Here is a 247,727-nt window from a genome sequence, read left to right as displayed (position 1 = left end):
TACCACACAGCCCTGTATCACACAGCCCACTATCTCAAAGCCCTGTACAACACAGCCCAGTACAACATAGCCATGTACAACACAGCCCTGTACTACACAGCCCTGCACAACACAGCCCTGTACAACACAGCACTGTACCACACAGCCCTGTACCACACAGTCCTGTACAACACAGCCCTGTACAACACAACCCTGTACAATACAGTCCTGTACAACACAGTCCTGTACAACACACTCCTGTACCACACAACCCTGTACAACACAGCCCAGTACCACACAGCACTGTACAACACAGCCCAGTACCGCACAGCACTGTACCACACAGCCCTGTACAACGCATCCCTGTACCACACAACCCTGTTCCACACAGCCCACTATCTCAAAGGCCTGTACAACACTGCACTGTACAACACAGTCCAGCACAGCACCACACAGCCCATTACTAGCTGCAGTACTAGTATTCATAGCTAATGAGGTAGAACCAAGTGTAGATACCATGCTAAATTCAAAGCACTGTAGGATCTTTCCTGTAGGAGTGTTATGTTACTGTGTGTGTGTATGTGTGTGTGTGTGTGTGTGTGTGTGTGTGTGTGTGAATGTAGGCCAGTGGCATTGACTGGGGTGAGCAGAGTTCAATGGCAGGACAAAGAGGTTCATGTGTTCCCTGGAAACTGTCGGAAAAACAAATCAGCCCTCTCTCTCTCTCTCTCTCTCTCTCTCTCTCTCTCTCTCTGTGTGTGTGTGTGTGTGTGTTTGTGTGTGTGTGTGTGTCCCTTTAGCTGCACCCGAACACATGTACACCTGGTGCTGTCTCTGAGTGTGATTACATCACAGCCCTGCTGAGAGGTTGTGTGAGTGTGAAGAGCTGAGTGTGTGGAGGATGATCTGATCTACAGAAGGGATAAAGTCAATGATCAAAAATTTATCTCAACATTTAAACCAAGATTAGAGCATTATTTTATTCTGAACAAGTTTTAATAAGCCTGGGAACAAAGTGTACAGCTGGAGACAGCAGTTATAAAATGTAGTATGAATTATGACCACAGGGGGGCTACTTAGAGATTCAATAAAGGATAGTAAGATTGCAGTATATTAATGCATAATGAAAACAATAATATAAATTTGCTCTAAATAAATTAAAGTAGCTTTTGTTTACAGTAAATATTGGCATATACAGCTCCAGCTAAAATAAAGAAGCCATTTTAAAATGATCATTACCTCTAATTGTACTATATATATTTATTTGAGTAAAATAAACATTATTGTTTTAATCTATGAAAGACTGACAACATTTCACCCAATTTCCTAATACAAATATTATAATTTTATATTACACATTATTACACATACTTTTATAACACAGTGGACCAGCACCAGCAGATGACATGTCTCTCCAAACCATCACTGATTGGTGGAAACTTCACACTAGACCTCGAGCAGTTTGGACTGTGTGTCTCTCCACTCTTCCTCCAGACTCTGCTCCCTTGATTTACAAATGAAATGTAAAATTTACTGAAGGTCAGTGATGGTTTGGAGAGACATGTCTGTCATCTGCTGGTGTTGATCCACTGTGTTTTATTATCAAGTCTAAAGTCAGTGCAGCTTTGTTTTCCCATTAAAAAATCTTACTGCACAACGTTTATAGGGATGCTGATTTCATTTTCCAGCAGGACTTGGCACACTGCCAAAACTACGAATGGGTCTTGTATAATATTCCAATTTTTCTGAGACATAGATTTCTGTGTTTTTATTAGCATTGTAATATATCTATATAATATATGAGTTTCACATTTTGAACTGAATTACTGAAATAAAGTAACTTTTCAATATTTTATTTTATTTTTTAAATGCACCTGTACCTATGGTATACATGCACATGTATTCAGTATTGTCATTATCTGCTGATGCCTGCACCTCTTGCACATTGTTTTATCCATCATTGCACTACCTTTATCTTTTCTCACACATATTTTTCATATATTTTTTTATTTATTGAACAGTGTACAGTATTTTCTAATAATTGTTTCAACAGTTGTTGCCTTCTCACCAATCTGCTTGCCTATTGTCCTGAAGCTCATTCCAGCCTTGTGCAGGTCAGGTATGTGGACAGGTGTGGACAGGTGTCTTTTATACAGGTAACCAGTTCAAACTGTTGTAATTAATACAGAACAGGAGGACTTCCTGATTGAAAGAGACAGAATTCTTCCTAGTCTTCCTGGTTGGAAGGTGATCAAATACTTATTTCATGCAATAAAATGTAAATTTATTAGAGAGCTTAAACTCAATGTTGCCCAGTGACCTGAAAGCTGAAAGATCTGGAGAAGATCTGTATGGAGGAGTGGGCAAAAATCCCTGCTGCAGTGAGTCTGTCTATCTGTGATGGGGGTGGGGTAACTGGCCTTTAAAATATGGGATTAAAAAGGGCTACAATAATTGAAATTGGTCCACCACTCTTCATCCGGAGCCCCAGACTGAGAAAGATTGACAGTCATCTTGTGCTTCTTTTATTTTCTAATAATTGAGCCAACAGTTGTTCTTTTCCAACAGTTCTTGCTTCTTTTAAAGCTGTTTGCCTATTGTCCTGATGCCCTGCAGCACATCCCAGCCGTGTGCAGATCTACAGTTTTGTCTATGGTTTCCTTAGACAGCTCTTTGGTCTTGGTCATGGTGGAAAGGTTGGATTGATTGATTGATTGATTGATTGATTGATTGATTGATTGATTGATTGATTGATTGATTGATTGATTGAGTGTGTGAACAGGTGTGTTTTAAACAGTTCATGAGTTTAAACTGGTTTAACTGATACAGGTAGTGCAGCATAGGAGGACTTCTTAATGGAAAAGTAGCACGTCTGTGAGAGCCATAATTTTTGTTGGTTGGTAGGTGATCTAATACTTATTTAATGCAATGCTGGTGATAGGGGGATTCGTCATTAGGATTATTGCAATAAAATGCAAATTAATTATTAAGAAAAAGTAATTTTCTATTTATTTTAAGTCAGTTCTTTGTAGAATTTGCAAAATTTCCAGTGTATCAAATACTTAATTTCCCCATTCAAGTGTTGTCACCTTACAGCCACAAACTTAAATGTATTTTATTGAGATTTTAAGCGATTACTTGCTGTTTGTACAGCAAACATGTAGAGGAAGGTGCTGTGGTCAGATGAGACCAAAGTTGAACTGCTCATCTTCCTGAACACACCATCCCCAAAATAAAACAGGGTGGTGGCTGAGTCTGAGCTGTTTTGTCCAGATGCGCAAAGCTGTGTTGGGGGATGATTATTGAGAGTGGGGCAATTGGAAATTACCCCTCTGCAAACTGTACAAAGAAAAAGGGATTAAATGATTAAAAATGGTCCACCACCCTTTATCTGTTGCTCATTGGGCCATCATTAGTAGGCACTCACCACGGCTAACTGCCCCCTCAGGCCATGTATTTGTGTAGGACATGCTCTCACACAGTTCAGGCATCTGGCTTTAATGATCTGACCTTCAGATGATCAGAGTGTCTCAGGTCTTCACTCTGTTCATTTCTCCACATCCAACACATCGACTACAAGAACCCACTGTTTCCCAATCTACTTGCTAACAGAGACCCCACAGCTTCTACTAGTACACTGTTACCTTCATGTGGGGGAGGTCATAATGTTTTGGCTCTTCAGAGTGTGTGTGTGTGTGTGTGTGTGTGTGTGTAGTGTATACACACACACACACACACACACTGGTCTGCAGAGCTGGGTGCAGTGTGTTGTGTGTGTGTGTGTTGTGTTCGGGGCAGGTTGAACCACTGCAGTCCTTTATTATAATGCACAGCATGCACAGCCAGCTTAACAGACCGAGGGGTGTGTGTGTGAGCGAGTGTGTGTGTGTGTGTGTGAGTGTTCTAGACAGGGGCTGTTAGATTAAAACATTGTTCTCCGCTCTGCTTTGTGCTGCAGTGTACTATTGCCCTAGGGTGGCGCAGACCGATTGATCAGAGTGTGTGTGTGTGTGTGTGTGTGTGTGTGTGTGTGTAAAAGAGAAAGAGAGAGAGAGCGAGAGGGACAGAAAGAGAGAGAGAGATAGAGACAGAGGAAGAGATAGATAGAAAGAGAGAAAGAGTGTGTTTGTGCATGAACTAGTGCGAATGTGTATGTGCCCTGTATTTAGCGAGCGAGTGAGCAAGACAGAGTGAGAGAAGAGTGAGAGAGAGAAAGAGAGAGAGAGAGAGAGAGAGAGAAAAGGGAGAGAGTAAAGGGTTTAGTGGAGCTTTTCTTTCAGAACCACCATTACTGCATGAAAGAGCTGTCACCCTGCATTAACCAAACCTCGCTCGACAAAGAGAGGGAGAAAGAGAGAGAGAGAGAGTTTAAAACACCTTTATTATGTCCAGCAAAAAAAGAAAAACTCTAATTCTAGTATGTATAAATGTATAATTTATAATTAAATTAAAATAAATTGTATATACACTGATTTTTGGCTTGCAGACACTGGTACAATTCCCCTCAAATGACACCTTTGAGAGAAATTAGGGTAGTGCACCTCTTGGTGAGAGATCATTTGCCTGCTAAACATGCGAGACTTTAGCCCAATCCCAATTCACTTTTGTTCCTCTTCTCCTTGTTTTTGAGTGTAACCCTTCCTTTTGGAACGTTTATAAGAGGAAGGGGTGAAATCCTCCCCCTAACAATTGGGCAACCCTTCAAGAACCTGTAGAGGATCAAGCCGTTCTGATGTGATCGTATCATGACAGGATCTACAGGCCCAGCTGCAACATCTTTAAAAGTAACAAATTCCCTTTGGGTGTTTTTTTTTTTAAAAAAATACCCTTAAAGTTGTCATTCCATAATGTTTTATTTCATTCATGTCTAGTTGTGGTTTCTAGAATGAATGAATGCCATGTGACCTCGATTTTGTGAAAAAAATGTCTCCGGTGATCCTTTATAACGCTGCTTTAGTCTGATGGAGGAGTAAACGTATCGGGAAAAACGTATCTTCTTTAATGGCTAACAGCACTGCAACACCAGGCGGCAGCAAGACTGACAACAGTTAGAAATGTTTTAAAATAAAGACATTTTTACATTAATAAAATCTTTGCAATGTCATATGTTGCTTTACAACATGTGTAATGCCCTGCTAAGTGCAGTTCAGCCACTGACCTAGTCTTAATCGAGTCTCTGTAAAATGCGAAATCCACCGGAGATCCTATGTAAACCTATTTAAACACACAGTTTAAATAGGCCTTAGCTTTGAATTATCGAACAAAGTATATAACACTGATGTGTTATTTGCACAAATAACATAGAAACTTCCCATGTTGTTCCTAATGCTGTTAGCTTCTATTTGATAACACGTACCTGGCTGTCTGACTTTAGCTCGCAAGCAGGCACAATGAATGAACATGAACGAGCAGGTGAGTTTACTCTGCAGAGAAGCGTTGGACATGTCAGAGTAGCTGCGCCGTTAAAATAGCAATCCACCAAGTCAAGGGAAGGGAAAGTGACACACTGATTGGTTTATTTAATTTTACTCCCAAAACACACTAATAATTAATAAAAAAAAAAATTAGTGCACATGGTATACTTTTCCCATCATTATGATAGCAAAGACACACAAGTCAAGCTGCAGGGTGTGCAGGTGACGGCTCAATTAAAAACCACTGAAGTAGGGCTGTCTTTATCACCAGTAAGACTGTGTTAATCTTACCTGTTATATGTACCTTTAAATCTGTACTGACTGTAATTGACAGGTGGATCTCACTCTGGAGCAAGCTGAAGGGACCTCGGCTACCTCAGGGAAGAGTAGGTAATTAGGAATCTGCCTTCCACCTGATTCTACCGGGATTAGTTCCGGATCCACGCAACCTGAAATGAATTAAACGGCTAACGATCAAACAATAAATATGAAGGAACCTGAAAGAAAAAATGTATATCAGAGAATGTGTCTCTGTTTAGTTATCCACATTAATCATCCAAGGTCTTACATAAGTAATCAGTGTAAGTAATCGCTGTCTTTAGTATTTTATCTGTTCTACCTTTTAGTCTGTTTGTAAAAAATCTAAAGCTGTTCCATTGCTTAAAAGGTGATGACAGAACAAGCTCCCTCTTTTCTTCTCTCTCCTTAAGGCTTATATGTTACCTCCCGGCCTCAGATGAACGTTGCTTTGCTTTTACCAAACATTCACACAAAGCAATCCAGACTGTTCTCATACAGAGTTCCCCAATGGTGGAACAAACTACCTTCTACTACCAGATCAGGAGAATCTCTCGCTATCTTTAATAAACTCCTGAAGACAGAACTCTTCAAAGAGCACTTACTCTCCTAACACCTCTAACTAACTACCTTCTACTACCAGATCAGGAGAATCTCTCACTATCTTTAATAAACTCCTAAAGAAGGACATCAAGTGGTTAAGTGGTTTAAAGTTCTGCCAGTATGATCGGTAGAATGCTGGTTCGAATCCCGGTCATGCATCTTGCCATTGGCTGTCAGAGCCCTGAGAGACAGAGCACAGTTGATTCAAAACATTCAATGGAAGTCAATGTAAAAAGAATTTATTTCAGGTCATTTTGAAGTATTTCTATTGGTCCATTCATTCATTCAAGAATTAAGAAAAAAATAAAGTAAACTAAAAATCAACAGAAATGGATATACTTGTTTTTCATTGGACAGCGACGATTTGTAAGTTGCTTTGGATAAAAGCATCTGCTAAGTGCAATGTAATGAAGTCTGGTGACTTAAAATTGAAATCATTTGGTCCATTGGGTAAGGGGGCGTGGTTAGACTGTTAAAAGTGGTGGGAAATGCACTGGAAAAAATAAAATACCTTTTGGAACATACCTTCTGAATTCCATACCTTCTGGATTTTGTGTCTTCAAACTGTTTGTGTGTATGTTTATGTGTTATACATTTTTTTTACATAAATAGGAATTAGTTGTGCTGGTTCCACTGGTGGAATGTTCAACTTCATTTTTCACATCAGCATGGGTTTCTTGAATAAAGAAAATATGTAATCTTCTAAATGGTATGCTACAAAAACTGTGACAAAAAGTGTGATTACAGCACTAGTAAAAAGTTTGGACACATCTCTTGTTATTCAGTGAGTTTTCTTTCTTTTACTGATTTTTAAAATTATACATTTAATATTGAAGACTATATTAAAGCTATACAGGAACACATGCTGATTTAAAAGTGTTAAACAAAACAGAATATGTTTTATGTTTTAGCACATTTATGTTTGAGGACAGATCTGCACACTCTTGGTCTTCATGAGGGAGAGTCACCTGGAATAGTTTTCTCAGCGTCTTGAAGGAAGGAGTTTCTGGAGGTGCTGAACAATAGCTGCTGCTATTCCTTCACACTGTGAAGCTCCAGTTTATCCCATTTAAATCACCTCAAATCACCATCTCAGTTCATCAGATTTAGATCAGGATATTGTGGAGGAAAAACACTTTTTATGGTTTTCTACGTAATTCCATATGTGTCTTTTAATTGTTTTCATGTCTTTAATATTAATTTACAGTGTGGAAAATACTTTAAATAACGAGTCAAGTCAAGTCAAGAGTCAAGAGGCTTTTATTGTCATTACATCTGAGTACAGGTACACAGTGTGATGAAATTACGTTCCTCCGGAACCATGGTGCAACATAGAACAACAAGCAATAGACAACATGAAGTGCAGGAGTGACGACAGTGCAACATAAAATTATAAAATTATAACACTAAATAACAATAAATACAATAAATACAAAAGACGAGACAATTTAAAGACAGGACAGTGCAGTACCGATACGGTATAATAAAGTGTATAGTTGGGATAAGGTGCAGAGATGTGTGACATACTGTAACATATAGAACATATATAATCACAGCAGTTACTGAGGTAGAGTTTATAGTTTTTAAGAGTGCAGCAAATAAAGTCATGTCAGCCTCTGTGTGCTGACTGGGTGTGTGTGTGGGTGAAGTTCAGTTCTTTGTGAGTGTAAAGGGGGGGGGTGTACAGTTTAGTTTTGTGTAAAGGGGGGGGGGGGTGTACAGTTTAGTTTTGTGCGAGTGTGTTGGGTGAGTGGTGGGTGGGGTGGGGGTTCAGTTCTGTCTCTGTGCGTTGAGAAGTCTGACTGCCTGGTGGATGAAATATAGAAACTTCCAAATGTAAATGTAAAGGGTCATATAATGCAAATCTCACATTTTGCATGATTTTGTATTTCTAATTCTCGACTCGACAATATATATATAAAAGAATCCATCCATCCATTTTCTATGAATCAGCTGAAAGAGTTTGATGTCAGGAATCATCATATGCTTCTATCAGCCGTTTGGACACTCCTTTAATGTGACATTGTAATAAGAAAACCTGCATAGAACCACTCGTCACCTGTCAACCCCCACCAGAACCCCACCAACAAGATTCATTAGTCATTTTAATTGAGAACCTCAGACAGTACACAGCAGGATTAGTCAGCAGACTTCGTTTGAGGGAGGGATCTGTACCTACTGTACTACAGACTTGTGAGGAGGGAATTAGTCTGGGGGTCATTATGGGATCTGAGAGAAAGGCAGGGTTTGGGGGTTAGTGGGGGACCTGAGAGAAATGTGTGGTTTGGGAGGTTAGTAAGGGACCTGAGAAAAAAAGCAGGATTTAAGGGGTTAGTAAGGGACCTGAGAAAAAAAGCAGGATTTAGGGGGTTAGTAAGGGACCTGAGAAAAAAAGCAGGATTTAAGGGGTTAGTAAGGGACCTGAGAGAAAGGCAGGGTTTGGGGGGGGTTAGTTAGGGACTTGAGCAAAAAGCAGGACTTAAGGGGTTAGTGAGGGACCTGAGAGAAAGGCTGGGTTTGGGGGTTAGTGAGGGACCTAAGAGAAATGCAGTGTTTGGGGGGCTTAGTTAGGGACTTGAGCAAAAAGCAGGACTTAAGGGGTTAGTGAGGGACCTGAGAGAAAGGCTGGGTTTGGGGGTTAGTGAGGGACCTGAGAGAAAGGATGGGTCTGGGAGTTAGTGAGGGAGCTGAGAGAAAGGCTGGGTTTGGGGGTTAGTGAGTATCCTAAGAGAAAGGCTGTGTTTGGGGGTTAGTGAGGGATCTAAGAGAAAGGCAGAATATGGGGGTTAGTGAGGGACCTGAGAGAAAGGCTGGGTCTGGGGGTTAGTGAGGGACCTGAGAGAAAGGCAGGGTCTGGGGATTAGTGAGGGATCTGAGAGAAAGGCAGGGTTTGAGGGTTAGTAAGGGACCTGGGAGAAAGGCTGTGTCTGGGGGTTAGTGAGGAACCTGAGAGAAAGGCTGTGTCTAGGGGTTAGTGAGGGTCCTGAGAGAAAGGCAGGGATGGGGGTTAGTGAGGGACCTGAGAAAGGCAGGGTCTGGGGGTTAGTGAGGGACTTGAGAGAAAGGCTGGGTCTGGGGGTTAGTGAGGGATCTAAGAGAAAGGCAGAATATGGGGGTTAGTGAGGGACCTGAGAGAAAGGCTGGGTCTGGGGGTTAGTGAGGGACCTGAGAGAAAGGCAGGGTCTGGGGGTTAGTGAGGGATCTGAGAGACAGGCAGGGTTTGAGGGTTAGTAAGGGACCTGGGAGAAAGGCTGTGTCTGGGGGTTAGTGAGGAACCTAAGAGAAAGGCTGTGTCTAGGGGTTAGTGAGGGTCCTGAGAGAAAGGCAGGGATGGGGGTTAATGAGGGACCTGAGAGAAAGGCAGGGTCTGGGGGTTAGTGAGGGACCTGCGAGAAAGGCAGGGTCTGGGGGTTAGTGAGGGACCTGAGAGAAAGGCAGGGTCTGGGGGTTAGTGAGGGACTTGAGATAAAGGCTGGGTCTGGGGGTTAGTGAGGGACCTGAGAGAAAGGTCTGGGGAATATCAACCTTATTGCTACATCATAGCATACATTTTGGCTTTCAAGGCACCCACCTACAAACACCCTGGCAACCAATATCTATGCCATAAAAACACCTAGCATCTGGGGGGCTGGGTCTGGGGGTTAGTGAGGGACATGAGAGAAAGGCAGCGTTTGAGGGTTAGTAAGGGACCTGGGAGAAAGGCTGTGTCTGGGGGTTAGTGAGGAACCTGAGAGAAAGGCTGTGTCTAGGGGTTAGTGAGGGTCCTGAGAGAAAGGCAGGGATGGTGGTTAGTGAGGGACCTGAGAGAAAGGCAGGGTCTTGGGGTTAGTGAGGGACCTGAGAGAAAGGCAGGGTCTGGGGGTTAGTGAGGGACCTGAGAGAAAGGCAGGGTCTGGGGGTTAGTGAGGGACTTGAGAGAAAGGCTGGGTCTGGGGGTAAGTGAGGGACCTGAGAGAAAGGTCTGGGGAATATCAACCTTATTGCTACATCATAGCATACATTTTGGCTTTCAAGGCACCCACCTACAAACACCCTGGCAACCAATATCTATGCCATAACAACACCTAGCATCAACTAAGAGCAATCACATGACAGCACCCTTAGCAACCTCCTAGCAACAACTCATCATCCAACAGATATAGTATTGCATCTGATTAGAAATCACCTAGCAATACTATAGCAAATACATACAATACCTTAGAAACCACCTGTAATACCTTAGCAGCCATTAAACAACACCACAACAACCTAACATACCTATGCCACTACTTAGCAACACCATAGCAACCAACATTTGAACCATAACAAAACCATTGTATATACATTGTAAACTCCTAAGTAACATCATAGCTTCTCTACATCTTTCTCTTTCTCTTTCTTTCACTCCATCGCTCACTTGCTCTCTCTCACTTCTCTCTTTCTGTCTCCATCTCTCTCTCTTTCCATCACACAGTATCTCCCTCTCTCTCTTCCCGTCTCTCTCTCTCTCTCTCTCTCTCTCTCTCTCTCTCTCTCTTTGCGGATAGCGAAGGGGGCGGGACCAGCATTCGGCCTCACGCACGCACTCGCACTCACGCAGGCACGCACGCACGCGTCCGTGAACCAACCCGCCGCGTTGCAGTGACGCGAGACTGGGAGCGTGTGCGCGAGGGAGCGTGCATTTGAGCCAGCAACCTTGCGCGCGCGCGTGTGTGTGTGTGGCCGTGTCTGTCTGTCTCTCCGTCTATGGGTGCGCGTGCATGTACGCTCAGTTCTTACTGCACACTTGACTACCTCTCTCTCTCTCTCTCTCTCTCTCTCTCTCTCTCTCTCTCTCTCTCTCTTTCTCTCTCTATCTCTCGCTCTCTGGGGCTCGTGCTCGACGGTCGGCGGTGAGGTAAGGTAAGCCTATTTCTGTTTGAATTACGATTAAAGCTCGTGCGCTTGTGTTTTTTTTTTGCATGCATGCTTTTTGGCCTTCTCTATATAACACCCCCACACACATACACAAACACATACACACACCATATTAGCATATTAGCATGCGCGTGCACATGTGCAATGCAATGCAGCATCAGCGTAGGCGCGTGCATGTGTCAGTGTCAGACCCCTCGTTTGGGAGGCTTTCGTGGCGTGAAACGGGAGGCTGAAGTTGGCAAATCGCTCGAGCTGTCCGTTCTACCTTAAATGCTGCAGCAGATTCATTCTGACGGCTCCAATGTAATAATAAAAACAAAAATGATTATAAAAAGAATAAATAACAATAGTAATAATACTAATAATACTAATAAAACAATTATTATTATTATTTTAATATTCGTATGCACAGCTTAAGCGTTTTCTACTTTCAGGTAGCTTTTATGTGGTTACTATGATAAAACATTGTTTTTTTGCTTAGTGGTTGCTGTGGTTTTTACAGCAACCTTGGCTAAGTGGTTGTTATGGTATCACAAGTGATTTCTGTGCGGTTGTTAGATGGTTTCTATTGTGTTCCTACTCATTTGCTGAGTGGCTGCTCTGGATTTGGTATGTAGGTGGCTGCTAGGGCTTTTGGCAGGGGTGGTTGCTGTGGTATTTCAAATGGCTAGTTGGTTCTTGTTCTCTTTGGTATCCTTGCTATGTGATTTCTAAGTGGTTGCTATGGTGATGGATGGAAAGTGGTGGTTAGATGGTTGCTATTGGTTGCGATCTTGTTGCTATTTGGTTGCTTGGTGCATAGGTGGCTGCTAAGGTTTTTAATAGGGTTGGTAACTATAGTATTTTGAATGGTTGTTTGTTTTATCCTGGGGGTTGCTAGGTGGTTGCTATGGTGATGATAAATGGTTGCTGTGGTATCAGGTATTTGCTATGGGGTTGCTGAGTGGTCACTGTTGTGTTGTTAAGTGGCAGCTAGATTGTTTGGTTAATCATATTATTTTATTTTTTTGTCTGACATCATTTATTGCATCATTCCAAAAAATTCTTGAATGGATAGTATTAAATATATTTTGAGTATGTAGTATGGATATAAGTATAAAAGTTGACTGAGTATACTCAAATATCTGGGATACATACTCTACTGATACAACTAGTCATTTTTTTTAAAGTGGTTATAGTGAACACTATTAACCCACATGTAAAACTGGAGAACCTGCAGTGTTGTATGTTGGCATAGTAGCAATGCTTTAGTACAATAATATTTAGTGTACTAACTTACAAAACCTGCACTATTAAAAGTATTAGTATATAATGTATTTCTAGTATGCAACCTAGTATGCAATTAGGATGCCATGGTTTTGCAAAGTGGTTGCAAGGTGGTTGCTGTGGTGTTGCGGCAATATTGCGGCGAGGTGGTTTCTGCAGTGATGCTGTGAGGTGGTTGCTGTGGTGTTTCTGCGATATTGCGGCACCTTGGTTTCTACAGTGATGCTGTGAGGTGGTTGCTGTGGTGTTTCTGCGGTATTGCTGCACCTTGGTTTCTGCAGTGATGCTGCGAGGTGGTTGCTATGGTGTTGATTAATAATTAAGTGGATTTTACATTTATCTGTATCAGGATTAGGTTTGCAGTGTGACGCGCATTTTGAAGGAAACAGCTGCACCGTTTATTAAGGTGGAACGGACAGTTCCGTTCGAGCGAGACGCTAACTTTACGATTAAAGCGCGCCGCGCGCGTTGTAGCGAGCGCCAACACTCCTCCACCGCTCCCTCTCTTTCATCTCTATCTGAAGCGCACGTGCGGTGCTGGGTGCAGCGCGCGCTCCGTCCTCCGTTTCCCTCTATCTCTCTCCGTCTCTCTGTGTCGCGCGCGCGCAGCTCCCCCCGCGCTGCTAATGAATGCACTGCGGCTCGCGGTGTACGGATGATGCTGCTGCTGCTGCTCCCTGCATTGCACATGGGCACGCGCATGCAAAGGGAGAGCGAGAGACGCACGCGCGCGCACACACACACATACACACACATACACACAAAGCCTCACGTGACCCATGAGCAGGAACATGTCAGCTTGGGTTGGGGGGAACGAAACACACATACACATATAAACACACACACACACACACACACACACAGATACACAAAAACACATACACACATATACGCAAATAGAGATACACACACACACTGATACACAAAAACACATCAAACATATACACAAAGAGATACACACACACAAAAACACATCAAACATACACACATATGCACATATATACACAAAAGGAAACAAAACACACACACACACATAAACACTCAGTTACAGACTAAGATACACAGATACACAAACACACACATACAGATACAGATACACACACACACACACACACACACACAGATCCAGGGGTGTACAGGGTCTGGTTCTGGTCTCGTGCAGTGTGGTGAAGCGGTTGTTGACCTCTGGCTGAAGGGCTCTCTGTATTTACCGGATGTGAGCGTGTGCAGCACAGCTCTGAACATTTCTTATACACTTTATACACTGTAATAGTAACACTGCTATAAGGCCTTGTTTCTACTACTACTAACAATAATTAATAAAAAATAATGTAGTAATTACAATACTAGGGCTGTCTATTATTTTTTTTTATATAACCACAATTGTTTAATTGTGTATTTTTAACTTTGAACTCAGATTAGATTGTTTGTGTGTGTATGAGAGTTTAAGCATGTGGGTCTGACAGAGAGAGAGAGAGAGAGAGAGAGAGAGAAACCCATATTTAATCCCTGTTTTAATATAAATTATAAGTGAATTTAACTTTTTAGCAGTAGCATTGCTGTGTTAACATTACTAAAACTAGCTAATACATCACTACACACTGTAAAAAAGAGTAAAATACTGCAATATGTTGGACCCAAATTTTACCTAAATGATTAATGCATAAACAAACTACCCATTAAAGGTAAATAAAGTCTAGAATGAAATGTAGAATGGTTGCTTAGCTTATCTGGTTCTCGCCCCCAAGTGCATGACTTTGTCATCTTTTCCTGTATTATTTTACAGGTAGTTGCTGAAGAGTTGCTAATTTGTCGTTATATGGTTAGATTATGATTTGTGCAAAGTGGTTGCCATGGTGTTTCTGGTCACTGCTATGTATGTGGTTGGTAGTTGGTAGTTTGGGTATTCTAGGTGGTTTCTGTTGGACTGCTAGGTGGTTGCTATAGTGTTGCGAGGTGATTGGTAGGGCTGGGTTTCACATCTGATTTTCTCATTTGACTTGATTCGATTTCTGATTTGGTTCGATTTGATTTTGACTTATTTAGTGATATTTCGGTTGCACTAAATGGTTTTGTTTGGATATGAATCTCATGTTGTAATTGTGAAAGGAGTATTTCTGTTTGAAGGAGAATTGAGCTTCTCAGGAATGATGGTGCTCCATCCAGAACTTTTGGGATAAGTTGGGGAGTTGGGGATGGGGTGCTGAGTGGTGATCATCCAATATCATAATCCTGATTTTAGAAGAAACAATAAGTGAGCAGTTATCCCAATACTTTTGTCCATATTGAGTATGCTTGGTGGCTAAATCCATCTAGTGCAAAGTCTTAAAACCCTTGATTTCGTAAAAAAAAATGCCAGATAAGCAGGTAAAACCAAAAACCTGGTGAAAATGATGTACAAGTAATGTCCAGTGGTTGTTCTTTTTCCCACGATCTGAGACTGTGCTCAGAGTTTATCACGAAGAAGAGAAACGAATAATCCGCTCTAATCAGCTGGAGTTCTGTAATAAAGCTGGGGATGAGACCTCTGCCTGAGATCAGCCCTTTTTATTCAGGCCGATTTGGCAAATAAATGAACTTGCAGACGATGAAAGCCCCTTTTCTGCACAGCCAACCACAGGTAATGTACGGTTACAGTCCTAGATCATTCTGACAAACTGTAAAATACTGTAGGAACTGTAGAAGCAATTTTAAAAGGCACTGTAATGTATTTATGATCCAAACTCTAATTCTGACAGACTGTAATACACTAGAGGAAGTATAGGGGGAGCCCTATAATTCTCTATAATGTTCATATGATCCAAACTCTAATTCCGACAGACTGTAATACACTACAGGAAGAGTAGGGGGAGCTCTACAATTCCCTATAATGTTAATGTAATCCAAGCTCTAATTCTGACAGACTGTGATGATCTACGGGAAGTGTAGGGGGTGCTCTATAATGCAGTATAATCTTCATAAGATCCAAGCTCTAATTCTGACAGACTGTAATACACTACAGGGAATGTATAAGGATGCTTTATAATGCTCTATAATGTTTATATGATCTACACACTCATTCTGACAGACAGTAATACACTACAGGAAGTGAAGAGAGCACTCTGTAATGTTCTGTAATGTTTATATGATCCAAACTTCAATTCTGACAGAGTGTAATAAACTACAGGAAGCATAGGGAGGGCTCTATAAAGCTTTATAATGTTCATATGATCCACCATCTCATTCGGACAGACTGTAATATACTACAGGAAGCATATGGAGTGCTCTCTATAATACTTAATAATGTTCATATGGTACTAACTTTCATCACCACAGGCTGTAATACAACAGCATAGTGTGCACTTTATAATGCTCTATAAGGTTCAGATGATCCACCATCTCATTTGGACAGACTGTAATACACTACAGGAAGTGTAGGGGGTGCTCTATAATGCATTATAATCTTTATATGATCTGAACTCTAACTCTGACAGACTGTAACACAACAGGAAGCATATGGAGTGCTCTATAATGCTCTATAATGATCATATGATCCGAACTCTAATTCTGACAGACTGTAATACACTACAGAACGTGTATAGGGGTGTGCTATAATACTCTATAATGTTTATATGATCCACCATCTCATTCGGACAGACTGTAATAAACTACAGGAAGCATAATGAGTACTCTATAATGCTCTATAATGTTCATATGATTCGAACTCTAATTCTGACAGACTGTAATACATTACAGGAAGCATATGGAGTGCTCTCATAATGCTTAATAATGTTCATATGGTTCTAACTTTCATTATCACAGGCCATACTACACTACAGGAAGCACAGTGTGCACTCTATATTGCTCTATAAGGTTCAGATGATCCACCATCTCATTTGGACAGACCTTAATACACTACAGGAAGTGTAGGGGGAGCTCTATAATGCTTTATAATGTTCATATGATCCAAACTCTAATTCTGACACACTGGGCAGGAAATGGGATGCTTTATAATACTTTATAATATTCATATGATCCACAGTTTATTCTGATAGACTGTAATACACCACAGGATGGTTTGCTAACTTTTTAACAGGGTAACTAAACTATGCTAAGCTAACTGTATAGAAAGAATTGTTGGGGACCAAAGTAATATTTCGATTCAGAACAGTTCAAAGGTCCTTTGCATCCTTAAAACTACTGCCATTTATTTCTTGATGTTATTAGCTGTCAGGTGTATTTGAAAGAAACATATATATATATATATATATATATATATATATATATATATATATATATATATATATATATATATATATATATATATACAAAACTCACTTTTTGCTTGAGCTTTTGTATTTTTCCACTTGGGTTTTGACTGCCCCTTTAAACACTCCAGACACAAAAAAACTTCCAACCATCTGTTTTCTGTAATTCAGTTGAAAGAAGTTAATCATATGTCAGGAATCATATGCTTCTATAAGCAATTTAACGTCAGGAGCCTGCATAGACCCACTCTGGCACCACCCCTCAGCCATTAACCACCACCAGAGTGCCACCAATAAGATCCAGTATATGAAGAAATGCCAATTCAGTAATTTTAATTGAGAATCTCAGACAGTACACAGCAGGATTAGCCAGCAGACTTTGTCTGAGGGAGGAATCTGTACCTACTGTCCGGGCCAAGTCAGCAGATGATGTAGAGTTTTGTGCTTCGCAGTTAAGCATGAACTAACTTGTTCGTGTTTTGCCTTTAAGCACAAGCTACCACTAATGTGTGGTAAACACTGAGCGTAAACTTGGGGTGTGGCCATCAACAGCTAATTTGCATAAAAATGACAGAGTCCTTAAACGTCTCATTCTGAAAGGGACTGAAACTGGCCAGAATAGAGCTAGTGAGAGTGATTTTGTGCAAAGCACTTAAGCCTATTTTGTGTATAAACACATTATATATTTATTGTGTTAAAAATAAGGTGTAATATGTCCCCTTTAAGGTGAGTGAGTGGGTGAGTATGGTATAGGAAAGGAATGTACTGGGTGCAGGATTTTGTCATCTTTTTGTATTATGTGTCTCATAATAAATGGACCAATACAAATGCTTCAAAAATTAAATGAAAGCAAATTACATTGATTTTATTTAACAGTTAAGACCCTTTTTCCATAATAAGGCTTTTTGCTTGATATGTATCCTGGTACTCAGATCAGATCTCTAGTTCCCTCTCAGGGACAACGTGGCTTTAGTGATTTGCATGTAGTTGCCAGGAGGGCAACGCAATTAATCATATTTTAATCAGGATCAACATTTGGCTTATTAAAGCATAATTGTTTAAAGCATAATCGATTCCTACATTGATTCACTTAGCAGGAATTAGCTAAGTGGCTAACATGAGATATTGGATTTTAATGACTCTGGTGTAGCGAATCACATGAAGTGGACAGTCAGAAAAACAATGATCACAATGGGACATGCTGTTTTAATATAACAGATAAAGATATAAATAGAATTTAACATTGTTCACAAAGTAAACCATACACCTCTTGTTGGTCTAAGCAGGTATTTGAAGCTCAGGGTGGTTGAAAATCTGGTCATCCAGCTGGTTAACCAGTTCCTGACCAGCACAGTGTAGGTTTGTTTGAGTTCAATAGACTTTTTTATTAATCAAGCTGGTTTTATTGTATAAGGAGTTTGCTAAAGATGGTTGATGATGTTGGTCATGATGGTCAATGGCCAATGTGTGTAAAATCTGTGCATTAGTGCATTTTATTTATGCTTGGTCTGTTTGTATTGATGACTTTTATTTTGACATTGTCCGTATGTACAGGTGCATCTCAAAAATTCCGATCCAAATATCTCAAATATTATTGAAAATGTACTTTATTTCAGGAATTCAGTTCAAAATGTGAAACTCATATATAGATGTATTAGACAAAGAGTGATCTATATAATGCGTTTATTTCTTTAATTGTGAACGAATATGGCTTACAACCAATGAAAATCCAAAAGTCAATATCTCAGCAATTTGGAATATTATATAAGACCAATTGGTACTTTTGGCAGTGTGGGCAGTGTGCCAATTCTTGCTGGAAGTTGTCAGTAGCAGAGGGAAGCATAAAGTTCTGTAAGATTTTGTGGGAAAACAAAACTGCACTGACTTTAGACTTGATAATAAAACACAGTGGATCAACACCAGCAGATGACATGTCTCTCCAAACCATCACTGATCATCAGTAAATTTTACATTTCATTTATAAATCAAGGGAGCAGAGTCTGGAGGAAGAGTGGAGAGACACACAGTCCAAACTGCGTGGGGTCTAGTGTGAAGTTTCCACCAATCAGTGATGGTTTGGAGAAACATGTCATCTGCTGGTGTTGATCCACTGTGTTTTATTATCAAGTCTAAAGTCAGTGCAGTTTTGTTTTCCCACAAAATCTAACAGCACTTCATGCTTTCCTCTGCTGAGAAATTTTCTAGAGATGCAGATTTTATTTTCCAGCAGGACTTGACACACTGCCCACACTGTCATAAGTAATAATATTATATATATTTTTTTGAGATACTGACTATTGGGTGGTTTTGATTGGCTTTAAGTCTTAATCATCAACAATAAAATAAATAAAGGCCTAAAATAGATTTCTCTGTGTGTAATACATCTATATAATATATAAGTTTTACATTTTTAACTGTATTACTGAAATAAAGTAACTTTTCAATGTTATGCAATTTTTTTAGATGCACCTGACAACTAATACAATGACTAGATGAAAGGATTCATTCAGGACTTCTACTTTTGTGACTCTGTGCACTCCAGTCATGTTCTTCCACATCAAACTCGTTCATCCATGTCTTTTTTTTTCGTCTTTTTTTTGTGAACTGGTGCGTAGTCATGTTGGAACAGTAGTCTAAAATAGTCTTCAAACTATTCCCACAAAAGTAGCTGTCCAAAATTGGCATTGGTCCTTCTACTGGAACCAAGGGCTTTAGCCCTGAACCTAAAAAAACAACCTCATACCGTTATCATTATCCCCCCTCCACCAAACTTTACACTTGGCACAATGCAGTCAGACAACTATTGTTTTCTTTAATAGATATAATGCAACAAAAATTTGAATGTTTATTTAATGTTCTTTTTTTACCAGAGACAGCTGTGCTATGTCTTTTGATATGACGGTGTAATTTTTGTTTTTATTGGATTTAAACATGAATTCAGTTGCTTTAAAGGCTCACAGTGTGGAAATGCTAACATGCTAACGTGCTACAAAGCTCCTTTGCTCCTAAACTGGCTGAATAATTGCTGTGAATAATCGTGATGGTCATTGTGGCTGTTATTGTGCAGCTCTGGTGGGCAGTGTGTGGGTTGAGGATCGATGCTTTTAGCGTTTTAGCATCAGTTTCCCAGAAACACAACCACACTCATTGGCACAGGCTATTGAACAGCCAGCGCTGCGGGATGGGTGGGTCCGGTTACACGGTATTCTGTGGATGCAAATCAAACATTTCTGGATTATTTCACTTAGTAGAGAAGAAAGAGTTCCACACACACACACACACACACACACACTCACACACACACACACACTCACACACTCACACACACACACACACACACAGTCTCTCTAGAGTTAGCCTACGAACTGTAATAATTAACTCTTCCACACACTGAGGAGTCTACAGGGACTGAGCTTCTCCCAGAATGAGGGCTCTCTGCCTTAAATGAGGAACTAAGAATGTGTGTGTGTGTTTGTGTGTGTGTGTGTGTGTGTGCGCACGCTTTCAGGCTCATTCACTGTGAATATCCACTCACCCATACAAATGTTAGCCTTGAATTCCAGGCAGAACATCATCGCTTGGATAGACAGAGCCACCGTAGTGGAATCAGACGTCCTTCTTGAGGTACATCAGTCGCTCGCTGTATCAGATAAATAAAAAAAAAACAATTCTCCGCTGTTTCTCTAATACAAAGCACTGTTCATTTTGAAATGTGATTTTTAGTCATTAAGTTATTGTTAGTAATAGTCTAGTTTTAGGGAATTTTTTTACACCTGTAGTTTCTTTCTCTGGTTTGAATCAGTTGATGAGTTGTTTATTTGGATCTTTATTTGCGTTTCTCCCTCAGTTTGGTTTGGTTTCACACAGGCACAAACCTAAACAGACCAAAATGCGCACCAAAAAAAAAAAAAACGTGAGCACCTTCTCTCCTCTAATTGGTCAGAGCTGCCTGTCACAAAGGCAAGAAAGTAAATATACAGTAGCAAGAAAATTCTGTAATTCAAGCAATTTGTTCATAGCTATGATTGCCTGAATAATATATCAGATTATTGTTGCACCTAAATAGCTATTTATCTCAAATAAAATGAGTATATTTAATAGCTGGGTCAGATCGAGACAGCTGCATTGTTTGTTTGGTTGTTTTGGTTCGAACCAGAGTGAAATTACTGATTACTGCTTAATCAACCTGCACCAAGAGTACAAACTAACCAGAGTCCATCGTAACTGAATCGGATAGTGCTAGTTTAAAAAATAAAACAAACAAACGCCCTTAAATGCCCTAAATTTTAGTAAAAAAAAAAAAAAATAGGTATTGCATATTTTTATGGTTTTACTATTTGAGATTTGTGTTATTATTTTGAGATTATTTCTTGCTTATGTATATTAAAACATTACTATAAAAGAGAGGGTAGCCTGGGGAGAACAACATCAAACCACTGGTGACCCCATGTGGGAAGTCACACCATATATGCAAATAGTGGTGCCAGGAACCAATCCGAAGAGTGTGAGGATGCCTGACATAAAAAAGTAGAAGAGTAGAATCTAATGTAATGTCATGACCTCTGGCTTGAAGTTGAAAAATATTTATTAAGAAGATATTTTAAGAATACAGTACTGCAACAAAATGAAAATTACATTTTATTATTGTATATGATATGGTATGGTACACCCCTAACTGAGATATTAAACATATACAAGAATTTTTATCAGATTTGTAACAGAAATCAATTATCCAGAATGTCATGATATTAATAATGCACTCCAAATATCTCCATATATCCAGGATTAAAGTAAAATAAATGATACTGGACAGATATATGTCTCTAGTAGATATTTAATGGGAAATGAGAACAGTGTTAGCAGAAGAAGTACCCTGATGTGGGGTACCCTGATGTGTAATTAGGGTTGGGTGATATTGCACATATTTCAGGGTATAATATCTTTCAGAGTATTAAAAAATATTAGCGATAGTATTGCGTATGATATGATATGGCACACCCCTAGAGAGTACTGGACAGCCTGTGCAGGTTAGGTTGTACCTAATGACACCTATAGCATTGCATTTTAAAATAATGTATGCTGTGGTGCATTTGAATGCAATGTTGTTTGTGGATTTGCGTAGCTCATAATGTGAGCTTGTGTATTTGCGTAAAAAATGTTTTTTTTTTTTGTCCTGAGGTTTGGTGTAGGGTATTGCATAACAACACAACCTTCCCTGTGGCAGAATGGGGTTTGATTCTCCAGCTAGGCAAGTGTAAACACACTGCACCAATCCCAGCAAAGCAAAATCTTTATTAATTTGCTTTAAGCTGATTTTTGCATTTATAGTCAAAAGTAGGCCAAACCACGTTTGTTTGTTCCACAGATGAAGACAAACATCCACATTTCTCATTTGTACCTCTATCTCTTATTTTCTAGTGTCAGCCAACCTTGTCAAACCAATTGGAAGGGTTTTAAAAGGGGAAGTGTTTTCAATCCTTTCTCCAAAAAGTGGGACAACTCTTCAAGATTAAAAAATAAGAATAGTGCTCTATTAGCAAGTACACAAGTGAGCAAAGTGAGAAAAACGCCTTACTTGGTCCCCTAAATGACATCCTCACAATGTGAAGAATGAGCTTTTTTAAGAAGTCTTTTAAATAAGGCCATGTAGGTGTTCAATTAACGTTGAAATCTAATCTATTCCCAAGTTAAAACCATAAAAACTGTCCAATCATAGTTTAAATAAATATTTTACTATCTACAGTACACTTTAAATTCAGTGTTTTTTATACCAAATACACAATTCATTAAATAGAGGGTTAAACTTGTAAGAATAGTCAGGGACAGGCAGGATCAGTAACCTGAGGGCAGCATAAACAAACAACATACCAGAATGAGCAGGTAAAGAGGTCATACACGGGAAATTCGAAGTATAAGCAGTAGGGCAATGCAAAAAGGGTAGTCAAAAATACAAGAAAGGTCAGCAACTAGAAGGCTAAGGCAAAAAAAGATGTCGAAAATACAAAAAAAATGTGGTCGATAACAAACAAACAGCACCAAAAAACGCGAGGTAGAAGAGCTATAAAATAGATTTAATACCGGGCAACAAGGGACTGAAACAAGGGGCTCTTATACTAAGGGAGACACGTGAGCAAATTAGAAGGCCGGGGAGCTAGAACAACGAAGCGTCACATGCTCAGGAATGTCTGGGAAGTTAGACGCAGCTGTATCCTGGGAAATGGAGTCTTTAGTGAGTGAGTGAACTAGAGACAGTCAGTGACAGGACAGACACCCTCAATCCCCCCCATAATTTGTGCCCTAAGTTTTGCACCATTTAAGGTGGAATAGATTTAGCTACGAATAGAAATTTAGCTAGCTACGTTTAGGCTGCAGCTGCTGTATCTGAAGAACCGAACTCTTTATGAAGTTTTGTCTCCTTTAGGTTCTCACAGTTCAGACTCTGGGACGGCGATGTGATGGGTAAGCACTGATGTCCTTCTTGCCACCCTGCAGTAAAATGGCAGCTCTGTGCAGTGTTAAGGAAAGTGCTGATGGGAGCACATTTTCTCCACTATCTCAGATACTGACTTCTGTAAATCTGTCAGCGTGGGATCTTTTACCACAGTCCTCCAGGCCCGGCACTTCAGCCTGAAGGAACAGCCTGATTTAAGCTTTGCTTGAATTATATGAGGTAGGGTGTGAGGGTGGATGTGCAGCAGATGTACATTCTGATACTGAATATTGCTGATACTGATTGTGTCTTCACTTGGTATTAATCTCTTGCCATTGGCAGCTTTTGTTCTATTGGTTTCTGGCACCATCTATTTGCATACTCACTGTGTCTCCCAGTTTCTGACACTTCTGACCATCAGTGTGTAGAGATTCCCCCTAAACAACCTTAGGCAAACTTGTAGGTAATATGGCATGACTGACTGTTTGGCCTTTGTGTTGTAGGCTGTAAGAACAAGCATCATTTTCTGAGCTGCAGTAGCTCTGTGTTGGTTAAATTCTATACTGTGCATTCTATAACATTTTCTGTCTTAGTATTTCAAATCTGTAGTTTGCTTAATATTCATAGTAGAATTATTATGCAAAATAATATTTATATATAGAAAATATATATATGAAATAAGTGAACAATTTAGTTTCCTATTTGTCAGTACACATTACTTAAAAATCTTTAGAGAACCTGTTTCATCCAAAAAACTAAGGACAAATTAAGTTGGTCTTAAATAGGGCGGGGGGGCGGGGGGGGGGGGTCACTCATTAAGGTTGAATAGGAACTGGCCTTTAGACCAGTTAACTCTCCAAGAGAGTGGTTACACTCAGAGAAAACAGTCATATTGCTTCTATATATGTGGCCTAATTCTACAGCGCTGACGACTAATCAGCGTATTACTGCGGTCACAGTCAGGCTGGTAGTGAATTACAGTGGCACGCATGGTAACCAGGCCAGTTTAGGGTTATGTAATGAAAACGGATATGAAGCCAGTGAGTTTGCCAGCGAAGCAGAGGGCAGGAACAGGTGGTAAAACTGCAGATCCGTATGTCAGTCTCACAGATAAACATGCTAAACTCCATAATTCAACCTCCGTAATCCTATTTGCGCAGGTGTGACCTTTAAAGCTGGGTCCTGGCAGCTAATTCATAATACAATGCACACCATAATACATTTCTCTCAATACAAAATTACACTGAACTTATTTTTATTTGAGCTCAAGGAGTGCAATGAATAACCTGAAATGATACCTGTAAATGTATTTTAAAAATGTTAATTTAAAAAATCTTTGTCCGTAGTAAAGCAGTGGTAGAACGAGACAGGGTTACAGCACTCTCTACTGCAGCATTTACATACTTACACACAGCTCATTCACACTCTCATCATCATAATAACTAGAAAAAAAGACATATGGTTTTTCTTTTTTTCCTGAAAATTGTCAGTGTCACCCTATATATGAATTTTACCCGTCAGGTTGTAAGAAGCAGTAAAGCCACTCTGCTGAAGTTAGTTCTCCAGCACAGAGACTGGAGCAGTATTAGCATTAGCCGCTAACTGCGCTAAGCTCTAGCTCTTTCACTCTTCAGAGGCGAGTATTATCAGCCTGTAGCCTGCGTGTTTACTGTGTTAATGGCGAATTGAGATATTGCACATTGTAGAGCACTAAAGCCGTAATAAGGTTTATTATACAGCACACAGTAATAAATAGTAAACCAAAAATAGAATTCATTTATTGGTTTCTATTTACCTCTGCCTTTTACTTCAGTCATGCATATTATTTGTTTAGTATCTCCATGCCATTCAGTAGGGGTGTCACGATTTCCATATTTTATTGAAATCGATTGAAATTATGTCATGGTCTCGAGCCTTGAAGTCAAAAAGAGGTCAAAAAAACTTGTCATTATTTTTCATGTTAAACTGTTACAGTAGGATAGAGTTCCGTTTGTTAAGGCTCTAATTGTTCTATTATTTTGTACATGACTGTTCCTGTATTTTTTTATTATTTATTTTGTTATGTTGCACATTGCTGTTTTAATAGTGCACACTAACCCTAGCTACCAAAAAAAGCCACTAGATGGCATTACATATAGAGCTTAATTAAATTATTTAAATTTGACCATTAGTGCCTAATGTGGTGTATTACAGATCACTTGTATCACTTTCAATCACTTATATCAAGCCCACCTTTTAAAATAAGATATTGTACATTTGATGAATCAAACCAATGACTGAACAAAGACTAATCTAAAACTGGCATAGGCCTCTCTGCTGTAAAAAAAAACCCCAAAAAACAAAAAAGAAAATCGAGAATCTTATCGAATTGTGACCCTAATATCGGAAATAAAATTCAATCGGAATTCTACAATTCAGGCATGCTTCCTTTTTTTTTCATCATTAGTTTCAGCAAATCACGTTTGCTCTTACTTATATGTTCACTATTTTACACTGCTGGTTTGATGCTAACTGCACTGCATTCAATTAGCTTGTAATTGTACTTTCTCTATAACTGTTGAGTCTGATTTAATTCAGATTTTTTTTTTCAGATTTCTTTTTTTTTCCTTTAGGGACTTTGTGCACTCCAATTGAAAATAAAAGAAATACACCTACCACAAATGTGCAGCTTTGCAGTCTCTGAAACAAGATAACATAGATAAGACTGTAGATAAGTGCTTTTGACATGTTAGCAAAGTTTCCTCATAGTTCCTTGGTTTTTAATAGCCAATAATATGCCGTCGAATCTGGTGGAAAACTCCGACTTCATTGTGTCTATAGCTGCCAGTATGGTATCGGCTATCTCGTGCGAGCTTTCAGTAGCCGCCGGGTTGATTGTGCCCCCTGTTGTGCCTTCGGGTTCCTGGCTAACACTAGCGTTAGCCGTACCCTCGGCCTCCATGGCTATTCTAGTAGTTCCAGCACTAGACGTGTTGCTCGGCGTTGCGAAGTCCAGCAACTTGGATTGTAGAGTTTGTTTGCGGCTTTGGCTTGTTTCCTTTTGTAAATTTGGCATTATCTCTCGTCTCGTGATGAATCTGGATTAAATAACAGTCCCCCAAAAAGGTTTTAGAAAGGATTTAATTGACGAGGTAGCAGAGCCGATAAACACACGTCCTCTCAGCTAGCCGCCATAACCGGAATCCCCATGTTAGCATGCTTACTTAAAAGAATTGGCTCCTTTTTTGTCAATGGAAGTTTACTTAACAAATACAGGGAAAGTTTTTTGTATGTAGTAGACAGGTGAAGCATGCACAGCAGGTGCAGTGGTGTGTGTGTGTGTGTGTGTGTGGAGAGGACAGGAGAGAGGGATGAGCTGAAGGTGAGTGTATGGTAAACAGTGCAGCGGAGCGCAGGTGTTGTGCTCCAATACTTCATTACAGCAGTCATCTTTCCAAAACACACACACACACATGCACATACACACACTGGCCCTCTGCCTCTGCCTGTTATAAAGGGCACAGAGGACAATGACTCCCCCTAAAATTCATCTAGACGTTCAGAGTAAAAGTGGAATTACTGTGAATGATTTTACGGCTTTGCCCACCTGCTGCCATCACTTCAATTTTAACCACCAGCCGCCCATCTCACACACTTCTACATGCTGTCAGTTACAGATGGCATACGGGTAGGGCAGGGTATCATAATAAAATATTTTTTTATAAATAAAAAGTGAATTTGCTACCAAACTTAAGATTAATCTTATCTAATCGCTGTGTGTGCGCACTTTCCGTGTTTGGTGCGTTTATGTGCGTTTCTTGCAAAGTATCAAAAATAGGCACCAATTTTTTTTTTTGACCTTTCGGTACTCAGTATTACTGAGATATTTTGGTCGGTACCTTTTTGGTATCAGATTCCAACACCCAGCCCTACATAAGGGTATGTATGGGAATGAGTATGGATGGTATGGTTATGGATGGGTATAGGTATGGATGGTAACGGTATGGATGGTATGGGTATGAATATACATGGGTTAGATGGGTATAGATTGCATTTTTCTAATTTGAAGTGAGGATGGAAATTAGGGGGTTCCACTACCCTTTAAGGGACAACTTGGATGTGTTCTTTCTTTATTTATTGCAGATACTCAAAATCAAATGACTTGGACTTAGAATGTGATCGGGACATCCCTAATTTAAAGAACACTTTCTAATCAGGGTAAAAACCATTAAAGCATTTAATGCAATGGTTTATTGATTGGACATGGTTCTATACACAGTTGCTGCTTTTGAAGAAAATGTCCTTATCCCTATCTGGATGGAATTATTTTTTTCAGGGGGTCCTGGGATAATATTCTCTTTTATGGGGGTCCTCTGTGATTTTATTCCTTTCTGGAACAACCATGTGTGTGTTTTTCTCAGATGTCCTCTGAGAAAATTACAGACTGAATTACCTACTGTTTTTCGCTGAACTCCATGGTCCTCCAGTAATTTTATTCCTGTCCGGACGCACATCTCTGAGTTTCGTCTCATTGTGTTTAATAAAATAGCTATTTGTCTCCTGCTACGCACCGTAATTACACTTTGGGTGCGTGTTTCCACAGAGATCCATGTAAACACAATAGCGAGTGGAAATGGAGGAGCTACTGAACATGATGTCATGGGACCGAGAAAACTTAAAAAAAAAAAAAACTCACTGGTCCTTCTGTTTTTTCAATTGTAGTCTGAAAGCAAGAGTTTAATCACTGAGTAGAAGTGTGAAATATATCCTATCCGGATAGGGTTCAGTTTTGATCTGGAGGACAACAATATTTGTGCTGCATATTACTTACACTGCTTTACTTAAAGGGTTCGTATGGTCATGAAAAATCTGGAAAAGTAATGGAATTAGAAAATAACAATTTCCAGGCCTGGATTAGTTTTGGAAAAGTAAAAATATCCAGAAAGTTGTGGATAAGGCATGGAAATTTGGTGTACAACTCTTTGTGTTTCAGTTTATGAATGGAGAAAATCTATTTTGAGCTAACAAATTCATTAGCTCAAAGTTAATTCAGTAATTTTAAGCCTACACAATGGATTGTGTCAACATTTTTGTAAGATTCATTTTAGACCTGTTATAATCACTTTTAGTTATAGTTTTAGTTGATTTTTATTGGTTTTATTGTCATGTATGCACCTTTTAAAAATAGAATGGTCATGAAAATTTGCCTTGAAGGCATGGAAAATGTTTGAACCCTTTTTTTGTTATGTCTAATTTGGTGCCCGGTACTGGGTCCTTTTTTAATACTTGCTCGCTCTTCGACCCCAGAACCAGGAGTTGTGTAGAGTTGAGTAGAGTAGAGTAGAGTAGAGTAGGTACAGTGCTGAGGAAAAGCACAGTTTGTACCCGGTGAGTGTAAGCACCAGTGTGGCTGCCGACGTTACGTCCTTGAGAAAGTGTTCTTTCACTTTTTCCTGTGGTGTGAAAATAAACAGAAATAAACATGGTGTTTGTGGTTCGTCATAATATCAATATGTGCTCACTGCTCGCTGTGTCACACACACCTCCGTCCTGCTGAAGGCTGTGAATGAATGTTCTGTCTGGAAGGAGACGTGAGTTATGTTTTATCAGATGGAAAATGGCTTGGGCAGTTTGAGATTTTGAGTTCTGTTTAATTAGCAGAAAAATAACTAATTGCTAAGTGTACTAAGGATGCAAAAAAAATACCCCTTACTAAACTGCTTGTCTCTGTCCAGTCTTTCTCTGTTCTGTGTGAGGACTAATTTGGTCCTCTTCATGCCCCACCTGGAGCTCTTTGTCTTAATGAGCCCCAGGTGTGCGGCATTGGGGCGGTAAGCGTATCATTGTGGGGGCTGGCCCACAGATCCCCTTCCTCCTCACTGCCACAGTTGTCGGTTAGCTGGTGCAAACATCTAGCCGGTTAAACATCTGCACCAGTCGCCAACTGCGAGTCAAGAACAACAACTACCCATATAGAATCCTATAGAGAATAGAAAATATTTTATAGGTTTTTCGGCATATATGCACATAACATTTTTTAATCAATGCCTCCACTAGCACCAGCAGCAGCATTAGCTTAGCACAGGCTAGCGCCCAGGCAAGGCATCCTTACCCAAAACCTGCAGTGCTGGCTCATCTTTTGTGGAAAAAAGAGAAGGAAAGAAAATCCATCAGTCACCTTGGCCACAGTCTGATAGCGGGAACGGTAAGCACCAGCCAGGCTAGGCTAAGCTAATGCTAAGCTAAAGCAAGCTACGCTAACCTAACCACAGTCCAGCCGGCTAGCTAACCAACACTATCCAGCAAAAGAGGCAGAAATGCTCGCAAAGGTGCAGTTTTCACATGAAGACAACTCCGCAGAGCAGAGCATTATTTCACGCTCCTAAAGTTTACTAACCCCCTTAACCCCCAATTTTGATTTCAAGCTAATGTATAACTTTAAACCGTACGCTGTTTTGTAGGTACAGTTCTGTTACAGTCACTATTAACTGCATGGTGTGTTATGGGTCAGTAGTGTAACTGTATGAAGTGTGTTATGGGTCAGTAGTGTAACTGTATAGTGTTACAGTAAGTTACAGGTCAGTATTGAAACTGTATGAAGTGTGTTATGGGTTAGTAGCGTAACTATAGTGTTACAGTAAGTTACGGCTCAGTAGTGTAACTGTATGAAGTGTGTTATGGGTTAGTAGCGTAACTGTATAGTGTTATAGTAAGTTACAGGTCAGTAGTGTAACTAAATGAAGTGTGTTATGGGTCAGTAGTATAATTGTATGTATAGGAGGGACAGTATTAGATAAATGCTATTGATTAGAATAGAAGTTACAGGTCAGTATTGAAACTGTATGAAGTGTGTTATGGGTTAGTAACGTAACTGTATAGTGTTACAATAAGTTACAGGTCAGTAGTGAAACTGTATGAAGTGTGTTATGGGTTAGTAGCGTAACTGTATAGTGTTACAATAAGTTACAGGTCAGTAGTGAAACTGTATGAAGTGTGTTATGGGTTAGTAGCGTAACTGTAAAGTGTTATAGTAAGTTACAGGTCAGTAGTGTAGCTGTATGAAGTGTGTTATGGGTCAGTAGTGTAACTGTATAGTGTTACAATAAGTTACAGGTCAGTAGTGAAACTGTATGAAGTGTGTTATGGGTCAGTAGCATAACTATAGTGTTACAGTAAGTTACGGCTCAGTAGTGTAACTGTATGAAGTGTGTTATGGGTTAGTAGCGTAACTGTATAGTGTTACAATAAGTTACAGGTCAGTAGTGAAACTGTATGAAGTGTGTTATGGGTTAGTAGCGTAACTGTAAAGTGTTATAGTAAGTTACAGGTCAGTAGTGTAGCTGTATGAAGTGTGTTATGGGTCAGTAGTGTAACTGTATAGTGTTACAATAAGTTACAGGTCAGTAGTGAAACTGTATGAAGTGTGTTATGGGTTAGTAGCGTAACTGTAAAGTGTTATAGTAAGTTACAGGTCAGTAGTGTAGCTGTATAAAGTGTGTTATGGGTCAGTAGTGTAACTGTATAGTGTTACAATAAGTTACAGGTCAGTAGTGAAACTGTATGAAGTGTGTTATGGGTCAGTAGCATAACTATAGTGTTACAGTAAGTTACGGCTCAGTAGTGTAACTGTATGAAGTGTGTTATGGGTTAGTAGCGTAACTGTATAGTGTTACAATAAGTTACAGGTCAGTAGTGTAGCTGTATGAAGTGTGTTATGGGTCAGTAGTGTAACTGGATAGTGTTACAGTAAGTTACAGGTCAGTAGTGTAGCTGTATGAAGTGTGTAATGGGTCAGTAGTGTAACTGGATAGTGTTACAGTAAGTTACAGGTCAGTAGTATAGCTGTATGAGTGTGTTATGGGTCAGTAGCGTAACTGTATAGTGTTACAGTGAGTTACAGGTCAGTAGTGTAGCTGTATAAAGTGCGTTATGGGTTAGTAGCGTGACTGTATAGTGTTATAGTAAGTTACGGGTCAGTAGTATAACTGTATGTATAGGAGGGACAGTATTATATAAATGCTATTGATTAGAATGGAACTGTTACCTTTTTTCATCTCTCCATCAATATTTATTGAATTTCACAGAACTAATTGGATGTTTGCGGGGGTGGAGGTGTCAGCACGAGGCTCGAGGTTTCCCTTTTGACAAGTCACTTCCATAATTGTTTAAATTATGTTTATACAGGTTTACGATGTTTTTATAAAGTGGCACAGCGACGGCAGCACCTATAGCTGCTCTAAACCTCACCTTAAAGCCCCTCACACATTCGGCTCCTAAATTACTTCAGGGACTGATTTATCCAGGCTCAGAGGCCTAACGGACAGCATGTGTATTGATTATGTGTCAGACATGTTGTTTTTTGTGCTCTGTTATAATTTGTTTCCTATTGTTATTGTTCTCCCATTGTTTCCACTGCCCCTGACATCCCACCGGTGTTTCAGAGCCAGAATCCCATTCTGGAATATCCTCAAGCATCATTTTGATCAAAATGAAAAGAAACACTTGAACAACAACTTGTTTCTGTTTATCTTTGCCAATCTCTACATGTACAGGAAGTAGAACAAAATCTAAACTGGTTGACTGGGCCAAAACAGTGAGTAGTGTGTATAGTGTGTGTTATACAGTGGTATGAAAAGGTTTGGGTACCCCTGATAATTTTCATGATTTTCCTTTTTTTTATAAATCATTGGTTGTTCAGCTCAGCAATTTCTGTTAAATATATTATATAGCAGAAGAACACAGTAATAGTTGAGTGGTAAATTTAAGTGTATAGGATTTACAGAAAGTGTGCAATAATTAGGCAAGTGCATACATTTGGGCACCCTTGTTTTATTGATTTTTTAATACATTTATCCCTAATTATTGGAACACAAAATTAGTTTGGTAAGCTTATTGACCCTTGACCAACAGATACAGGTGAATCCAATTATGAGAAAGGGTTAAGGCACCAGTTGCATCTTTTCTGAGCACACGCCACAAACAGAGTCGCTTGAGGTATGCTAAAGCTAAAGCACATTTAGACAAGCCAGCTTCATTTTAGAATAAGATGCTGTGCTGAGGGCTGATGAAACTAAAATGAGTTATTTGGAGGATGGTTATTTATGCATGATGGAAACGGATCACAGCATTCCAACACAAACTGTTTACTGCTCCCTACAGTAAAATCTGGTGGTGGTTCATCATGCTGTTGGGCTGTGTGATCAGTGCAGGTACTGGGAATCTTGTTAAAGTTGAGGGTCGAATCGATTCCAGTCAATATCAGCAGATTCTTGAGAACAATATACAAGAATTAGTGAGAAAGTTGTTGAGGTTGCGCTAGGGCTGGATACTTCAACAAAACAATGACCCTAAACACTAAACACTGCTCAAAATCTACTAAAGCTTTCATGCAGAGGAACAAGTACAACGTTCTGAAATGATCCTCTCAGTCCCCAGACCTAAATATTATTAAAAATACAATCTGTGGTGTGATTTAAAGCGAGCTGTTTATGCTCGGAAACCTGAAATCAAACCTGACTGAACTGGAGATGATTTGTAAAAAAGAATGATCCAAAATACCTTCAACCAGAAGCCAGACTCTCATTGGAAGATATAGGAAGCATTTAGAGGCTGTTCTTTCTGCAAAAGGAGGATCTACTAAATATTGATGTAATTTTTTTCTGTTAAGGTGCCCAAATTTATGCTTCTGCTTAATTTTGTTTAAAAGAATTACTGCACACTTTCTGTAAATGCTATAAACTTCATTCCACTTCTCAAATATCACTGTGTTTATCTGCTATATGATATATTTAACTGAAATTGCTGATCTGAACAACCAATGATTTATAAAGGAAAATCATGCAAATTATCAGGGCTGCCCAAACTTTTTTATACCACTGTATAGGTCAGTATGTTACAGGTCAATAATGTAACTGTATGGAGTGAGTTATAGGTCAGTAGTGTAAGTGAGCACCCAACACTCAACATATGCGTTCTTTGCTAGTGACCAATAATGTAACTGTATGTTGTTCTCCCATTGTTCTCGCTGCTTCTGACATCCCACGGGTGTTTCAGAGACAGAATCTAATTTTGGAATATCTTCAAGGCTTATTTTGATCAAAATGAGTAGAAACACTTGAACAACAACTGTTTTCTGTTTATCTTTGGCAATCTCTCCATCTACTGGAAGTAGAACAAAATCTAAACTGGTTGACTGGGCCAAAACATTACACAGTTTCCCCCCCGTTGTCTCAAATACAGTTATTCGGCCAAGGCATGTTGGGTGTCTGTAGTCTGCTTCAATAGTTTATCAATTGAGATAACAATGGCAGCTTACAGCCCACTACTAAACAGCTTGGAGCAGCGTGAGTTCCATTAACATGCGCGTCCAACACTCAACATACGCTGACTTTGCTGGTGACCAACCATGCTGGGTTTTGATGCTTTATCTGGCAGGAAAATCATCACACACTTTCCTCAAAACATATTCTTTAATTGTGATTTCTAAGTGACTTGCTTAAGTGCTTTATAAACAGGAAGTTGTGCACAATATGTTGAGCATAAAGTGTTCCATTTGGGGGACAGCTTGGGGACACCCACACCTGTATAAATTGAGGTTTGTTATCTTGTGAGTGAGGTTGCATAGTGCTTATAGCAAAACCATATGAAATTAGGGAGTAGGAACAAGGCTTTTCTGAATTTCTGAACTTTTCTCTGTTTGAACATTCCTCAGTATCGGTATCATATAGTTTTCACTTGTGACACTTTATCAATACTTAGCAAAAAATATAAATCTTGTTACTGAAACAACACTCATCGTTATCATGAGATGCCCTGTAATTCTCACCTTTGTACTGGGAATACAGCATTAAATGCATAAGCATGGTGGTCATAGTTTAACCTCACTCACAAGATAACACCTCACAACCACTCCCTGAAGTAAAGAACCATTTTTTAAAAGAGTGTAGTAACTAAAATGTATTTGTCCTTAGTTGTGTTGCATTTTTTTATTTTTATTATTCAACAGTTAGTTCCGACCTCACAATCTGATTGGTTGAGAAGTGTTCTAGCCGTGCTGATATATGTGATAACATCACGGCCTTCTTACACTAAACTTGTATCACTCCGCCGACGCGTTGCCGAGTAACGGCGTATACACACAGGACACCCGCAGCAGCGTTAGCATAGCACAGGCTAGCGCTCAGCCGCGGCACGTTCCCCCCGCAGCCCGCAGCGCTGGCTCGTCTTTGTGGAAAAAAGGGAAAGAAAATCGCTCGGTTAATGCCGTCTGACAGCCAGAACGCTATCCAGCCAGGCCAGGCAAACTCTTTCAGCTGATTCACAGAAGGATTTGTTTTTGTGCTTGGAGTGTTTATAAAGGCAGTAGAGACCCATATTATTAACAATATGTATTAGATAACAATTTATGTAAAGTTAGTCAGAGGAGGGAGTGTAAGAGGAGGTCTTGCTCCATTTTAAATGTCAAATTTAATGCTTTTAAAGACATTTTTAAGACCTCAATAAATATAATCTAAGACCTAAAAATGTGGTCATAATTTCTTTGATATAAAATAATTTATTAGTTCTTTCCCTGGTAATGTAGCTAACTGTCAGGTAACGTTAGTATGTTAGCTAGCTCGCTGCTAACGTTAGTATGTTAGCTAACTCACTTCTAACAGAAGTATGTTAGCTAACTCGCCACTAATATTAGTTTGTTAGCTAGCTCGCTGCTAATGTTAGTATGTTAGCTAACTTGCCACTAATATTAGTTTGTTAGCTAGCTCGCTGCTAATGTAAGTATGTTAGCTAACTCTCCACTAATATTAGTTTGTTAGCTAGCTCGCTGCTAATGTTAGTAGGTTAGCTAACTCGCCACTAATATTAGTTTGTTAGCTAGCTCGCTGCTAATGTTAGTATGTTAGCTAACTCACCACTAATGGAAGTTTGTTAGCTGGCTCGCTGCTAATGTTAGTATGTTAGCTAACTCGCCACTAATGGTAGTTTGTTAGCTAACTTGGCGCAAGTGTTAATATGCTAGCTAGCTCGCTGCTAATATTAGTATGTTAGCTAACTCGCCACTAATATTAGTTTGTTAACTAACTTGGCGCAAGTGTTAATATGTTAGCTAGCTCACTGTAACGTTAGTATGTTAGCTAGCTTGCTGCTAATGTTAATATGTTAGCTAACTCGCCACTAATTTTAGTTTGTTAGCTAACTTGGTGCTAGTGTTAATATGTTAGCTAGCTCACCGTAACGTTAGTATGTTAGCTAGCTTGCTGCTAACATTAGTATGTTAACTAGCTCACTGCTAACGTTGATATGCTAGGTAATTACTTCTAACATTACTATGTTAGCTAGCTTCTCTCCCTGGTTATGTAGCTAACTTGCTGTTAACATTAGTATGTTAGCTAGCTTGCCCCTAATGTTGCAACTAATTTGGGCACCCCTGACGACTTTTTTTTATTTTCCTTTATAAATCATTGAAAATGTAATACCTACAGCAAATTGAAGTCTTTTTGAAGACCCGCGGGAACCCTTTTACAGTTTTGAAAAAGTATGTGCCCTTTAAAATCAGTATTTTCCACCTAATCGGCTGCCGAGTTTATATTTGAATATGGGACTACAGCGCTAATCACATCATAATGTTTACACAGGTGAGACGGTACCTGTGACTAGCATATCAGCGTAAACAGTAGTGTGTTCTGTACACACTGGTTTCAGCAGAACTGGAGCGGGTTCAGGTTTGTTTGGAGCAGAATCTCCACAGTGCAGACAGGGTGTAACCTATTTTAATGGCTGAGCCATATTGGGTTCTGAATTATTAACGGCCCAGCACTGAGCTGCATTATGCCTGATAAACTACGCCTGCTACATTTACAGCACTGTGTGATTGTTCTTGGGTTTTCTGGGTTTTGTAGGATACGTGTGTGTGTGTGGTGTGTAGTGTGTGTGTGTGTGTGTGGCTTTCTAGTAGATCTTATACAGTACATATCTCTGCAGGGACACAGAGACCAGTACAGGCTGTTTGTGGTTTACTGTACTACTCTCTCTCTCTCTCTCTCTCTCTCTTTCTCTCTTTCTCTCTATCTCCATTTCCCTTTTCCCTCTTTTGAGTCTCTCTGTTCTTTTTTTACACTTTCTTCTCTTTCTTCCTTTCTCTTTCTGTTCACTCTCTCTTGTTTTCATCCTTTTTTTCTGTATCTCTCTCATACCATTTCTCATTTGTTCCCTTTTTCTCTTATCTAACTCGTTCCATTTCTCACTCTTTAAATTATTTCTGTCCCTTTCTCTCTCTCTCTTTGTTGCAAACTTTCTTCATCTCTCCCTCTGTATCTTGTTGTCAGTATATCCCTCTCACTTTGTTCTATTTCTCCTCATCACTCTTTTCTATCTCTCCTTTTTTACATGTTCTCCTCTGTATCTATTTCTCTTCATCTTTCTCTTTACTTTTTTCTCTTGCTTCTCTCTGCTGTTTCTCTCCGGCCCTTTCTCTTTTTTTCTCCCTTTCTCTAAATGTATCTGTCCTTTTCTTTATCCTCTCTTTCCTTTATTTTTCTCTTTCTCCTTTTTTCCCTTCTTCTCTTCTTTCCCTGTACCTTTGTCTTTCCTTTCGCTTTCTCTTCTCATCTCATGCACTTCAAAATCTTTTCCTTACTTTTCTGGCTCTGTTGTAGCCTTACTCTTTCTTCCTCTCAGTCACTCGTTTTTATTCTTTTTTTCCCTCTATCTTTCTATCTCTCTCCCTTTTCTACCTTCTTTCTCTCTCATTTTCCATTTCCAAACCTTATCCATCTTTCTTCCTGTCCTCTGTCTTTATCTCTTTTCATTTTCATTCCTTCCTTCTTCCTCCTCTCTCTCTTTCTTTATCTCTCTTTCTCTTCTTTATATATTCTTTACTCTTTCTGCCTTTTCCTATGTTCTGTCTCTATCTCTTTCTTTTTCTTTCTTTCTCACTTTCTTCCTTTCTTTGACTTTGTCTTTCATTCTCAGTCTTTCTCTCTAACTTCTCTCGCTTTTCTCTTTTTCACATTTTCCCTATCTTTCTTTTCCTTTCTGTTGTGTCTTTCTTTCTTTTTCTTTTATTTGTCTTGATATTGTTAGTTTTTTTCTTTGTACCTTTCCCTTCCCTCTCTTTCTCTCTCTTCCTTGTCCTTCTTTCTTTTTCTTTTCTCTCTTTCTTTATGTTTCTTTCTCTTTGTCGCACACTATTTTGACTCCCACTCTCTTTGACTTTGTCTCTCATACACAGTTTCTTATATTATCTCTGTTTCTCTCTGCACCTCTCTATCGCTCTCTCTCTTTCTCTCTTTGCACCTCGCTCTCTCTCTCTCTGTCTCTCTCTTGTACTGATGAAGCCTATGGAGCCCAGGGTGTTGCCATGGCAACATCGTAGACCTACTGTCGGCCTCTAAGCTCCATTCAGAAAACTTCGGAAGCCAGAACACTTTCGTACAGTAATAACCTCTCTCTCTCTCTCTCTCTCTCTCTCTCTCTCTGTCTCTCTCTCTCTCTCTCTCTCTGTCTCTCTCCCTCTCAGGCTGAAGTATGGTAACTGAGTGAATAAGGGGTCTCAGAGGAAGCAGAGACTCTCGTGCAGCTCTTCACTCGCTCCGAGAGAGAAGAAGGAAGAGCAGAAGAGCGAGGGAAGAGGGACGAGTGCAGGAGGGAGAGGAGGAGTGTGTGAGGACAGTCGATGGATGCTGCCCGGATCGACGGGACAGCACATTCTCATCTGACGAGGAAAAGAAAGCCGGCAAAATTGAGTCGAAGGACAGAAACTCGCCGTCAGGTCAGACATGAATTGTCCAGTTTGTTAAAAACTGTTATATTTATTTTATTTTTATTTATTATTTAATGATATATATTGTAAAACTGTTTATCTATTATTCTTTATACATATTAGTGCCTTTATTATTGACTTCACCTGCTTACCCACTACTGTGTATATGGCAGACAACTGTAACATTACAGAAGTTAGAGACTGGAGACTCTTTGAGTCATTTCTGTTTTCTGTTCTGATTTAAAGTCGTCCCTGTTTCTAACTAATTTATTTATTGTAATAAAAAAAAAACAGCCAGAAATTACCATAGCAAAGAAAGATTTTGTGTAATTTGTGGAGTGTGATCTTGGAAATGGATGAAATATGACTATTAAATGAAAATCAGGCCTACTGTTAACTGTGTAACGTTGGAAACGGGTGCAGTGTAATATTGAAAGTTTAAGTAATGTTTTAATACATATTATGGCAAGACCTACTCAACTAAGTAAAGGAAAATCAATCCAGAACATTTCAAGGACTTTGAAAGTATTCTCAAGTGTAGTTGCAAAGACCATTAAAAATGTTAAGAAGAAACTGGCTCTCATCAGGACCGCTCCAGGAAAGAAAGAGCAAGAGTTTCCTCTGTTGCAGAGGCTAAGTTTATCAGAGTTACCAGCCTCAGAAACCACAAATAATTTTTATTTTATTTTTTTTTTCACAGAGTATTTTGGTTTGTTTAACACTTTTAAGTTACTACATGATTCTTTATGTGTTCCTCCATAGTCTGGATGACTTCAGCTTTTATTTATAGAAAAATGAAAAATAATTTAAAACAATGAAAAGGTATCTTTAAACATTTTGATTGGTTCTGTGTTTTGTATAAATGTAAGTTTTAAACATTCAGTAAAAAAAAGAAAATTAATTTTGTACAAACTATTTTGCAATCCGCAGTTACCTATCAAGTTTTTGTATAAAATAATAATACTCTAAAATAAAAATAATGTATGGTAACAAACCATGGACCACAGTACTTAATAGTTCATAATATTTAATACATGCATATAAACTATAAACACAAACAGTTAAAATAAAAATGGCCTTAATGCTTCATAGTAAATAACAATACAAATTTAAAGTTGACTGCATTCAGTACAGCTCTGGAAAAAAATAAGGGAATACTTTAATGTTCAGTTTCTCTAATTTTGCTATTTATAGGTATATGTTTAAATACCTATATAAGTAAAATGAACATTGTTGTTTTATTCTTTAAACTACGGACAACATTTCTTCCAAATTCCACATAAAAATATTATCATTTAGAGCATTTATTTGCAGAAAATGCCTGAAATAACAAAAGATGCAGAGCTTTCAGACCTTAAAATAATGCAAAGAAAACAAGTTTTAAAAGTTCAGTAATCAAATTAATAATCTTGGTTTTTAATCACATTCATGTCCTCCACCACTCTTATACACTGCTTTTGGGTAAATTTATTCCAGTCCTGGTGCAAAAATACAAGCAGTTCAGTTTGGTTTGATGGCTGAGATCATCCATCTTCCTCTTGATTATATTCCAGAGGTTTTTATTTGTCGTTTCAAAAATGATGATATTACACTGCCTGGCCAAAAAAAAAAGTCACCACCTGGATTTAAGTAAGTAAATGATGTGGGGGTTGATGCTGCAGTTGGTCTGCAGGTTTAGGTTCAGCAACAGTATGTGCTGAAAGAATGAGGTCAGCTGACTACCTGAATATACTGAATATAGACCAGATTATTCCATCAATGGATTTTTTCTTCCCTGATGAACAAGGCCATATTCCAAGATGACAATGTCAAAATTCATGGAGCTGGAATTGTGAAAGAGTTCAGGATTCAGGGAGCATGAGATCATCATTTTCACACATGGATTGAGAGAGAGTTCACCACAGAGTCCAGATCTTAACCTCATTGTGCTGGATGGAGAAGAGCTGCTTTGTGCAGTGGTCAGACTCTACCATCATCAATGCTGCTGCAAGATCTTGGTGAAAAATTAATGCAGCAACACTGGATTAAAATAAATCTTGTGATATTGCTGAAGCTTATTGAAACAATGCCACAGTGAATGTCCCGCAATCAAATATATAGTAGAGTGTGTGACCTTTTTTGGCCAGATAGTGTATTATCCCTTTTTGAGAACCTCTATATGATTGTGTCATTAAGTTGTTATTTAAAATATAAAAATATTTTTCATGTTTACAGTCTATATAATAAAGTGTGTGTGTATATGTGTGTGTGTGTGTGTCCTGCAGGCATGGTGTGTGAGAAGGGGATTCAGATCCTCCTCACCATCGTGGGGGCGTTCGCCTCCTTTGGCCTGATGACGGTGGCAATCGGGACGGATTACTGGCTGTACTCCCGGGCTCTGATCTGCAACAGCACGGCCAACGTCACGCAGGATGACCCCCACAACAAGGACAAGAAGGACCCCGGGGCCCTCACACACTCGGGCCTGTGGAGGATCTGCTGCCTGGAGGGTCAGACACTTTAACGCCTTTACTGGGGGGTTAAGGGGGGCTGTCAGTGGTTAAGGTGCATTGATCTAACGAGGCTCCGCCCACATATGCATTCTTTCACAGCAGGTGTTTCCAGCTCGGACTAACAATACAGAGCATTTACAGCTGAATGTTTGTCTGTTTGTTTGTTTGTCTGTTTGTTTGTCTGGATGCATTTAGGGTTGGTCAATATTAAAAAATAAACTAGATTTTCTTAAAATATTTGAGCAATATTTTAGTTTCTAACAACAGAAAAATAATGTTTTATTATTTTTTTTATTTGTAAAAGGTTAAAAAGGTTAAAAGCATGCAAACACAATACCACCTTTAAAATGGTCTAAAACCAACATAAAAACCAACAACATTAAAGAGTTTTTTACTGATTTCTCGGCCACATCATCTACTGAGATGCCCTATTTTATATACAGCACCTGTCAAAAGTTGTACACACATTAAAAATCACATTTAAACCTTCCCATCCCAAAATCACATTTAAACTAGGTCTGCATGATATTGAAAAAAATGACACTGCACTAGTTTTCTTTCTGAAAAAAAAAACAATAAAACAAATATATATAATTTATATATATATATATATATATATATATATATATATATATATATATATATATATATATATATATATATATATATTGCAGTTTTAAAAATCTGTTCAGCCCTAATTTAAACAGTAATTATATTTTCTTCGAGCACTAGTGGGTGTGAGCACTATATACTTTATCTTTTGGCACCTCCTACCCAAGATCCAAATCATACCATATAAGCTGTTAAACATGGTGGTGGGAGTGTTCTGAAATATGTAGAGAGAAATTATTCCACACTTTCTGCCGAAGATCCAAACCACACCACCTCATCTGTTAAACATGGTGGTGGGAGTGTTCTGAAATATGTAGATAGAGAGATTTTTCCACACCTCCTGTCTAAGATCTAAACCACACCACCTCATCCGTTAAACATGGTGGTGGGAGTGTTATGAAATCAGATGCAGAGATGTTTTCCTTCTTACAGTTTTCACAAATCCTAGTGAATGGGTTGGATAATTGGCCTTCACATGTATCAGAGGAGGCATGTGCTAGTCTTCACCCTTTAGATCCAAATCATACCATTTCAGCTGTTAAACATGGTGGTGGGAGTGTTCTAAAATATGTAGATTAAGAGATTTTTCAACACCTCTTGTCCAAGATCCAACCCACACCACCTCATCTGTTAAACATGGTGGTGGGAGTGCTATTAAATCAGATGCAAAGAGGTTTTGCTTCTTATTGTTTTCACAAATCCTGCTAAACTCATTCAATGATACTAAGGTCTGGACTTTGGACCCTGGTGTGTGAGTCATTAGTAGTGGTTCGGAGAATCCTAGTGGTAATAGTGGGTTTGGAAGAAAATGGAATAAAAAAGAAATAAATGATAAAAAACAAAACAGGCGCTCTCTGACCTTTGCACAGAGTCCACAGCTGTTATTTTCTCCGCTGTTCAAGTGCAGGGCATAGGTAGGAAGATGGAAATAAGCAGATGAAATGCTAATTAAAACACTGCAGTTAGTTATCCCGAGGCCCTGCCTCAGAGGGAATGGAAGTCATGGGCTGTTTGGTCGCTTTTAAACACCTAATGTTCTCTCGCTCGTCCCCTTCCTAACGTTCCCTCCCTTCAGCCTGTACTGCAGCCATTGTGCCCTGTTAATTTAGCCTTATGGCTAAGCTCCCTGATAACAAAACATTCAATTAAAGATAAGCCCAGGCCTTCAAATCACCACTTGCTACGCTTGCTCTCTCTTTCGTTCTCTCTCTGCAGCAAATCTGCCTTTCTCTTCATCTCTCTTTCTCTCCATTTATCCTGCCTTCATCCCCCGACACCCCCGCCCCGCCGTTGGCTGCAGCGCTCCACAGTAGGTGCAGTTTAGAGGTCAAGTAATCCTCACTGTCCCCAGGGTTTGGGAGCCAAGATGGATGCTAAGTAGCAGAGCGCCTGAGAGTAGGTGAAGTGGAAACATCTCCCATTCTGGCTCTGCATAATGAATGCCAAGCCTTACATCACTATTCGTCCGAGGACAGACGACCCAGTCTCCACGTCTGCACAACAACAGTTTCCATTAAAGCCAGATTTTGACAAATATTAAACCCTTACCTCAAACTGAGTCACCCCACCAAGACATGTTTTCATCCATCTTTACTGAAGTATGTCTTTCTTATGTTTTTGGCGACTTTTTACTTTTTACTCTTGCCAAAAGCATCTCTTGAGACAGAACGCGGTCTAGTCCAGCTACAATCGTAGTGCAAATTAAAGATACATTTTGTTAGAATGCGTCCATGGGCTATACAAAACATGTTCATGTTTCATGTTTCATGTGCTTTGCAGAAAATCTCTTTCTCACATGAAGAGATCTCACCTATTCTCAGCTCTATTCTTGCCGGTTTTAGTCCCTTTCAAAACAAGTCGTTTAAGGGCTCTGTCCTTTTTATGGAAATTATCTGTTGCTTAGCTTGTGATAAATGGCAAAACATGTTCACAGTAGAGCTAGTTCATGCTTAACTGCAATAAAAACACAAATCCATTATTTGAGTACTTATCTGAATACATCTCCCTCATCTGCTGACTTTCCACAGACAGTAGGTATAGATCCCTCCCTCAGACGAGGTCTGCTTAACCAAATGATCTGCCTTAACCAAAATGATGGTATTGTCCATGGTTCTCAAACAAACCGAAATGGCATATCTTCAACTGATCTAGTCAATGGGGCTCTGTGGCGGAGATTGATGGATAAGTGGTGGTGCCAGGGTGGTTCTTCTATGCAGGTTTCCTTATTGTGACATCACAATAAAGTAGCATCCAAACGACTCATAGAAGCATATGATGATTCCTGACACTAAACTCTTCTAGCTGATTAACAGAAAATGGATGGATGGATTTTTTTCAAGTTTCCAAGAGTGTTTATAAGAGCAGTGGAGACCCAAGTGAAAATACACGAACACACAAAACGTTATTGAGTTTTTATGACAAGAGAAACATCAGATCCTCCAGTCGCAGCTCAAGTTTGTGCCAGTATTTGCTCTGGTAGCTCTTTCACAGACATTAGAACCTTAGACTTTCTCATAACAAACCTCTTTAAGAGTCTGCAGCAGAAAATGATGGACAGCTGGATAATTCTGGCTGCTGATTGGCTTAATAAAACTGACTGACATGCAAAAGCAGCTGTGTAATTGGCTTCAGTCTAAACTAATTCACATATGCTCCTCTCTTTGATTACGCCCACTGGTTCTCTGGCTTGCACTAGTGGGATTACACCCTCTGCTGTTGAAACAATGCAACTGTCTGAGGTGGCATAATGGTCCATAATCCTTTCCACAGTGCATATCTTCAAATTTGTCCGTAACGATGCTTTGTTACACCCCTGTAATAGATGGAACCAGTAATTCTGCTGTTTACCAGACAATCTTTAAGCAGAAGCTCTGGCAATCTGTTTGTGACCTCGAGCTCAGCCATACTTGGGTTCTGCAGCAGGACAATGACTCACCAAAGCAAACAAACTAAAAAAAAAAAACCTAAATAAGGGTTATGGAGTGGCCTAGTCAACGTCTGGTTGAGATACTGTGGTATGATGATCTTAAACAGGCTGTTCATGCTGGAAATGTGTCTATAATGTGTCTTAAAACTGTTCTGTAAAGGAGAGCGGACTAAAATTCCTCCAAAGAAATGTGAAAGACTTATTTCCAGTTAGCGGTGGAGCTTAATTTCAAGCAATTATTAGGTTTTTATGGCTTTTCACACTGGGCTTGATTGGCTTGGAGATTATTTTTTCTTTAATAAGTAAAATTATCACTTAAAAAGTGTTTTTTTTTATTTTTTGTCTGATGTTAAAGTTTGTTTGATAATCAGAAAAATATCAGTATGACAAAAAAGCAAAAACTAAAGAAATCTTTGGGGTGCAAATACTTTTTTACGCCACTGCATAATTGGGATGATGGGGGAACATGTGCAATGTGATTTTACGTAGAATTTTCACTTTAATGCTGTAAGACTAGATTATACAGACTGGAGTCAATGAACTGCTTTCCTGTGTGTATCCTCCTCCAGCTCCAAGCTCCCAGAGGAGCGAGAGCAAGGTCAGGAACACAGAGCCAATCTCATCACAAAGAGGTGACGTGCTGGTGCATGAGAGCGAGTGGCTCAGCCATGGTCGCTATGGGTCAGCCATAGGGATGATATGGTTCCAACGGGCTGGAATATCTGTAAATAGGAGCCAAAATGGATAGGCTGGTGTGGAGACCGGGGTGACCTTCATATCTGTGTTCAAGCTGGTGAGCTTGATGTCATTAATGAAACGGATGGTTAAAATCCTCAGCTTTAAATGTCACCTTTTCACGTTTCACATTTTCTTGTACAATACACATAACAAAATGTTACACTTAGGATCAGTAATAAATATGAACAAAAATAAGAAAAGACTACAGGGTAATTAATTAACCCTTAAATATTCATAAACTGTAATTTGCATAAATATTTTCTCTTTCAGTCTCTTTCTTATTACTGAATCATTAACACTGACCATAACTAAAGCAATGCTGTTCTGGGTTATTTTGTGACCTCCTGGATGAGTTGTCCATGCCCTATTAGTCTATCTATTAGTGTCTTATCAAATCAGTGGTACACACAAGTACTGTCCAGCTGTAGATGTTAGATGTAGATGGAACACTGGTGAACCTTCCCAGGAGTGGCCGGCTGGCCGGACGACAACTCATCCAGGAGGTCACAAAAGAACCCAGAGCAGCATTTAAAGAACTGCAGGTCTCACTTTCCTCTGTAAATGATTTAATAGTAAGAAAGAGACTGGTCGAAGAAATGCAAATGTTAGAGCTAAGAATGACATCACACAGATATCAGCTATCATTGCTAGTGTTGTTACAGGTAAACAACATACCACTTGATAACAACACATTATACAGAATAATTAAGCAATAATACACGAAAGGGAGTGCTATAACATGTAATATTAATATAATATTAATATAATATACAGTCGTAGAGCAGCACAGCAGTTCCAGTATGACACATTATATATATATATGTTTGGCTGGTAAGCGCAGCATCGTTGCTATCTGTATGTGGTGGAGTAATACATGGAGAGCTTTGGTTACAGTGCATTACCGGCTGATAATGGCACTCATAGAACGCCTTTCAGTCAATCACACTGCAGGCACAACTGCTTTTACTATCATTGATGTGCATTGACTGATTTTAAATTGTGCTTTAATTGTTAAAGTTGTTACTGTTTAGTAGCATTCAATGGTAATTTTGTGCTTCTAAACAGGTCTGGCAGCCCCAACACATTGGGCCCTATCGTACACCCTGCGTGAGGCACATCACGATGCTTATTGCTATCTTACACCCAGTAAACAGCTTATTTTTATGGCTTGTCCCAACAGAAAATAGCGTAAAAATAATATAATAAAGTGTTAAAATAGCGACAGAGTTTAGAAATAAATCTACAGAACGGGGATGGGCAGAAACTGAAGTCACGTGGCATAGAGACAGCGGAGGCATGTAAACTAAAGTTCGCAAGATAAGTGTTTTATTTTTTCCTTATCGATCATTACAGTTCAAACAACCTCACAGGCCAGATGTTTTACACTTGCGTTTCACCCCTGGCCTTGGGGTTCAACCTCGCAAAAATATATCATTTTTTGTGTGGTATTAGTTTAAGCAGACTGTGTTTGTCTGTTGTTGTGATGTAGATGAAGATCAGAACACATTTAATGATTAATTTATGCAGAAATCCAAGTAATCCCAACGACTTCACTACTCTACCTCTCTGTTCAGCCCAAAGTGCGGCAAAGGTTTTTGATGGTGGGGTCCGGGTAACCCCTCCTGATTGGTGGGGTTTGTGTGGTCGAACGCTGCGCTGCTGACTCCCGTCTCTCTGTTACAGACTAACCCCGGTGAGGACAGTTAAACAGACAGAAAGCAGCGAGACTGTCCCCCGCCTCTGTCCTCCTCTCCTTCCGTCTGTGTCTCATCTCTCCACCACACTCTCACGCCATCCCTCCATCCATCCACCACCACCAGTCATGCTGTCATCATAGTGCATCCCCCTGATGTCGTCATAATGCGTCAGTCTGTCTGTCGGCACTGGAGCGGGTAGCTATCCAACTGCCTGCATCACTCCAGGGCCCTCTGTGCTCTGTGTTCTGTGTGTGTGTGTGTGTGTGTGTGTGTGCTGGCATTGTGCCAGGTTTAGTGTGTGTGTGTGTGTGTGTGTGTGTTTAATGTACAATAAGAGTGCGAAAGTACAAAGGATGTTTCTATGAATGTCATCTCTATAAGGCTCCATCAACATACCTACAAGAGATTGTAATGCATTCCTAAGGCATTATAAACATACTTAATTATACATATTTATAAAAATAAAGTATAACCCACCATAATAGCCACGTTTATCATGCCTGATAATTTGTGATCATAATGCATCATTAGATGTGTTTGTGTATAAGCTGTGTTATACAGGCCATTCCACCGAATGGGCGCCATTTGCTGGTTGTAACTCTTCTTCCAAATTTAACTTTTTTTTTTTTTTTTTCAACTCTGAATCTAATAACACATGTTTTTAACTATTCAAACTCAGGCAGCTTTACTTTTTTTTTTTTTTTTTACAAGGTTTCTAATCTGAAGTTGGTTACAAAACTCATGTAACATTTAAAAATCGTGTTTTTAAAAGCAAGTCCACTAATTCCTCTGATTTTCCTCCAAGAAAGTCTTTATTTTAAAGACACGGTTGACTGCGTGTTCAAATAATTGGTATTTATGTCAAAAGAAAATCATCCCTGTTACTGTAACTCACTCCTGTTCCTTTTTTATGTTTTGAGTAACAGGAATGAAAGTAACAGGAATGAGTTTTTAGTTACAACAAGCAAATGGCCCCCATTTGGTGGAATTAGAATTATTATTATAATTACTGATTGTTTAGTTGATTAGGCATTTTCCTTCTGTTCATTGTGCATGGAAATCATTGTATAATTATTATTATTATTATTTTATAGACTATTTATACATTTGTGGGATTTTTCTACATGTATATGTGGTCCCCCTTCTGCATCGTCTGGATAAATTTAGATACAACTTTTCCATCAAATTCTCAAATTAAGCAGAAGATTAATTCTATTATAGCATCTGGTTGGTGTGGTGCAGTGGATAACACCACTGCCTGCCAGTGAGCTACTATGTGGGAGACTGGGGTTCAATTCCAGGTTGACCAATTGAATAATCAGAAAAATAATCATTAGACTTTACATTTATTTACATTTACATTTAAAATCATGTCAAAATTATATACAGTTGCAAGAAAAATATGTGAACCCTTTGGGATTACTTGGATTTCTGCATAAATTGGTCATTTATTGTGTTCTGATCTTCATCTAAGTCACAACAATAGACAAACACAGTCTGTTTAAACTGATACCACACAAAAAATTATATGTTTGCATGGTTTAATTGAACACAACATGTTAACATTCACAGTGAGAGGTGGAAAAAGTATGTGAACCTTTGTATTTAATAACTGGTTGACCCTCCTTTGGCAGCAAAAACCTCAACCAAATGTTTCCCCCCCTCGCTGTGAATGATAACATGTTGTGTTTAATAATAAAACCATACAAACATATGTATTTTTTGTGTGGTATTAGTTTAAGCAGATTGTGTTTGTGTTTGTCTATTGTTGTGACTTATATAGATAGAAAATCAGAACACATTTAATGACCAATTCATGCAGAATTCCAAGTAATCCCAAAGGGTTCACATACTTTTTATTGCAACTTTATAGTTCTTAAACTTGTGCATCAGCAGCTTTTTGGCATGTTCTTAATGTAACGTCATTCTAAAAACATGTGCTGAATTTGTTTCCCCTAAAGCAGGGGTGTCCAAAATACGGCCCGCGGGCCATTTGCGGCCCGTTTCCTTTTTTGGAGCGTGAGATTCAACGTTTGAACACTAGGTGTCAGAAACGGACCAAAGAGCCTAAAAGCGGAGAGGGTGCGCATTTCTAGCGCAAAAAACAGGCCAAAGAGTCTAAAAGCGGAGAGAGTGCGCATTTCTAGCGCAAAAAAACGGGCCAAAGGGTCTGAAAGCGGAGAGGGTGCGCATTTCTAGCACAGAAAAACGGGGCAAAAGAGTCTAAAAGCGGAGAGAGTGCACATTTCTAGCGCAGAAAAACAGGCCAAAGAGTCTAAAAGCGGAGAGAGTGCGCATTTCTAGCACAGAAAAACGGGCCAAAGGGTCTGAAAGCGGAGAGGGTGCGCATTTCTAGCACAGAAAAACGGGCCAAAGGGTCTGAAAGCGGAGAGAGTGCGCATTTCTAGCACAGAAAAACGGGCCAAAGAGTCTAAAAGCGGAGAGGGTGCGCATTTCTAGCGCAAAAAACAGGCCAAAGAGTCTAAAAGCGGAGAGAGTGCGCATTTCTAGCACAGAAAAACAGGCCAAAGAGTCTAAAAGCGGAGAGAGTGCGCATTTCTAGCACAGAAAAACGGGCCAAAGAGTCTAAAAGCGGAGAGAGTGCGCATTTCTAGCACAGAAAAACGGGGCAAAAGAGTCTAAAAGCGGAGAGAGTGCGCATTTCTAGCGCAGAAAAACAGGCCAAAGAGTCTAAAAGCGGAGAGGGTGCGCATTTCTAGCGCAGAAAAACTGGACAAAAGAGTGTAAAAGCGGAGAGAGTGCGCAGCTGTAGCGCAGAAAAATGGGCCATACTTAAGGAGTTTAATATTAAGAGACATCATGAAATTAAACATCAATTTGAAAAATCTTAATTTACACAACACTGTCAAAGATAAAGACAGTTAGTCAAGTAAAATGGTGTGTAAATGAAATAATCAGGAAAATGTATTATTTAAAGTGGTATATTTCATTATTTGTTTTATTACAGAGTCTGTGGCCTGGGACTTCAAATATATTTCTCCTTCTGGCCCCCAACAAAAAAAGTTTGGACACCCCTGCCTTAAAGTGTTAAAATGTGGGCGTGGCCTAGGTGTATTCTGCCTCTGTGGGGCAAAAAGAGAGGTTAGGAAATGGTCACGTAAAAAAAAGAAACTCAACTGTCTTTGGTTCACAATATGGAAACACAATATAGGAAAATGTAGGTCGAGGGCCCTTTAAAATGACATAATACTAACAGTAGTACCTTAGGGACTGAAGCTGTTCCTGGGTCTGGGTTCTAAGCGCTCTTCCCGCTGTAAAGCTCCTGATTCAGCTCATCCTTTAATTACCCGTACCGTCGCGCTCCACAGGGACGCGTGTGCGGGCCGGCGAGGCCCGGCTCTAAAGCGTTATTGCTTTGGGACAATTGTGTAACACAGCTGAGTTTACTGGTCCGAGGATCTCCTGGCCTGCACTCTGCGTGTGTTCCCTGCCCTGACACACCTGATCCTGCTAATCAGCTCCAGCGGGATTGTGGGATTTTACCAGGAATGTTAAGGCAATTCCAAAAAAGAAGAGAAAAAATATTATGTTTTTTTTAATATCCTAATTAGAGCGATCTCCAGTTATCTAGTTTGCTGATAGGCTGATGTATGCATAACTGTGGCCCTGCTGTTCACAGCTGGCAATAATGTGGGTCCTGGGTGATCTGATCATGGTTTGATGATCTGATCCTCCTCTTAACTGTCATATTTACATCTTTCAGATTATTAAACAAACTTTAATATCAGACAAAGATAACATAAATTAATACAAAAAGCAGTTTTTAAATCATAAGGAAAAACATCTATCCAAACCAACTTGTGTGATTCTGTGTGAAAACGTATTTGACCCCTAAACCTAATAACTTGTTTGTGTCACCTTTGGCAAAAACAAGTGCAATCAAGCAGTCTTTCACTTTTATCTCTGGGGGGGATTTTTGGACCAATCTTCTTTGTGTAATCATTTAAAATCATTATCAATAAAGGGTTTTCAAGCATGAACAGCCTTCTCAATCAGACTTGGATTAGGCCACTCCAAAATCTTCATTTTATTTATATTATTATTTTAATTTGTGCCAATTAGAGGTGGACTTGCTGGTGTGATCATTCGGATCATTGTCCTGCTGCAGAACCCAAGTACGCCTGAGCTTTAGGTCACAAACAGATGGTTGGACATTCTTTTTCAGAACTTTCTAGGAAAGAGAAGAATTCATAGTTCCATCAATGACAGAAAGTTGTCCTGAAGCAGACCATAAGACTACCCCCACCATGTTTTACTGTAGGTGTGATGTGCTTTTTTAAAATGCTGTGTTAGTCTTACAACAGTTGTAATAGGATACACAACTTTAACAAAAAAGCTTATTTTGCTAGGGATCATCAAGATGTTTTTTGGCAAATGTGAGATGAGCCTTTGTGATATTTTTGGTCAGGAGAGGGATTTTTGCCTCGGAACTCTCCCATGGAGACCATTTTCGCCCAGGCCTGTGGTTCTTTAGCTGTTCTGGTTTCTTTTGGGACCTCTAGGATGAGTTATCCATGCCCTTTTGGAGTATTTTTTTAAAAGGGTCACTCACCACTGTTCCATGTTTTCATAGAAGCTTTAGAAATTAATTTATAAACATTTCCAGACTGATAAATGTCAATCACTTTTTGTTTTCTCATCTGTTGTTGAATTTTTTTTTTTAGATCGTAGCATAATGTGTTGTTTTCTGAGGTATTTTATCTGCTTCATGTTGTCAGACAGGTTTTATATAAGTGGTTTCTTGATTCTACAGGCCTGACAGTAATCCAGCCTGGTTGTGGCGTCTAGTAAGATTGAACTCAGCTTTACAAAATGCATTCTCTTACATTTTCACATAGGAAAACGCCAGAATAAATTGGATTGTTTTTTTTTTTGTTTCGTTAATAAATACAATTATTTATCAATTATTTTTTCAATTAATTTAAAAACTGCTTTTTGTATTTACTTAGATTATCTTTGTCTGAAAAATGTAAGTATGACAAAAAAGCAAAAGCAAAAGAAATCTGTAAGGGGCAAATACTTTTGGTGCTGCTGGGGTTAATGTGGGCGGAGCTTCGAATGTGATCAGGATGAGCGATCTGATTGCGATGCGTCACTATGATCAGATCACCCATAATGCCAGATGTGAACAGGGCCTGATGTTTATATAGATGCTGGTTGGATGGTTGGAAGATAATTGGATGGTTGAGTTCATAGAGAAATTGTGAGCTTCCAAAAGTGCACTAAAATTTAATCATTTGTTTAATATGATTTGATTCCAAACTTCAGTGTGAGTAATTGTGATCCACACTAAAATCAGTGTATCTGAACTTTATCTGCTGTGTGTTTCAACTTCCTGACCTTGACAGCTTGTCTCTCTCTGTGCGCAGGAGTGAAGAGAGGGGTGTGTTCACAGATTAACCACTTCCCGGAGGACGCTGACTTCGACCACGATGGAGCCGAATACGTCCTGCGTAAGAAACCTTCTCTTAATTCCTGTGGGTCAATTTGATGGTCTGTGGTGTTGCAGGCCCCAGGTGGACAGTTTTTTTCATGTTTCACACATAAATATAATTAATTTAAACTTATTTTATTGGGATTTTTACGTGATAGCCCAACACAAAGTAGCAAATAACTGTAAAGTTAAAAGAAAAGGACACATACTTTTCAATTTTTTAAATAAATAAAAATCTAAAAAAGTGTGAGCACTGATTAAAGAAGCAGCCGAGAGGCCCATGGTCACTCTGGAGGAGCTGCAGAAATCCACAGCTCAGGAGAGAGTATCTGTCCACAGGGCAACCATTAGTTGTGTACTTCCCAAATCTGCTTTTAATGGGAATAGAAAGAAAGCTATTTGCAATTTGCAGTTTGTCACAAGCCATGTAGGGGATACAGAAAACACAGCATCCACTTTGCAAGAAACCCACCAGCTGGAAAATTCCTTTTTACATGTTGTTAAGGTGGAATATGGAGCAAGACCAGCATTAATTTCCTCCATTCCTCCATCTTAACACTTATTGTTTTTTTGTACATTTAAATACCCATTATTAAAAGCTCAAGATAATCTGGTAGGCTACAGGGTTTACATGTACATCCACTGTTTGATATCCTTTAATATCCTTTAAGAAGTGCAGGCTAGAAAGAAGGTACAGTATTTTTCGGAACCTAAATTTCTTTAATTTTCCCAAAAATCGACTTTATAATCTGGTGCGCCTTATGTATAAATTCTACCAGTCATGTATTAAGAGCAGTAAAGCCAATTTGCTGAAGTACAGCGTTATACAGGAGTTTCAGTTTAGCACTGCTGGAGAAGCATTAGCATTAGCCGCTAACCACGCTAAGCGCTAGCTCTTTTGCTGTTCAGAGGTGAGTATATCGGACTGTAGGCTGCATGTTGACCATGTTAAAACAAGCTATGTGGGACGAACTGCTAGCTGATAGTGGCCTGGCTTACCGGAACACACAGTGTTCCTCAGTGTCTCGCTGTTGGGCGGCAACTGCTTCTAGCCTTAGTGGAAATCTGGAAAGCTAAACTTACTGTAAATAAATAAATGAAAGCGCTTTACTCACCTTAATAAACAGTATTAGGAGAGAAGTCTGTGTAGATTAACATCCAGTTATCCGGGTTAGCACCAGAGCATCCCTTTCAGACAGCTTCCTCTTACAGCGTCCACAGTTAATCCTGTTGGATGTGGTTGGTCCTTCTTGGTGGTATGCTGACATTACCCTGGATACTGTGGCTCTTGATACATCACAAAGACTTGCTGTCTTGGTCACAGATGCGTCAGCAAGACATGCACCAACAATTTGTCCTCTTTTGAACTCTGGTATGTCTCCCATAATGTTGTGTGCATTGTAATATATTTTGAGCAAAACTGTGCTCTTACCCTGCTAATTGAACCTTCACACTCTGCTCTTACTGGTGCTCTTAATGTGCAATTAATGAAGATTGACCACCAGGCTGCTCCAATTTAGCCATGATGAAACCTCCCACACTAAAATGACAGGTGTTTCAGTTTCATTGTACAACCCCTGTATATAGTGTGCCTTATAGTGCGAAAAATATGGTACTTAGTCTCCAGTCTATCCCTGACTCTGGTGTTGTGTTAGCAGCAGTTTGAGTGTTTCTGTGAAAGACCATGCTACGCTATGCTACTGCTAGCTAGCATCATGTGATTAGGGGATCCTAGAGAGTAGGCAGGATTGGAAATGACTAAATTGCGAGTGTGAGAATCTGTGAGAAGATGCGAATGCAGGATGAAACGCGGCTCGAAGTCGGGTAGCTTACGTCCAGCTGAAGTGCCATGTTGAGGAGACTCGCGCCGCGAGAGGAGCTGAGGTCTATTTTTGGACGGCGTGGGCCGTGAGAGTCCGGATGAGTGCTGTGAGTTGAAATGCTTCAGGGAAACTGTGTGGCACTGTCGGGTACAGCTGTGGACTGGGTCCGTGTGCACACACACACACATATACAGACACACACAAACTTACACAAACTTACACACACACATATATATACACACGCATGCACACACGTACTACTTGGCATTTGGTTGGTATTTAGATGGCATTTCCCCTCACTGTCCCGGCAAAGCTGGTCCCAGATGGGATTCAGGACTGTGAGGAAAAGCAGTTTCTCTCCTGAGGCCCTTTTTTTTCTCTTACACACACACACTCACACACTCGCACAGGAAAGGCATGATTTAATTATCCAGATGCGTCAGAGTAATTAATGTTCTTCCTACTCAGTGGAACGATAAGATCTGCTTCTGTGTTTTTCTGTAGTCACCTGGTCTGACCCTGATTCCTCTAATGCAAGTACTAATGCAACTACTTATCATCATGTAATAATGATAAATACATGTTAAAAATGCATAATAAATTGCATAATTATAAGATCACCTATAAGGACTTAATTTTTTACATTTTGACTTTATTTATTACATTTTGAATTTATAAGGCATTGCAATTTTATTGGTATATACAGTGCATTAAAAATATTCATACTCCTTGAGACTTTCCAATTTTTTTCACGTTACATCCACAAGTAATTTTTTTATTGGGCTTTTTTATGTGATAGACCAACGATAGACCAAGCTTTTAAAAATCGCTTTCTTCTCAAAGACCAGATTTTATTTATTTTTTTATCCCATTTTTTATTAATTTTAGGGTCATTGTCTTGCTGGAAGGTTCTAACATGTTTTCTTCCAGGATTGCACCATCCTTATTTTCCAGCTTCCCTTTCCCTTTCCCAGCATCCTCACAGCATGATGCTGCCACACAGGGGGATGTGTGCTATTAGTTTTCTGACATACATATGTTTTTATATTTAGGCCAAAAAGATTACCTTTGGTCTCATTTGACCACAGCACCTTCCTCTACATGTTTGAAGTGTCCCCTGGATGGATTTCTTATGGCTTGCTTTTAAAAATGGCTTTCTTCTTGCCACTCTTCCATAAAGACCATATTTGTGGCCTTCTAAACCTTTAATAGTTGTGGTGTAAACAGAGTCTTTCACCTTAGTTATGGATCTATGCAGCTCCTCTAGAGTCACCATGGGCCTCTCTGCTGCTTCTCTAATTAGTATGGCCATGTCTTTGTAGGTTTGCCTTTGTGCTGTACTCTTTCCATTTTGGGATGATGGGTTGAACAGTGCTCTATTTTTAAATTACACACTGGTGAACTCTATTTACTAATTAGGAGAGTTCTGAAGGCAATTAGTTACACTAGATTTTATGTTAGTGTGTCTGAATACAGAGGAATGAATACAAAAGCACAATAAACTTTTCAGATTTCTATTCATTACAAATTAATTACCAGTACATATTAATTTCTTTTCACTTCACAGTTACTTGTTATTTTGTGTTGGTTTATAATGTAAATCCCAGTAAGTCACACTTAAAGGTGTAGGTGTAATATGAAATACAGTGAAAAAGTTCAAGGAAATTCTGGATATTAATGGAATTAGAATTGAATTCTCGTTATCAAACTTTTTGATTGCATGTTTTCCTTTATTCTCTCTCTTTCTCTCTCTTTCTGCAGGGGTGGTTAGAGCCTCGAACATCTTCCCCATCCTCAGTGCCATCCTGCTGCTGATGGGCGGAGTCTGTATCGCTGCCAGTCGTTTCTACAAGAGTAAAAGGAATATCATACTGGGGGCTGGCATCCTGTTCGTAGCTGCAGGTGTGTTCTAGTCACTGCCTCTGTTTACTGTTACAGAAAGTCTTTTTTTAACTGAATCAGTGAATTGTGTTTTTTTAAGACATTAGTAACAATACTATCCTACAAATACTATGTTTAAAATGCAAACACAATGCCTTATAATGACCATCACAAACATATACAATAACTTTCATAAGTCAATGTGTTTTCTTTCCTTTTATGTTTTTTTACATTGTGAACTTAATATTGAAGACTATATTAAAGCTATACAGCAACACATGCTGAATTATTCAGTGAACACAAAGTGTTAAACAAACTAGAATATGTTTTATATAGCAGTGTCAATTAAATCACGATAATATTCTGTGGTTAACTGCGATTAATCGCACTTGTTCTTCTTAAGATGCTTAAGAAATGTTTAGTGAATATTTAAATGTAACTCTGCTAAATAAAAAAGGGAGTTTTCACACCTGTTAGTTGCTTTCTATGATCTGGATCAGTTGATGAAATTGGTTACTTTACACAGACATAAACCTAAACACAGTGTTTTAATGGGACGTGCAGCGCAGAGTCGTGCAGCTGCGAGCAGTGAAAGCTGCACATACCATGTAAACATGTAGTGTACACAGCATGGAGCAGCAGAGACAGTGTTTGTTTATAGCCGTATGTTATCTGGCTAATATACCAGATTAAACTGCATGCACTGCATGCCTTATCAGCTTAGCTTTCGTTTTTGATCATTTACTGTGTTATTAAAAAAAGAGACAATGTAACAGAACGTAGCAGAACATCAGAACTCATCTAATTTCACTTTAATTCACTTTATTGCTCTAATAAATCTGTTTGTGTTTGGTCTGTGTTTTGATCTACAGGTCTGAGCAACATCATCGGCGTTATTGTGTACATCTCTGCAGCGCTGGGCGACATCTCCCCGAAGAAAGACGAGGATAAGAAGTGGCAGTACTCGTACGGGTGGTCCTTCTACTTCGGAGGTCTGTCCTTCATCCTGGCCGAGATGGTGGGCGTGCTGGCTGTGAACATCTACATCGAGAAGAACAAGGAGCTGCGCTGCCGCTCTCGCACCGACATCTTTAAGAGCACCACTCACGCCATGCTGCGGTTGCCTAGCTACCGATTCCGCCGTCGCTCGCGCTCCAGCTCTCGCTCCACGGACCCGTCCCGCTCTCGCGACCCCTCTCCGGTGGGCGGTCCACCGGGGAGCAAGAACTTCGGCCTGCCGCCCTCGGCCCTCCTGAGCCAGGGGCCGGTCTCCGTTTCTACTCTTCCCAACCCGCACTCTCGCTCGGTTCTGCCAGGGGGCGACATTTCACTCTACACGCTTTCTCGGGACCCCAAGCTGGTCAGCGGCCCCCCTCCTCTCTACGGGACGGTGGACCGGGCCACTCTCTACCAGCTGCACAACTGCTTTCCTAAAGAGGGCGGAGGAGGGGGCGGGATGATGATGAGCGGGACGCTGCCCTCGCTGAAGTCCCACAACCCGGCGTCGGGCGGTCAGAATTCGTCCAGCGCAGGGAATTCGGTCCCGCCCTCGCAACCGCCTCCGCCTTTCTCCGCCTCCACCGTGGAGAGGGAGCGGGGCATGGGGACGCTGGACCGGCTGGGCAAAGCCGAGAGCAACTCCAACACTCTGAACCGGAAAACCACGCCGGTTTAAACACGAGAGAGAGGGAGGAGGAGGAGGAAAAACGGGAAGAGGCGGGATCCTTCAGGGAATCGGAGGGAACGACCTGCAGGGAAAACGAAGGATACGCTCCTTTTTTCTTCCTGTCCTGAAAGATGTTTTGTTTGGATAAAGCTCGAGCAGAAGATAAAAGAATCCAAGCTGCTCATTTAAAACAACAACAACATCCCTTAAATTTTGCGTTTTATTATTTTGTTACTGACATTTTGTAGCATTTTTATTATTTATTATTTAATTCAACAATAATCATTGGATACTGTGAAGTTTACTCGTTTTTTTTTTTTTTTTTTTTTTTTTTTTTTGCTTTTATTGAAATTTAAATGGAGTGAGATTACATTCCTAACAGGGTGGTTGTTGTTGTTCTGATGAAGCTAAACAACTGCTAGCTCTTTAACAATTTCTTTAATTTCTTTTTAGTTTGATTTTTCGAAGACTTCAACTGTGATTCCTCTATGGACACTGGCCACTGCAGAAGCATGAGTGTCTGTAATATGTGTAAGAATGAGAAAATTATTATTATTATTATAAATATTATTATTATTATTATTATTAGCTTTACAGGGAGCATCCATTTTTTTATTATTAGATTTAGTTGATTTCTTTTCTACCCTTTGATAACATACATTATAGTATTTTAGTGTTAATTCTGTATATCGTCTTCCAGTTCTGTCGACAGAAGAATATATTAGTCAGTGATGGACTTATGATGAAAACTAATGACCAAGTGTTTGAAAAAATGATTTTTTTATATGAATCTGCCATGGTATTATTTTTGTTATGATTATCATTGGTAGCAGTAGACGTAGCAGTAGTCTTATCGATTATTGATAATCTCTTTTTGGGGGGGCATTACCTAAAAAAATATATTTGTACAAACAAAAAAAACTAAAAATAGAGTAGCAAAATCTGTACAAATAATCCTATCCAAAACTGTGTTTTCCAAAGGATGGAGGTAGAGTTACGAAAATAAAATGATTAAATAAATAAATAAATAAATAATAATCATACACGGAGGTGGATGTAGCGTGGGAGTGGGAGAATCATAACAAAATGCCAATGTATATTGTAATTATGCAGAATTATATTTGAGAAAAAAAATCTATATATATAGAAAGAGAGAAAGAGATACTTTCTTTAAAGTCTGTAGCAAACGGGTTCGGGGAGGGGCCTTCATTAAAAAAGGTGGGGCTGAAATGGTGGGAGGGGCATTTGTATGCATATATATATGTGTGTGTGTATATATATTAACATACATACACATATATGTATGTATGTACGTTTATAAATAAATATGTTTATATGTATGTGTATGTGTGTGCATATATACACTGAACAAGAATTCAGAACATTATTTCTACTATTACGACTCCGGAAGAAATGTTGTCAGTTGCACGATTTAATGTTTTAACATATTTAGCAAAACAAAGATACATATATGAAGAGGTTATAATGAAACAGTCTTCTAGTAGAGTCTTTGGCGTAGGCCCCGCCATCGGCCCAGGACTTGATACATCTGGGCTCTGCAGATCCTGTCGTACATTGGAGACAGGGGCGGAGCCAACCCCCGGGCAACCAAACGGGACCAACCTGGAGGCGGTGGGGAAGGAGGAGGGTAAGAACGACCATCAGCGTCTGAAAGGCAGCAAAGGTACTGAATGAGTGATCTTATTTAAAGGCAGAGGGAACAGCTGATTGGATAGGTAATTAGGTGACGTAGCATTGGAGTCTTTAGTAGAACTTTCGCTGCGCTTTCATGACCACCTCCTCGTTTCTACAGCCGTTATCCATAATATATTTTCTTTTTTTATCAACTCCACTTATCGTATAGGACACAGTGTAGTTGTAGTCCTGGTTCAGTTTCTCTGTATACTTTATTTTTATCCTTTTTTCACCCTGTTCTTTAATACTCAGGACCCTAAAGGATAGAAAACCAACACAGAGCAGATATAAGTAATATTTGGGTGGTGGGACGTTTATTCTCAGCACTGCAGTGATTAGCATGGTGGTGGTGTATGAGGTGTTAGTGTGTGTTGTGCTGGTATAAGTGGATCAGATACAGCAGTGCTGCTGGAGTTCTTAAACAGCTCAGAGTCCTGCGGGAAGAGTCCTGGGGGCAGATGCCTGTGGTCAGAGTCCTGGGGCCAGAGGCCTGTGGTCAGAGTCCTGTGGACAGTGTCCTGGGGTAACATCCTATGGTCAAAGTCCTGGGGGCAGCGCCCTGTGGTCAGAGTCCTGTGGGCAGAGGCCTGTAGACAGCTTACTATGGTCAGATGCCTGTGGGCAGAGGCCTGTAAACAGCTTATTATGGTCAGAGTCCTGTGAGCAGCCTCCTGTGGGCAACATCCTGTGGTCAGAGTCCTGTGGGCAGCATCCTTTTGTCAGATTTCTGTTGTCAGAATCCTGTGGGCAACATCCTGTGGTCAGAGTCCTGTGGGCAGCATCCTTTTGTCAGATTTCTGTTGTCAGAATCCTGTGATCAGAGTCCTGTTGGCAGGATCCTTTGGTCAGATTCCTTTTGTCAGAGTCCTGTGAGCAGCATCCTTTGGTCAGAGTCCTGTGAGCAGCATCCTTTGGTCAGAGTCTGGTGGGCAGTGTCCTGTGGGCAGAGTCTTGTGGACAACATCCTTTGTTTATAATCCAGTGGGCAGTGTCCTGTGGGCAGAGTCCTGTAGGCAACATCCTATTAGTCAGTCCTGTAGTCAGACTCCTGTTGTCAGAGTCTTGTGGGCAGCATCCTTTTGTCAAATTTCTGTTGTCAGAGTCCTGTGATCAGAGTCCTGTGGGCAGCATCCTTTGGTCAGATTCCTTAGGTCAGAGTCCTGTGGGCAGCATCCTTTGGTCAGAGTCCTGTGGGCAGCATCCTTTGGTCAGATTCCTTAGGTCAGAGTCCTGTGGGCAGCATCCTTTGGTCAGAGTCCTGTGGGCAGCATCCTTTGGTCAGATTCCTTAGGTCAGAGTCCTGTGGGCAGCATCCTTTGGTCAGAGTCCGGTGGGCAGTGTCCTGTGGGCAGAGTCCTGTAGACAACATCCTTTGGTTAGATTCCTGGGGGCAGTGTACAGTGGGCAGTGTCCTGTGGGCAACATCCTTTGGTCAGACTCCTGTTGTCAGAGTCCTGTGGGCAGCTTTCTTTTGTCAGATTTCTGTTGTCAGAGTCCTGTGATCAGAATCCTGTGGGCAGCATCCTTTGGTCAGAATCCTATTGTCAGAGTCCTGTGGGCAGTATCCTTTGGTCAGAGCCCTGTGAGCAGCATCCTTTGGTCAGAGTCCGGTGGGCAATGTCCTGTGGTTAGATTCCTGGGGGCATTGTGCTGTGGGCAGCATCCTTTTGTCAGATTTCTGTTGTCAGAGTCCTGTGGGCAGAGGCCTGTGATCAGGGTCCTGTGGGCAATGTCCTGTGATCAGAGACCAGGGGGCAGAGTCCTGTGGACATTGTCCTGTGGTCAGAGTCCTGTGGGCAGCATCCTTTGGTCAGAGTCCGGTGGGCAGTGTCCTGTGGGCAGAGTCTTGTGGATTGTGCCCTGGGGCAGTGGCCTGTGGGCAACTGCTCTTAGCTAACAATATATTTGGCTAGTAGAACGTTTAATTAACGTTACAGTTAACAATCATTAGAACATTCTGGTAACATCTCTGCAACGCCAAGTGTGTCAATATTTTAGTTTTTGTTTTAGGAATGTCACTTTTCTTCTTTCCGTAATGTTTTCAGAACGTTCCTGGAACATTATTTATTGTAATGTTACAAGCTAACCTTCCTGGAACCTTTTCAATAGGTTGTTAAATGTTTTTAGAATGTTCCCTGTTAGCTGAGTGACTGGAAACAGTGTTTAAAAACTCCAGCAGCACTGCTGTATCTGAGCCACTTATACCATTAGCACAACACACACTAACACCCCATACACCACCACCATGCTACTCAGTGCTAATCAATGCAGTGCTGAGAAAAATTATCCATCACCCAAAAAATAATAATATCTGCGCTGTGGTGGTCTATCCTGAGGGTCCTAAGTATTAAAGAACATGTCAAAGAAGGATAATAATAAAGTATACAGGAAGTGTACGGAAAAAACAAACAAGAGGACTACAATCCTTTGTATAGAAACAAAAGGTGTGAAGGTGGTCATAATGTTCTGTTTGATCTGTGTATATACTCGAGCACATACACACACACACATTAGGACACTGTCTTCCTCTAAAGCCCTGATTGGGTTAGCCGTATGTGTGTGTTGGGGGCATGCCCTGTGTGATTTGTAGTTTTCTTCTACCCTTGTGTCACATGACCATGCCAGCATTTTCATGGCGATGCTTCCACAATGAAAAAAAAAGAACAAAAACACAGAAACAGAACTTTCACTGTGCTGCACCTGATCCCATTCGACCTTTAACCTTTCTGCTTCTTCCAATCAGAGACTGGAGAGCGTTCAGCTGGAACACCAAGCCACACCCCCCTTTCTAGCCCACACGGGGTCAACACAGGACACTGTACACTATGGAGCCATCAGCACACACACACACAAACACAAATGATTGCAACTGGAATATTTTTTTTCTCTCTTTTTTTTGTAAACTGGTCAAGAACATGCAAAAACGCGGCACACGGACTGCATTCATGTGGGCGACTCTAATACTCTGTAGTGGGAGTAGATATATACAAATACCAGAAGAAGAAGAAGAAGAAGAATATGGTTTATCTAAATGTGTGATAAACTCAAACACTGTATTGCACGAATTTTATAATATAAAAATGAAGAAAGCCCGGCTGTGTGATGTCATCATTACGGGTCTGAACATTAGATGTAATACTAATATACAGTATGGTCCAATCCCATTTCACCCCTTGGCCCTACCACTTACCCCTACCCCTTTTAACTCTTTTCGAGTGTAAACCTTCCCTTGGAACAGAGTTACAATAATAGAAAGGGGTGAAATCCTCCCCCTAAGAACTGGAACAACCCTTCAAGCCCCTGATACGTCATCAGGAGCGCTAAAGTTCAGTAACCTAGCTGCTGCTGCTGATTAACTGGTTAACTTTAGAGCTTTATCGTATGTCTTCAGAAAGAGGGGAAATTGTGCAGAAATGAATTATTATTTTCTCTTTCTTAATTCCTCTATGATGGGGAGCAGAAATTGCTAAGCTTTGATTAGCTTTTATTTTATTTTTCTGTTCCGCCTTAAATGCGGCAGCCCCTGCCCTCTGTTGTACCATTTAAGGTGGAACGGGAAAGTTAGCTAGCTACCAAACTACTGAGACAAACTACTAGCGATCTTTTTGTATGCTTGTTTTGAAGACTTTCGGCTATAAAACATTGAAACTGTACATTAAACTATGGTAATATAGTGCTAAGCATCACTTTTAACAAGAAAAATATATACAGTTGTGGATTTCTTTGGTCACTTTTTGCGCCATCTTGCCAGTGATTCTTATAACCCTCGGTTTGAAGTGTGCATCTAAAAAATCTTCGTATGAAGAGCTAACAAGCTCTATCCCTCCCGCCTAAGTGGTAGGGCCAAGGTGTGAAATGGGATTGAAAATTGGTTATTGTGGTTATTATACCATTCAAAAATCCTTAAGCACCTGTGTTAAGAGCGTACTATTATATATATTTGAATTTTGTAAAAGATTTAAGCTCTTAAACGTCCTCAATAAAAATGAACTGTATTTATTAGTTAGCAGAATCCAAAGGACCCCGAGGGTTCCCCTCTGCCAAAAACCACACCAGAGGGAACAGTGTTCCAGGAGAAGAACCGCAGAGCTTTATTCTGCCAGTGCTGTGAATTAGGCTGAAATCCTCTCCGAGTACAGCAGAGCTGTTTGAAAAGGATTGTGGGATCTGAGGAGGGGTTGTGGGATGTTAGGATGTGACAGACTGAGCTGCACTGTCTAAATTAACACATCACCTGAGATTAATCTGCCTCAGTTCCTCCACAGCTCTGCCCTGCTCACTCCCAGCTACCCCAGCACACCGCTGACTGTGCTGTTCCAGCCTGGAGATCCAAAAAAATTGAGATAATAAAGATTGGCTTCAGGGCTGATGTGGAATATGGAATAATGAATGATGTTTAATTAAATAATTGGAAAGACACATTGGGGCCTATTTTAGTTATCTGTAGGCAAACCCTTATTTGTGTACTTCAATTTCGTGCAGCTTGTTTTAGTGCTTTTTAGTCAGTGTGTCTTTGCTATCGTAACAGCTGGAAAAGTACACCTTGCGTAGTTTAATACCCACAAAAAGAATGTATGCATGTAATCAGGGCTGTGTTTTGGGCATAACGTCCAGTAAACTAAACAGCGTGTCATTTGTCATTCGCTTTAAGAGGCAGGTGCGCTCTGACTTTGGCGGATTGGTATTTTAACAGCGCAGTGCTTCAGCGCTTCTCAGCCGAGGAAACTGACCTGCTTTTTTACACTGTAAAGGTAAGTGAGCAGCTCATTTACAGGAACAGCAATGCTATATTATTTTGTATTCTGTTTATTATTGATGTAAAAGGTGATTTAAGGGTTTGTGCATTGTGTAACTAGAAGTGGAGCACCTGTGTTTTTCGTTGCCAAGATAGCAATACATCAGAAATTTACCTGAACACACCTCCTTTCCAGACCACCACGCCTATCTGCCTAGATATATTCACAAGCACCATTGCTTTTTAAATGAGGAGCGAAAATAGACTGTCGGCAGGGTGTAAGATGGCAATAAACATCGCAAGCAGTAAGTGGTGGCTCAGGTTGTGGGTTCGATACCTGTTGAGCAAGACCTTGTTCAAGACCCTTAATCCTCACTGCTCAACGGGCACCGCAGCAATGTTGCCCACTGCTCCGGGCACGTGTTCTCACGAAATCACTGTGTGTGTCTTCAAGTTGTACTCATTAGTGTGTGTGTGTGTGTGTGTGTGTGTGTTCACTGCACAGATAGGTTAAAGGAAGAGGTCAAATTCCATAGTTTAGTGTACAGTGGTGCTTGAAAGTTTGTGAACCTTTTAGAATCTTCTATATTTGAGCATAAATATAAAAAAAAACATCATTAGAAGTAGATAAAGAAAACCCAGTTAAACAAATGAGAGGAAAATGAAAATAGGAGTGAATTCTAAAACTTCTACACACACCTCAGATATTACACACGCTTACACACGTTTACACACACTAGGAGCCGGAAACATTGGACTGCTTGCTGGAAGTTTAAACTTATAGAGGATTACAGGCAGCAGTGAGTGCAGACGGTGTGCGCAAACAGGCCGTAACGCACTAATATAGAGAGTCATGCCGTCTAACAGCCTCTATTAAAGGGCTATATATACAGCAGAGACACGGGGTCAAGTGTCAACCTGTAGGCTCTGATTTCCTAACTTCTGCACCCGCAGAACTTTACACACACACACACACTCTCACACAGCAAAAAAAAAAAACATTAAAATATACTGCATGTCTCTTGCTTGGGTTTTTGTTGCTGCCTTTTGCTCAAACCTGACCAAACTCAACACTACATAATATGGTATATATGGTTTTGTATATATGCATATTTAATTGTAATATACTGCATATATACAGCTTTGGAAAAATTAAGAGGCCACCTCGGTTTCAGAATCATTTTGTTTATTATTTTGCTATTTATAGGTATATGTTTGAGTAAAATAAAAAATATTGTCATTTAGAGCGTTTATTTGAAGAAAATGAGAAATGGTTGAAATAACAAACAAGATGCAGAGCTTTCAGACCTCAAATAATGTAAAGAAAACAAGTTTATATTCTCACTAAAGTTTTAAGAGTCCAGAAATCAATATTTGGTGGAATAACCCTGTTTTTTAATCACAGTTTTTATGCATCTTGGCATCATGTTCTCCTCCACCAGTCTTACACACTGCTTTTGGATAGCTTTATGCTGCTTTAATATGCTATTTTTGCTCCTGGTGCAAAAATTCAAGCAGTTCAGTTTGGTTTGATGGCTTTTGATCATTTATATTACTCTTGATTATATACCAGAGTTTTCAGATGTTTATACAGATAAATTTACTCATTAGATTTACTAATAAATTAGTTTAATCTCAATCTATCACTATCCTCAGTAATTGGATATCAAAAGCTCTAAGCGCTGCTGTTGCCCCGGCTTTGCTAAACCTGGGGATTTTTGCTCGGCAGCTTTAGCGCCGTAGGCTACCGGTAGCTGGAAGAGACAGCAGGGGGCCATAGTTGAAATTCTAGGATAATATTTCTCTCACACTTCAGCGTGATGTGCTCAGATGAGCCACATGCTAATTTTAGCCCCAGCGAGAAGCGAAAAAGCAGGAGCGAGAGAAACATCCTCTGAGTGTGAAAGAGATTTTTAATTCAAGCAAAAACAGACAGACTGAGAGACATAAACAACCTGAACGAAAGAGAGAGAGAGAGAGAAAGAGAAAGAACGACAGAAAAAAGTCTGGTAAAGAAATCTGACAGGATGACTTAATCAGAGTGAAATATAAACATATAAACACATTATGTACATTTGAAACAAAAATAAAAATCAACATTAAAAAAATGAACAAATTAGAAATCACATGCTTTCATACGTCATTTACATTTTTTCATACAGTGTACACTTCTCTTACACACCACTTTCAATAATAACTTATAATAATAATAATAATAATAATAAATAAACCACACTAGTGCTAGCCTAGCATATTTAACATACAGTGCCTTCAAAAAATATTCATACCCCTTTTAAAGCTTTTCAAAAAAATGTTTGTCACATTTTACCAAAAATGTGATTTTATGTGGTAGACCAACACAAAGTAGCACATCCTTTTGAAGTTAAAAAAAATAAATAAATAATCTTTAATAAATAAAAATCAGAACAGTGTGGCATGCATTTGTATTCATTCCCCTGTACTCTGAAACCCCTACATAAAATCTAATGTGACCAATCACATTCAGAAGTCTCAATAATTAGTAAATAGAGTCCATCTGTGTGTGTAAAAAAAATTGACAGCCCAGGCCAAGAGAGCACTAATTAGGAGCTGCAGAGATCCTCAGCTCAGGTGAGAGAACCTGTCAAAAGAGACAGAGTGGCAAGAAGAAACACTTGGAAATTTTTTGAAAACAAAAAGCTCGCATGTAGCCCATGAAGGAAAGACAGCATAAATGTGGAAGAAGCTGCTCTGCACTGTGAAACATGGTGGTGGCAGCATCATGCTGTGTTGATGCTTTTCTGCAGCAGGGACAGAGCTGGCACGTGGGTCAGAGTTGATGGGAAGATCGATGGAGCTAAATACAGGGTAATCATGAAGCAAAACCTGTTAGAGGCTGCAAAAGACTACAGACTGGAGAGGAGATTGACCTTCCAGCAAGACAATGACCCTAAACATACAGCCAGAGCTACAGTGGAATTGATTAGATCAAAGAATACTCATGTGTTAGAATGATCCAGTCAAAGTCCTAAAGACTTAAATTTCATTGGGATTCTGTAGCAAGACTTGAAAATTGCTGTTTACAGCAATCCCCATCCAACCTGGCTGAGCCTAAACTGTTTTGTAAAGAAGAATCAACAAAAAAAATCATCCTCTAGATGTGTAAAGACTTTGTGTTGGTCTATCAAATAAAATATATAAAATAACATGAAAAAATGTGGAGATGTTCATGGGGTATTAATACTTTTTTTAAGGTTCTGTGGCCTTCTGAAAAAAAAAAAGAGGAAAGAAAAGCAGCATGGCCAAACAGCATTGATTGATCTGACCAAGCTCGACCACCACTATGATCAAGCCTTACCAAAATGACCAAATGCAACACCATTCTGCATGCTTTCTTCACCAGTATAGGGTATGCTTTAGTCTAGATGTTCAGATTCAGACCATTTGAAACCAGTTACCAGTAGAAACTGGTCTTTATTCTGGTCTAATTCTTCAGCAGGATAAACATAGACAGTTTCTTCCTCCCAGGTTTAACCCTATTTCAACACACACTCCTGCTGATCAGCTTATAAATGTTCACTGTTCACATGTTAACTATTTATATACTATACACCAATCAGCCACAACATTAAAACCACTCCCAGGTAAAGTCAGCATCAATGATCTGGCTTCAATGGCATATTTTAGTTAGTTCTTGAAGCAGGAAAAAATAGACAAGTAAAAAGAATCTTAAACACTTTAAGCTGTTTAATTTCTCTGTAAGATTATATACAGTACTAGTTAAAAGTTTGGACACACCTTAAATTAATAATAAAGTCATCCAAGCTATGAAGAAAAACATGGAACATATGGAGGCTGGAGCAGTATTAGCATTAGCTGCTAACCGCAGCACTAGCTCATTTACTGTATATCGGACTGTAGCCTGCGTTTTTACCATCTTAAAACAAGCGATATTGGGGCGAACCTCTAGCTGACAGCGCCCTGGCTTACCGGAACACTCAGAGTTCCTAAGTGTACTGCTATTGAGCAGCATTTACTAGCGCTAAGAGCTGCAAACTGCGGCTAGCTCTGCTGCTAACCACGCTGTTGAAAATATTCAAGTATGTATTGCTGCAGACTGGAGCACCTCCAAAGAGGAGGGGCTTGCCTCCAAATGGGAAGTCCACCAACAGCATTTGTGCGCGAGACCTCTCTCACCACGGCTCTGGCGAATGTCATAATAAAAGTCTTCCGTGATTATTATTACTATTACTATTACTATTATTCTGTTACATTAAATTTAATGTTATATAGAATGTACTATCACATTATATTATATTATATTATATTATATTATATTATATTATATTATATAAAAGTCTACATCGTAAGGCAGGGAGACCTCACTCAACACAGCCCCATTTCTCTGCCGAATGCCACAAAAAAAGTCTTCCGTGATTAAAAAGCTCATGGATGTCAATAAATATATTAGTCAACAAATAATGATTATTTATATTTCTTAAATGTCAATATAATAAAATATGTGTAGTGTGGATGTATTTATAATATTATTGGCTATGAATAAACAACTGCATTTATTATTTAGATCTTTTACTATTTTATAATTTGAAAAATTCACAGCATGGCAAATGTTTAAACGTTTTAAATAAATAAAATGTGGTTGCAATGTGCACAACATGCATTTAGACTCTTAGAAAATGCATTTTAAAATAAATAAACATTTAATAAACAAAATAGATTAATTAATTAATCTTTGGGGTTATTTACAAGCACAAAACGTTGTGAAAAACACCATACCGCGTAACACCAAGCACCATCCTACTTGGAGGTAGGCTCCGCCTGTTTGGAGGTGTGTTCCTCCCCTTTGGAGGTGCTCCAGGCTGCAGCTATACCCTTCTCAAAATATTGGAAAATAAACAGTTTTCAGAAGAGAAATCTGTGTAGATTAACATCCTGTGCTCGTTTGACTTTGAAAGAAAATGTTTTTTTTAAGAATTACAGTTTTGTTTACCTAAGCCCTTCCTCCAGCTTCTCCATTAGAGGGGAAACAAGGCTATTACTATTGTGGTTTAAAATGCGCCTTATAACACGTTGCGCCTTATAATCTGTAAAATACAGTAATGTTCTAATCCATATTATGGCAAGAACTACTCAACGAAGAAAAGAAAAATATAATAATACTAAAGAAACAAAGGTCAGTAAATCCGAAAGAAAAAAATCGTGAACTTTGAAAGTCTCCTCAAGTTCAGTCGCAAAGACCATCAAAAACGTTTTGATGAAACTGGCTCTCATCAGGACAGCCACAGAAAAGGAAATGCAAGAGTTTCCTCTGTTCCTGAGTTACCAGCCTCAGCTTCCTGGATAAGAGCACCTAAATGCTTCTTCACAGAGTATTTTGGTTTGTTTAACACTTTTAGGTTACAACACGATTCCTTATGTAATCCTTTATAGTCTGGATCACTTTAGTATTCATTTACAATGTAGGAAAATAAAATAAACAATAAAAAAGTTAATGAGAAGGTGTGTCAACTTTTGACTGGTACTGGTATAGACTATTTAAAAAATATATTATTGCACGCTTATCACAGTATAAAGAGAAAAAATGAAGAAAATGAAGAAGGAAAAAAGTAAATAAGTAGGTGTAGGTATTTATAACTCCTCCCCTATAAATCATACTTGTGTAGGCTACACTTTAATCTATGACAAAGAGCAGTTTTTAGCATTTATATTAGTGACTATGTATGTATCATTTTATTGTATTCACACTGCACTGATAGGCAACTACCCAACAACCTTCCCACAAGTTCTTAAAGTTTTACTGCTGTATAGTATGAAAAAAAAAGCCAATTAAGCCTTATTAAGCTAACATGCTAACAACTTAATCAGCATTCCAACTGCAACTGACAGAGATCTCACAGCAACATTTTTTAATGGCTAACCCAAAAAAAAGATATGCGCTATATTAGATGTACAGTAAGTAATGTATAGTGCTATGAAAATGTCATGAAATATTAAAGAAAGTGAATATAACTTTAAATGCTGTGGAATGTTACACCATCAGAACTGGGTCTTTCTTTTCTACAGCAAGTGCCGGTTGCTAACATGCTCACGCTAACATGCTAACAGAAACTGTAAAAATGTAAAAATGCTACTATTACTGCTCCTGTTCCAGTGTTCTTTCCTACAGAATTACCATAGGTAAAATGGCATGGAAGGCATGGACTCAATTTTATAGAAATGAGGCAAAAACTGCTATGGTGTTGCTAAGTGGTTGCTATGGTATCTGTTTTGGTTGCTACGTTGTTTCTAAGTGGTTGCTAAGGTGGTGTTATGGTGACATAATGTTTTTCCTCAATAAGATACAGCCATAAAAAATAAATAATGAGCAGAAGAATTAAGCGTCTGGTGGACACAAGATGCACTATGTTTCCAAATGTTTGTAGACACCCCTTTTAATGCATCCATTGGTAAAAACAGATATGCAAATGCACAAATACAGCTTATGAGCAGATAAACAAAAATGAAAGTTTTGGCAACAATTCGCACAGCACTGAGCTGTGGAGCAGTGGAAGGTCTGTGGTCTCTGGAATGATGCTGGTGCTCCATCCAGTACATTTGGGGTGAGTTGGGGAGTTTAATTTTAATTTAATAACTTTAATTTCAATGAATTTATAGGTGTCTCAAGATTTTTCTTCAAATAGTGTATGTTGTGGCCAAGAGGTAAAAATATACAGTAACGCTTTATAATACAGCCCGCGTTTTAGAGGGTTGATTCCCTTTACTTACGGTGTAACTTCTCTGGATAAACCAGTACATTCAAAATACTTACTGGGTCCTATAAGTACTTAACTGTTCGTATAAAAAGTACAAATAGGAACAAGAGTGTAAAAAATAGGTAACTTTATAAAACTTACCTTGTACCTTTCCAACACTTATGGTGTTGCTGTTCTCTATGAATCAGTAAATACAAAATACGTATGGGGTCCTACTCGTACTTAAATATAGGTACAGTTTCCCTAAACTTTTTTTTTCCCTAATCAAATTTTGGCATGGCAATTATGAAGGCATCTTTCCAGTCACACTCCAGGGAATCAATTTATTATTCTAATAATTTTATGAGTTTGTAAAGGAGATGGGAATTTGATTTATGCTTTTCAAACTGTCAAGGGTGGAGCAGCTAAAAACAGTGAGGGTGGAGCAGGAAGAAAATGTATAGTTGGTAATGTCAAGACTAAAATCCAATAATATTTATGTATCTTCAATAACACAATCAGGAATGCTGAGATTTTAAAGAAAATGTATTTATTAATACACATAAACCACAATGTTTTATATTAATGTTTAATAAACCCAAACCTCACCTGATTTTAACTGTTGTTAGTATTACTAATTATTACTCAGTAAATTCTCAGAAACAACAGGGAGCGTTGGGCTGTATTATGTAGTGTACAGTGTTTTACCATTCTTACTCTGTAAGTACACAGTACTTACCCTCTAAAACGCGGGCTGTATTATAAAGCGTTACCTAATATACTTTTCAAAGCTTTTTCAAAGCCAGATATTATCTATTAGCCATTTTTTTAACTGCCTCTACTGTCACTCTTTACATTTATACAGTTTGTCAGGTTTAAATATATAAGGTCCTCCAGGCCTCTAGGGGTTGCTGTTTCTTTTCTGTCCCGTGCATTTCTCTAGAAGATTGAAGGGAAAAGAGAGCAACAGAAAGAAGATGGCGCCGACTATGAGGATGGCCCCGGCTGAGCCGACGCACGCCACTGACCAGGACAGCTCGTGATGCAGGGGGATGCTGTGGTCACTTGCCAACAACGACAACACCGACTGGTGGAAAACTGCGATGGACAGGAAGATCAGGAGGCCTGAGAGAAATTATAAGAAAAGAGAAGAGTTTAGGGAAGGCCTACAGTGTGGTAAAGAAGTGTGTCATTATATTCCAGTGTTTTAAAACCTCTCGTGGACGAGACTGACCTGAGATAAGGAAGCAGACGGCGGCCGGCTTCAGGAGGAAGGGAACACCTTTACTCAGAGACATGACGATACACACAGAGCCCATCCCCATCAAAAACAGACTGATGACCGACAACATCGCAGTGCCTAAACTCAGATCTGAACCAGAGAAAGAGACAAAGAATAAGACTAGATTAGATAAATGAGACGAATGAAGAAAACAAAAAAGTGGAGATGAGAAATGAAACGTGGAGAAGAGGCACAAAGACAAGGGAAAATACAAGAAGATAAGCTAGATCAAAACAGAATCATTGAGAAAGAATAAAAAACAAGAAACGGAGAGAAAAAGAGAAAAGGAGATTCAAAGAGATAATAAGAGAAGAGAGGAGAGTAGATGAAACAATACAAATTAATAAAAAGAGCAAAGGAAGAGCAGACGAGACGAATTAAGAGAGAATAAATTAGAAGAGAATTAAAAAGAAAAAAATAGGAAAAATAAATATTTTTTAAAAGATAGATAAAGAGTGAAAAAGAGAAGACAAGAAATGAGATGAGAGCAGATGAGGAAAAGAAAAAAGAATAGAAAAAATTAGAAGGGAAGAGAAGAAAACAAAAGACAAGATAAGAGAAAATAGGTAAGAAAAGGAAAGATGAAGAGACAAAAAGAGAAGGGAAAAGAAGATACAATTAGAGACAATAGGCTAGAAGAAGAGACCAAAAAAAAGAAAGAAAATAAAAGAGAATAGAGGAGAAAAGAGGAAAAGAGAAAAGAAGAAAGAATACCAAATGAAAAGAGAATAAAAAGATAAAAGGGGAAAAGGAAAATAGAAAAGAAGAATAAAATGAAATGAAAATAGAGATGCCACTTTAAAATAAGACTACCTTTATAAAGGGTTTATAAATGGTTTACAATTAGTTTATTAATGGTTGCTATTCAGTTATAACACATACGTAGAAAGGGCAACAATGACCTCTTGTTTGCCAAATAGTGAACCCACAGCCATCTATATTGTTTCCCTTTTACGTATGTGTTATAACTGATTATTAATGAGTTTTAAGGCATTTACAACTCAATTAGTAACCATTAATAAACTGATTGTAAACCATTTATAAACCCTTTATAAAGGTAGTCTTATTTTAAAGTGGTACCAAAATAGGATAGGACAAGAGAATAAAGAGAAAAAGGAGATATAGAGATATAGATAGAGAATAGAGAAGAGACCAACAGGGAAAAGAAAAGACATAAGAAGAAAAAATAGGAAATGAGAAGGAGAAGAAATTTAGATAAGAGAAGGAATGAGAAGATAAAAGAAGAAAGAAGAAGAGAAATATATATATAGGATATACAGAAGATGATGGAATAGAAGGGAGAAAAGGAAGAACAGCTGGAGAAGATAAGAGAAGAGAAGGATGAAGATAGAATGAGTGATCTGGGGATGTTGGGATGAGCCTCTTACTTTTATCTGTTGTTTTGTTAAAAATGACTGCATTTTCTCCTGTGGTGTAGAACTTGAAGTATGTACAGTTGGATTCTGAGAGAGAGAGAGAGAGAGAGAGAGAGAGAGAGAGAGAGATGGAGGAAGGGAGGGATGTAGGATGAAAGGGAAGAGAAAGAGACAGAAAAATGCACTTCATCTCTGCTGTAAAGCCTGCGAGGGTCATTGTGTATTAATGTGCTACGAGGACACAGTCTTGCATGTGTGAGACTCGCGCGCGCACACACACACACACACACACACACACAGAAGCAGATGGAGTGGGAGGGAACATAAGAAGGCAGATGGAAGAGGAGGATGACAGAGGCGGCGGGGAAAAGAGAAGCTCATGTCATGGAAAACTGAACATTCCTGGATTCTAGGTTTGGAGAAAAGAGTGTGCTGTGCTGGATCTGCTTGATTAGAGCAAATATACATTACATATAAATACAAACTACCGCCAATATAAGCAAAAACGATATAAAAATAATATAAAAATGATCATCTACAAATTTCAGTGTTGACTAATGATTAATGTGTACTCGATGCACTCAATGCACAAGTGATGGGGACAGAAATGCAGTGGGGGGGAGGGAGGGGATGGTATGTTGTGTTAAAGCCAGGGGCAGATTAAAGATGAACTAAACCCTAAATCATATTTTTGTCATTAATAGCTGAAATTCTCATACAGAGTTCCCCAATGGTGGAACAAACTACCTTCCACTACCAGATCAGGAGAATCTCTCACTGTCTTTAATAAACTCCTGAAGACAGAGCTCTTCAAAGAGCACTTACTCTCCTAACACCTCTAACTAACTACCTTCTACTACCAGATCAGGAGAATCTCTCACTATCTTTAATAAACTCATGAAGACTGAGCTCTTCAAAGAGCACTTACTCTCCTAACACCTCAAACAAACTACCTTCCACTACCAGATCAGGAGAATCTCTCGCTATCTTTAATAAACTCCTGAAGACTGAGCTCTTCAAAGAGCACTTACTCTCCTAACACCTCTAACTAACTACCTTCTACTACCAGATCAGGAGAATCTCTCACTATCTTTAATAAACTCCTGAAGACAGAGCTCTTCAAAGAGCACTTACTCTCCTAACACCTCTGACTAACTACCTTCTACTACCAGATCAGGAGAATCTCTCACTATCTTTAATAAACTCCTGAAGACAGAGCTCTTCAAAGAGCATTTACTCTCCTAACACCTCTAACTCACTAACTACTTCTAACCTCATTTCCTTCTTCCCCTCCTTCACTTCTCTATCCCATTATTTCCCTTCAACCTCCTTTAAGCCCTATCTAAAAATGTTTTTACCTTTAAATTCTATTATTTTTGTACTTGACTATTGTAAGTCGCTTTGGAAAAAAGCGTCTGTCAAATTTAATGTAATGTAATGTAATGTAAAAATGTGTTGAAAAATAATGAAACTGCTTAATATTTTTAGAAACATTTCCTAAACTTTCCTAAAAAACACTTTTATTGCGGTCATTTTCGCCTCTGCAGCGCCCTCACAGGTTTAACTGTGCTATAGGCGAGGATGCTGTGTACTTTGTGTACTTTGATACACAGACACATCAGAATATGCAAATGAGCCAATCAATAAAACTGCCCCCCTGGTGACATCCAACCATCTGCATCTCAACACTTTCAGAGACCCACAGCTGAGCCCAATCAGCTCTCCCTTCTGCTCCGCACCTAAACCCATACATCACCCAGTGCCCCTCCCAAAATACTCCTTCCATTTTTTTTTTTTTTTTACATTTTTTAAAAACTCTCACATTATCTTTCTCTTGTGCGCACACACACAAACACACACAGCTGGTGGTGTATTTCCAGGTTACTGAAGGTAGAATATAGAGCTAAATATATATCAAAAAAATATATTGCAAAAAATATATTTATATTAATTATATTTATTCATTTAATACATAAATGAATGGCGACCCTATATAAGAAGTCCATAAATACAAAACCAAATTCCAGAGATAGAAAAGATAACTCTGACTAACTTTAGTTAATTTGAACAAACTTTTTTTACAGTCAACATTTCTTTAAATGGACCAATAGAAATTCCCCAAAATAACCTAAAATAAAAAAAAAACTCTTTTTACACTGACTTCCATTTAAAGTTAAGATTGTTTATCTCTTTTCTGTGAAGTTACTGTTTTGGAGACACATGGTTTTCATTGGACAGTGACAGTATATGTTTTGTATGTGTAGGACAATGAATGGATGTGTGGGTTTCTTTAAATGCTAAAAGACTAAAACTATGAAAACAGTGAAAAAAAGAATTTAAATACAAAAATTATAAAGCACAAAGTTCAGATAACTGTGCAAATATATGGAGTAGAGAGGTAGGTAGGTAGGTAGGTAGGTAGGTAGGTAGGTAGATAGATAGATAGATAGATAGATAGATAGATAGATAGATAGATAGATAGATAGATAGATAGATAGATAGATAGATAGATAGATAGATAGATAGATAGATAGTACAGTAAAGTATAGATAACCAACATTTCTTCTTAAGTAAGGTAACAAAGTATTTGCACTTCATTACTTGAAACCCCACAAACATATCCCACAGGGCAGTGCAGCATTCTTAAGCTTCAGTGAGACATGATACTAGTCCGGAGTCCCATGATATTTGGCATGCCAGTGTAGATTATCACTTACAGACTGGAAATCAGCTTGATGCTGGCTTTAGGGATACAGTAGCTTGTAAAATAATAATTTCTTGTATTCCATAGAAAGAAGAGCTTCTTAAAACAGGGGTTCTGAAGTGGCCCAGCTGTCTAAGCGCTGCTAATTCTGTTCTGTCTAGTGACACTAGTTCCTGCCCCATGACCTTGGCATGTCAGTGTAAAATGAGTGTAAAGCCTTCCTGGAAGAGTAGAGCTATAGAATGTGTGGCTATTTAGCCCTCCTGTTGTTATTTTGAGTCAAAATGACCTGTTTTAAACTTTAAAATGACAGGGAAAAAATCTTAATTTTAACATAGGCTAAGCTTAACTGGTGGAGTGGACATACATAGAAATAGAACAATAGATAGATAGAACAATAATGGAAAATTACTAATTTTCCATTTACTCATTCAATGCTTTTCTTTATTTTTTTATTATTATATTAATTGTCTACATTCTAGATTAATAATAAAGACATGAAAACATTTAAGGGACACATATTGTATTTTGTAGTAAGCAGTAATCCCCTGATCTAAACCTGATCAAAAGAGATGGTGATTTGAGGTGATTTAATTGGGATGAGCTGGAGATTCACAACGTAAAAGCAGCAACTATTGTTCAGCACCTCCAGGAACTCCTTCCTTCAAGACGCTGAGAAATCATAACTATGAAGACATTGAGATTAGATCAGATCTGTCCTCAAAGATAAATGTACTACTTAGAAGAATCTAAAGTATAAAACATATTTTGGTTTGTTTAACAGAATAATCCTGCACACGTTCCTGTATACCATTAATATAGTCTTCAATATTAAATCTACATTGTGAAAAATCACAAAAAGAAAGAAAATGAGAATATGTGTTTTTTTGTGGTAATTGGCTGCTAGATGATCCGCCCAGGTACCTAATTTCTGATAATTTTACATCTGCTGTGTTTTTGTCCCGACTTTTGGACTTTTCAGTTTGGGTCTAAAACAATGTAGCAGGTGTGAAAAGGGGGCGTGAACCACAATCTGGATCAAAGAACCAGAGTTTGGTCCAACTCAAAGAGGTGTTCTCGTTCCGGATCTACTGAATCAAAGTCCAGTTCACCTTCAATGTTAAACACTTTTTTAGAGGGTTCAGATTTTCAGACCAATTACAGGAAGCTGAGGAAGACTGTCCTCTGTCTTAATACTGTTGTCTGTTGTACTTTTTTGCCTCTTACAAGGCTGTCACTGTAAATAAGAAAGTGTTTTTAATGACTTGCCTGTTTAAATCTGTCATGGTCCCAGTAGTAGTATTAAAGGCTTCAAATTTAGTAAGAAGATTCTTGTTTATTTACTTTTGGATAGTTAAGCATGATTAAAAACTGCTGTTATCACAATTCCACATAAACGTAGGGTTAACTGGATTGTGTTCAAAGCATAATGCATCCACCCCCATGTTTTACAGTTGAAAATACAGTAATTCCCCCACAGCCTTGGCTGATCTACAGCTGAAGGCCTCTCTCTGCAGTGATGGAGCTCCATACAACTCCTTTGGGATTAGTTGAAGTGACAGAACTAATCATCTAACATCTGTAGCTGACCCCTCTTGTGTGATTGAATGCAATTAAATCCTCTCATACATACAGTACCAGTCACTGGTTTGGACACACTTTGAATTGTTATTATTTTTTTTATTCATTATTTTAAAATGCAGAATAATACTACAAACTATGATAAAAAAAACATATGGAATTATTTAGTAAACAAAAAAGTGTTAAACAAAACAGAATATATTTTATATTTTACATTTTTTTAAAGTAGCACCTCTTGCTTAGATGACAGCTTTACACATTTTGGTTGCATTTTCTCAGTCAGCTTTATGAGGTATTCAGGCTTTCAGTTAACAGCTGTGCTGAACTCATCAAGAGTTAATTACTTGAATTTCTTGCCTCTTAATGTGTTTGAAAGCATCAGTTGTAAAGTTGTGAAGAGGTAGAGTTACAGGTATACAGTGAATAACTCTGTTTGAATAATGTTCTAATCCAGATTATGACAAGAACCTCTCAACTAAATAAAGAAAAAATTACTTTAAAAAATGAAGGTCAGTCAATCTGAAAAAATTCTAGAACTTTTGAAATATCCTTAAGTGGAGTCGCAAAGATCATCAAAAATGTTATGATAGAACTGGCTCTCATCAGGACTCCTACAGGAAAGGAAGAGCAAGAGTTACCTCTGTTGTACAGAATAAGTTTATCAGAGTTACCAGCCTCAGAAACCGCAAGTTAACAAACAGTTCCCCAGATAAGATCAACCTAAATGTATTTTGGTTTGTTTAACAGTTTGTTTTAAGTTACTACATGATTCCTTATGTGTTCCTTCATAATCTGGATGCCTTCAGTATTCGTTTATACAGTGTATATAAATTGTCCCAAAAAGTTGACTGAACCCTGGAATTTCTAAACTACTTATTTTACCTTAAATCACTTAATAGTAGCTAAAGCACTGTGGCCTACTCTCCATGTGGGAGCAACATTAGTGCTTATTTTTTAAATTATTAATCTCTCTCTCTTCCCCCCCCCCCCCCCCCCCCATGCTGTAGGAGCACTTTTTTGCTGCAGTGAAGATGATGATGGTGCAGTTATGAGTGTGCTGTAATATTAATCCCACTTGTTCAGAACTAAATGCACCAGAACTGCTGCAAAACAGCAGCCAAATGAACTCAGAACCACCCACTCCCGTCTGTGATTGGTCACTTATTGATGAGCAGAATGGTGGAATGATGAAGGTCACAGTTCTGTAATAATCAATAGCAGATTGGAGAGTGTAGAGTTTCCTATCTATATATTGATGTATTAAATCCAAAATAACTTCATTTACAGACATTGTAACCTATACTGCAATCAGTACTGTCTATACACACTGTTTACAACAAATGATATGTATAATAGTGAACATGAACATCAGTATGTACTGTAACAAGATCACCCCTATTGTTTATTAAAAGAGCCAGTGCTTAGCTAGTGCTCATTTAGTGGCTAATGTTAATGCTGCTCCAGCAGTGCTAGCTGGAGTTAGCAGCAGGTTACAATCCAATAATACTCACCTCTAAATAAAGAAAAAAGAGCTAGCGCTTAGTGGTTAGTGGCTAATGCTAATGGATTAGAACATTATTCAAATATTCACTATTCACTGTATACCTGTAACTCTACCTCTTCACTACTTTACAACTGATGCTCTCAAACACTTTATTAAGAGACAAGAATTTCAAGTCATTAACTCTTGATGAGTTCAGCACAGCTGTTAACTGAAAGCCTGAATTCCAGGTGACTCTACCTCATAAATCTGACTGAGAAAATCCAGCCGAGATGTGCAAAGTTGTCATCTAAGCAAGAGGTGATACTATGAAGAATCTAAAATATAAAACATATTCTGTTTTGTTTAACATTTTTTTATGTAATAAATAATGACATATGCTTTATCATAGTTTAAATCACTATTTACTATAAATGTACAATGCAGAACATTTTAAAATAATGAAAAAAAACCCAAAATGAGTCCAAACTAACTGGCGCTATATTATATGAACATTAAGGCAGTTCTATTATTGGAGTATATATAATGGTAAATATGATATTATAATTCTACAGTATTAAAACTGAATAAAAATAAAAGTGTGCTACAATGTTGGTTGTTTTTTTTCTTCTTCCAGGGTTGATGAGATGCGTTGTCTCTTTAAGGGGAAATTATGCGTATTGTGACGGAGCCTGCTAACCCAGATCCATACATATGCATACTGTTGCATAATGTACCAGATCACAGATATACCAGATGCATGCTATTATTGTCATTATTAGTAACATTAGTCATAATATTGGTGTATAATTTTGTATAATTACACAATGGTAAGCTATATTTAGCTTGATTAGCACAATGTATTTATATTCCCCATATATTAGATCACTCACCGCACACATTGTTGCATCTTTTAGCCTAATACTTATTTAATGTAATGAAGAAAAAAAGGGGAAATTTTTATACGCACTGAGAGAAAATTTAGTAGAATTATCACTACTCAAGAGATACTGGAGTGTTTCCAGGCCTGTTCTCTTCCTTTCCCACAGCCTACAGTCAGTTACAACTGACACTTATTAACACACATTTTACTAGAATTAGAAATCCAGCTTACTGTTATAAAAACAACTTTTCTAGGGTTATTTTATAATCCCAAATCGAAAAAAAAATATTTTAGTCTGGCGTTGTGTCTTGCAGAGCCTTTTTTACTGTATTAAAATATCTTAGGTTAGTTTTGATGCTTTTAAAATGAAATATTTTCCAGATTGACAAACTGACTAAATATAAAAAGCAGTTTTTGAATCATAATTTCATTCTTTTAAATCTATCCAAACCAATATAGCCCTGAAAAAGCGTTAAGTCTTATAAGTCTTTTATATCTGTGGCCACTCTTCTTTACAGAATTGTTTTTAATTCAGCTACACTGGATGTTTTCCAGCATAAACAGTCTTTTTAAGATCATGCCACAGCACCTTAATCAGATTTTGATTAGGCCACTCCAAAACCTTCATTTTGTGGACTTGTTTGTGTGCTTTGGATCATTTTCCTGCTGCAGAACCCAAGTACACCTGAGCTTGAGGTCACAAACTGATACGGATATTCCCCTTTGGGATTTTCTAGTAGAGTGCAAATTTCATATTTCTATCAGGTCCTATAGCAGCAAAGCAGCACCAGACCATCACACTAACACCACCATGTTTGACTTGATGGTCTTTTTCCAAAAAGTTCCACTTTTATCTCGTCAACAGAATTGTTTCCTAAAGTCTAAGGGATCATCAATATGTTTGTTCGCAAATGTGAGATGAGATGTTGTGTTCTTTTTGATCAGCAATGGTTTTCAACTTGGAGCTCTCTTATGGAGACCATTTTCACCCAGTCTCTTTCTTATCATTGAATCATTAACACTGACCTTAACTAAGGAAAGTGAGACCTGCAGTTCTTTAGATGTTGTCCTATTTTTTTTTCGTGTGTGGCCTCCTGAATGAGTTGTCCATGACCTTTTGGAATAATTTCGGTTGAACAGCCACTCCTGGGAAGGTTCACCAGTGCTCCATGTTTTCTCCATTAGTAAATAAAAGCTCTCACTGTGGTTCGCTGGAGTCACAAAGCTTTAGAGATGACTTTGTAACCTTTTCCAGACTGATAGATAATCAATAATTTAGTTACCTCACCTGTTCTTGAATTTCGTCAGCTTGGGGCATAATGTGTTGCATTTTGAGAACTTGTATCTGCTTCACGTTGTCAGACAGGTTCTATTTAAGTGATTTCTTGATTCTTCAGGTCTGGCAGTAATCAGGCCTGAGTGTGGTTAGTAGTGAATTTGAACGTAACTTTTCTAAAAATGTGGTTAATAACAGTTAATTACTTTTTCGAATAGGGCCAGGTTGATTTGAATAGATTTTTTTCTTAATAAATGAAATCATCATTTTAAAAAGTGATTTTTATATTAACTTATTATCTTTGTCTGATATTAAAGTGGTTTTGATCGTTTGAAAAATGCAATTTGTAAGGAGCACATCATGTTTCACGGCACTGTAGCTCCATATTCCACCTTTGACAACTTCGACAACAAAAGAGCCTACATTTCAGCATAAATACAAAGTAATCAGCCTTCTGAACTCCAGACTCTGTAAACATGGTAATGCAATTCATTTGCAATAAAAACGAGGCACACATTAGCCCTGATTCTAAGTGTATTCCAAGTTTAATTTTTTTGATAGCAGAATAATATTAGGTAGTTTATCTGTTTGGTATGTTGTGTGTATGATGTGTCTGGACGTTACTCTGGTCTTCAGTTATGAAGGTCAGAAAACTTTTAGCGAGTTAGTTGTTCTGTGATTAATTAATCTATATAAACATATTAATTAAATGTTTTATAATCATTTATTTATATTTTTTTCCCTATTTTCTTCCAACACAACACCAGGAGTGTGATGACTAGCACATGCCTCCTCAGATCCATGTAAAGTCAGCAACCACCTCTTTTCCAACTGCTGCTGCTACATAGCATCACAGCGCGCTCGGAGGAAAGTGCTTCTCAGTTCTGATACATCAGCTCACAGACGTCCTGTGCTGAGCGACATCACCCTTTAAGAGTGATGTGGGGAGAGAGCTCCATCTACCCACCCAAAGAGAGAGAGCAAGGCCAATTGTGCTCTCTCTGGGCTCCAGCAGCTGATGGCAAGCTGCATGACCAGGATTCGAACCAAGGATCTCCTGATTATAAGGACGCTGGACCACTCAAAATCCCCTAATAAAAATGTAAGCTTATAAGAGATCTGAAAGCGGTCGGCTCACCTCCAGGAAGTTCTGCTGGTCCGCAGCTCTGCCTTTCTGGGTCGATGTCCATCACCCACAGCGTCCTGACGCAGCTCTTCCACAGGCCATAATGAGCCATCTTGCAGGTCTGGTTGTTCTGGAAGTGTTTGGGCTGAGAAAGCTCCACCCAGAACTCCGTCCCCAAGCCCAGCACGGACAGCACCACGCCCACCACCACCACGAAGAACGCCAGCTTTATCTTCCCCTCCTGGCTTTCGTTCATGCGAGGGGGCCTGGCCCTCTTACCCCCCCGGCCTCCCATACCCCCTGCCCCGCCCGCAGAGGCCACGCCCATCCGCCCCTCGTCCTCCTGCTGCATGAAGAAGTTGGACCACATGGCCAAACTCTAGCCTCGCTATGTAGTTATGAATCCAAGAATATTACAATATTCTGCAACAGTTATTGTATATATTTATTATTAATATATTTTACTTCTCATTATTACTTACAAGACATTTATCTCATTATAATACTGAGTTATTATAGAATCTTATTTTATAAGCATAAAAAAACGAGCTAAAACATGGCGGAGGTGGAGGTTCAGATGAATAACAGGATGAATCAAGGGATGAAAGGAGGAAGGATAAAAGCCTTTTAGATCCGTAGGAACCAGAAGCTTTTCGAAGCTTTTTGATGACCCTAAAAAACAAAAAAGAAAAAGATGTTTAAAACATAGGAAATGAGCAGGTCATGTTGGAAATGTCCAGGTAGCTGCACTGTTAAAATAGCAATCCACCAAAGTCAGAGAGCACCTGGTTCTTAACCCTTGTGTGGTGTTCGTTTTCATTTTTCATCAAATGATACAAAAAAAATATTTTTTCTAACTCAAACTCATTGGCATTGGCTCATTTTTTGTGAAAAACATATATCAAAACCCATTTTTGATAAACACACACTGCCCCCCCCCCCCCCAACCATTTATATTACATACAGTATGTTTGGCCAAGGGCTAATAAACATTGCTTCATTTGTAAATTTGAAATTAAACAAATTTTCTACTCATATCTTGAGTTTAATTCATTTTCTTTTACATTTTATTAAAAAACTAATAAAAAAAGAGTAGCACTTTTTGAAAGAAAGGTAACATAAGAAAGGTAAAGGGCAAATATTAACCATGTAAGCTGTTTATATTGCTTGCAATCTAGGGGAAGCAAGCATGTGTAAAGCATTTTAATGTAAAATTGCTTAATTTTGCTGAATTAAATACAAATAACAAAGTAAACGAGTAACACAAATATGAACACCACACAAGGGTTAAAGGGAATGGCAAGGGACACGCTGGTTGGTTTATTGCATGTTATGCCCAAAACACACCCATGATTAGTTAATATATACTTTTCCCGTTGTTACGATAGCAAAGACACACTGACACGCCTTAAATCAAGCTGTGAGGTACACGATTGATAACTCTCTAAATTAGAGACTTGGAAATTAGGAAAACACTGGAGATGGAAAAACATTTTAGAAGAGAAAAATGAGATGGCAAAACAGGCCGTGCCTTTCATCATATACAACTCTGAAAAAAAATAAGAGACCACTTAAAAATTATGAGTTTCTTTGATTTTATCAATTTGAAAACCTCTATATAATATTCTATATAATAGAATATAATCAAGAGAAAGATGGATGATCACAAGCCATCAAACCAAACTGAACTGCATGAATTTTTGCACCAGGAGTAAAGGCATAAAGTTATCCAAAAGCAGTGTGTAAGACTGGTGGAGGAGAACATGCCAAGATGCATGAAAACTGTGATTAAAAATTAGGGTTGTTCCACCAAATATTGGACCAAAAATTAAAACGTTACTTATATAATTCTTCATCTTTTTTGTTATTTTCCTGCAAATAAATGCTCTAAATGACAATATTTTTATTTGGAATTTGGCCTTGCTTTTGAGAGTCTTTGGTTTACACAGTTTTCTAAATCTACTCTGTGTTTACAGTAGCATTAGCCTGCCTCCAAGGTTTAAGCAGCTCCTAATATCTACTGTTGGCCCAGAAGCAAGTTCAACAATGTTCTCACAGAACCAAAGCCTGCAGATTCTCTGGGTTCAGAGCTGTGAAGTTCTCGCTATAAGCAGGTTATTTTCATAACTGATCCGGTCGGCCAGATCAAGCCCGGTGCTGATGGCCTGATCCATGGAAAATGCATCACGAGCCAATAATACCTCGTACCTGATCCCGCTCACCTATTTTTACAAAGCCCGCTGCCGGTCAGCCAGCGTCCCGCAGATTAATGCAGGTCAGGGGGAGCACGGCCTCGGCATCACAGCCGGCCCACCCGCCTCATTTTACCTCCTCACACTAACTCTCCTTTAGCCCACCACGTGTGATCTGAGCCAACTGTGTACCACACAAATACCTACATATTACACTCAGCATGCTGTGTGTGTGTGTGTGTGTGATTGTTAACCTAATATAAGAGAAGAGGTGGGTGATTTATGGAGGATTATACGACTTGACAGAGAGACAAGACTAACACAGCAGAGAGAGAGAGAGAGAGAGAGAGAGAGAGAGAGAGAGAGTGGAAGAGAAGGAGGGTAGTGAGGTAATTCCTGTGAGAGAAAGACTGAGAAGAAGAAAGTCAGAAAAAATAAAAAATAGAATAAAAGTTGAGGGAAAGAAGGGAATTAGAAAGAAGTGCACGAAAGGGGGGGGGGTGATGTGGTCTAGTCTAAGAGAGGGGGAAAGAGAGAGTTATACAGAAAAAGAGAGAGAGAGAGAGAGAGAGGAAACATAATAGAAAGAGAGAGAGAATGTTGAGAATAGAGTTAGAGAGATTCAGAAGGGTAGAAAGGGAAGAGATAGGATAAAAAAAGAAAGAAACAGTTATTGAGGTTATCTGATTGAAAGAGAGAGAGAGATAGGATGGGGGAAGAAAAAGAGGGAGTAAGGTAGTCTGAAAAAGAGAGAAAAAAGAGGAAATGAGAAAGAGACAAGTGGAGAGAATAAGAAGGAGAGAGAATGTCAGAGAAGATGAAATACAGAAGAAGAAAAATTAAAGAGTAAAGTGAGAGAAAAAGAGGTGGTGAGGTAGTTAGAAAAATCGAGAAAGAAAGAGAGAAAAATAATATATAGAGAGATAAATGTCCTCTACGAGAGAGTGATAGAGACAGAAAGAGAAAGTGAGCAATGTATGAGAGAGAGAGAGAGAGAGAGAGAGAGTATGAGAGAACGACTAAGGAGGAGAAAGTCAGAGAAAAAGAAATACAGTAAAATATAAGAGAAAGAGGGGAATTTGAAAGTAGAGCAAGAAAGGGGGAGTAAGCTATTTGAAGAGCAGGAAAGAGAGAGTTCTACAGAAAGAAAGAGAGGAAACAATAGAAAGAGAGAGATGAGAATAGAGTTGGAGCGAATTAAAAGAGAGAGTCAGAAGGGTATAAAGGGGAAAGGTAGAGAAAGAGAAGGAAAGAAAGGGTTAGTAAGGTTATCTGATTAAAGAAAGAGAAAGGAAGAGAGGGAAAAAATAGGAAGTGAGGTAGTCTAAAAAAAGGAAGAAATAACAAATGAGAAAGAGACAAGCAGAGAGTAAAATAGTAAGAAAGAGGGAAAGAGAGAAGAAAACCTAATAGGAAAAGAGAGAGAAAGTACAGAGGAAGGAGTTGCAGTGAACAAACGAGAGAATCAGAAAGAGAGAGATTGAGGAAGAGAAAGAAGACAGAATACAATTAAACAGTAAAAGTAGGAGAAAGTATAAGAGTAAGAAAAAGAGGTAGTGAGGTAGTTTTTAAAAAAGGAGAAAGAAAAAGAGGAAAGGGGTAGAGAAAGAGAGAGATAGCAAGCAATGTAGTCTGTAAAAGAGAGAGAGAAGAAGAGAGGACGAGGGGGAGAAAAAGAGGGAGTGAGGTAGTCTAAAAAAGAGAGGAAGAAAGAGGAATTGAGAAAGAGAAAACAAGAGATTCAAATAGCAAAAAAGAGAGAGAAAAGAAAACATAATAGGAAAAGAGAGAATACAGAGGACGGAGTTGGAGTGAACAAACGAGAGAATAAGACAGGTAGAGAAAGACAGAGAAAGAGAAGGAGAGAAAGAGGTAGTGAGATAATCTGAGTGAGAGAGAGTAAGGGGGAGAGACAAAATCAAAAAAGAAGAAGGGAGAAAAATATTAAAGCGTAAAAGGTAGCGATAAGATAAAAGAGAGAAAAAGAGGTAGTAAGGTAGTTAGAAAAGGGGAGAAATTGAGGAAAATAGTAGAAAAATAGAGAGAGCAATGTCCTCTATGAGAGAGATAGAGAGCAATGTAGTTTGTAAAAGAGAGAAAAAAGTAGAGAGGACGTGGAGGAGAAAAAGAGGGAGTAAGGTAGTCTGAAAAAGGGGGGAAGAAAGAGGAATTAAGAAAGAGAGAACAAGAGTCAAATAGCAAGTAAGAAAAATAAAAGAAAACCTTATAGAAAAAAAGAGACAATATAGAAGATGGAGTTCGAGTAAACAAATAAGAGAATCAGAGAGAGAGACTGTAGAAGAGAACGAGAGAAAGAGGTAAAGAGGTAATCTGAACGAGAGATTAAGGAGGAGAGAGAAAGTCAGAGAAGATGAAATATGGAATCAAAAAGGAAGAGGATGAGAGAGAAAGAGAAAAAGGAAGTAAGATAGTTTTAAAAAAGGGGGAAAGAGAGGAGAAGTGTAAAGAAAGAGGAAGAGAGAAAGATTATACAGTTGGGGTATACATATAAATGTAATTTATTTATATAATATAAATATTTTATGTAAAATGTTATATGTAATTAAGAGACCACTTTAAAATCATAAGTTTGTCTGATTTTGCTATTTATATGTATATATTTGATAAAATTAACACCCAGTTTTTTATTCTATAAACTACAGGCAACATTTCTCACAAATTCTAAATAAAATATTGTAATTTAGAGCATTTTTTTAGAAAATTAATAATTATCAAAATAATAAAAAATAGGTAGCGATTTCAGACTTTAAATAATGCAAAGAAAACAAGTTCATATTTATTTAGAAACAACAATAATAATGTTTTAAAGGTTCATAAATCAATATTTGATAGAATAAACCTGATTTTTAATCACAGTTTAAATACACTGCTCAAAAAAATAAAGGGAACACTCAAATAACACATCCTAGATCTGAATGAATGAAATATTCTCATTGAATACTTTGTTCTGTACAAAGTTGAATGTGCTGACAACAAAATCACACAAAAATCATCAATGGAAATCAAATTTATTAACCAATGGAGGCCTGGATTTGGAGCCACACACAAAATTAAAGTGAAAAAGCACACTACAGGCTGATCCAACTTTAATGTAATGTCCTTAAAACAAGTCAAAATGAGGCTCAGTATTGTGTGTGGCCTCCACGTGCCTGTATGACCTCCCTACAACGCCTGGGCATGCTCCTGATGAGGTGGCGGATGGTCTCCTGAGGGATCTCCTCCCAGACCTGGACTAAAGCATCCGCCAACTCCTGGACAGTCTGTGGTGCAACGTGACGTTGGTGGATGGAGCGAGACATGATGTCCCAGATGTGCTCAATCGGATTCAGGTCTGGGGAACGGGCGGGCCAGTCCATAGCTTCAATGCCTTCATCTTGCAGGAACTGCTGACACACTCCAGCCACATGAGGTCTAGCATTGTCCTGCATTAGGAGGAACCCAGGGCCAACCGCACCAGCATATGGTCTCACAAGGTGTCTGAGGATCTCATCTCGGTACCTAATGGCAGTCAGGCTACCTCTGGTGAGCACATGGAGGGCTGTGCGGCCCTCCAAAGAAACAACCCATCTGTGGACGTCGGGCCCTCATACCATCCTCATGGAGTCGGTTTCTAACCGTTTGTGCAGACACATGCACATTTGTGGCCTGCTGGAGGTCATTTTGCAGGGCTCTGGCAGTGCTCCTCCTGTTCCTTCTTGCACAAAGGCGGAGGTAGCGGTCCTGCTGCTGGGTTGTTGCCCTCCTACGGCCTCCTCCACGTCTCCTGGTGTACTGGCCTGTCCCCTGGTAGCGCCTCCAGCCTCTGGACACTACGCTGACAGACACAGCAAACCTTCTTTCCACAGCTCGCATTGATGTGCCATCCTGGATGAGCTGCACTACCTGAGCCACTTGTGTGGGTTGTAGAGTCCATCTCATGCTACCACGAGTGTGAAAGCACCACCAATATTCAAAACTGACCAAAACATCAGCCAGACAGCATAGGTTCTGAGAAGTGGTCTGTGGTCCCCACCTGCAGAACCACTCCTTTATTGAGTGTGTCTTGCTAATTGCCAATAATTTCCACCTGTTGTCTATTCCATTTGCACAACAGCAGGTGAAATTGATTGTCAATCAGTGTTGCTTCCTAAGTGGACAGTTTAATTTCACAGAAGTTTGATTTACTTGGAGTTATATTGTGTTATTTGAGTGTTCCCTTTATTTTTTTGAGCAGTGTATATTATGGCATGCTCTTCACCAGTCTTTCACACTGCTTTTGAGTGACCTTATGCCACTCCTGGTGCAAAAATTAAGAAGTTCAGAGTTGTAAAAAATAGCAACCCCTAGTGATTAAGCAGTAAATTCTGCTGTAATTTCCTCACAGCTAAACTCCTTCTTCAGCAGCTCAGAGCCGGACGGCAGGCAGGGTGGTGTGTTTAACAGTTCAGGCAGCCGTACTGGAAGAGATCAATTATCATCTCGGCTAATCTCACTTACACTTCATTACATACACACACAGGCCTACTGCAGCATCCACAACATACTATATATAACTGCACCTGCTATTTAATCCACCACATACCGTTCTAATCACTGAGTCAGATTACACTCCTAAAAATCCTCACAAATAAAACAAAACCACTCAAAACTGAGCCCATTTTTCTTTACAAAATCTTACAATATAAAACGGATAAGGTGTAGGGCTGCATGATATTGAGAAATTTGTATATTGCAATGTTTAATTGTTCAGAAATATTTAAAATATACGAGAATATACGAATATACGAAATTAGTTTAATTTATCCCAAGACTTCTGGTGAAATCTGTTAAAATTAGGATTTTTTTTGTCTGAAACCAAAAATGAACAAAATAAAACATTTTTACACAGAAAACTTTTTTTCATTACTTTTGCCATTTTTCACCAATAATTACATTACATTAAATGACTGACTGTATTTCTGTCTTGTTTTACAAAGAAAAAACTGTTAAAAACTACAACTTGAAAAATCTAACAGTTTTTTTTTATATTATAGGAGAAACACCAACAAAGCACAATGTGATTTCAAGAGCATCATTGTTCAGTAAATAATATTCAGACTCTGAGCTTATTTTACCATTTTTAGCCAGGAAATTCACCTACCAAACAAATAATATTGCAATATATATTGCAAAAAATAACAGTACTTATGACAGTAATAAACATTGATAAAATGTTAAGCAATGTATCAACTAATTATTAATTAACACTAGTTAAGACATTATTAAACATTACTAAATATTAATGTTTTAGTAAGTATAAATTATAATACATTTTTAACTAAATATTATAAATAATAAATATACTGAATATTAAGTATTTGGTCAAATAAGTAAAAACTATAAGTGTTTTTATAGTTTTAATAGAAAAGCAAGACAAAATAAACTTAGACTAACCTGAATTTTCATTACTTTGCATGTTTTTTTTTTTGTTTTTTTTTGGCCTAAGCGTCATGTAATATTTACAACTGAACAGACAAGACAAATAAATACATATTCTGAATTAATTAAATAAATATATATCTTTTTATTTAGTTAAAATAGACAAATATGTGGTTGTATTAGCAGCAGCAAAAAAAAAAAAATAAAACGTATATTTGATGTGTAATGACGATCAGTTGTAAAAATGCAAATATGTTTGCTGTTTACTAATAGAGAACTTATTTTAAAAAAATGTATTTATTTTTTGTTAGTTTTTACATCATAATGCAAAGCCACTTATTTATATTAAATGATAACTGTAATTTCAATTAATGAAAATCCAAACAACTATATTTAGTTTGTTATACAATTTAACTTTAAATTAAAATTATTCGCATTAATTTTTATTTTACTTTCTTTGTTAGTTAAGGAAGTAATATTTACCGCCATTACAGTCAGACCTTAGAAAGGTTTATGTATGAATGGATTCACATTAAACATTAATGAAAACCACAAAATGGATTTTAATAAACAAACTATATATATATTTTTTTATTAATCTAAAATGCCAAACAATTAAGCTTTGAAAGGCAACACAAAATAAACATACTATTTCATTAAATGCAAAATTTTATTGCAAAATTTGCAATTCGATTTTGTCTGGTTTAGGTTTTTTTTATTGTTTTTTTTTATATTGTTTATTAAGGAAGTAATATTTACCACTGTACAGACAGGCCTTACACATAAACAAATATACATTTACACTGATTATAACTAATTTTGACAAAAAAAAGTTAAAATAGACAAGTATTATAAAGTGTAATAATGGTAAGTGGGGACATAAAAAATGTTGCACATTTAAAACATTTTTTTTAACATAATACAAAGACACTTATTTATATTAAACAATGACTTTAATTTCAATTAATGGAAAAAGGGTGTTTTTTTAAACAGAAATCTAAACAAACAATGATGTTTTGTTAGTAGAGCAAAAATACATTTAATTTAACATTTATTTAACTATAAATAACAATTAATGGAAACCACAAAATCCATTTTAATAAATAAACATATTTTATACACATACTATTTCATTTATTGCAAAATTAATTCAACAAATAAAAAAATGGTATTGGCTATTTGATTTTATTCGGGTTTGGTATCAACCAAAATTTTACATTTCTTTGCCATTTGGTTTAATGTAAATTTAGAATCAAGTAACAGTCCCGTTATACATTATATTTGTGTCGCTGGACAGAGTAAAGAAATCTCCAAATATTAGTGATTTTTATGTTATTTTTCCCTAACAAATTGGTGGAATTTTTCCTAAACTCCCAAAGTCTCGCTTCCCAATTTAAGCCACTAAAGTTATGGCTTTACTACTGGCTTTGCGTGGTTATAATCGAATGAATAGCGTAGGCCTGTGGTGAAGAATATTGGTTTTGAAATTCTTTGAAACTCTGTAACACCAGTAAATACATAATTCCTGATATTTGCCAATTTAGGAGTATTAAATGTATCGCAGAATCACAGTACCGCGATAATTTTGTATCGTAAGATTCCACGTTATTCCTATCCCTAAAGTACAGCAGGCCCAGGACAGGATCTACACCAACACAACCAAACCAACACCATAAAACAGCAGCAGATTCCCCTCAGCACCCACTGAATACAGAAGAAAAGCCTTACAGTCTTACTGTTTAACCCTCTATGGTTCTGGATTAATATTTCATCCCCTCAATATTTTATTATGATTTTTAAATATAATATCACAGACATGGTTCTGTTAAAGTTGATTATGGGTAGAAATGGAGCTAACAGTTATTTTAAGGGTGGAACAATCCTTTCAGGAACCAAAGCCATGTGACATATTGAAAAAATATATATAATTTTTATTTTATTTTAGAAGACACAAAAAATCATATATTAAAACATGTACTGCTCTGGAAGTATTAAGAGACCACTTCAGTTACTCTTTGGTATTTACAGGTATATGTTTGAGTAAAATGAACATTGTGGTTTTATTCTATAAACTACAGACATTACTCCTAAATTCCAAATTACAATATTATCATTTAGAGCATTTATTTTTCAGAAAATGAGAAATGGCTGAAATAAAAAAAAAAGATCTCAGAGCTTTCAGACCTCAAAGAAAACAAGTTCATATTCATAAAGTTTTAAGAGTTCAGAAATCAATATTTGGTGGAATAACCCTGGTTTTTAATCACAGTTTTCATGCATCTTGGCATCATGTTCTCCTCCACCAGTCTTACACACTGCTTTTGCGTGACTTTATGTCTTTACTCCTAATGCAAAAATGTAAGCAGTTCAGCTTGGCCTGATTGCTTGTGATCATCATATCCCTCTTGATTATATTCCAGAGGATATAATCCAATATTCCAATTTGGTTAAATCAAAGAAACTCATAATTTAAGTGCATGTAAATGTAAAAAGTAGATATGTTTTTTTAAAGACCAATTTAGTTTTTTTTTATTTATTACAAAAAAAATGTCAATCCATTTGTTGTCTCAGGACAGGATTATGATGTATTAGAAAACTTCCTAAAGCAATCATGTAGAAGCAGTGGTGCTCAAATTGTACAACTGATATGCTCAAATGACTTATTAACACCCCAAAAAATTGGGGAACAAACATAGAATATTTGCTAAAAAATGTATATATAAAATTAAAGCCATAAAGGATTAAAAGTATGAAACACACATTTATGCTAACATACACAGCAGTGTGTGTGCTGTAAATCAGACCATACCTGATCCCTGGGTGTGTGAAGCTGTGAGGATCAAGTACCCAAGGCTCCGCAGAAAGAGAGACTGAGTGTGTTAGACCACACACGAGCACACGTACACACACACACACACACAGAGGGAGGGTCCAGTCTGGGGGTCCACATGGGGGGGGGGGGGGGGAGTAGTGGGGAATATGGTTTGGGTGTGTTTGTGAGATCATGTGTAAATGCTGGTGTGTGTGTGTGAGAGAGAGAGTGCGAGTGTGTGCACAAAAAAATATACAAGTATGTGCGTCAGCCAGCCCACATATGTTTATGTGTGTGTAGCTATGTGACTATGTGCGCGTGTGTGTGTGTATGTGTGAGAGTGATCTATTTTGGACAAGCACCTGTTAATGACATTAGGAGTGCAGGAGTTACAGCTGCAGAGAGAGAGAGAGAGAGAGAGAGAGAGAGAGAGAGAGAGAGTGAGTGAGTGAGTGAGTGAGTGTGTGAGTGTGTGTATGTGTAGAAGAGAGTTTTCGAAAAGAGTGGGAGTATGAAATGTGAAAAAGTGATAAAGCGTGAGCGTTAGAGTTACTGTGTAGGCTGGATAAATCAAATTTACCTAAAACATTTTTAAGGCAAGAGGTTTCCTTAAATTATGTAAGTAATGATTATTGAAAACTTAAAATAGTTAAACTTAATAGGTCTGTGGGCAATACAAAAAAAAGCTAGTTCATGCTTAATCGCAATATAAGCAGAAAACGTATTATTCAATATTTAAGTTTCCACAGACAGTAGGTACAGATCCCTCCCTCAGAGAAAGTCTGCTGGCTAATCCTGCTGTGTACTGTCTGAGGATCTCAACCAAAATGCCTGAACTGGCATTCCTTCATCTAGTGAATCTTGTTAGTGGGGCTTTGGTGGGGTTGACAGGTGAGGGGTGAGGGGCCAGAGGGGTTCTATGCAGGTTTCCTTATTGTGACATCACAAGGGAGCATCCAAACAGCTCATATGATTGGACACACCAAAATATTTTAACATATTCAGTCAAAACGAATGGAATGGCATTTTTCCCCCTCTTGGAGTTTTTATAGGAGCAGTCAAGGCCCAGTTGGAAACACAAAAGCACATAAAAACTGAATTTAGTATATGTGCCCCTTCAAAACTTTATTATGCCTAAATCGTACTTTTTTGTAATATTAATTGCTTTGCACAATAATTCTACATTAAAAGTTAGGGTCCATTAAATAAAATAATTTGTATTTAGTCTTGTATTTGATTGTGTTTAAGTAAAATATAGATTTGAAATTCTTATAGAAAATTAAATAGAAAAAAAGACCTATAGAATGAACAGTACAACAAACAGCCAGCACAGAGAAAGCAGTTCTGAGTATTATGCTCTTGGCTTTATGAATTAACCTAAGGTAGCCCAGGGAAGTGACAACATACTGACGGTGAGTAAATAAACTGGTCCAGAAGCTAGTAAAAAATCTGACTCTGCCAATGGCAAGAGTCAGTCAATAAGAAGTTGGTATAATGTTTGCGAGGTTCTGGCACCATTTTTAAAAGTCAAGTTAAATCATTTTTAAGACCGCAATAAATATAATTTCAATCCCAAAATTGTAATCATATTTTTTTTTCTAGGAAGAAAACTTAACGTTTCCCATTTGTTTTGTTTTTTGTCATTGTGATGCAGAACAGAGCCAACAAATCATATGTAAGTGGCATTACATTAAATAACACACTGAAAAGCATGTAGAAACCATAAAGAATAATAAAAGAACACTTAAAACGAAAATGAAAACATGTTGCTCAGATTGAGTTCTAGCTTCCTGCACACAGGGGTAAAAAAGAGGAAATTGTCAATTAAACTGTAGTGATGTTTTAAAAACTAATACTACTACTAACACTGCATTGCTGCTTCTATTCCCACTAATGATAAAAATAATAAAGAAAAACATTGAAGTATCTTCTCTATAAATAATTATCAGTGTACATTCATTTATCATGATCTAATTTGACAATATCTGTAAAAGTGGTGCCTGATAACATAAAAACGCACAAAAACAAACTTAAAAAGTGTTGTAAAATGCAGCCTTAAATTATTTATTTTTAATAGTCTTAAAAGACTTATTTTGACCTTCCATTTAGCTCCGGTAACCTAAGTTGTCGATATTGTTAGCTGGCTCTCCGCTAACCTAAGTTCTCTCCCTGGTTATGTTAGCTAGCTCGTCGCTAGTGTTAGCTAGCTCTCCGCCAATCTAAGTTCTCTTCTCGGTTTTGTCAGCTAGCTTGTTGCCAATGTTAACTAGCTCTCCGCGAACCTAAGTTATCTCCCTGGTATTGTTAGCTAGCTCATCGCTAATGTTAATGTGTTAGCTAGCTCTCCACTAACCTTAGTTCTCTCCTCTGTAACATTTGCTAGTTCGCTACAGACCTTCCATTTAACAGCATGCATCTGATTGGGAGTTGCGAGTGGACCTAAAAAAGAAACGTATATTCCCAAAAGATGTGACCTTACTTCCTCCTGACATGGTATTGATATCACACAAGACTAAAGTACAAGCTGAGCTCACCATACTGCTGGTGCTACTTGCTAGAAAAAACAGCAGAATACCAGGACTTGATTGACGAGGCTGTTATCAAATGTTGGCGTGCACATACTTATCCCACTGAAGTAGTCGGTCGAGGTTTCCCAGCAACATCGGTGCCTGGCGGCTGAGACCAACTTAAGACGGCTGTGGTTAGAAAGAGCCCACAGTTGGAACCTAGTTAAAGCTAATCATCCTTCGCTGGCCCCCTCAAGTGAAGTGTAAAGGTTAAGGGGCAGAACTTCTGCAAGTTAAAGCTAATCATCCTTCGCTGCCCCACTCAAGTGAAGCGTAAAGGTTAAGGGGCGAAACGATAGTGAACCTGAGACAACTGCTGACGATGCAGAACAGTCCGCTAATGTTAGTATGTTAGCTAGCTCTCAGCTTACCAGTTATCTAGTTAGTTATCTGCTAGCTTGCCGCTAACAGTAGTATGTTAGCATGTTAGCTAGCTCTCCTCACTAACCTTATTCCTCTCTCCGGGAACGTTGGCTAGCTCTACTCACCAACATTAGTTCTCTCACCGGTAATGTTAGTTAACTCTCCACTAATGTTAGCTAGCTCTCCGCTAACCTTAGTTCTCTCACCGGTATAGTTCTCTTACCGGTAATGTTAGTTAACTCTCCACTAATGTTAGCTAGCTCTCTGCTAACCTTAAACCCACAGAAAATGTATAATATATTGTAGAACTGGATTTTAATGTAAGACAAAGACTTTTTAAGGACGTGCTGGAAAAAAAAAAAAAAAAAAATCATTGAGGATTTATTAAAATAAAGTGCAAACAAACCATGATTTTCCGGTGTTGCAAACGATTTGCATACTGCTGTCCCATGACTTGGGAGTGTAAATCCTGTAAAGAAAGTATATACTACCACAAAACGTTTTTTTTGTTTTTAGGTTTTATTTATGAATTTGAGAAACACATTCTCAGAGAAAGAAAAACAAAAAAAACCTGAAAACATAGCAAAAATGATAACTGCCCCAAACACACAGTCACACATTCCATTCTCAGGTGAATTAGCCTGACTACATTTCTGCCAGGGCAGACCAAAGGTCCAAAAGAAGCTGAAGCTACCTAGTTAGCGCTGGCCTGGGATCTGGGCGGGTACTTCACACAGCAGAACTGTTCAGTTAAGCCAGAAAGTCCAGAGTCAAGCCTGTCCAAAAGGAGGAGAACGGAGACAGCGGGACATTCCAACTGGACAGTCCTGAAAAATCCTGCTTTGTGAAACACTCTTTTGAACACACACATACGAAACACGCACACACATACATGTACACACACCAATAAGAGGAAATGTTTGTGCAGAAAACACGTTTGAACGCTTTGACTTTATTATGCCAAATAATTCTACTGGTCCTCGTACAACGGCATCATCGTATTAAATCAACTCGCTCAGCTTATTACAGTTTTAAAAAACAGCAGTAGACAGTTAGATACAGAATGCATATAAAAAAGAAAGAAAGAAAGAAAGAAAGAAAGACAAAGGGAGAAGAAAAAAAGAAAGAAAAGACGTTCATTTCCCTCCTGCTGGGTTAGACTGAATCAGGACGAAAGAAAACAGTAAACCAAAAAAAAAAAGAAGAAAAAAAAAAGAGGGGGATAAAAGAGGGACGGGAGAGAGAATTAAACGAGCAGACACTTCATTCTGATAAGAAAATGAAAGGGAAAAAAATGAGAAAAGAAACACTGACACAATCCTATAATAAACATATGCAGTAGCCTGTTTCTGTACTGAGACTTGTTTTATATATACACACACAGAGAAAGACACTGTTTACAGAAACTGTCTGGTGTAAAATCACTGATCTGATCTGATCTGGTGTGAACATCACTGATCACTGACACACTCAGATTCAGTCCAGAGACACGGTTTGTAAGTGATGTGAGCTTCTTTAGACCACAACAGGAGATTCTAGGCTTATTAAAGCAGGCTAACCAACACTAGACGCAGACTGTACGGTCACCAATTTCAATCAATCAATTTCAAACCAATATCGTTTTTTGAATTGAAAAAAAAAAAAAATTCAATAATGTATTTATATCCTAAAAGGTATCAATTATTAGTAGTATTTTTTACATGTGAAGATTGGTGGTTCATTTAGTGTTGTGTTTTAACTCCGGCCACTAGATGGCAGCGTTGTATTCGGTCACTATATCCCACTATATCTCACTGTTCTAAATGCTAACTTTTAGGAGTTTTTTTTTTTTTTTAACTAACATTTGCAATATTGTGATTATATCGCTTACAGTTTCACAACACAATAATCACAATATACTGAATGGGAAAACTGCACATTACACTATAATATAGTCTAATATAATACAGTGGTTATCATATTTTTTTTACGAGGAAAATACTCATTTGTTAGTTTCTTTGGTCACTTTTGCTGCTATCGTACCAGTGATTTTCATATCCATCTGTTTTGAGTGTGCCTTTGAAAAAATCCTATTTGATCGGCCATGTAGCCCTAACACTTCCCCCTACCCCTCCAGCAAAACAGAGGAGTAGGGCCAAGTGGTGAAATAGGATTGGGCCCCAAGTCCAGTGTCTGTTAGCATCGTTAGCCTAGCATCTCCTGTTGCAAACAAAGAAGCATCTGTCAGAGAGTAAACCATGACTCTAGCTAACCATCTAAATCTGGGGTTCAGGATTAATCACACTCATGTCATTTTTCACACAACTTTTCCTTTATCTGCCTTTATTTCTCTATTCATAGTCAATTCATTCTAACATTTTTTTTTTAATAACAACTGAACAGTCTAATTCATAAATACGGACACATCTCGACCGGTCTCCTCTCTGCATCTTTTTGGATGTTGTTAGAAAAAAGAAAAAACGCAGGAAACCTCCTGGACTCCTCGCTCTCTCTCAGTCCCACTGCTAATCCCAACCCTTTCTGTGTGCAGATCAAAGAGGAGTGAGCGTGAGTGAGCTTTATGATGATGAAAAGTGGCAGTTTTGTGAGAGTTTTAGCCTAAATTCAGTTTATAGGTGATTGGACAAAAGCTGTTTGGTATCTGGAGCTAGCTTCTTTAGTTTTGTGCTGAAGCTACGAGGCTAAGGTCGCTAATAAGTAATAAAAGCTTATAGGTGCCAGGTTGGTAGGAGTACCCTGACTAGGAGTGGGAATCACAGGGCATCACATGAAAATGATATCACAATATTGTAATTCTGTGACACTCAATATATTGCAAGATGTATACAATCCTCTACAATACCTCAGAGTTTTTCTGTCACAAGAATAATGTTTTGGGACGATACATTAAATGCCACTGATATATTCATAAAAGAATAGTATAACCGAGCAATTATACCCTTTTAAAGGTGACAGATTTTATTTAATCATAGCTCTGGTATTGCATGACTGCCTAAATTACTGTTCACTGTTATATATGTGAAAAACAAAAACCTAATAGACAATATACCAATTATTAAATAAAAAAAATTACTGAGGTCACATCCATTTATTGTAAAGTGTTACCAATAATAGGAAATAGTGTTTTTACAGCATTGCCACTGCTTAATGTGGGTATAAGCTTTATTTATTTGTTAACGACATTAGTCTTTAAGCTAAAGTAAAGCATCCAAACGTATTGGTAAATTAGAGTGTATATGGAGTTAAATGAGGTAAACCGTAAATGTAATACTTTCTCCTAATACTCATAGCGGGGCTAACTTATTTCTCCACTTTTTTTTGTTTTGTTGAAATATGTGCTGCACCACACCTCAAGCCCTACATGAGTTTTAATTAAACGTTGTTAGCATGGAGGAAAAAAGGTATAAACCCCAGTTATACTCATACCAACCAAACAGCCGCCGGGTGCAGAATAAGTGTTCTGTGAACACCTACACCTGCCCTAACGCTTATCCTAAAACCTTCACTCCACTCCACCCACGTCCCTGTGACCTACAAAGCATGAAAAGGGACAGCGGACTGGAAATACCACACACTCCTCTTCATTCCACTCTCCATCTTTCTCTCTCTCTCTGCTCTGTTTCTCCCTCTCTCTACCAGAAGTCTCGGCGGTGGTAGGCGTCTGGGTCGCAGTATTTGGTCACCACAACTCTGTTGGCAAACTTCCTTCCTGTGAGTCCTTGCATGGCCTTCTGAGAGTCAAACACCGACATGAACTCCACAAAGATCTGAGAAAGAGACAGGACAAGATATAATCTACAATGGCATAGAAACAGACAGAGAAATTAAGAAACAACAAATGTATTTTAGTAAATATAGGCATTCTTGTAATAATGGGTGAATAACCAAATCCGTAGATTTTTTTACACATTTTTGGCCAGTTATCGAGTGTGCTAGCACAGACGCTAATCCAGCCAGTTAGCTACCAATTGAGCTATATACTACTTTCACCCACGCTTAATTTTTCCTCCATACTGTCAACACAGTGTCACTATTTCTCTTACCCATTCTCTCTCTCTTAAAACACACACACATATATACACTTTCTCTACTGCTTTTCCTTCACTCTGCGTTCAAACTCATCCCAAATCACCTGGGTTGGGTTTTTTGTCTACTACATAACTGCATTTGAATTTCGTCATAGTCTAAGTCTTTAATATTATTATACAGTAGTAGATAATGTATCTACATGTAGCAGACAGTACAATCCACATGTATCTACATGTAATAGAAAAATTTTGAAAGTAAGACCATTTATATATAATTTTCCTAGTTCTGTGAAATAAGTCAAGTCAAGCAAAGTCAAGTAGTATGCTAATGTTAATGCTAACGGTAATGTCTTCTTGTGGGTTATGGCAGGCTATTGCTGGGCTCAATAGAATGCAGCTGGGTGATGAGAAGCTTGAGAAGCTTGTGAGGGAGTGGCGTACCTTCCCCGTGCCGGGCACCTCCAGGCCGTCGACAGGCCGCGGGATCTCGATGCTCTTCACCTGTCCGTATTTACTGCACTCCTCTCGGACGTCCTCCACGATCTCCTCATACTCGTCGTCGTCCAGCAGCTCCTCAGGGGACACCATGTTCATCAGGCACAGAACCTCAGTGGGGATTCCTCCCATCTGATTCATGGAGCTGTTCATCAGGCCTGGAACCTGCAGCGTCACCGGCGTCTGGTTCATACCGGTCTGCAGATGGAGGGGCAAAATAAATGGCAGCAATTAAATTCCATCAACACAAATGTAATGGGTAACTTAAATAAAGCTAAGCCGAGTAAACAAAACTAACTCATTAAAAGAAAAACATTTTCTTTTACAGTCATATGATCGCTGAATGTTAACCTACACATAATTCTCTCCTGAATTCTCTCATTTTTTGGGTAAGTAAAGTGCTTTTTAATGCAGCAGCATTAGCATTAGCAGCTAACCATCACCACTGAACCGCAAAAGAGCTATCGCTTAGGGCAATTAGCTGCTAAAGCTGCTCCAGCACTGCTAGTCGGAGTTAGAAGCAGGCTACAGGCTGATAATACCCATCTCTGACTGGCGAAGGAGTTAGCACTTAGCGACTAATGCTTATGCTGCTGAATGCTGGGGAAACTTTACTGAAACACTTGTATAACACTGTACTTCAGTGGAGTGGCTTTACTGCTCCTTACAATCTGACTGGTAAAATTCATACATAAGGTGCACCTGATTATAAAGCACACTGATGATTTTTGGGAAAAATTATAGTGCAAACAATATGGTACTTATACAGTGAAGCTCCAGCTCATCCCAAATCACCATCTAAGTGGATCAGGTTTAGATCAGGGGATTGTGGAGGCCAAACCCTTAAAACAGTTTATTACATATTTCATATGTGTCCCTCAATTGTTTTTAATTTTAATCTACAACTGGTACTGTACTATTTTTGAAAGATTGTTTTTGCAGACATTTCTGAAGTAGAAACAGGACAAAACATATCTATGCAGTATTGTGATGTTGTGTGTTCCCACAGAGCCCACCCATATTAATAAATGTTGTTTACTTACACCCACTAGCGAAGTGTTCTTAGATCCAACACTGGCTCTCTGGACCAGGAGCTTCTTGTCACCCAGCTGCATTCCATTGAGCCCAGCGATAGCCTGCCAGAACACACAAAATTTAACAATAACGTTATCAATTTACGTACCAATCAGTCACACTAGGGCAGGATGATATGTCCAAAGTTTATATATATATATATATATATATATATATATATATATATATATATATATATATATATATATATATATATATTTTTTATTATTTTTATTATTATTATTATTTCTTACCTCTATTAAAGCTCTCAGTTAAACTCAGCACATTAAAATATTCTTGTAATTTTTATTTATTATTATACATCATTTTATTTATAACATATTATATATTTTATCCCATTTTCTCCCCCATTTACAAGGCCAATTACCCAACCCACTCATTACGACTCCCCCCCCCCCCCAACACCAGGAGGGTGAAGACTAGCACATGCGTTCTCCGATAAATGTTAAGTCAGACTCCACCTCTTTTTGAACTGCTAGCATTGCTGAGTCACAGCGCACTCAGAGGAAAGAGCAGCGACTCTGTTCCGATACATCAGCTCACAGATGCCTTATGCTGATCGCCATCACCCTTTGGAGTGATGAGAGGAAAGAGCGCCATTTATGCTCCCTCAAGGCTTAAAGCAGTTCAGCTTGGTTTGATGGCTTGTGATCATAAATCTTCCTCTTGATTATATTCCAGAGGTTTTCAATTTGGTAAAATAAAAGAAACTCATCATTTTTTAGTGGTCTCTTATTTTTTTTCCAGAGCTGTATATGCTATGATGTGTATATTATATTATATATTGTTATATATGTTGCTCAGGTCTTCAGTTATAAAACTCAGAACACTGAAATGTTGTTACGGGCTTAATGTGTCTCTGACTGACCGATATTGAAGTATCAAAAATAGGTAAAAAATAATAATCACCATTATTTAAATATTTTCTATCATAAAAACAATTTGATTTAAATTTTATCAAGCCTAAATACTGGACCCATCAATGAATCTGCACCACTCTTATCATCACCTGGTCGCTGATGTTGACGTCGACATATTCACAGAAGGCGTATCCTTTCGAGAGGCCAGTAGCGCTGTCCTTCACCAGGTTAAAGGCTTTTAGAGGGCCAAACGATGTCAGCAGCTCCTTCACCTGATACACCATCATAATACATCAGTAGCATTTAGCAGGATTACAGCCCAAAACATATAAAAATAAATAAAAATCACAAATAAATGCTGAAATAAAACTAAAAAGCAGACTTGCACAGACGGGACTGAACGTTCATGACTGACTCCAACAAAAAGGGGAAAACAGCTGGAATCAAGGGTTTATTAAACATGTACATTAAACTCAAGGTTAGATCAAACAGCAGGCTGAGAGGGTGATCACGCAACACAACCAACCTGATCGTCGTTGAGGTAATTAGGCAGACCGCCAATGAAAAGCTTATGAGCCGAGTCGGGCACAACGGTCGAGACGACGCCTGGTGGAACAGAGAGACCTTTACATTTATACAGCAGTTAGTTCTGTTCGCGGAAGCTGATGACTGTAAAATGACTGTAAAATGTGTTTCTACCTGTGATTCTAAATCTGATAACAGCATGTTATTTTCACCATACCTGCAGAACTCTGCGGACCTCTGGTTGCTAAGGAACAACAACGAGTACTTTACTCTAAGCTGCTGGAGCTACTTTGTTTGAGCAGATAAAATATTTCCAATATTAAAACAAAAACAAACAAACAAAAACAAACAAACAATGCATTTGAAACAATGGCTGCGTTCACATTACCAGCCTAAAGTGGTACAAATCTGAATTTTTACTTAACTACTGTGAACCAGATTCTTTAAGCAGTGTGGACACAAAGTCTTGTAAAAGCTTAAAGTAAAACATAGGGATGCACCACAATTTTTGCAACTGAAAATAAATAAATAAATAAATTCAAATAAAATTAAAAACCTTACATTAACCTTCAACCTTCGTGTTCAGTAAAAAGACCCAACAATATTGGTTATAAAAATTTGTAAAAAACTCAAAATTTCAATGTAACTGCACCGCACTACAAGTGCTACTAAGTGCTAGGGACAGAAATGCTGTGAGGGGAAGGGGAAAAGCTGCATACAAATACCAACGTTTCACAAAATATTTGCAGTTACCACCAACACTGAAAAACGTTCAAAACGGTTTCACTGTATATCATCGTATTTTTCTTTTTTATAAACTTACTCTACTGGAGTGCATATTATAAAAAAACATTAAGGCTTTAAATGAGGGCTTTGATTAGTATTGAGTTTACTCCGTTCCACAAAATTATAAGATATATGAAAAAAAATCTAACTTTATCAGCAGAAAAACAACAAAAAAAGTAAACCATAGACCCTAAAACGCCAACAACCTCCTTTAACTTGTTCCATAAACACTATGAATGGACCTAAAATACTCAATATGTAAGTACTCAAAGATATTTCTCAAATGCACTCCAATGCACAAGTTAGACAATTTAGTATCAAATTAATTATTATTAAAAGTACAAAGTAATTAAGTAGCTGTTCATCAATTACAATTGCTTAATTTTTCCAGTGAAACATAAAAAAATATATATCCCTCAAGCTACACGATTATTATATTTTAAAGAGGGTTATAGTAACTGCTCTTCAAGTTTTTTTTAGTTTTTTTTATGCACCTCGTATCCAGTGTTTCAAGGCGTTTTATCACTTCTGCTGCTAAATGATTCTGTACCCAGGACTGATTCTGGGCACGTCTGGGGGAACAAGAGAAACTTTTTGTCTGAGCTGTGGATGGATTGCATAATTCCATTCCTCTCTTTTTCTCTGAGTAAATAATTGCAAAATCTTTGGTCGTTTGCTGTTGTTTTTTTTTTTTATTTTACTCGGATAAAAACACTCATACAGTGTGGAACAGCAGCAGGAGCTGTTCTCATATGACAATGTTTCTTCAGGTAGTACAGAGCGAGACTAGCATTTGACTGCACAGAGCTGAGCTACCTTCCCTCCGGTGTGTTAGCTTGTTATGCTAACTGGCTAGCGTTAACTAGCAAGCTGTACCAGTGTGCTTTTGTAGTTGTGCTGTTCTACTCAGTGCTCTTTAGCGCCTCTGGCAGTATGGCAGTATGTAAAAAACGCATACCGAAAGGAAAATTTACACCGAGCCCAGCACTAAAATAAAGCTTTTAACATCACCTTCTTTACTCTTGGTATCACTTGCTATTGGTTTCAAAAACTGTTAGTTTATCAGCTGAAAGACACAAGTTCTACTGGACTAGGATAGTAACATTAGCTGAGCTAACTTAGTCTTGGCATTTGTTAGTTGAACAAGACAGCAAAAATGTTTAAAATATTTATCCTGGTGCATTCCAACTTTCCACATAGTCCTGCATTAGATTCATACCTCCATCTGGATCACGTCATCTTCACCAAGAAATAAGGATCACGTATATGAATGTGAACTATGCAGTCAGAGAAATCAAATAAATGAATGAATGAATGAATAAATAAATAAATAAATACATGAAATGTGCAATGGGGCTTCTAATGTAAATGTAGCCAAAGTGGTTTATTTAAATGTATGACTTTTCTGAGCAAAACTGCTGCACTAAAGATCTACAACGCTGAAGATGGTGCACTATGCTACGCTATGCTATGCTATGGCTGTGATGTTTTATATTTATTCCCTCTCAGTAACACCAGAGCTACCTGGTGTTGCCATCCTGAAACTCCACTCACCTGGCACGTACACACTGGGGTTTTCACTCATGCCCGGCAGAGGCTGGTAGTCGTGTGGTCGGCGGATCTTTAAACTCTGTCCCTGGAAGATGATTCCATCAAACGCCATGGCCTGCGTCGTCTCATCCACCGAGCGGAACTGAAGAGACACAAGCACCCAAAATCAGACGTCCCAAAATCCTTCCAGCATTCTTTCATTCATTTTTAATGATTTTAACATTTGATTGGGGATGCACAATGTAAAATTAGCCACAACACTGCTAATATACTTCTCTCACTCTTTGTCTGCAAAATTGTCATACTAAAAACATATGCATTATTTTAACAGATTCACTAGAAATATTTTCAAGTAGAACATGTATAAAACTTTTAATTCTTATACTTTTATATTTTTACTTTTAAAAAATGCATTCTTACAGTTTTTTCTAAACTGAGTTGCTTCAGTGTACTCTGAGAATTGTGACAAGGTGTTTCTGTCTGATTTAATATACTTAAGTGAAAATGGTAATGGTAACATTTATTTTATAATAAATAATGGTTTTAATACCTTTGCTTTATTAATAATAAAACATATTCAAAAACCCTTAAAAAACAACTTTTTTTTTTTTTTTTTTTTTACTGAATTGCCAAAGTATTGGCCAGGGACTCAAAAAATCTAAAGACATACCTCCAGGAAGGCAAAGTTTTTGTCCTGGTTGATTTGGACAGCAAGTACTGGGTTTCCTGGAGCCTGAGTCAGGCCACCCAGCCGCATCTGAGCGTTGAAGAAGTCCATCATGGACTCCTGTTAAAATATGAAGACACACATGTATTAACATCACAAATACAAGCAAACATAAAAGGTTAACACTTTTTTTAGTTGGTTTTAGCTTTACTGTAAATGCAAATAAATAAATAGATAAAAATTGCACATCTATTTTGAAACTATTTTAAAAAATTAAAACAATAAAACTTCTCTCAGTCTACTCTAAGAACAAAATGAAACAATTGAAATATTAATCATGAATCACACATATTAAGTTTTCCTGAAAGATTATTGGCTGGTCGCGTGGGAATGCACTCAGAGATACTCGCCTCTGTGATGCCGAAAGGGATATTTCCCACATACAGTCGCCGAGCCTGACGGGTCATCTGGCTTCCAACAACAGGCACCGGAGTCGGGGTCACGGCCAGACCCTCAGGGGTCATTGTGGGGAGAAGGGCAGTGGCAGGAATCTGTCCAGCAGCTGAGGACAGAAAGAGAGACACCAGTTTATAACCCATTGAAATCTATATCAGAACTTACTACTGATAGCAGTAATAAACATTGATAAAAGGTTAACTAACATCTCAACTTATCATTAATTGACACTAATTAACCATTATTACACATTAATAAAATGTAAGAATTTTGGGGGGCTCTGAGTGGTCCAGCGGGCTAGACCCCGGCCACTATAATCAGGAGCTCGCTGGTTTGAATCCTGTTCATGTAGCTTGCCATGGGCTACCAAACCCCTAAGAGAGCACAATTGGCCCAATGAGTGGGTTGGGTAATTGGCCGTGTAAATTGAAGTAAGGGATGATACAAAAAATTGGGATACAATTTTTTTTTTATATAAAATTATATTTAAAAAAAATGTAAGAATTTTTAAGGATGTTTAAAAGTTTAAAATGTTGTAATGATTATTAAAGTCCTAACCAGTGTTAATTAATATTAATAAGTAGCTTAGACATACTTTTGCTTATGCAATTAGAAATAAAAATAATAATAATAATAATAATAATAATTAAAAAATACATTTGTTTATTAAATAAAATTTCCCCCTTTGGTCTGATTAATAATCGGTTAACTAAAAAAAAAAAAAAAAAAAAAAAAGATAGATTAATTGGTTATCAAAATAAGCGTTAGTTGCAGCCTTACAGCATATTACAAACTTTTTAATCAAATATTAAAAAACTGTAAAAAAGAACAATACAGCCATAAATCTAAGAAAAGAGGTGTTAACATTTTTTTTTTAAGACTAGCACACGCCTCTTTTGATTCATGTCAAGTCAGACTTCTGCTGCCAACAAACTGCAGCATATAATGGCAGCCAACATGCTGTGAAGAAAGCATCAGATCCCAGGTCCTGATACATCAGCTAACAGAAGCCTGTGCTGAACAACACAGGAGAGAGTGCCATTTACTGTACACATCCAGAGAGAGCTGGCCAATTGTGCTCTCTCGGACTCTGGCTGCTGATGACGCACATCATGAGCTATGACTTTTGAGAATCTAAATTGTATTGCAAAACATAAAACTTTGACACTTCATACATCAATCATTTTTACACCACCAAATAGTTTACTATTACTGTATCTGCCCATTACAACATCATGTTTTAGTCCATACTGCCCTCACCTTGCATGGCTTTGTACTGCATGGGCGTGATGTGTTCAAAACCCGGCGGAGGAACGTCCCAGTACTTTTTCACTTTAATCTTCTTCTTCTCGCGGTGTGGAGAGCGACTGAGTGCAGAGAGACAACATGCAGAATTTTTAGAACACGGACCAAGTTGTTGTTCAAGGACAGTCGATAAACACTCATTTATTAACAGTGTTTCTGCTGCATTGATTCTGCAGCACTGACACCCTACTGAAAAATCATGCTACCAAATTTTATAAAACATTGAAAAATAAAAAATGATAAAACTTAATAATAAATTTTTATTTGAACCTTCACGTGCAGTAGGAGGAAAAGTAAATTAAAATAGCTAACGTTAAGGTTTTAGCAGCGCCTAGTGCTAATAAATGCCGCTCGACAGCACTACACTGAGGAACCCCGAGTGTTCCGGTAAGCCAGGGTGCTATCAGCTAGCGCTTAGTCACACGTAGCTTGTTTTAACACAGTAAACACGCAGGCTACAGTTTGATATACTCATTTCTGAACGGCTAGCGGCTAATGCTAATATTGCTCCAGCCTCGCTGCTGGAGAAACTTTACTGAAACTCCTGTATAATGCTGCACTTCAGTGGAGTGGCTTTACTGCTTTTAAATACCTGACTGGTTAAATTCATACATATGGTACACCAGAATATTTTAATTTTTTGAAAAAATTTAAGGATTTGAAGTGAGCCTTATAGTGCAAAAAAATATGGTAAATACTGTGCACTTTACTTTGTGTGAGTACCTTGTAGATGATTATTTTCACAGCTTTGTAAATAAAAGCAATCTGATACCAAGGTTGCCAGATAAAACATGTTTCAAATGCAGGCTTATCGGCACTGATTAAAAAAAATCACTGAAATTGATTACAAATTATAAAAAGATGTTTTAATTATCTTTTTTATATTAGCAGGAAAGTTCATTTTTAAAAAGTACATTTTGTATATTTGGCAAATGCATAAAACCCCCTCAAGCTAAATGTAAAAGCTGATCACTACAAAAATGTTTTTGTAATTCTGCAACTAATACTCAGAATAATAAGTCTATAACAGTCTAACTCTATATTCATACTACCTGAATAACTGATTCACAAAGACAAGATCTGAATAACAGTCAGCTAAATGCAGTACAAGTAAATGTAAATACAGAACATACATTTGTTTTCAGCACATTCCTGCTATACTCCTCCTCGACATATAGAGCATATATACCTCCTCCAACTCACCTGAAACCATCAATCATCTCAATAACAAGCCTCACATTTCTTACATAATCTCCAGCAGGCTCAGGTCCAGCTATGTACATGTTTGCATGTGTTTAAAGACATTAGCTGATGAGGCTGGGAATTGGCAAGAAACTTGGGATATGACTTGGGATATGATGTGTATAATGAGATACGCTAACAGCCAAAAGTCTTAGAACGCCCCATTTTTCCTCTTTATTTTTGCCATTTGCCAGAGCCTTTAAAAATAATTTATAGACTTTAGTATGCCTAAATTGGCTAACAGCATACAGCTGTTAAGTAGCAATGGAAACTGTGCTTTAGAAATGGATTTTTAAAAAATGTTAATTTACAAAGCCTTTGTCTGTAGTGCTGGAACAGATGGTGTTATTGCTGTTACTATCTACTGCAACATTTACATACTTACAGCACATTTACATTTTTATCATAATAACTAGAAATAGACACAGAAACACAGAGAACTCTTACTATTAAAAGTAGAAGTCTTTTCTTTAGAAATATTAGAGATGAAGCCAGAGAGCGGTGAGTACTGTTTCCTACGCCTTCAAATGACTTTTGAAAACTGGAAAAAACTGGTACAGGAAGAGTCAGGTCTGGCTGACCCACATGGCAACAACGCCAGTAAAAAAAAAAAAGATTGATTAAAAGGTTTTAGACTTTTAGACAGGGGAGGTACAGTATCAAAGTAATTGCTGAAATAACAAAATTAAAAAGCAGCTTGTCCAGGACATACAGCACTGCTACTAGACCACAACACACCCCGACTAACGTAAAAGAAAGCTATGAATGATAAATGATGGATTAAAGCTGTAGTGTGAGGTATACCTCCGTCTGTGTCTGCGGTCCTTGCTGTCCGCATGTCCGCGCTCCCTGCTGCCTCTCCTCTCCCGGTCTCTGCTCCTCCGCTTCCGGTCCCGGCTCCGACTCCTCGAGCTGCTGCGCCGGTGGTGCTTGTTCTCCTTATCTCTGTCAGCTGAAAACGATGTACATACCATTTCAGACACATCATTTAATATTCTGTATCTTCAGTATAAGAGCTTCCAGCAACATATATCAGTAGAACAGATACAAGTTAACATATATATACACACTAAAAAGAAAGAAGAACTTCTTATTGTGAAGAAAATTGTTCAGATCTAGTTAGCCAGTTTGAAGAATCAGCCAGAAACCCATACTAAAGCAGGTGTTGATATTATGATATGGTGTTGATAATACTCCCATGTGGGAACCTTTATCAATGTAATGAACAGAGTGATGTAAAACTAAAATAACTAAAACGAAAATGATCATCATATTAGTGCATTAATGCTTTTCGTACTTCTATACAAGCTTGCTAAACTGAGTAATATATATAAACTGCCTGGCAAAATAAAGGTCAAAAATTCTAGTATAGCATTGGACTGCTTTTAGCTTGATTACGACAAGCTTTCCACAAGCTTCTGCAATGTCACAACATTTATTTCTGTCCAGAGCTGCATTAATTCCCCCAAGATCTTGAATTGATGATTTGTATCACTGTGCAAAACCTTCTCCAGCACATCCCAAACATTCTCAATGGAGTGAAGGTCTGGGCTCTATAGTGGCCAATCCATGTGTGAAAATGATGATCAATCCAATGCTCCCTGAACCACTTTTTCACAATTCCAGCCCCATGAATCCTGACACTGTCATCTTCGAACATGCCCATGCCATCAGGACATAAAAATCCATTGGAAGTCAGCTGATCTCATTCTTTGAGCTCATAACATCGCTGAACCTAGACCTGAACAACTGCAGCAACCCTAGATCATATCAGTGCAGCCACAGACTTCTACAGTAGGCACTAGGCATGATGGGTGCATCACTTCAGCCACCTCTCTTCTGATTCTGACCCTGATGCTCCATCTCTCTGGACTCATCACACCTTTTTTCATTGCTCCAGAGTCCAATTTTTATGTCTCCTAGCAAACTGGAGCTGTTTAGGGCCACTCATTCAGTAACTATCCAATGGGAGGCTCTTACCTATGTGCTTAGTTAAATCCAGGTGATGACCTTTTTTTGACCTTCTCAGTCAATGTTTTTATTTATTTTTTTTCCTACATTAAATGAACACTGAAGTCACCATTATGGAACACAAAAGAAATCATGACTCCAGGCATGGGAATGAGAATATTCAATCCTGATCATATAAATTGTCCCCACAACTTAATTATCTTGTTTTAATGAGTTGTGGCTATGCATTAGGATCTCGTTCCCATGCTTTAATAAGTTGGGACTTTAATAAGTAAAATGACGAGGGCCAGTTTTAGCATAGCGTTTTTAATGGTCTTTGCAACTACACTTGAGGAAACTTTTACATTTATTAAAGTTATTTTTCGAATGAGTGACCTTTATTTCTTCAACTCTACCTCTTTATAACACAACTGAAGCTCTCAAACATTAAACTACATTAAGAGGACAAGAAATGTAAGCAATTAACTCTTGTCAAGTTCTGCAGAGCTGTTAACTGAAAGCCATTCCAGGTCACTAAATCATGAAAAATATATAATACAAAATATGTTTTTCTCTCATTGTTCGGATGACTTTGGTATTCATTCTAATCCCTATAAGAAATCCTGTTATTTAGTTTTTTTAAATGAGTTTATCTTATTATTATTATTTTAAATTGTTTTATTTATTTTTATTTATTTCTTCATTCTTATGTTTTTTTATGATTCCTATGTTCTTAGTTCATTACTATAAATTGTATCATTTATTATCTTTTTTATAATTATACTATTTTTTTCCTATTACTTTTACTATTATCTTTTATATCTTTTTCATTATTTTATTATTTATAAATTATTTACTTTGTGTGAATTTATTTGTTTGGTCTTTTTGAATTTTCTATTTATTTTTTTCTATTCATTTTATTACAGTATTTTTTTTACTATGTTGTTCCTTATTGTTTCTAAATTCTTATTAAATGTTTTCAATCCCTTTTAAACTGTTAAAGCTCGGCAACATTGTAAATAAGGGTCACCCTCAATGTATTCCCGAGTGAAAATAAAGGTTGTTTGATTAATTTTCAAATGTAGGACTTTTTAAAATGAGGAAAAAAACACTTAATTTAAAGTGGTATTTTTTTTTTTACTTTTGACTGGTAATGTTCATAAATCACATGAAAAATAAACGATTGCAATGTCAATTTGTTTCCCCCCCAATATCGTCCAGCCCTGTTTGAAAGCATTAATACAATTTAATACTAATAAATGCAGTTAGTTAACCTCACTTAGCTAATAAACAGAGTGTGTACACAGGGTTAGCTTAGCAGGTTAGCTATTACAGGCAGGTGAATATGGATGAGGGCAGTTTGAGCTGCAGCTGCTCTGCAGTGTTAAACCACAGACACATGGGCTGTAGCTTTGGATAGCTTTAGCTCGCTAAACAACAGAAGATGAGCTTCAAGCTGTTAAATAGAAGTTACTGTAATACAGAGCAGATCTTACCTTGTTTGTTCTCGGTCAGCTGCCTCTCAAACTCGTCAAAATCTGACATTTTTCAGTGTCGGACTCCAACACGCCTCCGGAGAGTGAATGAAAAAGAGCTAGCGGAGGCTAGCCTGCTAACACGCAGCTATCAGCTCTGCAACCACACACCCGCCCCGAATACAACAGAACCGGTTTATTTACAGCCTAATTCGGATCAAATGCACCTAAACTGCTTCTTAAACACTCCAAATATATTAATCTAAACACCCAGCAGGTCAGAAACAGCGGCTAAACGCTAACTAGCGAAGCCCACACCGATACAAAGGTTAGCATTAGCTAGCATCTAGCATTAGCGTTCAAATAACCGCGCTCCCGCGAACCTTCCCGAACCGCCCGGCCCGTTAACGGCCCACCCGAGCCCGGTAAGCCCAGCACTGATAACACCGCCCCCGCAGGGTTACACACACCAACCGTTTCCCCGAAAATAAACCCCCAAATCTGAGCTAAAGCCCGAAACCCTGCGCTGGCTCAGGTCAGCAGCTCCGAGCCCGGACCCTTCCGGGGCAACTTCACATTAAAAGAGGGGGAGGGACGGCCTCGCTCACTCACACACCGAGAAATAAAACACCCAGTAAATAAAATTAACTCCAACTATTTCTTCCCTCAGCCTTACAGCGCGATTCACACACTATAAATATCTATAAACATACAGAAATAACCGAGCAGCGCCGCTCGCTTTTGTCCGACACTAAGGCCCGACTCGGAGTCGACTCACAAAAGAATCGAGCCGATTCCCCAGTTACAGGCGTTAGGAAAACGAGAGTCGATTCCAATGAATCGGATTCCAGGATTCTTGTCCATTAATTTAGGAGTTTACAGTAAATACTGTATATATATTTATGCCACTCCTGGTGCAAAAATCAGCTTTGTTTGTTGGCTTGTGATCATCTTCCTCTTGTTCATATTCCATATATATATATATTTATTGAAAAATTTTATGCCACTCCTGGTGCAAAAATCTTCCTCTTGATTATTTTCCATAGGTTTTTCATTTGGTAGAATCGAAGAAACTCATAATTTATAAGTGGTCTCTTATTTTTTTTTTCCAATGCTGTATATGACATATTGTGATATGGTATGGAATGTAGTTCTTATTATATTCTAAATTTTTATATATTTTTTTATATTCTAAAAAAAAAGATAATAATAATAATAATAATAATAATAATAATAATAATAATAATAATAATAATAATTATTATTATTATTATTATTATTATTATTATTATTATTATTATTATTATATTTTATTTACTGTCCACTGCAAATTGTGAAATTCCTTTGTAATTAATAAGGTGATCTATAATATAATATAATATAATATAATATAATATAATATAATATAATATAATATAATATAATACCAAAAGCGATCAACCTCACCTCAACTGTTGTAGTTCTTACTTTACTTACTATTTGTTTAATATAATAACCAATAATGTTATCTGACTTGCTATTGTTGTTGTTGTAAGAGTCACACCATTAATTGAACTTATGTATAATGTAATTTTATTAATTAATAGTACACTTTTTTTTAAATATTTAGTTTGGAATATTTCTTTGAGAGTTAATTTCACATATCTAATATTTCTAAATAAATTATTATTACTATACTTTTTGGATATAATATATAATTCTGATGTGTATACATTTGTCTCCACATTTTACATATTAGGTAAAAGCGATGACTGTGTACTTTATATAGGTAAAGTCATCGGGTCAACGTGCGAACCCTTCAACCGCTTTTTCGTAAATGATTGGCTACATGAGCTGTCAATCATACTAGCCAGCTTGGGATTGGTTGCGGCCGGTAGGCGGCAGTGTTGGGGGCGTTTGTTGGCTGGAGCGAGATTTTGCTGTTCATGTGGTTGAGTTTTTCATGTAAATGTGTTAAAAAAGAGTCTGTTTTAGCTGTTTTTACCAGTTTAAACTCTTTGTCTTTCTTCTGGTGTTGCAGAAACCCGCTCAGAGCTGCTGCTGAGGGGCTCAGTCAGCTGGCACGGTTAGAGGACACTGGCAGTAATAGTAAGTGCTTAACTATCGTCAGGCTCGTTTAGCTTTAGCTAACTGGTTAAATGTAATTTAAACACATTGGAAATTCAGTATTAGCCTGTTATCTGCAAACATAAGCAGGTCATTAGTTCACTAATATAAGCCCTGTAACCTCCAGTTATTTTAGTGAAGCGTAATAATCTGGCTTCCTATTCAGAATTGTCCGTTCCACCTTAAATAGTGCAGCAGTTAAGAGTCTGGCGCAAGGCAACAGCTGCACCATTTAAGGTGGAACAGAGAATTTTAATGCAAAACAACCACACAGCTTGATTTAACCTAGATATTCGTTATAATGAGCCTAGTACAGCTTTGGAAAAAAATAAGAGACCAGTTTAGTTTCTCTGATTTAGCTTTTTATAGGTATATGTTTGAGTAAAATGAACATTGTTTTATTTTATAAACTATGGACAACAACAAAATATTGTCATTTGTAGCATTTATTTGCAGAAAAAAATGTCTGAAATAAAAAGTAGATGCAGAGCTTTCAGACCTCAAATAATGCAAAGAAAACAAGTTTATATTCATAAAGTTTTAAGTTTTTTGGGTTAAGAAATCAGTATTCAGTGGAATAAACCTGGTTTTTAATCACAGTTTTCATGCATCTTTGCATGTTTTCCTCCACCAGTTTTACACACTGCTTTTAAACTAATTTAGATAAATAATGTACAAGTATTGTATCTAAATAATACAGTAATGCCTCATGCGTCAGGTAGCATATTTACAATCATGTGGTGGACTAGCATCTGTTTCCATTCACTACAGGTGTATTTTGACAGTTCTGACGATTGTTTTTTTCAGGAATTTCATTGTTTCTCAAATACAAATCAGAACATAAACTTCCCAAGACACCCAGAAGACGTGGGAGTCTAGTGCATATCAATAGCGGCTGCTGATGCCCACAACTCAGAAAAATCTCCCGAAATATAGAACGAGTGGCCCAAAAGTGAACACAAACGTGTACGCAGACAACACAGACTTTTTTCCTTAAACACGTGGAAAAAAGAGAGGGAGAGATATGCATGTGCATATTCATAAAGAACATGCAAAACAGAGGGTTCAGATTGGCCTGTTCTCTACAAAATTCTGTGAGTCAGTTTTTAGTAAGGGCGGACAGTGTTTTTTTTTTTTTTTCCCCCTCCCGGATAGGATGCGTTCAGGAGCATCATGGATCCCATCAAAACTCATTTCACCTCTCACTACGCTAAAGTACATCCATGTCTGGTAAAAGTGAAAAACAATGAATGTCTTGTCCGCTACAGTAGTGATTTTAGCTTTGCTAGGTCCAGGTCTGGGGGTACCTCCCTGAAATTAATTTGGGATGATCTCTTTTAGTGGCAGGAATAGGAAGACTCTCATCCAGAACGTCAGTGCTGCTGCTGTGCGACATGCAGGAGAAGTTTCGGCCAACCATCTTCCAGTTCACCAATGTGGTGAGCAATGCTGCGAGACTTCTGCAGGTAATCTGTTCTAACACCATCTGATCTCTCTCAGGAGTCACATTAGGACATGCCTGTGCCGCCCTGCATTAACCTTATCTTAAACCCAAATTCCTAACTGTAACTGTATACTCTCCTGATTTCCTCTGTGAAATAGTGACTCATTTGAAAAGGAAAACATGCCAATACTGAGTAACATGGTTTCAGTTCTGAGGAACTTCTGAGGAACTTCTTAAAACAGCGGATCACTTTCTAAAAGACAGAGGTCCAGAGTGTTCTGCCTGTATATTTAATATATTTTCATATTATTTATACTAACTCATTTTTGAGTATTAAGTACGCAGTATAGATTAAAGTTTCAAAGTTGAGTACACTCATATATTTACAATATATATTTAGGACAGGTTCGTTTTTGAGTATGGTTACACATGACACTATTAGGGCTGGGTATAATTTTAAGATTTTCGATACAGATACTGATATGGTATTTCGAATTCAGCAAAGAAACCTATACAATACTGTTTTTTTTTTTGTTTGTTTTTTTTTAATACCTTTTTCTAAATTTTTACAAAAAAAAAAAAAAAAAAAAAAAAAAAAAAAAACCTAGAAACAAAACTTAGCTTCCCAGAGGCTTTAATCTATGAACACAAGCATTAACATTTTTAGCGTCAATGTTTAAATAAAGTCTCTCCATGCTTTTCTTCAACTCTTTAGACAGTTAGGTGTAGTAAATGAGAGGTATATTTGCAAAAATGAGAATAGTGACCATCCAAATCCAGTGTTTATTAGCTTTGTTAGCCTAGCAACTTCACTGTGTACCAAACCAAACATGTCATGGTTTATTTGTATTTATTTAGTGTCTGGGTTCAGGAATCATTAATGTTAATTTTCATGCTGTGTTGCAGGCTTCTCGAATCCTGAGCATTCCTCCGATTCTGACCGAGCAGTACCCCAAAGGCCTGGGTCCCACCGTGCAAGAGCTGGGGGCTGAGGGTCTGAAGCCTCACTCCAAAACATGCTTCTCCATGCTGACCGACACTGTGGAGAAGGAGCTCGCCAGCCTGGGGAACCCAAAGCAGGCCATACTCTGCGGCATCGAAGCACAAGCCTGTATTGCGGTGAGTTCTGCTGTACTGTCTGCACTGAGAGTATTCCTGTAATACATTCTGTACCTATTTGAGATGCACTGAAATAAAACCAAAATCAAGAAACACATTTTTTGCATGTTTTTATTAGATTATACATGTTTTAAATACAGTTTATAGTCTAAACTTATCTTTGTCTTTTACAATTACAATTTTTTTTATTGATATATCAAAGCAGTGCACAATGCATTTACCAGCATTTACCAATGCAGCCGTGCTATTCTAATCATAATTGTACTTACAGTCCTGACTGAAAGTGTTGTCTCCCCTGTATTTCTCCCAGAAAATAGTAGCAGTGACACGTGTTTGTTACATACAAGTTTATTTTCTTTGTGTGTATTGGAACAGCACAAAAAACAGAGCAAAGAAAAAGCCAAAATTATATATATAATTTCGACTCCAAACTAAACAAAATGATTGGAACCCTGAATTTAATATTTGGTTGCACACCCTTTAGAAAAATCTACTAAAATTAATTGCTTCTTATATCCATCAACAAGCTTCTTTTACACCTCCCAACTGGAACTCCGGACTCATTGCTGGCCACTTCAAACTTTCCAGCACTTTGTTTCCATCCATCTCTGGGTGCTTTTTAGGGTAAGTTTGGGTCATTGGCTCACTGGAAGGCTGCAGGACAGCTTGAATTTCTTTGGAACTTGCCTGGGGCTGCTTATCTCCCCTCTGGACTGTCCTAGCTACAGTGCCATTGGTTGTAAAAATTTTTATTATGTTGGGCATCTTGACAATAAAAACATCAATATCTCTGGAGATGGACTCGTAACCTTTTGAATAATTGAGTTGATAATTGTCCACAATTTTGGTTGTCAGACAGTTCTGTTTTCCTGTTTCTGTTCTCCATGCTTAGTGTGGCTCACACAGGCACACAATACAAAGACTGTGTCAACTCCTCTCCTTTCTATCCGGTTTCAGGTGTAATTTTTATATTGCCCTTACATGTTACTTCCCACAGGTGGGTTTGACCATGCATCACATGCTTGAAATTTCAAGTTTTCTATTTCAATCAAGTTATTAAAGAACAGTTGGGAGTTTTACGTTAAAATTATATACATTTGGCTTTTTTCTCACTGTATTTTTGTGTTGTTTCAATACACACAAAGAAAATAAACACATTTCTAACAAAAAATATGTTTAATTGCATATTTTTATTTTCTTGGAGTTATCCTTCTTTTTCTGAAAAAATGGCCATGACAAATGCAAACTGATGCTAAAATTAGCTCTGCCAGCTCTGTGCTGCTCATGTCTTTCAGCTGGAAAACCACCAGTTTGTGAAAAGGAAGTCCAATGAAAAGTGAATACTAAACACTTTTATTTCGTTTCATTTTAGCGAGTAGAATTTAAACATTAACTCTCTTCCTGCTCTAATGTGCAGCACTGTAGGGGCTCGTGGGAGGGGGAGGGGGATGGGTGAGTCTGGAGAGTAAAGTTTAATAAGTCCTTGTTTGGTATAAATTAAAGGTGGGACAAAATATCAGTATTACAAGACTTTATTAATTCAGGGAGTCGAGTATGGATGTTTTTTTAAAGACCTACCCCCTCAGTTACCCTGCGTTCACACTGGAAAGCGACAAAACGACAGGCAGCCATTCATTTCCTATGGCAATTTGTCGCCGCGACACGCAACTTTATGCAAATTAATTATTACGCAGTGAAGCGACATTCTATCCCGATTGGCTTCTAGCTTTTCTTTGGACCTATCACATACAAGGTGGTCCGACGTCCTCAAGCTCCTGCTCTCTGAATTTCTAGTTTTTTTCCTTGTTCATTCTGTTGAACGGGGTGGACCCACGTCGATCTGCGGGAACGACTGCGTTTCCAGAGCAGTTAAATCACAGAAATGCCCAAGAGTCCAGCAAGTTTGGGAGCTTTAGCTGTAGAATAAAGTGACCAAGCAGTTGCTTTTTTGTGCCTTTTTTCTTGTTGGAGGCTGGACCATGATACACGCGCGCATTGAGCTTGACACGCCCACAAGCGACAAACGCTGGGTGACACAAGCGACTTGTTGCGTTCCAGTGTGAAAGCAGGGTAAGACTTATTTGCATGCTGCTTCGTTACTCCACATGGTGGTGCTAATCTAATGAATAGGGTAAACCTGTAGTGAAAAATATTGGTAACAGTAAATCCTTAATTCCTGGTATTTTATTATTGAGGAGTATTTTATCCTCTTAAGCAACACAGATGCTGTGAAGTATCATAAAGAATTATCTTGTGAAATATCACAGTTTCACAGTATCGTGATAATATCATCCCACCCCCACAGCACGTGTATGTTTGCCCTGTTCATACACTTTTATTCCTAAATATTTGGTGCATGCCTAGGACGTATGAATGCATTTACCCCAGTTAACTGACTTAGCTGCTCTGCTGCTGTGTGTTTGTAGTGTACAGCTTATGATCTGCTGGAGAGAGGGATGGAGGTTCACGTTGTTGCAGATGCTGTTTCATCTCGGAGGTAAAATCTATGCTTCCTACAGAACTGTGGCCGTCTGTTACATAATCCAGTCACAGACTCCAGTAAACTCTCACAATAAACGTGGACGAGCTGACCGTGTGCTCTCCTCTCAGTCAGACGGACCGGTTGTTCGCTCTGTCGCGGCTGAAGCAGAGCGGAGTGTTTCTCACCACCACTGAGGGGGTCCTACTGCAGCTGGTGCAGGACGCCAAGCACCCCAACTTTAAAGAGGTACTTTCAGATTGTTGAAGTAGGGTTTAGATAAAAACCAATTCACTGTGTAAAATGCGTTTCAAACTGCTGAGAAATCAGTTCAAACAGCTAATGTTCAGCATATCAACAATATTACAGGAATTATTCCAACATGATCTTTAAAAAAAAAAATTATCTGCATGCTTGTATTATATGTGTTTTGTGCATTATATTACAGGACACTCGAAAGGAAAATAATTACAGTACATAAAAATAAGCTTGCAAGCAATTAAAGAAGTAAATATTCAAAGATAATAACCAGTACAAACTTATTCAAAGCTTATTCAAAATTCCATCAGCAGGACTAAAAGCTCTGTTTCTGAAAGGTTAGCGTTAGATATTTACACTTAACACCGATTAGTTAAAGTTCCAAACTCTTAACACTTGGTAGATTTGTCCACCTGTTAAAGCACAGCGTTTAATCCAGTCAGTTTCGGACACAACTCAAAATTTAGCATGAAACCTCGCAATCTGGCAACAGTGTGAGCCGGTGTGCGCTGTTCATTTCAGGTGTTTCTCCATGTAGTTCATTATTAATGTGAGGATTATTATGTTTATAAACAGTGTAAATGTAACAGTCTGAGAGATTACTCCACAATCAGCTCAGAGCTTCACTAAGTTTATTGGGGTTGCCTGTAGACTCCTTGTTACCAATCTTATCTTATATGTATATTTATAGTCATAGTAGTAAAATATTGGTGGGAGATGCTACTCCACTGCGGAATGTTAGTTAGACCCGTCCATAAATACAACAGTTCACAACAAGCTAATTACATGTTATTAATGTCTCTTGTTTCTACACACAGATCCAGAAGCTCCTGACCCATTCTTCTCCAGACACAGGCCTCCTGGCCTTCTTCAGCTCGCTGTAGGAGTACACACACAAACACACACACATTACACTGCGATCCACTGTGATATCGGTTATGGCCCTCATCTAAATCATCATTACTGTAATATTAATTTTGACAGTATTCTTGCAGATATTGATAATAATCTACCATGAATATCCTAACTATCTCACTTCCAGATCAGTGTTATATAAAACACAATGATTTTAAATAATTCTGCATTGCAGTTTACAATATGGACATCTATATCATGTGGCTCCACATTTAGTAAGCAATTATGTTATAATATTTATCACAATAATTTTACCTCGAATGATTGTTTCCTTTTTTTAAATCAGAAACTGAAAAACAAGAAAAATTAAACAGTTTAGTTTCCAACTACATTCAGAGAATGTTATACAGTGTGTATTGTGTATGCATTGTTAATAATTCAGTAATAAATAATGATGCTGCTTTGTATAACCGTTTCTCTAAACTTGTGGTGATTTTGTTCTGCATGTTATGAATGGAACCTGTGTATTATATGTGTTATATAGTCAAATGTCAAAAGGAAAATATCAGAAGGCAAAGAAGAAGAATGGTGAGAACAGTCAAGGACAATCCACAGACCACCTCCAAAGAGCTGCAGCATCATCTTGCTGCAGATGGTGTCACTGTGCATCGCTCAACAATACAGCGCACTTTACACAAGGAGAAGCTGTATGGGAGAGTGATGTGAAAGAAGCCATTTCTGCAAGCACGCCACAAACAGAGTCGCCTGAGGTGTGCTTTTGCAAGAGAGATGCTGCAGCTCTTTGGAGGTGGTCTGTGGATTGTCCTTGACTGTTCTCACCATTCTTCTTCTCTGCCTTTCTGATATTATTCTTGGTCTGCCACTTCTGGTCTTAACAAGAACTGTCCCTGTGGTCTTCCATTTCCTTACTATGTTCCTCACAGTGGAAACTGACAGGTTAAATCTCTGAGGAAACTTTTTTGTATCGTTCCCCTGAACAACTATGTTGAACAATTTTTGTTTTTAGATCATTTGAGAGTTGTTTTGATGAGCCCATGAACACCTTGTGAATAAACTCTGAAATAACTTTTCTTTTCTGACCTCAAACAGTAGTCTAAGAACCTGGTGTGCTTTGACTTTGGCAGATTGGTATTTTAATGGCGCAGTGCTTCTGCACCTGCTTGTTCACACATTTACAGGAACAGCAATGTTATTTTATTTTTGTATTTTGTTTATTGTTGATGTAAAATTTATTTCTGTGTACTGCTGCGTGTCTTTGCGTGTTTGTGTAACGAGCAGACGTGTACACACATTAAGTGTGCACACCACTACTTTTGTTTCCAAGATGGCAATGAACATCTGGATGCTGATATCTGTCTATGTTGTATTCAGTCAGTGGTGCACCTGTGTTTTCCGTTGCCAAGATAGCAATAACCAAGAAATGTACCTAAACACATCTCATTTCCAGATCACTACACCCATTAGAATAGATATATTCACAAGCACTGTTGCCATTTAAATGACGCAGGTGGGTAGTGTGAAAGTGTGAAAATAGACTGTTGGTGGGGTGTAAGATAGCAATGAACAAACTTTAGAAACTTGCTGTGTGTAGTGGATTTTTTTAGTGTACTCAACTATTATACATTAATCTTTTTATTACTACTATACTCAGTGTGTTCATTTTAAACACTGAATTCTGAACAGACCTTCCTTTTTAAAGTGTGTTTGTGTGTGTGTCTGAGAGAGCGATAGAGAGAGAGAGAGAGAGAGAGAGAGAGAGAGAGATTGGCTGTGTTATAGGGAGAACACTTCCTGAAGAGCAGACTGTGTGGGTGTGGCCAAGAGAGGGCAGCGAGAATAAGAGAGGAATACTAAAACGTCAAGCGGAGGAGGGAGGAGTGTGTGACGTCTGACCTGAGAAAGGGAGGAGAGAAAAAAGAGAGAGAGAGAGAGAGGAAGAACTTTTCCGATACTTTTCTATTTCTCCCCCTCCTTTTACTTTAAACAAATATCTTGCAGGGAAAGCGAGAAAAGCGTTGGAACGGCGAGGAGAGCAGTGTGGAGGAGAAGTGAAGGAGTTGAAAGAGGAAGAGAGAGAGAAAAAGAGAAGGAAAAACAAACAGACAGATAGGCCGAGGGAGGGAGGGAGAGAGAGAGAGAGAGAGAGGGAGCTCCTTTGCAGAGCAACAGATGACAGCATTAAAAATTGACACAGTGTGAAGCCTGGGGCCTGCTGACAGACCAGAGTATAGGTAAGTGTCTCTCTCTCTTTCTCTCTCTCTCTTTCTCTCTCTCTCACTAATTACGTCTGAGTCTATGTGGAAAGAATGTAAAAGTATCCAGCCTCGTATAGAAACAGAGCTGAAACTCTGACTGTTCCTGTTCAGAACCTTTTAGCTGTACTGCTTCTAAGCTTCCCCTCAGCGGCTCTGTTTACAGCTATAGAAAGCTCTATGGTCCACAGACGCGTTACTGCAGATCTAATCATGTGTGTGTTTAACTAATTTGTTTATGATGTGACGTAATCCCATCAACATCAATACTGTATGTACAGTGATATGAAAAAGTTTGGTCACCCCTGATCATTTTCATGAATTTTCTTTATATATCATTGGTTGTTCAGATCAGCTATTTCAGTTAAATCTATCATATAGCAGATTTAGGGTCGTTGTCTTGTTGAAGTGTCCAGCCCCGGCGCAACTTCAACATCTTTCTCACTGATTCTTGAACAATGTTTTCAAGAATCTGCTGATATTGACTTGAATCCATGTGACCCTCAACTTTAACAAGATTCTCAGTACCTGCACTGATCACACAGCCCAACAGCATGATGACCCACCACCAAATTTTACTGTGGGGATCAATAAAGTGTTTGTGTTGGAATGCTGGGTCCTTTTTTTCCATGCATAAATAACCGTCATCCAAATACCTCAATTTTAGTTTCATCAGTCCACAGTGCTTAATTCCAAAATGAAGCTGGCTTGTTCAAATGTGCTTTAGCTTTAGCATACCTCAAGCGACTCTGTTTGTGGCGTGTGTTTAGAAAAGCCTTCTTCGGCATTACTCTCCCATACTGTTCTCACCATCCTTCTCCTCTGATTATCTGAGATGTTTCTTGTTCTGCCACTTCAGGCCTTAACTAGAACTTTGCCTGTGGTCTTCCATTTCCTCTCTATGTTCATTACAGTGGAAACTGACAGCTGAAATTTATTTTTATATCCTTTCTCTAAACCACGATATTGAACTATCTTTATTTTCAGGTCATTTAAGAGTCTTGTTTTAAGGCTCCCATATTGACATGCTTCAGAGAAGATGCAAAGAGTAGAAAAACTTGCAATTGGCCACTTTAACCCTTTCTTATAATTTGATTCACCTGTGTGAATGTTGGTCAAGGGTCAATGAGCTTACCCAACAAATTTTGTGTTCCAAAGATATTCAAATCAATACAACGACAAGGGTGCCCAAATGTTTGCACCTGCCTAATTTTGTTTAAAGAATTATAGCACACTTTCTGTAAATCCTATAAACTTATTTTCACCTCTCAAGTATCACTGTGTTCATCTGCTATACGATATGTTTAACTGAAATTGCTGATACGAACGACCAATGATTTATAAAGAAAAACCTAGAAAATTATCAGGAGTGCCCAAACTTCTTTATACCACTGTAGATTGATAGATAAATAGTCAATCTTTCTAGCACTGCCATAACCCTCTAGGTCATGAAATTCAGTAGAGGATGCCCCACAGGTGCTCAATTGGGTTTAGGTCTGGAGCCATACTTGGCCAGCCCATCACCTTTACCTTCAGTCTCCTAGAGGTGTATTTGGGGTCATTATCTTGTTGGAAATCTGCCATTGGCCCAGTTTTTAAAGAGAGAGGGTCATGTTCTGCTTCACAACATGTTTTGCGTAGCCCATAGACTTAATATTTCCCCTTTAAGTAATGAATATGGTTTAATTAGCGCGTCAGACATTATAAACGAATAAGTGTGTTTGAAGCTGTGTGTGTGTGTGTGTGTGTGTGTGTGTGTGTGTGGGGGGTCTTGGTCACTCATGCAAATCCAGTGTACGTGTGAATTCAGAGGACTGGTTTTGTTCCACTGTAAAGCGCTGTGTTCTGGCCTGATTCCCACTCTTACGTAACGCTTTGCTCCACAGCCGCTTCCTCCAGCATGACGTCAGAACTGGACTCCAGTCTGACCAGTATCGACTGGCTGCCTCAGCTGGGAATCAGCTCCCTGCGCTCCGGGAAGGAGAGAGCGGAGAGGAAGCGCGAGCGAGGCCGAGACCCCGGCGCCCCCCCGGGCGTCCCCTCCACCTCACCCCCACCCAACGCCAAGGGGAAACCTCCACACAGCTACGCCACGCTCATCGCCATGGCAATAGGCTCCGCCCCTGAGAGGAAGCTGAGCCTGAATGACATCTATACCTGGATCAGCGATACGTTCCCTTATTACAGCAGAGCCGGACGAGGCTGGAAGGTACAGAATAAAACTTTACTGACTTACGATAACTAGTTACTCACAACAACGATAATCGCTATAGAACAACAGACATAAAGCTGCATAAATATGCATAAAGGTGGTAACAACACCTTCTGGAGTTAATTAATGTTGTCATAACTATTTAAAAAGGTAATATTAGTAATAATAGTAGGTTTTATATAGGTGTTATATATTGTTTAACAGGTAGACAATCTCACTGACCACTGGTTTTATGTTTATTTCTGTTTATTCTAATGTTATATAGAGTTAATTACAAGTAGACACTCTCAATGAGCACTCACTTTATGTTTATTTGGGTTTATTCTAATGTTATATAGAGTTAATTACAAGTAGACACTCTCACTGAGCACTCACTTTATGTTTATTTGGGTTTATTCTAATGTTACATAGAGATAATTACAAGTATACACTCTCACTGACCACTGACATTTTTTTAGGGGGTTTTATGTTTATTTGGGTCTATTCTAATGTTATATAGAGTTAATTATAGGTAGACACTCTCTCTGACCACTCACTTTACGTTTATATTCTAATGTTATATAAAATGAATGATAGGTAAACACTGTATGATCACTGACTTTATATTTATGTTGGTTTATTCTAATATTATATAGAGGTAATTATAAATAAACACTCTCGAATCAATGACTTTATATATTTTTGGATTTATTCTTATGTTATATTGAGTTAATTTCAGGTAGACATTCCCACTGATCACTGACTTTATGTTTACTTAGGTTTATTCTAATGTTATATAGAGTTAATTATAAGTAACCACTTTTTCTGACCACTGACTTAGCATTTATCTGGATTTTTCTAATGTTAAATAGAGTTAATTACAAGTATACACTCTCATTAACCACTGATGTAATTTTGGGGGGTTTTCTAATGTTATGTACAGTTAAATATAGGTATACACTCCCTTTTATTTTTATATGGGTTCTTTTTAATGTTATATAGAGTTAATTACAGGTAGACACTCCCTCTGATTACTGACTTTATGTTAATTTGGGTTTATTCGTATGCTATATAGAGTTAATTACAGGTAGACGTGCTTACTGATTACTGACTTTGTCTTTACTTGGGTTTATTCTAATGTTACATAGAGTACATAATGTTACAAGTAAACACTTTCTTTGACTACTGACTATGTTTATTTGAATATATTCTAATGTTATATACAGTTAATTACAGGTAGACACTCTCACTGAACCCTGATATGTTTATATGAGTTTATTCTGATGCTGTATAGAGTTAAGTTCAGGTAGACACTCTCTCTGACCATTGACGTTTTGGGTTTATATTTTACTGATAGATTTAATAGAGAAAATAAATGCTAGTGTAGCTCCATATTCCACACTTAACAACCTGGAAAGAGGAAACCTACCATCAGCTCTCTCTGTGTGTGTGTGTGTGTGTGTTTGTATGTGTGTCTTACTGAATATGCAGGGCAGTTATAGCAATTAATATATTATTGCAGACAATAAATTATTATATTATATAGAGTTAATTACAGGTAAACTCTTACTACTTTCTGTTTTTGATTTTTGATGCAGAACTCAATCCGGCACAATCTCTCCCTGAATAAATGCTTCCGGAAAGTTCCACGGCCACAGAGTGACCCTGGAAAGGTGATGTTCTGATACTTTTACTGTGTTAAATCTATTATTGTAAGATGATAATAAAAAAAAAAACTTCAGATAATTTTAACTTTTTCCTACCATCTCAGTGTCGCATATTTTGAGAGTGAACCTGAGATGGTTTCATTATTGTTAGCAGTTAGCAGCGGTTAGCAGTGGATGCTTCATTTTGAGATGATTATGAATTGCAAAGGTATTTTTTATTGAACTTGAGTGTAGCTTTATATATTGTGCAGCTGGTGAATTGGATTAATCTCTTCTGATTTAAGTTCTGATAACCAATGTTTAAATAATTTTATAACTGATGTTATTGCAAAGCGCCTTTACAGAAATGTGGTAGCAGGATAGAGAATCAGACAAAAAATTAAACATACAAACACAGAACTCCCAGTGAGCAACGAAGGCAAAGAAAATGTCCCTTAGAGCTGGAGAAAGAATAAATAGAATTGACAATATGCAGTATTATAAATGTGTGGTGAATATACCAGCCTAAATCAGGAAGAGAAGTTAAGCTAAGCAAACTAAACTGTAGTTCTTAAAAAATATATTTTAAAGTCAAAGAAGGGTTGGATGTTATTCTACTCATATTTCTCTTCTGAAAACAGTTTACTTGAGTGAGTAAAGCACTTTCGTTTATTTACATTAAGCTTAGATTTCCAGATTTCCACTAAGGCTGGGTGCAGCAGCATTAGCATTAGCGGCTAACCACAAGTAATAGCCAGAGTGATATTAGCTAGCGATTCATCCCACGTAGCTTGTTTTAACATGGTAAACACACAGACTACTGTCCAACATACATGCCTCTGAAGGGTAAAAGAGATAGTAGTTGGCGGCTAATGCTCCTCCTTAATACCTGGCCACTAAGCACTAAGGCCACTAATGTTTTTCGAGAAAATTAAAGGATTTTAAATGTGCCTTATAGTCTATGCAACCCCTACCTCCAACAAATCTAAAGAAGCTGATTTCACACCACAATCATGTTCTGTCTGATCTTTCCGTTTTCCATGTTTCAGGGTTCTTATTGGACCATGGATGGACCTCTTTACCAGCCTCAGCCCAGAGGAGTTAAGCGACCATATTCCACAGACGAGGTGGAGGAGGAGACGGTAAATATATCCGACTATTTATGTGTTTTTCTTAATAAGGGAACAAACACAGGTGAAATATGAGCAGTATTTCTCTCTACTGTTCCTTCAGATTCCTGAAAACACTCCAACTTCTGAGGACAAACCAAATATCAGTCAAATAGAGCCCCTCCCACTTCCACCAGACATCAAGACTACTCTGTCCCCACCTCCTTGCAAGGTAGGAAAATAATGGTTTAAATCTGTGGTTTGAGGAATATACAGAGAAATGCATTCAGTCTTTGGTGAACTGTTTCTGTACTGTTACTGTCCTAAGCCCTGTATAGCTCCGATGTTTCAGTAAACTGATACTAAGCATTATAGGTGATGCTGAGATTGCTGGTTTGAATCCCGGTCATGCAGCTTGCCATCAGCTGCTGGAGCCCTGAGAGAGCACAATTGGCCTTGCTCTCTCTGGGTGGGTAGATGGCGTTCTTACCCCTCAACACTCCTAGGGTGATGTTGATCAACACGAGTCGCTTGTGAGCTGATGTATCAGAACCGAGTCGCTGCGCTTTCCTCCGAGTGCGATGTGATGCTTCTCAGCAATGCTGCATCAGCAGCAGCAGTTCGAAAAGAGGCGGTGGCTGGCTTCACATTTGTCGGAGGGGGCATGTGCTAGTTTTCACCCTCCTAGTGTTGAGGCATCACTAGTGATGAGGGGGATGTACAGCTGAGTAGCCTAGCTAAACCAGCCTAGCTAAATCAGGGAGGAAAAAATGGGAGGAAATTAGATATAAAACTGTAAAAAACATTATTTAATTAATATTTATTTGGGTTTTTCATTCATTATTTTTGGTTGACAAATTCAGTTCATTCCTCGTCTTTCTTGTTTTACACAACTATGTACAAAAATGGTTTATTGTGAGAAACTATTTCCTTAAATAAGTTGTTACCTCCATGCTAATTTCTAAGGTACCTGCTTCCATTAGCGATGTACAGTATGTTTTTAAATGAATCTAATAAATTTAATTAATTGCATTTTTTTCCCCACAGCGCCCCTCAGTCACATTTACTACAGCCACCACTGCCTCTCTCCCTGCGGCTGATCAGCCACTCCGCTTCTCCTTCGCGGACCTGAACCTGCCAGACCTCTACAACTCATTTCAGTCACTCTGTCGCTCCATGAGGGAGAGAGTCACCTCGCAGTGTGAGTGCCAAAGTCCAAAAATCACTATATGTATGCAATATGTATGTATATGATGTACACTCCCCTTCAAAATGATTGAAACAGTGAGTCCAATTACTTTATTTCTGCTTTAAATTAAATTTGACATTAAAAGATGAATATGAGACAAAGGCTTTCAGATTTTATTTCTATGTATTTACATCTGGATCTGATACACACTTCAGCATCTTCTCCCGCCATTTTTTGTTGTAAGCAAATATAATGAGGCATGCGACTGTCAGGTGTGTTTTGTTTCCCAGGTGTGTCCTGATACATAGATTTGGGTTTTGTCAGTGCAGTCCGTGCATATATAGTTGGAGGAGTAAGAGAGAGAGCTGTCTGTGGGTAAAAAAAAAAAAAAAAAAAAAAAAAATTGAATCTGATTCAAGATGGAAAATCAATCAGAGACATTGCATAAATGTTGGCAACAGCCAGTACAACTGTTTGGAATGTCCTGAAGAAGAAAGTCATCACTGGTGTACTAAGTAACTTAATAAAAATATGTAAATAAAAACCCTAAAACAACTGTTAGTGACATTAGCCACAACCTCCAGAGAGCAGGAGTGAAGGTATCACAATCTATTGATCACAGTGGACTTGTATTGGAAGGCCAGGCTGTATAGGTAGACCAGCCTATGGACTGATTATGGATCGAAGAGACAAATATTAACCTTAAACAATATGATGGAAGGGCTGAAGTTTGGAGAAGCAAAGGATCTACTAATGATCTCTAACATACCGGCTAATCTTCATTGATGTAAAGTAAACTCAGAAGTCCACCGAAACATTTTGTGTGTCAATTTAAAAAAGATGTGGCCAAATCGTTTGTAGTCGAGAAGGTTTTAGGCTGGCCTAGTCAATCTCCTATCTTATATACCCTATAGATCATGCATTTTACCTTCTAAGAAGGAGACTGAAGGGAGTAACCCCCCGAAACAAACACAAGCCCCAAAAATAGGAATGCAGAAGTTTAGTGATGTCAGGGAGCTATAGGCTTGATGCAATTATTACTTATTGCAAACAACACATTTAAAAATAAATATTAACTCTTATAATTTTTTATTTATTTTAAGTTGATCTGTTTTAAAACTTTTGCTCACGAGTTGATTTTCTTTTGAATTGTGTATCAGATCAAGATATGAAATGTTAATATTTTGTCTTATATTAATCTGTTAAGGTCAAACCTAAATGTTTTTGTTTACATCAAAAATACATGGATTGGTCTCACTGTTCCAGTACTTTTGTAGGGAAGTGTATTGATCATGCAGTTGTAGTGTTAAATAGGAAGGTGGAATATTGGAATATTGGGCAGTATTTCTATCTTAGCCATAGTTTTGTAAATCCAACTGGAGAAAGTGAAAGTTATTTGTCTTTCTTACAGCCGACGTTCCCAATTTACTCGGAATACCCAGTGATTTTACACCACTCCACACGCCAACCTTGCCTCCTCTGTCTCCTCACCCCTGTCCCAACCCCAACCACACCTCTAACACACACTCCATTCCCACTATTAACCCAAACACACACTCTATTCCCACTTCTATCCCAAACACACTTTCTATTCCCACTTCTATTTCAAACACATACTCCATTACGACTGCTAATCTGCATGCACACTCCACTTCCACTGCTAATCCTCACTCACACTCCTTTCCCACTTCTGTCCCAAACACACACTCCTTTTCCCCTGCTAACAGCAGTCTAATTCCATCTGCTAATCCCCACACACACTCCTTTTCCACCTCTGTCCCAAACACACACTCCTTTTCCACCGCTAATCCAACCGCACACTCCATTCCCACTTCTGTCCCAAACACACACTCCTTTTCCACTGTTAACTCCCACACACACTTAATTTCCACTGCCAACAGCAGCCCCATTCCCACTGCTAACCCTCACACACACTCAATTTCCACTGCTAACCCCCACACACACTCAATTTCCACTGCTAACCCCCACACACACTCAATTTCCACTGCTAACCCCCACACACACTCAATTTCCACTGCCAACAGCAGCCCCATTCCCAACACTAACCCCACCTTCACTACTAACCAAAACCAACAGACCCACGCTGAACCTGACAGGCTGCTACACAACAACGGTGAGTACCCCACACTGTTCATTCACTCACCTGCACTCTTCATCTAACAATGTCTGAAAATTTGACCTGGTAACACTTAGCTAGCATGACAATACCTCCCCTTTTTTCAGACATCTACTCTTTTTTAGTGCAGTGCTTTTTTACCGACGTGGAACCGGCACGGTTCTGGTTCGCGAACCTAATCTTGAACCGGTTCGCCGTGTTTCCACCAACAAAAGTAGGTTCTGGAACCAAGATCGTTCGTTCGCAGCGGAAACCAAAGAATACTTGGTTCCTCAGCGCGAACCGTGGCAACATCTGTGGGCGTGTCTGAGAATGCACAGTGGTCTGCTGAGAAAACACAGTATTTACTCTGGATTTGGTGTTCTCTGGAGTTTCAGGATCAACTTGAAGGGAGAACTAGGAAGGAGAAACTCTATGATTTATCTCAGGCAGGATCAAAATGTTCACACGAAAGAGCAAGTGATAAACAAGCTGAAAAAGCATAAAAATGAAGTGGAGCTGGGCGGGGAAGTGTACCTGCGTTTTATGATGTGCTGGACAGTGTGCTGTGCAGTAGGTCAGCTAAACAGATGACTGGGGGCGCTGAATTGGGCCACAGCAGACAATAGTGCCGGTAGGTTTATTGGTGTGACGTTTTGACAGATCCACCAAAACTAGTGGAAATGTGGGCCGGTTTGCTGAAAAGCACTGCGGTTCTTATAAGTCTGAACGGAACAGAGTTGTGCCCAGTGTTTCTAAATTGTGTAAAATGTCCATGATTTTATCAGCATTGTCTTCTATATGTACAGTATCTCACAAAAGTGAGTACAGAAGTTTTATTACACCTTGTAGTAGGACAACACTATAGAACTAGTTTACTGGTGTGAATGGGGAGCCACTGGATATTCAACATGGCACCTCATGGCAAAGAACTCCCGTCCTCTAACTGAGGATATGGGACTTTGCAAACCGCAGGGCTAGCGTGCCGGACCACTACAGCTAGTCAGAACACATCTCTGTGATGCTTATTCAGGCATACGGACCACTCATCAGACGTGCCAATTCAGGACGGGCGCATGTGAAAACCTGGACTTTTTTGAGCACACTGACTGGGCGATGTTCAGAATCGCTGGAAAGGTACACAAATCAGTGACAGGCTACATCCGCAATTACCTTAATTATGTTACTGTTGCCACAACCTTCACAGCACACCCCGACCAGAAGCCGTGTGTGACTGCAGAGGTGCGTGCGCTGCTGAGAACCAGGGTCAAGGCCTTTAAGTCAGGGGATAAGACGGGCCTTAGAACAGCCAGAGCCAAGCTGACTCATGACTGTACTGCAAAGTACAGCTCAAATCACATCATGAAGTTTGTTGATGACACTACTGAAGTTGGCCTCATCAGAAAGAAGGATGAGTAAGCATAGAGAGAGAAGGTGCAGTGGCTGACGGACTGGTGCAGAACCAACAACTAAATGTGGATAAAAAAAAAGAGAAGGTTGTTGACTTCGAGAGCACCAGGTAACCACCACCAGGTTAGCATCCACTGCTCTCCTGTGGAAATTATGAAGAGCACCATTCACCATGTGTTTACATTGCAGAGAACTTTAATATCAGCAATATTTTTCTGATATTTTCTAATCCATTACGTGGCGGGACACAAAAGAAAATTCTGTTTTGGAAAATAAAGTGTAATGGGATGGAGTGCTACAGACTATTAGCTCTCCAGCCCAGAGGGTTGTTGAACTCAATTGCAGAACAGTTGATCTCAAAGCAGGTAAACCCAAGAAGAAAGGAAAATAAAAAAACATACTGCTACTCACCCGGGAACGAACATGTATTGTCAGGGTCACAGTCTAATACACTACTGCTGCCCAGGCTAGTGAATTGGGACATGCCTGGGAAAAACGCCCTTATAATGTTAAAAAAATGTGTAAACTCCCTGTGATTTTTAATATTAAAAATAGTATCAATATTTTCTCTAAATTAATTTGTAGTTCTAAATTGCTGTCTGTTTTTAATTTTTATACTTTTCTTTTGTTTGCAGTTGTTCCTGCTGACTGGTTCAGTCATGCTGACTCTCTGAGAGAGAGTTTCAGGATTGCTAGCAGTTTGGATTGGTCCAACATTGATCTCACCAGTTACCCAGGTCTGTATTTATCTGGGAGAAACACATACTATGAGAGATTACAGGTTTACTGATATTTAAGGAAGAAAAGCAGTGCGATATCTAGTTAGAACTGTGGTTAAACCCTGGTAAAAGGACAGATACTGAAACCCATGGCAGAAATTAATGCTGGAATACAGGACAAATGTAAGGTCATTTTACACCACTGGGAACTGCTGGATCCTGTAGATATGCTATGTCTCAAATAGGTGGTGCCGTTTACCACACAACCAGAATTCTTAAGTAAGGTAAGTAGTAAGGTGCCTACTGCCTACAGATTTTAAATGATCATTATAGTCCAAAAAATATGGTACCTGTAAATGTGGTGTTGGACAATTTTTATGACAAGAATTGAGATTCTAATGATCTGATTAGTTAAATCAAGTATGCTGAAAGAAGGGAAAGCCATAAATCTGCCTTTACTAGCAGACAGTGGACGCTGTGTTTAAGAACTCCAGCAGCACTGCTGTATCTGATCCACTCCGATACTGATCCACCATCCGCACAACACACGCTTACACCTCATACACCACCACCACACTATGGGGTCTCATTAGAGCTGTAATCTCTCTGTGTTTCTGCTCCTCAGATCTGGTGGAGAGCATGCGTCAGGCGGAACTGTGCGACTGGGCTCTGGACCCGAACCTCTTCACCTCGCTCTGCGATTCCCTCAACCGCTTCTTCACCCAGAAGGGTCTGATCAGCTCCTCGTCCGGCAGCCAGCCCTCTCTGAGCCAGCTAGCTCAGCCCCCCGCCGGCATGCCCCCTGCTGCTCCTCCCACTCTGGCCAGTTTAACTCACCCGTCTCCGCTGACCTTTCCCGCCCAGCACCAGCCTTTCAGCGGTGGACCTTCTCTGCAGAGCCCCCGGAAACCCCTGACCCCTCACAGCCACGTTCCTCAGAGAAACCTCGAGAACCAGCCGGCTACTAGCCAGCCCATGCCTTCCAACGGTGAGACCACACACACACACACACACACACACACACACACACACACACTGCTACCTGTTCACTTCCAGATAAAGCTCTCTTACACCTCTACACCTGCTTTGAACACAGAGCTGCCAGAGAACATGCACTTTCAGGTTTCAGGTTCCCTATAGATGGTTCTTTTCACAATTATGCTGTAGGGCATTATTATTCTTCATTTGCTTGAATGATCAAAATTACTCAGGGTCTGTTTGGATCTGGTCAATCCAGAATATGTTTTATATTTTAGATTCTTGTGTGAATTGTGTGAAAAGGTACTGTTGGTTTACAGTGTATACCAACAGTATACAGGTACACAGTGAATAGCCCTATAATGTTCTAATGCATATTATGGCAAGAACTACAAAGCTAAATTATTAACTATATTAAAAATTACTGTATTTTTCACACTATAAGGCACAACAGATAAATGTTGCACTATCAATAAATGTCAAGAGGAAGATAGATAATCACAAGCCATCAAACCAAGTTAACTGCTCGAATTTTCACGGCAGGAGTATAAGCCATAAGATCACTCAAAAGCAGTGTAAAAGACTGGTGGAGGAGAACATGCCAAGACGCATGAAAGCTGTGATTAAAAAATAGGGTTATTCCACCAAATATTAATTTCCGATCTCTTAAAACATATTTAAGTATTGTTGATTCTAAACAAATATGAAATTGTTTTCTTTGCATTTTTTGGGGCAAAGATCACATAGAGCACAGTATCTTTTTATTATTTTGACCTATTAAGTTTTCTTTGGAATTTGGGAGAAATGTCAGTAGTGTAAAAAAATAAAGCAACAATGTTCTTTTTACTCAAACTTTTACCTATAAATACAGTGCCTTGCAAAAGTATTCACCCCCCTTTACATTTTTCACATTTTGTTACCTCACAACCTGGAATTCAAATGGAATATTTGAGGGTCTGCATCATTTAATTTACAGACCATGCATACAACTTTCAACATTTAACATTTTTTTTTATTGTGAAGCAAACAACAAATAGGACAAAATAACTGAAAACATCAGTGTGCATAACTATTCAACCCCGTAAGTCAGTACTTTGTAGAGCCAACTTTTGCAGCAATTACAGCTGCAAGTCGCTTTGGATAAGTCTCTATGAGCTTGCCACATCTTGCCACTGGAATTTTTGCAATTGGATTAAGGTCTGGGCTTTGACTAGGCCATTCCAATATGTTTACACGTTTCCTCTTGAACCACTCAAGTGTTGCTTTAGCAGTATGCTTTGGGTCATTGTCCTGTTGGAAGGTAAATCTCCGCCCTAGTCTCAAATCACTGACAGACGTAAACAGGTTTTGCTCAAGAATATCCTTGTATTTAGCACCATCCATCTTCCCCTCGACTTGGACCAGTTTTCCAGTCCCTGCTGCTGAAAAACATCCCCACAGCATGATGCTTCCACCACCATGTTTCACTGTGGGGATGGTGTTCTTGGGGTGATGAGATGTGTTGGGTTTGCGCCAGACATAGCGTTTTCCTTGGTGGCCAAAAAGTTCAATTTTGGTCTCATTTGACCACAGTACCTTCCTCCATACAGTTTGGGAGTCTCCCACATGCCTTTTTGCAAACTCGAAGCGAGCCTTCCTATTTTTGCCTGTAAGTAAAGGTTTTTTTCTGGCCACTCTTCCATAAAGCCCAACTCTATGGAGTGTACGGCTTATTGTGGTCATATGAACAGATACTCCAGTCTCTGCTTGGGAACTCTGCAGCTCCTTCAGGGTTACCTTTGGTCTCTGTGCTGCCTCTCTGATTAATGCCCTCCTTGACCGGGCTGAGAGTTTTGGTGATCGGCCCTCTCTTGGCAGGTTTGTTGTGGTACCATGTTCTTTCCATTTGATGATGATGGATTTGATGGTGCTCCGGGGGATCATCAGAGATTTGGATATTTTTTTTATAACCCAACCCTGACTTATACTTCTCTACAACTTTATCCCTGACTTGCTTGGAGAGCTCCTTGGTCTTCATGGTGTTGTTTGGTTAGCTTAATGGTGTTGCAGCCTCTGGGGCCTTTCAGAAAAGGTGTGTATATACTGACAGATCATGTGACACTTAGATTGCACACAGGTGGCCTTCATTTCACTAAGCATGTGACTTCTGAAGGTAATTGGTTGCACCAGAACTTTTTAGGGGCTTCATAACAAAGGGGGTGAATACATATGCACATGCCAATTTTCAGTTTTTTATTTTCATATTTTTTTTATATACATATATATTTTTTCTCATTTCACTTCTAAAACGTAGACTATTTTGTGCAGATGCATCACATTCAATTCAGATAAAAAAAAAAAATACATACAGGTTGTAATGTAGTAAAATAGGGAAATAATCCAAGGGGGTGAATACTTTTGCAAGGCACTGTAGTAAAATCAGAGAAACTGATCATTTTGAAATGTTCTCTAATCCTTTTTTTCTGCTACTATATTTTTTCATGCAAATATATATTCAACTATTGATCAGGCTGTAATTCTCAGATGCTCAGCTTTCAGTTCTATCTCTTATGAAATAAAAATAGATGAATAAACCTTGTGTCGACTGTTGTACTTAATTGTTGTGAACAGGTGGGTTTAAACATGAGTTGGAAAAGTATGAGAACCCCTGATCTAGGAGAGGTCATAATGTTTTGGCTCAATCTTTCAGCTTTTTTTAAATGAGGGTGTACCTGATACCTGACTTGTATCTTGCTGTTTTGAGTCAAATCTCACAGTCCTTTCTCTTTCCCTCAGCCCTTCAAACACAGCCTCTGACTCCTAGAAGTCGACCTCCGATGAAGCAGCTCCACAGCAACAGTGAGGAGATCCAGGACGACTTCGACTGGGATTCGCTGATCGTGTGAAACACATTTCAGTTTAAACACACATTTTACATTTCATATGACCACCTCCTCTTTTTGTTTCTACACTGACTGCCCATCTTTCAGCTCCACTGATCCTGTAGTTTTGTATCTGTTTCTGTTCTGTATACTTTATTAGTATCCTTCTTTCACCCTGTTCTTCAATACTCAGAACCCCACAGTATAGAAAACAACCACAGAGCAGTGATTAGCATGGTGGTGGTGTATGAGGTGTTAGTGTGTCAACTAACTTTTAGAGTTAAAGCAGGCAGTACTCTTAAATGTGCTGGGCAATGGGTGGCTAGACCAAGAATAAAGAACACTGCTTTAGTCTTTCATTAGTTTATTACTCTGTAGGCAGAAGTGTAGATACTAAAGTTTAAAATACTTCTGTAGAAGTTGAAGCATCAACTCTTAAAGCGTTTTACTCTTTAAGTAAAAGTGTGAAAGTACTGCTCTAAAAACTACTTTAATCAGGGGTTTTTAACTACAAGTATTCTCAGTCCGGGACCCATATTTTCTCATGATCATTAAGTTGCGACCCACTTTTATAGAATAGATACAAAACAAATATATTTTTTGAAAAATAGCCTTCAAAAACTAATTTAAATATACATATGCATGCAAAATAAATTTAAGAGAATTTTTAAAATAAAAAGTAACATGACAACTACATGTATAAAAGTCACTACAATAAAAATAATTCTCATAAATATAATTCATAATATATATATATATATATATACATATATGTGTGTGTTTATATATAAAATATATGTGTGTATATATATACACACGTGTGCAGGTGTGATTGATCACAGTATAAACCAATAGGTTGTCGGAATGGTATATGTTTATACTTCTCTACATCCAATCACAATAAGATCTGGATGGAGAAATTTATCTGGATAGGGTTTTTTTTTTAATAAAGATTTTTTTTTATTTGTAAGGAGTAGAAACTTTACTTAAGTAAGGTAACAAATTATTTGTACTTCACAACACACACTTACACATCATACCTCACCACCATGCCATCCTATAATAACAGCTGCTCTGTGGTGGGTTTCTCTTCTGTGAAGAACAGGGTGAAAGGAGGAGGATAATAATAAAGTATGTAAACAGAAAACAGATACAGAACTACAGTCTGTAATTTTTATAGAACTACAAAGTGTCCTATATATGATCAGTGAGTTTGATAAGATGGACAGTGAGTGAAGAAACAAAAGGGGGTAGTCATAATATTCTGATAGAAAAAAAAATTAGAGACCACTTAAAAATTTCAAGTTTCTATCATTTTGCCAAATTGAAAACTTTTGGAATATAATCAAGAGAAAGATGGATGATCACAAGCCATCAAACCAAATCAAGCTGAACTGCTTTTTTATTTTTGCACCAGGAGTAAAGGCATAAAGTAATCCAAAAGCAGTGTGTAAGACTGGTGGAGGAGAACATGCCAAGATGCACGAAAACTGTGATTAAAAACCAGGGTTATTCCACCAAATATTGATTTCTGAACTCTTAAATCTTTATGAATATGAACTTGTTTTCTTTTAATTATGAGGTCTGAAAGCTCTGCGTCTTCTTTATTATTTCAGCCATTTCCCATTTTCTGCAAATAAATTCTCTAAATGACAATATTTTTATTTAGAATTTGGGATAAATGTTGTCTGTAGTTTATAGAATAAAACAACAATGTTCATTTTACTCAAACATAAACCTATAAATAGCAAAATCAGAGAAACTGATTCAGAAATTAAATTGGTCTCTAATTTTTTTTCAGAGCTGTATATTTATAGGAGACACATGCAAGCACATAACATGCAAAAACAAATCAAACCCAGTGGAGCTGCCCAGTGCCAGTCTACCACCCTCTGAAGATTGAAGGCTGGATGGGAGGTGGCACTGAACAGTTCTCCACATCACTGCTGCTGCTGGACTGATGGACTGTCTGCAGCAGCTGTTCTTTACATTGAGTTAAAGCAGCGGTGATGTGGAGGAGGAGTTGGGAACAGTGAGCCAATCACAGCCCTCGGACTCCGAACTGGGATGGGACTTTTAAAATATGAAGACATTTTTAATCTTCAACTGTCTGCTAGTTTTGCCTTCCAGCCATGCTGTCTATAAAGTGAAGAGTCTAACGAGGAATTCCACGACTTTTCTAAACGTCCGTATTCTACGGTTCAAGTCACATGATTTTAATGATGTTTGCTGTGCCGCCATATTTAGGATCTTATTTCTTACTAAAATTAGCATCTTACTGATATAGAAAAACACTGGTACCTCTACAAAATCCATAAAATATCTGTTCATAGATATCATTAAGCACATCTTTCCCAGCTTAGCTTGGCAAGGGTATTCTGTTTAGTTCTAATAATTGATAATTGCTACACATTGCTACCCATATTTTATTATGTTGGCATGTAATTTTCATGACCGTTCAAATTTTCTCTGGTGGATTATTCCGTCCAATCTGAGCTCACTTACAAGGCAACACAAATCAACAGCACTAACTAGCTAGACCCGTCACAATAAGAATATTTTGTGGATGATATTTCGTCTCAGACATTATTGTGATAAACAATGCTATTGTCATTTTAACACCATTAAATGCCACTGATGACATAATATAACAAAGATAAGGAAATATAAAAAAGCAATATACCCTTTTAAAATTAACATTGTTGTTTTATTCTATAAACTACGGACAATATTACTCCAAAATTTTTAAAATAAAATTGTCATTTGGAGCATTTATTTGAAAATAATAATGAATGTCTGAAATAATAAAAAAGCTTTCAGACCTCAAATAATGCAAAGAAAACAAGTTAATAAAGTTAATTAATAAAGTTAATAAAGTTAAATTAATAAAGTTTTAAGAGTTCAGAAATCAATATTTGGTGGAATAACCCTGGTTTTAATCACAGTTTTCATGCATCTTGGCATGATCTCCTCCACCAGTCTTACACACTGCTTTTGGATAACTTAAAATTCAAGACCACTTAAAATGGAGAGTTTCTTTGATTTTACCAAATTAAAAACCTCTGGAATATAATCAAGAGGAAGATGGATGATCACAAGCCATCAAACCAACCAAGCTGAACTGCTAGAATATTTGCACCAGGAGTAAAGGCATAAAGTTATCCAAAAGCAGTGTGTAAGACTGGTGAAGGAGAACATGCCAAGATGTATAAAACTGTGATTAAAAAACAGGATTATTATATATATTATATTCCACCAAATATTGATTTCTGAATTGAAAGCTCTGCGTCTTTTGTTATTTCAGCCATTTCTAATTTTCTGCCAATAAATTCTCTAAATGACAATATTTTTATTTAGAATTTGGGTGAAATGTTGGCTGTAGTTTATAGAATAAAACAACAATGTTCATTTTACTGAAACATAATCAGAGAAACTGATTCAGAAACTGAAGTGGTCTCTTATTTGTTTCCAGAGCTATATATATATATATATATATATATATATATATATATATATATATATATATATATATATATATATATATATATATATATATATATATATGAAATGCAGGTGTTTAACACTCCTCAATCAACATTGTCAACATAGAAGGATAATATTACCACCCACAGTGGACAGTGCAGTGCAGTGGGTGGTAATGTGGTAATGATCGTGACCGGCAGCATCTGGTTAAAATTGTCCATGTGAATAGACAAGCACCCCACACACATATCCCACAGGTTAGTGCAGTGTTCTATAGCTTCCATTGACATGCCAAAAGTCATGGGACACAATATTAGTTTGTGTCTAATGACTTATGGCATATGGCATGTCAGTGTTGTGTAAATATTTGCTGTATTTAATTTAATTATGGAGACATTTAGAAAAATCTGTGGAATTCTAGTTTAACACTTTTTGTTACAAACTTTAAAACAAACCAATTTACAACTATTTAGACAGGACTTTATGATTTGTTTGCTGTATGTTTGTGTGTTTCTTAAAAGGAATATGATATTTGCACTGGTTGGCTAAATTTTTTCAGAAGACATGGCCTTGCTTTCTTGATTTTTTTATGCTTTAATATAAAGAGACAATGTACTGAATGATATGCTTGTATTGTGTTGCATAGAATTTAAATTCAGCAAATTCAGTAAACAGAGCAGTAATGTTTCATTGCACTTTAAAGGGGGCATATTACTGTATACCTATTTGTACACAACATAGAATAGGTCTATAGGCTTTACAAACATGCTAATGAAGTTCTTTACACAAAATCACTCTCATATAAAGAGATCTTTTTAGCTCTATTTTTGCCAGATTCCGTCCTTTTCAGAAAGAGCCATTTAAGAGCTCTGTCACTTTTATGCTAACAAGCTGTTGCGCTGTTAGTTGTGCTAAATGGCAGAACACAAACAAGCTAATTCATGTGATAGAAGCACAAAACATCTTCCTCATCTGCTGACTTGCCATGGACAGTGGGTACAGATCCCTCCCTCAGACAAAGTCTGCTGGCCAATCCTGCTGTGTACTCTCTGAAGTTCTCAACCAAAATTACCGAAATGGCGGATCTTCATCTAGTGGATCTAGTGGGCGGGGCTCTGATGCGTAATATGTCCCCTTTAATATGCCGGTCAGACTGTTGTAATGAATTACGAGTTTGTCCATATTTATACAGTTTTTTTGCACTTGAAGTTTTGTGTATGTATGAATATATATACTAACACTTTGTTGGTCCTGCTAACTAATAACTGCTATCTTGATCATTTACATTGTTGCTAATTTACATTATATGGGTAATTGGGATTTCCATGAATGCATTTCTTATTAGAATTAAACTCTTGCCACACACCTTTTTTTCATTATTATTTTTTTTAACTATTTAGTGAAGCTGTTGAAAGTTAGCCAATCCATCAACCTTCACATTTTTCTACATATCTTCTAGGTCAAAACCTGTCCATTTTATTTTTTTGTTTTCACTTCAATAAATCAAAATGAATTACTTATGCAGCTTATTTTCTTGTAAAAAAAAAATCACGAGTGAACAGCAGTTGACAGTTCACTTTTACAGTGTAACCGAAAGAAAGCACTGAATCAGCAGGAAGTGAAACTCTAAATCTAAAACTCCCTTAATCTAAAAGGGAAAAGTTCATAATGTTGTGTCTAAAGCTACGTTCACACAGCAGGTGAAAGCGGCCTGAAATCTGATTTTCTCATTATATTAGGTGTTCATTTTTTGGCTGTTCACACAGTCTTTCTAATGTGACTCATATCTAACATCTGTTAATTTCACATGAAGTTTCAGTTTCATACTTGAATGAGTTCAGGCTGCAGCTTTTTGGTTTTTGTGACGTTGCAGTTGTGATCTGTAGCCATATTCGGCCAATTCATTAGGAACACTGAACAGCTGCGACACAAGCCTTCTAGTATTATTGTAACAAAGACATCCAAATATTTCAGAGCTCTTTTACCTCATTATCCCAATACTGAAGTCCTCACTCTACTGCTGCTCTTCATTTTCGCATTAATTACTTTCTGACCATTCAGTCACATTGCCACAAAAAAATATATAATATATATATATATATATATATACACACACACACACACACATATATATAGTCATTTATCATTTTAAATATCAGGACCCTCAGAATTCTACCAATGAAGTTTGGAGCTACTTTGAGCTTGTTAATGGGGAAAAATAGTGATTTCTTTGCATGAGTCACACTATGACCCTATCACTAGCATTGTAAGGAAGTATCAGCTAAAAGCTCTGTTTTTCAGTGTTGAAACAAGCTACATGGTGCAAAGCGCTAGCTGATATCACACTGGCTTACCTTAACACTCAGGGTTCCTCAGTTTAGTGCTGTGGGGTGGCATTTACTAGCGCTCATGCTACTAATGCTAATGCTGCTGCAACCAGCCTTAGCGGAAATCTGGATATCTAAGCTTACTGTAAAGAAACCTGAAACACTTTACTCACCCAGGAGAAAAATCTGTATAGATTAATATTCAGCTCTCGTTTGACTTTAAAAGAAAATGTTTTTTTTTAAAAAGAATTACAGTTTTGTCTATTTAGCTTAGCTTCACTTAGCTTAGTTAACCTACCTCAAAACCACCCAGTGGCAAGACCTGCTGAATTAAAGGAAAACATGACGACATCCTTTTTCCTTACTAGTGTCACATAATGTGCCTTATGTATGAAAATAGACCAGAAAATAGACATTCATTAATAGTGTGCCTTATATTGCAAAAAATATGGTTTTCAAGTTACTTAGCACCTCTGATTTAAATGTGATAAATGTGTTCAAAGCAGCATGTTGTGTTTTAGACAGTGTACCCTTGTGTTGTACAGACTTTATGTAAGAAGGTTTTAGAGATTTTCGAGTTTTTTTGGCAGTGGGTTTCCATTTCACTATAGTCAAATGCTTCACAACAAACCACTACATTCTGAAATCTTTCTGAGGAGACAAAAACAAGCACATGCAAATTCATTTTGTGATTTTTTTTTTATTTTTTATTATTTCTTAAATTTCTTTGATTTTTTTTTTCCCTCCATTTTTGTTTTTCAAAGGTGAACGTTCACGGTCAACACCAAATTTCTGGAGCTTGCCCCAATATAAGAGAAATATCTTCATATATAAAATAATTCATCAAAACTAAATTAAGAATAACAGCATGAATTCATGTTATTCAGTCCCCAATTTCATTTCGTTGAAATTTGTTGAAATACTCATTCAGGTTTCATTTTTTTTTTTTTGTCGTTTTTTTTATTTATTTAGAAGCATTTGTAGTTCACCCACCCGTCTTTCTTCTGAAACGCTGAGGTGATGGGGAGTCGTTGGAGGTGGTGGTGGTGATGGTGATGAGGATGGTGGTAGTAGTGAAATGTGAGGACAGAATCACGCGTGTCCCGTGTGAGAGATCCAACTAATGCTTTGTTTGAGTCACACAACAGAAACAGGCTAAAAAAAAAAAAAAACGGGAAAAAGAACTTTAAACACTAAATGCAGTTTTTTTTTTTTTTGTTGTGAACAAGCGCTAAAATGAAATGAAAAAGAAAGAAGAAATGTGAGTCACTGCGATACTGCAGATACCAACCCCCAGCACAGGTGGAGGGCAGGGGGGGCGCTGTGGGGTACATAGTAAAACGGGACACGTACAAACGCACACACGTACACGTGATTTCTGTAGCTCCGCCCCCTTTCTGCAGCCACTCGGGAGGGTGTAAAAATCACAGTAAAGTAAAATATGCTTTAAAGCAGGCTTCATCTGATTCCGATGGCTGTAATTCAGTGTGATTTTCCTTGGTTTACTTGTTCCCAGGAGTCAGAAAAATAAAGATAACCATAATAAATTATAAAATAAAGAAAAATTACACATTGATTTAAATTAAAAGCTGAAAAGTTTCGTTTTTAGCAGAGTTGTGGCTGAAATGCGAAGGTGAGTGGGGTTTAGTCCGCTCAGTTCGGGGAGTTTGAAGCTCCTTCATCTCTGCCCCGAACGCAGGGAGGCGGGGAATTCCTCCATCTGATCAGTTCATTAGTGGCTAACTTTACTCCCCCCTCCGTCTTTCTACTCATCCTCCTCTTCTTCATCGTCCAGCTCATTTACCCCCTTTCTTTCGTAATTACTTGGCCTAGCCTTCAATATCTGTGCAATAAATTGAAAGGAGTGGTTCGGCAGAAAATATATTTGCACTGTTGTTTACTTCCCCCACATTGAGCCAATCAGAGAAGACAAGCTTATCATCCAAATTGAGTATGTTCTTTAGTTTACTGCTGGAGATACAAGGTTAAAACCACTAGAGCACACTAACAATCAACAGTCAACTTATAAAATTTATCGTAAATTTCGTGTTTCAGTTTAGTTCTCCAGCAGTATAAGCATTAGCTGCTAACCGTGCTAAGCGCTAGCTCATTTGCTGCTCAGAGGTGAGTATTATCAGACTGTAGTCTGCGCATTCGCCATGTTAAAACAAGCTACGTGGGACGGACCGCTAGCTAATATGACCCTGGTTACCAGAACACTCAGGGTTCATCGGTGTAGGGCTGTCGGGTGGCATTAGCCGCTAACTGCTAGCGGTTAGCCACTAATGCTAACGCTCCAGCTTTAGTGGAAATCTGTCAATTTAAGCTTACTGTAAATAAACAGAAGCGCTTTTCACCTAGTGGCGACACCCCTGTTCCTACTTCTAGTGTCGCATAAAATGCGCATTATAATCTGGTGCGCATACATAATGCAGCTGCCCTTGAACAAAGTCTTTGTAGACAAGTAAGTTCACTAATCTGCAATCTCTGGCAACATGGCTGGGCAGTTATATCCACTCATGCAAGACCAACCTTCTATTTTTTTTTTTTAAATGGATAGAGACCAAACACTTTAAAACAAAATGAATGGATATAAAATAAAACTGGACAAATACATATGCCTGCACAGATCTCCACAGCTCCACAGAGAGGGCTTCCCCCCCAGACAAGCTCCATGATTAGTGTACAGCAGTCAGTAGACTGTATTCATAATAATGAGGTCTTAAACTTAATTTAAAAATCATTATCTGCTGTTTTTTTCTTATATTCTCCATGATGGGAGTAGCTCCTCCCATTTCATTTGGCACTGCATCCTCAAAAGCATGTATTCGAGTATGTATGGTGGATATTTGAGTATACTCAACTTTGACACTTATCTACACTACTACAAATTTCATAATCATACTAACTAATACTAGTTAGTAATTGGGATGCAATCCCTTGTGCACACCCCTGTACACTGTGCTGGACTCTCGTGATTGGATCACTTAGGACACATGACCAGGTGTGAACATGGCCAATTAAACACGGACTTGGGTGTCAAATAGCTGTGAAATCATCAACAAAAACTGAACCAGCGCTTTGACAGTTGTGCCACTCGGGAATCCCAAATCCAGACATTTAACTTTTTCCATGTATGTACCTGCAAATGGTGATGTACATTTTCTACACTGTATAATGGTTCATTTATATATATATATGTATTCAGGTGCTCAATAAATACCCCAGCACAAATCAGCCGAGGCTAAATATCTGCGGATGCTGGTATGATTTTGAAAAAAGAGCCAAATCATTAGTATAATCTGTGGTGCCCGTGCACTTGCATAATGCACAAAAAGAGAAATCTAGTAAAGGATTCCGTGCAATGTCTATAAATGGCGCCCCCCAGTGTACAGCTAGAAAAAGTTTTGTTAATGTTAAAAGATAAACCACACCCACAGGCCAGAAACGTCATTATTAAAAAAACAACCAATCACAGGTTGAAATATTAATGGTAGTTCTTGTAGGGCTTAACAACGTCTGTTTAATAATGAAGTCCTGCCTTTCAATAAAAAAAAAAGAACCAATCAGCTTGCTGGCTGTGCCAAGAATGCATGTGGAGATCTGCGCAAGCACAGTTACCTTAAGGTTCTTGAGGGTTTTATAAGAGAAATCTGTCCTTCAGTTTCCAGCATTTTGGTCTCTCCCCATTCAAAACGATGGTAGGCTGGTCTAACTGGTTTAACTGGAGATTACTGCTGATCGCCGCTGTTGCAAAAATGGACACAGAGTGAACAGACCTGTCTGTAAGGACTTTCCTTAAAACATCTCGTGGTGACGCATGTGTCACTAGTGGGTTAAGATCTGAGTAAAGTTTCTTGCAGCACTCTGTCCTTCTGTAATTTAATTCACGAAGCCACTACGTGACACGTACATGAACATCCTGAGAGCATCATCGCTACAGGAGAGTGTGTGAATCTGTGTTTGTTTATCTGACCTTATTTACAGATAGTAGGCCTTCGGATAAAACTTAAGCTCCTTTTAAAGGGGAATGTTCGCTTTTACAGATCTGTTCCAACCAGTTTAACAATTAAAAGCACTTTAATTAAGCGTTTTAGGTTCAATAGAACTAGTTCTGAAAGAATTTCTAGAGCAAAATGTTAAACAAACACTTTTTAACCAGGATTTTAAATAAAAAAGAAACATGAATAAGCTGCTCAATGATTTTATCTAATGGGTCTGGTGCTTTTATGGGTTAATAAGGCCTGTCTAGAAAAGATCTGATTGACTACTGACTTCTAGTTGTTAGAGTTGATAACCTCTGCCCTGTTGTTTCAGAGATTAAATAAAGAAGCATGTCCATCAGCTACATCTGAAGGAAGAAGTGAACAACTGTGTAAATGAGATTTTTCACCGATCCACTCCTTTAATAACTGTAATATGAAGAATAATAATCATAACGACACTATAATAATAATAATTCTCACGTGACTGCATTCACTGAATGACCCTTCTCGTCAGTCCCCCCGCACGAGAGAACTAAAGTGAAATAAATAGACCGCTACCTCTCCCGTTAGCGCTCGTCTCCTCTGTAAAGCAAAACGAAATGTGTGAGAGATGTGAAATGCTGTGAAAGAAATGATTTTGATTGTTTTCCTCTTTAAATATAGTGATGAACACACACTTTCTTCTCTTTTTAACACAAACTGTGTTTAAGGGGGCGGTAGGTCAAAGTGGTAAGGTCAAAAAAAAAAAAAAAATGAAAGAAAGAAAATAAAAGGGAGGGGGGAGGAGTCACGGTGAAATCTCTCAAAGAAGAAAAGGGTTGGTGCTTGCGCCCGTAGCTCCGCCCCCGCCCACAGATCCTCCAGTACCCATGACCCCGCCTATGCCTGACGGGCCGCCCAGAACCAGCGCGGGCTGAGGTGCTCCTCCCGCTCCCATCATTAGGGAGTTCCCAGCAGGGCCCATGGGCGAAATCCCACTGAAAGGCATACCCATCGGGCTGGACTGTACCATTCCCATGCCCATGCTGGGGGCCGCCATAGGCACTCCCATAGGTGGCATGGCCATCCCCGGCTGAACCATGCCCAGAGTTGGTGGGGGCATGTGGCCCAGCATGGGGTTCGGAGGGACAGGGCTGGTGCGTAGCTGGCTCAGGCCGAGCGAGGAAGGCTGGGGGGAAATGGAGGCCATCGGGGTCACGCCGAAAGGGTTGGAGGTCGGAGGTGGCGTCGGAGACACGCCTCTGCTGGAAATGGTGCTGCCTGGAGTAACGGCCATGCCTTGTGCAGAGGAGGAGCCTGAAGAGTAGTGAAGAAAAGAGAAGAGGGAGTGAGTTGATTAGGACAATGTTTAGATTAGTCAGCAGACCACAACCACAAATGTTGCCAGTTCAAAAATTCGGAGTGTTTAGGTAAATTTCTGGTGTATTGCTATCTTGGCAACGGAAAACACAGATGCACCCCTGACTGAAAACAACCTAGACAGACAGTCAGACGTTCATTGCTATCTTGGCAGTAAAATGTCAACACAAGCGCATCTCCAACACGCATAGGCCCCCGCTTGTTACTCAGACACGCAGCATGTAAACGTAAAAAAAAATAAACAGAATGAAGTGTGTAACTGAGCAGGTCTGGTGAGAAGTGCAGTAGCACTGCGCTATTAGAATAGCAATCCTCCACAGCGCACCTGGCTCTTACAAAAATGTGCAAGTGACACACAGATTGGTTTACTGCATGTTACGCCCACAGCACACCAATGATTAATTTAGAGAGTTAGTAAATGTGCGATTTTTATACTTTTCCCGTTGTTGCGATAGCAAAGACACACTGACATGCCCTAAATCAAGCTGCATGGTGCATTGGTGCATCACTAAAATATGCTTTTCAGATTTTTAAGCATCTCTTTCTTGTTTAAAATGTGTCCGTTCTGTGTGTGACGTACCAGCCTACTCTTCCCTGATTGGCTGGAAGCATTCTGAAGTGCTAGTGGACACACAGTTTATGCTTCTCTATGTTGTGAAATACTGTAGAATAAAGTGTGTGTGAAGAAGGTTATTTATGGATGGGTTGACGTGGATGAGTGCGTACCCGGCGTCTGAAGGAAAGGGTTGTGAGAAGAGGAGGCCATGGTGGGCTGGGTCTGTTTGGGTTTAGGTTTTGAAGATACTAGCGAGTCCAGGTCCACCAGCGCTGCGTTGGGCCCCAGGAAGGACTCCGGTGTTTTCCGGATGGGCAGTGATGAGCCGAGCGATGAGAGATCGAAGGGCACCGGCGAGCCCGTACTGCCTCCGCCGCTCAGGTCGCCGCCTCCTGCTGCGGACCCTCTCCTCTCTAAATCTCCTAGAAGAAAGAAGAGCCGAAAGATAAATGTGAGAGAGGGATGAGCAAAGCGAAAGATGATTCTCTGTATCTAAATGGTACTGTCTACCACTTACAACTTTCTGGAAGCCAGTGGTTTTAAGGGGAGGGATATGTTTTTGATCAGCTTTTTAAAATAGACAAATGGGATTAATCTGGAAACTTTAACTTTAATGTTGGACTTTTTTAAATTGTGATTCTCATGTTTTGCTGCATCTGGTCCAGGATGGCTTGTCTTCATTGGTGGAACCATGAATTCTAAATTATATCAGACAATTCTAAAGAAAATGAACCGAATCTCTAGGTATGGTGGGTCATGCGGCAGGACAATGACCCTAAACACACAAGTCATTCTACCAAAGAATGGTTCAAAAAGAGTGAAGTTAATGTTTTGGCACATGGCCAGATGGAAGTCCTGACTTTAATCCAATGGAAATGTTGTGGAAGGAGCTGAAGTGAGCAGTTAATATGAGGAACCCCACCAACATCCCAGAGCTGAAGCTGTTCTGTACGGAGGAATGGGTGTTCAGGAGCAAGAGTTATCAGAAACGTTTAGCTGCAGTTTAGTTAGGTGCTGCAAAGGGGGATCAAACCAGATACTGAAAGCAAAGGTTTACATACTTTTGCAACTAACACATATGTAATATTGGATCATTTTCCTCTACAAATAAATTACCAAGTATATAATATGTTTGTCTTATTTGTTCAACTGGGTTCACTTTATCTACTTTTAGAACTTATGATGTTTTAGCTCATATTTAAGCAGAAATATAGAATATTTTAAACCCCACTGTATACATCAAATACTAGCAATTATAAAATCATGAATAATCACAGAACATTGTTGTGATAAATACAATTAATTCGCTTTTTAAAGCAAATTATGCCACTAATACTAATATAATTTAATTTAGCCAAATTAAGACTGAATCTTTTATTTATTTATTTTTAACCCCTAATAAAAGCTTAGTCTTAAGGAGAAGAAAGGGTGCGATTAATCGTGATAAAACATGATTAATAAGAATCCTTCTTTATTTTTATTGATTGACACCACTTATTCTCATATCCATGTGCACCCATGAGGGCGTACCTGTGCCATTAGTGTGTTTAGCGGAGCCACTCCAGGGGTCAGAGCTCAGGCCATCAGTAGCAGGGGCCACCCCATCCCCAGCCCAGGGGTCTGAAGACCCTGAGAGTGAGGTGGGGGCTGCAGCCACTGAGGAGGCCCAGGGGTCCACACTGGGGGGTGTCACGGCTGGGGGAGGACACAGGTAAGGACAGAGGGTCAGATGGCAACATACGGACACACAGAGGAACAGTAAATTCAGGGTACAGTACAGGAGGCTGGCTTGGGGACACAGCAAACGCAGTGAGTTCCAGAAGTATTTGGACGCTGGTTGCTGTCGAGGTTCTGACGGTACAGGACATCCACTCACCTGTGGAGGCCCACGGGTCCGAGTTTACCCTGGCCGACTCACCGCTGCCCCACGGGTCTGGAGGTGCCGCTATCGTGGGTGGCGCTATCGTAGGTGGCCCCCCACCCCAGGGGTCTGCACTGGGGGGAGAGGCAGGAGAGGCGGCCCCCCAGGGGTCAGTGGGGCCCCAGGGCCCAGCAGCTGGAGCAGGGGTGACTGAGGGAGGGGGAGAGGGGCCTGAGGAGCTGGGAGCTGCTGAAGCTCCCCAAGGGTCGACTGCACTTAACTCCATCAGAGCACCCTGAGAGAAATGAGAGAGAAGAGAGAGAGAAGAGAGAGAGAAATGAGAGAGAAATGAGAGAGAAATGAGAGAGAGAGAGATTAGGGTTTACAGACACATCCACCATCCACAGTTACATGGAGCTGCCTGTAGGTACCATGATTTTGTTTTAAGACTGTTGGACCGTTATTGTAATCTGCTTTTGGGCTGAATTTGATAGGAGAGTTTGACTTGCCCAAAGTAGTCATTTGTTTTACTCTGAGGTGGTACAGAATTCCTAGTAATTCAGTTTAAAATGTGAAATTTATATATTATATACATGTATTACACACAGAGTTATCTATTTTAAGAGATTATTTCTTTTATTGTTGATGATTTTGGCTAACAGCCAATGAAAACACAAAAATTGGAAAGTTATTTCAAACCAATTGGTACTTTGGGCAGTGTGAGCAGTGTGCCAAGTCCTGCTTGAAAACGCTGCCTGACTTTAGACTTGATAAAACACAGTGGATCAACACCAGCAGATGACAGACATGTCTCTCCAAACCATCACTGACCATCGGTATATTTTCATTTCATTTGTAAATCAAGGGAGCAGAGTCTGGAGGAAGAGTGGAGAGACACACAGTCCAAACTGCTTGAGGTCTAGTGTGAAGTTTCCACCAATCAGTGATGGTTTAAATAAAGAGACATGTCATCTGCTGGTGTTGATCCACTGTGTTTTATTATCAAGTCTAAAGTCAGTGCAGTTTTGTTTTCCCACAAAATCTTACAGCACTTCATGCTTCCCTCTGCTACTGACAACTTTTATGGAGATTGATTTTATTTTCCAGCAGGACTTGGCACCAGTACCAATTGGTCTTAAATAATTTTCTATTTTTCTGAGACACTGATTTTGGGATTTTTATTAGCTGTAAGACATAGTCATCAATAGAATCAACAATAAAAGAAATAAACACTAATCACTATGCGTTTATGACCCGTTTATCCATCCCGTATCCCGTTTATCTATATAATATATGAGTTTCACATAATTTATTTTACTCCAATACTGGACAAATAATGGGCATTATTAGCATCTTTGGCTGTTGGATTTTGGTGAAATCTGGTAAAACATTCCTGTATTTTTACATCCTATCATATTACAGTTTGCAGCTCATTTAAGGAAACAGCAAATGTTATTTTATTCTTTATTTATCTTATTGTTGAGTTAAAATTTGGGTTTGTGCTCTGCACTGCATCCGTGTGTGTGTATGATGGGACAATACACTAAACTGTATCAATTTTAAATTGTTTAAATATAGTTTTGGGTTCATGCATTGATTAGAAAGGGTGTACACTTAGAAAATGTATAGCTTACAATAATGTGTAAATAAAATAAATTAAAAAATGGTCATCTCACACACCTCCTCAGGCTTGGTTTTCTCCCTCTTGCTCTCCTCGATGGCCATCTGCAGCCTCAGGTCGTCTCCCCTGCGCAGACGCTCCTCCTGCCAATCACACGCCACCGTTACATCAGCCGCACAGCACACAGCACTGCGGGCTGATGGGAAATTTGTCTCAGCAGCTTGCTGTTTATTTCAGAGGCACCTTTTCAGCTTAGATCAGGGAATTAGCTGGGTGGCCTTGAGGTGTGCAGACATGCTTCATTATTTTTAAACTGAAATTATGTCTGATTACTGACTCTGGTTTTTGATTTTTTTAACAGGTTAAAAATCAAGCACAAACTGAAAAAAAAAATGCTGAACTGAATCACAATCCTGTCTCAGTCTCACAGTGTAAACACACCTGAAAACTGAATTAATTAAACAGTGACAAATCATTACACGCCATTAGACCTCGGACGCCATGCATCGCTCTGTAGTCTGCGTCTAGCCTGTATTAGGAATAAGGGTCTAAGAAAATATCCACATTTCTGTAGCTAAACAAAATTACTTTTAAATCTTATTACAATATATGCTGCCTTTAAGACCAAATCTTCCATCCAGGGACGTCCATGCAGTTTTCAACAAGACAATGCAAAACCACATGCTGCGCACATTACAAAAGCAGGAAGCGGCAGAAAAGGGATACAAGTTCTGGACTGGCTTGCTTGCAGTTCTCACCTGTCCCCAATAGGGAATGTGTGCAGAATTTTTTAAAATAAAAATATGCAACGTTTTTCGAGATATATTTGCTGGCAGAACGGTCTTAAAATAACACACGAAATGAGTACCTTTTCTTGTTTTACGGCAAATACTAGAGAATCGCCCCCCATCTGAAATCGATGGGTGGATAGGTGGATAGCTGTTAGCGGCTCTAAATTCTCAATGTTGTTAGCTGTAGACATGTTGGTTTATCATGACAGAGCGGCAAGAAAACAGCGAAAGCCTGTATCGGAGCAAAAAAATAACAGGAGAAGATTCGCACGCGGGTGAACCTCGGACAAGTCTTCTCTGTCTAGAGCTTAAAGGCTGATTGTGAGGAACATCGGGTTATTTTCTTTCCTTCTGTGCATGTTTCACTATGATAGACATTGTTTTTAAATGTGTTTGTTTAACTCTTTTTATGGATGTGGTCTGTTGCTGGATAGCTAAATGGTTAGTGGGGATGTTTGCTAACATAGTTACTTAGTTACCTAGCTAGGTCGCTCACTATTATTGAAACAACAATGTTTAGCAAGAAAACTAACTCAATCTAGCACTGCTGGAGTAGCATTAGCCGCTAACCATGCTAAGCGCTAGCTCTTTTGCCACTCACAGGCGAGTATTTTTGGACTGTAGCCTGTGCGTTCACAGTGCTGTTGGATGGCAGTTACTCACGCTAAGCGTGGCTAGCCTGCTAATGCTGCTGCACCCAGCCTTAGTGTAGATCTGGAAATCTAGGTTTACTGTAAACAGTTTTCAGGAGAGAAGTCTGTGTAGATTAACATACCACGCTGCTGAAGTAGAAGGAAAACATGGTGACACCCCTGTTCCTTACTAGTGTTGCTTAAAATGCACCTTATAATCCGGTGTGCCTTTTGTATGAAAGTAGACATTCACTGATAATGCACCTTATTATGTAAGGCACCTTATAGCCTTTAAAATACGGTAAACAAAGTTGACCAGTGCTGTTTGTTTGCAGACGGCCACAGCAGCTTTTAAAGGGAATCCCATTCATTTCTGTCACACAGTACTCCACCGTAGACTGTTTTATCTCCTAATACAGGCATGACGTTGACTACAGAACAGCACATGACATCAGCGGTCTCTCAGATTCTCAGATTAAGACATATTGAGGCTCGATTCCAAACAGATCAATTAAAAAAAAAAAAAAAATTGTTTTGAATTAAAACTTCATTTCACAGCAATGATATTAAAGTGCAGCAGTGAGAAGACTGCTGTAGGTCTTCCTGTAGAGTCCTGATTACACACTGAAATTAGGCTGGAGTGCACTGAAGCTCCATTCAACATCCATCTTCTGATTACAGATTGAGAGTTTTTTTATTATTTTTTTTTTGCACTGTGCAAAAGATAGAGAGAGAGACAGACAGAGAGAGAGAATGGTAATGGGAGAGGCTCCACCCTTGTGGTTCGGGTGGACCTTGACCCCTGACCTCTTGGTGAGCCTCCTGGCTGATTGAGAGCGCGTAGCGGAGTTCAGCGTCCTCCAGGGGGTCAGCGCTAGTCTGGGGGAGGGGGAGGTGGGGGGCAAGGACAGGAGTGAATGAGTGAGTGAGCGAGCGAGCGAGCGGGGCCTTGTGCAAAAGCTCAGGCAAGTCTGAAGGGGCCTCAGTAGGGCAGCTAGCGTCCCTGAACTAGCCTAGCATCAGTGAGCAGAGCTGGGAGTGAGAGAGCGAGTGCAGGAGGAAGTGGGTTAGGAAGGAGAGAGAGAGAGAGAGAGAGAGAGAAGAAGGTTCTGGAAGGGAGAGGAAAGAGCTCTACACCGAGTTCCAAATTATTATGAAAGTTATATTTTCCTCAGATTTTTTAAATGGTCAATGCAAATAACAGTGTGTATAATTTCAAGTCCCAACCAGTCAAGTATAAATATAGTAAAAAAGTAAAAAAATGCAGAGTTTTAAAACATAGTATAGATTATATTTTTTTAAACAAAAGGTCATTTTCTGAATTTGCAGCGTTAAGTGGTAGGGGTGGGCGATACGGCCCTAAAATAATACTACAATATTTAATTGCATTTTTGCGATAACTATATTCTTGGTGATATTTCAGAACACTTAATAAAAAAAATAATAATAATTTCAAGAATACACTACTGCAACAAAAAAATAAAATGTAATAAGATTTAATTATTGCATACGATATGATACAGCACACCCCTAACTGAGATATTAAAAAATACAAGAATTTTATCAGACTTGTAACAGAAGTCAATGATCCAAAATGTCATGATATTAATAATAATGCACTCCAAATATCTCCATCTATCCAGGATTAAAGTAAAATACATGATACGGGACAGATTTAATCTGTATCTAGTAGATATATAATGGGAAATGAGAACAGTGTGAATTGTTCTTCTGTTAAAAACAGTAAAAAGTACCCTGATGTGATAATTATGATTTTGATCCAGTATGAATCTGCACTGTTTATCAGATTTGTAACAGGAGCCAATTATCCAGAATGTCACGATACTAATAATAATGCACTCCAAATATCTCCACATATCCAGGATTAAAATAAATGATACTGGACAGATATAATCTGTCTCTAGCAGATATATAATGGGGAAATGAGAACAGTGTGAATTTTTCTTTTGCTAAAAACAGCAAAAAAATGTAGTACCCTGATGTGATAAATACGGGTTGGGTGATATGATACAATATTTCAGGGTATAATATCGTTCACAATATGGAAAAATGTTGCCGATATTAATGCGTACAATACGATATGGTCACATTTACTAAAATTAAATTAAAAGCTTTTTCATTTGTATTTAACAGACTTAAGAAATTTTACTGACTGTCATTTGCATTGACAATTTAGGATAATCTGAGAAAAATATTGCATAACTTGCATAATGATTTGGATTACAGCGTAGCGTCGGAAAGGCTGTTATACCTTATTTAAACTTTGAACACGTGTGCGCTTTTCCACTGCTTACCCACTGTTAGAAGGTGAAATTCATCATAGCTTTTTAAGATTACTCTGTTGTTCTTAGTGGTGGGGAATGGAATCACACATGTGGAGCTATTCTAGGGTTTCACATGACATTATGATAGATATATATAGTACCAGTTAAAAGTGTTAGAACACCCCCTATTTTTTGTCATTTAATAATTTAATATTTAGTCCATTTAATAACCATAAATGGTCCAGTTAACTGCCAGCTATGGCCTTTTACTTTTTTTTTTTAAAAACAAAAAAATAAATAATAATAAATAAATAATAATAAATAAATAAATAATTTTGTTATAAAATGTGTAAAAAACTGTAAAAATCATATAGTGTGATTTTTAGCAAATAATTCCTTGGTTAACAGCTTACAGCTGGGCTAGCAATAGAAATAATCTGAGCTTTGGAAATAAATAAAAAAAATGTATCAATTTAAAGTCTTTGTCTGTAGAAGAGCAGTGTTGTAACAGATGCAAATTCAAAAATTACTCTGTGACTACAAATAAAAAAATATATAAGTCTCCTATTTCCTATCTCCGGTTTTCTACACCTTCAAAAGACTTTCGGAAACTGGAGAAAACTGATACAGGAAGAGCCTTTAGTTTAGCTTAACATTGTATTAAATCTCAGCAGTGTTTCAGCAGTGAAGAGAAGAATTAGAGGTCTGACAGGTGAAGTGATTAGTAAGAATAAAGTCAATGATGAGATGAGAAAATGAAAAAGCAGCTTCTCTGGGCCATTCAGCTCACCTCTACTGGACTTACAAAACAATAAGGGTGTTCTAAAACTTTTTTAAAAGAATAAAAATCAAAACTTGTGCATTACACTTACTTTTTACTGTCTTTTTGTCTCTATACACCAATTTGATATATCTAAATGAGCATATAAACAACAATGCTTATGTAGCAGCTGTGTGCGCACACATATTCAGAGTTAAAGCAAAGTAGAACTATTTCTACCAGAAACCTGTGTCAATAACACCATTTAAATCTTAGATAACAAAAGACAGTTCAAATTATAACTGTGCCAGCTAGAGCTAGGGCCAGTCCAAAAAAAAAAAAAAACATTATTAATACGTTACTACTCAAATTTAATATTCAAATGGTATTTTTGAGGGGGTTCTGACATCTGTATGTTCTGAAGAGTGGAAGTTTTTCTCAGTACAAAGCAGTTTCATTTCTACTATTAAGACTTTTAAGATTTTTTTTCTATAAACTAGATATAAATAGTAAACTATAATAATAAAAAAGCAAAGATTACCCAAAAATAACCTCACTTAACGAGCAGTAGATCAGACACTTGGATACGAATCCATCTAAATTTTTGAGCCTTTCTTTTTAATGCTTGTTTTACCTTTGGACAGATGAGTCGACAGTTGATTGGCTGAGTGACTTTACCTGCTCCGCCTCCTCTTTGCTCATGGCCAATGCCAGCTGGAGCTGCAGGTCCTCCTCTCCGGAGCTTTGAGGCCACGCTTGATCCCCATCTGTGCTGGAGCTGACTCCTCCTAAACCAGGAGCCGAGGGAGCCGAAGACGCTGGGGGTTAAACAGCTAGGCATTATCACTTCAGATTCGCTCCATTCAATAAAAAAGTGGGCGGAGCAAAGCGCAGGACTGAAGAGAGTCTACAGGTTTAAGTCCCTTTTTATACTCTACATTCAAGCTTGCATACATTTTACTAAACAAAAACATTTTACTTTTTTTTATCTGTTTACTACCTTTTCACAAACTGGCTGTTTTCTGAATTGAAGATACGAGCTGTACAGGGCTAGGATGGAAACGTTAGCTAAGATACATTAGCTTTAGCATTACTTTGTTATCTAAAGACTGGCTGCTTTTCTCTTTGTAAACTTCACATACATGTGAAGAGAATAGTACTGCTGAGGTAATTTCTAAATTAAAATAGTACTGATGAGCTAAATGGATTGTGCCTTGTTGGTTTGTGTGACTGGTAAAGTTAAACAAGTAAAATGTTTATTTTTTCTTAAAAAAAAACAGGATAATAAATTCAATTGCCTATATATATATATATATATATATATATATATATATATATATATATATATATATATATATATATATATATATATATATATATAAAATGGTGAAGAGTGGCAAAATAATGAAAACCTGTGTTTGGTATTCTCGCCACATTTTTTTCATTTTCAGGGCATCTCTAATGCCAGGTTTACACTATACGATTTTAGCCTAGTTTTTCAGTCGATGACAGTTTTTCGTTGATTGGCAACAAATTTAAGGATAACTCAGGGATAACGCTCGCACAGATGTGTAGCGTGAACTAGTGAAACACGCTTGCTGAGCCATCGCCAACTGATTGCTGATGAGTCGCAGACACCTGTCAAGTATTTGGCATGTTAGATATCTGACCCAGTCTTCGACTGGGAGTCAGGAGCATCGGCTACATACTGCCAATGGAATTATGGAGTAAGAGAAAACTACGGGTCCAAAACGTGGTCTCTGCATTACCAGAGCCTGTTAAACTCTACAGGAAGCCCGCAAGTGAATTATCAATGAATGGGGTGAATGGAGCTAGCATTCCTTAATTTTAATAAGTAGATTAATGCATTTTACTAAAGAAGCAAAGAAAGCATGCCTATAAATTTGAGTTTATCTACAGTAAACAGGTTTTACACTGTAAGGCACTAGCATTTCTGCGACTGTGCGCTGATTGGTTGGCGAGCTGATCCTAGATCCTCGGTAAAGCATGTTTAAAAGGCTTATAACTAGTGTTTAAAACGATAAAAACTAATGTCTCTGATAATTAAACATTTGATATCGTTCTGTGTTGAGAACATAAGGAAATAATTCAGTATAAAATGATCAGACACTTGCTTCATATGAACCCATTCATGGTGGACTCATTGTTAGTGCTTATTCTCCTCTATAAAGATTCTCTGGTATGGCATCACAAGTTCTGGTGTGTTTAGTGCTGGTGTGTTCTTGTAACGAAACGTGTTTCTGGAGAGCAGCCAGGTGAGTCAGTGATTTCACACGGTGAGAAATCTAAATTTGTGACCCTGTACAGCTGATCAGTCATTTAGTGTGAAAGTCTCAACAACTTAAGGACTCACAATTACAGCACAACCAGTCGTTTTTTGTGACAACTTTGTTGTAAAATTGACAGCAAAATGACTGACGACTTAAAAAGTCTTGTAGTGTAAACCTGGCATAACCGAAACAAATAAGCAGTCTTTTTGCAAGGCAGAAGCAGGCAAGGATGAGCTCAGTGTGTGTAAAAGATACGCAGACACACACTCACCACTGGACGTCTGTGCCATCTTCTCTTTGGTCTTGAGTGCGTGGATCCTCTCTTCCCGTAGCCTCTCCTCGTCTTTCAGGAGAGTCACCAGCTGCTTGGCTTTCTCTCGTACATTCACGCCCTGAACACACAAGCAGATTCACACTCAGAGACGGGGAGCTTCTGCTTTAGGGTGCTTTTACACGTATCTCAATCAGTCAGTCAGTCAGTCCAGACTTTTCAGTGCAGGGTGAACCACTCTGAGTTCAACATGGATTTATAAAACTGATACATACTGACACACTGACTAGCTGTATATTTGATTATAGACCATGTTTAATTGGATGAAGTGCACTGTGTAGCAGGTACAATATTACAATACAATTTTACAATATAGTCATTTTTTGGCTGCATTAAATGATTTTAAATTAAGTGAAATTTACAATGATGGGTGTTGTTTAATATTAAGCTCTATTGTCTATATCATCGCAAAATGCACTCTTTACTGCCGTCTTCTTGTTGCCTGGGTGACGTGCTAAGGCAGAAGAGTAAGAGCACTGCCGAACAGGGTCATTCTGAACAATTTACACTTCTGCGTCAAACATACATGATATACATTCCCTGTGTGTGGACTAGATTTATCTTGCACGTAGATGCATACCCTACTCTGCAGCCTACGTGTACACTAGATGTAGCTTGTGCGTAGACGTGTACCCTATGCCATAGCTTGCGAGGAGGTTAGCCTGTCATTTGACATTCCCTGTGTGTAGACTCGTACCTTATGGCATAGCCTGCATGTACACTAGACGTACAGGGGTCATGGTTTGGTTCGCGTAAACGCATACAGAATACGCGGTACACAGGCAGTCTATAGGAGGAACTAATGTTCACAGGAGTGCACCCATTGCTGCACTGAAATCACGCCATGCCATAGGAATTGAATGTTCGATTGAAGCTTTCCAGTGTAAACGCAGGGTTAGGCGCTCGTACCGTCTCTCTCGCTCTCATCTTAGCTCTCTCCCTCTCTCTAGCCCTCTCGAGAGCACCCTCTCTCTTTCGCCGGTAATATGCTTAGGAAAAAATATTTGAAGTTTAAGCAGTTAAAGTTAAAGTAATGCTGTTTTTTTTGCTTTTAATAAAGCGCCACAATCAGGCTCAGTGTCTCTTTGTTCCAACAAAATCTAAAAGATGGATCCTCTCATGATGACAGTAGGAGAGAACCCTGGTTTCAAGCAAAAGAGCTCAAGCCTCGTTATAAAATTTCATTTCAAATAACTTCTAATGAACTTCCATTTTTATTATGAAGTAAATAAAGGTAAGACTATTCAGAATGCCTACGCTCTTTATTTTTCCACAACCGTACCGAGAACATACAGAAAATGTACCAAACCGTGGGGTTTATACCGAGTTGTGAACCGAACCATGAATTTTCTGTACCGTTACACCCCTAACGCATACCCTACACCATAGCCTGTGTGTACACTAGAAGTAACTTGCACATAGCCTACATATAGAAGCGTACCCTAGACTGTAGGCTGCCCATAGCCTACCTGTAGGCTGCGTATATAATTCTGCTTAAACGGAGAGGTCAATATGTGTGTGAACTGCTGAACACTATGCAACCAAAGTTATCACAGTGTAAAATCCTGTAATATTACTCTGCCACCTCAGTCTACATCACTTCAGAAGCTGCTTCTGTACCTCTCAGCTTGTCCAGAAAATGTGCTTGTTAAGGGTGGCTCAAAGTGGGAAGGAAGTACACCTTCCTGCTGTAGGAGAAGCCCAAGAGCAAGACATACTAATTCTCCATAATGTTGCTTTAAAGCTACTTTAAATGAAGGCAAGCATACATACATACATACATACATAAAATGGACAAAAATATTGACACCTGCTCATTTACTGTTTCTTCTGAAATCACATGTAGGCCTGTCACAAAAACAACATTTTCAGGATAATTATATCCCATAATATTGTCATTTTAAAGTGCTGCTATGGAAAATGCCCTTTTCCCCTGCTTTTGGCTCCCAAATAAGCTTTAAGAAGATGTACCACAGTAATAATATACTAGCATAATAATACTATTACACCATTTTACAGTTAAACTAACTTTTTATTATTAAGAGTAGACATTGGGCTTCCAATATAAAAATATTTTTAATATCCTAAATAACTAGAACAAATAAATTACAACCACCCTGGGACTCTGAGAAAACTGCACTAAATATTAAACAGACCTTTATAAAAAAAAAACAGTAACAAGTAACAACAAATAGATTAAAGTAACATTTATACCAATTAAAGTAGATTATTTAGATCTGCTCATATATGCATATGCTATAAAACACAAATTAAAGTTAAATTAGCAGAAAAAATGAATAAGAAAGAATGTGAGTTTGAAAACATGTAGACATATAGTATATTAAGCATTTCTTTTAAAAAACATGTAGATATCAGTCAGACATTATCAGTAGGCTCATCTGTGGTCTACCTCCTCACTGTCTGATAGTCTGGTTGTTAAATATAAATGGAGAAGCTTTAAGATCATGATGAATGTGTAATTTCATAACTAAATATAGATATGAGGTCAGCCTCAGCGCCCTAAACATAACTTACCGTCCAAACCCCAACGCCTCTACATCAGACACAAACAGTAATGCGAGCTTTCACACCTTCGCAAATGATGACCAAACCACTGATATCAACTCAACTAACTGAACAGAGAACAGAAGTAACACACAGATCCACCACAAACACAAAGACAGGAGATGAACTCATACTAAACACTAGAGGTGGGATAAAATATTGATGTTGCAATATTAATGCTTCATTACTCCATGTGGTGCTACGCAAAGGAATAGGGTAAACCTGCGTTTCTGTGAAACTAAAACCAAGAAATCCATAATTCTTATAATTTACTTATTTAGAAGGTTAGTGGTTAGCTGCTAATGCTAATGCTGCTGCACCAAGCCTTAGTGAAAATCTGTAAATCTATGCTTACTGTAAATCACAAACTGGAAGCGCTTTAGTCACCCAAATAAACAGTTTTCAGGAGAGAAATCTGTGTAGATTAACATCCAGATTCTTTTTTTAAGAATTATAGTTTTGTTTACTTAGCTTAGCATTATTTAATTTTTAGTTACCCTCCAACACCACCACAGAGAATTGAGACCTGCTAAATTAGAAGATAAACATGGCGACACCCCTGTTCTTTACTAGTGTCACATGATGGGCCTTATGTATGAAAATAGATCGTGAATTACATTGATAATGCACCTTATAATCCAGTGTGCTTTACAGTGTGAAGAAACCAGTACATAATTAAACTCTAACCTATAGCCCAGTGCACATGTTTGTGTGCGCTTGCGTTGACTAAAAGCGAGTGTGGGCGATTTCATACGGTGTGTGTGTTTATAGGATGAAAAGTGGGCTGAAGCACATCCATGTGTGGGAACAGAAGTGGGCGGAGAGCTTTTATACAGTTCAGTTCATCCTCTTTGTACTACGAGACCTTGACTGCAAGATTTCCTACTAAATGTGTGAATGGAAGAGAGCCGGAGTTCTGAATGCCTTTTCTACCCGAGGCAGATCTTCAGCAGAACAGACTGCAGAAATAAAAGGAGACGTGAGCTCAGAACACTGAAAAACAGCACCACAGGCTTCAGGTGCTCACCAGGGTCTACAGGTACACGATGTGTGTGAGGTTTCACAGTTTTAATGTAGGATAAGATCGTAAAAATCTTGTAGAGTGAGCCAGGGCTGCAGCTAAAGGCTAATTAAGTAGTCGTAATTTAGTAATTTAGTAGTAGTAATTTAGTAGATTTTTTATTTTTTATTTTTTTCAATTAGTCACGATTAATTTTGTCATGCCCTTAATCTGTGTTTCCTATTGGTGAATACCTTCTTAACCTAAAAATTAGAAAGCATAGTATAGGAGACATTTATTTACACAATCCGGATGTTGTACATTTTTTATGAGATTCTAGAATACATAAATATGTCTTCAAACGAGATTAAATTTGCTTAAATTTGACCAACTTTTGATCAAAAATTTTATTAACTACCTCTACTGTGAGATTTCTTGTAATAATTTACAAAAAACACCAGACAAAATGAGTAATGAATAAATCTATTTAACTTTTGCAAAATGTGACCTTGGAATGACAAATCAACGGTAAAATATACACGTGACTATTTTACTGTATTGCATAATTTGCTAGCTCTTTTGGCTTTCAAAGGCGAGTATATCGGACTATATTAGCCTGCTACTAACCTCGGCTAGCACTGCTGGAGTAATATTAGCATTAGCCGCTAACTGCACTAAGGGCTAGCTCTTTCCCCGCTCAGAGGTAAGTTTTATCAGACTGCAGCCTGCTGATTACCCCAGCTTGCACTGCTGGAGCATTATTAGCATTATCTGCTAACCGAGCTAAGCACTAGCTCTTTTGCCATTCAGAGGTGAGTATATTGGACTGAAGTCAGATGCGTTCAACATGTTAAAACAAGCTACGTGGGACGAAACGGTAGTGTGTGTACTGCAGTTACCTGGTCCTTGCCATCTCTGTCTATGTACTGGAAGTCTTTGAGTGTTTGGACAGCATAGATGTTTTCCCTGCATTGCTGTGCCACTCGTTCAGAACCCGTTTTTATCAGATACTCCATAAGAGTCATAGCCTGAAAACACAGATACAACAGGACAATAATTAGCGATGACAGGTAAGAAATGCTTTTTTAAAAAAAATTACTGTATTTTTTTCACTATAAGGCGCACTTGAAAACCCCTAATTTCCCCAAAAATCACCTGTACGCCATATGTATGAATTTTACCAGTCAGGTTGTAAAGTTTCTCCAGCATTGAGGCTAAAGCATTATCAGCTAACCACAGCACTAGCTCTTTCAGTCTTTCAGAGGTGAGTATACTTGACTGTAGTCTATGTCTTGGCTGTGTTAAAACAAGCTAGGACGAACCCCTAGCTAATAGTGCCCTGGTGTAACAAAACACTCAGGGTTCCTCAGTGTCTACAGCATTTACTAGCGTTAAGCTAGCTATCGAAAATGTAAGCTTACTGTAAATAAACGAAAGTGCTTTACTCATCCAAATAAACAATTTTTAGGAGAGAAATCAGTATAGATTACTGTGTGACATCCTTGTTCCTTACTATTGTTGCTTAAAATGCGCCTTATAATCTGGTGCGCCTTATGTACGAAAATAGATGTTCATTGAAAGTGCACCTTATAATACACTCAGCTTTATAGTCCGTAAAATACAGTGTTTAGTTGACGTGATCTACTGACCTTATAAACGTGCCTCCAGTTCTTGCCGTGGTCGTTGAGCCGCTTCCACACCATGCTCATGATCTCTGAGAAGGCCACTACGTTATACGTCAGGTCTGCGATCTCTGACATCAGAGAACTGGAGGGACCCCAGGGGTCATTGGAGGTCGCTTCCCTGACCTGGAGAAGAAAAAATTTGATAAACACAGCGATAATCTTTCAATGATTAGCTTCATCTTTAAGAGCCACTAAACATAAACCATATTTTTCTATTAATAACTAAGATGTGTTCCTTTGAAGTAATGAAATAGTCCTGCTTAGAAACAATCAATAATACTACCACCCCTGCTGACATCCAACAATCTGTCTTTGCCATAAACACTATTTTTTTGTGTATTTATCTTGATGTCCATTTTGTTATATTCTATTTTATTGTGTTCTTACTTTTTATTTTATGTTATCTATATTTATCTATTTAGCAATTGCTCTTGGGTGTAAACTGGATCGTGAGATCAGTTTCGTTCCACCTCATGTACCAATAAAATCAGCTTGAATCCTATCAGAGGCACACTGATGCTGCTGCAGCTTAATCAGCCAATCAGCTAATCGTTCTGCCCTGCCTCTAAACCCATACATCACCCAGTGTCCCTCCCAAACTATCCGTCCTTTTTTTTTTTTTTTTTTAATAAAGCCTTTTTCAAATTTGAACTTAGGTTGAGTCAGCAAAAATCCAGGGGTTTAGTCCCCCTTTAAAAAACACAGATCTTCAGAAAAAAAATCAAATTTTAGAATTTACAATTACAATTAATAAAGATATTAAACAATAATACAAAAAAACGCCCTATTACACAGAAACGATGTGAGGAAATGTAAAGATCAGATCAAGGTTTACACTTAGAAACTGTTTTTTCTTTCTGATTAGAAAACACCAGTTCCAGGCAGTGAAGCAGAACCATGTCTTATAAATGAAAGATGAAGTTTCAGACTACTGTCGAGTGGAAATAAATATAGATCAGAAAAACAGAAGTGAAATAATGATGGTCTGCACTTAATCACAAACTCAACATGATGAGTTAAAGTACACTATGGTTCAAATGTAAGGGAACACTTCACATTAACAATGTCATGCTAGGCCTGTGACAATAACAATACTATTGTCATTTTAAGACCATTAAATGCCACTGATATAATAATGATAATAGAGTGGCATTACAAAGCAATTATACCTTCTAAAAAGGCAACAACATTTGTAAATAATCATAGTTTGGGAAATACAGCTCTGAAAAAAATGTCTAAACCAGTTTCTTTGATTTTGATATGTATAAGTATATATTTAGTTAAAATGAACATTGTTGTTTTATTCTATAAGCAAAAGACATTTCTCCCAAATTTCAAATAAAAATATTGTCATTTAGAGCATTTATTTGCAGAAGATTTTGAAATTACTGAAATAACAAAAAAGGTTCAGAAATCAATATTTGGTGGAATAACCCTGGTTTTTAATCACAGCTTTCATGCATCTTGGCATGTTGTCCTCCACCAGTCTTACACACTGCTTTTGAATAACTTTACGCAACTCCTGGTGCAAAATTAAAGCAGTTCAGTTTGGTTTGATGGCTTGTGATCATCTATCTTCCTCTTGATTATATTCCAGAGGTTTTGACTTTGGTAAAATCAAAGAAACTCATCATTTTTAAGTGGTCTCTTACATTTTCCAGAGCTGTATATACACTACACCTACTGCTGTGTTCTCACACTGTGTGTATGGAGTCACAGTTATTGAAGCATTGATCTGGTATTGCACGATTGGCTAAAATATTCTCTCATGCTATGAGATGCGTAATACAAAAGGTTACGATTTCCATGTCATACAGTATCTACCAGAGGTAATCATAATCATGCCAATATTATCTATATTAGTCTAATCTCCAATACACAAAGGGAAAAAATATTAATTGAAGTACACAGTGTTTAAGAACTCCAGCAGCACAGCTGTGTCTGTACCAGCACAACGCACACTAACACATACTGTCACTGCAGTGCTAAGAATAAATGACTGATCACCCAAATAATAATAACAGCTCTGTGGTGGTCTCTCCTGTGGGGTCCTGATCGTTAAAGAACAGGGTGCCATTGATAATGGACCTAGAAACAGCCCTAATATTAAATGTTATTAGAACTTAAGCTCTGTGCATTATTCTGGACTCATCTACAGTTCCTTCCTAGAGTTCAACTGATTAACACCAATTACCTAAAATCTGAAAGCTACAGCAAGTTTAGTGTTAATGAAACCAGTGATCTCAAACTTTTAAATGGTTGTGTATCTAATTAAGAGAGGTAGAGACAGTAATATTCGCTGTGTAAAAGTGAACAGAAGCACCGCTCACCTTTATCTCTGCCTCAGAGTAATTGTGAACAATGTTCTTCACTTGTCGTCTTAGCGATGAGGTTGACATGGCAACAGGGTGACTATCAGGTTCCTGTGAAATCTGTAAGATTGTAAAACGAGGTCAATAAAATCATTAATATACTCTGAGACAAAGGTCAAGAACAGACACACACACACACACAGAGAGACAGACACATACAGACAAAGAAAGAGACACACAGAGAGACAGACACAAAGTCAGAGAGGGAGAGAGAGAGAGAAAGAGAGAGAAACAGAGATACAGACACCGAGATACAGACACAAGAGAGACACACACAGATACAGACAAAGAGACAAAGAAGACACACAGTGAGACAGACAGAGAGACAGACAGAAACAGAGAGACAGACAGAGAGAGAGACACAGAGACAGAAAAAGAAAGAGACACACAGTGAGACAGACACACAGAGAGACAGACACACAGAGAAAGAAAGAGACACACAGTGAGACAGACACAGAGACACAAGACACACAAAGAGAGATACATACAGAGAGAGACAGACACACAGACAAAGAAAAAGACACAGTGATACAGGCACACAGAGAGAAAGACAGAAAGAGAGATTGACAGAGAGAGACAGAGATACAGACACACAGAGAAAGAAAGAGACACACAGAGAGACAGACACAGAGAGACACACACACAGAGAGAAACAGAGAGAGACACAGAGATACAGACACACAGAGATACAGACACTCAAAGAAAGAAAGACACACAGTGAGACAGACAAACACCCAGACAGACACACAGTGAGACACAGACACATATACTCAGAGCCTGCAGACAGACACAGAGACACAAAACAAAGAGAGAGACGCAAACAGAGGAACAGAGAGAAATACTGTGATATAATTTTAGGGTCATATCACCCACCCCTAATACACAGACCTATAATATAAACAGACTCAGGCAGTTCAATCTCTTTACTCACCTGGACACGCGTCTCTCTTTCTGTCTGTCAGTGTGTGGGTGTTCAGGTCAGTCTTTAGCCTGTCCGCTGCTCCAGACCTCCACACGGCCACATCAGGGCCCACACGAGCCGGGGTGAATCAGAAACTGCAGAGAAACACAGGAGACAAACTGAACATCAGAAAAGCTGTTTATCTGAGGGACATTACTGTGAAAAAATAATATAAAAACCTAAGCAATAAAAATAAACAGGACCATCCGTCTCATTAAAAAGAATATTTAACAGTAACAGAGTGAAGCCTGAAGGCAGTGAGAGATATGATCAGCATGAATAGACTCCACACATTTAACTGCCTACAGGCTCTTTATTTATTTTACAGCTTCAAGGATAAAGAGCTATAACATAAAAGATTGATTTGGCCTTACTGTTAATTAAAGAAAAATATTATTTAACCACTAGAAGTGAGCAATATCTTATTTTATCACAATAAATTCCTATAGCAATATGTGCCTTTTATTATATAATTTTTTAAAGCACAATTAAGCCTGCCACAATAATTAAGTTATCGTCAGAAATCACCTCAATAATTAAGCTGACATTATTGCCCACAAAGATAATGTTTCTGTAAACTATATTTTATATTTTTTTTATTTCCCAGGTTTTACTAGGTTTAATTAATAATTGTATTCACTTTTATATTTATATGAATCCATTTATTTTATTACTTTATAGTCACAACATTCTGTATTTTTACCTCATTTTAAGCCTTTTATGATTTTAAATTACAATTCTATATTACTTTTATTCTTATGATTACTGTTTTTTTTATTCTAAGTATTGTAGTGCCCTATATAAAGTCTTAACAGTTTCTGACTTGTAATTATATTGGCAGTTTGTAAAGTACGCTGAGCTTAATTTATGTATAAAATGTGATCTTCAAATCTAAAATCATCATTAGTATATACCCATACCCATCCAATCCATACTCATCCCCATTAAATCACTATCCCCCACTATAGAAATGAAAAAATATTTCATATTTGCATATTTACCCTACTCTATCCATACCAATCAACACCTTCTCCCAACCCATCTAAATTCCATCTCTTCATAAAACAATATCTGATCTGAATGCAGCGCCAGCAGTACAAAGGTTATACTGATGGATCCGGCCTTTCTCCTCTTAACAGTAAATCACTTAATCACTGTGTGTAATAAAAGCAAGCATTTCTAACGTCTGTCTGTCTGTCAACTGTGAACAATCTCATTTAGAACGAGGGGAAATAAAGTGACCAATGCCTGCAAATACCAAGTAAATACTAAGTCAATACCTGTAGTTAGGGGTGAAACGGTACATGTATTCTTCAGGAATGCGTGAAATATAGGAACTGTCTATGTGAATGTGTGAAATCCAATGAACGCAATGCGGAAACTAAGTTCAGAGGCAAGTTGCCCCGAACACTTAAGCTGTAGCTATTAGCAGCTTGAAACACCTTTAGCCTGCTATGCTAACTGTGGCTCTTAACTAAAGCACTGCCACTATGAGCGGGAGGTCGCAGGTTCGAACCCCACGCTGGGCGGCACGAGGCATCTGTGAGCGGATGTATCGGTACCTAGCCGCTGTGCTTTCCTCTGAGCATGCTAGCTGCTCAGGCAATGATTTATCAGCAGCAGCTCGAAAAAAAGGGTGACTGACTTCACACGTGTCGGAGGAGGCATGTGCTCGCCTGCATCCTCCTAGGGTCGCAGGTGCCAGTGGTGATGGGGATGCACAAAGGGGTGGGACAATTGGATAGCCAAATTGGAAGAAATTAGGGAACAAATTCAGATGCTATACTATATTTTGCCCTTTTTATCTACACTAGGCTGAAATACAGTCTGCACCTGGATTTAACTAAGTACTAACTTAAGTAAATGATCTAGGGTTGCTGCAGTTGTTCTGCAGGTCTAGGTTCAGCAACAGTATGTGCTGAAAGAATGAGGTCAGCTGACTACCTGAATATACTGAATATATACCAGGTTATTCCATCAATGGATTTTTTTCTTCCCTGTTTACAAAGTGTACATCTGCGCTGCATGTGTCATTAAAAACATCTGCACGTCTGTTTTAAAGTGCAGCGGCAAAATTTCAGCGTTTTGTTTTAAAGCAACTTTAAGTTGCACAGATACACACTGGAACACAGAATCTTCCTGCTAAATTTACTTTTTTGCTCCCACACCAGATAGCTCTGACCAATCAGAGGGGACAATGTGGTCAAGTGGTTAATTGGTGCGCATTTTGGTGCGTTTAGAATAGCGCCTGTGTAAAACCAAACCAAACAGAGGACGAAAAAACTCCAGGTAAACAAACTCATCAACTGATCTGGATCATAGAAACCAACTACAGGTGTGAAAACATCCTAAGTTGCACAATGAATTAAATAACTCTCTTTTTTTTCTACCCATCGTACCAAACCGAGGGGTTTATTTAGGTGTGAACCAAACCATCACTACCCCTACTGATTGTGGATCAGTGCATATACCCTGTACAGTCATATATACAAACACATATATACACACAGCTATAGAAAGTTAAACAAGGCTGTGGGGTGACCGCTGGATTCTGTATGTTTGGACAACAAACACTGAAAGCATGAGGGTCAGTGCTAACGCTCACGTTCACACAATAACAGCTGAAGCAAGAACATAGACATGGCCCTACCCTACAACACACTGCTTGAAAAGTAAAAAAGTTTAGACACTTTTTTCCTCCAGATATTTGTCCGTTTTATGACGTTAGTGCTCACACTAATTAAACCATTGAGTTTTTACACCAGAAATACAGTTGTTAAAAATTAACCTAGAACTAATGTGGAAATGCTATTTTAATTTAAGACAATATTTAAGTATAATAAATGTAAACAAAGGTAATAACAAAGTAATAACAAGACATATTACATGAAAAGACTTCCCACAATTATGGCTCATTACACAGTTCCTGTTAAGGTACATAGTAGTACTAAGGTAGTAGTAAATAGCCAATCCCATTATATATATTTTTTTAAGTTTCAATATACAACTGCAGACACTGATGCATACTCATTAAAGTTGTTCTTTTTTTTCAAATTAATATTTTATTTATTTAACCTATTTACTTACAGTTAGACTTATTTAGCACTTTACTTGATTTTTCTTTAATCAGGTGCGTTGCGAAAAGCTCCCACTGCACGTCAAACGCAGCTCTTTTTCTGCATACAAGCGCCTGGTTCACCACAACATGTTAAGAAAGCGCATAGCATAAGGAGATCGCCAGTTCGAATCCTGTTCATGTAAATTGTCATCGGCTACAGGAGCCCTAAGAGAGAGCACAATTGGCCTTGCTCTCTCTGGGAGGGTAGATGGTGCTTTCTCCCCAAATCCCTCCAAAGGGTGATGTCGCTCAGCACATGGTGTCTGTGAGCTGTTGTATCAGAACTAAGTCGCTGCGCTTTCTTTCGAGCACGCTGTGATGCTACTCGGAAATGCTGCATCAGCAGCAGCTTAAAAAGAGGTGGTGGCTGGTGGTTGGAGGAGGCATGTGTTAGTCTTCACCCTCCTGGGGTGTTGGGGCATCATTGGTGAAAGGGGGTGTCCTAATGAGTGGGTTGAGTATTTGGTCTGGGATGAAAATAAGGAAAAATTTTAGATAAAATTATAAAAAATAAAAAAAAGTGCATAGCTTTGCTAACTTGTGCCCTGTTAAAATGGTGTAGATTATATTATATGTAGATGGCTGCACATATCATTTGAGCACTTTAGCAAAATATACTTAATATTTTTTCTCCATATATCTAGAAGCAAGATACCCACATGACAAAGGCCATCACTCCACAAAAAAAATAATTTTTATGGATTTATTTGAAGTGAATTTTGTTGAAACAGGTTGCGACGTCAAGAAATTGCACAATGTACATCAGGCTTAATCGGAGGAGGAAAAATCCTTAATTATCTTAGCTTTCAATGTAAGTCAACGTAAAAAGATGCTGAGATTATGTTAAGAAGTTAGGAATTATGTTAGAATTAAGAGAGAAACAGAGATAAAAGGTATTTGTGAGACAGCATCAACATATGACGTACAACTAGTGCTAGACGAATATCTGTGAACCACTTGTTTGCACAAAAACCCAAACTGCACTGCGGTGTACAACGACAGTTTTAGCACTGTAAGACCTGCCTGCTCCAACTTATCACTCTCCAGTGACACATATCGTCTCCCAGTATCGTGACACTGCCCTTCAGTCACATCGCCCAGCCCTATATCTCACTACATGTCAGAGTGATAAGGAGTGGCAGATGACACACTGAACAAACAGGATTACACAACCCGGCCCACTGATAACGGCTCCAGAGTTGGTGTGGAGATGCCTGGGGCAAAGTCCTAACCGCTCCAGCAAAATCAAAAGCAGCGTTTCACTCTGTACTAATTAACATAAACCTTAAACCGGAGAGCAAACAGCACTGAAACAGGAAATGTTAACAGTGAGCTAATAACTCACTTCAGCTGCTGAGAACAACAACAGCTGCTAACAACTTTACACAACTTTATTACAGCAATCTAGCTAACTAGATCTCAAAAAACACTGGAAAGAGTTTTCTGCCCTGCATCCTCTCAGACACAAAGCTTACACAAGCTTCCACAGCGTATCCACGTTTTCTAAAATATTTTTCTTCCAATATTTACAACTATCACACACAAAATGTACATGTTATGATGTTTACAGTGGTTGACTCCGACCTGTTTTTGTAGTTATTATTAAATTGCAGTATTTGTTTTTTACTGTAGCGTTATTTATCTACATATGTAGCTACACATTGAATATCAATAGTAGCTAGTTATATTTATTTATTTATTGACTACTAACCAAGCAAGCATAGTAAAGTGATGAAATACAAACACTTTGTTACCTTCCTTAAGTACAAATTTTCGTTAACTATACTTTACTAAAGTAATTACTTTTATCACTTTTTTACTTCTACTTCTTACATTTTCACACAATTATCTGAACTTTTTTCACTCCTTACATTTTAAAAATAGCCTCGTTATTCATTTCATTTCAGCTTGTTTTCATTCCGACCCTCATCGTCCAATAAAAGCCCTATCCAGATAAATCTCTCCATCCAGATAGAGTAAATCTGATTGTAATTGGATGTAGAGAAGTATAAACATATACCATTCCGACTCCCTATTGGTTTATACTGTGATCTATCACACCTGCACATCATGTCACGCCCCCCACACTCCAGCAAGAACATAGCAGACGTATGTAGCCTAGTATGTAGATGAGTATGTAGATGAGTATGTAGATGAGTATGTAGACTCAAAAGAACTCGAGTTTTACAGATGTCCAACTGAACTTCATATTTACATTGTACTAAAATACTTTCATTTTCAATAGGAATATATGCAGCTGAAACACTAGAGAGCCAAGTGCATTCCAAATTGTTCAACATTAACATTTTAATATAACATTATAGGACTCTATAGGACTATAGGACTCTGTGGCTTTTATCCTTAATGTCATTTTTCCCCTCCTTACATTACTTTTACTTTATTACTTTAAGTAGTTTTGAATCCAGTACTTTTACTCTTTTACTTAAAGAGTAAAAAGCTTGAGCTGATACTTTACCTTCTACTGAAAAAGTACTTTAAACTCTAATATCTATACTATGTATTCTACCTGAATAGTAATGAATGAGAATAGTTTTGACACATTTGGAAAGATTGTTTGCAGCCTTAATTCACTCACACTTGTTAGTTAGTTTTAACCTACTGAATGTTTACAATACACACACACTTTTCACACGTAACGTTACTTTACCTGCTATATAACGTTACTGCTTCCAGCGGACACTTTGTAGTTCTTATTATATTGCTGTATTTGTATTTTATAGTATTTTTCTCTACCTACTTATTCTACCTACACATTCTAACGTATATCCTTAGTGGCTAACGTTAGTTAAGCTAAGATTTATTTATTTACTACTTACGTAGCAAGCTTATATTTGCCACTTCTGTTCAATGGGCTGCTGTAATTTGTAAATTAGCCTCAGGAAAATATATCTGTCTATTTACCTACCTAACGTTATCTATATTCATAGCTATACATGCATAGCTTTATCTACTGACAACACTAGCTAGCTAACATTAGCTGTTAGCTCAACCCCACACCCACAGCCAGTCTACACTCCTCGCTTTTAAACGTTACTAAGCATTAAAAACGAAACAAAAAGCATACATGCTTGAAAAGGAAGTTTGCAACAGATTATACTTAATTCTCCTATATTCTAAACTCGCTTTAACAGTTTTAATTGGAGTAACACGTAAAAACCGTAAGCTAGCCGTCGTTGCTAAGGTTAGATAACCATAGGTACTGCTAACTACTATATTCCAATAGTGGTGAACCCAGGTCCGCGGTTTAAAAATCCGGGTTTTCGCTCCGACTGCCAGGCCGGCTCCGCTGCAGCCTGCGAGCCCATGCAGTAGAAGTGAAATCGCGGCGCAGGATTTTCACACCACGGACCTGGATCCACCACCTCTGCCCTATTCCACTCACCGTTTAGCGACCACCTCACGCCACACGGCTGTCTGCGGCCGTTCCGCTTCACTCAGACCCGCTTTTCCGTGCCCGGCCACACGTCTGACAGTCATTCTACACGTACCCCGTGTCGTGTGGCTCTCGATAGCGGTTCATCCACCGTATTTCCCACAGTAAACTCGGTACTGACCCTGGAGCTGCTCGCTACGAGGAGATGGCGGCGATTCCGCTTCCGTTCCCTCTCAGCGGAAGGGCCGCACCCCCCGGTTCACCGTGCCTTTCACCTTTAATATTTATGATTTTACAGCAGTCCGTGCTATTTTATTAAAGCATATATCCACCAAAACGTGTTTTTGGATAATTAAACGTTAAATAGTGTAAATAACAAAAAAATTTTGCTAGCTACACGTGTAGATATAACATAAAAAGCTAATACACAACAGTAAGTAGAGGTAGCTAACAGGTTGTTTACGCTCAGTGTCATTTAAAACTACACTAAATTCCTCAAAATATACATACAATTCGTTATTTTGAGATGTTATCTCATTATTTTGAGGTTCTATCTTATTATTTTGAGATACTAAGTAGTTGCTTTAAGATGTTAAATTTGTTATTTTGAGATACTAAATCATTATTTTGAGAAGTTTTTGAGATACTAAGTCATTATTTTTGAGATTCTAGTTGGCTAATTATAGATACTAAGTCCTTATTTTAAGCAAAAGACATTCCAGTAACCACATATGGTATTTCAAAGTAATGACATAGTATCTCAAAATAATAAAGTAACTTATCTCAAAAATAATGAGAAAGTATCTTAAAATAATTACTTATTTTAGGGTGGCAGAATAATAATGTAAGTGTCTGTGTCAGAAGTCCGTTAAACTCCGAGCGCGCTGGCTGCTCGGCAATGCTGCATCAGCAGCAGCTCGAAAAGAAGCGGTGGCTGGCTTCACATGTATCGGAGGAAGCATGTGCTAGTCTTCACCCTCCTGGTGTGTTGTGGCATTACTAGTGATATGGGGAGTCCTAATGAGTGGGTTGGGTAATTGGCCGTGTAAATTGGGGAGAAAAATGGGAAAAATTAGAAATAAAATTATTTTAGAAAAAAACTGATAATTGCTGATGTATTTATTGTATTGAAAAGGACCACCCAATGCTGGCTACGTTTCACCCTTCTTGGTGTATATTTCTGATTTTACATCAATAAATGTTTTTTTTTATTACTGCTTATCCACCAGAATGTGCCTTATTGATTATTACACATTAAATAATGTAGCTAACAAGGCTATATGTTTGGGTTGATATATCCTAGCTTATACACAGCAGTAGCTAGAGTTAGCTAGCTTTGAGGCTAAATTCTAATATTCTAAGTCATTATTTTAAGATGCTACGTTTAACAATCATAGTATTTAGCTTTGTTACTGGTTTATTATCTTTACTTAGTTTGTTTGTTGGTTTGACTACTGGTTTGTTATAGTTTAACTTTTGTTTGTTTTGTTTCTGGTTTTGTTAGTCCTTGTTTACTAGTTTGTCTGTCGTTGTTTGTTTTAAAGTTTTTTGTTGTTATGGCAACTAATAAAACCAACTTGCATTTGCATCATGCTTAAAACTTGTTACAAATCAATGATGGTACACTGTTAAAAAAAAAAACTTTCCTGTTCCTGTCGGACTAAATACAGTATCACTCATTTACTCAGGAAATAGTTTACATTGTTTTGTTTTTCCCATAATTTATCAATCATCTAGCGGGGCTCACCAAACCAGGGAGGGTGAAGGCTAGCATGTGCAGGGGTCGGAAAACTCTGCCCAGGCTTACTGGAAGTCCTATTCCAGCATACTTCACATTCCATTACTAACAAAGGGCAAATACAAGTACTGTACTGGCCTGTATCTCAAGCTGTAGGCACACCTGGGAATTTGTGCCATGACCGGAGGTGCCCAGAAACGAAGTACAAATACTTTGTTACCTTACTTAGGTAAAAATGACTTAACTATAGGAGATACATCTCTCCATCCAGATAGAGAGAATCTGATTGTGTTGGATATGGAGCATAAACATATACCATTCCAGCACCCTATTGGTACTATTTATACTGTGATCCATCACAACTGCACACGTGTGCCCACACTCCAGCAAGTACATAGCAGATGTATGAAGCCTAGTATTAAGATAATCTGTGCAGAGATGCAATGTCACAAGTCTTATTTCAATCCAGTTTTGCATTACTTTTTCACCAAGATCTTGCAGCAATGATAATGGAAGAGTCTGCAAAGCCTTCTCCAGCACATCCCAAAATATTCTCAGTGAGGTTAAGATCTGGACTCTGTGGTGAACAATGTAAAAATAAATGTAAAAACAAATGTAAAAATATGGATCTCATGCCATGAATCCTGAAATTGTCATCTTGGAATATTCCTGTGCCATCAGGGGGAAAAAAATCCATTGATGGAATAACCTGGTCTATATTCAGTATATTCAGGTAGTCAGCTGACCTCATTCTATCAGCACATACTGTTGCTGAACCCAGACCTGCAGACCAACTGCAGCAACTCCAGATCATTTATTTAATTAAATCCAGATGGCAACTTTTTTTTTTTTTTGATGTTTACGATAATATAGCTTTGCATTATAAGAACAAAATGAGTCTGTGTTTTAACTGTTTTCGAAATAAATAAAAATATTGGAAAAGAGTAACATATACAATCTAACAGTATAGTGCGTAGTGTATCACACGGTTAGACTGTGAGCCAGTCATTGTTACTCCCATCTCACAGCCTTCCACTAACACGCCTGACTCAGCTCATCAGATCATCCAGCATGGTGTGAGCTGAGTCAGGGCTGAAGAAAATATAAAAATGTGCAGTGCACGCAGCGACTGAGAGCCATGCCTGCACACAGGCCGCCTGCCATCTACTTAACCAAAGGTTAAAGACGTATAACCTGTCATAAGTAATTCTGACATGGACTAAAACAATCTGCTGCATTCAGGCTTTTTAAAGCTAGGTATTTGTTGGTGTGGGGGGTGGATGTAACTCTAAACTATTGTTGTGCAAGGATTCTGTGGTATGACTATCTGACATAAACACCTTCCATCGTTTGTCCACAAGTGTCATCTTCTGCTGTAGCACACAGTGTCCACTTCGGGGCGATGTCCTGCTGCTGTAAGTGGAGGGTGGCCTGCTCAGTTTAGGAGAGCGTATATCATCACTGCTGTCATGGGAAAACATCTTAATTTTAATGCAGGGTCAGTTTGGACATTCTACTGGTGCGCGATGTTCCTTCGGCAGCTGAAATAACATTACACATGGAAGTGTACATGTGGGACGGACCAGGACAGCCTGTAGTAGTAACTTAAATCACTGTTCGCTGTTCAACTGAGTTGTGAAATCGAGTTATGTTTCCAAGAGATGTCCAGATCTCTGGGGACTAGGAACACTGTATACCTTGAACACAGAATAACAAATTGGCTACAGGTGGATGTGCTGAACTTCAACGACAGCAGTATAGAGTCCCCTCGAAAAGTATTGGAACCAACCCCTCTACTTCTGCTGTAGACTAATATCATTTGGGTTTGACATTAAAAGATGAACATGAGACAAAATATCAACATCTGTATCTAATCCACAGTTTATATGAAATTTTGCAAAAGTATAGGAAATGATAAACTCTCAAAATAGATTACAGTAGATAGATAGAGGCATGCACAAATTTTCTTAATTAATCATGGGTGCCTTTTTTGCATAATGTGAAATAAACCAGCAAATCAGCATTTCACTTGCCATTCCTTTTGAGAGCCATGTGCACTCTGACATTTTGCTATTTAAATGGTGCTTCTCTGCAGAGGAAATTGGCCTGCATGGTTAGCTAACACTTACCAAAGTTATATTACAGTGACCTATATTTTTGTTGATGCAGAATAATGTATTTTGGCACATGGTATGGGTTTGTGCACTGCTGCTTTTGCATGTGTGGATAACAAGCGCAGTGGTGGTACATTGTGCACGCCAAGATAGCAATGAACATCTAACTGTTGATGTCTGCTTAGATTGCTTTGGGCCATATGTTACACACTGCGCAAGTTGTGTCGCAATGCTCAATGCTGTCTTACACCCTGCGAATAGTCTATTTTCCTGCGTCGGTTAAATAGCAACAGTGCTTGTGAATACATCTACACCGGTGGCCGTGGTGGTCTGGAAATGAGGTGTGTTCAGGTACATTTCTGGTGTATTGCTATCTTGGCAACTGAAAACACAGGTGTGCCATTGTCCGAAAGCAACCTAAAGAGACGCCATGAGTCAGATGTTCATTGCTATATTCAGAAGCTTATTTATACTAGCTTCTAACAGGGTGGGATGTCTACTTATGACTGTAAGCTTCTGTTAGCTACATTAGCCTTGGAGCTCATAAAAACATAAAATAAAAACCAAAAAAAAAAAAAAAAAACAATTTAAACACTTATCATGGCCTTCTCTGGTTTATACAAAGAGGGAAAGCTCATTTTTGGTTGGTACGAGCCAGTAGCCTCTGAATCTTACAGTGTTCATATCACAGCACTGTTGAGGTCTGCCTAGATTGCTTTTGACCCTATCTTACACCCTGTGCAAATCGTCTTACAATGCTTATTGCTATCTTACACCTTGCAAACGGTCTATTTTCACGCCTTTGCCCTGTGTCGTTTAAATAGCAATGGTGCTTGTGAATATATCTACACCAGTGGGCGTAGTGGTCTGAAAGTAAGGTGTGTTCAGGTACATTTTTGGTGTATTGATATCTTGTCAACTGAAAACACTGGTGCGCCACTGACTGAAAACAACCTAGACAGACACCAACAGTCGTTCTACAGATGTTCTATACCAGCTTCTAACAGGGTGGGATGTCTGCTTATGACTGTAAGCTTATGTTAGCTACAATAGCCTTCCAGCTCCTGCATAAAACTAAAGAAACAACCCAGTTCAGACACTTAACATGGCTTTCGCTCTCATTTTTTGCTTGGTGCGAGTCAGTAGCCTCTGAGTCTTATTAACAGTGTTAATACCACAGCACTTTTCACTGAGTTCATGTAGCGCTGCCCGGGATGGTTCACATGCACACTCTTGGGCTGATAATTTCTAGCACCTACTGTGCAACTTTTGACCATTCGCTGTGCGTATCACAGCATGTTTTGCGAGGGGGGCAGCTGCAGAAAGCTGCATGGCCACGGTCGCGATAACAGGGACTGTTTGCCTTATGTAAGCTGAAGTGGCCCTGCCATGTTTGTATCATGGGAAATCCATTCGAGAAGGCAAAGGCAGGTGTTGAGACATGCGGAGGGAGAAAAATAGACAGAATGAAAACTGGCAGAGGGTGGAGGAGGGTTTGGCTCCAGGCCAGCGGGGGGCTGCAGCTAGCCTTTCCGCAAGGTGAGATTTCAGCTGTTGCTTTTGTCACTCAAACAAGTGACAGAATGCCCAGGTTTGGTCAAAAAGAGAAGTGGGAGTGGGAGGTGTGAAGCGACAGACTGGATTGTTAGAGCTTTGCAGATAAGCCTCTGGAGAGGATCTGAAGAGCCATTTCTGTCCATTTTCCAGGAGTCTGTAGGCACCACCTCCCAGCATTCTGTGTACAGTGTTCCTCACATCTTCTTTAGTAAAAACAGGTATGGTTCTGTATAGAACCGTGTCAACACTAAAAACCCATTGAATTCTGGAAATTTGCCCAAAAAATGGTTCTTCAGAGCTACATAGGACCACATTGTGACCTGCTTTGCAGATATGCATTGGAGTCCCAAGGTTTGCTAAGTTGCATCTGAACAGGGATGGGACTAGCCATTGGGAGTACAGAGAAAATTCCCGGTGGTCCTCTCTGTTTGTGGGCCGCTGAAAGAGAGAAAAAGAGTATCAAGTTTGTTGAATTAGTCCACAGTATCTAAAGTGCATGCCAATCAGCCAATTACAGACATGCCACCATTGTGTAAGATGAACATTTGTGGCCACATATACATTTAAATGTGATCTTTATGTTGAATCAGCTCAAGTTTACTCTGTCGCTACTTGCAGCTTCTTTTCCATTGGATTCAGATACCATGCATTTGCATACTGGGTGTTTCCTCCAGTTTCAGAGACTCACTGTCAGTGTGTAGTCATTCCTCCCAAGCTATATTGAGGTAAACTTGCTTATAGATCATGTATTATGATTAACTACCTGGCCTCAACATTGTAGGCTGTAAATCAGAGAAAATCTATATTCTATAGCAGGGGTCGACAATATGCGGCCCGTGGGCCAGATGTGGCTCGCAAGCATGAAACATCTGGCCCGTGAGTTTGTTTGAACTATAATGAACGATAATAATACAGTAAAACGCTTCTCTGGTGAGCTTTTGCTTACATTCCTCCCCTGTCTCTCCCTGTCGCGCTTGGCGTGACTATACTTTCCACCTGTTCTCGTTTTTACACCCATTCTTGTGCTCCTTATGAGGGCGTTTTTTTTTTTTCTGGCTGTGTCCCAATTCACTAGTCGGGGCAGTGGTAGTTTATTTTACCACGACAGTGGCGACACAGGTTCGATCCCGCGTAAGGAGCAGTGTGTGTTTTTTCCGTTCTTCTTGGGTTTACCTTATTTCAATTCAACTGTTCTGCAATTGGGTTCAACAACCCTCTGGGCTGGAGAGCTACTAGTCTGTAGCTCTCCATCCCATTACACTTAATTTTCCAAAATATAATTATTTTTTTGTGGCCCGCCATTAATAGCTTGGAAAATATCTGGCCCGCTGCCAAACTTAATTGCCGACCCCTGATCTATAGTTTAGAAGCATCCTGTGCCTTTCAATCCTTTCCTTTGAGCCGCTTAACAGCTCTGACACTTTAATGCAAATGAGCTGTTGCTAGCCACGCCACTTGTCTATGCTGAGCGTTTACCACACGTTAGTGTTAGATTGTGCTAAATGGCAAAACAAAAAAAGCTAGTTCATCTGAAAGAAACTATTCGAAAGCGCTTATATCTCCCTTATCTGCTGACCTTCCACGGACAGTATGTACAGATCCCTCTCCAGACGAAGTCTGCTGGCTAATCCTGCTGTGTACTGTCTGAGATTCTTAACCAGCGAAATTGCTGATCTTCAACTAGATCTAGTGAGTGGGGCTCTGTGGAGGGGGTTCTAAGCATGTTCCATGCAGGTTTTCTTGCATATGATCAAAAAGCAAATGATTCCTGATCTTTTAGCTGATTCACAGAGAATGGATGGATGGATTTTTTTGGGCTTTCAGTGTTTATAGGGGCAGCCGAGACCCAAGATTTGCATGATATGTCCCGTTTAACTTTGTCTAAAAACAGTTTTTAATATTGTTTTATTAAGACTTATTTAGTGAGAAACAGCAGTGGAAAACAGTTGGTTTACATAGTCATGCATTTATCTACGCACACACACACACACACACACACACACACACACACACACACACACACAGAAGAATGCCTGCAGAACAGTAGCCTAAATGTAGCAGAGTGAGAGAGATGCACACAGACACTGAAGATAGGCAGCAGGACTAGATAGTATATGTTAGTGAAGATGGGTAGGGCTTGTTAGAGAACAGACCAATCAAACACACACTTACACACCCACACTCACACACACACACACAGAGCCACATGGTGTATGAAGAACAGGCAGTGCCTCTAAAAGATACACAGCTGATAAAGTGGCTCCTGCACACTGCTGAGCTCAGTGGACAGAAGGACAGAAGGACAGAAGGACAGTGCAGTGTAAATGGACAGAGCTGCATAAAGAGAACAACTGGACATCAGGACACTTCAGACCAGGCCTTTCAGCAATGACTGTAAGTGATGAACTTCTATACTACTAATCAGACTTTACAGATTCAGTGATCAGTTTTAAAAACTGCTGATATTAAAATTGATTAATATTCATTTTACTAAAACTTTATTCTGGATATAAATGTTACCAGTGCTTCATTTACACTGGATATTAATGTTTTTGGAGTTTCATATGAGTTATTAATGTTACTAGAACTTCATCCTGCATATTAAAGTCAGTAAACCTTAATTATGGATATTATTATTATTAATGATTAATTCACTCTTGATATTAATGTAATTAGAATGTTATTCTGGATATTAATTTTATTAGAGCTTCATTCTGGATATTAATGTTATTAGAGCTTCATTCATTCTGGCTATTAATGTTATTACAGCTTTATTCACACTGGATATTAATGTTATTAGAGCTTCATACTGGATATTAATGTTATTAGAAGTCTATTCTGGATATTCATGTTATTAGAGCCTTATTCACACTGGATATTAATGTTATTAGAGCTTTATTCTGGAATTAATGTTATTAAAGCTTAACACTGAATAATAATGTTATTAGAGTTTCATACTGGATATTAATGTTATTAGAGCTTCATTCTGGATATTAATGTTATTAGAGCTTCATTCACACTTGATATTAATGTTATTAGAGCTTCATACCGGATATTAATGTTATTAGAGCTTCATTCACACTTGATATTAATGTTATTAGAGCTTCATTCTGGATATTAATGTTATTAGAGCTTCTTTCTGGATATTAATGTTATTAGAGCTTCATTCTGGATATTAATGTTATTAGAGCTTCATTCTGGATATTAATGTTATTAGAGATTCATTCTGGATATTAATGTTATTAGAGCTTCATTCTGGATATTAATGTTATTAGAGCTTCATACTGGATATTAATGTTATTAGAGCTTCATTCTTGATATTAATGTTATTAGAGCTTCATTCTTGATATTAATGTTATTAGAGTTTTATTCTGGATATTGATATTATTAGAAGTTCAGTCTAGATATTAATGTTATTAGAGCTTCATTGGAACATCATGCAATAATTGTAACACTTTAATGCTAAATAATAGTTTTAGTAAGTGAGAGGCTTTTATGGTCAACAGATCTGAGTACAGGTACACAGTGTAACGCATATACGTTACTCCGGAACGTGTAATGATAGTGCAACATAGACGTATAATAATACAATTAATACAGTAAATACTACAGACGAGACAATTTAACAGACAGGACAGTGCGTGAACGATATGGTACAAATTAAATGTACATGGTGAGAATAAGGTGCAGAGATCTGTAACATACTGTAACATATAGCACACATATGATCACAGTAGTAACTGAGTGAGAGAGTTTATAGTTTCTATAGAATATTTCAGTCTCTGTCTGCTGAGTGTGTGTGTGTGTGTGTGTGTGTGTGTGAGTATAGAGGTTGTTTCTGTACAGTTTGTGTGTGTGTGTGAAGAGTAGTGGGAGAGTTCAGTTCAGTTCTGTGTGAGTGAGTGGTGGGTGTGTTGGGGGGGTGTTCAGCTCTGTCTCTGTGTGTTGGGGAGTCTGACTGCTTGGTAGATGAAGCTGTTGCAGAGTTTGGTAGTGGAGGCTCTGTGTGTTGAGGAGTCTGACTGTCTGGTGGAAGAAGCTGTAGCAGAGTCTGGTAGTGGAGGCTCTGATGCTCCTGTATCTCCTGCAGAGCGAAAAGTCTGTATGAGGGATAAGTTGGGTCGTCTACAATACTGTTGGCTTTGCGGATGCAGATTGTGGTGTAGATCCAAGATGTTGCAGTTCTCAAACCAGATCATACTGGATAATTACTAGACTTTCTGAATTTTATATTTATTTAATAAAACAATTTAATGAAAAGTTAATTTAATTAAAATGTCCCATTCAATTTCTCATTCATATTTTTCTTTTTTTTTCACAATTTTATGATTTTTATTATTTGCAATTGTAAATGTGCAGTAAATCTGCAGCATTTAGTAATGAAAGTAGTATTCAGTAGTATCAGCAGTTGGAGCAGTAATAAGAACAGAAGCATATGTTTTTGCAGAAGTAGCATAATGACATTAGTTGCAGTAGAGACAGCAGCAGAGAAGCAGTAATAGTAGCAGCAGTAGTTATGGAATTGTAGCAGAAGTAGTAGTAGTAGTAATAATAAGTAGAAGCAGCAGTAATGGTAATAGAAGCTGTAGTAAAACTAGCAGTCATTATAGCAGTAATAGTATGTTCAGGGGAAGGATAAAAAAGTTGTCTCAGAGATTTAACCTGTCAGTTTCCACTGTGAGGAACATAGTAAGGAAATGGAAGATCACAGGGACAGTTCTTGTGAAGCCCAGAAGTGGCAGGACAAGAAAAATATCAGAAAAGCAGAGAAGAAGAATGGTGAGAACAGTCAAGGACAATCCACAGACCACCTCCAAAGAGCTGCAGCATCATCTTGCTGCAGATGGTGTCACTGTGCATCGGTCAACAATACAGCGCACTTTGCACAAGGAGAAGCTGTATGGGAGAGGGATGCGAAAGAAGCCATTTCTGCAAGCACGCCACAAACAGAGTCGCATGAGGTGCGCTTTTGCTTTTGCACACCTCAGACGACTCTGTTTGTGGCGTGCTTGCAGAGAGAGTTGTTTTGATGAGCCCATGATGCCACTCTTCAGAGGAGATTTAAATAGGAGAACAACTTGCAATTGGCCACCTTAAATACCTTTTCTCATGATTGGATACACCTGGCTATAAAGTTCAAAGCTCAATGAGGTTACCAAACCAATTTTGTGCTTCAGTAAGTCAGTAACAAGTAGTTCAAATCAATAAAATGATAAGGGTGCCCATACTTTTGCACCGGTCAAATTTTGGTTGAATGCATATTGCACATTTTCTGTTAGTACAATAAAGCTCATTTCAATCCTGAAATATTACTGTGTCCATCAGTTATTAGATATATCAAACTGAAATGGCTGTTGCAAATATCCAAATGTTTAGAACTAAAAATGGTTAAGATTAATAGGGGTGCCCAAACCTTTTCATATGACTGTATAGTATGAGTTATAGTAATAATACCAGTAGTAATAGCAGTAGTAGTTATAGTATGAATTATAGTAATAATAGCAGTAATAGTAATAGTAATAACAGCAATAGTAATAGCAGAAATAGTTACAGTAGTTGTAATAATAGCAACAGTAGCAACAGTAATAGTTGCAGTAGTAATATATCAGTAGTAGTAGTAACAGTAGTAGAAGAAGTAATGATAGCAGTAGTAGTAGTAATAGTATGGGTTATAGTAATTATAGCAGTAGTAATAGCAGCAGTAGTAGCAGTAGTCACAGAATGGAAGCAGTAGTAAAAGTAATAATAGCAGTGGCAGTAATAGTAGAAGCAGTAGTATTAACAATAGCAGCAGTAGCAGTAGCAGTCATATTAATAATATTAGTTGTAATATTGCAGTATCAGTAGTAACTGGACATTAGTGAGAGTAATGTTTACAGGTGCACTGATGTTCAGGTTTTATTTCTTTATTAGTTTTACTCCCCTTTAAATCTCTTAACGATCTGGCTAGATCCCTGGGCGTATAACGAGGTCGTATAACACAACAGCGGGGCAGCGGACTGGTCCAGCCTGCCATGCACCGAGCGGATGGCGAGTGAAATAAAGTCTGTGTGATTCCTGCCATGCCAGCACATGACTGTGGCAGGCTGCGGTGAAGCAGATCCATGAGTATTCAGTTACAGGGACCGAGTGCTGGCGGGACATTGTGTGATTTTATGACTGATTCAGGGACACAGTCTGTGGGAGGGTTTAATTGGACACTGACAGGTTTAGCTGTTTTGCACATTTATAACAATGGAAATGAGGCTGATCTGTACTGGGTTAATTAAGATTTTTTTTGTCTATATATTGTCTAAGGAATTATTGCTATACATAATATTTTTTTTCGTAGCAGAATAGCATAAAAAAGCAATTTTCACTTTTTAAAGACAACAAAATTTGAATGAATAATTTATTATAATTAGTTTGGGAATTATATACTTATTTCTTTACCTACTTTAGTCCACACTGTGTGTTTGGAGTCAAAGTTATTGAGGCATGACTGGCTAAAATAGTGTTCACTGATATATATGTAAATAAACATTCAAATAAACACAATAGATGATATCAGGATTATCAAAAATTATTGCGATCATGTTCATTTATTGAAAGATAAATCAATATTGCAATTATTGTGACAGGCTTAGCCACACTGCTGCAAAAGTATAGCCACACTGTTGTAGCAGCCTTCAAACATGGTGACGGTAGTATCACACACTAATCTAAACAAAGAGGGAACACCACATCTCCTACTTTTTTTTATCATTTAATCTGGTCACATTTTAGGACATGACTGTTTTTTTCAGCTACATTATTAATAATAATTAGTTAGTCACAAACAGTATTAATCTCACACTGCCTTCTACCTTCTTCTTTACGGAGAGAGGTTTTCTTAGAACAGTGGCGGGAAGCGATCCACATTTACTTCTCTGAGAAATTTGTCAACTTGTCAGGTTATTTAGAGTGTAAAAACACTCGCACTTTGTGATACTTGACCCAGTCGGGTCAGGCAGGCCTTGAACCTGGCGGTGGGACTTATTTTAGTTGCATGGAAAACGTAGCAAGTTGCTGCAGCCTTGGCTCTGCATCAAAGCCCGCTCCCGTGGCCTCTATCAGCGAGACGAGGACAGCTTGGTAGCCCACTTGACGTCGCCTGGCAACCCAGAACACAGTCCTGGCACGGCGGGCCTGTGGTGCGCTATGCGCTCCCATACCGCTAATAATGGAATGCCGGTTAAAGCCGTGCAATTAGGTGGTATTCCACTCGCGCGTGTTCCTCAGGGAACGATACGGCCGATCAGTGTTAGTACAAGCTGCTAAGGGATCCGCTGGTATGGCAAACCTCCCGAAATGAAGGGTAATTAGCACTGGCAGCGCCTGACGCAGATATATATGAAAGAACGCTGGCTGAGGAAGGTCACCGGTAGATATGGGAGCGTGGGGTTGGGTGGCGGGAGGGCAGTGAACTGATAGCCTTGTGTTCCATGAAGACGAGAAGAAGTGTCCATTTCCAGCAGCTGCAGCAGTTAATAATGCTATTGTCCGCTCGGTGTGCCAAATCACAGAAGCTGTGAATGCTAAGGCTGAGCTGTAGCTCTGACAGATGGGAAATCCCAATGCAAGACGTTACTCACTTATAGACTAGATCATTTAATATGAAAAAATGTTTAATTTCTGATCATTTAATTTCTGAAATTGAAAGTGGAAATTTGGGTGTAAATCATCAATATTTAAAATGTTTTACAGTCATATGAAAAAGTTTGGGCACCCCTATTAATCTTAATCATTTTTGGTTCTAAATATTTGGGTGTTTACACCACCCATTTCAGTTTGATATATCTAATAACTGGTGGACACAGTAATATTTCAGGAATGAAATGAGGTTTATTGTACTAACAGAAAATGTGCAATATGCATTAAACCAAAATTTGACCGGTGCAAAAGTATGGGCACCCTTATCATTTTATTGATTTGAATACTCCTAACTACTTTTTACTGACTTACTGAAGCACAAAATTGGTTTGATAACCTCATTGAGCTTTGAACTTCATAGCCAGGTGTATCCAATCATGAGAAAAGGTATTTAAGGTGGCCAATTGCAAGTTGTTCTCCTATTTGAATCTCCTCTGAAGAGTGGCATCATGGGCTCATCAAAACAACTCTCAAATGATCTAAAAACAAAGATTGTTCAACATAGTTGTTCAGGGGAAGGATACAAAAATGTGTCTCAGAGATTTAACCTGTCAGTTTCCACAGTGAGGAACATAGTAAGGAAATGGAAGAGCACAGGGACAGTTCTTGTTAAGCCCAGAAGTGGCAGGCCAAGAAAAATATCAGAAAGGCAGAGAAGAAGAATGGTGAGAACAGTCAAGGACAATCCACAGACCACCTCCAAAGAGCTGCAGCATCATCTTGCTGCAGATGGTGTCACTGTGCATCGCTCAACAATACAGCGCACATTACACAAGGAGAAGCTGTATGGGAGAGTGATGCGAAAGAAGCCATTTCTTCAAGCACGCCACAAACAGAGTCGCATGAGGTGTGCAAAAGCAAAAGCACACCTCAGGCGACTCTGTTTGTGGCGTGCTTGCAGAAATGGCTTCTTTCGCAAATTTGTATATATTGGAAAAAAATGGAAAAAATCATTCTCTACTGCAGCATTTACACACAGCACAGTCACATTTTCATCAAATAAAAAACTAGAAAAACACACAGAAACACAGAAAACTCTAAGTAACTATAAGTATTTTCTTAAAAAAAAAATACAAATGAAGCCAAAGGGCAGTAAGTTCTTTGGGAACTGGAGAAAACCTCAGCTTCAGCAGTGAAGAGAAGAAGTGGAGGTCTGACAGGTGAAGTGCTACTGCACTTCATTCCTAAGATAAGTCATTCCTAAGATAAGAAAATAAAAAAGCAGCTTGTCGGGGACATGCAGCACTGTCACTGGACTACTAACAAACAGGGGTGTTCTAAAAACTTTTGACAGGTAGGTTATATATAGGGGTGGCAATGAGCTAATAGCTTTGTGCTCCATGAAGACGAGAAAAATCAAATACTGTATTTGGAGCAGCTGCATAAGTTAATAATGCTATTGTCCGCTCTGTGTCCCATATCATGAATAGTGTGAATGCACAGGCTAGCCATAGCTCTGACAGATGGGAAATCCCATGTCAAGACTGTTATATAAGTCTGCACTTATACACATATAGCTATATGTCATCTGCACAAAATCTCTCAGTGTCTGCTGATAGACGTCACTGTCACCAGAATACAGCGACCACTGCAACTATTTATCATGCTTTACAGAACAATAGCATGACCTAAGAATGGAAAGAAACAAACAAAAACAAATAAATAATATAATAGAATTAATCTGTCATTAGCTATTTGTTAGCTCAAGTTAGCCTGTCTTAGCCTGAGTTAAACTGGCTGGCTAGAGTTAGCCTGTCTTAGTTCGAATTAAAAATATAGGTATGAAGAGAAAGAACAGTACCTTTTCATGTTTGCCACATATTATTTGTAATAAACCTCATGCCGGTGCAATAGTTTGCTAAAACCAATAAAAAAACTTGAAAACAAAAAAGATTAGCTAGAGTTAGTCTGTCTAAGTTTTAGTAAAAAAAAAACGATTAGCTAGAGTTAGCCTGTCTAAGTTTTAGTACAAAATGATAAGCTAGAGTTAGCCTGTCTAAGTTTTAGTACAAAATGATAAGCTAGAGTTAGCCTGTCTAAGTTTTAGTAAAAAAACCGATTAGCTAGAGTTAGCCTGTCTAAGTTTTAGTAAAAAAAACGATTAGCTAGAGTTAGCCTGTCTAAGTTTTAGTACAAAATGATAAGCTAGAGTTAGCCTGTCTAAGTTTTAGTACAAAATGATAAGCTAGAGTTAGCCTGTCTAAGTTTTAGTACAAAATGATAAGCTAGAGTTAGCCTGTCTAAGTTTTAGTACAAAATGATAAGCTAGAGTTAGCCTGTCTAAGTTTTAGTACAAAATGATAAGCTAGAGTTAGCCTGTCTAAGTTTTAGTAAAAAAAAACGATTAGCTAGAGTTAGCCTGTCTAAGTTTTAGTACAAAATGATAAGCTAGAGTTAGCCTGTCTAAGTTTTAGTACAAAATGATAAGCTAGAGTTAGCCTGTCTAAGTTTTAATACAAAATGATAAGCTAGAGTTAGCCTGTCTAAGTTTTAGTAAAAAAACGATTAGCTAGAGTTAGCCTGTCTAAGTTTTAGTAAAAAATGATAAGCTAGAGTTAGCCTGTTAAACTGGCTTGCAAGATTTAACCTGTCTTAGTTTGGGTTAAAAATGTTAGCTAGAGTTCGCCTGTTTTAGCCTGAGTTAAACTGGCTCACAAGATTAATTGAGTTAGATTGTGATACAGCACCCATATTTTCACTATAGTACAGTTTTTGCTCTATTATTGAGTTAGACTGTGACACTGTACCCATATTTTTACTATAGTACAGTTTTTGCTGTTTTAATTGAGTTAGCTTGTGATATAGTACCTGTATTTGTCACTATAGTACTGTTTTTGCTCTATTAATTGAGTTAGATTGTGATACTGTACCCATATTTTCACTATACTATAGTTTCTGCTCTTTCAATTGAGTTAGACTGTCATACAGTACCCATCCTTTCACTACAATACAGTTTCAGCTTTTGTAATTGAGTTAAATTCTGATACAATATCTGTATTTTCACTATAGTATAGTTTCTGCTCTTTTAATTGAGTTATATTGTTATACAGTACCCATATTTGCACTACAATACAGTTTCTGCTCTTTTAATTTAATTAAATTGTAATACAGTACCTATATTTTCACTAGAGTACAGTTTCTGCTCTTTTTTATTTCATTTGATTGTGATTCAGTACCCCTATGTTTACTACATGCAGTTTTTGCACTCTTTGAATTAAGTTAGATCATGACACAGTACCAATAATTTCAATATAGTACAGTTTCCACTCTTTTTATTGAATTAGATTATGACACAGTACCAAAAAATTTAATATAGTACAGTTTCTACTGTTATAATGACTTTACATTGATCATTACAAAATACCCTTACTTTTAATATAGTATGGTGTCTGCCCTTTTAACTTACTTAAGTTGTGAAACAGTACAGATAATTTTATTATAGTAGTTATTGCATTTCCTTGAGTTAGATTGTGCTATAGTACTCATACATTCACTATAGTACAGCGTCTGCTCTTTCAATTAAGTTAGATTGTGAAATATTATGCAACTGTACTATTAATATAATATAATTTATCTGGACCTCTGCACTGGAAACTGAGCACAGGGTGTGTTTTGTTTTCAGGACCACATGCAGGAGCTGGACGAGCTGTGCTATCTCACGGCCCAGTCCATGACATCAATGGTGACCTCAGAGCACTTCAAAGTGGTGAAGAAGTTGGGGGAGGGGTCATACGGCAAGGTCATGCTGGCCGTGCACAAACGGAGAGGTCAGGGCCGCACACACACACACACACACACACACACACATTTTACATTAGTTTTGACATTTAAAAAAATGTAAAACCTTTAAAAATAGTTTTATATTGCACAAAAACGCTACTTATTCACTACTTGTATAATACAATTAAACATTTTCCAGGTTGTGTTGGGCCATTTAGTAAAAATGGAAAAAAGATTAGTTCGTTTAAGTAGTTTTTGCACATGGCATTATAATAGCAACCACATGGAAAACCAAAGAAACACCACAGCAACCACCTAACAACACAATATCAACCACATACCAGCAACTACCTACCAAACCTACAGCAACTACCTGGGATACTGTAGCAAGCAACACCTTATCAACCATTAACACCCATCTAACAACAACAACAACAACAATAATAACAACACTTTGGCAACCCCTTGCTATACTGTAATAACCTAGAAACTACCTAGCCACCACTAAGTATATTATATATTGTAGCAACAACTATTAATCAACCTCAAAGGAACCACCTAGCAACACTAAAACAACAACTTAGTAAAACCTTAGCAACCATTTAACCACTAACATGATTCCACTATTTCATCTAGCAGCACCACAGCAACCACATAGCAAAACCTAGAGAAAGCCTAGTACGCTCCTAGCAACCACCTGGTACACCACATAAACCATCTAGCAAAACCTAGAGAAAGCCTAGAAACCTCCTAGCAACCTAAAAAACCAACCACCTGGTACACCACAGAAACCACTTAGCAAAACCTAGAGAATGTCTAGAAACCTCCTAGCAACCTAAAAAACCAACCACCTGGTACACCACACAAACCACTTAGCAAAACCTAAGGAAAGCCTAATAAGCGCCTAGGAACCTCATAGCAACCACCTAAACCATCAACCATCAGCAACCACCTAAACCAAACAACATAAACCATCTAGCAAAACCTAGAGAAAGCCTTGTAAGTTTCTAGCAACCACCTGGTACACCACATAAACCATCTAGCAAAACCTAGAGAAAGCCTAGAACCTTTCTAGCAACCTAAAGACACAACCACCTGGTACACCACATAAACCACCTAGCAAATTCTAGACAAAGCCTAGCAACTTACTAGCAACCTTATAGCAACCACCTGGTACACCACATAAACCACCTAGTAAAACCTAGACAAAACTTTGCAACCTTCTAGCAACCACCAAATACACCACCGAGAAACAACATAAACCACCTAAAAAAAACTAGAGAAAGCCTATAAACCTCCTAGCAACCTCAAAATATATACCTGCTACACCACAGGAACCACCTAGCAAAACCTAGAGAATGCCTACAAACCTCCTCGCAACCTCATAGCAACCACCTGCCACCAGCAAAACAACAGCCCTAGGTGGAAACCATTTAATTTGCACAAGCATTCTGTATTTTCTTCAATATCCTTCACTTAAATTTTTTAATTCTTGTCATTTTTCTCTGTTCTCTAGGAACCCCCATGGCCCTGAAGTTCTTCCCCCGCCGCTCCACCACCCTGCTGGCGTTCCTGCGCGAGTACAACCTCTCCCTCTCGTTCTGCACCCATCCCTCGCTCACTCGCGCTCTGGGGATCTTCTTCTCCACACCCTCTCACTACATCTTCGCCCAGCAGGCAGCGCTCTACGGAGACCTGTACGATGTCATCGTATCGGAGGTGAGAACTGTCCGAGTGCTGATCTTAAAAAAATAAAACATAAAAGACTGTGTAATTTTTTATGACATACAAAATTGTAAATTACACTTGAACTTTTTATGCTAAATCACGAAGTATAATGGCAACATTCGATTGTGTCAAAACTTTACAATTCCAAAATATAACAGTAACTTTTTATGTTAATTTTCTGTATATTGACAGAAATATATCCACATAACAACAGTAAATCTTACAATAAATTATTTTTTTTAACAACAGAATCTATTTTATACCACAGTTTCCTTAAACTGACAGTTTAAAGCTGTTAAAATGTGGGTAAATTAATGTATTCCACTTTTTTTCCAGTGTAGAATGAATGAAAGAAAGAATATTCATGTTGAAAAGCTGAAAAAACAAACTTACCAAAAAACACGACTATACTGGAAGTTCTGAAGTAACTGTTACACTGGGAAACTTTTTTTACATTTCGCAAACAAAAAACGTGATTGGCAGAAACTCAGGACAGGTCAGCCAATAGAAAAGAAGCCACCGATGGTTACAGACCAAACCCTTTTGATTGTATATGTGGATGGAAATGTTCAACTAAGTCAAAGTAGTTGAGCAATGTTTGGAAATCCGATTTACGCCAGATCTGAATTCATATTAGGCACAAATAAAAACTTGTGAAGGGAAAATGAACATGAATTAGAAGAGAAAAGAAGGACAGCAGTGAGGGAGGACAGGTATTACAAATATGTGGCAAAGCAAATTTAACCACAGGTGACAGCAGCAACGGGCAAACAACAAAAAGCCTAAAAAAACGAAGTAACTCTGATGGGTCAGTCCTGATGAGAGCCAGTTCCATCGTGACATTTTCGATAGTCTTTGAGGATTCTTTCAAAGTTCTTGAAATGTTTTGAATTGAACAGTCAGAATAGTTCTCTACTGTTCAGGGAAAGGTTTCTACTAGATTTTCGATTATCGCTGTGAGGATTTGAAAGCTTTCAGCAATAAAAACAGCATCAGTCAGGTCAGGATATTGGGTGATCATCACCCCACCTCATTCCATCTAAACGTATTGGATGGAGCACCACCAGGGCAATACTGAGGGTCCCCTTGTTTTAGGCATGGTTTATCTAGTTTATCTGCTCCAGGGAGTCCTATTCTATTGGCAGTATTTCCATACAGGGACTAGACAAGCTGTGTGTGTGTGTATATATAGTGTATATCTCTATATATAGAGTATATATGCAGCGCAATACATATGCATAGAATATCCTGCAGGTTGAGAGTTTGAGTGTAATGATATGAAGATGGATGGAGATGCTGTGAAGGTTCTTCATGGAAGCTGGAGGCCTAAGCTCCATTAGGCACGCACATGTTCTCACATATACATATCCATATATTCCCCATATACATTCCCATATGCCCCATACTCTGATAGCACAACAACTGCTCCTGTCAGCAGCTGAATGCGATGTAATGTCTGGGAGAGCTCAGCACGGCACTGAGAACCAGCACTGTAAACACACAACACAAGGTGATTCAACTGAATCCACTTCAAACAGCAAAACTGATTTGATTCAGTTATTATAACATTCAGTGCAATAAAGAATAATATAGGTGTGAAGTTCAAATCATAAGAAATCTTATAGAATTCAGATTTAGATATAATTGTTCTTGCTTGGAATAAAGAATATAATGCTAGCTATAATGTAATGTAATAGAGAGGAGGTACTACCTTTGTATGCAGTACCAGTTAAAAGTTCAGACTCACCTTCTCATTCAATGTTTTTTTTTTCTACATTGTAAATGAATACTGAAGTCATTTAGACAACAAAAGAAAACACAAGGATTCATGTAGTAACTTAAAAGTGTTAAACAAACCAAAGTGGGTTCTATCTGGGGAGATGTTAATTTCTGATTTTTGAGGCTGGTAACTCTAAACAAAACTTATCCTGTACAACAGAGGAAACTCTTGATCTTCCTTTCTTAGGGGGGTCCTGATGAGGGCCAATTCCATCATAACATTTTGATGGTATTTGCAACTGCATTCAATACTTAATACTTTTGAAGTTCTTGAAATGTTTTAGATTGACTGACCTTCATTTCTTAGAGTATTTTTCTTTTTATTTAGTTGAGTAGTTCTTACCATAATATGGATTAGAACATTACTCAAATAGGACTATACACTGTATACCAACAGGACATCAATCAGTCGTATACTCCACAAATCTGGCCTTTATGGAAGAGTGGCAAGAAGAAAACCACTGTTGAAAGAAAGACATAAAAAGTGTTTTTGTACAGCAAGCATGTGGAAGAAGGTGCTGTGTGGTCAGATGAGACCAAAGTTGAACATTTTGGCCTAAATACAAAGTGCTTTGGCAGCATCATGGTTTGGGCCTGCTTTTTTTCACCAGGGACAGATTTGGGAAGATGGTTAAAATTGATGATGAAGGTGGATGGAGCCAAATTTAGGACCATTCTGGAAGAAAACCTGTTGAGTCTGCTGAAGACCTGAGACTGGGACGGAGATTTACCCTCCAACAAGACAATGATCCAAAACATAAAGCAAAATCTACAATAGAACGGATCACAAATAAAAGTATCCAGGTGTAAAAATGACCAAGTCAAAGTCCAGACCTGAATCCAATGGAGAATCTGTGGAAAGAGCTGAAAACTGCTGTTCACAAACCAACACTCTGCATCCAACCTCACTGAGATCCAGCTGTTTTGTAAGAAAGCCTGGGCAAAAATGTCAGTCTCTCGATGTGCAAAACTGATAAATATATACCCCAACCGACTTGCAGCTGTAATAACGCAAGGGGGCAGAATAATATTACATGCCCCACTTTTCAGTTTTTTTATTTCTGAAAAAAGTTAAAAATATCCAATAAATTTCATTCCACTTCACGATTGTGTCCCACTTGTTGTTGATTCTTCACAAAAATTAAAATTTTATGTCTTTATGTTTGAAGTCTGAAATGTGGCAAAAGGTTGAAAAGTTCAAGGGGGCCGAAAACTTTTGCAAGGCACTGTAACTATTCCAGGTGACTCATAAAGCTGAGAAAAATGTCAATGTTGATGTGAAATTAAACTATGTTTTTTTAACTGAAATTAAAACATTAATCTGTCTGTCTGTCTGTAGGTGGGCGTGACTGAGGAACAGGCTCAGTGTGTGATGTCACAGTTGAGTGGCGCCGTGTCGCACCTGCACTCTCTGGGCTTCGTGCATCGGGACATCAAACCCGAGAACGTCTTCCTGTACGGCCGCAGCTGCCGCTGGGTGAAGCTGGGGGATTTCGGGCTGGTGCGGGCGAGGGGGGCTCAGGTGCGCCCCGTCTGGTACAACTCGCCGTTCTGCGTACCTGAGGTGGAGCAGGCCAAGCACAGGAAGAAGGAGGAGGAAGAGGAGGTGAGGGTTATATTAAAACAAATCATTAGAATTATTATTGTTTTATGTATAGTACCAGTTAAACGTTTGGACACATTTTCTTCTTTATTTATTATTAATTGTAGATTAATACTAAAGTCATCCAAACTTTGAAAGTCAAAAAAAAAAACATTGAAAACATAATGAATTACAAACCAAAATATGTTTTATATTTTAGATTCTTTAAAGTAGCTCCTTTTTCTCAGATGACATTAACTTTTGCACATCTTGGCTGGATTTTCACGTGGAATCCAGGCTTTCAGTTAACAGCTGTGCTGAACTCATCAAGAGTTAATTATTTGAATTTCTTTTCTCTTAATGTGCATCAATTGTAAAGTTGTAGAGTAGGTATACAGTGAATAGCTCTATTTGAGTAATGTTCTAATCCATAATATAGCAAGATTTCAAGAAAGTATCCTCAAGTGTAGACGCAAAGATCATCAAAAACAATTTGATGGAACTGGCCCTCATCAGGATTACCACAGGAAAGGAGGACCAAGAGTTACTTGTTAACAGCACCCCAGTTGAGAGCACCTAAATGCTTCTTCACAGAGTATTTTGCTTTGTTTAACACATTTAAGTTACTACATAATTTCTTATGTGTTCCTTCATAGTCATCTGGATGACTTCAGAGTTCATTTATTGATTGGTACTCATTTTATTTTTTTAAATGAAGCATTTTAAGAGTCATCTTACACTCTGCGAAAAGTATCGTGGTAGATAATAGATCACAATATCACTGATGTACCATCATATCGTCCACCCCCAGGAGGAGACATGGATGTCAGTGGAGCCCAGTTTGGACAGCTGGGCTCTGGGGATCCTGGCCTACTGCCTGCTGACGGGCTGCTTCCCCTGGGAGGAGAGCACCTCAGACGACCCCGGCTACTGCAGGTTCAGAGACTGGTATAACTGCATGAAGGAGAAGGAGGAGAGGGAGGCGGGACAGAACGGATGGAGCCACGCCAACATAGAGGACGGGAGGGTGGAGGAGGTGCCCGTGCCGTCGCAGTTCGAGACACTGAGCTCGCTGGCCCTCACGCTGCTCAGGAAGCTCCTGAACCCGCTGCCGTGGCTCCGGGCTGGGCCGGAGGAGGTGCTCTCGTACCTGGGTGGACCCTGGCTGCTGGAGACGGAGAGGGCGGAGCTAAAGAAAGAGAAGGAGGCGCGGGAGGAAGCCAGGAAAATACGAGAGGGAGGAGGAGTGGAGGAGAACAGAGAGAGGGAGGGAACGAGGGAGAGATAAAAGGAGGAGGAGCTCCTCCTTTTAATAGCATTACCAAATTATATATTGTGCAGCCCTAAGTGTAACAGGGTGGTAGGGTTCAGGGTGGGGTTGTATAAAGAGGTAAAAGGGGAATAATAAAAAGCGAAGAAAATGTGGAAAAAAAAACCCTTTATTTTGTATTAAAAGAGTGTTTATATATTTTGTAATACAACATGTACATGTGATTTTATAATGCAATACTGTATTGTTTTACTTTGTAAAATGTAAAGTGTGTGTGTAAATGTGTGTGTGTGTGTGTTTATGTATTGTGACATTTGTAGGTATGTGTACTGTTTAATGTATAATTTAGATGAATACATTTCTTTATCTTTTTTTTTCAAATTGTTGAGTGTAATTTCATTTAATTTTATCTTTAAAGGATTATTTATTATTGAATTCTATTGTTTGTTTTGTTTTGTTTTTTTACAGGAGAAGGTGAAATTTTGTTCATACTTATACAGTGTGTTTTTAAATATTAGGGCTTTTTTTTAACAATTCTTCCAATGAAGTATGGAGCTATTTTGAGCTTGTGTAAAATAGTGACTTCTTTGCATGGGCACCTCTATGCCCCTATCACTAGCATTGTAAACCTGTTGGGAGCATCGGCTAAAAGCGCTGTATTTTGGAATACTAGGGGTAAAAGGAGAATGGAGGTGGACCATTAGATAAAAGTTCTACAAAATATTTACTTTTTACTCATTATCAGGTTTAACTACACCCATTTCACCCCAGATTTCTCCTTTAAAAATCATTTGAACTAGCTGCACATGGTGTAAATAATTCTAGATAAAATAACCACTAGAAATGCCCTAAAGTTATTTTTTTTTTCTTGTAAAGTTATTTTGGAAATACATTGTGTTTTCGACTGAAAAGCGACAGTTTGTATTTGCTAAAGTTGTATTCACTCATTTCCTGTACACGTACATGTGTTATTTGAAGGATTTTATATTGCACACTGTATCATAATAATACTGAATCCATTTTTTTGTTGTTGCACTTTGTCACTACAGTATATAAGCTTATTATCTTTTTTTTTTACTTTTATTTTTTTGTGTGGAATCACTGTAGCATATCCTGTGTACAGTCTGTAAAAAGGTGATTAATTATCTGAACACTTTTCTCAGTAAATGCTGTATTACTGTAGTTTCACTGTCTGTGTTACTGGGTGTAATATATTCTAATAAACTTATTCATTTTTGGCATATATTTCTATAAACTGTTTCTGTCATTTCTAAATGCTAAATGCCAAGGAACAGTGCTAATCACATTGAACAATGCTAAACACATGAAACAAAGTTAACTGCACTAAACACACTAAACAATGCTAAACGCAATAAATAATGCAAAATGCACTGAACAATACTACCCAGGACAATGCTAAACACACTAAACCATATCTGTCAAGTTTTGAATTTTAAAATAAGAGAAATCTTTTGCCGCCCGGTTTGAGCCGTCCCACCAGCCCAACTAAGGTTAAGTATCCCTTACATTTTAAGACAGGTTTACAAGAAATCTAAAATAACCACCTGTGAAACACTTACAAACTACAATTAGATTATCAGAATCTGATAGGTCTACCTTTGTTGACACTGAAATGTTGTGGCGTAAACAAAACCCTTTTCTAGATATTTACATGAAGTCTTCACTTTTTTTGTCAGGAATGCACTCTGTTATATTATATTTTTTTACTCAATGGATTTAAAATTTAACAAAGGGTGCACAAATTCTATAAAGTATGTGAAACAGTCCACTAACAATGGATTTCATGTAGCAATGTAATAATGTAAACAATTCACTTGTTTCAGATTTGTTCTTTTACCTTTTATAATATAAATGAACAAATTATTAAAAGAAATATTAATAAATATCAGTTCTAAGGGGCCTACACAATTAATAATATTTATTTAATATTCCTCTAGCAGGCAACAAAAACAGCTTGGGAGACAGAAGACTTGACAGGTATGCTAAACTATGCTAAACACACTAACTATGCTACACACTAAATAACGCTAAATGCTCAACAGCACTACCCAGAACAATGAATAACCTAAACAATGCTAAGCACAATGAACAATGCTAATTGCACTGAACAGCACTACAATTAAAACACCCTTAATACACTAATCAATGCTAAACACACTAAACAATGCTAAATACACTAAACAATGCTAAATACACTGAACAATGCTAAATGCTGCTAAAGCACAGGTGCAGTGTTAAGAGTGAGCTGGTGATGTTTAGAGATTTAGAGGCTCACTTCAGAATGTGAAGCCCAGTCCAATTTTCCAGCTACTGGTCCAGATCCAGCTGCCAATTATTTAGGCCAAACTAATTCTGTGGTCTTTAACTGGTACCAGAGCTTCTGCAGCCTGGTTCCTTTCCCTCGTTAAGTAGGTTCTGGAATATTAATGTGCATTAATGTATTTAATTGCTTACATTTCCTTCATTTTATTACTTAAAATCACTTCTTTTCACATTCAGGTCAGATCTGCGTCTGCACATGGCTCTACTCCAGCAGCTCACCAGCCCACCGTGAGGCCCACGTGAGCCTGAGTACAGACGCTTTTATAAATAGCCACAGCTTCATCTATTTACACTGTCCAACACATCAGCACCTCGCACTGTCTACCCCCTGCACTTGTCCCTCACTGCCCCTCAATCGCCCTCACTCTTCTGGCTCTTCGCTCCGTCACTCACTCCATCACTCCACCTCCACCAGGCCTCCAGAGGGGAACACCACAATCTGCCCTTCTCCAGTTCAGCACACTGGGCAAACCACAAACCACTGAGGACAAACCACACTTCACTTCAGATCAGTGGGGCTCTAGAGTATACTGTTAACAGCTGTTAGCAAAACTAGCCTACCTACAACATAAGAACACAACTACAGCACTTCAAGCTAAGTACTTCCATGCTTTAATACTCTCACAAGGAATACTTTTACTTCTGTTTCTGTCAGTATTCATTAAAGCAGAACAAAAACAAGCTAATTATTAAAGCTAACACTTATGTTAACCTCACAGGACAAGGTAGCTAACATTAGCGTTCAAGTCAAATAGAAATCTAAAAATATAATAAATATTTGAGCAAAACCGGCTTCATCTCACAGCAATTTCCACATGGTTGCTCCATGCATCCTGAATATCAGAATTACACAAGTAATAACCACAAAAAAAGCACAAAACTGTGAATGTGGTCTATCATTTAAAAAATAAATACAAATCCAAATAAATCTAATCACTAAACCTACTTAAGGAGATGGTCTGAGCCACAAATTCCATCAATCAAAGCTTTTCACACAGTTTTTCAAAGGTCAGGACGACCTCAGAGCAGTCTATCTGTCTGTCTGTCTGTTTGTCTGTCTAGCTATTAATATATCTATAGGGGTGGTGATGGTGAGAGGGATTGGTGGATTGGGTAAATGGCAAGTACCCAGCAAAGGAAGAGATAAAACATCACACCGAGTACTAAAAAATAGACATGGGCACAAATTGCTAAGTTGCTAAGTCTCAAGTCAAGTCTTAGCCCTAATAACTTTAGCCCTATCTGGAAAGGGACTTGTTTTTCAGGGGGTCTTGGGGTAATTTTCTCTTTTATGGGGTAATTTTCTCTGTGATTTTATTCCTGTCTGGAAAGACCATGTGCGTGTTTATCTCAGACATCCTCTGAGAAAATTACAAGCTGAATTATCTACTGTTTTTCTGGTAATTTTAGTCCCATCTGGATTCACACCTCTGAGTTTCGTCTCCGCGCGTTTAATAAAATAGCTATTTGTCCTCTTCCACGCACCGTAATTACACTTTGGGCGTGCGTTTCCACAGAGATCCATGTAAACACAACAGCGAGTGGAAATGGAGGAACTACTGAACGCGATGTTATGTAGCGGGCTCAGTGGTTTAATACCTGGTGCTAATTGAGATGTTGAAATATTTTTAATTGGGCGCCAGTTATTAAATTAATTTAATTAGATTAATTAATAAATTAATTAATCAAATTAATTAATAACACAAGACATCTCAGGGTGTGGTTTCTACAGGTGACAGAAATTTTCATAACCAAGTTATCCAGAAAAACACACTGAAATTACAGGTTTTGTAAAATAAAAGTATTTTATTAAATCACACAGATATGAGTAAATAATTCATTAAAAAGTACTAAATGTAGCCATTACATATCAAATCATAGTGTAGAATGATAAATGAGAAATAAAAGAACAAACATGTTATAATGCTGATATGAAAGGAATAAAGATTAATAGAACTATAAAGTGAATATTTCTAAATAAGGGTCTAAGGCATTTTAAGTCTACGAAACCAATTCTTATTTCCACCCAAGACACTCAAAATGAGTCATCTATACTAAAGACGCTCTATTAAAGACCCGACCAAACCATGACCAACAGACACCATCTGCCGAAAGATTAAACCCAGCTCTGCCTTACTCTGAGTTGTTGAAGTGGGCCTTGGTGACGTCCGCCTGGGTTGGTCGTCTGATGCTTCACCCCGAAAAAGGATCACGTGAGCCTGCCTGCAGGGTGGGTTGACTTCCTGTGTCAGCACGGAGCCCCATGAGAACCCACAGGGAAATCCCTTCGCTCTCAGCTGGCTTGCTGGTGGCCTCCGGACCGCAGGTTTCTGGGTTGGATCTGGCGGATCTCTTTTTCAGCTGTACTTTAGCTAAACTTAGATGAAATAATGCTTGGCTTCGTAGATTGTAAAATAACCTTAGATATTTTAACTAGGATAGCTAAGATTAATATACTTGAAGATTAAATGCGCTAGTCTAAGAAAACTAATTTAAGATGACGAAACTAACAGTCTATCCTTCCTCCATCTCTGGGCTCCCTAACCTCTCTCCTCTAACTGTTTTCCTCAACTCATCTTCTCCAACTCCTTCTCTCAACTGGCAACTGAACTGTGTCTGCCCAGTTTACTATTAGTCTCTGTGGCCTGTTTGGCCCTTGAGCTCCGATTGGCTCTGTGGCCCAAGTGTCTGTGTTTTGATTGGTCTAGGAGCAATTTCAAACTTTGGTGGGGATTCACAAAGGGCCATAAAACCCCCCCTCGCTCACATGGTCAGCATGCTTCAGAATTTTTCTAATAGATCAAACCAAAAGAAAACTCAATTAAACAGTGGATCAAAATACATTTTTCAGCATATCAGTTTGTGATGATAAATTCAGGAAACACAATCTTACAATTGAATCACAATAAATGTAATATATATATATTGCCCACAAACAGTTTTGTAATACTCAAGATAATCTTAGAAATACAATGATGGATGGTACTCTGTCAGAAAGAGATCAAGAGTCATGATATTATTTAAACCCAATTAAATCACTTAAAAGAAAATACATGATTAAACCACTGATAACCAAATAAAGCTATATTATCAAATGCTAATTAAACCTTGTTGATTCAGACTTGAATGTGTAGGAGAATTCAATCAGGACACATCCAAACACATATACCATATACCAGACACATATACCATTATTTAGTAAACATTCTATAAAACACCTTTTTTATATAGTCAATATATATGTATTTTAAGCAAAATCTTCTTAGTGAGAAATTCCTCCCCTCTGCTGTGTTTAGATAAGCGGCTGTCGTCGGAATTTACGACCGTGGGGGAAGTTGGTGAAGTTGGTGTTGGGAATGTAATTTCCAAGCTAAGAGCATTCATTTTAACTTCATGAATCTTATTTCTAAGTGGTTGCAGAAAGCACAAACCCCTAAATTGGTATAATATATTTGGTGAATTTACAATTTCCAAGGCATTCATTAAGTTTTGAACCCTCTCTCAAGTCCCGTAGTCCCGTCCTTGTCCTGATGATTGTGCTGTTGGCAAAACCACAATTGTGCACAGTTCCAGATGTTTAAACATTAACGGTCCTAAATCCAGATTTACGACTGACAGCGTCTGAAGGAATGTCAAAAAAGAATTTAAAAATGTTTACCCTGACTTGCATTTAGGGTTCTCGAGCGAGGCTGAGTGAAGAAATAGTCAGGAAATGTCATTTTGAAATTTAAGGCTGTTTGAAAAAGATAACTCCAAGGCTTTTAGAGTGTTCTGGGGGTTGAAGTTCCTTATAGACCATAAAGTGGGGGTAGTATGTGTGTGTGTGTATGTGTGTGTGTGTGTGTGTGTCCAAGCGATGCAGGAATCCTCTGTTTAATCCACTACATTCCCCCCCCATCGATCGATGGGCCACTGGACGTTGGGTCATCGGTCGATGTCAACGTGGATTTCTGTAGACAGAGCACGTTAGGGTACATCTTTCATGCAATTGGTGTCTTGTTGGTCATGCTTTCTTAAGACAATCTACTACAAGGTCGCTGACAGAGTTTTTGGTCTAATGGATATACAATTTCTCTTTTGAGGTATCTATCAGTTTGTTTGTTTTTTGTAGCTATTGGCTTTTGGTTCTGAATAAAATAGTTAATTTAATGTGATAGTGTGGCAACAAGCATAGGAAAGGGTCACAAATAGTTTGCTAGCTATTTGTTCCTTTATAACTTTATCAAGACAACCTACCCATAAGGTATGCTTCAATAATTAGCCACTACTTAGTCAACAATTGAGAACAATATAGCGGAGCAAACGTAGTCAGAAGGGAAACAAAATATGTTTTGGGCACCTGAAGAAAGGAGAAAAAAAAATATTGGCACCCCCCCTTCTCCACGTATTTATTATACTGCTATGCTAATGGTTTGAAATGGTGATTCAAACTCTAGGTTTAACAAAATATCCAATTTGTTGTGGGTTATGCTACTCGGATAGGTGAGTTCCAGACAATGAATGTGTGGTACGTTCTCAATTTAACAATTGCGTCAGGCCAGAAAATGGTGGACAATGAACACTCAGTGTGTCTAAGTATTTGGCCCAGTATTATGATTTAACCTAGGGCATTATTGGTCCCGACTTGTCCCATGGGGCTTTTGCATAGTTTAATTGGGTTACAGTGAACTTGTTTGAGAATCAGTTTAATAAAACACTGACGATGCGGGATCTGGTTCCAGATGCGAGGCAGTTTGTCTGCCTCTGCATGAGGACCAACCCAATGAGACCTGAGCTCGCGAATTGTTTTGCCAGTGCTGTGCTGGGACCTCACCAGTAGCTTGTCAGCAGTGTAGCACAATGGTTGGTATCCAAGCGTGCTTTTTCCCAGTTTTGGGTGTTTCCGCAGTTCACCGCTAGAACGGTGAGATATACCAACACCTGAGAAAGTGTGGTTCAGCGAAAAAGTTGTGGCCTGAGCCATTTCAATAGGGTCTGGGGGACGTCCCCCCCATCTGGCAAATGCACCTGCCACAGTGATGAGATGTTTGTTCCTTCGGACAAATTTCATGAGTCTTTCGACCCAATCCATTTGTGGAATTGGCCATACACCACACAGATCTTCTGAAGATTGGGGCTGAAAACACACTAGCCTTTTTCCAACAAGTGGCAGATATGTCAATTGTGGGAATGCTCGGTGTGTTTTCCCCATCATTTTGTGGTCCACCCATGGGTGATCGAGGGCCTGGGCTAGGCTCTCCCCCCCATGGCGCTGAGGCACCACGAATGAAGATGAAGCGTGTGTATCTGGGGCATAAACAAACAGGCCTTTGAGCATCCTGAAAGACGCACAGTAAGTGGCAAGTGGATCAAGTTGAAATGCCAGTGTTCTGAAAAAAGTGTTGCCACATGCACCAATTGTCATGTTAACTTTCCATTTGATCTGAGCATTCCGAAAAGCACATCCATCTGTGTAGATGGTGGGAATGTTTTTACATTCATAAGAATCCAAGGGACTGTGTTTGTCTGGAACCACTGGTGCAGGAACAAGAAGAGAACAATCCTTTTGGTGCACGAACAGAGGATCACAGTTAGTCCGTGGCAAGGAACCTGCAGGTGGTCTGTGAACAGCTGACTTGTCAGCCCATGGAACAAAGATTTCACCGTTGACCGTTGTGTTAAGAGTGAATGACTTTCCAGCTTTTGGGTTGTACTCATCTACAGCCATAGAGGGAGTCAATGCCCATGAACAGGTGTTTTGTTTTAGAGTCATGCTAGGGGACTCTGAAGATGGTGGTTTCAGAATCCTGACTGTGAGCTTCTCATTGATTCCCGTGGAATTTGAAGGTTCAATGAGCTTGTGTGGCTCAATGTTGCTAGCAACATGATAGCATTGAACTCTATCCTGTGCCTTAGGACAGGGCAGGGGTTCGCAAACCTGTGCCCAGATTCTACGATGCTGAAAGTCAATCAATGGTTTGAACCGGTCAAGGAGGTCTTTGCCAAAGAGCAATGGGACGTTCTCCAATGGAGAAATGTGAATTGGATGGGTGAGGCTCATTGGACCGATGGCAACGTGCACCAGGGCTGCAGAATGCAGAGTGATACCAGTGTGCGAATATGGTTGAAGGTGAAGAGCACACTTTTTCAGAGGTATCTCTTTGTTGTTTCGGCGGGCTGTCGCCCTCACCTGGTCAAAAAGTGAATTTGACATTAAAGAAATGTCTGACCCCGTGTCCAAAAGAGCATCATACCCGAACACATCTTCCAGCCAGGTGGCTAGGTAGAATTTTGGTGTTGAACCTTTCTTGGTTAAGAAACCCAAGAATTGTTTAGGTGGTGGATCCTCCAGGCTGAGGGAAGGAGCTTCCTCAGTGTGGTTGTCTTCAGCGTCTGGCTGTACAACCAAGGCTGCATTGGAGTGGATGGATTTCGCACCCCCCCAAGCAGGTTGATCTGGAGCATGGACAATTGGCAAGAATTCAGATTCAGCATTGTCCTGCTTGCGTATTTCGTTACGAAATTGTCTGAGCAGACTGCCGTCTTTAGTGCTCAGGTTAGTTGGATATGTCTCATCCTTGTGCCCTTTAGGTGGACACCAACGTTTGTGGTGCTTTGGGCTCTTTCTCCTGAGCGGAGATTGAAGTTTGCTGGAGCTCTGTGCTCGAGCATGGTGCTGTGAGTGTTTGCCATTCCAACTGCGTTTTATCCTACCTTTCCTTCGATAGGAGGGCTTTTGGTCACTTTGCTGGGCCCAATGTAGGGACGAGCGACGCCAAGAGTGGAACACTCTCTGGTTTTTGTGGTTTAACTGGGTCTTAGGTGGCATTGGAGCCTTGTGTGCCCCTTTTTGCTTGACGTTTTGAAAACTTCCTCTTCCTCCATTCCAGGCTCATTTCTATAGCCGAAATAAGCTAGCCTGAGGCGGTGATAGTACTGTAGGGGTGTTTCCTGGCGGCTCTGCTTAATTGCAAGAGCTGCAGCAAGGCCGGTTTGAGCAAGGAGGTTGGAGAACTCATTCTCTAAAGCCTTGCAAAGAGCAGGATAATCTCTCTTAACCTGGGGTGGTTGGCGCTCAATGAAACGTCCAACTTCCCGGCTAGAAGACACCTTAATGAGGTAGATTTTATCATCTACCGTGGCCTTGGGGAAACGGCGTAAGAAGAAGTCAATGTCGCGAAGATACTGGTGGACATCATTAGAACCGTCCGGTTCTGGTTCAAAGCGTGGGATGTTACGCGCAATTTTGTCCAGATCTCTATCAGAGGGTGCTTGAGGTTGCACAGAGGTCCCATGTGGCTGGGAACGCTGAGTGAACCTTGGTTCTACTGGCGCTTCAGCACCTTTAAGGGAGACTAGAGGGATTGTATTTGTGGATGGTTGTTGCTTAGGATCCGGAACCCCAGGGGTTCCTGATTTACCAGCTGGATTGATGGGGGAGTCTCCCTCCATCATCAGCTCAAATGTTAACTCTGTTTGGTCTCGAGTTAATTTGACTGCATTGTTAGCATGTGCTAATTCAGTTTGTAGCTCAACCTGTCTTGCAATAGCATGTTTTAGTTTTTCCTGTGACTGAGCTGCAAGTTGGGTAGCTATGTTGGCTTCCTTTTGAAGCAGCTGCACTTCGGTTTTGAGGTCTCTTTGGTTAATTTCAGACTGTACAGTTTTGTTCTCTAGGTCTGCAACTCTATCATTTAAAGTCACAATCTCTGCTTGGAGATTTTGAATGGTTTTGGAGGAAGCAGCAAGTTGATCCTGTGACAACAGCAGTTGTTTCCACAGTATTAGGGAAATCGGATCCACTTGTTGCTTGCCCTCAAGGATTTTAGATACACACTCATTGAGGCTTTTGGCAATTAGTGCATGGAGACCCCCACTGTCCATTTGTTGGACTGGGATGGTAAGTCCTGGGGGTAGACCAGCTGTAAGCTCTAAAAGAGCTTTTTCGGTGGCACACATTTTGATTTACGTAAAGCACGTGGAATCAAACAATTTTGATGACAAACAAGTTTATTTTATGTTCGAGTCAATTAGCATTGTGCCTTTTCTAAGAAGAAAATCTGTTAAAAGTGGGCGACCTAAGGTTACAATTAGTAGATTAATTTTAAAAGAATAGTTAGATTTGTTGTCAGTGATGCTAGTGAACAGTTTAATAACTGTAGGGCACTATACACAATGTCTAAATCTAAATATGGGTATAGTTATTAACTATGTACAGGATGGGAGAATTTAACTATGTATTAAGCACAGGTGTGCTGGGTATATGGTTGAGTAACTGATAACTGGATAGGTTTTTTTTTTTTTTTTTTTTTTTTTTTTTTTTTTTTTTTTTTTAATGGTTAATTAATTAATTAATTTCAATCAGTTATTAATAATTGATCTTAATCGATCAATAATTAAGCTTAATTTATTTGAAGATGGTTGAATTAAATTGAAAATAATTAATTAACAAAAATTGAATTAACTTTACTTAATCAAATTGATTAAAATGACCAGTTAATTATTTTATGTTGTGATTAGTTACTCAATGGAGATAGCTATTTAGCTTGGTTCAATGTAACATAAAGAGTAATGTTTGAGAGAGCAGACCTGAAACTTAAATTTAACTATTTAATATTAACCGATTAAATGAATGCAGTTATTTGTTTACTTATTTACAAACCATTTAACCCCACCACAATGCAAATTCCCTTTATTAACTTAACAAAAGTTTGTTTGAAATTGGCACCCTCTGGCGACAGAAACTCTAAATGCACTCTACAGGATGATAGCAATTACACAAGTACAACACCAGGTGGCGACACAGCTATATGGCTAAGTGGCTCCCTCTGGTGGTCAAACAAATGAAATGCACCTTTCTGCACTGTATGCAGTTAACCAAATCAAACACCAGATGGCGATGTGGCAGTGTACCCCCCCTAGTGGTGAGGGGTAGTAAAACACCCTTTGAGTTTGAGTGTAAATAGTCAGGCTGTCCACCAGATGGTGGCAGAGGCCGACTGGTGGGAGTGGTCACGCCCACTGATGATGCCACGTTAAGGACCGCCCCTTGGGTCTGGGACCTGGTCAGCAGATTTGACTGACTCAGTCGACTGTGAATAGCAGAGGAGAAGGGCACGGCTGTCCGAAAGTTTAACACAGCAGCAACACACTTCACAAGATGAGCAAAGAGGATTTACATCCTGGCGTGGTTAGTCTAATCACGCACACAATAAACTTCCTGCCACTCAGGGTGGTGTTACGTAAAAGTTAGCTACTCTTTTACGCACGTGGAAGTGTCCAGTACTGCAGGATTTTACGGATTTCGCGCAAAAACCGGCAGTTTTAACTGGAGCGCGGAGTCGATGAGCCGGAGATCCGCGACTCAGGGCTGCGCGAAGGCCTTAGATCAACACTGGCAAAATATGTCTATTTTACCGGAAACAGTTCGAACTTTATGTAAGTACACACGTATATACACGTATATACACCCGGGTTTAAGGTTACCCACACACGGCGGTGTGTCAACCAAGCTTATTTTACAAATAAGCGTAATGTTTTCAAGAGCGCTCGCATACCACACACATACACAGGGGACTGTGCGCGCGACGCACACACAGCGGGGGACTGGCCAGTCCTGAATTGTAAACAAAAACACGTGTAGAACATGTGCGTGTGTTTCTAGCACGCTGGGTTTATGCAGTTAACTCCAGCTAGGCCAGCTAGCCAGCAGCTAACGCATTTAATAATAAAAACAAAATACACTTTATTCTGCAACTTACAGCGCTATTTTCTGGAACTGGTTATGAAATGTGTATATATTCTGGTCTCGCGGCGGAGAACCAATAAGAATATAATCCGGCCCCACGTTGGGCGCCAATTATGTAGCGGGCTCAGTGGTTTAATACCTGGTGCTAATTGAGATGTTGAAATATTTTTAATTGGGCGCCAGTTATTAAATTAATTTAATTAGATTAATTAATAAATTAATTAATCAAATTAATTAATAACACAAGACATCTCAGGGTGTGGTTTCTACAGGTGACAGAAATTTTCATAACCAAGTTATCCAGAAAAACACACTGAAATTACAGGTTTTGTAAAATAAAAGTATTTTATTAAATCACACAGATATGAGTAAATAATTCATTAAAAAGTACTAAATGTAGCCATTACATATCAAATCATAGTGTAGAATGATAAATGAGAAATAAAAGAACAAACATGTTATAATGCTGATATGAAAGGAATAAAGATTAATAGAACTATAAAGTGAATATTTCTAAATAAGGGTCTAAGGCATTTTAAGTCTACGAAACCAATTCTTATTTCCACCCAAGACACTCAAAATGAGTCATCTATACTAAAGACGCTCTATTAAAGACCCGACCAAACCATGACCAACAGACACCATCTGCCGAAAGATTAAACCCAGCTCTGCCTTACTCTGAGTTGTTGAAGTGGGCCTTGGTGACGTCCGCCTGGGTTGGTCGTCTGATGCTTCACCCCGAAAAAGGATCACGTGAGCCTGCCTGCAGGGTGGGTTGACTTCCTGTGTCAGCACGGAGCCCCATGAGAACCCACAGGGAAATCCCTTCGCTCTCAGCTGGCTTGCTGGTGGCCTCCGGACCGCAGGTTTCTGGGTTGGATCTGGCGGATCTCTTTTTCAGCTGTACTTTAGCTAAACTTAGATGAAATAATGCTTGGCTTCGTAGATTGTAAAATAACCTTAGATATTTTAACTAGGATAGCTAAGATTAATATACTTGAAGATTAAATGCGCTAGTCTAAGAAAACTAATTTAAGATGACGAAACTAACAGTCTATCCTTCCTCCATCTCTGGGCTCCCTAACCTCTCTCCTCTAACTGTTTTCCTCAACTCATCTTCTCCAACTCCTTCTCTCAACTGGCAACTGAACTGTGTCTGCCCAGTTTACTATTAGTCTCTGTGGCCTGTTTGGCCCTTGAGCTCCGATTGGCTCTGTGGCCCAAGTGTCTGTGTTTTGATTGGTCTAGGAGCAATTTCAAACTTTGGTGGGGATTCACAAAGGGCCATAAAACCCCCCCTCGCTCACATGGTCAGCATGCTTCAGAATTTTTCTAATAGATCAAACCAAAAGAAAACTCAATTAAACAGTGGATCAAAATACATTTTTCAGCATATCAGTTTGTGATGATAAATTCAGGAAACACAATCTTACAATTGAATCACAATAAATGTAATATATATATATTGCCCACAAACAGTTTTGTAATACTCAAGATAATCTTAGAAATACAATGATGGATGGTACTCTGTCAGAAAGAGATCAAGAGTCATGATATTATTTAAACCCAATTAAATCACTTAAAAGAAAATACATGATTAAACCACTGATAACCAAATAAAGCTATATTATCAAATGCTAATTAAACCTTGTTGATTCAGACTTGAATGTGTAGGAGAATTCAATCAGGACACATCCAAACACATATACCATATACCAGACACATATACCATTATTTAGTAAACATTCTATAAAACACCTTTTTTATATAGTCAATATATATGTATTTTAAGCAAAATCTTCTTAGTGAGAAATTCCTCCCCTCTGCTGTGTTTAGATAAGCGGCTGTCGTCGGAATTTACGACCGTGGGGGAAGTTGGTGAAGTTGGTGTTGGGAATGTAATTTCCAAGCTAAGAGCATTCATTTTAACTTCATGAATCTTATTTCTAAGTGGTTGCAGAAAGCACAAACCCCTAAATTGGTATAATATATTTGGTGAATTTACAATTTCCAAGGCATTCATTAAGTTTTGAACCCTCTCTCAAGTCCCGTAGTCCCGTCCTTGTCCTGATGATTGTGCTGTTGGCAAAACCACAATTGTGCACAGTTCCAGATGTTTAAACATTAACGGTCCTAAATCCAGATTTACGACTGACAGCGTCTGAAGGAATGTCAAAAAAGAATTTAAAAATGTTTACCCTGACTTGCATTTAGGGTTCTCGAGCGAGGCTGAGTGAAGAAATAGTCAGGAAATGTCATTTTGAAATTTAAGGCTGTTTGAAAAAGATAACTCCAAGGCTTTTAGAGTGTTCTGGGGGTTGAAGTTCCTTATAGACCATAAAGTGGGGGTAGTATGTGTGTGTGTGTATGTGTGTGTGTGTGTGTGTGTCCAAGCGATGCAGGAATCCTCTGTTTAATCCACTACAGTTATGTGACCGAGAAAGGCTAAAAACTCTCTGGTTCTCCTGTTTTTTTTCATTGCAGTCCGGATCACTGAGTTTTATCACTTTATCAGTAGAAGAGTGAAATATATTTTACAGCCGTCCCCTTGAGAAAACTAATCCCGTCCGGATAAAGCTTAAGAGCGACACAAACACTGGAGGGAGGAGAGAGATATGCATTTTCTAGCTAAAAATATAGACAAGAGTTTAAGATGATCAGTTAAAGATGATTAATATCAAGGTTGGTTGTTCACTCTGTGCTGGTGACAAAGTTCTACATAGCTTGAAAAACACAATGTCAAATCAAAAGGATCGTTTGGAGTTGCAGCGGCAGACTTACAGAACAGGTCCCAGGGGTGGAGCGAAGCTTTCCGTAAAGTGAGTTTTGGAAAACTGGCGAAAATAACTTAGTTACTTTTAAAATCAAGTAATCCATAAAGTTACTAAGTTACTTTTCAAAGGGGAAACCTGTAATCAGATACTTTTTTCAAAGTAACAATGCCATCCTTGGGTGTAAGATAGCAGCAAGCATTGTAATGAGCCTTACACAGTGTGTTAGATATGGTGTCTATCTATCTAACATCCTCAAAAGGTCTCATTCCATCATTTTTTAAATATAAATTTTAAAATGTTTAGTTTTGGTCTCATATGAATGAATGCAATGCAAGCTGTTTTTTGTAAAAAATAAAAATAAAAAATACAACACCAGGAGGCACGGACGAGACGGACCACAGTTAGAAATGCTTTAAAATAAAGATATTTTACACTAATAACAGTCTTTGCAGTGTCATATATTACTTAACAACATGTTTAATGCCTTCAGCCACCGACCTAGTCTTAGAGTCTCTGTAAAGCGCAAAATCCACCGGAGATCCTATGTAAACCTAGTTACTTACACAGAGATGGGTAGTCTGGAGCTACCGCCCAGGCAGTTGGATTTTTACTTTTAACTAGTGTAAGTAACTGTTTTAAACATACACCTATCTATCTCCACCTATTGTCCTGGTGGTAATGTTCCATAGACGAATTCTAAATTCAAATTTGTTCCTTAGCTCTGAATTACTAGGCAAAGCAGATAACACTGATGGAACTGTTGTGCTGTTCCTAGCGCTGTTAGCTCCTATTTGATGAGACAATGTCGCTACTAGCTACTGCAGACAATGGAGGCTGAGAAACAGTTTCACGTGCAGCGTCATATAGAACTCAAAGAGACCTATTGTATTTCATAAAGAACAAGAAAAAATGGATTTTAGTGAAAGGACACCTTTAATTTAACTAATTTCAAGAACCAGCCATGTCTTTGCTAGTCAGCTGATCATGGGTTGAAATATTTTGGCCAAAATAGGATAATTAGAACGGTGTACAAACATCTGGGTCAACAGAGTCCATCGGAGTCGGGGTGACTAGGCCCGGACTCTGTTGGAGAATTAATGATGTACTGAAGGCAGCAGAGATATGATGAAAATGTTATATGCAGAGCCGTGTGCCAGAACATACCATCAGACAGGAATAGAGCTCAGAGATAGATGAAGCAACAGATGAGGAAAGAAACAGAAGGACAGACGGATGGCGAGAGAGAGAGGACTGGCTGACAGGCTGTAGGCAGGATTCAGCGGTTCAATCAGCGGAACGCAGCGCCGGACTCAGCGGAAAGGACAGCTAAGCGTTCTTCCACTGAAACCCATAACGTGTCAACACACAGCCTGGCGGCTCCTGCACTGGATAGCTGTGTTTAGAGCGGTGTAAGAGGAAACGTTAGCATGTAGCATCCAGCTACTGTATCCTACTGGATCCTTCATCTACCAGATGCTGGAGAGTTCACTGTGCATGACTGTGGGAAAATCACTGTAAAAAGCATTTAATGTACAATGAAACCACCATTGTGGAAAAACTGCTCGGGTTAATCTGGTTAAACTGTAGGATTTTGTATGATTTTAATGGTTTAGCTGTTCTAGAAGCATGACCGAACATGCCTGGTTACCCAGCATGACTGTGACACTGTGACACTGGCATGGTGGTGGTGTATGAGGTGTTAGTGTGTGTTGTGCTGGTATGAGTGGATCCGGTGCAGCAGTGCTGCTGGGGTTTTTAAACACCTCAGTGTCACTGCTGGGCTCACAATAGTCCACCACCAGTGTCCTGTGGGCATCATCTTGGGGCAGTGTCCTGTGGGTTGAATCCTGTGGAGAGTGTCCTAGGGGCTGCATTCTTGGGGCAGTGTTCTTGGGCAGCATCCTTGGGGCAGTGTCCTGTGAGTTAAATCCTGTGGACAGTGTCCTAGGGGTAGTGTCTTTGGGCAATGTCCTGTGGGCAGTGTCCTAGGGGCAGTGTCCTGTGGGTTGCATCCTGTGGACAGTGTCCTAGGGGCAGTGTCCTTGGGCACTGTGTCCTGTGGGCAGTGTCCTGTGGGTTGCATCTTGTGGACAGTGTCCTAGGGGCAGTGTCCTTGGGCAGCATCCTTAGGGCAGTGTCCTGTGGGTTGAATCCATTGGACAGTGTCCTAGGGGCAGTGTCCTTGGGCAGTGTCCTTTGGGCAGTGTCCTAGGGGCAGTGTTATGTGGGTTGCATCCTGTGGACAGTGTCCTAAGGCAGTCTCCTTGGGCAGTGTCCTGTGGGTTGCATCCTGGGGCCAACCAATATGACCAAGCCTGACCATGCTAGTTAACCAAAACAACCAAGACGTCAAGCTCAAGCATACCAGGGCTCTGTGGCAGGACAATGACCCGAAGAACAGATACAAGTCCAACTCGGAATGGCTTAAAAAAAACTAATTATGGGCTAGTTAAAGTCTGGACTTAATTACGAGGGAGATGCTGTGTTTTAAAACAGCTCTGCAAAGAAAGAAGAGTGGGTTAAATTTCCTCATACCCACTCAATACCAAGACTCAATACCAAGATATTATGTTTATGGCGCAAATACTTTTTCAAGTAGGGCCAGGTTGGTTTGGATTTGTTTTCCCTTAATAAATAAGATTATTATTAAGATTATTAAAACTGATTTTTACATTTAATCAGGTTATTTTTGTCTGATATTAACATTTTGTTTGATAATCTTAAAAATTAACGAATGATAAAAAGGCATAAAAAAATAAATAAAAAAATCTATAAGGGGCAAATATTTTTCCCAGCACTGCTTACAAGTTACAAAATTACACACAGCACAGGACTTTCAGTAAATGTGCTGAGGTTAGATTTGGCCCCAACTTATGGAAAGGTGAGAGATTAACACGAGGAGGGGGGGCAGCTTAGCCAGGGGGGGCACATCCTTCATGTTACCCTACCCTGATAATGTGAATAAAAGATGTTTAACCTTGTGTAACTTGTGCAAAAGAGCAGCACGTAGCTTTAATCCATGTTACACATTCACAGATATTGCGTAATTACAGAGTTTCTATAAGTGGATTAGCTTTATATGTGTGATAGCTTGATACTATCAGGTTTAAGTGCTTTAATCAGACTATAAAACATCAGATTTAAGATGTAAGAAAGCCAAGGGTTATAAACCTGTCAAATAAAGATGTTTTTTTTTCCATAGTAAAAGAGAAGCTATAATGTCATTATAAAGCATATCTGTCACACCTTAGCTTGTGTCTGTCTTGTGTTTTTTTTTTTTTCCACATCTGAAACGACAGTTCACACAAACACAGTTCAAAGTACAGTGGTATAAAACATATATCAATTTTTAATTGGTTTAACAATTATTTGTATCATATTGGTTCAATGTATGGGAATCACACCCCCTGTTTATGATCACATTTAGAATATGTTTGTTTTAAACATTGCACAGACTTGCCAACTCCGTCTGTTCTGTACTGTAACATGTTGGAGGCAGGATGCAAATGCAAATTTAGCTTATTTTTCATGTCTCAAATAATAAATGAAGAGCAAACACTAGGGCTACAGAAACAAAGACTATAAAACAAAGTATTAACAATAGGACTAATAAACAAAATAAAAAGAAAAATACAAGAAACTTAACTTAAACAAAACTGCAAGAATGAGGCTTAAATAAAGAGAAATGAAACAAAAGACTGGGACTACTAGGACAGGGACAAACAGGCTAGAGCTTACACTTTGTTTCAGTTTTAAAAGGCAGATGCTGGTTCAGGAGTAACGCTTCCCAGTGGATTTATAATTTAATTACAGTTACTGGTTTATATTAAGTACAGCACACCTGACCCAAATAATAAACTAACTAACTGCCTCCGCTGAGGCGAGCTGAGTGTGTTACAGCAGGAAAACACAAAAACTGAGTCTTAAACACGTAACGTAAAAAGGTGTAATGTTGGATTTTTTCACACTGAAACCTATTATAGGGAAAATCTAGCTTAATATACTAAAACAGTGGTTCCCAACCTTTTTCTTCAGGGACCCATATTTTTACCATTGTAAGCTTTGGTGACCCAACATAACCACACCCCCCCCCCCCCCCCCCCCCAAATGTAAAAGATGTAAGTGTATAATTGGGTTGGGGGGGGGGGGGGTGGGTGTTAGAAATGACAAATAAAAACTGACATTTACTATAGATGAATAAAATAAACACGTAAAAAAGGAAAAAATGATACATAAAACATAAGGAATTTTTATCTTATGAAGAAAAAAATAATTAGATCAATAAAATAATACAACTATTTAAAATTAATAAAAAATAATTTATATAAAATAAAAACAAACAAACAAAAAAAAAAGAATAATATCAGTTTCAGTTTCAAATCAGTAAAACAGCTCACCAAAACCTCAACCTGTCCAAATATTGGACAATAATTGATTAACTTTACAGGCCCTCACTCATTTTCATTTATTTAACTAAACTGAGTTTTATATTCTTATATTATTATATTATTATATTCAGCCTCGCGCTGAATTCAGCTCCGCGCTGCCGGAGAGAGCGCCCGCGCGCGCGCCAGAGAGAGAGAGAGAGACAGAGAGAGCGCAGCGCAGCGCGGCGAATTTTGCTTACCCTAGACTATATATAGTATTAAAATTAAACCCCTTAAAATCAAGAGGGCTTCGCGACCCATCGTGGATCTTTGGCGACCCATAGGTTGGGTCGCGACCCATAGGTTGGGAACCACTGTACTAAAACAATGAGCCAGAAACACTAAACGTCTCTCATTTATTTTACTGCATAATAAACCCCTGTAACCCGATGTAAAATCCAAAACGTCTGGGGAGTAAACAGGCTGGTTGAGTAGATCTTGAACAGCACAGCAAATTATACATTTTGAGTTTAATGGTCTTCCTGTTTTTTCAGCATAACCAGGGTGGTTGACTCGTATGATTTATGCTCATACTGCCAAAGTAGTGCCTAGAACATTGTAGAATTTGCTTCTCTACACTGGTAAAGTGTGCAACAGCATTTAAAGCTTCATTGAGGTATAATACTATGGTGCTAGTTTTAGTGTTTTCCTGCACCTGTAAAACACCCTGCTCGCATTACTGAGGGAAATTAGTTCATTAGTTGGATCAGCTGGGTTTTATATGCTGTTAACATACGACCAAAGTTTGCTGATGTTTTGCTACATCGAGTCTGCTCGTGTTTTCTGCCGCTGTGCAGTTTAATGTGCTTGTAGCATTAGCCTAAAGCTAGAATTATTCTTATTACGACTGTTAAACAATCTCGTAATTCAGAGTGATGTACAGGAGGAAAATGTACACAGAATAAAACATATTTGACATATCTGAACATATTTATTTACCACAGAATGTGATAGGGACCAGTTTTTGAAGAGCCAATTCATTTGGCCATAGACAAATGCAGCTTAACCCTTAAAACCCCATTGATGCAAATTGCATAAAAATTGTGCATTGTTTATACAGCTAAATTACTCAGGAATGTGTCAATGCCACCAACATGATTCATACATTGTGACAAACGGGCAACCCTATTGTTTTTCTAAAAATAGCTCTGACCTCCCACTGAACTGAAGTGTTTTTGAGAAATCTAGAGGTGGGAATATCAAGAAAAATAAGTCCGCCTGGTGCTGCTCATGTATTCTGTCACAGTAAATAGCCACAAAATTATCTATCATCAACATCCTTATATTTTCAACTAATATACACTCTAATCTGACTATTACTGAAAAGAAAACTCTTGTGTGAATTGTGTCAGTTTCTTTAACCAAACATGATCGATTCTGGAAGCATTTACCTCTCAAATGATGACATTTTTGAGCAGCTCAGTGTCTTCTGGTGTTAAGAAAACTAATAGCATGTGGCTGTGTCATAACATAACTGTGTTATAACAAGTGAAAGGGAAACAACACACCAAAATAGGCTGGGGTTCAAATGGTTAAACAAAGAAACCCAAAATATGCATATTTTTTAAAGGTATGGAAAGGTTTATAAAAATTTAGGCAGGTTTGGTGTGTTTTATTACTTCTAAAAAGCACATTTCTGCTTTTAATAAAAAAAAATCTCTAGGCTCTTTTTCTCTTTAAAAAAAAAAATTCTCCGGGCTTAAGTGAGGGTCCTCACGGGTGGCGGGAGGAAAATATGCCTTTCACCAATAAACATGTCTGGAGATTATCCAGTGTTTACGGCCTGGCATGCCGTGCCCGTCCGTGCCGTGTCAGAAGAGCAGGACAAGCCCGGCCTCACAGCTCGACCGCTCCTTCACCCCCCGCCGAGAGGGGGCTCGCCCGGGACGCTGCGCATGCTGGTTTGAGCTAGCTCAGGCATTGGCTCACATCTGTCAAGATGTCATCAGCTCCTTCTCTCTGCAGGAACTATTTAGCCCGATTGTGTCAAATAGATGATGAGTGTACGCCTTTATAAATGCAGCCAGGAGCAGGAGGGGGGATAAAATGTCTGTTCGTGGCAGAGTTTCGCCGGGTATGTGCAGCATTAGGCTAGTTGGCAGACCGCAGTAGTCGGGTGTTAAATTTCATGAGTACAAACTGCAGCTCTGTGAACTCCAGAGAGAAAAAAAGAGAGAGAGAGAGAGAGAGAGAGAGAGGGAGAGAGAGGAAGAGATACCAATAATTAATTAGCTTATTTACTCCCTCACTACAATCTTATAGTAATTCAATAACTTAATTATACTTTATTGGGATTTTATGCGATAGACCAACACAAAGTGAAACGCATAATTGTGAAGTGAAAAGCAAAATGATACATAATTTTTTTTAAATAAACAAAAATCAGAAAAGTCTGGCATGCATTTGTATTCATCCCCTATACTGTGAAACCCCTACATACAATCCAGTGTAACCAACTGTGTTTAGAATCAACCAATTAATAAACAATTAAACTGTGTGTAATTTAATCTAAGTAAAACTACATGTATAACTAAGGCCTCAGAAGTTCGTTAGAGATCATTAGTGATGAAAAAGTATTATGAAAACCAAGGAACTCACTAGACATGTTAGATATAAAGTTGTGGCAAAGTTTAAAGCAGTGTTTAACCCTTGTGTGGTGTTCATATTTTTATTACTCGTTTACTTTGTTACTTGTATTTAATTCAGCAAAATTAAGCAATTTTACATTAAAATGCTTTACACATGCTTGCTTCACCTAAACTGCAAGCAATATAAACAGCTTACATGGTTAATATTTGCCCTTTACCTTTCTTATGTTACATTTCTTTCAAAAAGTGCTACTCTTTTTTTTATTAGTTTTTTTTAATAAAATGTAAAAGAAAACGAATTAAACTCAAGATATGAGTAGAAAATTTGTTTAGTTTCAAATTTACAAATGAAGCAATGTTTATTAGCCCTTGGCCAAACATACTGTATGTAATATAAATGTGTAGGGGAGGGGGGGTTGGGGGCAGTGTGTGTTTATCGAAAATGTGTTTTGATATATGTTTTTCACAAAAAATGAGCCAATGCCAATGAGTTTGAGTTAGAAAAAATATTTTTTTAGTATCATTTGATGAAAAATGAAAACGGGCCCCACAGACCCGAACACCACACAAGGGTTAAACACTGCAAACCTACCAAGACCAAGGTCTTCCACATAAACTAACAGACCAGGTGAGCACTAATTAGATACGCATCCAAGAGGCCCATGGTCACTCTGGAGGAACTGTAGAGATCCACAGCTCAGGTGGGAGTATCTGTCCACAGCACAGTTATTAGTCTTGTACTTCACAAATCTGGCCTTTATGGAAGATTGACAAGAATAAAGCTAATTTAAAAAGCTAGCAATAATATGTCCATGTAGGGGACACAACAAACACGGAAAATGATGCTCTGATCAAATTTTATGGTCCCACACTGTGCTCCCTTAGGAGCATAGTATGGGGTATGTCTTTTTTTTCTCCTCTCCTTTCCCATTGTACCCATCTTAATTTCCATATTCTCTGTCTTCCTGTCATGTCTTTTCCCATGTATTTAGTGTGGACAGGTTGATGGTTCTTTTCACCAGTTTCTGTACTTGTACTGTGGCTGTGTGACAATAAAGATTGATTGATTGATGAGACCAAAGTTGAAAACTAATTGCAGTGAGTGTTAATGATCGTGACCATGCAAACAGACACACAACTCTAACAGATATCAATCACATTTAAATTAAATGCTAGTGGAGACCCCGCCCACATATCCCACAGCTCAGTACAGCATTCTACCATAGCTTCCACGGGACATGCCAAAATTCATGGGACACAATATGCATTGTAATTGTATGTATGATGTTTTAATACTAAACTTACAGAATAACAGACAGAAAGAAAACAAAAGACAGAAAAAGAAGAAAGTAGAGAGAGAGAGAGAGAGAGAGAGCCAGAGTTAGACAGAGAGAGAGAGGTGGAGGAGAGAGGGAGAGGCGGAGGGAGGGAGTAAAGAAAGAAGGGAAGGAGAAAGGGAGGAGAGGAAAAGACAAAGATTGGGACCAGAGCTGGAGAACAGAGGGAATCTGTGAGTATTAATTCTGATTATTTCTGATTATGATATTTGATTATTATATTCAGTTAATTTCTCACACCTCACTGAACACACCCCACACTGCCGCACCACCGACTGATCTGCATAACTTCATTACAGCACAGTTCCAGTACAGACTGTCCCTGCAGAGATTAGTAACAGAGATTCACTGCAGATGACATCATCATATCATTATTATTATTATTATTATTATTATTATTATTATTATTATTATTATTATTATTATTATGAGATTTATTGATCATTGATCAGTTATGATCAGTGCTATATATACTGTTTTTATAATAATAGAACATCATTATCTGTTTTACACAGAAATGCATGAAAGTGGATATGTTAGAAAAAGGTGGGTGTGTACATGTTTGTGTGAGTTTGTGTGTGTGTGTGTGTGTGTGTGTGCTTGTGTGTGTGATGTACATGTCCGTATATGGTGTGTGATTGTTGTGATGAAGTTGCTGCTCTCTCTGTTTCTACTTTAGAAAAACCCCAATGTGCACAAGTGTGTGTGTGTGTGTGTGTGTGTGTGTGTGTGTGTGTGTTTGGTGTGTGTGTGTCTACAGGGAAAAGTTTAGGAAAACACATTCTTGAGAGTGTACTCATTTCTTGGACTCCAAATGGGATAGAGAGAGAGAGAGAGAGAGAGAGAGAGAGAGAGAGAAAGATACTGAGGGATGGAGAGAGCAAGAGAGACAGTGAGAAAGAGAGAGAGAGACAGAGAAAGAGAAAAAGAGAGAAAGAGAGAGAGGCAAGTGGAGAGAGGGATTCAGAGGGATGGAGAGAAAGAGGGAGAGAGAGACTAAGAGATGGAGAGAGTAAGAGAGAGAGAGAGAGAGAGAGAGAGAGAGAGAGAGAGGTAAACACAGAGAAAGTGGAGAGAGGTATGGAAAAAGAAAAATTCTGAGGGATGAAGAGAGAGAGAGATATTGGGAGATGGAGAGAGAGAGGGGTAAAGATAGAAAAAGTGGAGAGAGGTAGAGAAAAAGAGATAGCGAGAGATACTGAGGGATGGAGATAGAGAGATGGAGAGAGGATGAGGCAGAAAGAGGTAAAGATAAAGAGAAAGCGGAGATAAGTAGAGAAAAAGAGAAAGAGATTTTGAGGAATTGAGAGAGAGAGAGAGAGGTAGAGATAGAAAAAATGGAGAGAGGTAGAGAAAAAAGAGAAAGAAATTCTGAGGAATTGAGGAGAGATGGAGAGAGGAAGAGGGAGAATGAGGTAAAGATAAAGAAAGTGGAAAGAGGTAAAGAAAAATAAGATTCTAAGGGATGGAGAGAGAGACAGATACTGAGAAATGGAAAAGAGAGAAACAGCGAGAGAGAGAGGATAAAGAGAAGGAGAATAGGAAGGTAAAGAGAAAGAAACAGAGCAAGAGAGAGAATGAAGGTAGAGAGAGAGAGAGAGAATAAGAAGTTAAAGGGAGAGAAACAGAACGAGAAAGAAATGATAAAGAGAGAGAAATAGAGAGAGAGATAGAGAGAGAGAAAGAGATATATGGAACATCTGTAACCGATATCCTTAATTACAGATCAGGAACACTGAGAGAACAGTCATAAATAAGAGCAGGATGATGCAGGGTGAACTCGCGTCCTCGCTCTCACAACATCTGTTGCTCTCACTCGCTGACTCTCGGTTAGTTTAGCTCTCGCACCCAAACATCTCTAAACTGCTCTCACTTTGAAGGAGTTGGTGGGCTGGGATTAGCCAGACCAGACATGATTAGGATGAGCAGTTTAGCTAGAACACACCACTACATCTAACACCAGTGAGACCGAAGAGGCTCCTAGGCCTTCAGCCTTAAATCAAAAGAAAACTGTCCAATCAGGACTGTGGGCCCTATTTTATACCATACTCATTGCTACCTTACAGTCTACTTTCACACCTTTTGCCTGCACTGTTTAAATAGCAAAGGTTCTTGTGAATATATCTACACTGATGGGTGTGGTGGTCTGGAAATGAGGTGTGTTTAGGTAAATTCCTAGCTTATTGCTATCTTGGCAATGGAAAACACAGGTGCACCACTCTGATTGAAAACCACATCAACAGTCAGACGTTCAATGCTATCTTGGCAATGATTGTCAAAACAGGCACATGCCCAACATTTGTTACACACCCCTGCTTGTTATACAAACATGAACAAACATGTAAAAAACAACCAACTGTGAAGCTGAGAAAAGAGGGAAAATCAATCACAGCCATTGCACAAATAAGAAAGAAAAGAAGAAAGTCGTCACAGGTGTACTAGGTAAATTTCTAGGGTATTGATATCTTGGCAACAGAAAACAGGTGTGGCACTGACTGAATACAACCTAGACAAACATCAACAGTCAGATGTTCATTGCTATCTTGGCAGTGATTTGTCAGAACAGGCACATGCCCAACATTTGTTACAAATCCCCGCTTATTATACAAACATGAACATGGGGTAAAAAACAACCAACTGTGAAGCTGAGAGAAGATGGACAATCAATCAGAGCCATTGCACAAATATGAAGAAGAAGAAAGTCGTCACAGGTGTACTAGGTACATTTTTAGGGTATTGATATCTTGGCAGCGGAAAACAGAGGTGCACCATTGACTGAATACAACCATTGCTGTTTGTGAATTGTCAAATTGTTTGCTACACACCCGTTCTTATTACACACCCAAACACAAACTTTTTACAGGTATTTACATGTGGATCTAATGCACAAGTGAATTAATAATATATAATAATATATAATAATTTTTATGGACTGAAGTTTTTGGCCTGGCTGTTTCTCCACAGCTCCATCGCTTTGATTGGTCAAGACCCAGCAGGATGGGCAGCTACCCAACCGCTGTGCTCCTGTGCTGTTTCTATGGTAACATGGATCGGTCCAAACAGCACAACACAAAACCCAATTATGTTAATTACTCTTAATGAGGGATTATCTGTTCCTCTTGTCCCCAAAAAACATGTAATGTTATTGTTGTTTTTTTTCTGCAGGACTGGTCATGGTCTTGGCCCAGCAGCCGGGTAGGCCAAACATCCTGAATAGTTTTATTTAAGAGTTTAATTAAATTATTACGTAAACTTTATTAAAGTTCCAAACTGTCTGTACTGTCTGATCTGTAGTCCAAACAAAACTGCTAAAACAGCCTGCTGGGAACTGATCACGGCTGTGATGTCATAATGTTTATTAATAGTTTCATATTGGAACAGTGTAATAATATGTAAATAATGTATGATAATGTGTATATATTCTGTTTATACAGCTGGAAAAAAGAGACTATTCAGTTTCTGAATCAGTTTCTCTGAACTCAGTTTCTCAGACCTTAAATAATGAAAACAGGTTCATATTCATAGTTCATAGTTCATAATTCAAGTTTTAAGAGTTCAAAAATCAATATTTGGTGGAATAACCCTGGTTTTTAATTACAGTTTTTATGCATCTTGGCATCATGTTCTCCTCCACCAGTCTTACACACTGCTTTTGTATAACTTTATGCCGCTCCTAGTGCAAAAATTCAAGCAAGCAGTTCAGTTTGGTTTGATGACTTGTGATCATCCATCTTCCTCTTGATTATATTTGAGTTTTTTTTTATTTGTTAAAATTTGTTAAAATTTTGCCAATTTATTCTAGCATATTGGTATTTTTTCAGGAACAGAGCCAACATATTTAGAAAACGGTGAAGAAGCATCAGGTCAGTTTGTTTATATTTAATGTATGTACAAAAAACATATTACTAAACACCTGAAAACAAGGTAACTTTTGTTTGAACCCGCCCATTTTACCCATGATTGACAGGTGTTTGGTGTTGCCCAGGTGAGCCCTGGTAGATTTCCTGTTTAGACCAATGACTATAGTAAACACAGACAGATGCCAAGGCACTAGACCAATGGTAGCTTCCTTTTTAAGAGTGTCCATGTTTACTATAGTCATTGGGTTAAACAGGAAATCTATCAGGGCTCACCTGGGCAACACTAAACACCTGTCTGTGTTTCTAGAGTCATTGGTTTAATTTAGAGCATCACTGACTCAGGTCTGATCTTTAGTAACTGTAATGTAACAGTAACTGTGGGTGTTCCAGACTGTAGAGAGGAAATGTACCCGTGCACTCGGATGTACTCCGTCCATCGCCCTGTAAAGAGATGCATCCACTCCCTCTGCCTTTACAGGTAACACACATACACACACTCACACAGTGAGTAAAATGAAATCCGCATCTACATAAAAGTGGTCAGTAGCAGAGGGAAACTGCACTGACTTTAGAGTTGATAATAAAACACAGTGGATCAACACCAGCAGATGACAGACATGTCTCTCCAAACCATCACTGATCATCAGTAAATTTTACATTTCATTTGTAAATCAAGGGAGCAGAGTCTGGAGGAAGAGTGGAGAGACACACAGTCCAAACTGCTCGAGGTCTAGTGTGAAGTTTCCACCAATCAGTGATGGTTTGGAGAGACATGTCATCTGCTGGTGTTGATCCACTGTTTTTTATTATCAAGTCTAAAGTCAGTGCAGTTTTGTTTTCCCACAAAATCTTACAGCACTTCATGCTTCCCTCTGCTACTGACAACTTGTATAGAGATGAGGCTTTCATTTTTCAGCAGGATTTGGTACACTGCCCACACTGCTAAAAGTACCAATTGGTCTTATATAATATTCTCATTTTCTGAGACACTGATTTGCAGGTTTTGATTGGCTGTAAGCCATAATCATCAACAATAAAAAAAAATAAACGCTTAAAATAGATCACTCTGTGTTTAATACGTCTATATAATATATGAGTTTTACATTTTGAACTGAATTACTGAAATAAAGTAACTTTTTAATTATATTCTAATTTTTTTGAAATGCACTAGTATACTTTATTATAGCTTCATTCTGCATATTGGATATGATTATGCAATTAAAAATGTGTCAATTTTTTAAGATACTGACTGCAGATTATTGGTTGTAATTGTGCAATTCCGACTTCTCACATCACAATCATACAAATACACTAGCATTATCCAACTAACCACCAAGGAACACCCTAGAAACCACTAAACAACTTTGTAGCAGCCACCTAGCAACACCAGAGCAATCACCTAGCATATAGCAAAAGCAAGCAAAACCATAGCAAGCACCTAGGAACCCTGTAACTGACATTATGATACACCATAGAAACCACCTAGCTAACAACCACTTAGCAACACCAACTCAACTACCTGTACCAGTATAGCATCAATCTGTGTATGTGCTTATAATATGTTCTGAAAGGTATAAAGCTATAACCCCATCTTCTCTCAGTCTTCCGCGTGTCTATGTGATCAACAAAGAGATCTGTGTGAGGACTGTGTGTCTGCAGGACGAAATACTGAAAGGTAAGAAAATGAACAAACACACAATTACAATTACAGGTCATTACAGGTCACAAGTGCTGATATAAAGATATTAACCATTAACTAAGGTCCCATACAAAAAGAAAAAATATCTCATTAGGTTTTTAATCATCCCTTTAAAGCAGCACTAGGTAGGATTTCCTTGATTTTTGATCTTTTTAAAGATGTAAAATTACAGCTTGAAACTCACTGCAGCGCTGCATTGAGGTGTAATAGGAGGAGTAGCGGTGCTCTCGTGTCTGTGCCGGAGCTCCTCTGAGCTCAAACCAGACTCTGTAAGTGTTCCGAGGCGGCCGCGACCAACGCTCGCGAGAACTGCGACCTGCTTTCCGACCTTTAGTTCTAACAGTTCTACAAGGACTACTGGTTCATTCTTTACAAACTAACAAACAGACACTCTGGCAGAAGCTGGAAAGAGACCGAACATGTCTGTGAAAGCCAGAAAACGAGAAAGAAAAACTAATCCGCCTGAAACATTTATTACACTCTACAACTGTAGGGGGAGCCTGCGAGCATAAAATCTCAATCCTACCTAGTGGAGCTTTAAAGGGGACATATTATACATTTTGTTACATAAGTTAGAAAATGTCTATGAGCTGTACAAAACATGTTTATGAAGTTTCTTGGACCAAATCGTTTTCACACGTTTACCACGTCAGCTGGTGCTAAATGGCAAAAAACAAACAACTATTGTTTTGTTTAACTGTGATAGAATCACAATACTCTTACTTATATTACTTACAGTTATTTGCCACAAACAATAGGTACAGATCCCCCTTCAGACAAAGCATTGTGACTAATCCTTGTTTATAGGGGCAGTTGAAGCATGCAAAAAGTCATTTTTTCATAATATGTCCCTCTTAAAGAGTCAAGCAGCCATTTAAAGAAGATAGATCCGAAATTTGAAACATTAAAGTAGTAGCAAACCACTAATTTATATGTATGATGTTGTGGAGCAAAGGCAACCAAATGGTTTACTGAGTTCTATAGATAAATCACCACTGCAAAAAAAAACCCTCAAAAAAAACTTTCTTAAGAGTGGACTTTATAATATAAAATATTGCCATATTTTAGCGATCTATAGGTGAGCCGTCAACCACGCACTGCGTAGCTTAATTTAGGGCATGTCAGTGTGTCTTTGCTATCGTGACAACAGGAAAAGTATGCCTTGCATGACTTAAAATGTGCAAAACGAACACCTGTGTTTCCTGCCAGCAAGATAGCAATACACCAGAAATTTACCTGAACTATTGCTTGGAGTATTGTATTTATTATATTCTGTAACAACTCCTAGGTTGTAGACTAAGTTGTGATGTGTAGGATTTTTTCATTGATATATTTGTTGATAAATAATATATTTTAAAATATATATATAATAATCTGTTTATTAATAAGTGTAAAGTAAAATATTTAATAATTGACTCTCTCTCTCCCTCTGTTTCTCTCTCTCTCTGTCTCTCAGCTGAACTGTGCAGAGAGAAATCCGGATGGCCCAAACGGATTCAGAGGTCAGCCAGAAAGCGCTGTCTCCGCAGAATAAACAGAACATGGGCGAGCAAGAATTAAAACAGATAGAAAGAGACAGAGATAAAGAGAGATAAAGAGAGAGAGAGAGAGAAAGACAGAGAGAGAGAGAGGGAGGGAGGAATAAAAAAAAGAAGGAAAATATAGAAGGAGAGTATAGACATTTAAACAAGTAGCTCTATATATCTAAATAACTTACATTCAGCCTGAGTCTCCTATACATTTCATGTACTATACATTCCAGACTACATCCATTAAAAAAAAGGGCTGGTTTTTATGATGAGATAGACTCAAAGAATGGAGTTAATGTAGTTTTAAAGGGGACATATTATACCTCTTATTACACAAGTTACATAGAATAGGTATACGGGCTATACAAAACATGGTCATGAAGTTCTTTACTCAAAATCACTCTCATATAAAAAGATCTCACCAGCCTTTAAAGGCTCTGTCACTTTTATGCAAATAAGTTGTTGCTGGTCACACCACATGTTTACACAGAGCATTTAGCACAGGTTAACAAAAGCTAGTTAATGCTTAACTGTTGTACTTGTGGTACTTAAACCTCTCTCATCTGCTGACGTGCAACAGACAGTAGGTGCAGATCCCTCCCTCAGACGAAGTCTGCTGGCTAATCCTGCTGTTTTCAACTGATCTAGTGGGTGGGGCTCTGGTGGGGCCTCTGGTGGTTTCCTTTTATTTTAATGTGACAATAAAGGAGTTCAATAACAGCTCATAGAAACACCAAACTCTTTCAGCTAATTCACAGAGAACAGATTTTTTCCACTTGTATTTATAGGGGCAGTCGAGTCAAGTGGAAATACAAAAGCATGCAAAAAGTAAATTTGGCATAATATGTCCACTTTAAAACCAGTTTGGGAAGATTAGAATTTGATAGACCTTTTACGCATGATAATATCTGGGTGTTCTCAGGGATGACCAGCAGTTGCAAACACTTATCACTTATCAAGCAAGAGTTTAAAGTGTTTCTCCAGTGATTTTTTTTTGTTGCTTATATTAAACTTTGGGAAACCACTATGAAAAAGTACCAGTTACTTACGCCTTATCACCATCAACACAAACTCGAGAGCGACTACTGTTTACATACCTGCCCAAACGAACCAAATGCACTGAAGCCCCTATTTTAGAGATCTACAGTCGACCGTCAACCGTGTACAACGCAGCTTGATTTAGAGCATGTTACTGTCTTTTTGCTATCGTAACGACAGGAAAAGTACACCTGAACACTCATTTCAAGATCACTACGCTCATCAGTATATATATATATATATATATATATATATATATATATATATATATATATATATATATATATATATATATATTTACAAGCACTGTTTTGCTATTTAAACTATGCAGGCGAAAGATGTGGAAATTGTTCAAGACAGTGAGTTGGTGGGTTGTAACATAGCAATGAGCATCGCAGCGCATCTTGTGCAGGGTATAATATACAGCCCCAAGAGTGTAAATCAACCAGAGTGCATTTTGAACTCTGGAGACATACCAAAAATGAAGTTCTGGTTACTCAGTCATATCTAATCACCCTCAACACATTATGAAAAGCAGCTGTGTTTCTCTGGTGCTTGGCTCTTATTTTGGTGTGTGAATCATTTGCTTATTTTTGAGCTTTAAGAAAAGTAAGCAAATTAAAAATATTTCTATTGTTGATTGTGATAAGGCGGGGTTGATGAAATTATCTCCTCTTAAAAAAATTTAGAATTTTTTAGAGATTTGCAGCTTAATGTCCAAACACAAGCAAACAGTAAATCCCACTGTTTTCAGTTTCCAATTATTTTAAAAACTGTTTTATCTTCCTTTTATAAAAAACTGAGTCTGTTAATCAGCGTGATCAGTACTGTTAATATTTTATATTTTATATATATTTAACTCTGACCTGTATCTGTGTGTGTGTGTGTGTGTGTGTGTGTGTGTGTGTGTGTGTGTTTGTGTGTGCACTACTGGTCAAAAGTTTTAAAACACCCCAATTGTTCAGGTGCCTAGAAGCAGTGCTGTATGGCCCAGCTTTTTTATTTTCTCAACATATTTTCTTATTTTCTTTCACCCATTCAGAGGTGATCATAATCGGCCGGTAGTCTGCTGCTAACTCTGGCTATCACTGCTGGAGTAGCATTAGCATAGCCGCTAATGGCGCTAACTCTTGCGCCTTTCAGAAGCGAGTCCATCAGACTGTAGCCTGCGTGTTTACCGTGTTAAAATAAACCACGTGGGACGAACCGCTAGCTAATATCGCCCTGGCTTACCAAAACACTCAGGGTTTCTCAGTGTGGCTCTGTCAGGCGGCATTAGCGGCTAACCGCGGCTAGCACTAGCAGTTAGTCACTAATGCAGCTGCACACAGCCTTAGTGGAAATGTGGAAATTTAAGATTACTGTAAATAAAGGGAAGTGCTTTACTCACTTAAATAAACAGTTTTCAGGAGAGAAATCTGTGCAGATTAAGTTCCAGCACTTATTTGACTTTAAAAGAAATTGGAATTACAGAATTACTTAGCTTAGTTTAGCTTTACGGGTCGTGACACTCAGTGGCTAGACCTGCTGATTTAGTAGGAAAACATGGCGACACCCTTGTGCCTTACTAGTGTCGCATAATGCACTTTATAATCCAGTGCACCTTATATATGAAAATAGTCCAGACAATAAATGTTTATTGATAAAGTGCCTTATAATCCTGTGCACTTTTTAGTGTGAAAAATACAGTACTATGATGATAAGAGTGTGAATGTGCTTTGTGTAAAAGTGTGTAAAATCCTGCAGTAAAGAGTGCAGTAACACAGTCTGTTCTAACACTGTTTTACTACAGACAAAGGCTTGTTTGCATAGCTAATTTTGCACCATTTAAGGTCAACTGAGGTGTTCTAAAACTTTTGACCAGTAGAGTGTGTGTGTGTGTGTGTGTGTGTGTGTGTGTGTGTGTGTGTGCTGGCTGAATGGTGAAGTTATCCACACAAGTACTATAATCTGTGTTTAAATTATGTTATAGATATTTTAAACCTGTATCTTGCACATTTTATATTATATCAATGTATTACAAAATAAGGCATCAAATAAAGTTCAATATTTTTACTATTCTGATTGGTATGTGCATAATAAAAATACATTTGCTGGAATTCATAATATTTTATATAATACTTACAGATAAATGATCCAAAAATGTTGGGAGAGTGTGGAGAAAATAAAATAAAAATAAGAAAAGCGTTTTGCATTTGTTTTTGATTTACTAGTAGTAAACAGTATTAAAAATACAATACAGAGCTACAATATTCACTATATTACCATTTACAACTTTACTGTACAAAACACAAGCCTTATGTTCACCATGACCAGAAGCTCCGCCCACTTCTCTACAGTACAGAGTTACTATATTCACTAATACCACTTACAACTTTACTACTGTACACAACACAAGCCTTATGTTCACCATGTCCAGAAGCTCCGCCCACTTCTCTACGATACAGAGTTACTATATTCACTAATACCACTTACAACTTTACTACTGTACACAACACAAGCCTTATGTTCACCATGACCAGAAGCTGCGCCCACTTGTCTACTGGACTACTGGATAATGAACCATCACACAGTGGAAACACAGCTTAAAAATCTGAAATATCTTTGGTTCATACGGTGAAATTTATATTTTATATATAAAGATGATAAATGACAGTAATACTTTGTTTTCAACAAAATAAAGTTGAGACAAGAATCTCAGCAGCTCATGAATTTATTAGTTTTACATGTTTATCCGACATACACACTTATACTACACACATTTCTGAATAAACCCACAACAGAAAATAAACACAAATAAATAAATAAATAAATAAATAAAAACCCAGACAAAAACATTACACTGATGAAACATCACACTAATATAGCACACTCACACTAAACTAACATTAAACAACTAACACTACCATTAAACACTGACATTAACACAGAATACACACATTTATCATTTAACACAAACACACACACACACACACACACAGAAAATCATCAGTTGTTTGTAACATTTGGTCCAGCCACTAAAACACAGTGTGCTGACCCTGCAGTGTTTACACTCCCTCACATCCATCACATCACACTAAAACTCACTACAGTTCACTCAGTTCAGAATCAAACTCTACTGAAAATAAACTAAAATTAATAATCAAGATTAACTACTATTAAAACTCATATCTAGCATGACGTTCAATTAAAATGTACATCCAGGACGAATTTTACCTAAAATAATACCCAGCATTAATCTCTACTAAATTAAAATAATATGCAGAATGATATTTACTAAAAAAAAATGGAATTTTACTAAAAAATAATTTCCAGAATGAATTTCTACTAATCCTAATATCCAGGTTTAATTTAAACTTAAATTAATACCTGACATTAAGTTCTACTGAATTTAACACCAGGGCAAATTTGAACTAAAAAGTAATAAATGATTAATTTCTACTAGAATAAATAATAAGGACAAATTTTACTAAAAAATAACATCAAGGATGAATTTCTATTAAAATTAACGTCCAACACGGATTTCAATTAAAATTAATATCTAGCATAAAGTTCTACTAAGATCAATATATCCAGGATGAATTTCTACTAAAAATAATATCCAGAATGAATTTTACTAAAAATAAAATATCCAGGATTGATTTCTACAAGAATGAATCCAGGATGAATTTTCACAAAAATAATATGCAAAACAAATTTTGACTAAAGTTAATATCCAGAATGAATTTTACTAAGAATAATATCCAGGATAAATGTCTGCTAAAATTAACATTCAGATTGAATTTCTACTAAAACATAATATGTGGGATACATTTTGACTAAAATTAACAACCAGGGTGAATTTGTACTAAAAAAAAAAATATCCAGGATAAATTTCAACTAAAATTATTATCCAGGAAGGGCTTTCATTAGAATTAATGTCCATAATGAATTTCTACTAAAATTAATATCTAGCATTAGATTCTACTAAAATTCACTAAAATTAACAGCCAACATTTAATTAAAATAAATATATAGCGTGGAGTTCTACTAAAATTAATATCTAGAATTAATATCTACTAAAATAAATATTTAAGATGAATTTCTTCTAAAACATACTTTTTGACTAAAATTAACAACCAGGGTGAATTTGTACTGAAATAAATATCCAGGATGACTTTCAACTAAAGTTAATATCCAAAATTAATTTTACTTTAAATAACATCCAGGATGAATTTCTACTACTAATAATATCCAGGAAGAGCTTTATTTACAATTTATATCCAGGATGAATTTCTACAAATTTAATAATTCATAAGACTATTCCTCAAAAGAACTGTAATCAATTTTAAACTGAAAAGTCAACATATTTATTTACTAATTTACTCATTTGTATTATTGCATATATCATATACTAAACTAGACAATAATAATTATGAATATGAGAAGTAATTCCAGTCTGCTGAAATGCAGAGTAACACACTCATAATAATAGTGAACATTATCACACTGATCCAGAGCTTTATCAGGGTGTGTGTGTGACCGAGACCCCAGATCACGGGGCGGGTTGCATATACAGCCGGGGGTCTGACTGAGAGCTGCACTGTACCACAGACAGTTCACACACTGTACTGCACACTTTCACCACTAGAGAGCGACACCAGCCTGGAATAAACTGTAATAAACAGCAATTATATCAACTAGATTCAGGTAAAGTACATACATTTACAAATATACACATAAACTATATACTATATAACCCTTTTTATATTCATATATAGGCATAATAAATATAATTACTTTCTGATACAGCATCTGTCATTCCTGCTTTATCAAACACAGTATCTGGAACTGAAAAAAAATGGTATACATAACACAGGGCCTAAATTATCATACACTCTCTTTATCCTGGGTTTAGGTGTTCAGTAATCTCTAACAGTGCTGATTTGCTGTTGTGGTTCCTGACAGCGAATAACTCACATACATCTGTTTAGACCAAATTTAAAGACAGGCTATGATGATTAACTCTAATAACTCTTTATTTTTTTCTACATTGTAAATGAATAATAAAGTCATCCAGACTATGAAGAAACTCATAAGGAATCATGTAGTGACTTAAAATTGTTAAACAAACCAAAATACTCTGTTTAGATTTAGGTGCTCTTATCTAGGGAGCTGTTAACTTCCGGTTACTGAACTTATCCTGTACAACAGAGGAAACTCTTGCTCTTCCTTTCCTGGGTTGCTCCTGATGAGTGCCAGTTTCATCCTAGTGTTTTTAACGGTATTTGTGACTGGTATTTTAGGATACTTTTAAATATTTCAAAATGTTTCAGATTGACTGACCTTCATTTCTTTTCATTAAGAGACAAGAAACTCAAGTAATTAACTTTTAACAAGTTCAGCACAGCTGTTAACTGAAAGCTGAACATTCCAGGTGACTCTGCCTCATAAAGCTGACTGGGAAAATCCAGCCAAGATGTGCAAAACTGTCTAATCTAAACAAGAAGAATCTAAAATATGGTTCTTTAAACACTTTGTTTCTTTACTAAATAATTCAATATGTTTATATTTATAGTTTGGATGAGTTAAGTATTAATCTACAATGTAGAACTTATTAAAGTAATGAAAAAACACTGAATTAAATTTAAGATGTGTCCAAACTTCTGACCAGTACTGTATATTGTACGGTTTTAATCAGAACCATAACTTTTGGTGTTAGCTTGAATGTAGGGCTGCACAATATTGCAATATATATATATATATATATATATATATATATATTTTTTTGTGATATTAAAAAAAAGGATATTTGATTGTGATTGTGTTTAATGTTATGATACTAATATGCTCTCTCTTTGTGGATAAATGTGATTAAATAAATAATATTTGGAAGCCAAATACGGAATGGCGAATACTGAACACAATTTTTTGCAAGTTTTACAAGTTTTATTTTTTACTTTTTCAAAGTTGCACGAATTAAATACTTCTCCCTGCTTTTTAAAGAACATGTTATATTTTGCCATAAATTATTCTGACTTTTCCAAATATTTGGTGCATGCCTAAAATTGGATAATTATATGCACGCAGTGTGATGGCAATGCTGAAACAATATACTGTAAAGCCCTACTTGAAGGTATGTCCATAAGTTAGGGTGAAATACACACTAGGGGGGCAAAGCGTAAACACACACACACACACCCAGGCACACACACACACTTAGAATTGGACCCAGCTGGTGGAGGAAGAGTCCTGCTTAGCCGGTTGAGATGACAAACTGAAAGAGAGAGAAAGAGAGAGATATATTTAAGATAAGATAACCTTGGTTATAAAACATTGGTGGTCTCCTCTGATTGGTCAGAGCTGTATGGCGTGAGAGAAAAACAGTAAATATAGAGTGAAGATTCTGTGTTCCAGCACGTATATCTGTGCAGTGTAAAGCTGCTTTAACACTGAACACTGACTATTTGCTGTGCTTTTAAACACAGTGTTTTTAATAGGAGTTGTGAGGCTGCGAGCAGTGAACGCAGCACAGACTGTGCGTGTAAACAGCATGGAGCAGCAGAGACAATTAGCATTATCTGGCTAATATATCCGATTAAACTGCGCCTTATCAGCAGTTTAGCTCAAAATAAAAGAAGTATATTTAATAGCTGGGTCGGATCAAGACCGAATCATGTTCTCACCACAATTGAACCGCTACAGAGTTCGTTTGGGACCACACCAAGATAAAGACCAGCTCCATTAGCAGGTCTAGGTCCGGTTGTTTCAATCCGCACCTGAGTGCGATTACTGTTTTCACACCTGCTCAATCAAACTGCACTAAAGTTACAAACAAACCAAAGTCCATTTTAACTGGACCAAATAGTGCTGGTGTGAAAACTTTAGGGGTGTCACGATTTCGATATTTTATCGAAATCGATCGAAATTATGTCATGGTCTCGAGCATCGAAGTCAAAAAGAGGATCAGCGATCCCTCCCTCTAAGCTACGCAAATGGCGCGGCACACTGTAGCCGCAGACATTGTGACTGCTCAAAGAGCAGCTCTTTCTCCAGAGAATGTGAACATTCTCATCTTCTTAAAGAAAAACTTAAAAAACATTAAAAAAAACTGTTGTTTTGTCTAGCCTCAAACATGTTAATAGTTTTGGTACCTTAAGCATCATCTTTCTCTCAGATAAAGTTAATAATATATCTTTGTTAAAGAAAAAACCTTGTCATTCTCAGGGACCGAGTCTTATTTTCATACCTGTCAAGTCTCCCATTTTGGCCGGGAAACTACGGTATTTTACTCCTCTTTCCCGCTGTCCTCCCGTATTAGTATTTTCCCGTAAATTTCCCGTATTATATTAAGATTAAAAAATATATATTATTGAGGAGACAGGGCACTGACCGCGCTGTGTCTCTTAACCAATCGTGGAGCCGGTTCAAGGAGAAAGTCCCTCCTTTCATGAGAAACAGCCAATCAGCTTGCAAAGGAGAGTCAGTGTGGTGAAGACCCTAGTCGCTGTGAGTTCAGGCAGCTAGTCGGAGCAGCTGATGTTAAAACAAATCTGGATATTCAGCGATTTTTCTTCAGATTACCTTCAGAGAACCTTTAAAATAAAAAAATTACAGCTTGTGACTCAGTTTAACTAGAAATGTGAAGAGGACCGAAATTAACTGATCAGGGGTGGAGTGATCAAAAGAAAGAAGTATTAATTAAAAATGATTAATTGTGTAGGCCACTTAGGACTAATTTTTACTGATGGAATATATCTGGTCCATGTCCTTTTAATATAATACTATTTTTAGGTCACCTACATTCATTTTGCAGAATTTGTGCACCCTTTGTTCAATTTTAAATCTATTAAATAAATAAATAAATAAATATATAATATAAAAGAGTGCATTTATGGCAAAAAAGACATGAAATCTTAACTTTTTTTAATATCTAGAAAAGGATTTTTAATTTGGCTGTATTAAAAGAATGACATATGTAGGAATGTCCACAACATGTTCAGATTCTGATAATCTAATTGTAGTGTGTAAGTGGTTCACATGTGGTTATTTTAGATTTTTTGTAAACCTGTCTTAAAATGTAAGGGATACTGAACCTTCGTTGGGCTGGTGGGACAGCTTTAAGCGGACAGAAGAAAATATCGGAAAATATCCCTTATTTTTAAATCTAAAACTTGACAGGTATTTTGTATTTTTCATGTGTAACTGTTATAGTAGGATAGAGTTCAGTTTGTTAAGGCTCTAATTGTTCTATTATTTTGTACATGACTGTTCTTGTATTTTATTATTATTTATTTTGTTATGTTGCACATTGCTGTTTTAATAGTGCACACTGCTGCTACCAAAGAAAGCCACTAGATGGCATTACATATATATCTTAATTAAATTATTTAAATTTGACCATTAGTGCCTGATGTGGTGTATTACAGATCACTTGGATCACTTTGCATCACTTATATCAAGCCCACCTTTTGAAATAAGATATTGTAAATTTGATGAATCAAACCAATGACTGACCATAGACTAATCTAAAACTGGCATAGGCCTCTCTGCTGTAAAAAAGAAAAAAGAAAATCGAGAATCGAATGGAATCGTGACCCTAATATCGGAAATAAATTCGAATCGAGGATTTAGAGAATCGTGACACCCCTAGAAAACTTCCTCCAATTATCTTAATTGAGGCCCCTAAATGCATTGAAACGGCCCTGTTCAGACTGGCTGAATTCAGTGTTAGGTCAACACCGGCCACTAGAGGTCGACAGAGCAAGTTCACATTTCCCCCTCTCTGCAGTTCACCGAAATCCAACCCGACGCAGCTCTGCAATTACAGCATTTATAATACAAGCTAAACATTTACTCTGCCTTTTAGCTGACAGTTCAAATATTCCACCCCAGAAAAATAAGAAACGCTGCTTTTTCGCTCACCGCGAAACTGACTAAAGACATATTTTGTGAAAGATCATTAGCCTCTTCTATCAGCGGCACAAACACGGAAAAAGAGCTCGTGTTCAGCTTATGGTAATACAGCCATAAAGTGCTTTAGCTGCTGTCCAACAGCAACAGGGTTTAAAATGCACACGGGAAACTTCTGCCATCAATTACTTTGCAGTTGCAAGTAAGACGCTACACAGTTTTACAGACTTTTACTGCATCCAGTAGTCCAGTTCTGCCTAAACAGAGGAATATTAGCAGACACTTTGAGTGCACCAGCCACCAGGGGGAAGCTTTGAATACCTAATTACAGTAATTATCAACAGTGGGAACCCCTGGTCAGAATGTCAGAACAGGTGAGTGAGTGGAAGATCTCAAAAAGCATAAAAATAAACCAAGATTAGAGTATTATAATGAAACTGTACTGCCAATAGAAATCAAAGATTTATTTTTTTATTCATCCAAATCATTGAATTTAGGACACCTAGCATCTAGGCATCATACGATGGACGAGTCTGGGTTTGGCTGACTCCACTGTGTCATGTGTAAAGTTTGGTGGAGGGGGGATTAGGATAATGGAGTGGGGTTGTTTTTCTTAATGCTTCGGCAAACCAATAGATTTTTGACTATTTCATGCTCCAAACTTGGCGGGAACCGTTTGGGAAAACTTCCTTTTTGTTCCAACAGATGATACAATGGATGAGCAAGTTCAAGAAGTACTTGACTGGCCTGCACAGAGTCCTGACCTCAATACCTTTTGTATGAATTAGAGTAGAGTGGAGACTGAGAGCCAGGGCTTCTCATCCAACATCAGTATCTGATCTCACAAATGTGCGTCTGGGAGAATGCTAAAAAAAATCCCATAAACACACTCCTAAACCTTGTGGAAAGAAAGCCTTCACAGAACAGTTGAAGCTGTTATAGCTGCAAAGGTTGGGCATTGGGGAAACATTATATTAAACTTAAAGAGTTCTTATAAACAAGAGGTTCTTATGTTTGTATGTTCACACTTTACCTGTCAGACGTGAAATCTCCCCACAGGTCGGTGTTGGTGGTGGCTGCAGTGGGCGGGGCCTCAGTGTCAGAGTTATTGCTGTCCAGGTCTAATAAGAAGCCTGAGGAGAGAAGCCAAAACATGAACAAAAAAGGGGGTCAGGCTGATGTTAGCATAACCCTGACCAATTACAAGGTTAACAATGCTCCGCCCTGTCTTTGAGTCTGAGCAACCGGAACCAGTAAACTGGAAAGTTGTCGTTTAGCAACCCTCTAAGCTTAGAAAAAGCTAAGCAGTGCAGCCAAAGACTGATGCAGCTTCTCCTCCACGTTGCCATGGTACTGAAAGGTAGCAACCATTTGTTTGCAAGTGATGGACAGCTGTCAGTCAGGCCTGCTCATTACAATATTATGAGTAACTAATTATAAGTTATGAAAATTGTGTTTTTTGTTGTGGATATAATTCAATGCTGCTACTTTTCTGTATTTTTGGGAGGGAGGTATCTCAGGGTAGATTTACTGTATTATATTATACAACAGTTAGTTCCGACCTCACAATCTGATTGGTTGAGAAGTGTTCTAGCCGTGCTGATATTTGTGATAACATCACAGCCTTCTAATACTAAACCTGTATCACTCCGCAGACGTGTTGCCGAGTAACGGCGTATATACACACAGGACAGCTTTAAATCATCAACGGCAGCAGCGTTAGCTTAGCACAGGCTAGCGCTCAGCCGCGACACGCTCGCCTGCAGCGCTGGCTCATCTTTGTGGAAAAAAGGGAGGGAAAATCACCTCGGCTAATGCTGTCTGTCAGCCAGAACGCTAACCAGCCAGGCAAACTAAGGCAGGCTAAGCTAAGTTAATGCTAAGCTAAAGCTAAAGCTACGCTAACCTAACCACAGTCCAGCCGGCATGGTAAAACCAACACAACCCAGCAAAACAAGCAGAAATGCTCAAAAAATGCGCAGCGTTCACCTGAAGACGACTCCACGGAGCAGAATCACAGCCGTGATGTTATTTGTGATAACACACTTCCTCTCGTGTTCTATTGCTTAAATATCTCAGAGTATTTTTGATGCTTTTTAACTAGAATATTATAAATGTACTGAATTACTGAGTTTAACCGAGAGTTTTAAAAGATAAAAAAAAACTCTAGTGTAGCTCCATATTCCACATTCAACAACTCAGAAAAAGAAAAACATGCCATCAGCTTTTTGTGAGTTTGAGTGAAGAATAGATGTTAAGTAGCAGATGGCTCAACAGGTAGCTTGCTGGATTAGCGTCCGTGCTAACCAGCCGCTCCGATAAACAGCGCAACAAACTTGGGATGATATGAGCGACTTGCCACCTGCCAGTGTGAGCACAAGGGTAGCCTTTGCTAACTAGCAATCTGTATGAGAAATGTTAAAGCGTACACACAGCAGTCTATAGTCAAAAAAAATGGAGTAAAGGCATTTTGATTGATTTTTGTCCCCAGTGATTATAATATCAATAACCTCAGCTTGTGCATTGTTACCACAGCAATTAAGATTATATCATAGACTGTATATATACTGTATATCGCATGACTGTATAAAGCACATGCGCCTGAATGTCCAAGAAGAAAACAAGACTCGTTCACCTGCGTCACTGCCTCCAGTCAGCGGTTCTGTGTCATGATTGGAGGATGCGGCTACTGGAGGAGGGGCTATCTTTCCACTGGGAGGGGGTGGAAGGAGTCCAAGCCCACCTGAACTTTGGGGACGTGATTTTTCTCTCTTCTTGCTTTGCTGGGGAAACAAAACAGAAGATTGAACGCACAAAACAATAAAAAAACAAACCTAAGAAAGCATTTCTAAAACAGAGCCAATTGTTCCCTTCACATTAACCAATAACCAAAACCCATTACACAGAAATGGGCGGGGCTTTATGGCCCTTTAACAATGGCACTGCTTTAGATTTGCAGTTATAAATGGTGCTATAAATGCTACAATATCATAAATTAAATATAACTGGTGCATCTACTGGGATTTAAAAGGAATAATGCAGCTAAAAAACAAACAGAGAAAATCGCTGATATCTAACCACAGATTCAGTCAATCAGCCAAGACATGTTTGACAGGAATTGTTAGGCTAGTGTTGCTAACAAAAAATAGTTAAAATCGTCTGCAGACAGTATAGTATTTAAAAACTTTTCCAACAAAACTTTGGACTTTTGAAGTTTTAAAGACTTTGGAGTTTACCAAAACTAGCTAAACAATTTTTAAGTTCCTGTAAGCATTATTAGCATTGTCCCAGGCTAGCATGGTCAGCAATAACAGTTGACAACAACCCATTATCAACTCAGTGCATTTTTTGGTGTTTATCTTTGCAACGCGACCAGGCAGTTATTTCCAGTTATTTTCAGTAGCTGTTGGAATGAAGAGAAACCAAAAAACTGGAAACTGAAGCTAAGATTACTGTTTCAACAACATATTTTACATCACTGATAAAACCTATTAAAAACGCCATGAATGGTGTCTAGCATTTGGCTCCAAAACGCACAAAAACATGATTTTTCGACTTGTTCTGGCTACTGCTCTTGCGCAGATCTCCTGATTGAGGGTGGGGGGTGGAGAAGTATGGGTGCTTGGCTTTCCCACTAACATGCTGACACCTCTTCACTTCCAATGTAAGCAGCAAGCTGATTGGCTGTTTTTGTTGAAGAACAGGATTTCATTCATAAACAGGTGCCGTGATTAGCTTAAGCATAGATCCCAGTCGGTAGCTGATATTGTTATTAAGAACATTGCTGTCAAATTCTACAGATAGTGCCACAGAGAGTGCTAAGCTGCCATTGAAAATAAGAAAGTGTTCTTAATGACTTGCCTGGTTAAATAAAGAATAAATAAAAGAACTGTGTGTACAACTATTGGACAGAAGTGCTAATAAGCATTATAATAATACTGCTTTTATGCTTTTACTACTGTAAATGTGATGTGAAAAGTGTTTTTACCCCAATGTTAATAGTGATGGTCTGGCCCTCTTTAAAGCCCAAGTCTAATTTAGGGCCAGAGTCCGGAGCCTGAGCCTGTTTACTGAACTCACTGTCCTGTTTCACCCACCTGCATCAGAGAGAGAGAGCGAGAGAGAGAGAGAGGGTGAGCAATATATATAGTAAAAGGTTATAGTTATGAATAAAATTAGTATCTCTATTATGAAATGCAGCGTACTTGAAATGATCCTGCAGAGCCACGTTAAAGTCGAAAGAATCGCCCCTGTCCCCGAATCCAATGCCGATGAACGCAGTACGACCTGAAAACACAAAAGGGGGCGGGGCCTGGTGGTGATTTCGATTTGTGATTGGGTGAACTAGTACTTAATTCAGACATTTAATTGAGTGTTTATTGTCTGTAACTCACCGCTATCGTCCTGAATCCGCAGGATGAAGTAGCGGCTCGAGTCACTGACGGTCTCCAATGCTATACCTGGGTACTGGTCCACCGGGGCCTGAGCAAACAGCTCCCCTACAGGACAAGAGAGGAACTGCATGAGTCAAAACTTTTTGGATAGATGGATGTATAGATACTTTAATGAATAACACAACACAATGTGATATATTTACGAGAAAAATAGACAGCTATACAAAGGGTAGGGCTTAAGTATACTACTAATAATGTCTTTAATAAATTGAGTACTCAGCTAAAACATGTTTTTGCTTGATTAAAGTGCAATTATACACTGCCTGGCCAAAAAAAGTCTCCACCTGGATATAAGTAAGTAAATTATGTGGGGTTGATGCTGCAGTTGGTTTGCAGGTCTGGGTTCAGCAACAGTAAGTGATGAAAGAATGAGGTCAACTGACTACCTGAATATACTGAATATAGACCAGGTTATTCCATCAATGGATTTTTTCTTGCCTGATGACGCAAGCATATTCCAAGATGACAATGTCAGGATTCATGGAGCTGGAATTGTGAAAGAGTGATTCAGGGAGCATTAGATCATCATTTTCACACATGGATTGAGAGTCCAGACCTTAACCTCATTGAGAATCTTTAGGATGTGCTGGATGGAGAAGACTTTGTGCAGTGGTCAGACTCTACCATCATCAATGCTGCTGCAAGGTCTTGGTGAAAAATTAATCCAGCAACACTGGATTAAAATAAATCTTGTGACATTGCAGAAATTATTGAAATTAAAATGCCACTGAGAATGCATGCAGCAATCAAAGCTAAAAGCAGTCCAATGAAATGACCTTTTTTTTTTTTTTTGGTGGCAACGTTTTTTTGGGCCAGGCAGTGTATGAATACAAAGAACCAAGCTAATTATAATGACTTTAATAAATCTATAAATCTAAAAAGTAGATTTTAATTAATGAAAATATATATTATTTTAGTATATCGCTATTAATATACTGCACAATTACAAACTACAACAATTCTTTAATTAGGAAACAAACATGAACACAATGCAATGAAACAAATAACAATTTATCATCATTAATACTAACATAATTACTGTAACATAATTTTTAAAATCCATTAATATTATTGTATGACTGAAATTCATATAATTTTATCAAACTAAAACAATCATCATACACTTGGCTTAAACAGGGGTCGAGGGGTTTATCTCTCACTTTAAAACTTGATGATAGTTTGTGTGTGTTTACTTCGCCCCTTTCTCACCTGAGATTTTATCCTCTAGTTTAATGTAGGCAACTTTCCCCTTGGCCGTCACCCTCAAGCGTCCCGTCCAATCAGGAGTGTCCAACTTCCAGTCTGCTGCCCTGTAATAAAACACAGTTTACAGATTACACAGGGTTGTGGGTTTAGTACCCGGTTTGGCCACTGAGTAAGGCCCCCTGAAGAGGTAAAGTTGGTATATAGTGAATAGCACTATTTGAACTACTTAAATAAGTTAACAAGAAATGAAAGTCAGTCAATACAAGACATTTTAAAAACTAAGAAAGAATCCAGTTTAGTTGTATAGACCATCAAAAACGTAATGATGGAACTGGCTCTCATCAGGAGTTACCGCTGTTCAACAGGATATGTTTATCAGACTTACCAGCCTCAGGACCTGTGAGTTAAGATCCCTGCAGGCACGCAACAGTATTAGTATTATATTAACCTGGCGTGTTTTTTTATCATCTGACGTCATGACCAACATTTAATATGAAATTAACGTCTATTGACCTTGGTGGCCAGCTGGGCAGCTCCCCAGATAAGAGCCACCTAAATGCTTCATTTTGCTTTGCTCAATGCCTGTGAGAGAATGTTAAATAAATGTTGTTTTTCCATCATCAACATTAAATGATGCAACACAACTCAAACATTACCGTTTATTGAATGTGCTGTGTTATCAGGGGTGAAGAGCCCGGATGTAGGAGGGCAGGTTGGGCGTTATGGTTTAATAACGTGTGGTAAATCAGATTAGTGTGTATGAGATGTGATGCGCGCGGCGGACTTATCGTATCATCCCCGTTATTAGTCAGCTGCACGCGGGCTTACGGGTGATGAAACGCGGCGCTTCCTCTCCCACGCGCCGGGCGGACTGGCCAATCAGCGCGCGCGGACCAGAACAAACAAACGCACCGGCCGGAAGCGCGCGCGCGTCACTGTATTAGCAAAAAGCTAAACAATAATATCCTCCGCCCTCGCGCGTAAACACGCGCACGCACCATTTGTTTACAACCACTGATACACTGGAATCATGTCGGGTGACGTCAGAGATGCTGATGAGAAGTAATCCAGCTGCAGGAGCTGAGCACGAGCAGCTGCACCACTGACCCACAGCACTGACTGACCCTTTAGCACTGAGTCTGACCCACAGCACTCACTGACCCTTTAGCACTGAGTCTGACCCACAACACTGACTGACACACAGCACTGACTGACCCTTTAGCACTGAGTCTGACCCACAGTACTGACTGAACCAACACTGACTGACCCACAGCACTGATTGACCCAACACCATCTGACCCACAGCACTGACTGACCCAACACCGACTGACTCATAGCACTGACTGACCCACAGCACTAACTGACCCAACATCGACTGACTCACAGCACTGACTGACCCACAGCACTGACTGACTCAACACCGACTGACCCACGGCAATGACTGACCCACAGCACTGACTGACCCTTTAGCACTCACTGACCCTTTAGCACTGAGTCTGACCCACAGCACTGACTGACCCACAGCACTGACTGACCCTTTAGCACTAAGTCTGACCCACAGCACTGACTGACCCACAGCACTGACTGACATTTTAGCACTGACTGACCCACAACACTGACTGACCCACAGCACTGACTGACCCATAGCTCTGACTGACCCAACACCGACTGACCAAACACCATCTGACCAACAGCACTGTCTGACCCAACACCAGCTGACCAACAGCACTGTCTGACCCAACACCGACTGACCCACAGCACTGACTGACCCACAGCACTGACTGACATTTTAGCACTGACTGACCCACAACACTGACTGACCCACAGCACTGACTGACCCATAGCTCTGACTGACCCAACACCGACTGACCCAACACCATCTGACCAACAGCACTGTCTGACCCAACACCGACTGACCCACAGCACTGACTGACCCACAGCACTGACTGACGTTTTAGCACTGACTGACCCACAACACTGACTGACCCACAGCACTGACTGACCCATAGCTCTGACTGACCCATAGCTCTGACTGACCCAACACCGACTGACCCAACACCATCTGACCAACAGCACTGTCTGACCCAACACCGACTGACCCACAGCACTGACTGACCCACAGCACTGACTGACCCAACACCGACTGACCCACAGCAATGACTGACCCACAGCACTGACTGACCCAACACCGACTGACCCACAGCACTGACTGACATTTTAGCACTGACTGACCCACAACACTGACTGACCCACAGCACTGACTGACCCATAGCTCTGACTGACCCAACACCGACTGACCCAACACCATCTGACCAACAGCACTGACTGACCCACAGCCCTGACTGACCCTTCAGCACCGACTGACCCTTCAGCACTGAGTCTGACCCACAGCACCGACTTACCCTTCAGCACTGAGTCTGACCCACAGGACCGACTGACCCACGGCACTGACTAAACCAACACTGACTGACCCACAGCCTTGTTATAAACACTCCACGAGTTAAAATAGTTCCATTGCTGCTCTGCTTGTGGCTGCGCTGTTTGGCTTGTAAAGCGCTGCATCTTTGCTTGGTTACCTGTATGTGGCGGAGTAATACATGGAGAGCTTCAGTTACAGTGCATTACTGACTGATAACAGCACTCATAGAACACCTCTCAGCCAATCACACTGCAGGGTCAAAACTAACTGTGCTATAATAATATTTATTATTGATAAGTACCTTTCACCTAATAGTATTCTGACTGTAGAGCTACAACCTTTTAAAACCTTTAAATGAACATTGATTCAATATCACAATTTTAACATTAACCAACGCCTATTAGGCAATGTTAAATAAAGGTTGTTTTTTCATCATCAACATTAAAACATGTAATGGAACAGAAAAAAATAATGTTTATTTAAAGTTCTTTGGTATTAGGGATATGAATAGTCAGAATTACATCACATGTACATGTGCTCTGATAATATGGTTAGTCAGAATGATTGCTGTAGATATAATAGTATTACTAGTACACATAAACAATATATTAAAGATGTCTGATGTTAAAACAGATTGTCATATTCTCACAGTATTGATTTAATTCTGGCAAACTGACAGTGTATCCTGCTGTACACAACATGCTAACCACTACTGAGAGCATCACGCCAAATCAGACGTAAATAAATGTCTAAAACTAATGTCAGTCACTCTGAGAGGATTATATACAGCAGATAAACCCGGAATGAGCTCAGAAACTAATTGTCTGTGGGCAAAACAGCGAATAGAACCGAATAGGGATGCTGTCCTGACTGTATGGTAACCAGGGGCTGTTTACTTTCTGCCGGTGTTCTGTCGATTTGTGCTACACTGTCAAAATGTGCTACCACCCATAGAGCAAGGACGTTTTCCATCGCTAATGCTTTAAAACAGCGTTGATCTCCAACATCAGAATTTATTTATTTGTGCACATCAGTTTTACAATGATTCAGTATTGATTTAATGTTATGGCTTTATATATATATATATATATATATATATATATATATATATATATATATATATATATATATGTATGTATGTATGTATGTATGTATGTATGTATGTATGTAGCAATGTTATTATTATTACGATTATTATTATTATTATTATTATTATTATTATTGTTATTGTTGTTATTATTATTTATGAGAGCACATATAAAAGCATATAAAAGTCCTAATTATTTACAGAAAATTGAACGTTGATTCCTTAATAAAAAGAGCCAATAAGCTATTCTATTGTGTTCTTGCATATTATCATTAAATAAATTAATACATAGATAAATAAATAAATAATAACACATAACAATTTTATAAACGCTGATTCAGTGCCAAAATTTCAACACTAATCAACACTAATGTTTTCCCTTATCAATATTAAAAAAGCTTTTATTTAATATTAATTTGCTATCAGGATTTTGTAATATTCAAGAAAATGATTACAATAAGCTACGATTATATAATATACCAGAGAGAAGCAGATTTATCAAGAAAACAACATATAAACAGTTTATAATATAAATTGTGGGTTAGCGCATGCGCAGTGCCGTTGAGTAGCACGTATCTACGAGTAGCGCAAATCGGCAGCACACCCCGGCTGCTGAGCGCCGCTGACTTTGGGATGTTCTGATACAGCCCCCAACACACACACACACACACACATCCTCGGTTTCCGCGGTCCGGCCGGGCCATGTCACCGCTCCGGATCCGTGTTACGCACTGAATAAATAAATTAATTCGGATTATGGTGTAAAGCGGACGCTGAAACCGGATCAGGCCGCTGTGTGTGTGAGGGGGGGTTGTGGCCTGGGGGGCACCGCGCTCCGGGGCTCGGCTCGTTTACCTGACGCCGCGGTTGGACGCTCGCGGTGGGATTCGGTACACGCTGACGTCAGGCTTCACGCACAGGATCGACTCGTACTCCGCCTCGGTCGCCATCTTTACCGATAACCCGTTCAGCCGGACCGGACCCGGTAACGGAGCTCGTTAACGCCGTAATACACCGTTTATACGCGCCGATGGTTTTACACTGGAGCTGAATGGGACGCAGCATCCATGGGAAGGGGGAGGGAGGTGATACGATACTGATACTAATACCGATACTTTTTACTACAACTTTTGTGTAGGGGAGAGCAATGTATCATAATTTATTAAGTAAATGCATCATCAACGAGCAAATTTGAACAAAAACATTCATTTTCCTGATTATTTCATTAATTTGTACGTTTTA

General features: G+C 38.6%; 9 protein-coding genes across 19 annotated transcripts; 5 read left to right on the top strand and 4 right to left on the bottom strand.

Annotated features, from left to right (window-relative positions):
• The first annotated feature begins 10,925 nt into the window (after positions 1-10,925).
• On the top strand, positions 10,926-61,946 carry cacng8b (calcium channel, voltage-dependent, gamma subunit 8b). Of its 7 annotated transcripts, XR_007439566.1 has the most exons (8): positions 10,926-11,174; positions 37,627-37,878; positions 40,134-40,358; positions 51,725-51,808; positions 55,374-55,514; positions 56,366-59,991; positions 60,076-60,103; positions 60,146-61,946. XR_007439566.1 is itself a non-coding variant. In XM_022674000.2 (6 exons), exons 3-6 carry the CDS (start codon positions 40,136-40,138, stop codon positions 57,166-57,168), a joined length of 1,251 nt encoding a protein of 416 aa, XP_022529721.1. In that variant the 5' UTR covers positions 10,926-11,169; positions 37,627-37,878; positions 40,134-40,135; the 3' UTR covers positions 57,169-61,946. The 7 variants fall into 7 exon arrangements, 2 of the variants coding, with proteins under 2 accessions (XP_022529721.1, XP_007256523.1); XR_007439565.1 differs by having other exon boundaries at positions 60,076-61,946; XR_007439562.1 differs by having other exon boundaries at positions 56,366-60,033; positions 60,076-61,946.
• A 7,991-nt stretch (positions 61,947-69,937) lies between these two features.
• cacng6b (calcium channel, voltage-dependent, gamma subunit 6b) lies at positions 69,938-92,551 on the bottom strand. Its single transcript, XM_007256463.4, has 5 exons — positions 92,448-92,551; positions 82,041-82,700; positions 72,991-73,065; positions 71,555-71,692; positions 69,938-71,445 (listed from the first exon to the last, which is right to left on the bottom strand). The coding sequence occupies exons 2-5, from the start codon at positions 82,396-82,398 to the stop codon at positions 71,222-71,224; spliced, it is 795 nt and encodes a 264-aa protein (XP_007256525.1). The 5' UTR covers positions 82,399-82,700; positions 92,448-92,551; the 3' UTR covers positions 69,938-71,221.
• A 3,761-nt stretch (positions 92,552-96,312) lies between these two features.
• On the bottom strand, positions 96,313-112,596 carry u2af2a (U2 small nuclear RNA auxiliary factor 2a). 3 transcript variants are annotated; one of them, XM_007256451.4, is made up of 12 exons: positions 111,837-112,596; positions 109,195-109,342; positions 107,104-107,210; positions 105,798-105,949; positions 105,391-105,507; positions 104,724-104,862; positions 102,601-102,627; positions 102,385-102,464; positions 102,008-102,130; positions 100,947-101,039; positions 99,850-100,101; positions 96,313-99,147 (listed from the first exon to the last, which is right to left on the bottom strand). In XM_007256451.4, the coding sequence occupies exons 1-12, from the start codon at positions 111,883-111,885 to the stop codon at positions 99,013-99,015; spliced, it is 1,422 nt and encodes a 473-aa protein (XP_007256513.1). In that variant the 5' UTR covers positions 111,886-112,596; the 3' UTR covers positions 96,313-99,012. The 3 variants fall into 3 exon arrangements, with proteins under 3 accessions (XP_007256513.1, XP_007256514.1, XP_007256515.1); XM_007256452.4 differs by lacking the exon at positions 102,601-102,627 and having other exon boundaries at positions 102,385-102,482; XM_007256453.4 differs by lacking the exon at positions 102,601-102,627.
• A 1,073-nt stretch (positions 112,597-113,669) lies between these two features.
• Positions 113,670-120,546, top strand: isoc2 (isochorismatase domain containing 2). 3 transcript variants are annotated; one of them, XM_007256457.4, is made up of 7 exons: positions 113,670-113,742; positions 113,836-113,903; positions 115,263-115,387; positions 116,272-116,484; positions 118,911-118,981; positions 119,095-119,212; positions 120,040-120,546. In XM_007256457.4, coding segments are annotated over exons 2-7 (594 nt in total). In that variant the 5' UTR covers positions 113,670-113,742; positions 113,836-113,902; the 3' UTR covers positions 120,106-120,546. The 3 variants fall into 3 exon arrangements, with proteins under 3 accessions (XP_007256519.2, XP_049336476.1, XP_015463136.2); XM_015607650.3 differs by having other exon boundaries at positions 113,687-113,745; XM_049480519.1 differs by having other exon boundaries at positions 113,684-113,903.
• Positions 120,547-120,700: 154 nt separating this feature from the next.
• On the top strand, positions 120,701-137,327 carry foxj2 (forkhead box J2). The gene is made up of 10 exons (XM_007256458.4): positions 120,701-122,328; positions 124,236-124,558; positions 126,139-126,213; positions 127,236-127,328; positions 127,420-127,527; positions 128,343-128,496; positions 129,896-130,618; positions 132,646-132,747; positions 133,355-133,717; positions 136,483-137,327. The coding sequence occupies exons 2-10, from the start codon at positions 124,250-124,252 to the stop codon at positions 136,590-136,592; spliced, it is 2,037 nt and encodes a 678-aa protein (XP_007256520.3). The 5' UTR covers positions 120,701-122,328; positions 124,236-124,249; the 3' UTR covers positions 136,593-137,327.
• A 5,731-nt stretch (positions 137,328-143,058) lies between these two features.
• On the bottom strand, positions 143,059-174,190 carry epn1a (epsin 1a). The gene is made up of 13 exons (XM_049480517.1): positions 173,956-174,190; positions 167,405-167,529; positions 166,432-166,533; positions 164,066-164,224; positions 163,316-163,444; positions 158,792-158,912; positions 156,908-157,047; positions 153,992-154,063; positions 151,821-151,904; positions 150,156-150,435; positions 149,810-149,974; positions 148,450-148,701; positions 143,059-147,660 (listed from the first exon to the last, which is right to left on the bottom strand). Exons 3-13 carry the CDS (start codon positions 166,498-166,500, stop codon positions 147,167-147,169), a joined length of 1,965 nt encoding a protein of 654 aa, XP_049336474.1. The 5' UTR covers positions 166,501-166,533; positions 167,405-167,529; positions 173,956-174,190; the 3' UTR covers positions 143,059-147,166.
• Positions 174,191-181,539: 7,349 nt separating this feature from the next.
• On the top strand, positions 181,540-198,350 carry sbk3 (SH3 domain binding kinase family, member 3). The gene is made up of 5 exons (XM_049480518.1): positions 181,540-181,749; positions 190,649-190,793; positions 192,263-192,465; positions 195,593-195,859; positions 196,647-198,350. Exons 1-5 carry the CDS (start codon positions 181,744-181,746, stop codon positions 197,121-197,123), a joined length of 1,098 nt encoding a protein of 365 aa, XP_049336475.1. The 5' UTR covers positions 181,540-181,743; the 3' UTR covers positions 197,124-198,350.
• Positions 198,351-220,375: 22,025 nt separating this feature from the next.
• mfap5 (microfibril associated protein 5) lies at positions 220,376-230,612 on the top strand. The gene is made up of 7 exons (XM_022673995.2): positions 220,376-220,474; positions 223,266-223,341; positions 223,467-223,496; positions 224,123-224,164; positions 224,552-224,639; positions 225,763-225,836; positions 227,317-230,612. The coding sequence occupies exons 2-7, from the start codon at positions 223,299-223,301 to the stop codon at positions 227,418-227,420; spliced, it is 381 nt and encodes a 126-aa protein (XP_022529716.1). The 5' UTR covers positions 220,376-220,474; positions 223,266-223,298; the 3' UTR covers positions 227,421-230,612.
• Positions 230,613-231,124: 512 nt separating this feature from the next.
• On the bottom strand, positions 231,125-247,522 carry LOC103042522 (adaptin ear-binding coat-associated protein 1). The gene is made up of 8 exons (XM_022673994.2): positions 247,341-247,522; positions 242,983-243,083; positions 241,714-241,818; positions 241,525-241,606; positions 241,308-241,416; positions 239,955-240,102; positions 238,353-238,452; positions 231,125-234,683 (listed from the first exon to the last, which is right to left on the bottom strand). The coding sequence occupies exons 1-8, from the start codon at positions 247,433-247,435 to the stop codon at positions 234,626-234,628; spliced, it is 798 nt and encodes a 265-aa protein (XP_022529715.2). The 5' UTR covers positions 247,436-247,522; the 3' UTR covers positions 231,125-234,625.
• Between the last annotated feature and the right edge of the window lie 205 nt (positions 247,523-247,727).

Source organism: Astyanax mexicanus, chromosome 6, assembly GCF_023375975.1.
Source record: "Astyanax mexicanus isolate ESR-SI-001 chromosome 6, AstMex3_surface, whole genome shotgun sequence".
Classification (NCBI taxonomy): domain Eukaryota; kingdom Metazoa; phylum Chordata; class Actinopteri; order Characiformes; family Acestrorhamphidae; genus Astyanax; species Astyanax mexicanus.
This window is presented reverse-complemented; position numbering and strand designations above follow the sequence as displayed.

Bases quoted from the DNA above. Each gene is read 5' to 3' on its own strand.
- cacng8b (XM_022674000.2), top strand. From the start codon at position 40,136: ATGGTGTGTGAGAAGGGGATTCAGATCCTCCTCACCATCGTGGGGGCG. The intron at 40,359-51,724 runs GTCAGACACTTT...CTCTGTGCGCAG, and splicing joins GAGGATCTGCTGCCTGGAGG to GAGTGAAGAGAGGGGTGTGT. The intron at 51,809-55,373 runs GTAAGAAACCTT...CTCTTTCTGCAG, and splicing joins TGGAGCCGAATACGTCCTGC to GGGTGGTTAGAGCCTCGAAC.
- cacng6b (XM_007256463.4), bottom strand. From the start codon at position 82,398: ATGTGGTCCAACTTCTTCATGCAGCAGGAGGACGAGGGGCGGATGGGC. The intron at 73,066-82,040 runs GTGAGCCGACCG...TCTCTCTCTCAG, and splicing joins ACCAGCAGAACTTCCTGGAG to AATCCAACTGTACATACTTC. The intron at 71,693-72,990 runs GTAAGAGGCTCA...TCTCTGGTTCAG, and splicing joins TAACAAAACAACAGATAAAA to ATCTGAGTTTAGGCACTGCG.
- u2af2a (XM_007256451.4), bottom strand. From the start codon at position 111,885: ATGTCAGATTTTGACGAGTTTGAGAGGCAGCTGACCGAGAACAAACAA. The intron at 105,508-105,797 runs GCGAGTATCTCT...ATATTTTAACAG, and splicing joins TCCCTTTCGGCATCACAGAG to GAGTCCATGATGGACTTCTT. The intron at 100,102-100,946 runs GTAAGTAAACAA...CTCCATCTGCAG, and splicing joins AGAACACTTCGCTAGTGGGT to ACCGGTATGAACCAGACGCC.
- isoc2 (XM_049480519.1), top strand. From the start codon at position 113,741: ATGTGGTTGAGTTTTTCATGTAAATGTGTTAAAAAAGAGTCTGTTTTA. The intron at 113,904-115,262 runs GTAAGTGCTTAA...GATCTCTTTTAG, and splicing joins AGAGGACACTGGCAGTAATA to TGGCAGGAATAGGAAGACTC. The intron at 118,982-119,094 runs GTAAAATCTATG...CTCTCCTCTCAG, and splicing joins GATGCTGTTTCATCTCGGAG to TCAGACGGACCGGTTGTTCG.
- foxj2 (XM_007256458.4), top strand. From the start codon at position 124,250: ATGACGTCAGAACTGGACTCCAGTCTGACCAGTATCGACTGGCTGCCT. The intron at 126,214-127,235 runs GTGATGTTCTGA...TCCATGTTTCAG, and splicing joins CACAGAGTGACCCTGGAAAG to GGTTCTTATTGGACCATGGA. The intron at 128,497-129,895 runs GTGAGTGCCAAA...TCTTTCTTACAG, and splicing joins GGAGAGAGTCACCTCGCAGT to CCGACGTTCCCAATTTACTC.
- epn1a (XM_049480517.1), bottom strand. From the start codon at position 166,500: ATGTCAACCTCATCGCTAAGACGACAAGTGAAGAACATTGTTCACAAT. The intron at 154,064-156,907 runs GTAAAGTCACTC...CCCCTCCCCCAG, and splicing joins GCAAAGAGGAGGCGGAGCAG to ACTAGCGCTGACCCCCTGGA. The intron at 147,661-148,449 runs GTACGCACTCAT...ACTACTCTTCAG, and splicing joins CCCTTTCCTTCAGACGCCGG to GCTCCTCCTCTGCACAAGGC.
- sbk3 (XM_049480518.1), top strand. The intron at 190,794-192,262 runs GTCAGGGCCGCA...TCTGTTCTCTAG, and splicing joins GGCCGTGCACAAACGGAGAG to GAACCCCCATGGCCCTGAAG. The intron at 192,466-195,592 runs GTGAGAACTGTC...GTCTGTCTGTAG, and splicing joins ACGATGTCATCGTATCGGAG to GTGGGCGTGACTGAGGAACA.
- mfap5 (XM_022673995.2), top strand. From the start codon at position 223,299: ATGGGCAGCTACCCAACCGCTGTGCTCCTGTGCTGTTTCTATG. The intron at 224,165-224,551 runs GTCAGTTTGTTT...TGGGTGTTCCAG, and splicing joins AAACGGTGAAGAAGCATCAG to ACTGTAGAGAGGAAATGTAC. The intron at 225,837-227,316 runs GTAAGAAAATGA...TCTGTCTCTCAG, and splicing joins GCAGGACGAAATACTGAAAG to CTGAACTGTGCAGAGAGAAA.
- LOC103042522 (XM_022673994.2), bottom strand. From the start codon at position 247,435: ATGGCGACCGAGGCGGAGTACGAGTCGATCCTGTGCGTGAAGCCTGAC. The intron at 243,084-247,340 runs GTAAACGAGCCG...GTTTTATTACAG, and splicing joins GCGTCCAACCGCGGCGTCAG to GGCAGCAGACTGGAAGTTGG. The intron at 234,684-238,352 runs GTAAAGTGTGAA...TCTCTCTTTCAG, and splicing joins GGAGATTTCACGTCTGACAG to TTTGTCATCTCAACCGGCTA.